A 252501-nucleotide genomic window follows, 5' to 3' on the forward strand; every position below is an offset into this window, starting at 1 on the left:
CATAAAGGAATGCACATGAGTCTTTCATGGGCCAAGGGTAGAATGTTATGGTTTATATCTAGATGTTCCCTCAAAGCCTCATGAGCTCATAGGTGGGGCTTTGAGGAGATGATTGGATCATGGAAGCATAATACTAATCAGTAGATTAGTCCACTGATGAGTTTATAGCTAAATGTGATGTTGGGAGGTGAAACCTGGCTGAGTAGGTGGGTCACTGGGGGCATGGCCTGGAAAGGTATCTCTCCCCCCTCCCTTGTGCTCTCTGTTTCCTACCTGCCATGCCATGAGCAATTCTCTGCCTTGCTGCCCTGCCTGGCCTTGGAGCCAACTGACTATGGACTATAACCTCTACAAACTGTGAATCCAAACAAAACTTTCCTCCTGTAAGTTGTAGGCATTAGGTATTATTTCTCAGTGACTAAAAAGTAATGAAGTCACATGTGTAAATATCAAATAGTTTCTCTGGTGTGAGAAACTGAAAGTATAAATAAGAACTAAAATGTATAACAGGTAATGTGAAATAGGAAGAAAAGGGGCAAAGGGGAAGGAAGTGGGAGGGGCAGGGGAAAGGATAGAAGGGAATGGGATTAATATGAGAAAATGGAAAACTAGGAACAAAATCTTTGTAAATAGGGAGGAATGGAAGGGTTGAAGGGAGGGCTGGGCAAGGGCGAAAAATAAGAACCAAGAGAGACTATGTAAAGGTGCAAATCTCCAATGATGAATGTCATTATATTGTATAACTAAAATGTACCAATGATTAGAATGAATAATCAATAATGTAAAATAGGAAGAAAAGGTCCAAAGGGGTAGGGGTAGTGGGAGGGGTAGGGGAAAGGAAAGAAGGGAAAGAAAAAATGATGAGAAATGGAAATAAAGTCTTTGCAAATAGGGAAGGGTGGAGGGAGTTAAGGGAGGGCTAGGAATGGGGAAAAAATAAGAACCAAGATGCATTATGTAAAGGTACAATTCCCAATGAGAAATGTAATTGTGTTGTATACCTAAAATGTACCAATAAAAGAATTTAATAAAAAAAAGAAAGTAATGGAGATATCACCTACATGTGAATTTCAAATAAACAACAAAAATATTTTAGTATGCTTCAATGTATGAGCATCTGTTATTGTTGATATTTTGTTTTGTTTTCTTGCTGAATCTGGCAACCCTACAAAGAATACTCACTTCCCCCACTTGGCACATAAAATGTAGGCAAGTTAGGAATTTGTTTGGCAAATTCTGATCAAAGTTTATTTTTATTGAAAGCAATAAAACAAGACCACTGTATAGTAGTCAAGGATCTCCCTGAGAAGAAATGGAAGAAGCTTTAATAAGTCAGTGCATCCATCTCTGCAGAACACCCCCTTCTCCTTCTCCATTTTCTTTCTTTTTTTTTTTTTTCTTTTTGTACCAGGAACCAAACTCAGGACCTTTCGCTTGCAAGGCAGGCACAGTGCCACTGAGCTAAATCCCCACCCCTCCCTTTCCATTTTCATAGGATAGAGGGCCTTAAGGTTTACGTGAAAGATGGGAGAATTACAAGAAACAAGGGAAAGATCTGAGATTTGAGGAGAGTATACAGTCCTTGTGAAAGCTTATTTTAATGAGGTAATTTTAGACCAGGCTATTATCTGATTCCCACGGAAAGCCCCATGTTTTAATAAACTTCTCCAAAACTTTTACTGGGTTTCATGTTTGTGCTAATTTCACCATCCTAGAATATCTTAGTATCTGGGATCTAGGAAGACATTCACTGGCCCCATAATCCTATGTGCCAAACACTGACACATGTTCCTTCATTTGGTCTAAAGAACAACCCTATGAAACAGAAATTGAGGTACAGATGCAAAGTTACAGAACACCAGTTGCTTATTAGGCCAAATGTACACTTACCCTGTGATCTAGTAACCCCACACTTGGTATTTACCCTAAAGAAATAAAAACTTGGACTCACATAAGGGCTGCTTATACATAAATGTTTATATAAATTTAATTCACAATTAGCCCAAAATGGAACGAACCCGAATGTCCTTCAGCAAGTAAAGTTAAATAAACTGCAGCATACTGACACAATGGAATGCTACTTACTGATAAAATAGAATCAACTATAACACGTACAATAATGTCAATGAATCTCAATGGCATTCTTATTTTGAGTAAAAGAAATTATTCTTAAAATCTTATTTACCATGTGATTTCTTTTATATAACATTCTTGAAAAGACAAAACTACAGTGACAGAGAAGAGATTAGCAGTTGCCAGGGATCAGAAATAGGGTTACAACGTGACGTAAGAGTCGAAGGGGTACTTTGTGTCCTTATTGTAGTGGTAGGTTACCTCCATGATGCATAGGTGGTCACAGAACTCTTTGAAAGATCAGTTTCACTGGACAATAAATGTTAAAATAAAATTAACTTAAAAACATGAAGCAAATTTGAAAGTTGGGGTCCAAATCCAGGCTCTTCAACCCTATAAAACAACCTCCTAGAGGCAACAACAATGAAAAGAACTACAAGGGAGCAGGAACGCTGACACATGTATATCAATGCCCCTACCACCTTGAATATGTATGTATTGGATATTATATATGCATATTTATATATATTACTTGAATGCATATGTATCAAAAATTATATATACACTTATATACAAACATATGTTTTATATTTTTTTAAACTCTTCTATGAGCTTAGCATAGTGTCTGGAAAGCCCTAGAGGACTAGCTTGAATTTTTGGCCTCTGGTACTCTATCTGCTTAATTGCTCAATGCCTCAGCCAGCTGGGAGCTTGGCTAATCATCTGTTCTAATAAAAAGTCATTGTGACAGAGCTGTCCTTTTTCTGTCCTTCTGCTGGGAGACTTTCAAGTCATCATAATGGTTTTCCTTTGAGCCTCCGACTCATATATGGACTCACTGCCTTAACAACCCCATCTCAATGTCTACTAGTCACTTCACTCAACATGGCTAAACAGAACTGTTGACTTCCTATCCCCTACAGAAAAACTCCAAATAAAAGAAATGTTCTTTCCCATTTCAGTAAATGGCACCACCATTCATTCACCAGTTGCTCAAGCCAAAAACCAAACATCATTCCTGATTCCTTCCAGTTTCCATCCAACCATTCCATCATCCTCTGTCCTCACTGCACCTCTCTCACCCTGGTCTGCAACACTTACCAGGAAAACCGGGAGAGCTTTCTCTTTGATATCTAAGAGCTTCCACACTCACCCCACCAACCAGCCACTCTTGCATAATGAACTGGTCTTTATAATTAAAATCTCACCATGCCATTACATCCCCCACTGCTTCCTTTCATGCTTAGAGTGCAACCCTTTGCCAGACCATCTATGACGTGACCCTTACTCACTTCTTTGATCTCAGCTCATCTCTTTGCACTCTCTTAATCATGCTTCATCTACTTTTGCCTTTTTACTGCACATTCAACATACCAAATTCATTCCTGCTTCAGGGCCTCACTCCTTACTATTCCCCTGGCCTGGGCTGTTCCTCCCCTGGAGCATGGCTAGTTCGGCCTTCCCATGAAAGTCTCGCTTAGCTTTGACCTCTTCACGTGTGACCTTTAACCACCCAACCCAAAAGACCCTCTTTCAGATTAAAGTCCATCTATTATTTTCATCTGAGAACCTGATATTTCTGTTTATAGGGCGGTCTTTTATTTATAAATTCATAAACATGGGGTTCTTGCCTAGCTTGATCCCTGCAGTAGCCCTGGTCCCAGGTACAGGGCCTCACTCCTTGTAGTTGTGCAGAAATATTCGGTAAACAAATGGGTCAGGGAGGAAATGCATGCAATGTATGCAAAGGAAACAACTGGGGTATGCTTGCAGAAAGTCTCACAGGCTGCATAAGTTGGCTGGCAGATTCCAGAGGACATTCATAGAGGGAAAAACTCTTGAAGGACAACAGATTTTAGTGAAAAACTATAGCTCAGGGCCAAGAATGCCCTTCTCTCTCTGTGTCCTAGCTTCAACCCCAAACACGTAGGAGCCGCTTCTCTCAGCCAATCAGGCACCTTTTCTGAGGGTGAAGACCACGGCGGCCATTCAGGAAATGGATTAGTATGTTTACTGGGCCCCTTCCCCGAGACAAACCACTCGTCTCCTCTAAGTTCAACTGTCTCCTAAGCATGGAAAAGCCTCTCCAACGGGCAATTTATATGCGTGAACGTAACATATTGTAAGATGTTGATCTAGGGTGACAATTAAGAACATATTACCAAAGTCTATTTCACCATTAACATCCCTGGGGACAGGATAACTTTTAAATCTTCTGGGAGCTCCTTCCCTAAAGGCTTGGATCTTGGCTAAGGATTTAGAGATTATAAATTTAACAAAGGATGAAAACTGCAAGAGGAGAGTCTTGAACAGCAAATAATGAGTTTAACCAGCATCTCAACTTCTCAGCAAGATTTACAATGCCTCCCTGCCTGAGGCCAGGAAATCTTTTACTCTGAAGTTTATAGCCTCTATCACTTAAGGTTTTAGCTCCAGATGTGAGAGTCTGGCCCTTGGATGGGAATTTTTATTGAAGCGAGTGTTCATTGCTTCAGCAAAACTTACCTTTTGAGAATCTTTTTAGAGAACAGGATAGTGACCAGAAAGTAATCCCTACCATTTCCAAAGACCAAGACTTATAACCTGAACATGTTACTTGACATACAGACCCTCAAGTATATACTTGTTTGATCAGAAAGTCCAATGACTAGACTTCCAAGACTCTAACTTAGAACTTTAGGAGTTATTGGTTCTTTGATTCAAGAGTTGGATTCTCACCTCCAAAGGAGCAGAGTCACCTTTTTGATCACCAGCCACAACAAAGGAACAATTATCAAAAGCTAATCATTATCTACTTAGGGTTGAGGTGATAGAACTGAGACCCAAGCTGATCCTGGTTGTACTGGTCGGGTTTCCATCACTGGGACCAAATACCTGACATCCACAACTCAGTGGGGAAAAGGTTTATTTTGGCTTGTGATTTCAGAGATTTTATCAAGAAAGGCAGGTCACACCTGAAATAACTTACCTCCTCCAACCAGGCTCACTTCCTAACAGCAAATTCATCAATGGGTTAATCCTTCCCAAAGTCCTACCCCTGAACACAATGAGATTTTGGGGGCGCATTTTAGATCTAAACCTGGTCAATTTTTCCCAAAGCGTGGTTCAGAGACAACTGCCACCAGAATCACCCTGCACATTGTCAGAGCTGGTGGGCTGAAGGGAGGTCCGGTCAGGTGAGGTTTCCAAAGAAAAGAACATGCATGGCACAAGTATCACAAAAAAGCAGGAACCAACTTTAATTTCCAGCATCGGGCAGCAACCTAGCATGAGAGCCAGAGCTGCAGCTCTACAGCTCAAGAGCTGCGCGTCTTTATCAGTTTTTCTGAAACACAGACCAAACAGTCACTCGATCTTGCCTAGCCATGTGGTAAGTGCGCGGTCATCCATGCTGACATTGTTATTATAACAAACTCCATCATGCGCCTGTGCTAAATGACAGACTTTGTGTCTTCAGGGGCCCTCTGACATCCTCGGATGCTCAGGCTTTCTCAGATCTACCAGTTGCCCCATACACATGTTTTTATAGGATGAAAGTCCTCTGTAGTCCTCTACACCGGATCTACAGAATCAAAAGCTCTGGGGCTGAAGTTTAGGAATCTGTCTTCTTAACATACTCCATAGATGATTCTTATGCATGCTAAGCTTTGAGTAACTCTGACCAAACTTTGTTGGCGTGGTTGAGAGCCAAGCTGGAAAAGCAAGACAGTGGGTGCCACCAGGAAGTACCCCTTTTGCCTTTAGTTACCTTCCTCTGAGAATGTAACCCATCACCAGGGCACCATGCAGAGACAGGGAGACAAAATTCCTGGGGAAAGTTCATCAGTCTGAAACATCTGCCTTCACTGGACCAAATACTAGCATGACAACATCTGTACACAACCCCACTGCAATTTTTAGATAAAATACACGTCTGTAATATACAGGGCACTCTGCTATTTGATAGAGCACTTTTAAAAACTAAAATAACCTGAGAACTCAAGAACTGAATATACAATAGAGGAGCTTTAGTTGCCATGTGCCTGGTAAAGAATAATATTTGGACTCTACTTATAGGTAATACTTCTTTTCTTACCCCTTGTCTTGCTCTCTCCAAAGAGAGAATTCTGTAAGGGTTGGGTCCCTGGAAAATATATCCTATCCCCAAATGGAATCCATATTTCTAATGTTGTCTAGTGTGAGAATTTCAGAGCATAGCCTTTTATCAAAGAATAGGTGCTCCATCCGTTGCAATGTATATTGTGTCCCTGGACACAAACACACACACACACAGACACACACACACACACACACACTCAAAACGGTATTATTCTGTTTGCCAGGGAATAGCAGGAAATACTTGACCAGTAGGTACAAAATTTGCCATTCTGATCTGATCACTAAGATCTTAACTACTATATTCAAAAGGTGTTAAGAAACACAAGACATCCATCTAATACCAACATTTCCTTGACAGGATTCATTCTCATGACATGACTTAGACATGATATGACACAGTGAGAGGATGATGGCGACAACTAGCATTTATTGGGAGTTTGCTTCATGCTCAAGAATTTTACACGCACTGTGGGTGATCATTATTACAAGGTTACAAGTCAGAGCATTTTTTTATCTTCACGTTGCAGAAAAGAAAACAAAACCTTTCATTGACTTGCCAAGACTATGTAGCAGAGAAGTGAGGAAAAAGGGATTTGGAATCCAAATGGCCTAAATTTGAGGTAATTCTTCGTTAAAGGGCCTATGGTAAATGTCTTCAGCTTTGCAGGCTACAGAGTCTTGATTACAACTACTCAACTCTCAGACTGCAACTTTAAAACAGCTGGAACATAGGTAAATGGGCATGGCTATGTGTCAAAAAAATCTTTATTCACAGGGACTTAAATCTGAATCTCATGTAATTTTTGCACATCTCAAAATATTATTTTTTGGAGTTTTCTTCAACCATTAAAAAATGTAAAAACTACTGTTTTCACATGGTCTGTAGGAAAATGGGCAATGTGTTCAATTTGGCCTACAAGCTACAGCTTGGAGCCCCCTGTCTGTAGGAAGGATTCTTTCAAGGTTTGCACTCTACCTCTCTCTACCACTCTGTCCTAGGCAACTGCTTTGCTCCAGTTTCCCACTCTCCATCACTAGGCTTCTCAGGCTTGATGGGATGCAGCCAGATATTCAGGTGTTTGTATTTTGACAACAGTTATTAATTGAATCATGCACGAGGCTAGATAAAGGAGATGCTAGATTCAGCCCCTGCTACCACTGTGCTTACATTTCAATGGGAATGACATACAGATAAGCAAGTCCTCTACTTGCAGGATAACAAACTAGGCAAAAGAGGGCAGACTGTACCAAGGAATCCTGGGGATATAATTTAGTTACTTTCTCATCCCTTAGACACAATACCCAACACCTACAACTTAAAGGAGAGGTTTATTTTGGCTTGTGTTTTAGTTCATGGGTGGCTAGCTCCAAAGAAGGAACAGCAAGGCAGAGGAGCATGGTGGAGGAAAGCTGCTCACGTCATGGTGGCCAGGAAACAGAGACAGAAGTGAGGACCCAGGAAGGAAGACGCACCCTTCCAGGCCACGCCTCCTGTGACCCTCCTCTTCTGCCCAGGTTTTGCCTGCGAACATCACATTTAGCTACAGTGCCCCTGTGAGTCAATCACCTTTCAAAAGGCCTGGCTATGAGTGCACGAGGCTCTTGGGGGATATCTAGACATAAACCATAACAGGAGACTTTTTGGACAAAGGCATAGGCAATGCAATACCAGGCAAGGTCCTCAAGTCAAACTTTCACTTCTCCTGCCATGGTTTGGCTCTTTTTGGGAAAGTGCTGAAATTTCTGAATCACAGAACCTAGTCCATTGTTCTACCACCTTTACAAAAGATGCATTTGCTTCTTACTATTGTGCAATAAGTTGCCATACACTCAGCAGCTAAAACAGACATGATTTACCTCTTCCCCCAGTTTCCCTGGGTCAGGAGTCTAGATGCGGCTTTGCTGGCTTCTCTCCTCAGGGCTTCACCCAGCTGGCATCAAGGGTGGGGCTGGGCGGCACTGGACTAGAGAAACTCCATTTCCAAGCGCGGGTTGCTGGCCGAATTCATTTTCTTGTGGCTGTGGAACTCGTGGTGGCTTGTTTCTTTGAGGCCAGCAGCAGAGTGAGAATGAGCCTTCTCCAAGTGATATGCATATAAATATTTATAAATACATGTAGTAACATAGTGACAGACCACAACCTTTGCCATGTAACACAACTTAAATCAAGAAAGCACCAGACCTCCCATCACCTTTTCCGTACTCTGTGCTTACAGCGAGTCGCAACATGGGACAGAGATCAAGGGGGTCATCTCACAATTCTGTCTGCCACAAGTCTTCATTTGAAACACGGGGCTGAACGTGGTACCCAGGCCACGTGCTGCTCTAACACTCAAAGAGCTAAGAATACTACTGAGCGCAAAGGAAGAACTTACGGTCATTTTCCTTATCATTTGTCACTGTCATTATTAAGAAGGTTCCTGCCACATCTCACCCAGCTCAGAGCATGACTCAGTCTTCCATAGTACTGGGGATACTGTTTTGCACACTGTAACTTCCTTTCTTCACCTCCAGAGATCCCAGGCCCCACCTCCTGAGGCCACAGTGCCTTTGTGCCATGGATTTTCCCAGCCGGGCCAGATGAGCTCCCAAATTCCAAATGCTGATTTGCTTGCATTCAACAAATTCATCTGTCTTACAATCTCTTATTGCAAGGCTCTTGCATGGTTAATGCCAGACTGGCTTCTTCTCAGCAGCATTGCTCCGTAAAGACCTCAGATTTTTCTCTCATTTTGCCTCTTAATTTGGATTCACGGTCACTTCTTCTCATTCTACTTAAGACTGAGTCCATTTTTACAGCAATATCTACAGCTTTTGAAGTGTTAGAAAAACAGTGCACCTTACCGGCCTGCGCTGTTATTGCACAGGATTGCACAGAGCTAAATTTCCTGTCTCTCTCTCTCTTCGTACTACTTTATCCTCTCATTTAGACTCTGAATTACTCTCTGCCTCCTAGAATCAGTTCCCAAAAAAAACAACTCTAGAACTCTAGTTGACTTTTATTTCTTTTTCTCTTTTAGTTTTTTTTAACTTTGAACTCCCAGGAATCCTTTCTAAAAGATTTCCTTCATACTAAACGATACGAGTGATTGGCACTATGTGATTATAATAGTAACAAAGAATTATTAATAATTATAATATTAATACCAAGGGATATTGTTAGAAGTATTCTGTTTTGTTTTGCCTTGCCTTGTTTTTGTCTTTGCTTGTGCTTTTGTTTTGAGACCGGTCTTTCTCTGTAGTCCAGGCTAGCCTCAAATTTGCTCTGTAGCCCATGTTGGCCTTGAACTCATTACCCTCCTGCCTCAGCTTCCTGAGTGTTAAATCTACAGGGCCAAGCTCTGCCAAAGGTCCTACAGTTACAAAGTGTGTTTTAAGGTATTTGCACATTTAATCCCCTTATTTTGGAAATTGCAAAACTGAAGCACAGAAAAACTAAGTCACTTGTCCAAGGTCACGCAGTTTATATGTGGCAGCTGGGACTCATAATGAAGCTGTCTAAAGTCAGCTGTCTATTATGTTATTTTGCCTCTTTATATACACTATGGGAAAAAAATGCTTGTGGACATAGCATCCCACATCCAGATATGATCTTTGGATCTATATGGTGGGGCAAAATAAGGAGAGAAAGAGGGAGAAGTTTAACTCTGCGTTCCTATGAAATGTGAGTTTGCATTCATAAGATGGGCTCTTTTTCTAACACCTCAAAGCTCTGGATATTGTTTTATCTCTCTCTCTTTTTTTTTTTTTTTTTTTTTTTTTGGTACTGGGGATTGAACTCAGGACCTTGCACTTGCAAGGGAGGCAGGAGCACCACTGAGCTAAATCCAGGCCCTGGATATTGTCTTTAAAAAGTCAGCCCCGGGGCCGGGGATTTAGCTCAGTGGTTTTGCTGCCTGCCATGCAAGCGCAAAGGACCAGACTTTGATCCCCAGTACCAAAATAAAAAGTTAGCCCAATTTTAAAAGAATGTAAGCAAAGATAACACTGAATCCGAATCAAAATGGGGTAAGAGAAAGGAGGGACGCACTGGGCAGAAGAGTGGGGCCTGGATGCAAGCAGAACTAAGTTCAATCAGGTCTTAATATCTACCTGAATGTTGAGGAACAAGGAGGTCAGCCCCATCTTGTTTAATGAAATGAAAAGTCATGGCTAAAAGCAAGTCAGTAGTCATAAATTAATCATAAATGTGTTCCTATCCATCCCTTTAAACATGGTCAGGTTCCTGCATATTCCAGAAAGTATTATTTAACTTATTTTAATTCTACTGCTATATATTTTTAAGAAAAAAATTCAAAATATATAAAGCCAAAATAATAGTTGAAGGGGCTAGAGATGTAGCTTAGTGGTAGAGCACCTGCCTAGCATGCATGAGGCTGTAGGTTTGATCTCTATTACTGGAAAGAAAAAAGGGATCCCCTTATCCACAGAACGAAGAATTAGTGCAACGAAAGTTTCTGTGCTTATTCCAGAAGGCACAAACCCAAATACATTCTCCCATCCTTCCCTAGGAGCTGAGGAGAAGGAAAGGACACTATGCTGGAGCTCACTTGAATAATGTTTGATCATTAGACCTTATAACACAGCTGTTCAATATTACACATGTCTCTGTATTTCTTTTTTACAAGGATCAAACCTTTACATCTTTTAATTTGTGATACTTGGTGGGAGAATCCAGTTCCACACACTTAACAAATAGCTGCTTATGTGTGTGAGGATGGTTATATTTGTGAAACTTCTACACTAAGCCAGGCTCTGTGCTAAGCCCTCTAGTAGAATGGCTTTTCTAGACCAGATCTTGTCCTTAAGCTTTAGGTGCTTGCTCTCTGTTGAGTATTGAGCCACATGAGACTGCAGATACATATTCAATCCTTTTTTACTCACAACAATGGCAATTTCATATGTGTCAATGTGACCGTAGAAAAATACAATGAATGATGGAACATAAATGGAAGGGCAATTATAATCTGAGCTAACAGCCGTGCAGGAAAAATGTGAGGCTCCGTGCAAACACAGAACAGGAAACACTGACTGCTGCTTTGGCAATGTGCTGGGGAAATGCTTCTTCTCCGCCTCCATCTGGGATTACATCAATTGAGCCAATCCTGTCTACCGGATGACGTAAGAGGGGACCAGGAAAACACTGTTCCTGAGGCCCTGTCCTCCTCTCTCTCAGGAGCCAGCTAGCACAAGTCATCTGCTTTGCATCATTCCTGCCTGCTTAAGTTTCTTTAGGTTTTAATCATGGTAAAATATACATAACAAAAATTGGCCATTTTAAGTGTGCATACCCATTGTTGTGTGATCATCACCACCATCTGTCTCTTAGTTACTTTGCTGAGACAAAATACCTGATACTCACAGGTTAAAGAAGGAAAGGTTTATTTCAGCTCACAGTTTGTAGGGGTTTCAATCCATGGTCAACTGGCTCCAAGGCAGGGTGGCATGGCACAGGGATATGGCAAAGGAGAAACAGTCCATGTCAAGGCTGGCAGGAAGCAGCAAGAAGTCTGTCTCCCTTTCCCTTTCATCCCATCCAGGCTACCAGCCTTTTAGGTGGTGCCACCCACACCCAGTGTGGGCCTTTTCCTTTTCCATACCCAGGACTATGCTAAGTCCAATCAGTGAACTAATTTCATGTCACACACCCTCTAGTATCACATACCCTAGACCCACCCAGCTCTGAAAAGCCCCACCCATGAGAACATGAGGCATTGGGGAGTCATCCAGATATAAGCCATTACAATCTCCAACACTTTTTTCATCATTTTCCCAAATGGAAACTATATCCAGTAAGCAATAACTCCTAATTCCCCCTCGGCCCAGGCTTTGGCAACCACCATTCTACTTTCTGTCTCAGTGAGTTTGACTGCCTTAGAGATCTTATTTAGGCAGACTTATGCAGTATTTGTCATTGTGTGATTGGCTTATTTCACTCAGCATGTCATCAAGGCTCATGGCTGCTATAGCATGTGTCAGAACTTTCTTCCTTTTTAGGCTAAAGTATATTCTATCATATATGTAAAACACGTTTTGCTTATCCAACCTTTCGCCTATCAACTTTTAAATTGCTGCTAGGGTTTTCTAGAGGAACATAGTCAATAGAAAATAGATGTATAATTATGGAAAGGGATTTATTAGGTAGGTTTGCAGGATCAGAGGCAGATGAGTACACAAGGGCCTTCTGCACACTAGAGACCCAGAGGATCCAGTAGCTGCTCAGCCCAAGAAGATGAAAGTCACAGAAAAAACGGGGATCAGGATGCAGCACCAGTTGAAGATCAATGGCCTAGAAGCTTACTGTAGAGTTGCTGGTGTGAATCTGCACTGGAAGGCTGAAGAAATTGGAGACTGATGTCCAAAGCCAATAGTAAAGACTGGAGTTCTTCCAAAATGGGGGCACTTCCTTCTTCTTTCCCTTTTCATTCCAGCCAGGCTGCAAGCCTATTGGTTGGTGTCAGCCATATCCAGGGTAGATCTTCCCTGCTAACTTACTGGCCTACATGTCAGTCATCTACAAGACACATCCAGAGCTTTCCTCATCTGCCAAGACAGTTCTTACTGAGGTCAAGTTAACACGTCACAGTCAGTGATCACAGGTGCTTCCATCTTTTGCCTTTGTGAAAAATATTGCTATAAACATAGTATTCAAATGTCTGTTCAAGTCCTTGTCTTCAGTTCTTTTGGTTTATACCCAGAAGTGGAATTGCTAGGCCAGATGGTAATTCTACTTTTAAGGTTTTGAGAAACTTCCATATTGTTTTCCATAAGGACTGTATATTTACATCCCATCAGCAATCCAGAGGGGTCTAATTTCTCTACATCCCCATTAACACTTGTGTTTTAGTTTTGGCTTTTTAAAATAATCGTCATCCTAATTGTGCCAAGTGGTATCCAATGATAGCCTTGACTTGCCTTTCCCTAATGATAGTGATATTGAGCTTTTCTTCATGTGCTTATGGTCATATTATATATCTTCTTTGGAGAAAAATCTATTAAAGCCTTTTGCTCATTTTTAATCAAATTGTTTATTTGTTACTGGATCATAGCATTATGCATATATTCTAGATATTAATCTCTGTTATGGCTGTGTCTAGACGTCCCCCCAAAGCCTCATGCAGTCATTGGAGGGACTTTTCAGAGGTGGCTGGATCTAGAGTGTGACACTGGGATTGATTCATGGTGCCATGCTAGGATTAAGGGTGCTAGGATTAAGGGTGTGAGATATCCTGGCTAAGATAATAAAGGACAGAAAGAGTCTTGTCACTTGCCTGCTGCTCTGGCTGTCTTCTGTCTGCCAGGAACTGTTTCTCCCCTGTGATGTCCTTCTGCCATGCCACCCTGCTTTGGAGCCAGCCGATTATGGACTGAAACCTCTATAAACTGTGAGTTGAAATAAACCTTTTCTCCTTTAACTTTGGGTGTTGGGTATTTTGTCTCAGCAATGAGAAAAGTAACTAAAACAATACCTTATCAGATATATGATTTACACATATGTTCTCCCATTCTGTGGGTTGCCTCTTCACTCTGTTGATATTGTCCTCTGAAGCACAAAAGTTTTTCTTTTGTTCTAGTAAAATTGATCTAAGTTTTGTTGCCAATACTTTGGGTGCCATATCATCCTCAAGTTTTACCCAGGCAGCCCTATCACTGGGGATCCTATGGTGTCCCACACTGCTTGTGACAAAGAATGTAGTTAATTCTGGAGTTAGAATTAAGAATCTCACTTAAGAATCCCCACTGGAATGAGTCATGTTTTCCCACATCAGCTTTTTAACTTAATAGAGGTGCATTTTGGTCTCTATCTGAATCACTTCTGGCCTTTTCCTTAATTTGTTTGGGGGTGATTTATGCCCCCTTCCAAAACCAAAGGAGGCTGAATGACTTCTGGATGGTATCTGAAGGATGCACAGAAGTTAACATACCAAAGGGAAAAAAGAAGGTAGAGCATTCATGGCAGAGGAAAGAGAATATGTAAATGCCATCTAATAACAGAAGCATAATGCGATAGAAGAAATGATAGGATGCCTAAAAGGAGCGGACAAAAGATAAAAGGCCGGGCATGGTGGTGCACACCTGTAATCCCAGCTACTTGGGGGACTGGGGCAAGAGGATCACAAGTTAGAGACCTTCCCAGGCAACTGAGCAAGACCCTGTCTCAAAAAAAAAAAAAATGGGTTGAGGGTGTAGCTCAGTGGCCTAAAATCCACAAGGCCGTGCATTCAATCCCCACTACTACAAAAATAAGAATAAAGAAAAGAGAACTGGGTGAAACATGAGTTTCCAGTCAGGGACACAGGCATAGCTCCACACTAGCAGGATCTTATAAGACATTGTGTCTGCCTTCCCCTAGGAAGAGTTAAGCCTGTGTCCTCTCATCCCTGAAGCTTTTCACTCACTGCTTACCCTCATTCTGGAGCATGAATAATGGAATCATCAGATTTCCCCTCAGAAGTCAAGGGTTCCTATTCAGCAATACAGACAAGCATGTCACGTTGCTGTCACCAAAGCCTTAGGTCAGAAACGCTTTAATTGGCTAAGAAAACTCCTTTATGTCAAAAGTGGGGAAACAAAATCAGGAAAAAGAGGCAACACAAGTGAATCCAATAAAATGATGCACTTGGGGCGCGAAGGTATCAAAATTCTTATCCCCCTAAAAATTACGGAACAAAAAAGGATCTCCTGAAGATGTGTTTGCTCACTAGAAATACAAATACTTTCCCATGGTCCTTGGAAAGGATTAGGTAAGAGGAAGATGCTGATAAGGATAATAATTTCCTCTGAGTATCACAATCAACCCATAGTACTCAGCACAACACAAACCTAGCTGCATCTTCTCATCTGACACAACTGCTTTAGGAGGGTATGTACTGTCATTATCCCTACTATGGAAAAACCAAGGCATTAAAGAGATAAAACAAATTTTCAGCCATTACCCTACTCGTATGTAGAGGAAAGATTTTTAAAAAGCAGGTTTCTCTGATGCCAGAATTCATGTTTCCAACCATGCAAAATAGGCTCATTTGCATTAATTCTATTTTGGAGAGGAGATTAAGCAGCTTCGGCCTGCTCAGAGGCTTTTTTTATGAGGTTAGTTTCATGAGGAATAGGAGGCAATTTTCGTATTGTTTGCCTATCTAGCTAAACTCCATCCGTAATTCTTAACTTAGAACTGGCGGCCACTGCATTACGTGGCACAGCACTGCAGATGCAGCCCCATCCCGATGGGTAACGGTTCTTGCCACTGAGGCAGTGGTGCTGTCCCTGGTGCTAATCGTCTGTGTTCAGAACATGCTGCAGTCAATGTGTTTGGGGTTGAGAATTCAGTCCTGGGAGGGAAGGGGGCATCCCTGGCCAAACAACTCAAAGAAGCCTCCATCTCCTTGGGCAAGAGTCTGCACTAAGGCTCCTGGGAAAAACTGGGAGTGGATACAAAGGGTCCGAAGTGAATCTTTCTCATCCCTCTATAAATCCAAGTTCAACCACTGTAATAGATAACCATTATTATAGTCTTGTAGTGTGGCAGAGCTCATTTTAGAGCTTTCTCTTACTTAATCCTATGGCAACTCTATGAAGTGCTCACTGCTATAGTCCTCATTTTGCAAATGGCAAGAAGCAACTTTCAAAAAGGCTGTGTCTAGAATCCCATGACTTGGAATGTTAACTCAAGCAGCCTGATTCCAGACTCTTTGCTGTTACCACGAAAGAGACCACCTCCTGGTCTAGGTTCTCCAAGTTATAAAGAACAAAAATGAACTCTATTTCCCTTAACAGCAAAGAGATTATTAGAAGACTATACAGTAGCTCACACAGTCAAAGAAAACATAGAAAATTATACTTTGAAAATGAGGAAGAAGCTAGGAAGATGAAGTGGCCAAAATCACCTAAAATTTCATCCCAAGAAAAATCTACTCAGTATGTCTCTATCCACTCCAGCCCACTTCTTTGTGTCAGTAGCGCCAGACTCTAGTCCTCAGAAGGACCTTGTTATTGGCTGAATTTAGCTCTAGAGCGCATCTCCATCCATCAGACATCATGGAAAGCAAAGACTGGCCTTTCACCTTCTAGGGCAGAAGCATCACCCAGGCAGGTCTCCAAGAAGACAGAATGCAGATGATGTCCTAAACGCGGTAAGCAGGGTTAGATGTTGAACAGCCAAAAAATTACAGACACTCACTACCCGCTGCCATTTAATAAGGCATTTTGCTTTGCAGACTACAAAATGTTGCTTCTGGTCAACTAAGAATAACCCCAGTCCGTGCTCCTAATCTGTGCATTTTTTTTTTTTTGGTACTGGGGATCAAACTCGGGACCTTGTGCTTGCGAGGCAGGCAGTGGAACCACTGAGCTAAATCCCTAGCCCTGTGCATTTTTAAAATTCATAGAAAGCAGAGTTTGGGTAGCTCTTCTTTTTTTTTTTTAAACAGAAATACTTCCCAAGCTATAGTCATTCGGGTACTGTCTTCACAATTTTTTGTCATAATGCTCTGTTATTTGCTTAATATTTCTCCCCAAAGAGATGCTACATTTTTATTTGATTTGTTTTAAAAGAAAACTAGCTATTATTGCTGAGAACATGGGGTTGGTGCATTAGCTATATTTTGTCTCCAAATGGTCATCAAAATAAATATAAAGCGCTGAAAGTTTCCAAAGTTCACACAGGAACCACCCAAAAGCCTCCTCTGCTCTGTGAGATGCTGCTTAATATAAGAAATGCCCTGCCAGCTTCCCACGAGGCTTAGATGATGGGGAATGAACAGTGGTGTCCAGAGCGACCAAAGGAGGCCTGGCTCTCATCACCACAACTCAGGGAGAGGGACCCCTGGGAAATCTACCTTAGGGTTTTCTCTTCTTCCTTATTGGACCTCAACCGCGTTCCACGTCCCCTTTGTCTCTCGGTCCACTTAACACCGGCACTTGCATAGCAAAGATGTTATGCAGGCACATCCCTCCTTGTTCTCCCTTCTTCACCAAAATTCTATGTAGGAGCAACACTTACTTCCTTTTGAGAAACAGAAGTCTCAAAGTATGTTTCCTCTTACATCTTCTATGCACTTCTTTTATCCAAGACCAACATACTGACAAACTAACCAAATACACAAACAAGCAAAAATAAATAAAATTAACAGATAAGCCTTCCAAAAAGGGTGTGGGGTGGGAAATGAAGCAATTTCGTTCAGAAAGAACAGCTTCCTTCCCTTGCATGGAAAGTGATGAGCAAATTTATTTACACAGCATATATCCACTTAGGACTACCCTTGCCGGCAAGGATATAAATGCTGCAAGCAAAAAAAAAAAAAAAAAAAACCCCTACCTTCTCTCTGCACAGAAAGTTCTGTAAACAGACCTGCTGTGAATGCAAAGAAGGACCCAGGTGGAAGAACCAGGCCTTTGGAGGTAAGTCAGGAGACTCTGGCCCTGTGCATGTATCCACTACCCTCCTCTTCCTACTCTTCCTAATCCTCTTCCTCCTCCTTTCTCTTTTCCTGTCCTCCTCCTCTATCTTTTTCTTCCCACTCTTCTAGAGGAAATGTGTGAGTAGGTTACCAGAACTCATAGGCTGGGAACTCTGGATCACATTCCAAAGGTGCTTTCTTGAAACAAGAGCTTCCTGCCAGTGTCCCTAAACTGAGGGAGCTACTGTCGACCTCTCTGATCTTCCATTCAAGAAACGGGCAAGCCATTGGAAATTCTCTCAAACACTGGGCTCTCAGTACTCCTACTTAATGTAGTTGACTGAAGTAGATAATCAATTAATTAATAAGTCACACTACTCGAAACTGATACATATGCTAGCAAAGCAAGAGACTGGGAAAGCACAGGAGAAATGAAGAAAGCACAGAGGCTTCCTCTGTAATACAAGAGTATTTACTCTGAGTGCAGCATAAGTTCAGCAAACATCTGTTTATTTAGAATAGGAGCGACAAGGGAACTCAAAGTAACTAGAATGTTTTCTCAATTTTAAAAGAACAGTTGATGCTCTTAACCATAAGATGCTCAGACCTTCTGAGAGCTTGAAGTGCTCTCTGAATCAAAAGGCTTTTCCTCTATGGAATTATAGAAACAAAGTGTGTTCCGATGTTCTGAAAAGTAGCCATAAGTAGTCACATTTTGTAAGGCAGTTCTCAGGCAACTTGAAAGTCCTGATAACCAAATAATCCACTCCTTACTCATTCCAAGGCACACTGTGGGGGTTGGGAAGATGAGAAAATGAGAAATAAGGCATCACACTAGGAAAATTGAGGTACAATTTAAAGAACACTGAACTTGGAGTCTAGAAAACTGGGTGGAAATCTGGTTCTTCAGTTTACCAGAGGTATGGCTATTTGGGAAAACCTCTCAGAACTCAGCTTCCCAATCTGTATAGTGGAAAACTCTTTTCATCTTCACAAAGTGTCTGTTAGGTTGAAATAAGGAAAGGCGCATGCGTAAGCTTTGAATGTCACAGAACAGCTTTCAAATGTAGAGAATAATTACTGTCATTAATAACAACACACTCTCAGCTTTGAGCTATTCTCTCCTTCTCTCTTCCTCCTCCTAGGGAGCTTAATAATATCCATGATTACTTGTGGAAATTGCATTTCCCTATTAGTTCTTCTTACCAAATAAATTTTATTGAAATCCATTAAAATACTTTAGGCAACCTTTCTACTTTATAAGTGCTGTTAATCACTATTTTATTTCAAAATGCTGGTCTAAGGGAAAAAAAACTTGGGCTTTAAAACTTCTGTGATGTACTTTGATAGTAAGATGGATTTCATTAGACTTAGCCTATTCCTTTCAAACTGTCATTAAACAGAAAGACGGGCAGAGAAAGTTGAGCAACCACGAAATACCCAGAAATTAATATAAGACAAGAACCTCTAGTGTGCTTACAAATGTAATAAGCTATGACAATGTTTTGCTCACAAGTTCAGTGGCCACCCAAATGATGAGTTTTACACTGTGCTTTGTCTCAAGGAATGGGAATGTTTTGAAACTTTTTCCTATTATTCCCTCAGTTCTTATGGGATAGTCATCGACTAGAGATAGATAGATAGATAAGGAAGGAAAGAGGGAGGATACGGGTCAAGAAGGGCTCAATACTGAGATGAATGCACACAAGGGTTCAGTTCGGATGGGTTCTCTGTCGTGTTCACGAGGCATACAAAACAAAGATCTTTTAAGAAAAAATGCAGTATGATTAGAAAGGACCTAAAAATATTCTTAACCCACCCTCTCATTTTTAAAAGGTAAAGGAATTAGCTCACCCCAAGTCAGACAGCTAGTGCTGTACCCATCATTAATAATAGCTGGTGTGCACCAGGAGCCTGCTACGTGTTCAGTCTACACTCAGCTCTCGATGTCTGCCATAATCTCATTTACTCTTCCCGGAAGCTTGGAATGCCATTCTCACTGTTAAGGAAACCGAGGCTCGGAAAGGTGAAGTACCTCGCTCAAGGTCCCTCAGCTGTGGGATCCAGAGGCAGATTTGCAAAGGGAAGGGTGCACGGAGCTACAATTAACCCAGGTCTCTTAGCTCTCGGTGTAGAACAAGCTCCCTTTATATCTGTTTATCTGAAATTTTAATTTAAAATGTTTCTTTCATTCCAGTGGTAATTGGAAAAATCTCCTCCTTTTTAATGAACTTACAAAAAAATATCTACATCCCCAAATCACACATCCCCTTTCGTCTAGCAAAATCCATTGCATGCACCAAGGACTAGTTCAACAGGGGGCTGGGCTCCTGCATAAGCAAGTCATGCCCAGGCATGCGTCTGTTTGGCTGTCACTGTCCTGTGTGTGTAATGGAAGAGATGGTGCCATGGAGCAGCCCGTACTCATCTCTTTGAGCACATGTTTCTAAATTGCCCTTGACAGGTAATGAGCAGAGTATTTCAAAAGGATGCTTTAAAACTCAGCAGTGCTTTGAGACATTGCCCATCCGCGCCCTGGAGCTGCCACTTTGATTTCTTCCCATTGCGTTTGGTTCTACCCTCACTACCAGAAGAAAGGAAACCCGATCAACTCCTAGGGCAGCTGGGTTGGCACAGGGTTGCTATCCTAGCCTCTGAACATCAGGAGAACACATCTATGAGTGAATGTGGCACATGGTCTCTGGGGCTAAGAAGTATGGGTTCAAATCCTGCCTAGGCCATTTACTAGCCATGTGGTCCCTCCTAGTTGTTCAGCTACAGACTAGGAATCATGACACTGTCCTCCATAGGGTTTCATAAGGATTAAATGTTTAATATTAGCTAATGTTTATTCACTACTCACTATGCTCCAGACACTTCATTAAGCACTGAACATGTATGTACTGCTCACATAGTTCTCAGAAAGTGATAGGCAGCATTACTGTCCCCATTTCACAGATGAGGAAACTGATGCATAAAGGGGTGATACAACTGGGCAATGTCTCATCACAGCCTTGGCACCAGCAATCTGGCTTCAGACTAAAATCCCCTTAGGGACCACTTTGTTAGCAGGGTACCCAGCAGGTAGTAGGTCCTCAATACATTTTAAGTTTTTTGAATTGTGTGTGTGTGTGCCTGCACGTGCGCACGCATTTGCATGCATATGTTTGTCACTGAGTTGCCTCCTAAAACTGCTCACCTAGTTAGAAGGGACATTTGTCAATGTAATGGTGAAAAACAACAGAATCATCACTTGCTGAACCTCAGATTTGTGCCAGATGCTTTATTTATGGCTTCTTAGTTTTCATGGCACAACTGCATCTAAGTCACATTTGCCCCATTGAATGTGTGAGGCTGAGGTCAAGGCCCTCACCCAGGACAAAGCAGACCCAGGACTGAAGTCCAAGTCCATCCAGCTTCAGAGCCTGTGCCACACTGAGCACCTATGCCAACCCTCAGCGCTTACACCATCAACGTCAGCTTATCTCTGGCCCTCCACTTCTTCATGGCCTTGGGAGACAGAGATTCTCAAAGTTTACTGTGCACATAAATCAGCTGCCGGTCTTGTGCAATGCAGATTTTGATTCAGCAAGTCAGAGAATCTGCATTTTTTAAGACGCACTCAGGTGAGGCTGCTGCAGCGGCTGGTGCGTGGACAACGCTTTGAACAGCAAGGATTTACAAGAGTCCTTCAGTCCACCCAAGATTTCTCACTCTGCCACTCGAGACTCAAGAAGCTCTTAAGGTTGTGAGATAGAGATGGGCATTTAGCTCCACCCTCTTTAGCTCTCTGAAGTCAGATTTTCCAATCCTTCCTCCCCACCCCAACCAAAAGCACACACACACACACACACACACACACACACACCCTCTCGACTTCCCTTAAATGTTCATGCCTCTTTGTTATGTGATTATTGTGCACATTTCATATTAAATCCTTCCAATTCCAAATGAAAGCTCAGATCCATTACCAGGCATATTTAACTCCAAAGGACAATTCTGCCATAAGGCAAAATGCAGTGGCATCAGCAATTTACAACTGAATAATGTCTTAAGTAATGATAATGAGCCTGATGACATTTCCTTGTACATAGTTAAATCTTTCACAAAACAATCCTTTTCAGCACAGAGATTTAAACTTAGGGAAGTATTCATAGTATTTAAAAGGTTCATAATGAAGTGACTCTCTTTTGTGAGCCTATGATTTTATAGCTGTGGCCCTTCCTGTCCCACTGCATCTCCCTCCACTCCCACACACACAGCTGCGCTGGTCTTCCAGAGCCTTGATCACCATGATCATTTCTGCTTTAGGGTCTTTGTCTATACTCTTCCCTCATAAGGAATTTCCTACAGATCTTGTGTCTCCAAGCTCAGAGTTTCTCTCTACAGAGGACAGTCTGCAGTCAAGACACCCTCGGTGACTCTCTTCACTATTCCACGATGTTGGCTTCACAGGCTATTCTCTCTAAATGGGTCAACCCACTTTGGTGACCCCGTGAAGAAAACAATCGCTCTCATGCTTGGGTTAACAGGCATTTCTCCGACAAATACCAAATCTTGGTGACCGGGCTGCGCTTGCCTAATTCTGCTGGTTCAATACATGCTGCTTTTAATCACAAAATAAAATGCATAAAATATTCTCTACCACTGACAAGCTCTCCCAGTTATAATCTGCTTCCTAATAATAATTAGGATAAGCAAACACTTGATGTGGGCTAGGTGCTTATTCCAAGCACTTTACTTATCCTAATTTATTAAGCTTGAAAATGACTATAGATTGGTAATATTATTACCTTCTCCAATATTCAGATTAAACCCTGAAACACAAATAGGTGAAAAGATTTGCCTAACTTCACATAGATAGTGAAATACAGAGTTTGAACTTGAACCCAATTTGTCTGGATCCAGCCCTCTGAACCACTGAACATGATCACTCTCATTTACAGGCTGCACAGCCATAGTTATTAATTAACCCAATAATTTCTTATTTTAATTCAACTCCTGATCAGTGAGATGATCATACATAATTCCATCTTCTATAATTTCGAACTGCCATGGAAATTTGAAGAAAAAGGAATGGTGTGATATCAAAAAGAAAAGCTCTTTGCAGATCTAATTTTGATTGGAGCAAGGGGTAAAGGAAGAGCTCTCTGAAGAAAGACTTAAATAGGAACCAAAAAGACAGGAAGGAGTGAGGTAGAAGGTACCTGGGGCAGAAGATGCTCCATGTAAAAAGAATAGAAAGTCCAAACCTCGAAGGCAGGGGAGCAATTGGCCTATTCAAAGAACTGATCTAAAAACGTTGTCATTGAAATAGATTGAGGAAAGGGGTGGTGTGTAAGTAACTGTCTCAAAGAATGTGGTAGTGACTAGGGACAAAAAGCAGGATGCAGACAGAAGCAGATTCAAGACCTGTGTGTCAGGGGACAGGCAATCCTGGAGTGGGCGTCAGTGCTGAAGGGGTGATTGTATGGGAAATGAGAGACTTAGATGCCAATGAAAGAAAGAAATGATGCTCTGTTAGATGTTCCCTAGGAGATGCCAGTTCATACTTAGGAGAGAAAGCTACCAAGTTCAGTGTCATCAGAGGTACAGGAAGGGTTGAGGGGTAGGGAGAAGTTAGGAAAAGCCACTTTGAGCATATGCTTCATGAGTGCAATGAGGACTGGTTGATGTGATCCTTGAGGGAAAATGGGCAGAATGACAGAACCCCGAAGGGAGGGCCAGGGATGCGGTAAAGGAGCGGGGTGAGGAGAGCCCTGACCTCGGCCTCCCACCCATTATTTTCTCTCTAGATCCTCTTCGGCCCTTCCCCTCCATCACTCATAATGGAAATTCACTGGATGCTAGAATCAAAAAGCAACAAAGCCCTTTATCCAACAGATGAAGAAACTGAGGATCGGGGTGGGTGAGTTACACAGCCAGAAGCTAGGGGTTTGGGCTCCTATCCTTTTGTCCCACTAGACCACCCGTATTAGTCCACTTTTTATTACTGCAATGAAAAGCACAGGCTACTTCATAAAGAAAAGAGGTAGACTTTGGTATACTCACAGCTCTGGAGGTGCAAGGTCTAGGGCCACTCCGGCAATGGTCTTCCTGCTGACAGGGTCACAGGGCATTACACGCCAAGAGGTGGGCAGGTGTGTGTGTGTGTGTGTGTGTGTGTGTGTGTGTGTGTGTGTGTGTGTGTGTGTCTTCCAGTCTCTCTCACTCTTCTTATAAAGCCACCAGGATTCAATCCTGGGAGCTCCACCCTGACCACCTGGTATAATCCAAATTCTCTCCCAGAAGCTCCACCTCAAGATACCATAGTGAGATTAAGCTTCCACCTCCTAATACCTCACAAAAGGGATGAGTTTAGTGGAACAAGCCATATGCAAAGGCTTGCACAGTTCTGGGGGGAAAAATCAAAAGAGGATTGGGGCAGAAAGGCACCACCAATTCAGCCACAGGCCCACAATTCACACAATCCCTTAACAGGTCTTGTTCAGACAACCTCGTAAAGCTGAAGAATATGGCTTCTCCTTCTTTTATACTGGAAGTGTCAGGAGCCTCTCTGGCCATTTATTTGATGGAGAGGTTGCTAAATGGTATGGCAAACAGCCACATCCATCTGGGTAATCGCTGAGTGTCAGGGTCTGTGAAAACAGAGAGGCCTCACCGACTTGGGGCGCGGGGGTGAGCAGGGTTCCTGGCCTTCAGATGATGCTCGGCATGAATATCAGAAACAAGGATGTCAGGGAATTCTACACACCCTGGCCTTGGAGGGAAAGAGGGTTCTGTCTCAGCCCTGATTCCACTGCTAGCTTGGGTGGCCTTTAGAAATCATTGACTATCTCTGGAGAAGCTCTGATGAAAACGGAAAAGAGGCAAACACAAGCGGCCCCAAACTGGTGCACGCAGACCTTAGAAGCAAGCACCTGCTTTCAGAATCTGGTGTGCCATCAAACACCCTCACTCTCTTCGTCTGTTATGGCTACCATGCTGCTGACTGCTGTGTAACAACCACGAACCCCCCGTGCATGCAACAGGAAGAATTTATGTGGCTCCTGCATCTGCTGTGTGGCTGATGTAAGCACAGCTGGGCTGGTTCTGCCTGGCTTGGCTGAAGTGGTTGGATTTGCCCCAGGAGTGTGTGGTGGTCCTGTGGCTCTGCAGATCAGCCCAGGGCAACGCTTCTCATGGAGACAGCAGAGACCCAAGAGAGTAGGCTGGGAGCCGCTCAAGACTCAGGCTCAGAACTGCAACACCACATCTTCTGCTGTATTCTACAGGACAAAGCTGTGCATCTGGCCAAAGCCAAAGCCAAGGGGCAGGGAAATATACACACTCTATTCCCTGGGTGCAAGGAGCTACAGAGTCACCTGGGGCCAAGTATGCCCAGAGGCAGGAGTCCATAGATTGCTGCACTTGTCTTCTTCAGCAGGAAAGTTGCATCTACATTGGGCCATTTTTTTCACTCCCCCGCATTATGTTTTTCCTTATGTTGGTCCCCTAAGTTCTCAGCTGGAATGGTTTCCTATCCAAACTCCATTTACTCTATGAGGCCCAACTAACACACACCCCCACCATGAAAGCCTCTCCAGGCCCAAAGCTGGCCACAAGAGCTACTCCAGTCTTCTTGTTTTGGGTGTCTCCTATCTTTCTGGCCAGCTACTGACCACTTTGGAAACCATATGTAACAAGTTCATGACAGTGCCAAAGGCTTTGGACCCCCCTCCCCACCTGGAGCACAATCAACAGGGTTATGGGTGTAGAAGACGCTCTGTGAAGGGAATATACAGTTGATGCTTAGGCTTCTGCAGAAGGGAAAGAACTGCTGACTCTCTCTTTTTTAAACAGCCCTACCAAGGTAAAACTCCAAACGATGTGATCTCCCCTTCAGTAACCCCCTGCAACCAGGATGCTGGGCTCCTTCACGGTGGTCCCACAGCAGCCTACTTATGCTTCTCGTCTCACATGCTCCCTTCAGCTTGGACAAAGAACCTTCATTCTCCTGAAGGTCCAAACCACGCCCAAGGGATGGGGTGGGACAGCTGAACGTCCTAATTCCCTCTAGAAGACCCCACTTCTCTCGTGGCAGCCGGAATACCCAAATTCGAAGAACCTTTCCTTTGATAAAAATTGAGTCAGGCACAAAGCCAACTAAGGGTAATGAGACCACACACCCAGACCTCAATTTATATTTTTCCAACACACCTCCAACTACAAATATAATTTCTTTACAATAATAAAGTCATGTAGTACTGAAAACAAAAGTGAAAAAAAAGAACACAACTAATACATAATTCAGTCAATCAAATTACATCCATAATACTATTTGGTGTATTCCAGTGTATCAACCAGGATAGATACACACATACATACATACACACATACATACATACACACATACATACATACACACATACATACATACATAAAGATGGGGATGATGACAGAGACAGAGGGGGACAGAGATAAAGAGAGCTAGAGAGACAAAGACTAATTATAGGAAGTAGCTCCTGCACAATTATAGAGGACCAGCAGTCTCTGTGATCTGCTGTTTGCTAGCTAAAGATTAAGAGAAGCCAGTGGTGTAATTCAGTTCAACTCCAAAGGCCCAAGAACTAGGCCCACCCATGTCAGGAAAGATGGATGTCCCAATTCAAGAAGAGACAGAATTTGCCTTCCTTCTGCCTTCTTATTCTATTCGGGCCCTTTAGGGACTGGATGATACCCAAGTGAGGTAAGAATGGATCTTTTTCATTTAGCCCATCAATTCAAATGTTGATCTCTTCTGGAAATATCCTCACAAGTACACACATCATAATATTTTGCCAGCTATTTGAGCATCTCTTAGCCCAGCAATGTGCTAAATCAATCACAAGTTAGTTTATGTGCCAATTTATGACCACTGTAGCTGGATTTAGAGTTTTGGAAGCAATCACTGATGAAATATGTGTGAGAGGGGCCCAGTTCCCGCTACAGTGCCCAAAGGATGAGTTGCCTTCCGCCTACTCTCTGGATCTTTAGCCTCCTGGCTTTTTACTATCTCATTCACCTCTGCTATAAGACCAGGCCTGATGGGTCTTAAAATAAACAGTATGATCCTATGTAGGTCCCTTCCCATTCTCAAAGTCTTCTCTTTCAAAGTCTTACGTTGCAATTTCCTGCAAAATCAGGGGCAGCCCACCCTCTGGAACTCTTGGAGATAGATCCTTTCCTCCCCTCACTGTTAAATGCTTGGGGACAATTTGGCACACACTGCTCAGCAGTGGCTGCAGGAGACACCACAAACCTGTGAGCAGAACTTATTAGCTCCACAACAGGTCCCGGTGCTCACCCACCTCAGCACCCCTGCTCCTTAGAGGCACCATGCACTCTGGCAAACAAAAGAAAGAGAGAGAGTTTGGCATCCCCTGACACCCTGCGCAGCTCCAGTGGCCACCTGGAGTACAGAAAGTGAGCTCCTGTCTTTGCAGGCATGAACTGGTAAATGCACTTCAGGCCTGGCTGTGCCACCTCGACTCAGAGAATAATTTAGTGAATGTTTTCCATGCTGCCCAGGGAAGTGGGGACCTTTGGAGATTTGATAATTGACATCCCAAGTCCAAGCATGCTCTGATCCCTGCAACACATTGTTGCTCTAATTGCTTGAAGATCAATTTTTCTACCCTAAGACCAGGGGCCAGAAACTTTAATAACCTGAAGGCAACAGATATGAAAGTTTCTCATTGCTTCTTCTCACAGCAGAATGAACTTTTCTATTTTAGCCATCTGAATGGGACAGGACAATTCTTGGAGTATCTTCCAATACATCTGGGTCTGTGGGGAGAAGGGATTTAACAGGGTTGCCCTAGTGTGGATTGGGCCACTTTGGAGGGGCATGGACACTAGCAGGATCCAAACAGACTCCATCATTCAAGCCAGAAACCTGGGAATTATCCATGGTTTTTTCTCCCTCCTTCAGTGCTCCTTGTACAGCAAGTCCTGATATGTTAGCTCCTAAGTAGTTCTCGAATCTATTCCATCCACTCCATCCCACTCCTACTTCACCTCTTACGTACAGTAGTCTCCAAACTCCTCTCCCCAGCATCCTGAAGCAAGGATCAGCAAACTTCAGTCCAGGAACCAAATTTGGCTCACTCCATGTTCTTATAAATAAAGTTTTATTGGAACACAGCCATTCCAATTTGCTTCCATATTGTCTATAGCTATTTTTATGCTACAGCTGCACACTTGAGCAGCTACGAAGGAGACCAGGTAGCCCACAAAATTGAAAATATTTACCATTTAGATAACAGGGACTTAAGAGGTTGGGCCTGCAAATGCTCAGTGGATAACTAAAAGCAGAATAAAGTTTGTCATCTCTGCCTTCATTTTATACTCTCAACCCTGTAGAACAAGTACTGAGACAGCCATCAACAAGACCATGCATGGCTAGACCAGGATTACCTACCCCGCCAGTTATGCAACTTCCCAGCTAAGCAAACTCTCAGACTGTCTTTTTTCCTCTTCCCTATAAAACTCCAATGTGCCCCAGGCCCCTCAAGGACATATCAAACCTCTTTATCTATGCTTATAGAAATGCTGATTAAAGCTCCTTTCCTGCCCTTCACCAGGCTCATCTCCTTGATTAGTATTTTGGGACAGGTGGCCAAGCCTAGCCTGTTAGGACCCCTGGAGCTAGGGTTTTGCCCTAAAACTCCAGTAGTATTTAGTCCTTTAAAAATATATTTGTGGACCCTTGCCCTAAACCACCAAACGTGCATGCTTATGTCACTTAGTTCTTTCCCATTGTCATCACTGCTAAACTGGAGGGTTTTTTATTTCTTGCCATACATGCAACATCCTTAATGAATCAGTCTTCAGGTGGTTCAGGGATCACAGATTGGCAGCCCACAGACCAGATAATCTAATTCATATTCTATTGTGGTCCATACAGGATTTAAAATATTTAAAAAGTTGCTGACTTTCAAACAACCATAAGAGTAAACATAAAGTTTGCACATTTGACCTCTCTTGAAACAGAAGTAATCTGGCAACACTCCACCTCTACTTCCTGATGGGCATGACCAGTCAGAATCAGTGTGCATCTGCCCCTTAGGCAGAGTCTGAGCTCAGCAGGACTGCAGATCCCACCCCACCGGCCGCAGTCCCCCACCTGGCCCTTCACTGATGCAGGCAGGCATAGGAATTTGAAACCCCCGAACCTCCTTCTCTAGCCACTGGCTCTCTTCCTCAAATCGTTTTCCTATAATCATACCAGAAGATGAAGAGGTCTCAAAGGAGCTGGGCTCCTTCTGAAATCTACACTCCTGCACATGTCAGAGGGTGACATTATTTCTCACAGTTCCGGAGGCTGGAAGTGCAAGATCAAGGTGGCGGTAGAGCTGTTTCTACTAAGGCCTCCCTCCTTGGCTTGCAGAAAGCCACCTTCTACCTGTGCCTTCACGGCCTCCCTCTGCGCATGCCTCTGTCCTAATCTCCTTACAGAGACAGCAGGCACACTGGACTAGGGACTGCCACTTAACAATGTGAAGTGCTCATTTAACACTTCCTGGCTCCTTAAGGACCCTATCTTGAAACACAGCCCCATTCTGAGATCCTGCAGGTTAGTACCTCAACACGGGAGTTTGGGAACACAATTCAGCCCCTAACCCTTTTTCCCTACCTTATTCACCTAAGAATTACTCGGCCTTTCTTGAAGAATCAAATCAACCATGACCTTCACTGATGCACCCTGCAGGGTCTGTTCCTGTCATCCTGTGTCATCTGGCAGCTTTTGCACATCTTTACTGAAAACTGTTTTCTTGCACTTTAATGATTGATATTCATCCATTTTTTTCCCACTGAACTGAGATCTTCTGGGTAGCAGTAACTTTTCTTCATCTCTGTTCACTCAATAAATATCCATTGGGAGCTTCCCATGTGGCAGGCAATGTTAGAGCCAATGATAATCCAACAGTGAATAAGACAGACAAGGTCCTACCTGCCTAGGGTTTACATTCTACTGAAGGGTACAAAATAAATAAACAAACGAAAATGACAAATTGTACAACATCATGCTTCACCCAGTATAAAGGTTCAGTAAGTACTGAATGAATGCTGTGAGGGGAAACATGTTTGTGTTAGCCAGTTTTCCACTGCTATAATAAAATACCTGAGATAATTAGTTTATAAAAGAAAAGGTTTATTTTGGCTCACGAGTCTGGAGATTCCAATCCTAGAGCAGGCAAGCCTTTTGCTTTGGGCCTCTGATGCCAGTGCTAGTTGGCAACAGCTGGGAGGATACAGTGGATACAGAGGATACAGCTCACCTCATGAGCAGGAAGCAAAATAGTGATGAAGGAGCTTCCGGGACCCCTCCCACACCCCTCCTCACCCAGAGGCACAGCCTCCACCCAAGCACCTCCCTCAAGGCCCCACCCCCTACAAATCTATAGTACCTTTCAATAGCACCACCCTGGGGACCAAGCCTTTAAAACTTGGACCTTCAGGAGACAATCAGCATCCAAACTATTGTACTACTCATCTGCGAAGAATGGAACGAAGAGGGACCCAGACATATTAAGACATGTGTAAACCTGGAATTCTCTGAACTTTTCAGTCCTGAGTTGCTGTGGCAACTTTTAAGTAGAACATCAAGGGAGCCTCCCCTTTTCCTGAAATCTCATACCACTTAAATGACCATGATTCTATGTCACTGCATCCTATATCCCTCTTTAATTCCTTTTTTTTCCCCATTAAGTTACAGTTACATTCATCACTGGGATTTTGTACCATTACATGAGTCTCTTGGTTCTTATTTTGTTCCCCTTCCCCTGCCCTCCCTTCACCCCCTCCACCTTTCCCTATTTACAAAGACTTTGTTTCTATTTCTTTCCTTTTCTCATATTTTTTCTTTTCCCTTCTTTCCTTTCCCCTACCCCTCCCACTTCCCTTGCTCCTTTAGACCTTTTCTTCCTATTACACAATATCAATTATACATTTAAAAAATTACAATATCAAGATCTAGGGGACATCACCACAGATTTTACAGAATTTAAAAGGATACAGAAAGCATATTACAAAAATCTTTTTTGAAATAAATTCGATAACTTCTAAGAAGTACTTTGGAAGACAAATTAATGAAACTGACTCTGGAGGAAATATAAAATTTGAATAGCACCTATTAAAGAAAGTATATTCCCAGCTTGAAAACCTACCTATATGACAACAATAGGCTCATATACATTTTAACTGATAAATCATATCAAACATTTAAAGCAGAAAAAAGAAGGAACACTTCTCCCCTCATTTCAGGAAGTCAACATTGTGCTAATCCTAAAACTGGATAAAGATAATAGAAGAAAAACGTATGAACATGGATAGAAATTTGTTTAACAAAAAAAACTATCAGAAGTCAGATCTGGTAGTACGTAGAAAGTGGTTTTATTATAGGGATGGCAGTGTTGGTGAGGATTGGAAGATCCACCCCCAAAAGTCATCATTTTAACAGAGGAAAGGCAAAAGCCATATGATCCTGTCACTAGTTGGAGAAAAAGTATTGGACTAAATTCTACAGCTGTTCATGGTAAAAGCTATCAGGAGACTAGAAGTAGAACAGAACCTTCTCAACAGATCAAAGACATGTACTCCATACTTCCAGCAAAAATGCCTTATATGAATGGAGAAGATACAATGCTTTCTCCCTAAGATGGGGAACAAGGGCAGATATACCTACTCTTCATCTGTCCATTAAACTTTGAAATGTAGGCCTAAACCAAAATAGTCTGGCAATAAAATGACACAATTAGGATGGAATTGGCAAAGTAGAAGCAAAATCTTTATATGTAGATGAAACGATCTTCTACAGAGAAAATACTAAGAAATCTCTAGGAGCCCCTAGAACTTGTATTTGAATTTAGCAGGATTAGAAAACACAAGGCATATATAAAAATTCAGATCTGTGTACACTTGCTATAAATGAAGGAGTGGATATTGAAATTTAAAAGTTATGTAGGAGTACAAAGGACCTAGAAAAGTAAAAAGAAAAAGAAAACAGTGTTGGAAGACGTTTAGTATCAATTTTAAGACTTCCTCTAAAGCTACAGTAATCAAGGCAGTGTTGGTGTAAGGAAAGACATATAGATCATTGGAATAAAACAGAGAATCTAGAAATAGAACCACACATATATGGTCCACTGAGTTTTGAAAGATTATTAAACATTAACATTTTGTAGAATATAAACTCAATTCAAGAGCAGAGGAAAAGATAATGTTTTCAGCAAATGGCAATAGAATACCTGGTATCCATATATAAAAAATTGACCTCAACCCTTTCTTTCCATACATAAAAATAACTTGAAAGGATCTATGAACCTAAATATGAAAGCCTAAAACTATAAAACTTTAAGAAGAAATTATAAGGGAAAATGTTTATGAATTTAGGGTAGGCAAGAACTTCCTAGGATACAAAAAAACATGATGTATAAAAGAAAAAAATTGATAAATGAGATCCCATCAAAATTTAGAACTTTAAATGACATTGTTAAAATGAAAAGTAGTCCTTAAACAGACCATATTTACAATGCATATAGCCTATGACCAGAATATATAAAGAACCCTTACAGCTCATTAATAGACAATCCAATTAAAAAGTAGACACAAGAAGATGATGAATAGCCAGTACAGCACAAGGAAAGGTGTGCAACACTAGAATCACGAAAATACTAATCAGTACAATAACAAGATTGAATTATACACTCATTAGGGAGATGAAGTTAAAAGTTTTAAAAGCCTTGTCATGACTTTTTCTTTTTGTTGGATTCTCCCCCTTTGTATTTAATTTGTCACACCCAACGAATTCATTCTGCTGGGCTTCCTGGGGTTGTGATCCTCATTGTCTTTTCCTAGGATATTGTCTAAAATTTTTTGGAGTGCTGGTTTGGTATTCATGAAGTTCCTAAGGTGCTCTTTATCATGAAAGTATCTTATTTCTCCATCAATTTTGAAAGATAGTTTTGCAGGGTACATCAATCTGGGTTGGAGGCTGTTTTCCTTTAGGGCTTGAAATACATCACTCCAAGCTCTTCTTGCCTTGAGGGTTTGCATTGAGAAGTCTGCTGTGATTCTGATGGGCTTTCCTTTGTATGTGATTTCTTTCTTTTCTCTCACTGATTGTAGAATTTTGTTCTTCTGTTGGGGTTTCTGGAATCCTAACTATTATATGCCTGTGTATAGATTTTTTTTTTGATCAAGGCTAGTTGGAGTCCTATATGCCTCACTTATCTGTATGTCAAGTTCTTTTCCCCTGCTTGGGAAGTTTTCTGCCATCACTTCTGTGAACAGTTTTTTTATGTCATCTGCACTCTCTCCTCTTTCTTCATTGACTCCAATCAGTCTTATGTTATTCTTCTTTGCATTATCTAGCAGCTGCTGGATTGATTTCTCATGGTCCCTTACAATTTTAAAGCAATTTGTCTTTTCCTGGTCGCTAATTATAATCTTAAGATTGTATCTTATCTTATCTGTTTGTATCTGTTTTATGGATTCCATTTCTTTCGTATGTTGGGATTCCATCATGTTCCTCAACTCCTCTATTTTTTTTTATCTGTGACCTCTCTAGATTTATTAATCATGTCTTGCACTATGGGCATAATCTCTGCTGTTATCTCAGAAATTATTTCTGATTTCATTTTTTCCAGATCCTCTTTTGTTGGCAGTTCAGGGAATCCAGGTGGTTGAGTATCAGACTGTTCCATCTCGTTTCCCTTTGGGGTTGCTGTAGGTGATCTGGAACTTTGAGGCTTGTTTACGTGTCTTCTCATTTCCACGGCGTGGGGGGCAGGTGCTGCTGGTGCCCGCGTGGCTCACCTCCTCTGCCCTGGGAGCGGTGGAATGGCAGCTGGGGAGCCTCCTCCTGGGTGCTGGGATTGGCTCACCTCCTATGCCCTAGGAGCAGTGGAATGGTGGCTGGGGAGCCTCCTCCCTCTTTAATTCCTAAGACCCAGGAGCATCCCCTAGAAGAGGTGTGACAGCCAACTCAAAGCCCACCAATGTCACTGCCTACCCCTCTGCCTCAAATCCCAGAGTCAAGGTCTGATTAGAGAGGCCTAGACCCAGAGATGCTCTACATGTTCCTGTGTACAACTTTTGGGTATATTTGGCAGGAGAAATTGGGATGGGGCAGGCGACGAGGCTTAAGAGGCTTCCCTCTGTGTAAATGATGCCTATTATGGGGGTATCACAGCCCAATCAGCTGGTAAGGAAGTGATGAAGCATTTCTAGAAGTTCTCTAGAAATTATATGAAAAAACAATACCAGCCACACCAAGACCTGACTGCTAAAAGCACAAAATCAGTGGGAGCTCAGCACTGTCACCATAATGCCCACTCTTTTCCCCTCTGTTTTCCATGATTTTTAAAAGATAAGTGCTATTTGGGTACTGCTGGGTAAAAAAAATGCCTATTATGGAAAATGTTAAATGGATTGGAATGTAGGCACAAGATTCATCCATGAAACTCTGTATTCACAAATTTATTCATACAGAATAAATTTAAAATCATTTTGTTACATAAAAATGCATGTTAAATTTATAGATTAATCAAGTAGGAATTGGCTTAGGAATCTGGAGTACCTCATTCTAAAATATATCCAGTTGACTTTTAAAACATGTAGTACATTTTATAAAAATATCACAATATATTCTTGATATCAATTATCTTTTGTTATGTGAGGTATACTGTGGTGACTACTGTCACTGATTTTTTGAATGATCATACAGATTCTCCTAAACTTCAGTGGGGTTATATCCAGACAAACTCATGGTAAGTTGAAAATATGGTAAGACTGAAGTGCCTTGAATACACCTAACCTACTGAACATCCTAGCTTTACAACACAGCACGCTGTACACCATGGGTTGTCTTCCTCTTGGTCAGGGGCTGCTTCCCCTGCCCAGCAGTACAGGAATATTCTGCCTCATATTACCATAGCCCATGAAGAGGTCAAAATTCAAAATTCAGAGTGCAGTTCTTACTGAGTGCATAATGCTTTCACACCAACACAAAGTTGAAAAATCATAAGTCAAACTATCATACATTAGGGACAATCTGTATGTTCTACCCAAGTAAGTCATTTTTAAGGTTGGGAATTAAGAGGAAACTTTTTATGTTTGATGAACTAAAAAAAGTCCAGTGTGATGCGTGTGTTGTCGTCCTTGTGTGGTGTGAGTATGCTTGGGTTATGGATTATGTGTGTGCTACAGATTGCATGTCTTTGAGGGTATGTGGAGGAGGCTGGTTTGTATGTTTATGTGTGGAGGTAGGGGGGGTAGGTGTATGTGGACCTGAATTCTACAAGACAATGTGTAGTGTCGGTAACGTGTGTTGTAGAATGTGTGCATGTGGAGCTTGGGTACATATTCTGGGTGGGTTATAGGTTATGAGGAGTTGTATGTGGATTGTGGGTTGTGGGTTGTGAATTGTGTGAGGGGACTGTGGGTAAGTGTATTTGCAGATTGTCTGTATATATCCTACAGGTTGCATGGGTGTAGGTGTATGCTTTAGGTTGTGTGGGAGGGATTGTGTGTGGGGGTTGTGGGATGTATGGGTGTGAATGTGTGTTGTGGGTTGCATGGGCCATGGGTTATACATATGTAAACGTGTCTCTGGTGCTAGTGTGTGCTGTTGGTTCAGTCAAAGACTGAGGCGAGTTTGTGGATAAATCTCCCAGCCCCTTTACCTAGGCGAGGTGACTGCAGGGTGTATTCTACACCATTCCTCAGAGTTACCCAGGAAGACTAAGTTCCAGTTGCCCACTGTTGGCACTTGCTACATAGCAATGCTTGATTCATTCTTTTCCTCCTCTGTTGGATTTCCATGTCCCTATTTGTACAGTTCCTGAGCTCCTTCCCAAATTAAAAACCCCTTCTCACCTCCATGATTTCAATGGCCTACTTACTGCTGGACAAACCCAAACCTGAACTAAGGCGGCTACATAGCCAATGGGACTTCACCCTGAGGACAAGGGACAGTCATGAGAGTCATGAGCAGAGGCATTAGAAAATGTATTGTGCGTTATAAAAATTTTAAAGTGTGAGACCTAAGACTCCACCAGCTTTCAATAGCCCATGATTCATACTCCCAAGACGGATGCCACCATCCTTCATGCATGAAAGCCCCAACCAAGGAAGGGGATTTGCCTACCTACCCCTTAGAGGTGGCCCCTCCTCTCACAGGGGTCCTGGAGATTCCAAAGCTTTTAACCCGACTGGAGGCCACACGGCTAGGAAGTAGCTAAGCCCAACCTGGAGTCCAAGCTGCCTGTCTCCTTGCCCCTTTCTCGCCAGGTCACCTTTTCACTGACACCTTGAAAGGCATTTTACCCAAACCAGCTAAGATCAGGACCCTCAGGCAGCAGATTCGAAACCCTGCCAGTCACAACTGCCTTGTCTAATGGGCACTGTCACTTCCTCTCAGCTTTCACTGGGAAAACAAAGACCAAAGCCACATTCTGCCTGGGCACCCGAGCCAGGGCCCACCCTCCTTTGCAAGTCAGGTGCCACTTGAAGACCCGCTGAAGGAGGGGATGCAGGCAATTACGAGCATCTGTCCTGCGGGGTAAGACTCTCCTGAAACTCACTGTCACGTCTATCAGTCCCTAAGTGTAATGGACAGCACGGCCTGCCCAGCCGAGGTGCCTTTGAAATGTTTCTGCATCAGTCTTGCCGTTCAGTGTGAATGAGAGGGGCCAGAGCTGGAGCCTCAGGACATCTGAGCCTTGTGTACACAGGCAGGAAGAAAAGGACACTGAGTGGGACATGAGGGACAGCAACACACCCCACCTGTGTGCTGTGGTGGGGCTGTTGGACCCCTCAAACTCCTGCTTCCTGGAAGCCCCAGAAGACTAATACAGCGTGAGGGCCAACCTGAGATACTCCTATGTGAATATCCTTCACATCACAAGGACACAAGTAATTTGCAAGGACAAATTACTTAACTCCCTGTGCCTCAGTTTCCTCTCATAAAATAGTGCTAATAATTGCTATTCCACAGCATTGCTGGGAGGGTTAAACAAGACACACTGTGTGTACAATTCCACAAACACAATGGTTAATTCATAGTGTTAAATATCCCCTACCTTCCCCATTAAAATACCTAGCATTTGCAGAGAACTTGTATTCTAGGTACTGCTTAAAAGGACACTATGAACACTGTCTTTTTACTCCTCAACAGCAGAACCTACAATTCATGTCATTTGGTAGATTAGGAAACTGTCAGAGCAGTTGGATAATTTTGGAAGTTTTGGCACTTCTAGGGGATGCTGCCAGGCAGATCTAATTCCAGAGCCCAAGCTCTGAATCCTCCCACTTCCTCACCCCACTCATAAGAAAAAGAGTGTGTTGGATTAATGGTCAACTTCAGTGTGATGGCCCAGCTGAACTGTGTCAGCATGGTTCTGGGCATGCAGGACCCACCTGAGGATGGAAGGACGGCCATCCAGGAGGAAGAACACCTGAGGACTGTTGTCTGAACAGCATGAAAGAACAGGAGGGAAGGATTTTATTGCTGGCTTTCCTGGAGAAGCTTGGCTGTTTGCTTTCCTCAAGGGAGCTTCGGCTCTTCTTATTGGGAGAGCTCAAGTCTTCGCTGTTGCCAAGGTTGGCTGTTATTCTCTTCAGGAGAGGTCTGCTCTTCACTTTCACTTTGAGCACCATCTTCTGGCTCCAGTGCAGATAGATCCCTCAGCTTTCTGACTCAGGTCCTTCAGCCTTGTGGCACCAGCCCCTGGGCTTTCCAGCACAGATCCTTGGGTCTCCCATTGCAGACTCTTCAGCCTCCTGATACGGGCTTGCACAAGATTTTGCTGGACTTGCACAAGATTTTGCCGTGGGATCCAGGCCCTCAGCTACATTCTTGAGTCTCCTTTTTTTTTTTTTTTTTTGGTACCAGGGATCAAATTTGGCACCTTGTGCTTGTGAGGCAGGCAGCAGAACCACTGAGCTAAATCCCTAGATTGAGCTAGATTCTTCAGATCTCTAGTGCACAGACAGATCTCGGGTGCTCTTCTACATCTGACTCTGTGGGTAAATACTGTAAGATGATCTTGCAAATTTATGTGTCCTGCATTAAATCTGTTCTCCTGCGAACACTGACTAATGAAAAGAGAAAACCCAGTTTGCCCAAGAAGAACACTTATCCACCCTCCGGCATCAACTGGGCTAATCATTCATTAACAGTTTTTAAAACAGAGCTATAGTTGTGCTGGTGGTGGTATACAGTGGACCCTCAAGTTACAACCAGCCTGACATATGAACAACTTGGGTTAATTAGGTTAATGGAAGATTCATCTGCCTCTTGTTATCTCTAGCACATACCCAGGGAAACATCCAGATCTCTGCTGTAGTTTCTTAGTTACAACCAGGCCTCAGGAACCGATTGAGTTCTTAAGTCAAGGGTCCACTGTATTTTGTACCTCTTGTTTTAAACCCAAATAAAACAAAATAATGATGCTGTATAGCAGTGGTGCTCAAAGTGTGGTTCACAGCCCAGCAGCAGTAACATCTGGTGGATTAGTCAGCTTTGCGTTACTGCAACAAAATACCTGAGACAAGATACTTATGAAGGAAGGTTTATTTAGCTCACAGCTCTGGAGGCTCCAAGTCCCAACAGCACAGACAGGCTCAGTGAGGCCTGGCCAGGGCTGCCTTACCTCCCAACAGACACCAACTGCAGGAGTGCATGTGGGAATGAGAAGGGAGGGGCCAGACACATTCCTTTTGTAAAAACCCTCTCAAAGGAACTCAAGGGATCAATCAAGAACTACTTCACCTCCCCATGACCTCTAACCATCAGTTTCCCCTTTTTATCTTGCTACTTGAAACTCTCCCTTTTCTCACTCTCAGCTGCATTTCTTTTGTTATCCTTTATCCAGAATTTCTCTGTAATTAAGAGAAGCAGTGAGACTAGATTTGTCACATCCGCTCAACCCACATTTACTTGTAAAATCCCCCAAAAAACCAAACCAGGTGTTATTGCGATGCACTTACAGAGTATTCCCATCAGAACATGCCCAGCTCAGGCTTAGAATCTCTGCTGAAAGTATCTCTTTTGCCAGGCTGAAAGGTTCCATATGGTGTGAACCTTTTTGCCTTACTCACCAGTATTTCCAGTACCTAACACAGTCCATGGCATATAATAGGTGCTCAATAAATATTTTTACATGGGTGAATGATTGTAGTGTTAACCTTCATACAAACCTATGAGGTATATCACATTTTTGTATTTATTTATTTATGCATTCTGAAGATTAAACCCATTGCATTAACTTATATCTCACCCCCTCCTTTTTTTTAATTTTAAGAAAAAAAAATTTAAGTGGTTAAATTGCCCAAGATAGGCTTGAACTTGAGATCCTCCTGAGGAAATTCAGGCTCATAATGTTAGAGAACCCTCCAAAAGTTTAACATAACAATAAACTAAAGATTTTGGAACCAGACATGTAATCCCAATTCTCTGGGAGGCTAAGGCAGGAGAATCACAAGTTCAAACCTAGGGCAACTTAGTGACTTAGCAAGACCCTGTCTCAAAATAAATAATAGACTGGAGATGTAGCTCAGTGTGAAGGCCTTGAGTTCAATTTCTAGTACCACCAAAAGGAAAGAAAATCTTGGCTTGAAAACCAGGACTACTAGGTCCCAAAGATGACACTCATCACTGTCTACCACTCTGTCCCTTCAACAGCCATGAACCTCCAGACGGGCTCAGTTTGTAGGTGAGACAGGCTGGACAGAACCCAGGGCTGCTCCTCTCCACTGTGTGTCAGGATGGTACTTGTGTGATTGGAAATGAAGGGCATGAGCCTGGGCATGTAAGAGTAATTGGGTTGCTGACAGAATCAGGTGAATGCAGACAACTCGGCACCGTGGCAACAGAGAGGAGATAATAAAGTTTATTCCCACACAAAGATAGCAAAACATTTGGTGGGTTGCATCTCTCCCACTCTGTGATGCCAGAATCAGCAGGCCCTTCCAGATGAAAAGCTGGCCGAGAGCCCTGTGCTCATGCCCTGAAGGCTGCTTCTGGACACAGCTTCTGGAGCAGCAAAGAGGAGCCGAAGGATCAAACTGTCACCACAAGAGAGATGCCTGCTTCTGTATGACTTTTGATCCAGATTTACCTTAATTTTATGAGATATTCAGAATTCTGAAACCTTAGCCTACTCGGAAACTGGTTATTCGTTCATAATCGTACAAACTAAGTGGAGAAAAGTGGGATATAAATTAAATTTCAAGATGATGTCAACCTTGGTCAAAACCAAAATAAAGTATGCAACATAAAAAAACTAAAAGCAATAAACCAAAAGTTTCTGGAAAAGGACTCAGTGTCCCCCTCTTTTCAATAATACCTTAATTTCCATTAAAGAATCTACTGCTTAAGTAAAGCAAAATTCCATTTTAAAGAAATACAGTGGTGCTAATGGAGTGCTTGTTACATGGCTGTTTCATTCCATTTTACATTATCTGGAGAAGTGCATATTATTAGCCTCATTTTACAGGTGAGGATGTCAGGCTCTGACAGGCTGAGTAGCCTGACCAAGCTAGAACTGGCAAGTTCAAAGCCAAGGTTTAAAAATAAATTTTAACCAAAGTGATACTTTCCAACCTTGAGCACATATTAGAATCATATGGGAGGCTGTTAAAGCTCTTGATGTCTGGGCCACCCCCAGAATAATTAACTCTGTATCCTTGGGTGGGGGATCCTGGCATCAGCACTTTTAAATGTCCCCAGAGATTACAATGTACAGAAAGGACTGAGAACTCCTGGTTAAGAGAAGGGTCAGTATGGAAGTCAGTGCAAAGGCTAGCAGAGAAAAAAGATGGAACCAGCTCAAAGTATCAACTAATTAAAGACAGCAAAAATACTTCTGGAGCCATCACACAGCACAAGTAATGATTTGGGTAATTGATCCTTCTTTCTGTGGGCAAGGTAGTCTTACTTCACAGCCCATCCCCTGAGCTTTGGCCATGTGACTGGCTTTAGCCAATGGGAGAGAAACAAATGTTAACGAGCAAAAACTTGAGATGTACGTGGATGCTAAGGCTTGCCCTCTTATGTACCTCCTTTTACCCTGTAAAAAAAACTACTCTTGGATAGTGGCTAGTTCACAGAGGATGAAAAATATGTAGAACAGACCTGGGCCATCCACAGTGTTAGGGGCAAGCCCAGTCCAAATCAGCCAAACCACAGCTAACTTCCAGGTACATTGGCAGGACAAAGATGCTTACTGAAATATGCCACTGAAATATGCCAGTGTTTGTTATGCAGCATTATCACAGCAAAAGCTGCCCGAGGCACATAGTTATCTCATTTCATCCTCACTTTAACATAGGAAGACATTGTCACTGTCCCCATTTAAAAAAAAAGGAAGAAGCAGAGTCTTAGAGATAGCAGATCCTCTTTTGAAGAAAAATGCTCGATGCCACTACACTTTGCCACCTCCCTAAACTTTCAAGGTAAGAGAGCTGAAGGCTGCCCCAGCAGGAATGCTATTCCAGGCTATTACCAGGATCTGAAACATAATCAGAACAGGTGAAATTTAAGAGCCATTTGTCAGAGGGAAACAAGTGGTCACAGTGACACTGTCTGGAAACTTCCCTTTCTGAGATGACAACAGGAACACTGGGGTTGTGTTTTAAATGACCCAGAATCAAAGAAAGATTGGCATCTGCAGAGCTCTTATAGCCTTCTGTCTTCCTGGGAGAAGGTGGTGCTGTAGGGTCTCTGTATAATAGAGCACCCTTTAAGACAAGGTCTCTCTCCATTAACTCCACAGATATGTAGACCTGAGCAAGTCTGTGTGTGGCTGTCTGTGTTGTGCACTATATGATGTTTCGGAGCATCCTAGGACTCTACTAATTAAATTCCATAGTAACTCCTGCATATGACAACCAAAAATGTCTCCAGATATTGGCAAGTGTCCCCTACAGTGGGGCAGACTTCCCTCTTTTGAGAAGTATAGTTTAAATACATGAAGTAAATCCTGGAACTAAGAAAAATATCCCTGAGAATATCATGCAATCCACAGGCCCTAAACCTAGCCACAAGTCTGAATCATCTGAAGGATTTTAGGAAATACAGATTCCTAGCCCTTGGTGTGACTCACTGAATCAGTAACTCTGGGGGAGAGGCCTGGGAGTCTATGTTCTTTAATAAACCCCCACAGAGAGTCTCTTCCGGGTTGCCCAGCCCTCAGCCCATGGACCATTACTGGGGAGCCATGGTCATGCCATTGAGGGCGTGGTCCCTGGAGAAGGACTGACACAAGACAAGACACCAGCTCCAGGACTTACTGACACTGTGGAAAACTGTCATGTTTTCCAGCTGCATGGCACTTTTTGAAAACTAGGTTTCTATCTTGGAGGTGGTTCTTATTGTCATAGTGGCAGCACGGAGGTTGAAAAATTACTCAGAGTCAAAGTTTAGTTCAAATTCCAAGAGGCCCAGAGGGACTGCTTCACCAAGACTCACCAGCGAGAAAAAGTCTTAGGAAAACAGTGCCAATCTGAAAAACCCTTGGCCTTTTATTTGTGACCAAAGCGTGAGAACAAAGGTATAGAAGAAAAATATTTGTGTAGGAGTTTTCCTCCGAGGGAAAAAAAGAAAAAGGATGGTCTGCTAAGCAAGACATCTCTAAGAGTAACTTTGTTTCTAATTCTGGTGGCTCTTGCCCTGCAGATCTGCTCTAATCTTTAACCATGTACCCCAGGAGCCCTGTGCTATTGCTCCAGGTGTCCCTCCAATTTTTCACTCATTTCAATTGCTCTTCCCACCAGAGTCTCCCCACACCTAATTGAGTATTGCTTCCCCAAGAGAACGTCCAGAAGACTTGCTCATTCAGTTCTCTGAAAATCAGATGTGCTCATGTGAAATGTCATTTTGGAAGCCAGCAATGGGTAGAAGCAGGTGCCTCCCGAATCTATGCTTCTGGCAGTGGAGACAGGTGCCTCTTGGGGACATCATAATTCAAAGTCAGTACATGAGCTTGGTGCCCATGTGCAAAACAGCAATAGTGGGGTCTTGAAAGACCATGTTGGTCATGGGGTTTCTGGCAAGCCCAACCTCAAGTCTCTCAGAGCTTGTGTGCTCCCTCACAGTGTTTAATACATCCCTGTTTCAGCCAGTGTGAGTGGGTTCTGTTGTCCACCACCATGAATAGGTATTTTTACTTTTCTGAGTCTTTTCCTTACCTGGAAAAGGTGAAGACTAATTGGTAGTATTAGGATTATAACATCAGCATCCAGAGCCTGGAGGTTTAGGTTGGGTTTCCTGTATCCATGGAGCAAATAACATCAGCTTTCTGAGCCTCGATCTCTACAAAGTACAATGAAGACAGCACCTACTTTTTGGAGGGTTATGCGGATCAAAATGGAGAGCTTAGAATGTACTTTGCCTGTATCAAACACTTGGTGTTAGCTGATGCTACTGTTGGGGTGATGTGGAAGGCTTGTCACATCCATAACACCACTACAATCCTGTGCTCCAGGGGTCTGATGTCCTTCATGACGGTAGAGGTCAAGCCTTTCTGATCACCATATCTTTACCCTTGCTAGGCTGCTGCCTAGGATGACCTTTCTTTTTACTTCTACCTACCCAAATCTTTCAAAACATAGCATATCTATTTCCTTCAAGAAATCCATGCTGCTGTTTCTTTTCTCTGAACCTTAGCAGCATCTGGTGATTCCTACTGCATAATTCAGTACTTAATTATGAATGCTGTGATTCCTTAGTAGCTCATCCTGGGCATGTCTTGTCTCTACAACTAGACTGCAGGCTCCCCTAGGGCAGGTCCTCTGCCTTATATCCTTGGCTGTCCATGCTGTGTTGGGCACTTGGAAGAAAAAAACATCGTATTGATTAGGGCAATTCAACAGATGCCAAATCAGTGTCTCAGGTCATAGGAGCAAGGGGCAGTCATCGATAAAGCCAGGAGCAAGTTTCCTCAGGGCCCTCAATTCCACAAGTTGGAATGACTATGTGGTTATTTGGAAATTTGCATACAGATGACATTCTGCAAAATGCAGGTGCCTGCCTTTTCACCAGTGAGACCAATTAAGAGCTCCACGTTTGAAAAGCAGAGTGTTTAAGAAATGCCTGGGAGAACAATTAAGAGCACAAAACATAGTAAATGAAACTGGAAGTTATCAAAAGCTATTGAAAGAAGTGGAGGAAAACTGGCGAATGGCCACATGGGAGGCAACAGAGCCCAGGGTATCTGATTATGGACGCTGGAAGCCAACAGCCACTAGCCCAATCCCAGTGGAGCCACTCTCAGCCAGGACACCTTGGGCAGGCACTGGTACAACTTCTCTGAACAAAAGCTTCCTTGCCTGTAAAATAGAAGTAATAATAGCACTTGACTCAGAGGGTGGTTGTTAAGATTGAATGTATTAATATATGTAAAGTAATTAAAGCAGCGCCTAGCACTTAAATGTTCAATGACTGCTGGTGGCTATGATTATAATGATTATTAATATAGTGTTATGTGTGCTCCAAAATAACAGGGACCTTTTCTGCCTTGGTTTTTCAGCACCCCAGGAATTCTGGCATCTCAGAAGAACTAATACGTTAGTTGAAGGATCAAATTAAACTGCAAGTTTAGCTGGTGACAAACTATAATCTGCTGCTGGAGGGTCCTTCCCTGCTCCTTCCTTCCCACAGCCAAAGTCTCAACAGAGCTTTGTAAATTTCCACCCTGGCTGGACAGGCTCAGGGATCCTCTCCCTGTGGCTCAACCACCTAGTTTCTTTTAGCCCAGTCCATTTCCATACGTCAGGATGTCGGCTCCAGGGCCTGCATCTTGTCCAGCCCCCTTTGAACTTCATGCTTTGGGCCACCATCCTTTGAATTCCAGTTCCTGCCTTCCGGTGCTGTATCTTACCTCTTCACTCTGCTCTTGATAGTTGCTGGTCACCCCATGCTCCGGACTTCCCCTGCCTCACTCCTAGGGCCGCATGCCCTAATGCTGATGCTCTTCATTGTCCAAGACCACAGAACCCAAACACTTCCACATCTCATGTCCTCCCCTGGTTCGCAAACGAAACTGCAATCTTACAGACCGGAGTTTAAATCGCGACACTCAGTATTTTACTACTTGCCCTTGAGTCACTTCCTAATCTGACTTCAATTTCTTCACTCAGAAAGTAGGAGAACACTAAACACTCATTGATGTAAAAATTAAATGCCTGCGACAGAGTTGGTACATAAAAGGGGACAGCCCAATGCTAATTCCTTTCTGGCCTGCTACTTCTACAACATGGTGGAATCACTAGAGCCCCATAAAAATGCTGGATAAGCCATTTGGTTGGCAAGGGCCTGGTGATTGAAATCACGAGTATCAAGACTATTTTTCCAAAAGAAAGCAGAACTTTGTAATAAAACTGAGTTGTAGTTAGATGCTAGCAAAAGCTGTTCACTGCAGCCTTAGCAGGCAAGATAAAGGGCACATCCTTGGAGGCTGGGGGACAGGTTTATTAATAGGATTAAAGCCCAGGCTAGCTACTGGAGAGTTGAGGTGGCTTACCAGCACGAAACAGTGAACACTCACAGATAAGATCACCCACAGAACAGCCAAGAGGGCACTTCAGAATTTAAAAATGTATAGGAGACTGGGACAGGTAGGATAGGAAAACCGATGGTCCTTGAGCTCTGGACCATGATCTTCTGTAAACATGGCTACATCAGAGACACAGGGTGGGGGCACTCAGATACAGAATCTGAAACTATCCCTAGCGTGTCCAGCAAAGTGAGTCTCAGGAGGTACCTGAGGACCCATTCACAATTTTTGAAGGAATCTTAAGTGATGATGCTGAAGAGAAAACCAAGTTTGGGACAATTTGACTTGGAAAATAAGAATCATTTTATAACTAGTTTAGTAGTAATCTAGATACAGTCACGTAGCACATGTCTCAAATGCAGACCATACAAATGACCTTGGTCCCATCAAACTATAATGAAGCTGAAAAACTATCATGAGTAACATGGTAGCCATCATAATGTCATTATAATGCATTGCTCACATGTTTGTGGTGATGTAAACCTATGACAATGCCAATAATATAGATATAGCACATACAACAATGTACAGTACACAGTACTCGATAGTGGTAATAAACAACTAGGTTAACTGATTTATGTACTTACTATATTTCACTTTCATCATTTTATAGTATATTCCTTCTACTTGTTACAAAAGTTTATTGTAAAACAACGTGCCATGTTACACCAGCAGCAACATCGGATGTCTCAAGTTTACCACATCTCTTCATTGCATCATTTTCTCTTGTGCTTGATTTACTCTTGTGCTGTTTGTTCATCATGGCTGTCAGAGCCACAGGCTAGACCACCTGGCATAGGTGTGTGATGGGCCACATCGGCAAGGTTTGTGAAAGCACACTCCGAGGTTCATACAATAATAAAATCACCTAAGAACACGTTTCTTGAACACAGTTTCATTTTTAAGTGACATACGATTCTACTTGAATATATCCATTCATTTGATTAACAACTCTCTATTACACATATACTACACTTTTGGTGACAAGAAATAAAAAGAAGATGGTCACATTCTTCATAGAGTTTACAGTTGACCACTGGGGGCATTAGTGAGAGAAAACAACAATCATTCATTCATTCAAAAATTAGTAGCTGCTATGTGCCAGATTCTGAACTAAGGAAATGCATTTTAATTAAGCTTTTCAAAAATGAGAAGCAACAAGAAATGCGGAAGAAAGTCACATCTTAGGTTTCAACGTAAAGGAGACATCACTATTTCCTTTCTTGTTTCTTTTTCAGAATTATGTCCCATATTATTTCCTGGGAGGGAAAAGAAGTGCTTCCTAAAGTGTAGAGAAAAGATTATGTTTCAACATCACAGTCCCTAGGCTTGGAAGAGAGGTTTTCATGAGTGAAATACTGACAGTATATTTTCAAATGATAGTAATGAGGTAGAAAAGAGTGAGGAAAGTAAAAGGAAACACAATAATCATAGCATTAGCTGTGTTATGTAACATATTAAGTATTTACTGTGTGCCAGGCACTGATCTTAGTGTTGACCATTTATAAACAATCAGTCTTATTATTTGCTCCTGGCAGGAGTAGCAAAGGCAAAAGTCCTTTGGAAAGATAATTTCACACGGGTAACAATAGCCTTAGAAAGCATTCCTGTCAGTTGCCTATGGTCTTTCTTTTCAGAGTCCTGTGGGATTATCACAAAGGCGTCCTGCACCAAGATGTGTAGCACTGGCTATAATGGCACAAAACCTGGAAACCCACTAAGTGTCTGGCATTAGGGGCTTGCTTACATTATCTGTTATGCTTTAATTATGTCCATGTAATGGCTGGATGAGATGACTCTCTCTCTACTGATATAGAACTATTTTCAAAATTAACCATTAGGGGAAAAACGCACAGTGCAGAAGAGTGTGTGGTTTCTTTTAAATTTGATGTCATACGCATGTATTAATTTTTCAAAAAACATTTAAAGCAATATGCCAAACTCCTTACATAATCTAATCCAATGATCTACCTAGGGACAAGAAAGATTGGGGAAGAATTGGAGGCAAAGCTTAACTGGCTTTGGTTTGAGTTACAATCTACTAGATAATGTTTTTCTCCTATGTTTCTATTTTTTAAAATTTAGATGTCTGGTAAAAAAAATACTTTTAGCATTAAAAATTTTGTTTTCAAATGAAAGAAATCATGGGTTCAGGCTAGGATTTTGCTGAGAACCTTACAACACATATAAAAAGGGACTTGTGATCAAGAAACACCAAAGTGTGGCAGAAAATGTCAGGGATGTGATCAGGAAGGCATAAATCCTCAAATAATTTGCCAAAAGTAAAAAAGCCAAGGATTGCGAAAAGCTAAGTTTTAAAACATCATCCAGAGATTTCTGTTGTTGTTTTAAGTCTCCTGGTTAGGATTTCTTATTGCAATTAACATAAACCTCAGCTCAAACTGAATTAAGCAAAAGAAGGGATTTACTGGCTTAAATAAAAGAAAAGTTCAAGAGAAAGACTGACATGGAAAATAGTTCGGTTCTGTGGTCCATTCACTTCCTCTCTTGGCTCAGCCTCCACCAGCACTGATAACAGAGCCTTGTCAATACGAAGCCCCAGATACTGACTCCGGGAATTCCATATGCCATATTTTTATGGGTAGTTCTACAAGAACCTCTGCCTCTTCCTCCAGCAAATGTCACAGCATCTAATGCACACAGTTGGGTACAGAACTAGATAGGAGCATGCAATGTTTTCATTGGTCAAAGACATGAATAAGCAATGCTGTGATTGGTCCAGGGAGGAATCAATTGTCTGAAACACAATGTCCCGGCTAGCAGAAGAGGAAACTGGGCACCAAAACAATAGCTGTCTTTTCAGGGGACAGAGAAAATTGCAAATTCATGTGTGTTCATCTCTTCAAGTAATAAATAAACAAAAAGAGTAAAATTTTTTCAAAAATTTCCAACATTAAGTGGAATTTGAAATCTAAGCTGAATGAGCAGCTAGCAAGAGAATGTGTTTTAAATGAGTCCATATTTCCAGGCCAATGAACACAGTCTTGGAATTCATCTTCTCATCCACAGAGGCGCCACCAAAGACCTGCACCATGACATCTTTGAAAGAAACTAGAAAACCAGAGAGAGGTCACTGGGCTCCCTATGTTCACAAAGGAGTTGGGAAGGAGTTAGAAGTTAGCGTCCATGAACCACAGACAGGCACTGATTTCTGAAGAAATTTTTAAATTAATTTTTCAAAAGAAAAATATGGCACATACTTGTCACACACAACATGGTATTTTGAAACATGCTTACACTGTACAAAGGCTAAACTGAGCTAACCAACATGCTTAGCCTCATAAATTTCTCATCTATCATGGCAAGAACCTTACAAAGGTACTCTGTGATTCTGGTGAACACAGTACATCATTCCGAACCACAGTCATCACACTGTACAACAGATCTCTTGGACTTGTTATCTTAGGAAATTATTAAACAAATTTCAAATAGCAAATGTATGAAGGCTTAGAGAAAATTAATCAATAAAACCTACCAAAAACTCACCAAGAGCCTGTTATGACAAAATGCACTACCTAGGATTTACCAGTTTGGGACCCAAAGAAAAATCCCATTTCAAAAACAGCACTGTTGCTTGCAACAAGCCACTTGGAAATTTGAAAACAATTCCTCAGGCTATGTCTTTGGTCAGGTAGCAGAGACAGAGGTGTGAATTAGCAGCTGATTGATTATCCATACTAATTAAATGCCATTATCACTGTCGAAATGATCCGTATCTGAGGGGTTTTATGGTGCGCCAAGAACCAGGATGAATGGAAGCACCACCTCACTTAATCTTCCAAGCAATGCTAAGAAGCAGGCATTTATTAGTCCCCTCTCACAGATGAGACTACTGAGGCTTAAGAGGAGAAATCACTTGTCCAATTACCAAATAAGGGAGCTGGTGCTCTGACTCCAACCTGTCTACCTTCAAAATCTTTCTACTCAGCCTCATGCCAAACAAAACACTGCTCTCAAAGTGTGAAAATGTGCTCAGCTCATCCCTTTCCCAAGATGAAACCATTTAAATGTGTACCAAGGAAAACACAGCGCCCCCTGCAGGGCAGGAGGTTAACATATTAGAACTGGGAGCAGCAAAATGCATGCCCAAGAATTGCTCTCTCCTACCTGCACCTGACACTTTCCTTTCCAGGAATCTGCTCATTTCTGTTCCTTTTTCATCTTTCTCTTCTTCCCCATCTCCTTTTTCAATATTTTAGTTCTTTGTTTTATTTCGTGTTTTAATTATCAAAGTAATACATGATTATTATGAAACTGTCAAGAACCGAGAGGTGCTTAGTGAAAAGGAAAATCCCGCACCAGGGAGCTGCAAGTGACCATTGGGTACACGGCCTTCCACAGTGTTTCCTGTGCAGACACAAGTAAATCATACAGATTACAGTGCCACACATTCACAGGGAAGGGGTGAAATAGTCCCCTGCACCCCGCAGTCCTTCCTGGTCTCTGGAGCACACACACGGTGTGGCTGCAGAGGCCTCCGAGAGACCTTGTCACACAGTCCTTGTCCTAGTGCACTTTGTTTGCTATGCTAGACTATATGAGTGTGGGTAGATTATAAAGAAGAAAGGCTGATTTCTTACAGTCTTGGAGGCTGGAATTGCCACAGTCAAGGGGCTGTATCTGCTGAAGGCCTTATTGCTGCATCATCCCACTGCTGAAGGCAGGAGAGGAGAGAGCAAGAGAGGCCCAAACTCACTTTTACAGCAACCCTGCTACGGCAGAGACTGGCCCAGTCCCATGAGAGCAAAAGTAACCCCATCACGAGGACAGGGTCCTCAGGACCTAAGGCTCTGCTTCTCAACACCACTGTACCGCACATTAAGTTTCCAGCCCATGAATTGTAGAGGACACATTCACACTGTCACATTCCTTTACCAGTTAACAAATGGTTAAGTGCCCACCGTGTACAGGTGTCCAGAATACAGGTAAGCCAGGCAGACTCGGTGAACTTTCTGGAGAAAAAATTGGGCTACAAAGATGGTGGCTATGTCTCAGTTCAAGAAATACATTCACCAAGCACCTTTCCTGTCCCAGCCCTTATAGGGGGCAGAAAGTGACACGGGTCAATCCAACAACACCCTGCTGTGAAGTTCACAGAGTAGCAGAAAGATGGACCAGAAAATGAGATGCATCACCATGTTTTTAAGTTACTTTTATTAAAATAAATACATTTATTAAGCACTTAATGTATGTCAGGCACTACCCTAAGCACTGTGCGCATTAACTCATTTAATCCTCTCAAAGGCCCTGTGGGGCAGGTACACTGGCTGTCCCCATTGCACAGATGTGGACACTGAGGCTTTGAGAAGGCAAGTGACTTGCTGAAGGCCTCACAGCCAATGAGTGACAGGGCTGTGACTCAAGTCTAGAGCTTCCTGTCCCCATGAGTCCTTCTTTTCATTTAACCACCATGCTATTCCGGTCCACACATTTCTTTTGCTCCCTGATCATCTTGTTCCTACAGATCCCATGTGATTCAACTGTATCTATTTGTGCCTGACTCTCCATACTTTAGGGAAAGACCTGATTTGAACTATATTGATAGCTGTAACGACTGAAGACTGTGTCTTGTATAATACAGTATCTGTTCCCAGGGAATCCAGAGAGATGAAACAGATCTGCGAAGAGCCTTGTGCTCCACATTCCAATTGGAAGGTTAACATTCAAGGTCATGTTCCTCCAAAGCCTTAAAACCAGGGCATCGAAGTAATGAGGGAGCTTAAGGATGCCTGGGGTTTGCACTAAGAGCCTGTGAGCTTCTGCTCAGGCCTGAATGAGTGTGATTTTTACAGTTCAACATGGTGAGAAAACTTGACAAGGTCCTAGTCGAAAAGAGCCTTGGTCATTTAATGACAAAGGGAAACAGGTCAACGTTCGGCTGTCAATTTACTTCTAGGCTGGCCTAAGCCAAAATTCTACCTATGATCACACCCACAACTCCTGTCTGCCCCTTCTGCACTCTATCACCAAATGACGGCCAGCTCCAGGATGCAAATGTGCCGCCTGTCTCCCCGCCCTATACAATTCCCCAGACATCGTAGCTGCCACTAGTGCTGTGCCATTAACTGCCTCCATAAAGATCTTTCTGCCGACAGTGCTGGAGCTGGCCTGTTTCATTGGGATCCCTGCCATCACTGTCCCCTGAGCCCTTGTGCTCCGACAAGCCCTTCAGTTCACGTCAGCAACGTCCCACTGCACTTGGATTTAACTCTGCACTGAGCACCAAACTAGACTGAGGCTGGAAGCATGAATGACACCAAGGCCTTATGAGATCCCTAACATCACAGTCAGGAGACAAGAGCAGATGACTTACACCAAATAAAACCAGTATGCTCTCCAAGCCACAGAGAGGGAGAGAGGGAATTTTCCACCTCCTTGCACAGAGGATAGCAAATAACAAAAGAGACATTTCCAGAGGGAGGGTTTAAAAGGATAGGTAGGAGTTTTCCAGAGAGAAAAGGAAGATAAGGTCACTTCTGGAAAGGCAAACAAAGGCAGAAAATTGAGAAAGAGAATATTTGGTGGAAGGTGAGGAATGGAAAGAAGAGAAGGTTGCATGCAGTTCAGAAAAGCTACCTGTAGCGTTGAACATGGGAGAACAGAGTAAAGGTGAGCCTGGAAAAATATGATGGTCCCCTGGCCACTTCACATGCTAATTTTGTGAACTTTTTTCAAATTTGAAATAATTTCATATTAACAGTAAAGTTGTAAAACTGATATAAAGAACTCTCATACACTCTTTTCATCCACTTTTGCCAAAAGTCGATATTTTACACTTGCTTTATCATGTATATATTTTATATATATTTATATACATATATATTTGGTTTTGGTTTTGTTTCCTGAATCATCTGAGATAGAGCTGGAGTCATGATATTCCTTTAGCCCTAACCACCTATGTATCCCCTAAGAAAAAGGTCATTTTCTTAGATAGCCACTGTACAAAGTCAGGAAATTTATATTAATACTACTGTATTATCTAACCATAACCTTATTCATACTTCATCAGTTATCCCAATAATTTCCTTTATAGCGGGGAAAAAGAAAGAAAAAAGACCACACTATTTTAAAGTGGAACCTCACCACTCCCAAAACACCCTTGGCCCTGGTTCTATTTTGTTTTTCTTCATAGCATTTCCTACCATCTAAAATAAAACATTTTTCTTATTTTCTCAATTGCCTCTCCTTTCTCATCAGCCCTTGTTTTTAAGTCCTTTGAGGTTAAGGACTTTTATTCAATCCCTGTTATGGCTTGTATCTAGATGTTCCCCCAAAGCCTCCTATACTCATAGGTGGGGCTTTTGGAAGGTGGCTAGATCTAGGGTGTGTGATAACTGGATTAGTCCACTGATTGGATTAACATAGTTCTGGATGTGGCTGAAGGGATTTACTGAAGACAGAAGATGCACCCTGGGTATGAGTGGCACCAATAAGCTTGTAGCCTAGAAGGAATATAAAGGAAAAGGAGGTTCGCTGCTGGCTGCCTCCTGGCTCCCATGCCATGGACTGTTTCTCTTCTGCGATGCCTCTCTGCCATGCCACCCTGATCGGAGCCAGCTGACTATGGAATGAAGCCTCTACAAACTGTGAGCTAAAAATAAGCCTTTCCTCCTTTAACTTGCAGGTAACAGGTATTTTGTCCCAGCAACAAGAAAAGTAACTAAGACACTGCCTCATCCTCAACACCCAGAATAGTGCCTGGCACATGGTAGTTGTTCAATAAATATTGTTTGAATGACTGAGTAGCCAACTTGAAGTTCTCTCTTTCAAAGACTTTCTTCTTTTTATTTTATTTCTTAAGCAAAAAACAATGAGATGATCATGTCAAGTACATTTAGGCTTCGTGTTACTGCTTTTCAGCCATTCAAGTTCCTCCTTGGGGTTTTCTTCTGTCCCTTTCCAAGTCTGTAATGTATATCACAAGGGAGAAGGCAGGCACCAGAACAGCTTAAGGCTAGCCCAGATCACCTGAGTCCCCTTTGGGCCTTCTCTAGACATGTAAAAGTCCCAGAAGCACAGAAGTATCTATTCTTCTACAAACACAGTTAACATCTTTAGATTTAATTGAAAGATTAAAAGAAAACCCCCAAGTGGAAGGTCAATTTATAGATTCAACAGTTAAATCAAGCCACATCCTTAAGCACATGGCTCCTGAACCTTGTGATAAATCAAAGACTTAATCTCAGTGAAGTCACTTTGGCTGAGAAAGTGGAGTTGGAGACATATAATTAACACCAGCCAGTCAGCACCAGCTGTGCCAGCTGCTAGGCCCATGGTCTGTTATAATTCCGGGGAACTTGAGGATGCTCACTTTCTAGTTGCAGAGTTGGCAGGGAGGGTGTGGGGGCTCCTTTCCATCTGCTCTCACCTTCTTCATCTCATCCCAGCTCTCCCTGCACAACAGCTCTTCACACCTCCTTACTGCTTCTCAAACAAGTCAAGGGCATTTCCACTTCAAGGTTGGTTGCGCCTACTCAGTCCCCAACCTCCCTTTTGGACTTTACTCAAATGTTACTCCTCTTACACCAATTTAATTTTGTAGGCCCCTTCAGTGGTTTGAATGTGTCCTCCAAAGTTCATCTATTAGAAACTTGGTCCTGAGTGCAGTAGTGTTGAGAACTAGGACTTTGGAGAGGAGGCTTGGCCGTGAGAGAAACCCTTGAGAATGGATTAACCACATCATAGATTTGGGGATCAAGGGGTTATCAAGGGAAAGGCTGTGGTATAAAAGCGAGCTCTCCAGCAGGTCTGCTCTCTCTTTTCATGTGATGACCTCTGTCTCGATGGGATCCAGCAAAGGGGCTCTCACCAGATGCCAACTCCATGCTTCTGGACTTCCTATCCTCCAGATCCATGCTCTAAATATGCCTCTATTCTTCATAAATTACCTCTATAAATCATTTAAAAAAATAAAACAGGAAACAGACCAAGAAAGCCCCTCTCCTCCTCTCACTTGCTATCTCATTCCTGCTTCTACCACCTAACATCCCACAGGACAGTTCTTTATTCACCTTTTCCCTCTTCTCCCCACTAGCATGTGTGCCCCATGAGACCGGGAGATTTGCTTCTTCACTCACAGCTCCCTTCCCAGTCACCTTAAACAGTGTCTTCCATATATCAGGCACATAATATCTAATTGTTTAATTAATTGGTTACTTTATCCACTAGGTGGTTAATTAGATGGTGAGTTAACTAATTCAGCTCCTGTGTCTGACCCTGTGTGGCCAATTGTCTAATAAATGCCCTCAAAGCATAGGCTTGGTGCTTGGATTACCAAGGGCAGATAAGAGCCACCTAGAAAAATTCTAACCCCAAGTATCTTCAAAAAAAATCTCACCTAAGTCTCAGATGCAGGTTGGTTCCCTTGGGATAAAGTGCAAATTCCCTGTCCCTCCAGTTCCTATCTCTAGGGTCATTGGCCACGAGCCGCCCTTCTACCCTCCAGATCTAGATCTGCTGTCAGATCCTCAAAGCCACCAGGTTCTTGTCACATGCGGCATCTCTTCCTGCAACAGCCCTCGCCATCATCACCGATTCCTAAGCCCTGGCCAGCTTCTCTCCAGGCACCTCCACACTCTACTACTATAGTCTTCCTGTAGGCCAAGAAGTTCTGCTACACTGTGGGCTCCATGAAGCCAGGGCCCTTGTCTTCTTCTTCCCCCATGATATTCAGTGTCTGAGCCACTGCCAGACAGAAACTGAATATTTGCTAATCTGCACATGAGTTATCGGCTCATCTTACAGGTGGAGATTATGAACTTTTACACATCAACTATGTAAGACTTTTCATACCACACAATTCTTCAATTCCCTGTGGACACAAATTGGGTTAGCCTTCAATTCAACTCAATCCTGTCACTGTCTACCTGGAGTTAGAGTCAGACCCCACAGTGAAAAGCCCAGTCCACAAGGCTGCTACCCTCCCAATGCTAGCCACACATCCCAGGTGGTCACCTGTATTTATGACTGGTTGGCTATTAATCAGAGATGTTCACATTTTCCCTCAGGTTGGATAATTTGCTAGAATAATCACAGGACTCAGGAAAATGCCTTACCATTAACAGTTTATTATAAAGGATATAACTCAAGATCAGCCAAATGGAAGAGACACATATGGCAAGTTATGGAACAAGAAGAACAAAACTTCTCCTCCCTCTCCAAGCACAGCACGCAGTCAGCACCACGTGTTTACAGCTCAGAAGCTCATTAAGCTCATCACTCAGGAGTTCATTACATTGGCATGGCTAATTAAATCATTAACCCATGTGATTAGTTCAGTGGTGATCAACTCCCTGTCCTCTGTCCTCCTCAAAGTGTGGGGTGATGGTAAAGGTAAGCAGAGGGGATGAAAGAGCCACCTTCTAATCACAGGATTAGTTGCTCTGCATCCAGTCTCCATCCTGAAGCTATGTAGGGGCCACCAAAACTCATCTCCTTGGATAAAGTCAGGTGTGGTTGAGAGACTTGTTCTGAATACCAGAAGATGTTCTTCTCATCCCATCACTCAAGAAATTTCAAGCGTCTTAGAAGGTCTGTGGCTTGGGATGTGGCTCAATGGTAGAGCAGTGGACAATTATGCATAAGGCTCTTGGTTCAATCCCCAGAACCACAATAAAATATGGTGCATAGAAACTCTGTGCCTAGAACTAAGGACAAAATCCAAATATACACCTCTGACTGTACCACAAAGGCTAAGTATAATATAATGATAAGACCACTATAGAATAACGAAAGCCATGAGTTTGAGTCCCAACTCTTATTTAATGGCTGGTGACTTTAAACAAATTACTTAAGCTCTCTGAAATTTTTATTTATCTTCAAAATTCATAATTCATTCAACACTTTACTCAGAGCTTGGATTATGGCAATAAACAACAAAGTGGCCCAAAGTGGTAATCAAACCAAGTCCTGAATGATGAGAAGAACTCAGCTACCTTGAGCACAACACAGAACTTTTGAGGAAGAGGAATATCACACCCTGAGGTGCTGAAGCAGTTACAACTTTTAATCTTCAGGAAAGAAGAAAGAAGCCCAGGGTGCAGGCAGCATCTTCAAAAGCAGCCACATTGCTTGCCCTGTGTGCCCAATCCCCTCCTGGTCCACCCAGTTCTGGAGCCCAGCATCCATCCCCTGTTCTGATGAGGGGCACTGCCTCTCAGCCACAGCTTTCTCACCTACCTTGACCATGACTGGAATCTCCCTCTGCCTGGCTTCCCAAAATATGCCCAATTGGTCCGCCTTCAATACCTTGCTTCAGTGCCCTACCATCCCCTTGAATGACACCATTAACTGAAAACCTCCAAGAAGGGCATCAGTGGTTAACTGAGGAGATCAGTAAAATGTGGGCAACTCCAACTCCAGATCTTTATGCCACTGGGACCTAGTTAAGTCAGGAAAAGTAGCCCAAATTTCAACCTCCTCTAGCTCTACTATCCTTAAATACTAAACTTCTTTGCTTGTATCAGCAGATATTTTATTCTTAATGAGTGTCTACTTCACCTGGTCTCTAAAGCAGATTCTCAACCAGGGACAATTTTCACCTCTGAAGGGATTTTTGATGGTATCTGCAGATCTTTCTGATTATCACAATTGAAGATGGGAGTGCTACTGGTGTCTAGTAGATAAAGGCCAGGAGCTCTGTTTAGTATCATGCAATGACAAATTATCTGTCCCAAATGTCAACGGTGCCAAGGTTCTATGAACACTACTTTTAAGGAACTCACCTCACCCACACAAATACTGAACACACATAAAGAGATACTAAAACACATGTATATCCAGACAAAAAAATTAATGAGATTTTCTTAACCAACATGCAGGCAACATTTTGGCAAGAACATGGGACCACAGGAATCCTTGTTCAGAGTTGATGAGAATGTACCCTGGTGTGGCCAGAACAACCCACTGCTATTTTAGTCAAAGTGAAATGCACAGACCCAGTGACTAATGTTCTACAAGGAATTCTTACAAAGCTCCTTAAAGGGCAGAAGCACAGATAATCACTGCAAGGTCAAACATGGTGTCAGGGAGTTGGAAACAACAAAGGAGCCCTCACTGGGCCTGGTAAAAGTAGATGAGCAGATACCACGGAGCACTGGAAGTAATATTTCAGATGTAAAAATAGCAATGGATATAGACCTTACAACTGTAATAAGAGGAAGAAGAAGGAGTAAAAATAAGTTATTAGTACCACTCCACATGCATCAATCTTTTTAAAAGGTACATACATTGGGAAAGTAAATCAGTATATGTACTTTGGAAAATTGTTTTACAGTATTTACTAAAGCTAAATACAAATACTATGACCCAGCAATTCCACTCCTGTAACTACATCCAAGACAAATGAGTGCTTGTATCCACCAAAAGCTATGTTTGAGTTTAACTCATAATAGCCTCAAACTGCTAACAGCCAGTTACTCATAAATTGATGTATACTCATACAATGAAATACTATGTAACAATAAAAATGGGCAAATTACAATTATTTGATGTGGGTAAATCTCATAGACAGCCAAAGTTAAAACACAACTGCATAATTTCTTTAATGAAATTTAAAATCAACAAAATCAATCAATAATTCATTATAGTACTTCCCTCTAAGGAATGTAGACTTTAAAAGCTCACAAGGAAGAGTCCCACAGTGCTAGAATGTTCTGTATGTTAATCTAGGTGGATATTACAGAGTCTTTACATACATTTTACCTAATTTTTTTTTTTGGTACTGTGAATTGAACTCAGGACCTTGTGCTTGAGAGACAGGCGGTAGAACCACTGAGCTAAATCCCCGGCCCTCTACATATACATTTAAAAAAATCAAACTATAAATCTAAGATTTGTGTTCTGTTTTTTTCTGTCTTAAATTGATACAAAAAACTGTACATATTATGAGGTATCATATGATGTCTTGATACCCTTCTGTATTGCATAAGCATATCTATCTCCTTAAACATTTATGATTTTTTTTGTGGTAAAAACATTCAAAATCCTTTCTTCCAGCTTTTATAAAATATATACACTTTTTTGTTATTTATACTCACCCTACTGGGCAATAGAACACCACAGCTTACTTCTGCTTAGCTACAGCTTACCACTCATGGCCGTCCCTCCATCCTCCTGGTCTGCCCAGTCCCTGGTCACCATTCTATTTCCAACTTCTAGGAGATCAACTTTTTCAGATTCTACAAGGTGAGATCATGCAGCATTTCTCTTTATGGATTTTTTAAATATTATACCTTAACTAAAAATAAATCTTCGAAGGCGGGCACTTTCAAAAGATTCATCAGACAATGCCAAGTCCTGGGCAGCATGCAGAGCAGGCACGATTGTTAGATGTAGCCAGTGGGAGTGCAGAATGGTGCAGACACTCTGGGAAACAGTTTGGCAGTTTCTTAAAAAGTTAAACACACACTTATGTGAGCCTGCAATCCCACTTCTGGGTGTCCTAAAGAAATGAAACCTATATTCACATAAAAACTTATACTCGGATACACGAATGTTTATAGAAACTCTATTCATAACTGCCCAAAACTGGAGATAATCCAAATGACCTTCAATAAGGGAGTGGATAAATAGCCATATCATGGAATACTGTTCAGTAATAAAGGTAAACAACTATAGACACATGGATCAATAGGTATTCTCAAAAGCATTATCCTAAGTGAAAGAAGTCAATTTTAAAAGATTACTGTCTTTATCCATTCAGGCTACTATAATAAAATACCATAAACTGGATAGCTTATAAACAACAGAAATATATTTCTCATAGTTTTGGGTGCTCAGAAGTCTAAGATCAAGATACCTTTGGGCCGGAGATTTAGCTCAGTGGTTCTGGTGCCTGCCTCGCAAGCACAAGGTCCAGAGTTCGATCCCCGGTACCAAAAAAAAAAAAAAAAAAAGATGCCATCATGGTCAGGATCTGGTGAGGGTGCTCTTCCATGCTGTAGATTGCCAACTGCTTGTTTCTTCGCATAGTACAGAGAGCAGGAGGGACCTCTCTGTGATTCCTTTTATGAGAGCACTAATCCAATCACAAGAGCTCCATCCAGAAGTCTCACCTCCAAATGCCATCACACAGGGGATTATATTTCAACACGTGAACTTTGAGAGGAGGGAACCATTCAGTTCACAACATGGTTTTCTTGAAAACACAAAATTATAGTGATAGAGACCGATCAGTGGTTACCAGGGATTATGGGTAGAACAGCATGTGACTGTAAGAAGTAACAGGAAAGTTTTTTGGGATGATGAAACAGCTCAGGATTCTGATTTTGGTTATATTGCTTACATGAGTTTATAAGTGTAATTCAGAAAACTTTTAAAGAGTCAACTTTAATGTATTATGGACACAAAATAAATTGATATTTACATTTATGATGTATAAAATAAATTTAAGATATAAACAAGATATTGATCCAGAATTATATCCCACAATTAACATATTACCTCAAAAATGAACATATATACGCACACAAAATGTACATTCTTGGGGCCAGGGATTTAGCTCAGTGGTTCCAGTGCCTGCCTCACAAGCGCAGGGTCCCAAGTTCAATCCCTGGTACCAAAAAAGAAAACCCACATTTAAACTCAAAGTTCAGAGGTTTTACTGGGAGCACATCATGTAGGGACAATAACTATACTCAACTATTGAAAGTCCAAGCTCCTGGAAAGGAACCAGATATTCGGCGGTCCCTGTAGACTAAAGAGTCTTGTTCCTATGAAGGAATGACATGGGAGCCAAGTTCCCAGATGCCAGTCATGGGTCAAGTCTAAAACAAGCCTTTCTAAAGATGGCAACTGTGATAGTTAACAGTGGTGTCAACTTGAATGTTAGCCCAGTTCTGAGTGTGGATGATGGACTTACTGAAGATGGAAGACCCACCCCGTGTGTGAGTGCCACCAACCAATAGACTTGTAGCCTGGATGGAATAAAAAGGGAAAGAACAAGGCAGTCTTATTTTTCCTTCTTTGAAGGAGCTCCAGTCTCCACCATCACCTTTGGACATCAGTCTCCAGGCTTCCAGCTCAGACTCTCCAGCCTCGCAACACAGACCCTTTCTTTGGCTTCCTAACACAGACTCACATGGGACTCTGCAGTGAGTTCTAGGCATATACATATATATTAACAAATTACATATTAACAATATTAATAAATATATTAAATATGTTCCTCTAGTGAACACTGACTAATACAGCAACTTCTGTTAGTTTTCTGCCACTGTGTCAAAATACCTGAAAGAATTAATTTATGAGGAGGAAAAGTTTTTTGGGGGCTAATGGTTTCAGAGGTTTCAGTCAATGGTTGGTTGGTCCTGTTGTTTGGACCCACGGTGGCACAGGACATCAGGATAGGAGCACATGGCAGAGGAGGGTGCTTTAGTCATGGTGTGCAGAAAGTAAAGAGAGAGGGGGAGGGGCTGGAGTCGCAATATCTCCTTCAAAAGCACGTCCCCAAGGACCTAACTTCCCCTCTCAAGCCCCACCTTTCAAACATTCTACCCCCTCCCAATAACACCACAGGCTAGAGACAAAGCCTTTAACATGCAAGCCTTTGGGGAACACTTATCCAAACCATAGCATCTTTGTTACTTTTCTCATTGCTGAGACAAAATACCTAACACCCAAAGTTAAAAGAGGAAAGGTTTATTTCTGCTCACAGTTTGTAGGGTTCAGTCCATAGTCGGCTGGCTTCAAGGCCGGGTGGCACGGCAGACTGGCATCAAGGAGGAAAAACAGTTCATGGCAAAGTAGGGCAGGCAGAAAACAACAAGCAGCGAGCAATAACAACAGCAGAAGCAGCAGCAGCAAGCCTGCCTGCCTCTCTTATCCTATCCAGGCTACACGCCTTTTGATTTGTTTCCCATACCCAAGGTGGAGCACCCCTAAACCCAGCATCACGCAAGCTAGATTCAGCCACCTCCAAAAAGCCCCACCTATGATCCCAGAAGGTTTATAAGCCATAATACACAGCATATCCTCATGCCTGCTGTTAGCTTTTTTCTTATATTGGGGCTTTCCTCATATTGAGACCAATACTGACATGCCATGAGTGTGGAGTCCAAAGAAAAGGTAAAATTCAGCTCATCAATACTGTATGAATTAAATAAAACAATGGTGTGAGAAGACAGAACCATGTGCATTCTGTTTGCGACTCTGCTCTCAGGACTATGAACACAAGGAAAATCTGCCTCCTCCTCAGCCCCATGAGGTTGATTCTAGCTCCTGATAACGGGCAGACAGAGCAGATAATCCCTCCCTTCCCTGTGTTAAAACAACTCCAGCTCACTGAATGTATTTTTCTCTCACCTTGGCCTGTGTGACAACCAAAAGTCACCAAAAATCCCTCAGCAACATTTAAAAATAGAGAAGATCCCAAAGTACAGAGGGGCAGAAAACAACTCACCAATTCCCTCAAGGATAAAATAAAGATGGAATGATTCTCACCCTACTGCAATGACCCTCCAGGCCCCCTGGTGCCAAAGGATCGCAGATTAAAAGGAGAAATTCTCTAATGTGTGCAGTTTCCATTTTTCAAAGTGTTAGGCATGAAAGAATTTTTGCTCCCTAATGATGGCTCTCAGACGTGGCAGGACCTGGGCTTGGTTTAGCTGAAGAATTGCCTTTGCGTTCATCACAGACTTCCCTTGCCTCAAAGACAGATGCTCAGTGAGAACAAGAAGCCTGCAGAGCTGCAGAAACTCTCTGATATTAATTGATTTGATCCAAGTTGTCAGTTTTTCTATAATTTAAGCCATTCTACAGTGTAACCCGGCAAGCTCCCTACAAAGATGGATGGATGGATGGATATATGTAGGCAAAAATAGATATAGGCAAATAGAGATACTTAAGAGACACAGAAGTGACTTTTTTCATCAATTTCAACAGATGAAAAAACAGACTCAGAGGCTATCAGCAGCCCCAAATCACTGAGCTAAAAAGCAAAAACTGAAGATTCAAAGTCTGTCCCCAAAGAGTACAAAATTTAAGGTGCCACTCACTCTCAAGTGCCAGCAGTACACACACAAACACTGGGAATGTATGCCTCCTTAAAAAGTGAATGCCTAGGTGGTCTGGTAGTTTATGTGAGCAGGACTTTAATTGGCATCCTGGGTCCCTGGTACTCCTCACCACAGCTCTGCAATGTGGGACAGAGATAATCCCAAGGGGGACACTAGGCTAGTCCTCTGGGATTGCATCATGGGGATTTCCGGCTTGCTTTCCCTGTGCAGGTGGGGCTGATTAATGGCCCTGTTAGAAAACATCCAGCTGCTGTTTTCAGTTCTTCCTTCAGAGATCCTTAATTACTGGGCTTCACCTGTTGAGTTTCCTTAAATGACATGCTTGTGTATTTTTAAGTGGGAAAACAATTCATTAGGAAGTGCCAACATCTCAGATAAGTAAAAGCCCCCCAGATTAGTTGCAGAATCACACTGCTTCAGCCAAGCAGGAAAAGCAGGCCTAAAACAGGCTGCTTTTATCTAAATGCCTGCAAGTCAAAGGAGTGACCTTCAGCAGAGGTGAGGGAGGGTCATGGTATCACACCGCTCCCAGCTTAGTTGTCCTTTACCGTCCTCCCTGAAATCCCTTTAACTCAGATGGCTCAGAATGATAGTGAAGGGAGGGGAAGAGGACAGGAAAAGAGGGAAAGGAAAAACTATGAGAAAAGAAAGAAAAATGGAAATGAAATCTATGTAAATAGGGAAGGGTGGAGGGTGTAAAGGGTGCACAGGTAATGGGGAAAAAATAAGAACTAAGATAAGTCATGTACAGGTACAAACACCCAATGATAAATGTAAACGAATTGTATACCTAAAGTGGACCAATAAAATGTAGCAATAAAATTAATTAAAAAATAAAAAAAAATTTTAAAAACGAATGATAGTTCTATAAAAATGTTCATGCCCCACTTTCTCACAGCCATAACTGCTTTAGCATTTTCTAAAATAATTTCTTCTTTGTAAAAGGCTAGCCTAAATTTATTATCAGATGTTTTGGACTAATAAGGTAATATGCCTTAAGGTATCAGAATTTAGGTTCTAAAACAATGGTTCTCAACCCCCACATTAGAGGATGGTTTTGTTTCTTTGTTTGTTTTCCTTTTTCTTTTTAAAATTCAGATACCCAGGCTCTAGATTCTGATTTAATTAGTCTGAGATGGAGCCCTGCTCTGGCATCAGGATGTTTTTAAAGCTTTGTCCTCTAGCAGTGACTCTTAAGGTATATCCAAGATTAAAAATTACTCTAGTTTGTGTTATTCTTTGATAGATTACAAAATACTTCCTATAGAATAGGGTTTGGGTCTTATCACTGTCACTCATGCCAAATTCAGTGCATCCCACAGAGTATCCCACCAATGGTGCATGTTAATGTGAATAAAATAACTCCACTTGATGCCTTTGTTTATTGTTTTCCCAATTATTAAGCCTTATATATATTTATGTATATGTAAGTTTTACATAAATACATAAAAGTGACCAAATGCATGGAGAGAGAGACAGACAGAGAAAGAGAGAGAGAGAGGATGCAAACTTTCCTCCTTATCAAGTTTTTTTCAGTTGCTGTTATGGTTTAGATCTATAATGTCCCCCAAAAGGCAAACACATTCAGAGGAGGGGCTTCTGGAAGATGATCAGATCACAGGAGCACTACAGTTGTCTGTGGATGAATCCACTGAAGAATTCAGGGTGGAATGTGCTGTCAGGACGGGGGGCCTGTTCAGAAGAGGCAGGTTTTGGAGAATGTATCTCCCTCCTTGGCTCCTTTCTTTCTCTGCCTGTTGGCTGCCATGAGTTGGGCAGCTGTCCTTTACCCGGGGGGCTCTTCCACCACTGCATTTCTACCTTGGAACCAGCTGACCATGGGCTAAAACTGAGCCAAAATAACTCTCTCCTCCTTTTAAACTGTGGGTGTTGGTATTAACTGTGTCCCCGATAAGGAAAAGTAACTAAAGCAGTGGCCCCATCTACTCTCAGTCCTACCCTTGTTGCCAACTCTCCTGGCTGTCCCCATTCCCATGAGAAAACCTGTATTAACCCTCCATTCTGTGACCTTCCATGTCTTCTCCATCCTCACGCCATTCTCCACAGACATAAAGACATATTTGAGTGTAAATACTCATTGTCTCATTTGTAGAAATGCGATCATCGTCTACCCATTGTTCTCTGTATAACTTTTCTCATCCCACAGTGTCTTGTCAAAAGCCCGCCAAGTGCCTAGCGTCCACCTCACTCTCCATGCTGGGCATACGTACACCAGCCTTCAGTGATGCCCTCTGCTCAGTCATTCTTACATGAAAGACTGCTCATTTTGCTTCCCATTGCTGCCCATCAACAGCACACATGAGGTCAGCTGATACTCGCAACTACCCTATGAAGCACAAACATCCCTGTGAACCTTTCTTTCCATCCCAGACACAGGGCCAAATGCCTGGCAGGCCTGTCCTGACACCATTAAAACACCTTCTCAGCCTGGAAGGGTTACAATTAGTGGTATGAGATTCTCTGTATGAAAACCAGTCTACAATCTGCACAGGATTTGTGTCAAAGTTGAACCCTCACATGTCTGTGACCATGTTCTCTGTGGCCAGCTCCATCCGCAACACTGCTCCAGCAGAAAGCTGTTCAATAGCATCATTAACAACCCATTGATCCAATTACATTTCTTTCTGTTCCACTTCAGAATTACAATCTCTCATTCCCCCTGAAAGAGCTCAGAAAAATTCCCAATGATCATCACAAGAAGTAGAGGCTATCAGGATGTGCTTGATGGACCCAAACACTCATCTAATGGTGACATGGAATGAATTAATCTGGTGACATGTCAGACTTCTCCCCTCCGAGAGAACTTGCCACTTCCTTGAGCTGCTTTGTCTGATGAGATTCAGGACTGTGAGCCAGCTTGCATCACTCCAGGCACATCATGGCACTGCCCCTCATCCTATGCTCCTGCATGTAGTGGGAACTGAATAAATAACTGTTGGATTTTAAAAATCCCCATGGGGTAGTGCATCGGGCTCAAAGCAAAGCAGTTTGGCTGAATAAATGGAATTTATCCAAATGGTCTCTTTGTAGGATGGACCAGTACGGGAGCTGGAATCTGAGTCCCTAAAATGAAAACATACACTAATACAATAAAGGCAAGACCTTGAATGAAGGCTGAGGGCAAGCTAGATGAGACTAAATACACATTCTCTGAGCAAGATAATGAAGGGCAAAGACATCTCAATAGGACCAAAATGCTGTTCACTCACTTAGCAACTACACATTGAACACCTGCTATGCGCGTGCACTGTGCTATGTGCTGAAGATAGGGTGCTGTGGAAGTCATCATTCCAGCCCTCAGCTGTTCGTGGTCTTATGGAGGAGCCCAAGACATAAACACACAGTCATAAAAGATCCACGGCAGGACAGAACTAAGGCCTGTGATGAAGACAAGCCCAGAGAGGCCTGAGACTACTCAGGGAGACATTAAAGCCAAAGGCTTTCTGGAGTACAAGATGGATGAGATGGAATTAGCACAGCTGAAAAAGCAGGAGGGATACCAGTAGGTGAACAATTTAGGCTGCAAAAGGCCATGGCCCCGGTTCACTTGTGATCACCTCAACCCTTGACTTCTACCTTGAGACTCCCAGCAGGTGGGAATCTGGGCCCATAACCACGTCCCTGGAAGTCCCGACTCTCTACGTCACCTCCAAGCCTTCACCCATGTTATTCCCTCTGCCTGGACAGCGCCATCCTGCCTCATCTCTCCAGGCTGCAAAACCATCACTGCCAATTCATCAAGGCACAATCCAAATCAAATGCTACAGCTGCCATGAAATGCTTCCAAACCCTTCTGCTGAAACCTCTGTCTCTGTCTCTGTCTCTCTCTCTCTCTCTCTGAATTCCAATAACACTTTTCTTGTTTCTCTCTTATAGTACACAGCACTCTTGACGTTGTATTATAATTATTTATGTGTTTGTCTTATCTTCTCTATGTAACCATAAACTCTGCTGGAGAAGAAAAACCTTATCTTAACCACATTTGTATTCTTGACAGAGACTTACATGAGGCAGGTACTCAATACTCAAGACAGGTTGAATGAAGGCTACATTTACCAGATTCCAGGTAACAGAAGGAAGTTAACAGACAGTACCGCTAGATTCTTGAGTAGATGTTACAGGCTGCCCCAACTCTCTAATAGCTAGAATTGGCAGCTGATGAACTCGTGACTTTTCCATCACTGGATAGAAAGATTCTTCAAAAACAGTTCCACCATGTGACTTCTAAGATCAAGCGAGCTTTATCAGGTTTCTATAATGGAGAGTGGTTGCTGAGCAAATGAATACAACAGAACCCCACTACAATATCAGACAGGAATAAAGGTAAGTTGTGGTCAATGTTATAGTTCCTGGTTGAATGAAATCCAAGGTATTTGTAAGATTAATAAATATTTAATCAGTTACACTAAAGTACAAGAGATCCATTCTTAGAGAAAGGATTATAATTAACCTATGCTGAACATCTGAAGTCCATTTCAAAAGTTTGAGCTAGGTAACAGCTGATTTGGTGAAATCAGTGGGGTCAAGAGGCATGGACTTCCTAAAACACAAATCTCACAATTGTCATACTGCTTCTTAAAATCTTCAGTGGCTCCACATTGCCCTACAACACACTCTTCAGTCTTCAGTACTTCTGAGGCCCCCGATGAGGTAGCTCTTGTCACCCTCGCCTTCCATCATCCCTGACACATTCAGACCAGGGCCAAAACCTCAAAGGTTTCTGTGGACTCCTGGGAGGATCGATGTAAAACCAAGAGCACAAGCCCCAACTCAAGAGGTGAATCGTGTCACTTGGTCAGCCCCTTTCCCAGCAAGAATACAGACTCAGAATTGCAAGCTATTCCAAATTTCCAAAGGAATCAGAAATTCAGATTGTTGGAGAGGATCACCCGTTTTCAATGTTGGCTCAAAAATAGTTAAACACTATGCAGTCCAGAAAAATCCCATCTGTGGCCCATGGATCTCCATTCTATGTGTTACTTAGACTTTACTGTTTTTAACCACTTAGATTTACTGGGATGGGCTGTGTTCACTCCCCTCCATAAATCCCTCCCTGATGTATCCTCTGCTTCAACCCCTCCTCTCCACTGCATTTCCTGGATTCGCTCCTACTCAACCTTTAAGACTTGAGTCTAACTGCAGTTACTCAGGAAGAACTATCCATCTCTTTACACTTTTCCCAATGGTCACAGTTTTTACAATGAACACGAGTAGCAGGTACTATCCCTGTCTCCCACACCCGGATCCCTCCACACTGTCCCTGCCCACCAGTTCCCATTTTCACTCTCACAGCCTCAGGCTCCTGGAATTCACTTTCTCCACATGAATGGAGGGCCACATATCCCTGGGAATCTGTGTCCTCGGGGAGGACAGCCCTTAGCCAATGACCGACAGGTGCACAAGTATAAATGCTGCAGCTCCCTTTCTCCCTGATGGAGATTACTCCATAATATGCTGTCCCCAGATCTGCCCTGCAATGATTGAGCCAAAGTCCTCCTCTCCAGAACTCTGCTTATGATCACACAGTTGCTGATGCTTGCCAGAGACATGATTCCTAATACACTGGTTTAAAATGAGTCCTCATTTCAGGGTCTGTTTCTGGGACCTGTGATAGCTTCTAACATGGCTTCCAAAGATCCCCCCACCTCCTGTGATCATGGACTTTTGCACACTCCTCACCCTGTGACTTGCTTCTAAATGTAAAGGCGACAGGTAGTACTTCATAGGTAGGTTAGCAAAGATTGTGACTTCCACCTTGCTAGCTGATTCTACAAATTCACCTTTGATAGTGCAAAGCAACGTATGGAAGAGAGCCACACGGCAAGGACACAAAACTGGGCTCTGGCCAACAGTCAGAGAAGAACTCAGTGCTCCCAACTACAGACTGAGCTTGGAAATGGATATTTCCCAGATGGGTCTTCAGATGAGATTGCGGGCCTTGGGCCAATACCTGATTATGAAACCATGAAACGGGCCTTCGCTCACTCACTGCCAGACTGCTGACTCACAGTAACAGCAAGATAATAAATGTGTGTTTTTAAAGCTGCTACATTTTGGGGTGACTTAGTATGTAGTAACAGATTAACTAACATAAGATTTACAACTTAAGATAACGTGTAATGTTTCTGTCATTAGAAAATGTTACATCCCAGACATTTCTTCCAGAAAACTATTTGAGTCCCCAGGCCAGAGCCCACTTGTCCCCTTTGTCATAGACCTTGTCACCAGGAATTTCATCATCGGCCCCTTTCTGTCTGCATTTGTCTCCTTACTCATCAGCTTGAGGGCAGAGCTTTGAGAGAGAAAAATCAGATATATTTCCTTATGCCTCACCTCAACATAACACCTGGTACCTAGTATAGCCTTAATAAATTTTATTGAGGTAACTCATTTATTAATTGTTTCTTCCATGAAACTGTGACCAACTTTTTCCCCTGTACTCTATCCTTCTGCAGATACTGTATCAAGGGTAAGGCAGGACTTCAGTACTCTGCAAGACCTCCACTTGATGTACCCCCTACATCATTTTCTAACCATCTCCTTCTTTTCCATCACCAGGGTGTGTATCCATTTCACATTTCCACTGCCTCCCATCTGTTCCATTCAGCTGTTGGATGGTCACTCGCTGCCACTTCAGAGCAACGGGGAGTTCACCCTTCCTTTCACGTCCCTCTGGGAAGCCCAGGAAAATTAGCTCTGATTGATGTGATTTCTTCTTTGGGTGCTAATGACAAAATTACAACAAAATCTATCCCTTCTTTGTATCACACTCGGAAGAAATCTGCTCAGCTTTTCTCTGCCAACCACAGCATAAACTTGATTAACCAGGACTCGGTGCACATTGGTGGGTTTCTGAATTTGTTTGTTTGGTTTTTTACATCCTGGATAGCACAGGAATAAAACCAAAAATTCCATGTACTCGCTCCCTTATGACTTGAGAAAAAGAAGGTGCAGGTTAGCCCATGCTGCTGCCTATTATCAACAAATTCCCCTAAAGGAACAGAATCTCCGTGGAAGAGATGAGCATCTTGCAGAACTAAGAATTACATATTCTACACCAGAAGACAGTGTTAAAGTTAGGCTGAATGGACAGAGATCTTTGCCATGTGGAATTTTTAATTTTAAAAAGTATGCCATACCACTCATATCCCTTATCTTTGCCCTTTCCCTAGCAGCAAATTATTGGGAGGACGTGTTCTGGTTATCTGAAAGTTCCGGATTCTTGAAGTCAAGCTCAAATAAATTGTATCTTATCTTACTAATGTAACAGAGACGCTCACAGAGTCCTAATTCCACCTTATTAAATGAATATTTCATATTCTGTCTGATCAATGGGTCCTCACAGTTTTCAAAGCGTTTTGCATCCTCTTTCCCCTCTGAGACTCATGAAGGTCCTACTTGGTACTTTGCCATGCTCTAGGGCAGTGATGACCAACCTTTTAGAGACCAGTGCCCAAACTACAACCCAAAACCCATTTATTTATGGCAAAGTACTGACACTGCAATTAAACCTGAATACTGAGGTTTTTGTTTCGGGAAAAAATCCTCATACATTAACATCTATTGTCTTAAAAGAAAAATAAACAACATCCATGCCATGGGTTCACCACCACTGGTGAGAAAACACAAAACTTTCTCGTTTGTACTCCTCAGAGATGAAGAAGTGGCCATAATGGTAATTCCATACCTTGACACGTTTCAACCATATTTTACAGGGGAAAAAAGGCAAAGAAGTAAATATTAGATCACTGAGCACTGATTCTGTGCCAGGCACTGTATGAAGAGCGTATTTCATTTTTTAACTCTTGATCACAGCCTATGAGACCCTACACAATCAAGCCCCTGGCTACTATTTTTACTCTGTTTTTGGTCATGCTCCCACTTCCTTCTGATGCTTCATGCATACCAGCACTTTCCACAATCCAGACTATGCTAAGCTCCTCCTACCTCACAGTCTATGCCCTTGCCATTCCCTCTGCCAAGAATGCTCTTTCCTAGACACTCATATGGCTCATTCTTTGCCATCTCCCAGCTCTCAATTCAATATCAATTCAGAAATGTCTCCCTAGCTAGTTCCCCACTTCCCATGCCCAGCCATTCTCTATCATGTTTCTTTATTTTTATATTTTCTGCATAGCACACCATTATTTATACCAACTTGCTCAGTCACTGTCTGCCTCGTGAGACCAACAGGCCAGTCTATGCCTGCCATGTAATAGAAACTCAATAAATATTGCTGCAATGAATGAATAAATAACTTTTTCTCTAATAAAAAGTTTCTCCAAGACAAAAACTGCTATTATCCCGATTGGCAGATAAGGAAGTTGAGATTCTGAGTGGATAAAAAAATTCCCTGTTTGCATAGCTGGCAGGTGGCAGAGCCAGGCTTCTGACCACTGAGAGTGTAGCTCCATCATCTGTGTTCTCCATCACTATGAGATACTGTGTGGGAAGACAAGAGATTATGCCTTCATCAATTGTTTTCTAACTCCTGTTAATGAGAAATGTCTGAGCAGCTGTGACAAGGAAAAGTCTTATATTAGCCCACAACTGTGAGCATGTCATACCAGGAATATGTCTTCCAAATCAAGCACTGCCATTTTGCCAATGATTAGGATAGAATAGAATTTTAGGAAGCATCATTTCTGTGTGTCTCTGATATACCTATTTCTTTGGGATCCTTTCAATAGGTAGAAGAGGTCCAAGCAGTACAGGGGATGACACGGGCCTCTGTCTGTCTAGGGTGGTTGGAGAGGATGGAATTGATGGACCTTATATTTAATGAGGTTTGACTGCCCCCATCCCAAATCTCATCAAAGCAACCACACACCGACCATGGAAGTGGCGCTTCAACACTGCGAGGACTGGACCCGGGGTGCCCCTCTAGTAGCCATCTTTCTGGGAACCACGCCTTTTGTTAACACCGATGCTTATATTCCCACCTTCCTCTCAGTTATTATTCACCCGGGCTTCCTAAACTTGACTTTACTTCCCCATCTTCAGCTCAAAGGCTTTACAATAAAGGATTCTACTTTTTGAGCTACCCAGAGGAAGGACTGTATACGACACGCCCATCTCCCAGTTAGTCCTGAACACAACAGATTGAAGGAATTACTCCAACTCAGTCTCTAAGCCCCAAACAACAGGCCCAGTTCTGAAAGTCCCTACCTATGAATGGTCTGAATAGACATTCTGTGTCCCCCAGAATTCACAGGTTGAAATCTTCACCCTCAAGGTGATAGTATTCAGACGTGGAGCCTTTGGGAGATACTAATTTCATCCTAAGGGTGGAGCCCTCATGAATAGGACTAAGGTCCTCACAAAAAAGACCCTGGGAGACATTCTCACCATATGATGTAATGAAAAGTCGGCCATCAACCAGGAAGTGGGCACTTAGCAGACACCAACTCTCCCAACACTGTGATCTTCGGTTTCCCAGCCTACACAACTGTGAGAAATACATTTCTGTTGTTTATAAAGCCACCTACCTCATGGCATTTTGTTGTAGCAGTCCAGATGGACTAAGACACTACCCTGATTCACTTAAAAGAAAATAATCCATTATCTCACCATATTCACTGTACTGAAAGCTTCCAACCAGAAAAAAAACTTTATGGAGGTGACCTATGAATGTGAAGGTGCCTGCAGTTCTGTGACTGGCTCTAAGAATCAAAGAGAGAAATTACTACTCCAAGGCAAAACTTAAACTATCCCTTTCTCTCTGTTTTTTCTTACTTTGTCTTTTTTATTAAGAGAGTCATAATGTTCTCTATCTACATGACACTTTCCATCTTTAAACATTAACTAATTAATTGACTGAAATGGTATCTCAGGAGCATTTATCATCTATCCTATTAGCTAGAGAGCCAGGAAACTGTCTATAGAAGCTGTCGAACATTCCGCGGAGGTTTTGTTTTTCCACTTCCCTTCCCAGAAATGTTTTTTTTGTGTGTCTGTCTGAATGTATAACGGGGAAAAAAAAATAAAAAGAGAGAATTTGACTTCCACCAATTGTTATAAAAATCTACCTCCGGGAGACATGGAATTTCAATTGTGAAATAAATCAGTCTTGGAAATTGTCCTGTCCTCCAGGAAAAGAAAAAATAAGTAGTTTAACAGCGATTGCCCTTCAAAACAATTACTAATTATAATCTCTATAAAGAAAAATGCCCTCGATACCATTATTCCTAATAAAGCCAAGCAAATCTATAGAACGGAATTAGCTGGCATGTCTGCACTCTGACAGGAGAGCCCCGGGACCAGGGCAGAAGGGGAGTACACTCCAAAAGGCTTATAAGCATGGATCCAAAACTAGGAGGCTCACACCCGAGGCAAGCTGCTCTCACCAAAGTGGGAAGATTAGCACAGGAAATCAGGCCAGGACAATATGAGATGAAGACCCAAGTTGTTTTCTCCGTTCTTTCTCCCCAACCCCTTAAGCTCTTCCTACTGTAGGTATTACAGGACCTGGGGTTCGTGTCTTGCATTACTCAGCCTTCACCCCTTCACTATGGTCCTCTAAAAGAGATGTCCAGGAAGGGTTACATCAAATCCCTAAGGCCTTGGGCTTAATTTGACTGTCAGATTTCATTTATCTGAAATAAAACCTTCTGTGGTGAAAAGATTAGAACAAAGGGAGAAAAGGGACCTAGAAGGCAGAACAGAGTGGATAAAGACACAAACGCAGAAGTCAGTTCTAATTTCAGACTCTCCATTACTTACCTGCTGTGAAACCTGAGTCAAATCATTTCAACTCTCTGATCCTTAGACCTTGGATCCTCATCTATTATATGAGAAAAGGGGGTACATGAAACCTACTGTACTCGTGTTCAGTTGCAGACAACAGAAACCACTCCAGATGTTTTAAGCTGAAAGGAATTATTACCAAGTATAAAGTAACTTAGAAAGCCACTGGAAAGGCTCTAAGAGTCAGACATTTTAAGAATAACTCCATAGCTCCCTAAGTCACCCTGACTCTGTTATGATGGGGTAAATGGCCACCACTGCTCCAAGATGTCACCATGTCAGGAAGAAAATGGCTGCTGACCCAGCTAGACTACAATGATCCACAGAGGTAATGAGTCTCATTATGCCTTTCTCCCCTCCTCACTCCATTCTGGATTTAAGACTCACAGAAGCTAGGCACAGTGGCACACACCCATAATCCAAGCTACTCGGGATGCTGGGGCAAGAGGATTTTAAATTGAAGGTCAGCTTGGGCAATTTAGCAAGACTCTGTCTCAAGATATAAAACCAAAAACCAGAAAACTCATAAGACAGCACCTGATTGGCAGAACCTGAATCATACCCAGAATCCTGGTTGCAAGGGTGTCTGGGAAATAGAGTTTTTAGCTTCCCAGCTTCTGTGGTATGGAAGGACACAGTCGATGTAACTGGTATGGAAGTTGCAGGAACCAATATCCAAAGCGTATCACCCATGTATTACAGGATCAGCAAGAAAAGTAGATGAGATTGTGTTTATAAAGTGCCTTACCCAGAGCCTGGCCATTAGTAGGTTCTCAATAAATACTGGTTTCCTTTCTCTTTTCCAAAATTTTGCTTCAGGTAGTCCTACAAACCATCCTAAAAGAAGAAAAAAAAGAAGATGGATCTTCCTAACTTGTCTGTGAGGTATATTTGGGCATCTTCAATCTAGCAACCTTACCAAATATCTGAGTTGTTCCTGTTTAAAACATCTCTTATCTCCACAGAAAGACGAGATCATTTTAAACAGTACCTTAAGGTTTGACTCTTCGTAAACAAAAGTTTCATAGAGGCCTCCTTCTAGATAATTGCATTTTTTATTGCTTTAACTACAATTTATTAGGCACCTAACCACCATTTATTAACAGATATGATTCTTGAAACAGTTAACAGTCTAGGAAGGATAATTGTACAAAACTTGTAAGATTACAAATTCCGATAAAAACTAAGAGACGAGAACAGGGTACCAGGAGCCTAAATAAGTAAGATGAAACTGATTATGTTTAGGGAGCCAGGAAAATCACCTGAAGAAGGAATGTCTATGCTAAGACCTGAAAGATACATAAAAGTTAACCAGGTAGAAAGTGGGTGACAAAAGCAAATCTGGGAAAGGAAGTGGCACATGTGGAGGCTGCTGTTTGAGATGCCAGGAGAATACCGTGTGGCTGAGCGTGCTGAGGGAGAGGGGGTGGGGTGAGAATTACCTTGGTTATGCAATGGCAGGCTATTATCTGGGTGACCTTTTCCCTGAGGTTGGAATCCGGATGTGTTCAGCAATTAACAATTCACAAAAATAACGCTGGAGGCAATGCTTGTCTGCCTTTCTGCATCACAGGCTCTCCTCCATGAAAGCCAGTGGTGTTCACCCTTCACCGGTTCCTGCGCATTAGAGGACGGACGGGTGTAGGAGAGGAGGCCAGCAGCAGCACGCCTTCCTCCTCTTTCGTGTCCACCTGCATCACTCCTGGGAAGCCAAACTGTTCTTCCTCACCTGCCCCTCTTCTCAGAAACCCTCGCCGCCTATACCCAGCAGCAGCATCACACTGCACCCCCCCGGCCACCGACGGCTGGACTACACTAACGGCTCCCATCACTTGGGCCTCTCAGATTCACACACACCTCATCTTGCCAAGGGGTCATAATGGACCATGACTGTGCCCCTCCACCATCCCAAGGGTGCTCCTTCTGCAGGGAAAGCCCTTCCACCCAGTTTGTGCAGACCTAGATCTCCCTCACTTTCCACACCTTTGGGAATCACTTCGCAGTGAGGGAGGCCTTTGCTGTGGTTCCCATTGTTCTCAGAACTTCCTATTTGCAGCATGCAATGCACATCTTTAGTCACCTGTCTAGTGGCTGCCACCCCACCAGATGTCACACTCCACATGTGCCCACTTGGTTTCCTGCTGTGTCTCTGGGGCAGTGTCATGTGCATGCATAACAGCTGCTCAATACGTTTGATTAGTGAATGATCAATAGTTTAATAAAACCAAATTGACTCTCTTTTATTCTTCAACTGAAAAAAGTTTTAATTTTTAACCTACTAGGTATTCTACTCTGTGCGAGGTACTGGAGACACAAAGATGAATTAGACATGATCTTTGCATTTAGGACTTCACAGTTTCAGGGAACAGAAAGATAAATAAGTAAGTTTATTGTAATATAACATGAATAGAAGGACAGAGAGAGAGAAGGGAAAAGGGAGAGAGAAAAAGAAGGAAGGAAGGAGGAGGGAGGGAGAGAAAAAGAAAAAAAAGAGGAAAGAAAGAAAGAAGGAAGGAAGGAAGGAGAGGAAGGGAGGGAGGGAGGGAATATTTTTTTAAATATCTTAGATGATGGAGGAGAGGTCCTCATGAACCCATACTAACCCTCCTCTGGATTTCCACAGAAAAATGCCCGTAGTAGACTTCTATTGTTTGGCTGCTCAGCATCTATTCTCTCTGACTGCCGACCCAGCAGCCCATCTTTTCTTCCGGACAGCAGCTTCCTGCCCTCTCAGTCCACCTCTGCATGAGTGGAGATGGAGCCAGCTCAGCACCTCACTCAGCATCTGGCAGTGAGCACCCACATGCCACATCCACAGGGTCAGCATTTCCAGTCCCTACTCAGAGAGCCTCTGGAATGGTCACCAGACAAAGTGCAGTCAAAGGAGAGTCAATCTTGGGGTCCCTGGGGCACCAATGAGGAAGACAAGCTGCCTTGTCACTGGTGGCAGTTTTGAGCTGCTGAAGCCCATCTTGTGACCATGAGGTGAAACCCCCCCAAGATGAAGCTCACAGGGAAAGCAAAGGCCCTGAGAGAAGAGGACACTTCTGAGGACACAATGAACACCTACATCCAACTTGACTGTCCTGAATTCTGCAATGGTGGCTCGGTTATATTTTTTGCTTTTCTTTGTTTTTTGTTTGTTAGTTAGTTTGTTTTGTCTTAAACCAGAGTTCCTCACCCTCAGCACTAGTGACACTTTTTTGGCAGAAGGGGATTGTCCTGTGCATAGGACAGCTGGCATCATCCCTGGCTTCCACTCACTAGGTGTTGATAGCCATCCTCACTGCCCAGTTGTGACAAGCAAGATATCTCATCATTGTCAAACATTCCCTGGGGGGGGAATCACCACCAGTTGAGAACCACTGATTGAAACCCGTTTGAATTGGTTTCTATTGCTTGTGACCATCTAAAATTTCCCTACCCAATATCCAGGAATGATTCCCACTCTCATGTGTCTTTGCCTTTTGTACTACCCACATCTTGTTATGGACTTTGTTTTCCAAAACTAGTGAGTCAATTTCACACTTTTTAAGTATTGGAGTCAATGAAAGTAAGCCAATCAGATCAAAAACAACTTAGATCTCAATTCCAGCACTTTTATAATTTGCATGTTTGTGTCCATCAATTACACCTTTTCTACCCTTTAAAAACTTAAACATTCTCCCTCATTTACTTTCTTTTAGAATTTTCAGCAGTCAATTTTCTTTTATCCGCAGACCTTGCCTTTGATGGGAAATTAATCAATAAGATATTATATTTTTGCCAGACTGTTTTAAAGTAATGTAACCAACATCTTTCTCTCCCATTCATGGCTTTATTGATTGTTCAGTGAAATCAGAAAGCCAGGAGATTCCATATGGCATTCCTGAAACCCCATTCCATTAACTCCATCACAGTGATCTTTACCCATCAGAGCAATTTCTCCTGATGTCATTGTTTAGTCCGTAACGTGTGTTTGATCATCAATCTCCTATTTTAAAATGAAGCTCAACTAAAAATGAGGGATGGAAAGGTTGTAATTAGCAGCAAAGCTGCTAATGGACAGACTCTGTCCACTGAGTCTATCTGAAATATATAGTAATTGCCCTTAACAATACTGATTCAACCCTAAACTGGAGTCTCCCTTTCAAGAAAATGTCACATTTTCCTGAATGAGAAAATCAAATGAAAATGAGTTCTCAAGTAGAGTATAGCTACTGTCTTCAGTTGTCTTTTAAACCATCATCCAGGTGAGTTTTCAAAATGCAAAGATAACCTGGGCTTGGTGACAGACCTGTAATCCCAGAACTTTGGGAAGCTGAAGTAGAAGGATTTCAAGTTTAAGTCCACCCTGGACAACTTAGGGGCTTACCAAGACCCTGTCTCAAAATAAAATAAAATACTAAATTAAAAAGGGCTGAGGATGTGGCTCAGGGCAAAGGCCCTGGGATCAACCCCTAGTACTTTAACAGAATAGTATGGACCTATTTTACAGATGTACTTGTGCGTCTGAAGACGATCACAATGCAGATGAAAGGTAAAGGGGGAAAGAAGTGGCCAATGGGGAGGCTTCACACCTACACAAGAGATGCGTGGTGACACCTGGGATATCTGACCTGGTTTCATAACATAGAGACTCCCATTCTCCAAGGAGAAGGACAGGGATTCTGAAGCTGGGATGGTAGATAAAGCCAACTGTCATGTTATATTGATCTTTTATTAGAAGGGGAGGAATCTGTCCACCTGGGGAAGTAGCGTCAAAGTGGATGAGTCATTGAGTAGAAAACACAGTGGGAACAAGCAGGCCAGTCATCACAGAGCAGGGTCGGCTTTGCAGCCACAAGGCCAACATGGGCCAAGAGCTCAAGTCTGACTAAACACAGCGAAGAGGAAATGAGACCACCCTGCAGGAACTCCCAGTTACCCTTGTTATACCCTACCTTCCGGGCCTAGATTGTAATGCTAAGAAGGAGCCACTCCAGTGAAGAAAGTGGATGCGATGTAGCAACTCCGTCTTCACAGCAAATGTGGGGAGAGGTTAAAAGGAGTCTGTGCACTTTCCTTTCCATGAAATTGTTGAGCCCCTAGTCTGTGCCTGGAATTGTCCTAGGCTCTGAATAAAAGCAAAACAAAGACCCTTGCACATGTAAGGCAGACACTGTAGCAGGCAAAGGCTCAGGGGAAGGTCCAAGGCTGTGGAAGAAAAGGAGTTGAATTGAGCTGAAGCTTCCTAGGTAGCAAGCCTGCAAGAACTCTACTGCCTTGTCTGGCACATGTGTGAACAAACAGCACGTGTCCTGCAGCCAGATGTCCTATTCAACTGCCATGGGAGTGAACTCCTACTTTCAGGACTGGGACCAGATGGGGTGACTTCACCCAGGGCAGTGGCTGTGGTCTGCAGCCAATGGGGGCAATCTTCCGTGTAGCTAACTTGCCTGACCCTGGCTGCCATCGATGACTTCATGAAGCAGTAGGACCAACATACAGGATGCCCAGTGAGAGCAACAAGGGCTCAAAGGTGTCACGTCTAGGTGACTCACACTCCACATCCATCACATCTCCTTTCACTTCCACAGTTTGGGGACAGATGTAGGTAGTCCCCCATCTCACAGATGCAGACATTGAGGCTTGCAGAGAATACTCCGTGTTTTGCAGAAGCTCTGTCTGCCTCCTGATCCTCTGGCCTTTCTGCATTACTGCATGCCCATTTCACCCAACAAAACCTAACTTGTCAGCACGCCAGTGTTAAGGTCCATGACCCAAGTCTGTGGTGGGCTGGCTCTGTGCTTATCCCTCGGTGGGGCACAAAGAGGGGTGTGGAATTGAAGGGCTGTCACTGTGGTCCCAGGACTAAGAATCTAATCGAGGAGGCAAGGGGGAAAACAAATCATTCAATCTATGACATGGCACCCACAGCCAACTCCTCTCCCACAAACCCTTGCGGGTCCCAGTGTAGCCCACCCCTGTAAACAAGCCCACAATGCCCCATTCCCTCTCCGCTCTCCTACCTGATCCTCTTCACCCTCCAGATCCAGCAACTCCAAGATGCTCCCCTAAGCCCACAGGCTCCTCAGTGACTTCTCTCGGTGCACCCCGAAACCCCTACAGCTCACCTGCATCTGCCATGAAAACTCTCTCTGAGAAAGGAAACCATCAGCGAGAACTCCAGGAGCCAGAGACCCTGTCAACAGGAAGAGATGACTAGGCGGAAACAAAAGCCCAGGACAGGGCAGCAGGTAAAGGTGAAGGGGTCGGAGAGGCCGAGTTGTAGCCCAAGGGACAGTGGTGCCATCTATGACAGAAAGCTGAGAGGCAGGTCGGGGGCCGTGCAGAGACTGGGATGTTTTCACAGTAAAACACTGAAGACAGCTTGACACAAAACCCAGAGAATTGTTCTCTAAGCACTTCCGTGTCTAGAAGCCTCTCTGTTCATCACAGCTAGCGGGTGGGTGAGAGGTACTGTCCTCTGCATTGGAAGAAAGAAGAAACTGAGATGCTCAGAGAGGTGAGGGGTGCTGCCTCAGGTCACACAGCATGAAGACTCCAAGGCACCAGAGCCCAGGGGTTAAAATCACACACCTAAGTCAGGCAAACACCTCTCAATGGCCCAGCACCGTGACTTTAGACAAGAGGCTGAGCTCCAAGACTCAGCTTCCACATCTATATATAAAAAGACTAAAAATCTCTACTTTATAGTTAGCAGATGACCAGAAATGTATGACCTTTCAGTCAGCCTCTGACATCTGTGACAATAAACCTTTATCCCGCTTGTCACCGCTGCTTCGGTTTGCCTGGCACTGGCTGCAGAACCACTGGGGTGAAGCAGCTCCCAGCCGTCCCCAGGGACACCACGGCTTCCTTCTAACGTGCAACAGCCACCGCAGCTCTGGACCCTGAGGTCCTGCACTCTCGTCCGAATGCACAAGCCCTTCCTTAAGAAGCCTCGAGCCTCTCACTTCCCTTCTAAGCTGCCAGGAAACGAATGCCGGGGGCTTGCTGTATGCAGCGGCTTGGGAAATAATTAGTTTGCCTTCCCCAAAGGCCAGAGTTCACTGCTGAGATATTTAAAACTCGACTGAGGGCTTAAAATAAATATCACAATGGAGATGTCAAAATAGCTGCGTGTTCTAACAGTGACGTGGGGGGAGTAGAAACGTAGATGGGTTTACCAAAACAATCTCACGGTAGCACCTTTGAGGTTTGATAACACAGACATGTCACACTGTTTCAAGTTTCTCTCTTTTAAAAATAAGTTTGGTTTTCTCCTTTGAGAACACTGAAAGGTTTGTCATCAAAAGGGATGAAATACTATTCTCCAAAAAGGAGGAAAAACACAGGATTGAATTTTTAACATCAGTCTTAATAATTTCCAGCCACCTCTGTGAGTTGAATGTGACCCCAAAGGCTAATAACAGGCTGATTCTCCCCTGGAGGAGGGAGGGAGGGGCGCCCAGAGGTCTGAGCTGGACATTTCCCATGTTCATTTCCAGCTTCACAGATGCTCAGCAAAGCAGCACACGCCCCTCATTCTGCAGAGAAGGCCGCAGAGACCTTGAGCCACTTGCTTGAGAGCCCAGGGCTGATGAGCTGTGATCCACCTGGAGCCCACAGCCCTCCTCTGTCCAGCCTCCATTTGTTCCCAGCACATTCCCAGCGATCTTTCCCCATTCGAACACAGGAAGGATGAACACCGCAGGTCATGATCCTGCAAGGCAACAAACAGTCTGGTTGGTTTGTTGTTTTGTTTTTGTTGTTGGTACTGGGGCTTGAATGCGAGGCCTTCTCTCTGAAGTACATGCCCAGCCCTTTTTATTTTGAGACAGGGTCTCCCTAAGTCAATACATTGCTGAGGCTGGGTTCAAACTTGCAATCCTCCTGCCTCAGCCTGCCAGAGTGCTAGGATTACAGGGGTAAGACACCACACCCAGCTAACCAACATGATCTTATAAACTGAAGCTCTGGGCTGGTATAAAACAATGAAGGGCAAACCTCAAAGAGAAGTAGTTCCAATAAATACCCACGAACTCAAGAATATGTCCTCTTTTCCTTTGGCTTGCCTGGAAAAGCCTTCTCTATCTCCTACTACTTCCCTCTTTGCACTTCATTCCTTCTGTTAAACACAAAATCTCTTCTTTTCCCAGAACTGTCCCATAATACTGCGCCTTTGCAAATGCTGCTCTTTTTCCCATATGCTCTTCCTCCAGCATTCAATTGGTGAACTCCTGTTCACCCATCGAAACCCTGCTGAAATATAATCACTTGGAAGAAATCTTCACCCTTCTCCCACTCAATCCCCAGTGGAGTCCATGAGTGCCTCCTGGTCCTCTCTGCAGCAGGAGCAGGCTACACTGTTATAACTATTACGATGTGTGGGTTCTCCTCGATTGCTTGGGCTGATATGTCTGTTTCCCTCACCAGGTGCTATGCCTTCATTCACCACTGCATCCCCTAGGCCCGGCCCAGTGCCTGAGGCAAAACAAGCATCTAATTGAATTGAATCAAAATTGAAAATGAAAACAAATATAATGGAGAAGTAGGAGAAAGGGAAACAAGTACTAGTGTTGTGAAAGTCTATTACGGAGCAATCAAGCAGACCATGTTTTCCTAATTCAGATCACAGAACGGCACAGAGGCGGCTCCGAGCAGTGGTGGGGACTACTGCTCTCTGGACATCTGTCGGATGTCTCATCTGATAAATCCTGGCCTTGTCTTGCCAACAATTTCATCTTTCAAAAGACAGAGGAAGCGACAAAGGAGTTGGTTTCTTGGCACTAAATCCTGGCAGTAAGGAAACACAGGCAGATGAGAAAGGGGTGGAACCCAGGAGAAAAGAAAAATGGGCAATGCAATTTGAATAACAGTTCTGGAAAGGAGAAAATAAGGCAAACACTCATTAAAACCTTCTGCACACTGCTTTACATGAGTTACTACATTTAGTTCCCACAACCCTCAAGAAGGGAGACATAAGTTGCTTCCAACCAGAAAATACAGATGGGTAAGGTAACTTGTGCAAGGTCATATGTGTCAGCAGCCTTTCTGCCTACAAACCTCACACACTGTGCTGCTGAGCAAACCAGGGTGTTGCCCAACTTACAACCTAGCCTGGATGGAAGAACAGAGTAAGTCAGTATGGGTAGGTGATGCTGCAGTAACAAATACATCCCCAAATCATAGTCATAAGATACAACTAAAGTTATTTTCTTGCTCCTGGAGGCTTTCTGGGACAGGCAGTGACCTTCTGTTCTGTACACAGTGGCTCGGGGCTCCAGTCTGCTTCCGGCTCATGAGGCTCCATCTCAACAGATGCTTCCAGTTACCCTCAGTCACGGAAGAAAGCTCTGGAGAACCTCATAACTGTGATTCAGTGCTTCCTCCCAGAAGTAGCATGCATCATATCTGCTCCCAAGGCATAACTTAATGTCAGGGGGCAGAGAAGTACAATTTTCTACAATTCTGGAAAAATAACCCAGTAACGGCTGAGACCAAAGGCTCATACCACAGCAGCTTTTGGAGAGCTGGGAAGGAAAGATTTCATGTGCAGCAAGGAGCACTTGCCAAGCTAACCCTGCCTCCGCATCCTACCAGGAGAGACAGGAGAAAAATAAGAAAACTATGTAGCAACACTTGCAGAAAAGGAAAAGGAAATGCTCTTGACAGGAGAAGTAATGGAAGATGATTTCACAACCAAGAACCACTGAGTATGTGAGAGGAGTGGCAAGGTCCTGTGGCCACAACTGGAGAAGGAAATACGTGCAAAGTGAATGGAAATCCCACCATCATTTGGGCTGCCATAACAAAATTGTAGACTGGTGGATGAAAAAATAGAGATTTCCTTCTCATGGTTCTGGAAGCTCTATCCAAGAGCAGGGCACCAGCATGGTCAGGTTCTGGCGAGGGCCCATTCCATGGAGGGTGAGGGAGAGAGAGATCAAGTCTCTTTGTCCTTTTCAGGGACACTAATCCCACCATGGGAGCTTCCTCTCATGACCTCCACTCTCATGCCCCCAGGTAAACTTAATTCCCTCCCGTGGGGTTTGGGTTTCAACATAGGAATTTGAGGAGGACATAGTAGGAGTCCGTAATGGGGAGACTGGGACATGGTATCTATTCACTGTATCTTCACCATTCCATTCCACTCCCACTGAGAAGATGAGGCCTCAAAAGCAGTGAGGGGGACTAACTAGAACTTAAGATCTTACTTAAAAGGCTGTGAGCAACAGCTGACAAGAGGAACTCAAATAAAAGTTGTTTTGGAAATGACAGAGGAATAGCATGACAGAAAAAAGTCACTGAGGTGTGCAGTCCTCTAGAAAGTCACTTAGCTCTCTGGGCCTTCATTTGTTACACGTGCAATGTGAGTGACACACTGTTTCCCTCAAAATGTTGTTCCTTACAATGCGAAGATCCTGCAGACAGCACACTCGTTGAAATACCTAGCAAACTGTTAGAGTAGAGAAAGAGCGCTAAGAATAAGAAGGATGGTAATGACAATAAGCCCTTTGATGGGACAAGTACCAAGCTGGCTGTCCTGGGAAACATTTGCATTGTTGGATGCCTGGCTCTATTTCTCCTTACTTTGTTCTTCCCCAAAGAATGCGCCCTTCTCACCCCACTGGCCATTTTGCCCTTATTTAAACACAGTGGACTTTGCTGCAGTGCTGGGCCCCTCAGGGTTCTCTCTAGCTGATAATACGCTTCTCAGATATCACAGCATGTCTTGCTTCAGTGTTGTGTGCTCACCAAAACCCTCCACAACTACCTCCTGAAAATAACGTCTATGCCCTGCCCTGCCCTGCACACACTAGCCTCTTTCCTTACTTTATTTTCACATTGGCAATTGTCATCTGCTAATTTAAATTGAATTTATTGAATTTGTTACTCATCCGCCCCTCCTCATATGAGAATGCTCTTCCAGACTTGGTATGGACCCTAGAAAAAATCTGGCATACAGTCGGCATTTGTCACTGTGTATAGTCACTGTTGCAGTGGCTCTGCATTTCTCTTCTCTGGTTCAGTAGTTATGAATTTTATTTTTAACAATGGGATACACATTGTTTCTAAATTCAGGATCTCCTTCACTTTCTACACATTCTATGCTGACACTCGGAGATTACACAACAAAATGTCCTGAAGAGTTAGCTCCTTGTCAAAATCAAACCCACTCTTCCCATGCTGTTTTGCAAAGATTTGTCCTTACTGCAGTCTACAACTTCCCACCAGATCATCCTGGGGCTTTAGAGCTGCGTGGAGGTCAACTTGTGAGAGAACACCAACGTCAAAAGTCTCCAAGACTCACATTACCCCCCCCAGCATTGTGCTGCTCAATGGCAGGATCAAGATGTGGCTGTGAACATCAACCTGCCTTTACTCATTTTTTACCACTTATGCTTTTTGGCAAGGGGAAAGGGGTCATCACGGAAAGTATAATGCAGCTCAGGTGATTCTGTACCTTAAAGAACAAGACGTTCTTTTGTTGGGCTCTTATAAGCAATTTGTGTTCATGAGTACTGGGGTACAATTATTTTTACCTTATTTTATTTTTATTAACATGTTAACTGTTCATATCAATAGGATGATTTCTGATTTTTTTGCAACACAGTGATAAAACACAATAGCTATTTTAATATCAGCTCTTATTTGGCTGAAAATATCTAAATCCCAAGGGCAATGAAATAAATGGCCAGCTATAAATTATTTAGCAGGTTTACCATCTATTTCCTGTATCATCCATTCCCTTTGGGAAAAGGGACTCGTGTATGTGGGGTACTTTCATAGTACCAGGCCCAGCAGTGAGCACCATAAATATGTTATCCCATTTCACATCCACAATAAGGTCAAGATCAATTCTAGTCACTTAATTTTTAAGATAGGACACTGAGGTTCAGAGAGGTTAAGATTTGCCCAAGCCCATGCATTTAGCAAGAAGCAGGGCTAAAAGTCAAAGTTGTGTCTTCCTGACTCTCGATATGGTGCTTTTTCCACCACAAGAAATCAAGATTGGGGGAAACACACTGCTCAGAAAACAAAAAAGCAGGAGTGCTGTAGACCCTGGTAGACCTACCCCACCATTGAAGGCATTCAATTAATCCATTCATCCAAAATCACTAGGTGGATCTCTTCACCTCCTAGGCTTTGGGACTAACTCAGTCTTAATCTCAGTGCTCATCCAAGCAAAGAAAAGTCTTTCAGGTAATGACTGGCAAACTAAAAGTCACCGACTTTATACTGCAAGAGATGAGGAGAGGTTGATGACAAAAATACTTCCAAAAGCTCAAAGAATCATAGGGCTAGTGCAGCAACTTATATTTCTCATTCTCCTACAAAACAGCATCAATCTCCTGACCCGAGTGCCTTACAGACAAGTAACTTTTGCATGGCCTGATAAGCTCATCCTGGATCATTTCAAGGAGTCACGAAGGGTCTTGTCTCAAGGTCACCCAGACCTAGGTTTGAGCCCCACATCCACAGCACAGCTGCTACAGGAACTTGAGTAAGTACTTCACAGTCTAAGCCTCAGTTCACCTCCAGATCTTCATCTCTAGTTCTTCGTATCTGGAAAGAAAATTAACATAGCATCTCCCTCTTATTGGGCTGTGGATGTTAAGTGAAGAAATATCCGTGAAGCCCTTGACACAGGGACTCGCATACAGCAAATACTCAATAAATGTTGGCCATTTCTTTTAAAGAAAAAGGTCACCTAACCTATAAATTTTATAGGTCAACATCAGTTCTGAAAATGCTTCTTCACCATTCTGTGACTCTTTTTCTCTTGATCAGTATGATTTTGGTTTCTGAATTTCAAGCTTCTCTTGATTCATCATTTGGTCATCTATGAGGTAGGTACTTAATGTTCCCTAAAACTATTTCCTCTGCATCCTGCTTAATTCCTGTTCCTCCTGGGAAATATCAACTATATTGTGGTTGTAGCCACCTAATCATTCCCTCAGCAAACATTTTTTCATTTTTCACCGTGGCATTTTATACATGTCCACAGCACACTTTGACTGCAGTATTGGATAAAGTGATGGTGTTTGGAGGTGGAGCCCTGACTAGATTTAGAGGAGACCACATGGGTGGTCCTCATGACAGAATTACTGCCCTTGTGAAAAGAGACCAGAGACCTTGCTCTCTGTGCACCAAGTAAGGACTCAGCAAGAAAATAATCATGTGCAAGTCAGGAAGAGAGCCCCTGGCACGAACCCAATTGTCCAGCACCTTGATCACAAACTTCTCATCATGTAGAACTGCGAGAAGTAAATATCTGTTGCTTAAGCTACTCAGTCTGTGGTATTCTCTTGTAGCAGCCCAAGCTAACCATGCATTTGACTTGCCATCTTTCTCTTAAAATATGCTTGTTCTTTTGGTACTGATTTTTTTTGGTTCTTTATATATTCTGGCTATTAATCCTCTAACGGAAGAACACCTGGAAAAGATTTTCCCCCATTCTGTAGATTGCCTCTTCCCTCTGTTAATTGTTGCTTTGCTGTGCAGAAGCTTTTTGATTTGATGCAACCCAATTTGTTGATTCTAGCTGTTATTTCCTGAGTTATTGGTAAATGTCATCTTCTGCGGCACAACACTGACTCTGCCACTTTTCTGTTTAAAAATCTTCAAGGATTCATAAAATCTCCAGAGGAAGCCTGTGTTCCTTACCCAAGAAGCCTTGCCATGATCTAGCACTGTCCCCTACCCAGCCCATGTCACCCCATTTACTAACAAGCCCCTGGTCTATTCTGAAGCAATATCCTGCCATGGTCCAGGCCTTTGGATACCCCAGTGCCTTTGCATGTGCTGTTCTTTTTGTTCACAACTCTCTACCCCTTCTCTGGCTGCTGAGCAAAACCTCAGCACTATCTTTCATAATCTCAAGTTACAGCACAGGCCATCTGAGATGTCCCTCCCAGGCTACAGAACACTACTTTCTTCCCTGCTCCTCTTCACATATGTCCACAAAGTAAATACATTTTTTTATTTCCCTTTCTCTGTCCAACCCCCATAACCAGATTGTCAGCCCTTGAAAGGCAGAAATCCTGTCTTAATTTATTTTTATATATTTTCAGAATAAAAAAATCAAGAAAAAATAAACTTTTGCAAGTATGCTAGAGCCAGAAGTTTCTGAAAGCAAATATTTTATACAAACCAGGGGAATAATTTTAATGATAATAACAATAACAGCTATTTTGAAGTGCACAAAATGACTAAGGTGCAGCTCATTCAGTCCTTTTAACCACTCTATGAGGAAGAATTGTTTCTGATCCTCTTCTTTTTTTCTTTTTGATGAGGCAAATGAGCCATAGAGAGATCACACGCACATGCGCGCGCGCACACACACACACACACGCCGTTTTGGAGGCAGAAAGCCATGGCCCCTGGCTTGACTGCTACCTATCACCTACGTGACCTCGAAGCAATCCACTTAGTCTTCTGTCTCTTCCCCTCTGGCTTGGGAAAAGACTTGCTGTAATAATTAAATAATATTATTTATAAAATTATCGGCACAGAGCAGATATTCAGTGTCAACGCCTCCTTCCCCAGGTGGTAACCTCTGAATACCTGCCCAGACTTGTGGTCTTCAGGAGTATTACTAAAATCTTGAACTGGATGATAAGTAACAACCGTGACGGGCTGCGATGCGGGCATACTGCGAGGTGACTCAGCGCTGGCTCACCGCCCCCCCCCCCCGGCTTGAGTCTCCCCTCCGTGACCCCCTTCCGGGCCCCTCACTCTAGCCTCAGGGACACGGTGACACACAGGAGAGTGATTTGGGATGGGGCTGAGATAAATAAGCGTGAGCACCACCTGGCTCCCCTTCCCGGATGAATTTGAAGAAGCTGAAAGCTCAGCAGTTTGGTTTTGAGGCAAATGTGAAAGTGTTAGATAGGAATTTCTGTCAACCACACGCGAAAGGCCATGCGCCCAGGTGTCGGGGCTTGGAGATGTGACACAGGTGGGATCTGCCTGCCCAGAAGGGATTCCCAGGGCAACAAGTCTGCCTGGAGGTGCTGAAGCTGCTTCTGTCACTGCTCCCAGCAGCTCCCTCAGGAACACGGTGGCATTTCCCAAGGCACTGATACAGAGCAGACTGGGAAGGGGAAGGGGTTGGGATCGACTTCATTATTTGTGAGAAGGAAAGAGAAGAATAACAAGGGTGCTTGTGTTTGGAAGACAAAAGCAAAATTATCGGTTGAATGAGGCTGAATTAAGCACTTAAAAGTGCAGTCTTTCCAGAGTGCTGACGATGCAGGTGCAATGGGAAACTATTTGCTGGGGGGGGGGGGGGGGGGACCTGGCTCTGCTTATTAACAACTAATTACACCAAGTTTTCTGCAGAATCGGGTTCATTCTCCCAAGGGTTGCCACGTACAGCCTCGGGACTCGTTGGCGAGGGCCGAACTGGGTCAGGAACCAGGAAGGTACCCAAGGTTCAGGGCACACAGACCCCTGACTGTGCACTCCACCGCTGGGAAGAGCAGGAAGCCCACCACACTTCGGTCAGAACTTAAAATATAATTCAAGATAATAAGGCCAATATTCAACCAGAAGCAACAGCATGCCCTTACCAGTAGTTAAAATATGAACATCCTTCTCCACCAGTGAGTCAGCAACCACACCCTACTCCTGATACCAAGAATGACAAATTAACCCCTGGCACATCAGAGTCTCTCTGAACTGCCTGGCACCCACTGAGGCAGAGCGCATGTCCCGCAGGTGAGTGCGTATCTTGATTATGACTGACCACAGACAACAGTTTTCTATAGTCAGTCTCCAGCCTGTCTACAAACCCAGATGCGTCCCTCTGGGGAACGGGACTGCTTACTGTACATAAATACGGTAACATACACTCACGATATATGTATGTGTTATTATGGTATGTGTTTACATTTTTTAAAATTATTACAGCAAAAGACACATTGCCACTGCCCCTCTAAATACTCCCTCTCGCCACAAACACAATTATCCTATTGCTCTTACCCTTCTGTTCTAGAAGAGCTCTTTTTGTGAACGAAGTGTCATTTGTTGCACTGTTGTGACCACCTTGATGTTCTGAATCGATTAGAAACAGTGACCCTTCCTGGTCATTTTGACTTTGGAGAAGAGCCAGAAGGTACACAGCATCACATCCAGTGACTAAGGTGGATGAGGACACCATAATGTTTTAATGAGCCTGCTTTTCTGTTGCATGGCATTTGGTAACAGCATTCGCAGTGTTTATCACATCTTAAAGACACTCACAAAAGAGGACTTCCAGAACTGCATCAGAAAATGGCCAGAATGATGGGATGTGCTCCAGGCGAGGGGGAGTATTTTGAGGGGGTTACTAGCTATATGTCATTTACTGTTATACATTTTTTACAATTTAAACATTCACCATATTTTGGTCACTCTTTGTGTATATATACACACAGAGTTATATAGTTGTGTAGTTATATATACTAGTATATATAACATGGAAATACTTTATGTTATATCCATTAATATTTATATATACTGTATATAGTTAGTACTATAGATAACAGTGAAACTCTGGGTTCATGGAGGTCCATGTTTTCAGTTTTGATAGATCGTGACAAGCCAGTCACACTTTCTATTATCCAAATGATGGTGACAGGTGCCCCGTGTACCTGGATGGTTTGCAGCAGTCAGATTCACTCCACACAGTCTCTGGTCTGCCTGCAGCATCTGGGTACTGCAGCTGTCTGCACCTAACACCTAGCATGCATGGGGCTCTTTCACATCTGAGCTGGCACACATTTGCCCCACAGAGGCTCAGGAGACTATTACCAGTGTTTGTCACCAACAGATTATTCCAGATGCCCCAAAGCTTGTAGTCTGCGGCACTGCTTGAGAATAGGAGGCAGCACATTCCTTTGCAGAGTCTGGGAGTGTCATCAGGGTCCTGAGGATGTCTGGGGTGTCTGCAGAGCAATACAAAGCCCCTCTGAGGGGCTGCCTACTCCAAGCCTCTTGTGAAAGACCTCTATCAGCATCTCTTCCTCTGGTCACAGGATCTCAAGCCCAGCAGAGAGCTAACTGGTGAACAGATACTATGCCATCCCCTCTTTCTTTCTCCTTCCCATAAAAAAAAAAAGCTCAGGGCACCGAAGTGGGCAGAGGAGAGGGAAGCATTGTCCCCAGTAAAATCACCTCTGCCCCAGCTCTCTCAGCCAAAGCGAATCCCCAACACACGTTTTTATCCATCCCACAGAGGACCTGAGGCTGCTTCGAAGAATATCCACAACACAGTAAATAGGAAAATGTAATTAAAAGACAAAGCCAGGGAAGATATATGAGGGATAGGCAATGAAGGCCAAGGGAAAACAGAACCGCTTTCAGCATTAGGTTCTGCCCAGTTTTTAGGTATCTGGACTCTAAATAGGCTCTACGCAACCTCCCCCCGGGGGGGGGGGGTAGAGTTAGCATCCAGACCCATGATGTGTGCAAAGACTTGAATAACTGTCACAGAGAGGAGCACAGGAAATGAAGACAGTGTGACACTCAGCTTCTCAGACTCTCGGCTTCTCCTCTGAACATGGGTCCAAGAGCAGAGAGCCCAGCCAGGCCACCCTCCATCCAGCTGGCTGAGACCCTTCTGAGCAGCCTGGTCCCTCCACACACACACACCCCGCTTCGCTCACCGTTCCCCTCCCCCTCCCTCCCCGGGGTGCTGTATCCAAGACCTCCCTGCACAACCCACTGGGGTTCCTACTGAGCAAAGCGTTTCCTTCCTTTGATTCTTCTTCTTCTTCTAACGTAGTGGGTGGCTATCACACATTAGAAATGTTTAAAGTTCAACAACAACACATCCCCACAGCTGGGGCTGTGTTACCGTGGCCTCCTTGGATGGAGAAAGTCACCTCTGACTTTCCTCTCTCCGCAGTCTGGATGCGGCCCCTGGTGCTCACTTTGTCCTCACACCCCAGTCTTGATAACAAAAACTTTCCTATTTATTTCAAGGAAGGAGAAAAGGCGAATGAGGTGAGCAGAACTGCACCCCAAAACCTGAACTCAGACCTGCGGCTTTGCCATCCCTCCTCGAGATCCACAGAATGAGGGGCCGGACAGCGCGTGACAGACTGTCGCCACCTCCGACAAGGCTCCTTCCTCTGACTGCCAGAGCAGAGCTCCTGCTTCTGGGCTGGGACTCTGCTGGCACCGTCAGGCGTGCCGACTGTGACCTCAGGGTCAGCACAGGGCGCTCTGTGATGGGGCCGTTTCGCTTTTTCTCCTTCAGATGTCTGTCCCCCAGCCCTCACCCAGCCACTCCGCCTTCCCTAACCTGTCAGGCTGACGCGGCCGCAAAGATGAACTGCAGGCGTCGAGGCAGCAGACAGACTCTACAAGTGGAAACAAAAACAAAACAACGGCCAACCAACAAACAAAAACCCCAAGCAAACAACCACCCATAAAAGCCCCTTCCGTTCTCCAAACCCTCCGCAGCCTGTTGGCCAGCGGCAGGCTGGCGCCCAGGTGTCCTGGAAGCTGAGCCTCGCGCGCCATCTAGGAGCAGAGGGCGGCACTGCAGGCCTCCCCTCAGCCCGGCCGCCCCGCTCCCCGGGACCCTCCCGGGACCCTCCGGGGGCAGTGCGCTCTGCGGGAGAGGCAAGGTCTGCAGAGAGACTGCGCCACTTCACCAGCTGCCGGGCGGGCCGTGGGCAGTTCGTTTCCTTATCTGCAAAACAAGGATTATCGGGCCAGCATTCCTAGGGGAATGGAGGATTAAATGAGAAAAACTACATCATCTGCTATATAACATGCAGCTGATAAACTTTTAACTTTTATTTCCTTATCCCACCACGCCACAAATTGACTGCATCCACAGACAAGTAACTGGGTGAGGGGAGGGGTTTGTGGAAGCAGCTGTAATGTATTTCCCATGTACATGACACGCGGCACAGTGACTGTTCAGCTGGTAATAAGGGGACGGGAAAGAAAGTGTGAATCTGGCTGTGCTACAGGCCCTGAGTTCAAGCAAATACATAAGACAGTTATAAAGATAAATAAGACGGGCTCTTAGAGAGACTAATGTAAATAATAATACAAGGCTCTGTATTAGATATCTGAACAAAGTGCACATCAGTATAGCATTCCATGGGGCCGGGGATTTAGCTCAGGGGTTTCGCTGCCTGCTGCGCAAGCGCAAGGACCGGAGTTCAATCCTTGGTACCAAAAAAAAAAAAAAAAATAGCATTCCAAACTATCGATTTCCTCCCTTAATCCCTGCACACTTCTCACAACAAGGGGCTGTCGTTTCTCCCCCTCGATCCACAGACAAGCCAAAGGAGGCTCAGGAAAGGTGAGCAGGCACCCTGAGCGAAGCCACTGGTGACCCACCTCCTCTAACCCTGTCTCAGGTCTGACCCACCTTCATCTTTTCTTCCAAAATGGCTTCTCCACGTCTGCCACTGAGATAAAGCAAATTCACAATCTGATCTTTCTTCCCCCACACCCTCACCATGGGGAAAGGAACGAGACAACCCAAGTGTCCATCAACGGGTGAACAGATTTTTTAAAATGTGATATACTAGTGCAATGGAGTATTCAGTAATAATAAGGAATAAAGTACCGATACACAAGGATGGGCCTTAAAAACGTGATGCTAAATGAAAGAAGCCAGCCACACAAAAGAACCCAAACAAACAAACAAAAACACCACACAGCATGTGATTCCATTTATACCACATGTCCAGAATGGGCAAATCCGTGAAGACAGAAGGGCAGACGGGAGGAAATGGGGTTCCCCGTAGTGAGTGCAAGACTTCCTTCCAGGATGATGAAAATTGTCTACCATAATTGTATGATGCTTGCACAATTCTGTGAATATACTAAATCCTACTGACCTGTGTGCTTTAAATGGAAAAGTTGAATGGCATCTAAATTATACATTGGAATAAAGCTGTTATATTAAAAAAAGATACCTCTATTTCCCATCATTTCCTTACTAGTCTACATTACTTCATCTATTTCTTCAAAAATAAATATGTTTAGCTCCTATGCGTATTTGCGTATTGTCCACCACCCTAACACAGGTAATTTAATGAGAGTGGAGCCTAAGGGTTTGCACTTTCTCATTCCAAACAACCTTGGAAAAGCCTTGGACAAAGGGTGTTAAACAAATGAGCAGCTCAGCTGAGGGAGTCCATGGCCCAAGTCATAGCTCTGAAGTCCACTGTACCAACAAGCCCTGACCTCCAGCTGGTGTCACCCACAAACCGAAGCCTGTTCCACAGCTGCTGACAGCATGCCTCAGGAGCTCACCATGGTCTCTACCAATGTTCCAAATTCCAGTTAAATGACCCAGCTTAGGCCCCAGGGAGTCTGGGGTCTTCTACATCAGAATCACCAAAGGTCCCTTGTCAAACAATCAGATTCCTGGAGCCCATTCAAGGCATCCTGGATTAAAATCCCTGGGTCAGGCTCAGAACCTGCATGTGTGACAGGTGTCCTTTTCCTGACACCAGGACAGGACAGGTGTTGACCTATAGCCTCAAAGTCATCCAGGGTCTGAGGCACAACCAGGAGGTCAAGGCTCTGTGTGACTCCACCCACTGCCCACCTTCTCCCATCATCACGCTGCTGCCCTTGGCGGCTCCACCGGCACCTGGAGAACAGAAATGGCCTCTCTCTCCCTCCCCCTCCCCCTCCCCCTCCCCCTCCCCCTCCCCCTCTCCCTCTCCCTCTGCTTGGCTCCTGCATCCAGCCTCCAGCTTCCACTCGGGCACCACCTGCCCTGCAGGTCTTCCCGGGGTCAGGAGCTGCGCTCCACACCTCCTACAACTCCACTCACTATAGCCCAGTGGTCCTCAGCCAAGGGTTCCTGTTCTCCCCAAGGGATATTTGGCAATTCTGGAAATACTTTTTAATTGTCACAACAGTGGGTAGAGTCCAGGGATGCTGCTAAATCTCCTACAATAACAGGCCAGACCTCGACCCCAGAGGATTATCTGGCCCAAAGCATCAACAGTGCTCAGACTCAGAAAGCCTGCCCTGGCCAATGGTACTGAACCCTCCAGGACAGGAGTGTGTCAGACCTGCATGACCACACCCCCAGCTGTACAGCGTCACACACAGCGAGTGTTCGGTAAGGACCACTAGAATAAATTATCTGTACCTTTCACCTAGCAGTTAAGTGTGTTCAGTGAAACTCTACCTCAGTCCGTGAAGTTCTGGAGCTGCTAACAAACACCTATGAAATACAACAGGGTAAAGTAAATAAGTGAGGTGATCTTAGGAGAAGATATGGTGAAGCCATTGGTGAACTGGGATCAGGCAATAGGGTGGTTGTAGAGATGATCTGAAACTTGACTCTGGGCTTCCAGTTGGCTATTTGAAGAAAAAAAAGGAAAACATAAGACTCATGACCTCTACGCAGTAAAAGGTCCCAGCTGCCTAAAGGAAGCCCAGTTTTCCCTGATGTTGAGAGGTGGACTAGGCAACACTCTCAACAGCATCAATATGCAGGAGTCTTTTCATCACTGTATGTAACTTTCCCATAACTTTCTTTGTTTTCCCCTCTCTGAACCATTCTTTTTGCCATGTTACTTGACAGCTTCTCCCCACTCCATCATGGCCACATGACTCGTTTTGGCCAGCGGGATGAAGACAGGGATGACACAAGCAGGAGCCTCAGATGTATTTGTGCAGCTGGATGTGATTTCTTGCATCTCTGCATCACTGTGACGGAGGAGCTTGGCTAAATAAATAAATGTGATTTTTTTTTTCAATACTCATGACCAATTCAGGGTCTCTGCACTGAGCTATAGAGACAAGACCTCCTTATGTTGATAAGTTGCCCAGTCTGGGCTTGAACTTGTAATCCTCCTGCCTTAGCCTCCCAGAGTGCTAGGATTACAGGCATCCACCTCCATGCCCTGTTAAACTCAACCTTTAATGGGCCTAAGGTGAAGTAAATTGTTTTGTGTTACTTACGTTTTCCCTTACCTAAGCAGTAACACTTTGATGACAAACTATATTTCCCCATATGTGGCCACTACGAAGCCGGGCATTTAAAGATACTTGATGCCAAACTGTCAATAGGATATGGATTGAGAACATAACCAATCTGAGACATTTCAAGCAAAATAGCAGAATAAACTAAAGTCTAAGTCTTTACACTGAGCAATCAATTGATTGAATCTGTCTATAGATTCAGATTTTTTTTTTTGGTACCGGGGATCGAACTCAGGCCATTATGCTTTCGAGGCAGGTGGTGGAACCACTGAGCTAAATCCCTAGCCCTAGATTCAGATGTTTTAAATGCTCCCCATCATCTCAGGTCTGCCAGGGAATCTTAAACAGATAATGCAGACAAAATTTTCTGGTCGTAGCTCCCTCGTGGTAACAGCCTCCCCTAGATGACTGGGTTCTTTCCAGTCACCTCAGACCACTCTGGAATGGGCTCAAAATTTTGCACTCTCATGATAGCATATGGCTCTACTTCCAATTCAGAAAGACCCTTCCCAAACTACCCTCCACTACCATATAGGCTTGGCACCTGTGGCTTTTGCTCAGAAATGAAAAGACTCAGCCCCATCCATGTTTGCATTCTCTCAACTCCACATGCAGCTGAGTGGTTAAAAGCACGGCAGTCGTGGGTTTCTGCCACTTACATTCTGTGACCTTGGGAAGGCACTTAACCTCTCTGAGCCTCAGTTGTATAACCGTACAATGGAAATGATAATATTAACTCACCTACCTTACAGTTGTCAGCACTGAAGAAGATAAGGCATAAAGCAGTTAGTGCAGCCCGACATAGTTGGTGTGAGCTCTTACCACTTGGCTCTGAGTCCAGGAAGTAGACAGGTCCCAGCAGAGCTTCAGTGGGGTGGCATGGAAAGCAGAGATTAGAGGACCCAGTCTGAGCACCCACTGTGTGCTAGCGGCTATGTGAAGCACTTAAAGACCCTGCCATTTGTCCTCATCCCCACCTACTTCTTCCTCATTGCTCCAGTCACAGGTCACCAGGTGGGAATGTTCCTGTTGTTCTGGAATTGATGACTACAGAAGTCACCTGGTTCCTGGCTCACGGAGGAAGATCCCTAAGAGAAATTGCTCCTGCAGAGGGCAATCATATATCCTCGGCTGGCCCTGGATAGTCTCAATTTATATCTGTTGTCTTAGCATAGCTATTAATAACTCCCCACTCCACTTTCTACTCTGAGGTGTCCAAGTTTGGACACTAAATTATAGGATCACCAGCAAGAGGAGGAGTTAGTGCCTTCACCCCCAACCTGAAGATCTACAAGACCCTCTAGCTGTGCCTTCAGAGCAAAATGGAGTGAGGACATTCTTTTACTCAAACCAAAACTTACTCAAAACAAAACTTAATGTAGGCAATGAAGGGGGTGGGCATTTTTCCTCTCATTCTCTGTGTCTCCAGAATTCTCCCAGGGATGCTCTCCATGACTCTAGTAGAGAGAGCTGAGAGGCTATCCAGGGAGCCACTAAGTAAGAGGCTGGGGGCCATTGGTTGGGGCCAAAGAGGGACTTGGCTGGCCTTCTTTTAGGTGTCTCCAGGATAGACAGGGCACAGGAGCAGCTGGAACCAAGTCCACTACCCATGAAATAGCTGCCATGTTTTCAAAAACCTCTAACAGCAGGCAGACCTGTTATGACCCAGAGTGGCATCAGAAATGCCACCCCCAGCCAGGGCCATGTAAAGATCTCTTCTGCCTCCCTTTCCTCCCCTTTCTAACACAAAAGCAGGGAGGTGGGAGATGTGTCGAGCGCTGAACACACACCTATGCACACCTCTTCAGGTTCTGCCTTGGGAAGAGAGAGAGAGAACATTTGACTGGATCTGAATTTGGAAGTGTAAGTTGTACCAGATAGATTTTTTTCATACCAGAAAGCAGCCAGAAGGTTTAGGGACCTGCCACCCAATGGGGTAGATTTAACACACTATTGATAATAGGATGCAAAAAATAGAATTGTTTTGTAATTATACTCCATTGAGTCAAAACCTTTTCCCAAAGTAATGACTTGTCATTGATTATATACTTTACACTCTATGTTTAAACTTCTTCATCTCACGTAAGACTCACAACAACCTTTTACCCCATCTGATGATGAAACTGAGGCTTCAGGAGGTAAAGTAACTTCCCCAAATGTTATCAGAGGAAGCATTTGAGCCCAAGTCTACCCTCCTGAGCATTCTTTGATCCTTCCCTCCACTGAGCTGCTTCCTCACCTCTGCCCTTGCCCACCTCAATCTGCAGATGTCCCCTGCACCTGCTCAGGACCACACTGTAACCCTAGCCTACTGAATGGCACACTGCATCTGTGGAGAAGACTCTAACTGTGCCTGACCACGAGGTCCGCAGGGAGTTAATAAATTATTCCAACAGAATATGCACCAAAGGCCTTATTGACTGGAGTCCATTTCCTGAGCTGGCACACATTTTTTTCTCTCTCTCTAGCGATTGTTGCAAAGGAAGTGTGACTGCAAATCTTGAAGCCTCATCCCAGCATTCCTTGCTTATCACCAAGGATACAGTCATCAAAGCCACCTCCCAGTCAAGGCCATCACAAAGGCATAATCCCTCGGGGAAGAGAAAAGATACGTCTAGGCTCTAGACTCCAGGGGTCCCAGAAAAGACACATCTGTTCCATTCTTTGTGGAATTGTCACTAATTTATAAGCTGATATCAAGTTTTCCCTGCCTCATCTTTTTTTCCGAAGAAAACTACAACTACTTCATTATAGTATTACAGTGCTCAATGGATAGAAACAACCTAAATGTCCATTTGCGTTCGAATCAACATGGTAAACCCTCTCAGTAAAGTACTATGGAGTCATTCTAAGGCAAGGAAGGCTCTATGCCCCCAAACAGAGTTGTCTCCTGTTTATGTCCTTCAAATGAAACAGCGAGGTTCAGAAGACTACACAGTTTTGTATAAGTCAAAGGACTGAGAATACATATTCGCTTGTAATACCAAATGAAACAATGGAAGCTGAAGAAAATGGTGGCCTTGGATGAAGAGAGAAGCACGGGGGTGACAGGAATAGAGCTGGGGCTTCTCTGATGCTGGAAGTGGGGGCCTGCCGGGCCCAGCCAACAGGTATACTGTCTGTGAAGGGCTGAAAAATCAGTTTTTAAAAACTATTAAATGCAAGATGATATCCTAGATTGAACCCTGGTTTCAAAAAAGAAAGACATTAATGGAAAATCTGGTGGAATCTGAATGAGGTCTTCAGTTTAGTTCATAACACCGTGTCAGTGTTAATTTTGTATTTTCACAAATGTGCCATGGTGAGGTAAGATGCTAATATTAGGGGAAGCTGGATGAAAGGTAACTACAGGAATTCTCTTGAGCTATCTTCACAGGTTTTCTGTAAATTCAAACTTATTATTCTGAAATTAAAAGTCTATTTTTAAAAATATGTGAGACATGTTGAATGGCATATGGATGAACAAGCATCAAGAAAAATTTTTTAAAAGCAACTAAAGTTTGTCTACTTTCAATTCTCACCACAGATTGGCAAACCAACACATCGGTGATAGAGCTCTCCACTCCTCCAGCCAGGGCAGGCATTCATCCTGTGCCTGCTCTGAGGGTATGTTTTTAATGCAGTTCTTAGTTTGCAGTGCTATAAATGTTCTATGTGTATAAAAATAAAATAAATTTGAAAACTAAAAGAGCCATGATACTAAGCATAAATAAATAACCTAAATCTGCCCCTGCCCCCCTTGAATCTGGATCTGAGCAGCTCTCACCAAAATCCTACCAGAGGAAAAAATCATAGCAGGATTCAAACCTTGATACATCCGAGCCCAGGTCCCACAAGGTTTCCGACCAGGATTTTTTGAGGGTGACAAAATGGGAATAAGCGATCCAAACAGGAACGCACAGCTCTTCTCCATCCTTTGTGGGAGTGTGTACAAGGCTGTGGACATTTCACTACCAACCAGACTGGGACTCCACCTCCTGTCAGGCATCTGCTCGTTCAGGGACATCAGCTGGCAACACCTCGGGCATTGAACCTGGAACTAAAAGTAGCCAGCAGAGCAGAAGGACACGGAGGACAGGCCCTTCCCCTGCAGGTCCACGGCATTTCCTATGAGCACATGTACTTCAGAGTTCTTCTCTTCTTCCCAAAACCCTCCACAGAGAACCCCATTCTGCCCCATCTGCATGACTTCCACATTTAATCACAAGCTTCTGTGGTTTCATGTTTGATTATAGCCACCATTTCTAAGCCCTGCAGGTATCTGCCCACTTTGGAGCCTTTGAAATAACTCCTTCCTCTGCCCCATCTGACCCTACAGCTCACTCTCTGTTTATCTAGGATATGTGCTTAAAGCCACCTCCTCAGAGAGGCCTTCCCTCACCACCCTAGCAAAACGGAGTCACTCTGTTCTGAAACTCTCCATTCTCTCACCCCAGTTTATCTTCATAATCTCCTAACATTTACCCATGTGTTGACTTGTCACTGACACATCCCCAGAACCCAACATTTTTCTTAGTCAACAGTAGATCCAAAGGCCCTGAAGTGCAAATGGCCATTGGTGTACTGAAGGAGAAGAAACAGGGAAGTGTGGTAAGAGGGAAAGTGCTAGAGGTGAACTAAGGCTGGTATGCAGAGACCATATCATGACCACCACAAGTGATTTGGGACTTATTCTTAGTACATCACATGGCCTCGGGAGTGTCATCAGGTAGGGGTTGGGCCAGAGGTGGTTGATGTCATCTCATTAAATTCGGTCTAAAGAGCATTCTCATGTCTATGTGAAAAACAGATTGAAGAGGGCAAGAGGTAAAGGAGAGGGACCACTTACATTCATGGTCTTTTGTGGTTCCATATGAATTGTAGGGTTGATTTTTATATTTATATGAACCCAACTTTTAAATTTAGTAGGGGTTGAATGGAATCTGCAGATCACTTTCAATGGTATGGGGATTTTTAACAATACCAAGTCTTTCAATCCATGAAGATAGGATGTCTTCCCATCTGTCAGTATCTTCTTCAATTTCTTTCATCTATGTTTCATAGTTTTATGTTTTATAGTTTTAAGTCCACAAATGTTTTGTCTTCATAATTAATCCAGCAAGTATATGAAAAAAGCCTCAACATTATGAAATGCAAATCAGAACCACAATGAAATATCACCTCGCGTATGTCAGGATGGCTATCCAAAGAAACAAAGACAACAAACATTGGCAGATATGAAGAAATTGGAACGCATGCACATTATTCATGGTAAGGCAAAAGGGCATAACTGCTATGGACAACAGAATGGACATTTCTTGAAAAAATAAGGATAAAACTACCATATGATTCAGCAATCTCACTTCTGGGTCTTTATTCAGAAGAACTGAAATTAGGGTCTAAATGGGATATTAGCACTCGCATGTTCATTACAGAACTATTCACAACATAAAAGATGCAGAAACAACCTCAATGTCCATCAACAGATGAATGGATAAAGAAAATGTAGACTAGCAACATAGAAAATGGAATATTTTCCTTTAAAAACAAGAAATGCTGCAAAATACAACAAGTCTTTAAACTTGATGGTATAGTGCTATGTGAAGTAAACTAGGCAATATTCCTTGGACTGAGGACCAATATCTAGAATATATAAAGAATTCAAAAAAATTAGACCCCCAAAATAAAAGACCTCATCAAAAATGAGCAGCTAAAATGATCAGACGAGTCGAGCATGGTGGCACACGCCTGTAATCCGAGCACTAGGGAGGCTGAGGCAGGAAGATCGCTGTGAGTTCGAGGCCAGCCTGGCCTACATAGTGAGTTCATGGCCAGCCTGAACTAATAATGAGAGCTTGTCTCAAAAAACTAAAATAAATAAATAAAATAAAATGATTAGACGCTTCTCAGAAGAAGTACAAATGGCCAATAAGAACGTGAGAAAATGTTCAACATCTCTGGCCACTAGAAAAATGCAAATTACAATGACACTGAGATTCTTACTCCAGAAAGAATGGCATTTATCCAGAAATCAAATAATAACAAATCCTGGTGAGGCTGCAAGGAAAAAGGAACCCTTCTCCATTGATGAGAATGTAAACTAGCATAACCACTATGGAAATCAGTGTGGACATTCCTCAAAAACTAAAACTAGAAGTTTTATTTGACTCAGCTGTTCCTCTTCTACCTATCTTCATGGAAGAATTAAAGACATCATATTATAGTGACACAGGCATAAGCATGTTTACAGCAGCACAATTTATAATAGCTAAATCTCGGAAGTGGCCTGTATGTTCATCAAGAGAAGAATGGACAAATAAAATGTGGTATTACACACAATGAAGCACTACTCCACCACAAAGAAGGATAAACTCGAGTCCTGTGTAGGAAAGTGGATGCACCTTGAGACCATAATGTTAAGAGAAATAAATCAGACACACAAGCTTAAATATTGCATGATTTTTTAATATGAGAAACTCAAATTATAAATAAAGAGCAAAATAAAAGACAGATAATAGGAAGCAGGGAGACGGATCTTTCTCAAATGGGAAGGGGATCAAGACATGGAGGGAGGGCCGGGGATTTAGCTCAGTGGCACCGTGCCTCACAAGCACAAGGACCTGAGTTCAATCCCCAGTACCAAAAAAAAAGAAGAGAGAGAGATGGAGGGAGGTGAGATGGCCAGGAGAGAAAGGGGATGCAAAAAGGAACTGCGATGTGCTGTGTACACACACCAACTCCACACAAGGGACTTAAACAGTCTGTGCTAAAAACATGCACTAGGGAAAATAGAGAAACTTTTAAAATTAGGTCCTCCCAACATAAAACAGCCAGTTTAAAAAAGGGCAACTGAAATGAACAGACACTTCACAGAAGAAGAAGTACAAAGGGCCAATAAATAGGTGAAAAAAGCTTTCGTGTTCCCGCGGTGCAGAGGCAGCTCAGGTGGCTGTGAAAGGCCAAAGTTGAGACTTTTCTTCGAACACCTGAGCCTGCCCCCAACCCCGCCTACCCCACGGCTGGCTTGGCAGCTGTCGCCACGCCACAAAATGAATGTACTGAATTACACTCAAACGCTATGGGTATCATCTGGATTACCATGAGCAAAAGAGAAAGAAGGCTCCTGAAATTTCAAAGACAAAAAAAACATAAGACTGGCCTGAAGGCTAAGCTCTACCATAAAGAGCGCCATGCCGAAAAATACAAATGAAGAAGACTATCATGACGCGTGAAAAGGGAAGCAACAACCCAAAGCGATGAAGAGACTCCCCGCAGGGAGCAGTACCTGCCTACCTGTGGGACAGAGAGTGTCAGTCTCTGGCAAAAGTACCTTCCAACATGACGACCCAAAAACGGAAAGAAAAGGCGGGAAAATGGGAAGTCTCTGCCCAAACCAAAGTTCATGCCCAGGGAGAAACAGAAGTATTAAAAGTTATTTGAACTGGAAAGAGAAAAAAAGGAGGCATGGAAGAGGATGGTTACTAAAGGCTGCTTTGTTGGAGATGGCTTTCCAAGAAGAGCACCTAAATACGAAAGGTTCATTAGGCCAATGGGCTTAAGTTTCAAGAAGACCCATGTAACATCCTGAACTGAAAGCCACATTTCGCCTGCCAATACTTGCTGTGAAAAAACAATACTTCATCACCACTATATACAACCTTGGGTGTTATTACCAAAGTTATGATTGGTGATTGAGGTGAACGTGAGCGAGCTGGGCCTTGTGACACAGGAAGCAAGGTGATCTGGGGTAGATACGCCCAGGTAACCAACAATCCTGAGAATGATGGACGCATCAATTCAGTCTTACCGTTTTGATCACTGTTTTATGCAATAACTTCCTATACTTATTGAAGACTACAGACCAATCAGGAAAACCACCATTACTATGACTACTCCCAAACAACTTTCATAACTGTAGTCATCAAGAGAATTATTTATTAAATGGTAAAAACATTCAAATGGCCTAGTTTCACAAAAAATACATGAAAAAAATTTTCAACATCTCTGGCCATTAGAGAAATGCATATTAATGCAACACCGAGATTTCCTCTTACTCTAGAAAGAATGGCAATCACCCAGAAATCAAATAATATCACATGTTGGTGAGGCTATGAGGTAAAAGGAACACTTTTATACTGTTGGTGGGAGTGTAAATTAGTATAATCCCTATGAAAATCAGTATGCAGATTTCACAAAAAATTAAAACTAGAAATTCCATTTGATTCAGCTATTCCTTTACTGGTATCTTGAAGAAAGAGCTAGGGCCGGGGATTTAGCTCAGTGGTTTCACCACCTGCTGCGCAAGTGCAAGGACCCGAGTTCGATTCCCGGTTAACAAAAAAAAAGAAAGAGCTAAAGACATGGTACATTACAGTGATACATGGATACCCATGTTTATAGCAGCACAATTCATAATAGCTAAATCTTGGAAGTGGCCTACATATTCAACAGATGAATGGATAAAGAGAATGTGGTATTTACACCCAATGGAGTACTACTCTGCCTTAGAGAAGGATAAACTTGAGTCATTTCTAGAAAAATGGATGCACCATGAGACCGTAATGCTAAGTGAAATAAACCAGATGCACAAATTTAAATATTTCATGGTTTCTCCTATATAAGAAACCCAAATTATAAATAAAGGGCAAAATAAAAATAGAAAATAGGTCTTTTGCAAAAGAGATAGAGGTTAAGAGGTGGAGAGGTGGAGGAAAGAGGAGAGGTTGAAAAAGAATTAAGATGTATTATGTACATGTACCAATTCCCCATGAGGATGTAATCATTATGTGCTGTAAACTTTTACTAACAAATAAATATTGCATAAGGTATTTAAACTAGACAAGTTCACAGAATTAAGTGTGGATTGCTGGCTGCCAGAGGCTAGAGAAAGGAAAAGATGGGCATTAGTGAGCATGAAGTTTCACTTAAGCAAGGTAAGTCCCAGAGATGTGCTGTAAGATATTGTGCCTAGAGCCCATGATACTATATGGTACACTTAAAGATTTGTTAAAAGTGTGTATCTTGTGTTCAACATTCTTACTACAATAAAAGGAGATCTTTTAAAAAAATCTGTGCATCCCTTAGAACCAAGAACATAGCCCCCAAGTGACACATATTTCTACTCTGAGCTCTGTGCTCCACAATTACATGCTGATAACAGAACAAATTTTTAGACAACTCAGATTGCATCTGGCTTATCACCTAGTTTGTCCCTAAATTTATTGCTTCTCTGGAGCAAGGAGACGTGTCCCTCTCTCTCTCCCTCTCAGGGCATATTTCAATAACACTCCTTTTTGATGAAGTAATATAAGACACAGGGGCAGTCCTAAAACTCAATTTAGGAAAGTCGGTTGAGACCAGAGTTTAGATTGAAACTCCCAAACCTGCCTAATTAATGACACACATTATTGCCCCTGCTCCCCTAACTGAATGCAGCCTCCAAACCTTGACGTGTTTTCCCAACGATAAAAAGCAATAAATGAATTAGTGTCCTGAGGGACTGTGGCAGGAATAAAAGGAAAGCCACGAAAGATAGATGATGTCTCAACTAATTTTATGATTTATCGATCTCCACTTTGCTCATTTTGCAATGTGGGAGAGCTCATTTTCTGCTGGGCCCACAGTAGTGTCACCCTTGCTAATAGATATGATTACCATCCCCAAAACCGTGTTTGGGAAAATAAGAAGTGTGGCTTCCCTCTGCTGCTGACCTCAGCAGTTTGCTTTTATTATGTGCTAGATCTGCTACGAACCAAAATTGATGTACTTATCCAGGACTCTGTTGGACAGTCACAAGCATTTTTCTCATTTTTCTTCCAGAACAAGTTCATCTTTAAGCAAGTACAGATTCATGGTTTAAATTACTAACTTGACACATCATCTGTTTTCAGTGTGGGTTTTCTTACAGCAAAGGTCTTTTGTGTGATCAGAAAGAGCAGGAAAGGGGATAGAAGTGTCATCACTAACTGTTTTCGGCTTATGTGCCAACTTGACTTTAAAGATATACTTGTTAAGACATAATATGAACTGAGTTGGATGGTTCAGTAATTCTATTCACCAAATATTGATTGGATACAAATATCCTGCTAAGTATTCTTGGGGCAATCACTCATTCAATAAATATGTATTGGAGATGACAGATATAGATAGGTAATAGATAGATGGAAGATAGAGGTAGAGCTAGTTATAGAGTGAACAAGACAGACAATGGTTCTTTCTCATGGAAACTTTGTAATAATGAGAAAAGATGAAAATTTCAAAAGTAGTAACTGAAGAAAGTCAAACGAAACTTTTTAGTCAACCATGTCACGGCAGTGTTGTGTAGCTACGACCAGGGGCTGACCACGGCAAGCATTTGTACCTGAGTTAAATCTCTACGGTCCAGCCTAGGCTTGGCAGATGTAGGCTGGGCTTGGCTACAGATCACAAGTTCAGTTCAGATCTGTCCCAAGCATCTTTCATTCTTCTGGGACCAACAAGTCCCCCAGGGCTTAGTGCTTCTGTGGCCTTGGCAGAGGGGAAGAGGACAAGCCCAATAACTTTGTCACATTTCAAATCTCCGTCCATATCATACCTACCCATATTCTATTGGCTAAAACGCGTCATACAGTCAACCCTTCATGGGATAAGGAAGTCCACTCCACTCACGGTTGCAGGGGGAAGACAATGAACATCTGTTGGGTAACAATCCAAACTATCACATGTAATGATGAGACTTTTAAATGTGCTTCCTGACGGATCAGAGGGTGGCATGTGGTGAATGAGGGGTGATGTCAGAGAGGTCAGCAGGGCCAGATCTCCCCGGGCTGCAGCAAGGACGAGCACATGTGGTGTGTGACTCCAAACAATCACTTTCCCTGCCACCTGGAAAATGGAGTGGAAGCAGTGAGTCCCACTAGGACCCTGGGTCAGGGTTCAGGGTAGCAATGATGCAGTAGTAGAGGAGAAGGAAGGAAGTGGCTAAACAGAAACAAAAGCAAATGAGCATGGTCTCCAGGTAGATAACACAACACATGGTCCCTGACCTCAAAGAGCTATTGACCTATTAGATAAGAAAAAGATGTATGTAAATAGCCATGGTATGGTGAGGTATGCTTTGTAATGAAGCCATAAACAAAGTACAAAGGAAACACAAAAGTGCTGTGGACTATGAGGTCATCTGGAAAACCTCAAAAAAGAGGCAATATTGGAGCTGATCTTCAGATGTATCATCTCAAATGGCACCAAGCTGGTAAGCAAGAATCATCTTACTCAGAGAGGCCAGGTGTCACAAAGCCACATCTTTAAAATGGGGACACTAGGAAGTGCAGCAGCTGAGCACAGGGAGGACAACTCCCCACAGAGACAAGAACAAGTGGTGTAAAAGGACCTGCTTTGGCCCATTGGGTGGACGGACACCCAGTGCAGCTACAAGGAGGAGGCCACCAGGCAGAGGGACAAGGAGATCAGTATATCCAAAGTGAATCCTTGAATTTTTTGCAATTTTTCCAGAGGTGGACTGCGGATCTGAGGAAAGCAGCCTGACAAAGATAAAGTCTTGGAGGTGGAAGACTTGAATGCTCAGAGCCAACTGTGTCCCCTGCTAGCCTGGTGATTTCTTTGAATTTCAGTTTCCACATCTGTAAAATGATAGGACTTGTGTAACATGAGCAAACATGCATGCCAAGGTACACAGGACATCACAGACTCTCAAATACATGTTAAACAAATAAATGAATATTTAACACTGTATCATTCATAACTGTAAAAATTTAGGAACTATGAATGAGCCCTCAATCAGGCAATAATTCAACAATGATATGTCCATATCTTGTAATATTATGAAGCTATGCAAAATTTTCTTATGAGAAAAATTCATTATCTGAAATATAGAAATACATGGGCCAGGGATTTAGCTCAGTGATTCTGCCGCCTGCCCCACAAGCACAAGGACCAGAGTTTGATCCCTGGTACCAAAAAAAAAAAAAAAAGAAATACAGAAAGATGCAAAGAAGAAAAATAAAACTCATTCTCCAGAGACAACCTCAATTAACATTTTAAATGATATATTTCCATTCTGTGTTGTACATTCTACTGTGTGGGTATTCATGTGCCCGTGTAAATTTATCTAATACAACTGAAATAGTACCTAACATATGAATGTGAATCCTGCTTTTTTCTATTTAACTGAGATATTTTCCCATATCTATAAATTTTTACAAAGAAGTTTAATGATGTGAGAAATTGGTGCTGATTTTATGAGGGTAGGAAACTGGAATGCAAAATTATATTTTCAACATGATTCTGGTTACATAAAGAGTTCAAGTAAAAGGCATGTATGCATGTGGACAACCCTAAGAAAAGATACCCAATGTTAGCCACAGTTGTCTTTAGGTTGTGGGGTTATGGTTAGCTGTCATTTTGTCATTTATATTTTCCTGTACTTTCTTCATCATGCACAAAAGCATGTGTCACTATTCCAATAAGGGGGAGGGTAAGGGTTTTTAACTAGGGTTAATAAATATGAAAGAAAATGAGAGTAAACTAGCTAACTAGCTCTGATATCCATGACTCTGTGACTCCACAAAGTAGGAGGGATAATTCCAGCCCCAGGCCTGTCTTGGCCTCCTCATGGGGCAGGCGGTGGGGTTCAGGCTGAGATCAAGGGAACCCAGAGGGTCTGCCAGAGGGTCTGTCACAGTAGTCCAGGATCCAGAAAATAAGAGGACAGTCCAGAGAGTCTGGCAATGCAGGGCACAGAACGCCAGACTGAAAGACTCCAGACAGGGAAACTCGGGGGTCCAAAGGCAGAACAGCAACCTTCTCCAGGCCAAAAGGACTCAGATGCTCTCACGGCACGAAGTGGAAGGAAATCTAAAGCCTGACTCTGAGGATTTCCTCAAATCCTCACTGCCCTGACCATGAAAGCAATATCCATCCTGACTGTCATTTTCCCCAAAGATGACCATAGAGGGTAGTGGAAGCCTAACATCATGATCTGAAAGGACTCTTTAGTTTCATCAGCTTTCTTTCTTGGCTCAAAAAACTCTTCACATCCTGCCATTTCCTGGAAAGGAAAGGCAAGTTGTCTCAGTCTGGCATTCAAGGCTTCCCTGGGTCTGCCTCTCTAGCAACCAGCCTCATTTCCACAACTAAACACACACACACACACAAACACACACACGCACATGCACTATACTGTCTGTATTTGTCAGCGCTCATGCTGTTCCCTCTCCTGGAAAACTTTTTTCTCATTTCCACTTATATTTTTATATCCTCAAAGCTTCTTTAAAGAAAACTTTGGAAAAACTGAAGGAAATAAAACAAAAGCTTTGATCATACAGGCTCTGTCTCAACCCACACCTCTCTCTTTATTGACTACATGACCTTGAACAAGCCTAATCATCCTCTGTTCCCAATTTTCTCATCAGTTCAGTTAAATAATTATGATAGTATAGATCTAAAATGCCCCCCAAAAGTCACATGTGTTCAGAGGTGGGGCTCTTAGAAGGTAACTGGATCATGAGGGCGATATACTCATAAGTGGATTAATCCATTGATGAGTTCATAGCTGAATGTGCTATGAAGAGGTGGGACCTGGTTGTAAGAAGTGGGTCACTGGAGGTGTGACCTAGAATGGCATATTCTTGACCCCACCTTCTTCCTTCTCTCTACTTCTTGGCCACCATGGGTTGAACAGCTTTTCCCCACCACGTCATTTCTGCCCTGGAGCCAGCCAACCATAGACTGAACCTACTAAAACCATGAGCCAAAATAAACCTCCCCTCCTTTAAGTTGCAAGTGTCAGGTATTTTGTCCTAGCAATAGGAAAGTGACTAATAAAATAGTTGTACATTCCTCAAAAGCATACTATAATGGTTAAAAGCAAAAATGTATTTCAGATATCTGTTGAAATGCAGTCAAATGTACAGTATTTCAAAAAATGTCAACAAATGTCATAAATGCCATATTGTCTTTCTTAGGATCAGTTCTCCACCTCATTACCTCATTTCCTGGATAGTATTCTGTGCATATGTTTTACATCTTCCGCTCAAGTTTGCTAGAGTATCCTGGAGTCAAAGATAATCCAATCGCTACCTCAGAGTTTAGACAGCAGCGGGTTTTGTCCCAATTCTGACAACTCCTAGTTGTGTGATCTTGAACAAATCATTTCTAGAGCCTCAGTTTCCCCATGTGAGAAACAGGTTTAAGATTAAATGCTGAAAATGCCCCATGAGATAACACATAAAGTGCTGGAAGGGTATGTGGTTCCTACCCCACAGGGTCCTGGTGAAGATGGAGTGAGCTTGGGCACACAAAGCCCTCATCCTGAGTCCTGGCACACAGTGGGACCTCCACAGACAGCAGTGGCAGAATCTGGCATTTGGTAAGCAAGACCAACACTGTGCTTTCCACTCCTGAGCCAATTTACAGACGTCAGCCCATCTATTTTCGGTTTCTACATTTTCAGACCAGAAAGGCCTTTCTTTTTCCCTCTTCCTCTGCAGTCCCCCAGGTAACAATCACCCTCCCAGTCCTAAACAGAAGGATTGCTGGAGCCAAGTGAGAGAGTCTGCCTCCATCAAGAGGGCCTAGGGCCCAGGTAACATGCTGTCTTTCTGTTCTGAAGCCAGGCAGAGTCCAGCCCTGGAGAACATCCACAGACTTCCTGCATTTCCTCCCCATAAAGGAACCTCACAGCCCAGGCCCGCAAGCGCCTCTCATCGACCAGCTAATGGGCTTACAAGATTTCACTCCCCAGGAAGCCTGACTTTAATAATGGGATGCCAAGGAAAAACAGGTCCTGGCTGGGAGAGGGAGGGAGGGCAGGTGAGGGCAGCAGGCTGAAGCTGAGTGACACCTCCTATATGAAGTTGATTCATGTCGGAGCAAATCTGGGCAGGGACCAGCTGATTCAGGCAGTTAAGTTATTGCTCTGCCAGTTTAATATTTTGCCATCTGCTAACTGAAGGCTCTACTGCCTGCTGGGTCCTATAAAGACTTTTATTTATTATATTACACATGGCAACATCTGCCACCGGATGTGGCTCTACTCGGCGCCCTAATTAAACAAACATACACTCCCGCAACAGCAGAGGGCTGGGTCGCACTCTGAGTGGGCTGAACTGTTGCAGGGAATTTAAAACTTGTAGGATCCCACCCCAAATCTCCAAAGCAGCATGTGGGACATTCAGTTCCCATCTGATGACCACTAAAGATTTACGGCCCATTAAAATAGGCTGGAAAAATGGATTTTAATAAACATAGTCTGGGTTTTCATCTCCACCCTGCTTCACTGCCAAACAAGACTTGGACTGTAGGACTTGTTTGGCCAGACATTGGAATTCTGCTTTTCCTAACATGCTGTCATATAGTTCCTTGCCATCTTTATCCTTCCATCTCCTTGTGAACTCTGAGAAATGCTAAAAAGCCCTGTTAAAACAAGAACCCTAGATGAAGTGAGTTCCAAGGTCACCATTCATTTTTTTCATTCATACATGCATTCAATAAATAATTACTGAGTACGGACTACATGACCCACACTCTAGTAGGTGAACTAGTAAATAAGAGAAATGTCTTCATAAAAGGCACATGTGATTAGAGTCATCAAGTGGACAAATAAATAAGCAAGATAATCACAGACTGTCATGAGTGCTAGGAAGGAGATGAAAAGGATGGCACATGTGTTAGGTAGCTACTACATGGGTATATGAGTTTCCTATCGCTGCTGTAACAAGTTACGATAAACTTAATGACTGAGAATAAGACAAATGTGTGATCTGACAGATCTATACTACAGAAGCTCAACATGGCTAAAATTATCAGCCTGAAATCAAGTCATGGGTCTATAATCAAGCTCTCAGTAGGCTGCTCCTTCTGGAGACTCTAGAACCAAATTTGTTTCTTCAGCTTTTGTATCTTCTAGAAGTTGCCCACATTCTTTGGCTTGTGGCCCCTTCCTCCATTCTCAAAGGCAGCAGCATAGCCTCTCTCTAACCCTGTTCCCATCCTCATATTTCTTACTCTGCCTCCATCTTCCACTTTAAGGCTCTTTGTGATTACACTGAGCCCACCTAGATACTCCAGGATAAGTTCCCCATTTTAAGGGTAGCTGCTTAGTAAACTTAATACCATCTGTGATCTTTACTCCCCTTCACCATGTCACTTACTATATCCACAGTTTCTAGGCATACAGATGTGGATATCTTTGGAGGATCTTCAATGTATGAAAATGGGACCAAGTAGCCTTAGGAGGGCTTCTCTGAGATGTGACAATTAAAGAGGTTGTGATCAGAAGGAAATGGATATGCAAAGACCCAGAGGCAGGAAAGAACCTGGCATGGTCACAGTAATGATGGGAAGTGTCATGAGCATGGGAGAATCACAGAGCCATAGGTAAGGGAAAGGTGGCTAAAATGAAGCTACAGAGTTAAAGCCAGATCATATACAGTTTTGCATCTCCTGCAGAGGCAGCCTGGTGCAACGGTAAATGATTTCTACGTCCTAGTCATAGAAGAAAACTTACTTTCAGTTAACACCCTGTGCTAATCATCTCATTTAATTCCTAAAACAAACATATAAAATATGCATTGCAATTCCCATTTAACAGAGGACAAAGTAGTGACTTGAACAACTAGGTAATAAAAATCAGGATGTGAATCCCGAAATATCTCTGAGCCCATACTCTCCAAATCACTTTATCTTTCATGCATTTGTGATCACTAAGCAGGATGCTCCACCTTCTTCTTCCTCCTTTCATTTGATAGACAGGGTGCAGAACTCCTAAAATATAACATGCAGTGGAGTGTCTCCATTAGCCTGTGTTTTACCTGCTGCTTTATGAAGAGGGCTACATGAAATCATTCCTACCTCCACTACAGAAGTTGGCTCATTGGGGAGACTGAGCCTCAAGGTTCTCCAGTCCCACCAAGGAGGGTGCCAGTTAGCTGGGACACTGGCTGAGTAACTGGTACAAGAGACCTAAAAGCACAGTGGCCCAAACGAAGTAGGGATTCATTTCTCTTTCACAAATAGGTCCAGAGGTAAGCAGTTTGACGCTATCACATTTCCTCTGCTCTTTGCAACCACTAAGTGATATGGTTCCTTGTATCAGACTACTTTTCTTTCTTTTGGAGTATTGTCTTCATCTACACAGTCCAAATAGGCTTCCTAGAACCCCACCAAAGTCCAGCCTGTAGGGAGAGGAGGCAAAAGGATGGAATGTGAGCATTTCCCTTTCAAACAAAGTGACCTGGAGGTGCACAAGTCACTTCTGCTCACACCCCATTGGCAGTAGCTTAGCTACACACCCACACAGTTCCAAGAGAAAGTGGGACTGTAGGATCCAGCTAACTGGTCAAGTACACAGCTGGAGTTGGCTGAAGGTGAAGAAGAAGAAAATAAACCCTGAAGTATAATTACCACTCTGCCACAAAGGATAACTGCTCTTTTGGTTTATCTAACTCTACGCAGTTCTTGCCCACTGCACATTGCTTTAAAAAAAATTTTTTTAAGGCAATTAATCTCTATTGTCCAGGAAAAGAGAATCAAATTAATTTCCTTTCAAGGATTAAAAGTAAAAATAACTTGACCCTGAGTAGATCTCACTCACTTTCTGTCCTTGGAAAAAGTACAGGAAGTGCCAGGCCCATGGTTGATGGATACACAAATCTCACTGGTGCAAGAGCTCTGCAGACATATGAGGCTGCTCCACCACAACACAGCCAGGGAACACTGCCTGCGGGTTCAACAGCACCACCTGCCCGTGAGGAGCACTAACCAACTGACAAGACAGTACCAGCGTTTCCCCCATGAGAGGAAGACTAGCTCTGAAGATGTCTTAACTATTCAAGAATTTGGGAAATTTCAGATGATCCACTGGAGTGAAAAGCTTTTCATTCAGCCTTCTGTCCAACCCAGAAACTGGTGACTGATTTAAATTTGGAAAAAATTTAAAAACACTTGACAGTTCTTGCTCTGGAAGTTATTTGTGGAAATTCCTATTTCTGTTGATAACAGAGATTTTTTTTTTTTAAATCCGAAGATCTCCTAAAATACGCTGCAGAAACATGGGTCAATAAAAATGTCAAACATCTGGCTTAAAAATGCAGTGAAACTCGTGAAGAGCCAGGTGACCCTTCCAGCAAAAGTCCATCTGCAACTTTAGAACAAAACTCCACTTGAGAGACCGTTCATCTGGGGTCACTGGAGGACCAGGGCAGGCCTGATGAGCAAGGGACTCAGTAGGGGGCTCCAGGGTAGATACTGACAATAGAATCACATGACAGTCACATAAGCTGAGGACCTGTTCTCCATCTGTTGCTGGTCTCTCCACCTACAGTTAATTTATCCAAGGTTTCTGAATGTTCTCTCCAGGTTTCGCATTCTTTCTGGCTACGGGTGAAGAGGAGGAAGTAGGGGCTGCACAGGAAAGATTAAGAAAGATAAATGCAGAAATAACATGCAATATCCTTGCTGCCAGATTATAGTTTTCAGGAAAACGTTTACAAATGCCTATAAATGAAACTCAGTGACCTTAAATCCTTCCTCTGTGAAATGGGACGTCTTGGTCACTCTCCTTATTGCTGGGACAAGATACCTGCCACCTGCAACTTTAAGGAGGAGAGGTTTATTTGGGCTCATGTTTTCAATCCATGCTCAGCTGGCTCCGAGGCAGAAGCAGAATGATGGAAGGACCTGCCACAGAGGAAAGCTGCTCATGTCATAGTGGGCAGGAAGCAGAGAGAGAAGGAAGGAGCCCAGGAGGGAGCCCACTGCATGTTACACCCGTCCAGGTCGCACCCCCAGTGACCTGCCTCCCACCAAGCTCCGCCTCCTAACAATAGGTATTGTCCCCAAATCCAATCACCTTCCACAAGCCCAGCCTTCGAGCACATGAGCCTTTGGGGAGACATTTCAGATCTGAACCACAACAGGAGATGAGTGTTCTAAGAGCTGGTGTACACTGCATGTTCCAAGAATACAAGGGAGCAAGAACTTCAGCTCAACCCTGTGGCTCTGGATAGTCACTGAGGAGGTGGCACTTGAGGAAGATACCAAAGGAAGGGAGGCATTTGGATGAGTAGAGATTGTGTGGAGGGGATTGCGTGGAAGGCCTCTCTGAGCCTGTCTTCTTATGAATGGGTTACAGGGTTACTATGCAGTTACATGGGTGTACTCATGCTTGTACTACATCCAACAGTATATATTATTTTAAAAAACCAAGTGATTATGACAAAAGTAATCAATCACTGACTACAGCAAGATTGGTGATATGAACCTGAGATTCCACTTAAGTCCGTTTCCGTGGAATTGAGACAAAGTTAGTAGTGTCCCTTGGTCCCCAGTAAATGCAAAAGCACACCCTCTCTCCCTGACAGCTCTCCAATGTAGGCCATCAGGATTTCCAAAGATTAAGATCAAATCTCTCACAGGCTCACAATCAAAGCACCACCAAACTCACTAGGAAGTGGACCACCATGAGTGAGAATCAGCAGAAGGAACACACAACAGATTTTACCCCAATAATTTCTCATCTTAGAACCACTCCAACAACCAGATACACAATATTTAAAAATTGCAATTGATGTATTTATACAAATAAAAGATGAAATGGTAAAAATTACAAAGTAATCAGAGATTGTAAAAACTGACAAGGTATTGTTGAAAAGCAATCAAATAAAAATTGGGGGAATCAAATATGTAATTGTTAAAATAAAATACTAAATTCAGATTAATAATAACACAAAAGGGGAATCAAGATTTGAAGTTATATCTAAAGAAATTCCTAGAATACAATGCAAATAGACCAAGATATTAAAGCTTTTAAAGAGAAGTTAAAAGATGTAAAGGACAGAAAGAGACAGAAAATTTAATATATGCTTAATTGGAGTCCCAGAAGGAGAGAATGGAGATTTGATGAGAGGCAATAAACTAATGACAGATGGGAAACTTCTAGAAATAGTAAAATATTTAAGTCCTCAGATACAACAAGGACAACATATATAGATGCTCTTTCACTTACACTGTGATGACATCACAATAAACCCTGCAATAATTGGAAACTTCATAAGCTGAATATGCATTTAATACACTTAACCTACAAAGCATCATATCTTAGCAACACAGCACACTGTAGAGTATCAGTTGTTCCCTCTCAGGGTCCCACGGCTGACAGGAGCTGGGGCCGAGTGCTACTCCCCAGCATCATGAGAGAATATTGTACCATGTATCACTAGCCCAGGAAAATAACAAATTTCAAACTTTTGAAGTCCATGTCATTTTTGCATCATTATAAACCTGAACCAGCATAAATCAGGGACCATCTGTATAAGCAAGATGAACAAACCCATCCTTCTATATATTGCAGTGAAACTGTAGAACATCAGAGACAAAAGCCCTAAAAGCCCAGGGGAAAAGGCAGATAACCATCCAAAGAGCCACATTTACATCATCATCTAAGGAAGCCAGAAAACTCGGGAGTGATAACTTCAAATTTCTAAGAGAAAACAACCATAAGTCCAGAACTGTGCACCAGGAAAATATATCTTTCAAGAAGCTATGAGAAGACATTTTTATATAAACAAAATTGAGAGATTTTACTACCAATAGATGCTCACTAGAGGAATTCTAAAGGGAACAGAAAGAGAAAATTGCCTAGAAGGAAGGTCTCAGATACAGAATAGTAAGCAAATAAACTCATAAGCTTTTAATGTTTTTCCTTTTTTTTATTAGATATACAGAGTGCTCATAGTCATCATAGGGAATTTGTACCTGAACGTATCTTAATTCTTCTTCTTTTTCCCCAATCCCTTCCCCTCCCTTTAACCCCTCTTCTCCTTATTTACAAAAGCTTTGTTTTCAATTTTTCCTTCTATTCTTTTTTTCCTTTTCCCTTCCCTCTTTTGCCCCCCTCCTCTCCCTCGCTGCCCTTCCTATTTGAACATTCCCATTTCCTAAAATCTATTATACATTTTGGTCCTTGTTTATACTTTTGGTTTTCCAAACCAGAGAAACAGTGAGATGTATAAACATGGGTCCAATGTATTTCACTTAAGAGTATGGCCTCAAAGTGCATCCATTTACCTAGAAATACCTCAAGTTTATCCTTTATAGCAGAGTAGTACTCCATTGTATAAAAATACCACATCTTCTTTCTCCATTCACCTACTGTTGGGTATTTGGGCTGATTCCAAGATTCAGCTATTACAAATTTTGCTGCTATAAATATGGATGGGCATATATAGCTCTTGTATGATACTTTTCTTTCAGAAAGATATCAAGAAGGGTAGTGGCTGGGTCAAATGGCACCTCTAGTTTTAGTTTTTTTGAGGTATCTCCATACTGATTTCCATAGTGGTTGCACCAGTCTACACTCCCACCAACAGTGGAGAAGGGTTCCTTTTTCCCCATATCCCCTCCAGCATTTGTTATTGGTTGATTTCTTGATGATAGCCATTCTTTCTGCAATGCAGTGAAATCTGTGTTAACTTAATTTGCATCTCTGGAATGACCAGTGATGTTGAACATTTTTTCATATATATAATTTGGGGGGGGCGGTACCAGGGATCAAACTCAAGTCTTTCTGCTCGTGAGGCAGGTGGCAGAACCACTGAGTTAAATCCCCGGCCCTTATTTTTTCATATATTTATTTGCCATTTCTACTTCTTCATCTAAGAAGTGCTTATTCATTTCAGATGCCCATTTTTGGATTCAGTCTTTAAATTTGGGGAAGTTGTTTTTTTAGTTCTCTATATATTCTAGATCTTAGCTTTTTGTCTGAGAAAGAGCTGGCAAATATTTTTCCCACTCTGTGTTCACTGTTGGTGGTTTCTTTTGCTGTGCAAAAGCTTTGTAATAAGACAAGTCCCATTTGTTGATTCTTTGAAACAAGACAAAGATGTCCATTATCACAACTCCTATTCAATATAGTTCTGGAAACATTAGCCAGAGCAGCTAGACAAGAGAAAGAAATAAAAGGAAGAAGTTAAATTACCATTATTTGTGGATGACATGATACTCTACATAGAAAACCCCCAAAACTCTACCAAAAGACTTCTAGATGTAATAACCAAATTCAGCAACATAACTGGATACAAAGTCAACACTCAAAAATCAATAGCATTCCTGTATACAAGTAACAAACTTGCTGAGAGAGAAATTAGGAAAATCACACTTTTCACAATAGCCTCAAAAAATATGAAATACTTAGGAATCAATCTAATGCAGAAAGTAAAAAGACCTTTACATTGAAAACTACTGTACTCTGAAAAAAAGATCAAAGAAGATATCAGAAAATGGAAAGATATCCCTTGTTCTGGGTAGGAAGAACCAATATAGTGACAATGGCCACACTTCCAAAATTGCTGTACAGATTTAATGCAATCCCAATCAAAATACCAGGAGCACACCTCACAGAATTAAAGAAAACAATCCTCAAATTCCTTTGGAACCAGAAGAGACCTAGAATAGCAAAAGCAATTCTGGGCAACAAAGTAAGCCAGGGTCATCACAATTCCTGACTTGAAATTATACTGCAAAGCTACTGTGATAAAAACAACATGGTACTGGCAAAGAAAAAAAAAAAAACAGACCTGAGGATCAATGGAAAAGATTAGAAGATACAGAAACAACTCCAGACACACTCAGCCACTTCATCTTTGACAAAGAAGTCAAACACCTTCACTGGAAGAAAGATAGCCTCTTTAATAAATGATGCTGGAAAAACTGGCTTTCCATGTGCCAAAGATTAAACCTAGACCCATATCTCTCACCATGCACTAAACTAAAATTGAAATGGATCAAAGACCTAAATATTAAAACAGAAACACTAACTCTATTTGAAGATAGAATAGACAGAATTCTTTAAGATATGAGCGTAGGCAAAGACTTTGTGAGGATTTTTGAAAGATATAAAAATTAAACCTATTGATAACACTGACATTTAAGTCAGGTAGAAGTCATTCACACTAAAGTACTATAAAATATATTACTGGGAAGAAGAACTTAAGATATTTATAGACTTTTAATTTTATTAGGCCTATACAGTAGAATTCCAAAGGAAAATAATCGAAAAGGGATTTTAAATGTTTGCAATTTTAAAACTTACGGAATTTTTAGTTTTGTATTTTGAAATTTTAAGATTCCAAACTAGTAGAGGGAAAAATAGAATATGAAAACAAAACAAAAGCAAACAAAAATGTCCATTCAAAAAAGAAAAGAAGCACAGAAAAAAAATGGGATAAATCTTAAAAACCAGACTGAGTGAAAAAAAAAGTGCACCCTCAAATATTACTTATGGCTTGACATGTATATGTACACACATTTCTGATAAAGCTAATAAAGCAAACAAAAGGAGTGATTGAAAACAAGAGAGCAGATTTCTGCATAGGAATAGGACGGGGCATGGGAAAGGTAATTGCCACCCAGGTAGATCCATAGTATTTGTAATTTAGTTAATAAATTAGGCAATGATTTCATGGGTCTTGATCTTCATTTTGTTAATATACTTTAGAACTTCACACACATATACATATATTAATTCTTTTGTCTGCTTCAAATGTTGCATTTCAAAAGGCGTAAAAAAATAAGTAAGTAAAACAATAGAAGGGAATGTTTCCCTAGGATGAGAGCAAAATCAAAGCTTTTGTGTGTCACTTTCTTTGTCTGCTTGTTTACATCCAGGGAATGTGCTTGCCCGGTGAGTTATAAAAGGATAGGGAAAAACCAAGCCTTCTCCAAAGCAAATGGCAGTGCAGCAGAAGGAAGACTAAATTATATGATAATACGCTGTATAAAATAGTAAAATGGGCACGATACAGGTAACAGTAACAGAGAAACAGATCAGCTCTCCAGCCATGAATTACACTGAGTCTGTGGGTTTGGCTGGGAAGCAGGCCTGGAGCCACTCTGGGCTTCGGGTTGTTAAATCATGATGGATGATCCCATAAGGAACCAAACAAGATCAGTGGAATTCATTCATCTGCCTGGCGCCCTGGGAGTGCTTTCATTTCCCCAAGACCTGCCTGCCTCCTCCCATTACTGCACAGCAGCAGTCAATCCCTACCAGGCCCACTAACAACGACGTAAGAGAGAGACCCAGAGTCATAAGCCAGCATCCTGGCCTAGCCACAAAAGTTGGAAAGGAAACCTCTCTCACATCCAGCCCAGCAGGGCCATTGTGGGGAGGCTGGGGTGACACACATAGGAATCCATCCTGTGTCTGCAACTGCTGGGTATGTATGTGTCTAGGTGTCAATTATTTCTCCTGAGCAAGGCTCGGTTTTTGCATTAGGAAAATGGGAATAATAATGTCTAAATGGAGGATTATTAAGAAGGCATCTGGTTGCAGCAGGTCTAGCACACAGCAGATGGCCCACAATACGTTTCCTTTCCTCAGTAAACCCCTACACATCTTCACACCTGACCCTGGACTTTTAAATAGAGAAGAAATTGTAATCGCAAGTGACAGAGGAAAAGAATGCCATTTAAAACTACTACTGACTGCAGCTGCTTCTGTCCCTAAGGGAGAGACATTATTTCTCTCCAGACTAAATATATTTTCTTTAGCAAAATACTTTGATAGGCAGCTTTGGTTATGAAATGTAAGGCCCCCCCAGGGCACAGTTTAGAAGGAGACAGTGAAACAAAGAGATAGCAAAACAGCCCTGATCGTGAAAATGAGCACACTGGAGTCTGGCAGCATGCTGAGAAGTGAGGTGAGAAGAGAAAACATACTGCACCAGCAAGCCCCCATCTCCACCTGACAACCCATGCTCTCCCCTCTCCTCCCATTTTCTGTCTCTCATTAGAAATTACAGTAGTCTCCCTTATCTGGGCCAGATAATTCTAAGACCCCCAGTCGATGCCTGAAACCAAGGAGAGCACCAAACCTCAAACAGACTTTTTCCTAAATATACATTCGTAAATCTAATATTTTTTTCATCTTAACTAAGCATTATCACACACTGTGGCTGTAACCTTTGCAATTCAAGGGGTGACAGAAAAAAAATAGCGAGGATCTGTTTTCCCTTCCTCCAAATTTCATCAACAGAAGATTTATTCTTCCCATAGATCTTGGCAACCTCAGCGCATGACTTTTTTCTATCTTAATTAGGGCAAGAACTTCCAACTCTTCACTTAAAGGAAGTACTTTTTAGCTTTGCCTTGGTATAACTGAATTGCCAACACCACTACTGTTGTACTTTGGGACCATTATTAAATAAAATAAGAGTTACTTGCCCATCGGCACTGCAATACCTGTATCACGACAGTTGTTGAGATCACCAAGATGGCTAGTGGACAAAGAGTACATATATCACAGACACTCAGGACAATGAAACGACTCATGTCTCAAGAGAAATGGTGCAAGATTTCATCAGACCATATAGAACAACCCACCATTTGCAATTTATGTTTATTTCTGGAATATTCCATTTATTTTCAGACCATGGATGACCTCAAGCAACTAAAAATCACAGAAGACAAAACCATGGATAAGGAAGGGATTACTGGACCAACATTGTACATACTTAGCATATTTATGTGTTTATAGTCTGCCTGTCCCCCTCACAATATAAACTCCATAAGGGGAGAATTTTTGCCCATTTTATTCACTGTTGTTTCTCTAGGCCCCAGAAGAATGCCCGGGCAATAAAGAGGTATTCAATACATTTTTCTCTGATAAATAACTAAGAAGGGAATTTCTAAAAATTTTGAAATAGGACTGGACTTCCACAGCTGAATTGCAGATCAGTAAGAATGAGTGAGTTTGGGTTTAGGGGTGGTTTGTTATGCAGCATTATTATAGCAACAGCTGACAAGTACAGATAACAGTACTGGCTGAGCTCAGATAAGATAAAAATCACATTCAAGTTGTGTAATTTGACTGAGGTTTTGAACTGGATTTAATTCTGACTTTTGGATTGGATTTAATCATGTCCTACCACCAATGAGCCATTTCTCCCCTGTAAGAAGTAATCCTCTGTTAGAAATGAGTAAATGACACCTTCCTCACAAGTAACTGTGAAAAGAAAATTAGCACTTTTTCTCATAATAAGTGCTCAAATTAGCCATTATCTGCTCCAATACTTCTGATGCTTGATGGGTTCTCTTATTCAATCTCCATGTAAAGTTACTCTTGTTAGAAAATGAATAGAAGGGGCCGGGTATTTAGCTCAGTGGTTCCGGCGCCTGCCTTGCAAGCACAAAATCCTGAGTTCGATCCCCGGTACAAAAAAAAAAAAGAAAATGAGTAGAAGGTTTTGACCCTGTGTGGTATTTGAAACTAAAGATGAATAATCCATAACTATATTTTCCCAATAAATTAGCAAAATAAAATTTATTATAATACTCAAAATTTATGAAACAAAATGGTTATTCTCATGCATTGCTAACAGGCATGCCTGCTTTACCAATAGCAATAGGTCCATATTTTATTAAGAACAATGAAGGGCTGGGGATTTAGCTCAAAAAAAAAAAAAAAAAAGAAAGTCTTTAGATATTATGATCCTATATCCACCTTCTAGAATTTGAGTTTAAAAAAACTATCACAAATAAAATGGAGTGGTGATTGGTAGTAAAATTTAGACTCTCCCGAATCCAGACAATGGAAAACAACAACTTGTCAGAGAGCAAGAGCAAGAGGGAGAGTGACAGAGGGGAAGAAAAAGGAAAGCAGATCACTAGGAAATCAGAAAAGAACTGAAAGAAAAAAAAATAGAAGCTACGGAGAAGCTCAAAAGAAGTGCCACAACACAGAGAAAAGAAGGAAACAATTTGGACTTTCTCCTTGGCTGTCACAGCTCACAGGGAGGGAAACTGGGCTCCCCAGAAGCGAGGTAAGCACCCAGGGCTGGCAGATTCAGAGAGAAATGATAGTGGAGCCCACAGCCTTTGTGAATTATAAAATCAGCACAGGTTTTTACTCTGAGGGGTCCCCTTCCACACAGCAAGCAATAGCCAGATAGGGATTCAAGGAGCTTGATCAGGTGCCATTTTGGGGGCAGGGATTGATTATTTAAATCTAGAACTCAGAACAACTAAAAAGCAACTGCACATCAGGACTCCCAATGTTACCCTCCCACCGTGATGGGGTGACAGACAGCCCCAAGAGACAGCTGCAGACAAGGAGCAGAGTACAAAGAGGGCCCCTGAGAAGTCTGAACTCAGACTGAAAAGGGCACAATCCTCACTGTCCTTGGGGAGAAGTCAGGCCCAGCTTGAGATGCACTCTGAAAATGCCTGTCAGCATTAAGCACTTGAACCCTTTGCCCTACTGCCTACATCCAGCACAGACTTGAGGTCTGGCTGCCTCCCCTAGACACCAACATGACCAAGTACACATCTTAGCATGGACTCTGCCACAGCAGAGGGTCATCTGGAATAGGACGTACACCTCACAAAGCCACATTCCACATGGCTAAGCAGAGAAAACCAAGATTTGCTGGATTCCAAGATTGTGGATTCTAGAAGGAAACAATTCATTCATGAATATGGAGAAAAAATTCTTTTTCTCTGTTTTTGAACTCATTCTGTTCTTTATTTCATTGTTACTTCTTTATCATATTTTTTTTTCTTTTTCCCTTTGGCTTTGCTTTTTTCCTTTTAATTTTTTGTTTTTTAATCTCTATATTCTTTCCTTTTTCTCTTATTTTTCTTTTATCTTTTATTTCTTTTTTTTCTGATACATTCATCTAATGTTATAAATATCTCTCTACTCCACAGAGGATCCTTTGTTTCACTTTTCTATCCTCCTTCTCATGTCCCATGGTTTAATTTTTCTAATTTTTTGTTTTTGCATTCTCCCATTCCTAACGGACTATATCTTTAATATTATGACCATTAAGCTTTACTGACTTTTAGATAGTTAAATCTATGTTACTACAGTTTAATTATTTGTTATCATTAGTGGAGGTATTGTTGAATCTACCAAATATTTGCTATATGTTATAGTAGGGTTGTCTTGGGATTTATACTATATTTGTAGATTACTTTTCTAAGGTTCAGGATAGTACCTTACTGGTTCTTATGGTATGTCAATATCCAGTTTGTCCTTGTTAATTTTATTATTGCTGATTTACCTGATACTGCCAAAGTCACATAGTCATTAATATTAATGGGTTTTCTCTATATGCTCATACCCAGATTACATTTGTGATAACAATACTGTAATCCATTCTCGGAGAATTCAGTGCTCAACCAATTACACTGCATCACCCTCTCTCATATTAACAGAGGTGATTGGATCTTGGAACAGAGGCAAAAGGACTATAACTACACCCTGGGTACACCACTGAAAAGTAGACTAATGAAAGAGATCTCTATATAGTAACAAAGTTTTTCCTCTAAAAGGGACCACAAATCTAAGCATAAAATAAAACACAACAAAAAATAATACAAACATGACAAGGCAACAAAATTCCCCTCAAAACTCTCAATTTCCCCAAAGCTGATCCATGGGGCATTGACAGAAAGGAAAGTGAAAGTCACACAGCTAAATTATTCAAAAGGATAACATAGGAGATAACAGGTCAATGAGGTGCTTGGTGGGCTCACAGAAAATATAACTAATCAGGGCTGGGGATTTAGCTCAGTGGTTCCACCACCTGCCTCGCAAGCACAAGGACCCGAGCTCAATCTCTGGTACCAAAAAAACCCCCGAAAACAACAAAAATACAACTAATCAGAAAATCGAGGTAATAAAACAATCAAGGAGCTTACAAAAGACACTAGTAAAATGCTAGCTCAGCTGAAACAAAATGATACAAAATATGAATGACCAATTTAGCAGAGAACCAGAGACCATAAAAAGGTTCCAAACAGAAATCCAGGAGAGTAAAAAGTACAATGAAAGTATGGCAGCAGAAGTGGCCAATGTGAGGACAAAATATCAGAATTAGAAGACAGAGATGCTTTCAAAGACCAGTTACTCAGAAATACCTTAAAAACAACAAGAGAACATGAAAACTTGATTCAAGCACTGGTAGATAACACAAAGAAGACTAAGATTAACTGAGTCAAGTTAAAATGCAGAAGAAAGTACAAAGAGCATAAAAAACCTACTTAGAGAAATAATACTAGAAATTTTCCAAATACTGGGAAAGAATTAAACATATAGATAAGTGAGGCATGTAGAACCCCCCAAATAGCCACAATCAAAAGAGAGTATCCACATCACATCATAGTCAAAATACCACAAATCAAACACAAGGACAGAATCTTAAAAGCTGTTAGAGAAAAGCAGCAAATCACTTATAAATAAACCCTTTAGAATTACAGCAGACTTCTCAACACAAACGTTAAAGTCCAGGAGAGCTTGGAGTGATGTGTTTTAGCAATGTCCTAAAAGATAAAACCTTCCGACCCAGATTTCTTTATCCTGTAAAAGTTTCTTTCACAATTGATGGAGAAATAAGGTATTTTCATGACCAAAAGCACCTCAAGAAATTCATGACCACCAAACCAACACTACAAAAATTTTTAAGGCTATCCTAGAAAGAGAAAATGAAGTCAACAGTGCTGAAAAATCTAACAGAATGAATATACCAGGCAAAGTGAGCAGTTGAGCAGAAAAGGGTGGGGGAGGAAATCAGCAACAGAAAAATAACACAATGGCAGGAATAAGCCAATGCCTGTCACTAATAACTCTCAATGAGAATGGTCTGAATTCCTGCATCAAAAGACACAGATTGGCAGAATGGATCAAGTAACAAAACACAATAATAAGGAACACAGAGAAACACATGTAATCCAAAAAGAAATACACAGATCAAAAAACAAAGAATGGAAAACAATATTCCATGCAGCAGGAACCCAGAAAAAAAACAGAAGTAACTATCCTAACTTCAGACAGAGTGGATTTTAAGCAAAAACTGATCAGAAGAGGCAAAGAAGGTCATTATATATTGGGTAAAGGGAATAATTCAATAGGAAGAGATAACAATTATATAATTATAACAATTATAAACATATATGCACCGAGCACACCTAACTTCATAAAACAAATACTACTGAACATTAAAAAAAATCAGATAAACACCAACACAATTTTAATGGGGGGGGGCTTAATACCCCACTGTCAAAACTAGACAAAAAAATCAACAAAGAAATAGAGTTGAACCAAACCTTCAAACAAATGAACTTAATAGATATCTACTGAGTGTTCCACCCAGCAACAACAGAATACACATTTTCTCAGCAACACAAGGGACTGTCTCCAAAGTATACCACATTCTAGCCCATAACGCATGCTTAAAAATAATGCAAAACAATCAAAATTACCCAATACATACTATAAGATCATACTGCAATGAAACTAGAAATCAAAGGCAAAAGTAACCACAGAAATCATGCAAAAACATGAATTAAACAATATCCTCTTGAAAAATCAATATGTCAGAAGAAATTAGACAGTTCCTAAAATCAAACAATAATGCCAGTACAACATATCAGAACCTATGGGACATAATGAAAGCAGTCCTAACGGAGAAATTTATACATGTAAATGCCCACATCACAAAAACACAGAGAACTCAAATAACTTAATGATGAACCTCAAGGTCCTAGAAAAACAAGAACAATCCAAATTTAAAGCTAGTATAAAGAAGGAAATTATAAAGATAAGAGCAGAAATTAATGAAATTGAGACTAAAAGCACAATAAAAAAAAAATGAGTCAAAGAGTTGCTTCTTTGAAAGAATAAACAAAACAAACTCCTAGACAGTCTTTACCAAAAGAGGAAAAAAAAGACCCAAGTCAACGCAATTAGAAATGAAAAATGTGAAATCAGAACGGACTCTGCCAAAATCCAGAAAATTACTAGTAACTACCTTGGGAACATGTACTCTAATAAAATGGAGAGCTCAGAAGAAATAGACACCTCCTTAGGTACATATGCACTACCAAAGCTGAACCAAGAAGACATAAAAACCCTGAACAAACCAATAGCAGCCAATGAGATTAAAGAAGTAATTAAAAAAAAAAAAAAAAAAACCTACCAACTAAGAAAAGCCCGTATCCCAATTCACTGCTGAATTCTACAAGAACTTTAGGGAAAAACTAAAGTTAATACCCCTCAAACTTTTTAATGAAATTGAAATGAAAGGAGTACCCTCAAAGTCATTCCTGGAAGCTACCATTACCTTAATTCCAAAACCATCCCAATCTTTTCAATGAACACTGATGAAAACAATTCCCAGCAAGATACTGACAAAAAGGATATAATAAATCATCAAAAATCTCATACACACTGACAAAGTAGGATTCATCTCAGGGATGTAGGGATGGTTCAATATACACAAATCAATAAAAGTAATACATTGCATAAACAGGCAATGAGAAAAACTACATGACCATCTCACCTGACACAGAAAAGACTCTGACAAAATCCAACATCCATTCATGATAATAACCTTGAAGAAAATAGGTAAAGAAAGACCTTATCTCAATCTGATAAAAGCCATTTTGGCAAGTAAATACACAACATCATATTAAATGGGGAGAAACTGAAAGCTTTCCCTCTAAAATCAGGAACAAAACAAGGATTTCCACTATTACCACACCTGTTAGATATAGTTCTTGAAACATTAGCCAGAGCAATCAGTCAAGAGCAAGAAATAAAAAGAATATGTATAGGCAAGGACAAAGGCAAATCATCATTACTTGCAAATGACATAATCCTCTACATAGAAGATCCAAAAATTCCACCAAAAGACTCCTAGAATAACCAAATTCAAAAGCATAGCAGGATAGAAGTCAACACAAAAAAATCAATAGCATTCCTGTATATCAATAATAAACTCACCAAGAAAAACATTAGGGAAACAATATCTTTCACAATAGCATCCAGAAAAAAGTATACACCTAGGAATTAACCTAACCAAGGAAATGAAACAATAAAAACTACAGTACTCTGAGAAAGGAGATTGCAGAAGACATCAGAAAATGGAAAAAATCCCGTTTTTGGACAGGCAGAACCAATATAGTCAAAATAACCATACTTTCAAAACTGATTTACAGATTTAATGCAATTCCAATCAAAATACCAATAGTATTCCTCACAGAACTAGAAAAAACAATCCTAAAATTCATACAGAATCAGGAAAAAAACATAGAATAACAAAAGCAATATTGGAGAACAAAAGCAAGGCAGAAGGAATCACAATTCCAGACTTCAAGTTATCCTACAAAGCTGCAGTGATAAAAAACAAACCATGGTATTGGCAAAAACAAACAAATAAACAAAAACAGACATGAGGATCAACAGAACAGAACAGAGGATGCGGAATGAACCCCCAAGCACTTCAGCTACATGATCATGGACAAGGGGCCAAAAATTCACACTGGAGGAAAGACAGCCTCATCAATAAGTGGTGCTGGGAAAACTGGCTATCCACGTGCAGAAGATTGGCTCTAGACCCACATCTCTCACCATGTAGTAAACTACAATCAAAATGGATCAAAGAACTAAATAATGAAAACTAAGAATCAAAAGTAAATATTAGATTTTAATCTGCTGGAAGATAAAGTAAGTTAAGTTTGTACTAGTTTATATCCCCAGCGTCAAAGAAGAAGGGTTACTTTTTCTCCTGCAGCCTATTTGTTGCTATCTGATTTCTTGACGGCCATTCTTTCTGCAGTAAGATGGAATCTTAGTGTTGTTTTCATTTGTGTTTCTCTAATGGCCAGAGATGTTGAACACTTTTTCATGTATTTATTGACCATCTGTACTTCTGAGAAGTGTCTGTTCATTTCAGTTGCCCATTTTTTAGACTGGATCTTTTATTTTGGGGGATCTTGTGTTTTTGAGTTCTTTATATATTCTAGATATTAGTCCTCTGTGCAAGAAATAGCTGGCAAAAAAATTTTCCCATTTTGTAGGTTGTTTCTTCACTCTGTTGGTTGCTTCTTTTATTGTACAGAAGCTTTTTCATTTGATGTGATCTCATTTGTTGCTTCTTGGTATTAGGTCTTGTGCCACAGAGGTTCTCTCCAGAAAGTCCTTGCCTAGGCCTATGTCTTCAAGAGCTGTACCTATGGAGAGTGGGGGAGGGAGAGTAAGAAAAAACGCAGCCAGAAGAGAAAGGGAAATGGAAAGAATTAAGATGTGTTATGTGCATGTACCAATTCTTCACAATAAATGTAATCATGAGGTACTGCAAACATGAATTAATAAAAATAAAAATAAATAAATGAATTTTTAAAAAAGAAATAAATGAAGGTTCTTTGCAGCTAGGAATGTAGCTCAATGGTAGAATTCTTGCTTTCCACGCAAGAGGCTCTGGGTTAGATATCCAGCATCATAAAAAATAATTAAGGTTTTTTGTGATAACAGAGTAATTAGCATTTACTGGGTAAGGTTTAGACATTATAGAAATGTATAAAGAAGAAAATAAAAGTCACTTATAACCTTTAACAAAATCACAAATACCTTGCTTTAAAAAGCAATGGAGATCTCTGAATGAAAGAGATCTTTTGTTTAATGGAGAATGAATAGAGATCTTTATTGAAGTATAACTGGTCAGCATTCCACTTCCAATTCAGAAGTATAAAGTCACTGAAGAGTGCCAAATAACCAAAACAACTTAGATAAGCTAAAAAATCTGTTCTGAAAAACAAATAGATGAACCAGATCATTATATTGAGCAAAATAGGCTAGACTCAGAGGGACAAAAATTACATGGTCTCCCTAACATCTTGACTCAATAAAAGACAAGAAAGAAGAAAGACTACTGTTAGACAAGAGAAAGAGAAGAGGGGAGTGGTACAAGGATGGCTAACAGGGGGCATGAATATGACCAAAATACATTATACACATACAAACCCCTCCCCCACAAAAGTGTGAGTCTAGAGGGAAGAGGGAGACAAGGGGGGTAATGTGGAGATGATTGAAGTGTGTTATGTGCTTGTACAAATAGGCTAAAGTAAAACCCATTAATCTGTATAACCAATATGCACTAACAAAAATTGCGGAAAAATTCTTCAGAGAACTAAGTACACAGAGATATCCAACTGAACTGAACAGATTTACCACTGACCTTAACCTGACAGAACTACAGAAGGAAGAATGATGTTAATGAGAATAGCAGAAAACAGCCCAACTTCCACCGTACTGGTAAACCCACTGATAAACTGACAAAACAGATTAGAATCTCAAGGAGCACCAGATACAAAGTGAGTATCCATCATCCATCCTCCAACACTCTCCCACGGCCTTCACCTATACTTGGAAGTAAGAGCACAAACTAGAGGTGAGGGAAGGTGAAATGAGTTCTCCTTAAAATAGAGTCCACCAAAATAATGTATACACACTTCAAGAAAAGAAAAATAGTGTAATGTTTTTCCAACATACGGCATTACCATACGGGGAGGGGGGCCCTAGAGGATGTCGTGTATCACAGAAATTCCACTACACCGTTAGCCCTTAGAGAAGAAACTGAAAATGCATGTGCAGCAATCTCAGTGACCAGGGCTACCCAAGCAGCAGCTCACTGTACTAATAAACGTCTGAAAGCAACTGGTAACCACTTTGAGCACCTCTTGTAACTGTAGAGGCCAAAGGTAATTTGTATTAATCCCATGATGTCTCAATAAATTTAGCATTGAAATATTTATACAAATTCTTCTTCTACCTACAGACTCTGTAGGCAGGGCCTCCACACAGGGTGAGGCAGTTGTTTTCTGAAATGAGGTAGAGATTTAGGCAGAGTAGGAGAACTAAGATAAATCCTAGAAGCACCAGAAAACAGGCAGGCCAGACACATCCCAATGTTCTGCAGATCTTCACCTACCAAAGCCTGGTAGAAGGACAAAAGAACTGGGAGAATCCCTTGAGAAGGTATTCTGAGCTTCACAGGGTTCCATAGGGCTATTCTTCCAGAACACACAAGAGCAGTACATTAAGGCTAAAACAGATCTCATAATGTCCCAAAAGAAAGGGGGTGATGGGACTTGAGAGCAAAAAGTAAGTATGTAAACAGTTATATATAAGGAGCTTCCTCCCAGTCCTAGAAGCTGGTGGCTGGGCTTTGAATCACAGGAAAATTTCTATAAGTGAGAAGATGCTGGGACATGCTAGAAAGAATATTTTGACCCCATCATCAAAATGTTTAAAGCCAGTGATGAACAGACTGAAACCAAACCTGCAACATCAATCAAAAGTCAGACGGACTCAGGCTGCACTCTAATTAGGAAGAGCATGCCATTTTTCTAGAGCAATTATTTTTCACTTTCGTACCTTCAGCTCTTTCTTTATAAAATTTCCAACACACAAGCAAACATTAAAAGACACATTAAATTTTAGTCAAAAGAAAAAAATGTGGCCCACCAAGAAGAGGAAGGAGTCAATAAAAACAGGACCGAAACGTCTCAGATATTGAGATTAGATATTTTTAAATAACTATGATAAAAACACTAAAAGTATAACAAAAAATGTAGATATATTTGGCAAGAAATCTTAGAAGAAAATCAAATAGAATAATTGGAAATAAAAATACAGTATTAGAAATGAATGATTCATAGAAAAGCTTAACAGCAAACAATGAAAAAACTATTTAATATCAGTGAAACTAAAAGGACAATTCATCAAGAAGACAAAACAATCATAAATATATATGTACCTAACAACAGAATTCCAAAACCCATGAATAGAAGATTGACCAAACAGAAAGGAGAAATAACTTATAATTGGAGAATGTATATCCCTTTGGTAATTAATAGAACAACCAGACCTCAGATTTAGTAAAGAGAAGGAATATTTGAACAACTCTATCAAACAAACATAATAAGTATTATAGAATTCTACATGTACCAACTGAAAAAAATTCTTTTAAAGTACATATGAAACATTCAGCAAAACAGACCATATTCTGGGCCATTGAATGGTTTTAATGAATATCAAAGAATAAAATCATATAAACTCAAAAGAAAGAAAATATTAAAACTAAGACACCCAAAAAAATCCCCCAGGTAATAGAGGAGAAAAACTCTCTCCTAAATACTCTATAGATCAAAAGGTCAATTAGAAAATATTTATAATGAAAATTTTAAATTTGCAGGATAAAGAAATGCATTAAAGGAAATTTATAACTTTACTTACATTGGAGAAAAAAAGTATAATATTGATTATATTCTATCTTAAGAAATGTAAAAACAAAGAATATGATAAACTTTAAGTAAAAGAAAGGAAATACTAAAGTAGAAACACAAAATCTTAACCACAATGGTCAAGAAATAAAGGGAGAAAACACAACCAAAATCAAGAATGGAAACAGGACATCACTACAGATACTACAGCTGTTACAAAAGATAATAAAAAGTATAAAAACAGTACGCTACTAATTCAACAATGTATTTCAATTAAAATCCTAAATTACTAGCAATTAAGATAGAAAAAATAAATACTCCTATCTAACTAAATCTATAAAACTTACCTCTAAAGAAAACTTCAGGGATATGTGGTTTACTAGAGAGATCTACAAAGCATTTTGTGGTAGAGCCAACCTGACTCTATTTGTATAAAGTAGAGTAATTCCAGGTGGTCACCTTCCCCTTCCCTCTCGGGAGTCCCCTCAGTTAATGCATGACAGACCAGGGCATCCTGCGAGTTTGCAACTATGTTATCTTCACTGCCTTGTAAACAGGGTGCCGTGTAAGTCTGCAACTGTCATCTTTACTACCTTGTAAACAAAAGACTCTGCACCTGTGTGATAGTTTTAATTAAGCTGTATGAAACTTCCCCTGACCCCCACTAACTTAGCAAAGTTCTGCTCCTCTGAAATTCCACTTGTGCTCCCCCCTTCCTCAGCCCTCCTCAAACAGAAGAGGGCTTTAAAAGGACCCTGCAAACTGCCTTTCGTTTGTCCAGAGTTTTTCTGGCGTAAAGGACTCTGTTTAATTCAGAGTGTGGCGCATCTCTATAGTTCCAACTCCGCTGGCCCTAAAACAGTTTATCAGAAAAAATATCAATTCTGCACAAAGTCAGAAAATAGAGGAGGTACCATGATCCAACTTAATATATAGGGTCAGCATAACCCTGATACGAAAATCTGACAAAAAACCTAACAGGCCAGTCCTTCATGAACATAGGTACCAAAAAAATTTTAAAAAGGTATCAGCAAATGAAACCGACCAGTATGTAAAAATAATATATCATGATCAAGTAGGATTTATTCCAAGGAAGCAAGGTTCATATAATATGAAAACCAATCAATATTATTCATCACACTAACAGAAAGAGGGGGAAAATCATTTGATCATCTCAAAATATGATGAAAAAAATCACATGACAAAAAAATCAGTCCCGCATGATAAAAACACTTAGCAAAATTAGGAATGGTTAGGAACATCTCCAGTATGATAAAATTCATCTATGAAAAACCTACAATTGACATGAAAATTAATTAATTTTTTCTCCTAAACTCAGGAACAAGTAAAATAAGCACTCTCATAAACTATGTTCAATATTTGCAATATGTACATCTTAACAGAACATAAGGCAGGTAAAGAAATAAAAGACATAAAATTGGAGGGCTGGAGATTTAGCTCAGTAGTGCCGTCACCTGCCTTGCAAGCATGAGGTCCCGAATTCGATCCCCGGTACCAAAAATAAAAAAAAGATAGAATACTGCCAGGGATTTAGCTCAGTGGCACCGCACCTGCCTTGCAAGCACAAGGTCCTGAGTTCGATCCCCGGTACCAGGAAAAAAAAAAAGACATAAAATTGGAAAAGAAATAAATTGTCATTATTTACATAAGTACAATTTCTCTAAAACCAGAAAACAAAAACTAACATCCAAAAACAATGGAGGATGAAATGGGGGTGTAAAAATGATTGAGATGCAATATGTATATGTATTGATTCTCCAAGATGAATGCAATTACTATGTATTACAAATATATACTAATAAAAAAGGAAAAACAATGGATTTTTTAAATACATTTTGGTACATTCATTCAATGGACTATTTTATAGTCATGTAGAATGAGATTCTTGAAGGAGTGCTAATACAATAACAAGATGTTTGCTAAAAGCCAGCTGAAAATAATATTTTAGGGGAGTTCTGGGAAAATATAGACTGGTTATTAGGTGATTTTTAAGGAACTATTCTTCATTTTGATAGAAGTGATGGTGATATATGGTTACAATGGAACTTTCCATTTTCAAAAATGCATTCTTAAGAACCTAGGGCAAGGACGGGGATTTAGCTCAGTGGTTTCGCTGCCTGCTGCCCAAGCACAAGGACCCAAGTTCGATCCCCAGTACCAAAAAAAAAAGAACCTAGGGCAAAGTTTTTCAACCTTTGTACTACTAACATTTGGAACTAGATAATTCTTTGTCAGAGAAAATGGGCTATCCGTGCATTGCAGGATGTTTACCAGCATCCCTGTGCTCTATCTACTAGATACCAATAGCATACTCCTCTGTAAAAAGAGGTAAAACTCTGACAATCAAACTGGCCCCAGACACTGACAAATATCCCTGGGAGCAGATGCCAAAACTGCCTTCAGGTATGAGCCTCTGATCTAGGTTCCCATTGGGCATAACACTGTGTTACAGCAACCCACCCAATACTAGTCTACTGCAAATTTGTACATTAGCATACTACCCAGCTGTAAATCTCAGCAGCTGCACCTGAGGGATGCAATCTTTGTGTTCACTCACTTGGTATGATGAATGGCAAGGTGTGTGGACATGTGTAAAAGTGTCAAACCAGGATTTTTACCCACAAAATGCTCCATCTAACAAGTTTTGCATATGTTTTTCTGAGCATCACAAGGGATAAAAAACACCCACACTAGTCTTCTGTTATGTAAACGTGTATTTTACCATAGTGGAATGTGGGTGTGACTCACAGTAGCTGCATCTGGGGAAAGCAAAAACTCATCTATGCATTCACCCATTTGGCAGACAAATGGCAAGGTGTGTACTGGAGCTCCACAGCAGCAATATAAGTTTTATCTATGAAATCCTCATTGTTAAATTTCTGTGCATTCAGGATTCCTTTGTTTTGTTTTTTAGTTTTCTTTTGATTTTTCTGGTAGAAGTAGCCCAATTCAGTACAATGGCACATGAAAAACCAATTTGCAAGTTTTGGAGGAGGTCAAAGTGAATCTTCAAATTACTCATGCATAGATAATGAAGATGATAATGACTTTGATATTGGTCAATTGAGCCACAGTTCTTGTGACGATGAAATGGACCAAGAATCCACCAATACAGAAGCAGAGATTCAAACGACAAAGAAAACAGCAATGTGAGTACATATTTTACTAGTCAAAATGGTACAAAATGGTCGTGCAACCAAATAGAATGATCCAATGTTAGAAATAGGTCTAAAAATATAGTGAGGATCTTGGCAGGGGTGAAACCTATTAGACGGAATGCCAGCACTCATTCAATGTTGGAATGTGTTTGTAACAGATGAAATGCTAGATGTTATGAAATACACAAATGCTGAAATACAAGTAAAATGTTCTGAAGCCATCAATAGCCATACTCAAAAATGTATTTATTATGACACCTCACTAGCTGAACTGAAAGCATTCATAGATCTGCTGTACTTAGCAGGTCTTTCTCATGGTAATAACAGGAATGTAAAAGACTTATGGAAAAGTGATAGGTATGGGCTTGAGGTTTGTAGAATAACAATGACACTGAGGAGATTTGGTTTCCTTCAAAATTGCCTGAAATTTGAGAACAAAACCACTTGCCAGAGCCCAGGGATTTAGCTCAAAAGCACAGTCCCTGCCTTTCAAGCGCAAGGTCCTGAGTTGGATCCCCAGCAATGGAAAAAAAAAAAATCACTGGCCAAGAAAGAAAAAGAACTGATAATCTGCTTACTGGTTGTTATCTGCTCACTGTTTGAGAAATTTGAGGGTAATTGTGAAACAATTTAAACACCATCTGAATACATGACTATTGATTACCTTGCAGCATTTCATGGTAGCTGTAGCTTCAGGCAGTACATGCCAAAGAACAATCTTCAAAATATGGCATAAAGTGCTGAGGACAAGAGCCACCCCCACAGCAGAGGAGGTCAGCCCTCCAGCTGCCATACTACCACCCCCAGCACCAAGGAGGTGAGCCACATGGGCGGCAGCAACACCCCCCCACACACTGTTGAAATGAGAAGACATGTAAACAAGCCTCAAAACCAGACATCCAGATCACCTAAAGCAACCACAAATGGAAATGAGATGGAACAATCTGATACTCAACCACCTGGACTCCCTGAACTGGCAACAAAAGAGGATCTGGGAAAAATGAAATAAGAAATACTATGTCAGATAACAGCAGAGATTGTGCTCATAGTGCATGATATGATTAATAAATCTAGAGAGAACACAGATTAAAAAAAATAGAGGAGCTGAGGAACATGACCGAATCCCAACATAGGAAAAAAAATGGAATCCATAAAACAGGTGCAAACAGATTTTGAGGAGATTAAAAACTCCACTGAAAGTTTACACAGCAGAATGAGCCAATGTGAGGACAGAATTTCAGATACAGAAAATAAGATTGCAATTAGTGACCAGGAAAAGAAAATTTTCTTTAAAAGAGTAAGGGACCAAGAAAAATCAATGCAGCAGATGCTAGATGATGCAAAGAAGAATAGCATAAGACTGATCAGAGTCAATGAAGAAATAGGAGAGAGTGCAGACAACATAAAAAAAAACTGTTCACAGAAGTGATGGCAGAAAACTTCCCCAGCAGGGGAAAAGAACTTGACATAAAGATAAGTGAGGAATATAGGACACCAACTAGCCGTGATCAAAAAAAATCTACATATAATAGTTAAGATTCCAGAAACCCAACAGAAGAAAAAAATTCTACAAGCAGTTAGAGAAAAGAAACAAATCACGACACCCTGACAAAGTCGGATTTATCCCAGGGATGCAAAGATGGTTCAACATACATAGATCAATAAATGTAATACACTATATTAACAGAGCCAAGGACAAAAACCATATGATCATGTCAATAGATGCAGAAAAAGCATTCAACAAAAAACAACACCCATTCATGATAAAATCCCTACAGAAAATTGGAACAGAAGGTCTTTATCTCAACCTGATTAAGGCTATCTATGAAAAACCAACAGCCAACATCATACTAAATGGTCAAAAACTGAAAACTTTCACACCAAAATCAGGAACAAGGTAAGGATGCCCACTATCACCACTTCTATTCAATACACTTCTGAAAACATTAGCCACACCAATTAGAAAAGAGAAAGAATTAAAAGGAAAAATGATAGGAAAGGAAGAAGTTAAACTGTCATTATTGTCTAACGATAGGATATGTTACATAGAAGACCCAAAAAAACTCTGCCAAAAGACTTCTAGACTTAATTGACAGAATCAGTAGAATAGCTGGCTACAAGGTCAACACTCAAAAAACAATAGCCTTCTTATATACAAATAACAGACTCTCTGAGAGAGAAATTAGGGAAATAATTCCTATTACAATAGCATCCAAAAAAATGAAATATCTAGGAATCAATCTAACAAAGGAAGCAAAAAAAAAAGGAAGCAAAAGACCTCTGCACTGAAAACTACAGCACTCTGAAAAAACAGATAGAAGAGGATATAAGAAAATGGAAAGACATCCTTTGCTCCTGGGTAGGAAGAACCAATATAGTGAAAATGGTCATACTTCCAAAACTACTATATAGATTTAATGCAATGCCAATTGAAATTCCAACAATATACTTCACAGAACTACAGAAAACAATCCAAAAATTCATTTGGAACTGGAAGAGACCTGAAATAGCAAAAGCAATTCTAGGCAACAGAGACATGGCTGGGGGTATCACAATCCCAAACTTGAAACTATACTACAAAGCTACTGTAATAAAAATAGCATGGTACTGGCAAAGAAACAGACCCAAGGATCAGTGGAATACATTAGAAGATGCAGAAGCAACTTCAGACAAATTTAGCCACTTCATCTTTGACAAAGGAGCGAACCACCCTCATTGGAGGAAAGAATGCTGATTTAATAAACAGTGTTGGAAAAACTGGATTTCAACCTGCCAAAGATTAAAACTAGACCCATATTTATCACCATGCACTAAACTAAGATAGAAGTGGATTAAAGATCTAAATATTAAGCCAGAAACACTAAACTTGCCGGAAGATAAGTTAGGTAGAACTCTTGAAGACAATGGCATAGGAAAAGACTTTATGAACGAAACCTCAGTAGCATGGGAACGAGCAGAAAGAATCAACAACGGGGATCTCATCGTATTAAAAAGCTGTACTACAAGACAAAACCACCAACAGAGCTAAGAGACAACATACAATATGGGAAAAAATTTTTAGCAGCTGTACCTCAGACAAAGGACTACAATCTAGAATATATAAAGAACTGAAAAAAGTCAGAGCCCCCAAATTTAAAGACCCAATTCAAAAATGGCCATCTGAAATGAACAGACATTTCTCAAACAAAGAAGTAAAAGCAGCAAATAAACATATGAAAAAATGTTCAATATCACCAGTCATTCAAGAGATGCAGATGAAAACAACACTGAGATTCCACCTCACCCTACGAAGAATGGCTGCTATCATGAAATCAACCAGTAACAAATGCTGGCAGGACTGCCGGGAAAGAGGAACCCTCCTCCACTGCTGGTGGGAGTGCAGACTGGTGCAACCCTGTGGAAAGCAATCTGGAGATATCTCAAACAACTAGAATTAGAAGTCCCATTTGACCCAGCTATTCCTCTGCTGGGTATCTTCCCAAAAGATTAAAAGTATCATACCACACCAATATATGTCCACCCATGTTTACAGCGGCACAGTTTGTAATAGCTAAAGCTTGGAAACAGCCCAAGTGCCCATCAACTGGAAACTGGATAAAGAAGATGTGGGGTTTTTTTTTATAAAATGGAGTATTACTCAGCCATAAAGAATGAGAAACTAGAGACATTTATAGCTAAATGGATGCACAGTTGAGGCCATACTCTTCAGTGAAATAAATAGGACACACATTTGTAAATACCAAATAGTTTCTCTAGTGTGAGAAACTGAAAGTGTAAATAAGGATTAAAACAAATAATTGATAATTTGAAATAGGAAGAAAAGGTCCAAAAGTGTAGGGGAAGTGGGAGGGGAAGGGAAAAGGAACAAAGGGAAAGGAAAAATTATGAGAAAAGAAAAAAATGACAACAAAGTCTATGCAAATAGGGAAGGGTGCACAGGTAATGGGGAAAAAATAAGAACCAAGATACATCATGTACAGGTACAAGCACCCAGTGATAAATGTAAACTTATATGTACCAATAAAAGAATTTAAGCAAAAAAAAAAAAAAACCAAATCACATACAAAGGAAAGCCCATCAGAATCACAGCAGACTTCTCAATGTAAACCCTCAGGGCAAGAAGAGCTTGGAGTGACATATTTCAAGCCTTAAAGGAAAAGACCTTCCAGCCCAGATTGATGTACCCTGCAAAATTATCTTTCAATATTAATAGAGAAATAAAAGATTTTCATGACAAAGAGCACCTTAGGAACTTCATGAATACCAAACCAGCACTCCAAAAAATTTCAGACAATATCCTAGGAACAGACAACGAGGATTGCAACCCCAGGAAGCCCTGCAGAATGAATCCATAGGACACGACAAGAAATTAAATGTAAAGGGGGAAAATCCAACCAAAAAAAAGTCATGACAATGATAAGTCAATACATATCAGTTATAACCACCAATGTTAATGGTCTCAATTCACCAATCAAAAGAAATAGACTGGCAGAATGGGTCAAGAAGCAAGACCCAACAATATGCTGCATACAAGAAACATACTTAATTGAAAAAGAAACTTACAGACTGAAAGTTAAAGGGTGGAAAACAATACTCCATGCGACAGGAACACCAAAAAAAGCAGGAGTAGCTATCCTCTTTGCAGATCAAGTGGATTTCAAACCAACACTGAATAAGAGAGACAAAGAAGGACACTACATCCTTGTAAAGGGAACAATCCAAGAGGAAGAGATGACAATCATAAATATATATGCACCAAACACTAGTGTGTCCAACTATATAAAACACATATTAACGGACATGAAAAACCATATAAGCACTAATACAATAGTAGTGGGGGACCTCAATACCCCACTGTCACAAACAGATAGATCAACTAGACAAAAAATAAGCAATGAAATACTAGAACTCAATCAAACTCTTGAACAAATGAACTTAACACATGTTTAGAGTGTTCAACCCCACAAAATCAGAATTCTTTTCAGCTGCACATGGGTCGTTCTCCAAAATAGACCACATACTCACTCATAGAACATGTTTAAGTAAGTGCAAAGAACTGAAGTTATCCCCTGTATATTATCAGACCACAGCGTGATGAAATCAGAGATCAATAGCAAAAGAAACTGCAAAAATTTCATAAACACATGGAAATTGAACGACACACATCTGAATAACCAATGGGTCACAGAGGAAATTAAAGAACAAATCAGACAGTTCTTACAATTAAATGACAATGTCAATACAACATATCAGAATCTATGAGAGACAATGAAAGCAGTCTTAACAGGGAAATTCATAGCAGTGAATACGCATATTAGGAAAACAGAGCGAGCCCAATTAAACAACCTGATGCTGAACCTCAAGCTTCTAGAAAAAGAAGAGCATGACAAACCCAAAGCTCATACAAGGGAGGAAATTATAAAGATCAGAGCAGAAATCAATGCAATGGAGACTACGAGAATGATACAAAAAAATCAATGAGGCCAAGAGTTGGTTCTTCAAAAGAATCAACAAAATTGACAAACCTTTAACCAACCTTATCAAAAAAAGGAAAGAAAAGGCCCAAATCCATGCAGTTAGGAATGAAAAGGGTGAAATTACAACAGACCCAGCAGAAATCCAGAGGATCATCAATACCTACTTCCAGAACCTATACACCAATAAGATGGAAAACACAGAAGAAATGGACAGATTCCTAGATATATATGAATTACCAAAGTTGAACGAAGAAGACCTAAAAATTCTAAACAACCTGATATCAATCAATGAAATTGAAAATGTAATTAAAAACTTAAAAACTAAGAAAAGCCCAGGTCCTGATGGCTTCACTGCCAAATTCTACAAGACATGTAGAGAGGAACTACTGCCACTAGTGTTTAAATTCTTCAATGAAACTGAAAGGGAAGCAATACTCCTGAATTCATTCCTGGAAGCAAGCATCACCTTGATCCCCAAAGTAGAAAAAGACCTAACCGAAAAAGAGAACTATAGGCCAATCTCACTAATGAACATAGATGAAAAAATCCTTAATAAGATACTGGTAAATACAATGCAGAAGATCATCAAGATCATACACCCTGATCAAGTGGGATTCATCCCAGGGATGCAGGGATGCTTCAACATATACAAATCAATCAATGTACTACACTATATCAATAGAGCCAAGGACAAAACCCATATGATCATCTCAATAGATGTAGAAAAAGCATTTGATAAAATCCAACACGCATTTATGATAAAAACCCTACAAAAAATTGGAATAGATGGTCTCTATCTCAATCTGATAAAACCCATCTATGAAAAAGCAACAGTCAATATCATACTAAATGGTCAAAAACTGAAGTCCTTCACCCTAAAATCAGGAAAAAGACAAGGATGTCCACTATCACCACTCTTGTTCAATATAGTTTTGGAAACATTAGCCACAGCAATTAGACAAGAGAAAGTAATAAAAGGAATAAAGATAGGAAACAAAGAAGTCAAATTGTCATTATTTGCAGATGACATGATACTCTATATAGAAGACCCCAAGAGCTCCACCAAAAATCTTCTAGACTTAATAACCAAATTCAGTAAAATAGCTGGATACAAGGTCAACACACAAAAATCAATAGCTTTCCTCTACACAAACAGCAGACTCACCGAGAAATAGGGCAAACCATTCCTTTCACAATAGCATCGCAAAAAAATGAAATATCTAGGAATCAACCTAACAAAAGAAATCAAAGACCCCTTCTCTGAAAACTACAGCACTCTGAAAAGAGAGATTGAAGATGATATCAGAAAATCCAAAGACATCCCTTGCTCCTGGGTAAGAAGAATCAACATAATGAAAATGGTCATACTTCCAAAACTGCTATATAGATTCAATTCAATTCCAATTGAAATTCCAGCAGCATACTTCACGGACCTTGAGAAAACAATCCAAAAATTCATTTGGAACAAGAAGAGACCTGGAATAGCAAAATCAATTCTAGGCAACAGAGACATGGCAGGGGTATCACAATCCCCAACTTGAAACAATACTACAAAGGTATTGTGATAAAAACAGCATGGTATTGGCAAAGAAACAGACATGAGGACCAGTGGAACAGATTAGAAGATGCAGAAACAACTCCAGACACACTCTGCCACCTCATCTTCAACAAAGGAGCCAAACACACTCACTGGAGGAAAAATAGCCTTTTTAATAAATGGTCCTGGAAAAATTCAGTTTCAACTTGCCAAAGATTAAAACTAGACCTGTATCTCTCACCATGCACTAAACTAAAATCAAAATGGATTAAAGATCTAAATATTAAAACAGAAACACTGAACCAGCTGGAACAGAGGTTAGGTAGAACTCTTGAAGATATTGGTGTAGGAAAAGATTTTATGAACAAAACCTCAGTTGCCTGTGAAATATCACAATCAACAACTGGGATCTCTTCTTATTAAAAAGCTTCTGCACAGTAAGAGAGACCACCAACAGTGAGAAGAGACAACCCACAATGCGGGAAAAAGTTTTCACCTGCTGTTCATCATACAAAGGTCTACTATCTAGACTATATAAGGAACTTTAAAAAATCAGACCTTCCAAATTTAAAGACCCAATCCAAACATGGGCATCTGAAATGAACAGTCATTTCTCAGGCAAATAAGTAGAAACAGTAAATAAACATAGGAAAAAATGTTCAACATCACTGGTCATTCGAGAGATGCAAATGAAAACAACACTGAGATTTCACTTCACCCCAGAAAGAATAGCTGCTATCATGAAATCAACCAGTAACAAAGGCTGGCAGGGCTGTGGGGAAAGAGGAACCCTGCTCCATTGCTGGTGGGAGTGTAGACTGGTGCAAGCATTGTGGAGATCAGTATGGAGATACCTCGAAGAACTAGGACTGGAAGTCCCATTTGACCCAGCTATTCCCCTGCTGGGGATCTTCCTCAAAGAATTAAAAGAATCATACCACAGTGATGTGTGTGCACCCATGTTCACAGCAGCACAATTTGTAATAGCTAAAACTTGGGCAGCCCAATTGCCCATCAACTGGAGACTGGATAAAGGAAATGTGGTTTTTTTATAAAATGGAGTCCTACTCAGCCATAAAAAATGAGAAATTAGAGACATTTATAGCTAAGTGGATGCACATTGAGGCAATACTCTTAAGTGAAATAAATAGGATGTGCATGTGTCCAAATATTTTCTGTAGTGTGAGAAACTGAAATGTAAATAAGGACTAAAAGGTATAATAGATAATGTGAAATAGGAAGAAAAGGGGCAAAGGGGAAGGGGAAGTGGGAGGGGTAGGGGAAAGGAAAGAAGGGCATGGAATTAATATGAGGAAATGAAAGAATAGAAACAAAGTCTTTGTAAATAGGGAGGGATGAAGGGGCTGAAGGGAGGGCAGGGGAGTGGGGAAAAAATAACCAGGAGACTATGTAAAGGTGCAAATTTCCAATGATGAATGTCATTACATTGTATACCTAAAATGTACCAATAAAGTTAATTTGGGGGGGGGGTACCAAGGATCGAACTCGGGACCTTGCGTTTGTGAGGCAGGCGGTGGAACCACTGAGCTAAATCCCCAGCCCCAACAAAATTAATTTTTTTAAAAATATGACATAAAAATTTATCCCCTTGTAGATGCAAAGATTTATTCTGCTTTCAGTTTAGAAATTTATCCTGGAAGTCAGCGACCAGGTCCTTCTTCATATAGTAATAAACCAAATGATGTTGTGAATAGACTTGTTGCTCCCATCTCCAAAACCAACTGGAATGTGGTATCTGACAATGGGTTTACCAGTTTTCCACTGATGTTACATTTGCTAACAGACCACAAGTTGACCAGTGTAGGAACTATACACAGGAACAAAGTAGAAATTCCAAATGAAATGTTGCAATTTCAAAACAGAGAATTGAATAGTACAATCTCTGGATTTCAGAAAGATATAACATGGGCCTCAGTGCTGCTGTCAGCATTGCACCACGATGGAAATATTGACAGGAAGACCTCAACAAGATGGAAGCCCGAGATGGGAACTTCCTAGGACAAAACCAGAGGCAGAGTAGATGTTGTTGAGGAGCTATGCAGCAACTATGATGTCACTGGAAACACAAAGCATTGGCCAGTGGCGGTTTTACTCGATCCTAAACATGCGTGGTATGGTTTGATAGTTTACAAAGAAAATAACAAGTGAAAAATACCACAGAGAAATTTTCTTAGAGGATTGGGCCTGGAACTCATAAGAAATCTTTTACAGCAGAGGAAAAACAAAATGTTTCTGCCCAGGGAACTACACAAAATAGTTGTGGAGCACACTGGTGAGCTGACAGCTGAATAGGCAGGTACATCATCACAGAGACCTGCTATGATAATAGGAAAACCAAAAAGATGTCAACATCCTCTACAAAAAAGGACAGGAAAACAAAACATGTGCTATTGGTGTAAGCAATATTTGTGTATGGAACATGGAGTTGTCATGTGTGAAGACTGCCTTGGGTGTGGCAGTTGAAGCTTATTTCTGTGGCAGACTTTTGTTTGTATTTACACTGATGTTCCATAGGTATTTATTCCCAGTGTTATCTTTTAGGTTTTGTAAGCAAGTAAACAGCTGATGTGAAAATGCTGATGTCTATTCTAAGCACTCATTACATATTTGATATTTTATTTTACTGATATCTTATTTACCTGGTAAGTGCACATTGTATGATACAGTGAGAAGGTTCTGACAAAAGAGGAAGACAAGAGAAGTTACAAGAACGGCTTGCCACACAGGAAAGGAAAGCTAAGCACAGGTGCTGCCAGTGTGAGCCAGACCTGTGCGTGGAACATGCAGCTGTCAAGTGTGAAGACTGCCTTGGCTGTGACAACCGAAGCAAAGATTACTTTTGCTGTAGAGTTCTACTGGTATTTTCACTGTAGTTCATCTAGGAATTTATTTGTTATTTTTTAGACATCGTACACCAAAAAACAGTCGATGTTGAAAATTTTGGTGCTTTTTTATAAACACTCAATAAATATTAAAAATTTAATACTTTTTTTTCATTTTTTCCTGTTAAGTACTCAATATTTAATATAATAAAACTCACAAAATTAATAATTTATCAATAGAAATATTCTAAAGAATAAACATGGGTATTATACAACCACAATAAGGCACCTTTATGACAAAATTGGCATTATGCTCCACGGGGTTACGTGATGTCTAATGTATTTTAAACCATTAAAGAAAAATACAGACAAAAGAAATATGACAAATATTAATGTTAATTTAAGTGCTGAATACATGGATGTCTAGTATACTAGTCTATTTCTATTCTGTAGAAAGTTTCATAGCAGTAAAAAAATTGTAATATGCTATAGGTAGCAAATGGAATACCCAATTGTGTTTATGTAAAATTATTTATACAAAAACTACCCCAAGAAATGTATCCAAGGGGTTGTGGATGCATGAGAGTGTGGTTCGTGGTTGCTTTCCTTTCCAGGTTTTTAAAATAATCTATAATTATACACTTTTAGATTGAAAAAATTGACAAATCTAAGATCCTTGAAACAACATTATTAATCATTCATGATCTAATATTAGAAATGAATTAGCAATAAACACAGCAGGGACTGGAATCTTGCAGAGTTGAGTCCCTCTTCCATCCCCAGTGAAGAAAGCATCTCAAGGCCGGAACACCTTTGAATGGGCACACATCTGCATAATGACTTTCCTTTGTTCTTTTCTTGCTGGCTAATTGACTAACTTGTTAAACAAACATGCCTTCAGACTTCACACCAGATTAGAGCCCTTTGTAAATAAAGTTATAGTTGGGAATGTGCTTCCCTTAGATAGTAAATAAATTTAGGAATGTTGAGTTTGGCACTGTATGCCAAGATGTCTAAGTAACACTCAAATTCTTCCACACATATGAATATATGCCCAAGATCATGAAATGCCAATAGCCCACAAGGCAAAAAAGAGCTAACATCACTCTGAATTAGAGACCCTCCCTTATCAAAATGCCCCACAGGCAAAGAAGTTGTTCCTATCTCTTCTACCCTATCAAACACTTGTGGTTTCACTGATGCCACAGCGGCTGGGATGGTACCTGGATTCCACAACAAGAGCAATACAATTCCTTGGCATTCTGTGGTTAAGAGTCCACTTCCCCTGATTTATCACATGTATCCTTCTCTCCATTTAACATGTGTGCCTCCTGTGATAACCAGCATTTTTCTAATACCAGTATTGTATTGTTAAAAACAAGTCCGTCTGCCCTTAAAAAGCTTACTTTTCACTAGATTCTTAAAGTTCTCTAAGATCCTAGGAGTTGCAACCACCACCAAGGAATGGATCCAGGGCATCCTGAATACAGAGTTAAGCTGTATTCTGTTTTTCACATAAAGATGAATATCTTCATCTGATTTCTGACTCAACACGCATGTAATCACAAGTCATGAATCATTTAAAGAAAAACTGACCAGCAAGGAGAACAAATTCCTTGAACTTTTCTGAACAGAATGACATCTTCCTAGGAGATAAGGAAGCTGAACTGGGTCACGCTGAGCTAAGAAGGGAGCTGTCTGCCCTGGTAGGTAACTGCTCCACCCATGATGTCGCTGTCTCTAGGAACAGCCTGCTCCTTGCCCTATAATGCATGTATCAGGAGAACAGGATGCTGAGCAGAGGGGCCCTCCAAGATAGGCTGTTCAAAGACCAGCTATGCCACTTACTGTGTTCCATTGGACCACTGGACAGCATAGTCAAGTTCTCTGCTTCAGTTTCCTCATCTGCAAACTGAGGAGAAAAAGAATATTTTATGGAATTGTCATGAGGAGTAAGAGGAATATTTCATGGGAAGCAGTAAGCACAGTGCCTGTCAAATAGTAAACACATTTATGATGTCAGCTATTCCCCACTAACATAGTACAGATACTAACGTAAAGTAATATAGTACTGGCTCCTTGTGAGTCATTATGATCTTTGTTACTTACCCAGAAGCCCCAGTTCCATTCTGAGAACCTATTAATGTGAGGCATCGTGCTCCTTGCTATTTGTACACGCTCCCTTAACCCTTTCAGCAGCCTATGATAGAAGTATTATTGTCTCCACTTTAAGATGAGGGCTGAAAGAACCTACTCATGGTCACACAACCATAAGGAGCAGAATCAAGATTCAAACCCAGGCTCATTTTACGAGCAGTTCCATGCTTTCTTCCCACACACTCTGCCTTCTCCACCTTTTGTCTTTCTAATGACATTATTATCTCTAAACTTTCATCTTATCCTGTTCTTTAAGCAACATGTCAAGCGGTTTGTTCTTGTTACTTTCTTTAACTGGTAAGCCTCTCTTAACTAGCTGGCAGTGTATGCTCACTGCGGAACCACCATTCCTATGTACCTCTGGACCTTCGAGCATTACCAAAATTATAAATGCACTCATCCTTCAACTCGGCAATTCCACTTTCGGAAATGTAGCCTATAGATGTACTCAAACCTGTACACAGTGAGATAGGTACAATATTATTGATTCCACCATGATTTCAATAAGAAACACTCCAAAATGTCTACAAAGAGGCCAATAATGAAGCCAATCATGATCTATCTATATAATAGGAAAACACATAATTATCAATAAGAATAAAGAACTCGTCATACCCTGATATGAAAAGATAAGCAAAGTACATCCTAAGTACGTAATGGTTGATAATTTTTTAAAAGGTGTATATACATTTATATTTGCATATATATTCCTGAGATTCTACAAAGATTAAAACAAAGAAACAAATAACCATGACTGCCTGAAAAGAGAAAATGGCAGCCGTAGGATGGAGAGTTTTTACTGCCCACTCTAATATACTCTTATTTTTCAATTTTTGAATAGTGAATGAGCTCTCTATTGAAAATGGCATAATAAGAAAAATAACGATTTCAGGTAAGAAACTATCCTTTGCATGACTCTGAGTGAGAAGAGAGAGTCAGAAAGGATAAATAACATTCCAAGGAGACAATGAGAGGAAAAGCTCTAGGAATCAAGAAAGAGGTTATGCAAGCCCAAAGAAAGAGAAAAACAAGGCAGGAAAAAAAGCACAAATCATCTGCAACCAACCCTGGCTCAAGGAGGGAGGGGAACTCAATCCAAAAGCAAAAAGTAAGCACAGAGAGGGCCAGAAGCCCCAGTGATAAACAACAGACCAGCAGCCCTGGCCACAGAAGAAACCCACAGTTAGAGCAAGCTGTAAATCCAGAATGGAGATTTACCTAAAAGTGACTTCTCTTGTGTGGTTATTTCCACACAACCCACTACAGCACACAGCATGTCTCAGAGTGCTATTACCAGAAGCCATCTTGAGAGAGGGCTTCTTGTTTGGGACGGAGCTCCTCCAGGGGTCAGAAGTCACAGAACAATCATATTTCAGGTTCCCTAGGGATCCTTTGCCACAATGGCTAGGTGGGAGGCCACCACAAGAGACAGTCATTGGGAGGAAGTGAGTTGGTCATAGACTCTCTGAGAAGTTTAACCATTGGGGTGCTCAAAGACTATGGAAGGCATAGTGGTTGGCAGCACCCTCGTGTTGAGGGGCAAGACCCTTCACAGGTGGTTTTCTAAGAGGCCTGGAAAGCACCAGGATAAAACCAGTGGATTGCTTAGATCCCACAGCTGCCCCATCCATGATCTTTTTGCTTCTCTCACTCTCTAGTGCTTTTGAGACATGCCTCTCCTTGGACTTTTGCCACACCACAGGTGTATAGACAAAGGGACCTCTGGGGCAAGTGGGGCACCTAGCTGGCCCACATGTTATGATCTAATAGGGGATAGCAATGACTCCAGGAGTGCAAAAGGGGAAAAAAACAACAATAAAACATCTCTGAAGTGCAGACAGTCCTGAGGCAGACAACATACCATTGACTAGGCCTCCCTGTGGGAAAGGAGGGGCAGGGCTCAGCATCCATGATGCACCAGCCTATTAGGTGGGAGTGGAGAGGAAATAAAACAGGATCCAGGTGCAACTCATCACCCTTTCAAACAAGATCACTACATTACTACCAAAGAGAGCAATCCACCAAAAAGGTATCATTGTAAATATATATATATATATACACACACACACACACACACACACACACACACACACATCAATATCAAATGTTGGTTCACCCAATTTCATAAAACAAACATTGTTTGACATAAAGGGACAGATAGGCTCCAATATAATATTCCTCTATAATTCCACCATAATCCAAGCAAAAGAAATCAACAAAGAAACATCAGAGTTAAACTATATTATGGACCAAATGGATTTAACAGACACCTATAGAATATTCCATCCAACAACTGAAGAATATACATTATTTTCAGCAGCTCAGGAAACTTTCTCCAAAACAGATCATATTTTAAGTACAATTTCTTGAACCTTATATTATAATGGAATAAAACCAGAAATCATCAGCAAGAGAAACTACACAATCACATTGCTTTTGAATGATCAGTGGGTCACTGAAGAAATCAAGAAGGAAACTTAAAAATTCCTAGAATCAAATGAAAATGGGAACACAACATACCAGAATCTCTGGAATAGAGCAAAGGTAGTTCTAGGAGGGAATTTTATAGCTGTCAGTGCCTACATCAAAAATATCAAAGCTCTCCACTTGGATTATGGATCTGAAGAGAGAAATACTTTCAGATTAGCCCACATACCTGTAACTTACACTCAAAGATGAGATGGAGTTGTAAAGTGCTTTTATAATACAATATTATTGTTAAAAGCAAGGACTGACTCTTGTTTTATTTTGACATGTCATGTCCTGAAATAAATATTGATTCAATATGGCAAAATAAAAAAAGAATCAAAGCTCTCAAATAACCCAATGGTGTATATCAGTGGTGTTAGAAAAACAAAAACAAATTGAAATCAAACCAAATAAAATGATAAAGATCAGAGCTGAAATTAATTAAATAGACTGAAAACTATGAAGAACAAATGAAACAAGGAGTTGGTTCTTTGAAAAAATAAGAAAGACTAATAAATCTTTAGTCAAACTAACCAAAAGAAAAAGAAGACCCAAATCAATACAATTAGAGGTGAACATGGAGATATGATGATGGACACCACTAGAATCCAGAGAATTATTAGGGACTGTTTTGAAAACCTGTATTTTAAAAATTGGGCAATCTAGAAAATATGGATAAAGTCCTACACACCTATAACCTACCCAAATTGAACTACAGGATATAAAAAACCTAAACATATCAATAACAAGCAATGAAATTTAAGCAGTAATAAAAAGTCTTCCAACAAAGAAAACTCCAGAAACAGATAAATTCACTGCTGAATTTTGAGATCTTTAAAGAACAAACATCAATGCTTCTCAAAATATTCCATGAAATAGAAAGGGGAAGAATCATTCTAAACTTACTGTAAAAGGTCAATATTACCCTGATACCAAAACTGGGTAAAGACACAACTGTCAACACCAAAAGATAAATAAATAAATAAATAAATAAATAAATAAATAAATAAAACCATAGACCAGGGCCGGGGATTTAGCTCAGCAGCACAGCACCTGCCTGGCAAGCTCAAGGTCCTGAGTTCAATCCCCAGTACCAGAAAAAAAAAGAGAAACCTATAGACAAATATCCTTGATGAACACAGGCACAAAAATTTTTTACAAAATACTTTCAAACTGAATCCAACAACATATTTAAAAATATATACACCATGATCAAGTTGGTTCCATTCCAGAAATGCAAGGATGGTTCAACATAGTATAAAAATCATGAAATTTAATACACAACATAAATAGAATCAAGGAAAAAAAAATCACATGATCATCTCAATAAATGCAGATAAGGTCTTTGACAAAACTTGACATCCCTTCATAATAAAAGCCCTGAGGAGACTAGGTTTAGAAGGATCATATCTTAGCATAGCATAGGCTATATACAACAAACATATAACAAACATTATACCAAATGGGGGAAAACTGAAAACATTTCCTCTAAAGTCAGAAACAGGACAAGGATGTCCACTCTTACCATTTATATTCAACTGACTTGAAATGTTTGCCAGAGCAATTAGGCAGGAGAAAAAAATGAAAGGATACAAACAGAAAAAGAGAAAGCCAAATTATCTTTATTTTCAGATGATATGAACTTATCCTTAGACAACTCTTAACACTTTTGGATATGATAAATTCAGCAAGCAGTGGGATATAAAATCAACATTAAAAATCAACAACTTTCTATATACCAATAATTAACTCACCAAAAAAAAAAATTCCATTCACAATCACTTTAAAAGAAACCAAAACCTAGGAATCAACCTAAGGAAGTGAAAGACCTCTATGATGAGAATTACAGAACACTGAAGAAATTTTAGTGAAGACACTAACAGATAAGACATTCCAAATTTACACATTGGAAGATTAATCTTATAAGAATGGCCACATCAGCAAAAGTCATTGACAGATTCAATGCAAACCCTAATCAAAATACTAATGACACACTTCACAGAACTAGAAAGAACAATCCTAAAAATCCTATGGAAACATAATATATACAGAATAGGCAAAGCAATCCTGAGCAAAAAGAACAATGCTGGAGCTATTACAATACCCACTTTCAAAATATACTATGGAGGCGTAGTAACAAAAACAGCATGATACTGGCATGAAAAGAGACATAAAGATCAATGGAATGGAATAGAGTACACAGAAATAAACCTATGTAGCTATAAGCATCTGATTCTTGACAAAGGGACGACCAAAAACATATGGTGGAGAAAAGACAGCCTCTAAGAAATGGTGCTGGGTACAACTCACAATAGCTAAATCATGTAAGCAGCCTAAATTATAATAATAAACAGATAAAGGACAAAAATAATGTGAAAGATATAGATATACATATATAGGTATTGAGATATGCATAACTCAGCCATAAAGAAGGATAAATTTAAGTAGGAATAAATAAGTAGATAAATTTGTAGATAATTTTGTAAATAATTTTGTAAAGCAGACAATTTTGTAAATAAGCAAAGAAGTTTGATAAATAAGTAGATAAATTTGTAGGAAAATAGATAGCTCTTGACACCATAATGCTAAGAAAATAAGTCACTCACAAATGGTTAAATTCTGCATTGGTTCTCAGAGAGACCTAAAATATAAATTATTTGAAGACAAAAATAAAGAGCCATGTTAAAAAATAGGAAGGCAGACTCTATAGAGATGGGAAAGGGATTTGGGGAGGAAGGGAATGGGGGTGGGCAGGAGGAATAAAAGTGATTTACAAGTATCAAACCTCCAAGCTCAATGTAGTCACTTTGGATTACAAACATATACTAATAAAAATAATTTTAAAAAGAAATGGCGCTGGGAACATTGGTCATCCATATGGAGAAGACTGAAAATAAATCTACCCTCTCTAACCCTGTACAAAAATCAACTCAAAATGGAACAAAGGACCTACTATAACACCTGAAACTGAACATGCTAGAAGAAAACATGGAGGAAATATTTCAAGGTACAGACACAGGCAAAGATTTTCTGAGTAGGAGGACTTCAACAGCTCAGAAAACAATATCAGGAATCAGAAAATGAGATTACATCAAATTTAAAAGTTCCTGCACAACAAAAGAAAGAATTAAGAGTGAAAATACAGCCTAGGGAATAGGAGAAAATTTTTTACTAGCTATTCTCCCAACAGAGGACTAATATTGAGAATATTACCAAAAAACATAACTCCAAAAGAACCAAAAAAACTTAACTCCAAGAAAACAAATAATCCAATCAATAAGTGCCCAAGTAAACCTAATAAATATATCTCAAAAGAAATACAAATAGCCAATAGTTACATGAAGAAAATATTCAACATCTTCAGCAACGAGGGAAATGAAAATCAAAACTACACTGAAATTCCATCTCACTCCATTCAGAATAGCTATTATCAAAACTACAAAAAATAATAAATGCAGGCAGGGATGTGGGGAAAAGGTACCCTTATAGACAGTTGATAGGAATGTAAATTAGTTCAGCCACTATGGAAATCAGTTGAGAGGGTCCCCAAAAAACTAAAAATAGAACTGCCATATGATCCAGCTACCTTTCACTGATATATACCTAAAGGAATTAAAGTCAGCGTACTGTAGTGATACCTACATATCCATGTTTATCCTAGCACAATGTACAATAGCCAGGACATGGAATCAGCCTAGGCACCTTTCAATGGGTGAATAAAGAAAATACTGTATGTATATACACAACTAAGTCATAAAGAGGACTAAAATCGTATCATTTTCAGGAAAATGGATGGAATTGCAGACTATCATGTTAAGTGTAATAAAACAGACTCAAAAAGACAAATGTCACATTTCTTCCCTAACATGTGGCATTGAAGAGGGAAAAAAGATGAAATGAAAGTAAAAGAGAGACTATTAGACAAGAAGAAAGAGCCTCAGGAAAGGAGATGCGGAAGGGCAGTATGAGGGATGGATATGACCACAGTATCTAATACGCATCTATGAAAGTTCCACAGTGAAATCCAACATTTGACAAAATCAATACGCACTAACAAAAATAGAGGGAAAATATATTTAAGACCATCAGATTGGGAATCAAGAAGTTGAGCAATGCAGTAAACTTGGACAACTTACTTTACTCCTATCAGCCTCCAACTCTTTATCACCAAACTCTCCAAGCCCCAAAACACTTATCTAATCATGGAAATCATCCTCTCAATCAGAGCTGTCAGTAATGAACCGCCGGGCCGGGGATTTAGCTCAGTGGTTCTGGCGCCTGCCTCACAAGCACAAGGTCCCGAGTTCAATCCCGAGTAGCAAAAAAAAGGTAAAGTAATGAACTGCCTACAAGTTGCCAAGCGTTATAATACATGCTATAAGGACTGACTTCATTGAATCCTCTCAAGCAATCCTACGAGGTTGGAACTATTAATTACTTCTATTTCACAGATGAGCAAACTGAATAGCACAGTGGGGCTGTGACTTGCCCAGGGTCAAACAGTATTTGAACCTAGGTTTCTCTGAATCCAAGGCCTGTGCTTTGACTGCACAGTTTGCTGCTTTCATCCCAACTGGTAATTTCCCTGGTTGTGTTCCCTGCCCCTTCCACAAACTCCATCCTTAAGTTCTCTTCTGAGCATTGTAAAGTTTCACCAGGCCTGGCCCTCACTCATTTCTAATCATGCTTTATCCACCATAGCTTTGGAAATGAACTGTTACTAATGGCTAGTCATATGTCAGCCTAATGAATGGGATGCAGACTTCCATTAAAATAATGAAATTAGCGAGTTTCAAATTTGGTTACATCGCATGGCACACAGCCTCAAGTAATTACCACCCCACGCTCTTTCCCTCGAATTAAAGTCAGTTTATTTATCTAAGGTCTTTGGCTGGGCCATCTCTATTAAGCTCACATCATCTGTTTGGAAATGGTTGGGGTTTTGTTTTTTGGTTTTGGGGTTTTTTTGGCTTGTTTGTTTAAATGATGACCGGACTGTTCCCTGATTAATAAAGTTGTAAATGCAGTCAGAAATAGCTCCAGACCCAGTGCAAAAGCAAAGAGAGTAAGTCAAGGCGTAATTCTTTGGAGGCTTGGGTTTTGTTTGTTTGGTTCTTTTCTTTCTTTTTTTCAAAGGATGGAAACAACAAGAAAGAAGGTGTCTAAGCTCCAGGAACTCCAATTATGCTGACATTTCTGCTGCAGGAATACACCAAGATCCATTTTGCAGGGACCCAGTGAACTAGCTAATCAGATTTCCTTGGATAATTTGCTCCAAAGGTCAGCTGCCTTCAAAAGCACCCAACGCCTCATTATTTGGTGAAGCAGGCTGCACAGGGGCTGGGACTTGGAATTCAGCCTCCCATAGGCATGAGGTGAATGTGAAATTGTTTTAACCCAGATCCTACTGCCTTGGCTTTGGCCAAAGATCCATCTAACTATGTGGCTAGCTACAGACAAAACTACGACAAGAGGAAGCACCTGGATCAGAGCAGGCTCAGTCTCCTCTGGGATGGGTCTCTCCCGGGAGTACCAGACATGGGGACTCATCTGAATCTTATAATGTATCTGATCTTATAATGTAAAGGGTGGGCGGCCAGGCCTAGGTTATAACACTGAGTCCAACTCTACCAAATCCCTGACCCATGCTCCTCAAAATATCAAGTTGGTGAAACACAAGGAAAAACTGAGAAATTGTCAGAGACCAGAGGAGCTTAGAGAGACACAAAACTAAAGGCCTCTCAACTGGATACTGGACAGAAAACAACAACTTTAATAGATAAAACAGTGAAATCTAGGTAAAATTTGGAATATAATTCATAGGTTCTAGGGTTGGTATCTTAGCTGTGACAAATGCACCATGGTAAAGTAAGACAACTTGGGGAAAAGTTAAACTGGCAGGGGATTTATAGGACTTCTCTCTAACACTGCAACTTTTCTATAAATCAAATGTTAATTCAAAATGTTTTTTGAAAATTATATACCGTTTTTTAAAACTCCACTGTGTGTTATTTACAGTTTGATTAAAATAAAGCTTAAGTTTATTATTTTAAAAAATGTGATATAGTAGGCTAAAAACAAAACACCAAGTCCAGGAAGGAGTTCCGGAAAAGCTATCTTTACAGCTCCTTTAAAAAAAAACTCCAGCACTCTGGGAGGCTGAGGCAGAAAAATCATGAGTTTAAGCTCAGTATGTGCAACTTAAAAGACTTAGTGAATCCCTGTCTCAAAATAAAAAAGGGCTAGGATTTAGCTCAAAGGCTGTGGGTTCAATCTCCAGTCCCCAGGGGGGAAAATCTATTTACAAATCCTAGCAAATACAAAAAGAAACAACAAAATGTAAAACTAAAGCTAAATTAAAATATGATGCATCTTCTCTATGAATGGAAACAAGAAAAGGAACTGGGCTTTTCATGTTTACTCATCGCTCCCACTGACCTCCCACCCTGAAAGATCATAAATAACAACACAACCACAAAAGCAAATGTCACTGGCTTAGCTCCCTCTCACACAGGTCTAAAAATGCATACACCCTCAGCTCTAAGCCTGACCGACTGATCCTGCCTCTTCCCTGTGGGCCATCTCCTAGGAAGAGCTGTACGGTTATAGCACATCCATTGTGAGCCAACTGAGACCCGGTCTTTTTTCTTAAGGAGTCTTGGGAAACCTGCTGAAGGTGGCCTGAGCTGAGTCTTGAAAGAAGAATAGAAGGTTGGTGGATGAAGAAAGGGAAGACTCTTCCAGGGAGAGGGCCCCATGCACACCCAGGCATCTGAATCACCAGACGTAGATGCAGGCAGAGAAGTGGACAAAATCGATGTGAGGGATTAGAAAGGGCTCTCGTGTGTGCTAAGGAATTTAACATTAATTAGAAGGTGGTAGGGAGCTATAAGCCAGCATTTTAGAAGGAGCCAACAGAAGGCAGCAGACAGAGGGAAAAGGCAAAAGCAGGGAGACCACAATCCAGGCCAGAGCTGTGAGTATCCTGCCCAGAGGCAGGAGGATGGAGGATTTCTCCAAGAATGCTGCAGGAAACAAGGGACCTGACCACAGTGAGTTCTAAGGTTACAGTTTCCCATAGCTCTGAGCACAGTGCCCATCCCCATTCCACCTGGGAGATGCCCTCCGCCATTCCTCCGGTCTATACTGCAAGTCCCTGTCCTGCATCATGCACCTTTTGCCCCTAGTCCTCTAGCTGTGTTACTCTGTATCTTGAATTGTCAACCTAAAGGTTACTTGCAAAAAACAAAACGCCAGAAAACAATAAAAGGGACTTACTGGTGCATAAAGCTAATCGCAGTCATCATGATGTGAGCACTTACTTCAGCAAGGCCCATAGAGATGCAAACTAAAATCCGGGTTTTTGGGGTTTTTTTGGTACCGGGGATGGAGCTCGGGTCCTTGCACCTGCGCAGCAGGCAGTGAAACCACTGAGCTAATCCCCGGCCCGGGTACCCACATCTAACTGTCTTTAAAATGCCTGATCTTCTCTAACGTATCTCTGGCATTTCACACTCCAGCCTGGGGTGGCTGGCTAACTGAGAACAGTGATTCCAAATCTCTTCTCCAGGGAACCAGTGGGACAAAACTGATTTACATCTAAAACCAGACTGTGGCTACCTTTCTTGAAAACACAGTGCAGAGGGAGGGAAGGGCGGGTGCATTCAAAGAGTGAAACATTTCTAAAGGGGATCATAAAAAACCACCAACAGTGGATGCTATTCCTGGGAAGGAAAAGAGTAGCTGGGAAAAGAGCAGACGTGGAAACTACCGTTCACTCGACAGTCTTTTGTACCTTTCCAATTTTGAGACAAGTGTAACACTTATTTCAAATATATAAAATATATAAAACCTTTGTTAAAAATACAGATATGAATAGGTGAACAGAAAAAAGGAATAAATCCTAAAAATAATAATTTTTAAGTAAGTTTTAAATGTTAAAAAATGTATGTTTGCCATTGATTTTGCTTTACATCTTGGCACTAAATACATCTTGGCACTAACTTCTGTTTGTACAAGAACCTAATGTAATGTGTAACCAACTTAGCACATAATCAATTATAAAATTTGGTTAAGCCAACCATGCCAATAACACTGTGGTTTTTTTTTAATTATCTCTTTTTTTTGTATTAAATTCTTTTATTGGTACATTGTAGGTATACAACACAATTACATTTCTCATTGGGAATTGTACCTTTACATAATGCATCTTGGTTCTTATTTTTTCCCCATTCCTAGCCCTCCCTTCACCCCCTCCACCCTTCCCCATTTACAAAGACTTTATTTCCATTTTTTCCATTTCTCATCATTTTTCCTTTCCCTTCTTTCCTTTCCCCTGCCCCTCCCACTACCCCTACCCCTTTGGACCTTTTCTTCCTATTTTACATTATCGATGATTCATTCTAATAATTGGTACATTTTAGGTATACAATATAATGACATTCATCATTGGAAATTTGCACCTTTACATAGTCTCCTGGTTATTTTTTCCCCACTCCCCTGCCCTCCCTTCAGCCCCTCCAGTCCTCCCTATTTACAAAGATTTTGTTCCTATTTTTCCATTTTCTCATATTAATCCCATTCCCTTCTATCCTTTCCCCTAGCCCTCCCACTTCCTTCCCCTTTGCCCCTTTTCTTCCTATTTCACATTTCCTATTATACATTTAGTCCTTATTTACACTTTCCATTTCTCACACCAGAGAAACTATTCGGTATTTACACATGTGTGTCCTATTTATTTCACTTAAGAGTATCGCCTCAATGTGCATCCACTTAACTATAAATGTCTCTAATTTCTCATTTTTTATGGCTGAGTAGTACTCCATTTTATAAAAAAACCAACACTGTGGTATTTTTGCCAAATCATTTTGACTTCAAGGGTTGCCCACAAAGTCTCCTCAAGGACTTGTCTGCAGGAGTGAGGGATTACAGGGCAGGGCCTAGGCACATGATCCCACCTCATTTTCTCTATTTCAGCTGTAACTACTCTCTCTACAACAAACACAGGTTCATTCTAGGCCTCTGAGCAGTTTCTCCATAGCTCGAGGGATCATAAGCATGGGAAAGATAATGAGACGAATGACTTCCCTGGCCACCAGCAATAGCATTTCCGGAAAGAAGTGGAGAGAAGGAACTCTTGGCCATAAAGGGCTTGTTGCTCCCTTTTCACTGATACAGAAATGGAGCAAGGGTGCTTTGGAGATGGGCTTTTCAGCTTTCCAAGGACTGTCCCACAGAGGTGGGCACCATTCTCCAAGACTCTACAGAGCCACCACCGGTTAAGGCTCAAGGGGATCCTGGTCTAATCCAAATATAAAACATGGTCCCAGAAAGGCAGAAGCAGTGTTGAGATACCAAATACTTATAGTAAGTGCCAAATTTTTTGCATGGATGGAGATGGGGAAAAGTATGGCATTCCTTCCAATTCCTCTGGGTGTAGGGGTGGAACTGTTAACTGCTAGTGATATGGAAGGACTATAAGAGGTATGACAAATCACTTTCTTAACTGTGGGACACAAGTCACAGTTTTGTTCCTTCAGTGACTGTTTGGAAATCACATTTCTCATCAAGAAGATGAAAATAAAGAAAAGCCCACTGGCAGCGATGGCTCAATAGCGCCATCTTGTGGTGATCTATGCCCCCTTGTTTGTGAGTCCACGGGGCCCCACCCTGGCTCAAAGATTGTTTCTCTGTAGCCAGGGGTCTCGGAACCAGTACAGAAGGTATCTGGATCAGACAACGCATCCTGTAGTTTAGCACGGTAACAAAAGGCATTGTCTAAGGATGAAAAGTGTGAGCTGAGTCCTGCAGGAACTGATACTCAGGCATCATGGTGCAGGAAGGGTGACTGGATGAAGGCACATAGCAGAGTCCTGTGAGACCATGAGGCTGGGAGTCAGTGCTGGCTGGTAAGGATCCTCTCCTTGGCCCCTGTGCTTATTTCTGGGAGACAAAGAGCCCAAGAGCATCTCAAGCCACCTTCATACCAGCATCATGTGGAAGCACACACACATATTGGCTCATTTACCTTGAGGGAGGGCCGCCCTGATCAGGAAAGTGAGACTTGGCCAATAAAGGGCAGAGCCATGACTCACGTCTCTGTCCAACTCCAAATCATGCTGTCTCTTTGTAAGGATGACAGACCTCTGCTGTGGCTTGTGACAAAAACAGTTGTCATATAACAAGGGGTTTGATTTCAACCTAACTGATCAGCAAAACATCTGCTGGTGTAAAACTGCAGTGTCTCCTAAGGCCCTTTAGATTTCTGCCCCAGACCCTCCTGTCTCCTGGCTGACTGGTCACCCTGTCTTTGAGTGATTGGGAGACAGGTGATGAAAACTGGGGATGTGAGATGGTTCATTTTGTGTGTCAACCTGACTGGGCTCAAGGATGACCAGATAGCTGGTGAAAACTATTTCGGGGTGTTTCTGGGTAAGATTAGCAATTGGATCCTTGGGCTTAGTAAAGATCAGCCTCATCGGTGTGAGGGGATCATCCAGTCTATCACAAAGAACAAAACGTGGAGGAAGGGTAAACTTGCTCTGTTTGAGCTGGCTCATCTGTTGCTCCTGTGTGGACGTCAGAGCTCTTGGACCAGATTTGAAGTGGGACTAAGAGCATAAACTACCCTGTTTCCCAGCTCCCAGATGGCAAGCTGTAGACTTTCTCAGCCTCTAAAATTTCTCTGAAGAACCCTGATTAAAACGAAGGATTGGGAGGCCTGAGGTCCAAGTCCCAGATCTGCCTCGGGGTTGTTTGAACACATCCAAAACTGAGTTCCTGCTCTTTTCCCGTGCTGCTCCTCCCTCACTGACTTCATGGTTGTCATTCCTTCTCCCTGGAACACAGGAGAGTTAGCCACCTCAGGACCCTTGCACTGGCCACTGCTCTGCCTGGAAAGGCTTTGCCTCAGATTTGCAGTGGTTCACTCTCCACCTCCTTAAGGTCTTCATATAGTAGGGTTACCAACCTTGTCCATCACCTCTCCCACAGCATCCCCAAGCCCCTGTACATGTTCTGTTTTTCATAGCAGCTGCCACACTCTACAAAGCTATATAACTTATTTTTATGGTTTGCTGTCTGCTTTGTCTTTCAAGAATAAAAATCTCCCAAAGAAGGTAGAATCTACATAGTAACACAGTATTCCCTACCAAACTACTTTAACTCTGATGTATCTTTGAAATTTTTTGTGCTAAAATGTTGGGGTACTGTTTCCAAAGACTACAAGTTTACCTGCTTGGTTGACTGGTCTATTTCAGGTGTCTTCCTGTTTTCTGTTGCTGCAACAAAGTATCTGTGACCAAGGAATTTACACAAAAGTTCATCTGGCTCACGGTTCCAAGCCCAGCAAGTCGAAGTGCAGGCTCCGGTACCTGCTCAGCATCTGGTGCTGCATCGTAACATGGGCATCACAAAGCCAGACAAAGCCAGTGTGCTAGCTCAGTCTCTCTTCTTATAAAGCCCCTAATGCCATCACAGGGCCCACCTGCATGACTTCATCTAATTCGATTATCTCCTAAATCCAAACCACTACATTGCTCTTTGTTGCCACCATCAGAATCTGCTCCACCCAGTGACTCTCACACAGCCCCAACCCTGGCACCTCTCTCTCTGGCCACACTAATCAGCAATGTCCAAGGTCATCTCAAAAAACAGCAGAAACTCCAAGGCAAAGTGGCTGCTGAAGTGGCCTTTTCCCTTCCCTCCTTGTCCCTGGGCTGTTTCCAGCAGGCAGTACTGAAGCCTAAATGAGGGTTTGATCAATGGAGGCCAGGCTGATATTGATAAAGTGCTGCAGTTTCTGCAAATCACCCAGCACTCACAGATACTGAAGATTAATCTTTACAAATACAGGGCAAAGGGGGAGAAAAAAACCAAGTCGATTTTGTTTCCGATTATTACTTCCTCCAGAAAGCACTGAAGAGTCAAAAGTTTAACTGATGTACATTAGACAGGGAGACAAATCCAGAAATATCACCCAATTACCTGGTAACTTCTAGAAGGTATTTTTCATGACAACAGGTGGGTTGCCTTCTCTAAATCAGGAAGGAGACAAGATGAGATGCCACTAAGAGGATGTTCCCTTGGCCTGGAGCACAAGTGCTAACCTCACCAAGACAAACTCAGGCCTGAAAAAATCTGTCCTCAGTCTACAGCATGCCCTTGAAAACATATTTCCACTGATTTCCTGGTTATTTTCATTTTATGCTGTGTATCTTTAGAAATCATACCAACTATTCCTTCCAGGAACAAGATGGATTTTTTTTAACCTATAAAGAAATAATAAATAAAGGTGTTCTGCCTCCCTAGGCCTCCACTTTCACATCCAGAAAGTGAGTACAACCCAGGACGTAGTGTTCAGCAGGATTTCTCATCCATGGCACAACTGACCTTTGGGTCTGGATAATTCTCCATTGTGGGCCTGGCCTGTGCACTACAGGATATTTACTGGCATCGCTGGGCTTCACCTACAAGGTGCCAGTAGTATCCACCCAAACCCCTACTCCCAGTTGTAACCAAACCAAAATGTCTCCAGACATCAGCAACTGTCCCAAGGGTCAAAAACACTTGCAAAATGAGCAAATACATCACAGAAATAAGAGACAGAAAATGCTATTTGAAAAATTTTCTGCTTCACAGAAGCAGCAAAACCCATCTGTACTTGATGCCTGTTGTAACTTCTTCAGAGCTAGAGAAGTGGAGGCAAAGTTTTCACACTGCAGATCACTGAGTAATTCCCTGTAGTCAGACATGGCTTCCTGGAGTGTCCCATGCTCAGAGGGTGCTACTCTATTGGAGGCACCTTTAGATTCCCAGTAATTGATTTTCACAAAAATCCCTCCATTTCCGTTTTGCACTGGGGCCTCCAAATTATGCAGCAAGCCCTCCCCAGGGGCTTGTGTTAAACTTAGGTTCCTGGACCCCCTGCTGGTGCTTACCAGTTCAGCTTGATGCAAAGGCTGTAAGAGACATTTTGGTTCTCTGAGTTAAAGAGAAGGGGAGGAGGTTTATTAGTTAGTTTCCTCATCACTGGGCCAAAATACCCAACACCCACAACTTAAAGGAGGAAACATTTAATTTGGCTTATGTTTCCAGTGGATTCAGTCCATGGTTGGCTGCCTCCAAGGCAGAATGGCATGGAGGAATGGCATGATAGAGGAAAGCTACTTATCTGATCGTATCCAGGAAGCACAGTGAAAAGGAAAGAGCAGAGAACAAGAATACACCCTTCAAGGTCACACCCCTAGTGACCCCAGCTCCTAACAACGCACGCACTCAGCCACCGCACACATCAGCGGATGAATCTGCTGATGAGTACAGTGCCCCATGATCCAATCACCTTCCACATACATGAGACTTTTGGGGGAACTTTTCAGATCTAAACTATAATTGAGGAAAATTTTTTCTCTAAAATCTAAGGAATTCTGCCAGATGAGGTGGCACACACCTGTAATCCCAGCACTTAGAGAGGAGGCAGAAGGATTGCTTTGAGTTTGAGGCCAGCCTGGGCCACACAGTGAGTTCAAGCCCAGCCTGGACTACATAGCAAGACCCAATCTCATTTTTAAAAAACTAAGGAATTCTGATTAAAAGTCATATCTCTGTGCAGAAAATGCATTGCAGAGACCCAGATAGGTTGGATGACGATACTCTGAAACTAGTCTGAGGGGATTAAGTGACAACAGGAATGAATAGAAAAATATTCAAAATATTTAAACTGTCCAACCTTTTCATTTTTACTTCAAGTGGAGAAAAAAATCAGGTTACTTGAAAGGAATGAAAAAGAACAATCTATATAAAACTAAAATCACATTGCTGAACCCTCCACTTGCTTAATGTTACAACTTATACCCAAATGTCCCTTCCAAGGGCCAGAGATTTAGCTCAGTGGCACTGCACCTGCCTTGCAAGCACAAGGTCCTGAGTTCGATCCCCAGTACCACAAAAATAAATAAACAAATAAATAAACAAATAAATAAACAAATAAACGCCCCTTCCAAAGCCTCATGAGCTGATAGGTGGGGCTTCTGGGAGGGACTGGGTCAGGGGTGTGAGATGCTGGATCAGCTCACTGCTTGGTTTAGCATAGTGCTGGGTGTGGGTGATGGACTCGCTGAAGAGGGAAAACCCACCCTGGGTGTGGATGGCACCAACCAATAGGTTTGTAGCCTGGATGGAATGAAAAGAGAAAGAAAGAAGACTTGCTGCTTCCTGCCTGCTGTGTCATGAACTGTTTCTCCTCTGCCATGCCATCCTGCCTTGGAGCCAGCCGACTATGGACTAACGCTTCTACAAAGTGTTAGCTAACATGAACCTTTCCTCCTTTAACTTGTAGGTGTTTGGGCATTTTGTCCCGGCAACAAGAAAGTAACTAAGACACTTAACATACGAAAAGAGACTGACCTAGAATTTTCCTGAGTGAGGAGAACCAAGTCCCAGGGTGGAGACTGCTGGTGAGAATTCCAAGCCCAGTTCACATCAAGGAAATGGCTTAAACTGACCCAGCTTTCTTATTTTTAATGTATTCACTTTTATTCCAACAACTCTAAAAAATATATAATGAAGCAAAGATCTAAATTCTTGAGTGTTTTTTATGACAGGAACTTTTTAGGTCGCCTTAAGATGCCTTACCTAATTAGCTATCAGGAAAATGAGTCAGAAGGCACCCCTGAGGAGGTGATTCCATATAACAATGTGCTACACAGATCCAAGATCATATGGGGTGAGACGCACGGCTCCTACTATACAAAGCAAAACAGAAGCAGAGTGTAGCAAAAATTTATTCTAAGCACTCGGCTGTGTGAATCCTGAAATCCAGCTGCCAAAGGAAGAGATGAAACTTAGAGGACCTGGCAGAATCACAGAATGCAGGAAAAAATTTCCAAAACTGATCTGATCTCACTGGATGTTGCAAATAAGATGCATGTTTTGTCTAGAGGAAAAATATACAAAACAATTTTGTACCTTAGGGTTTTTAAACTTTAGCAATGAGGAGTTCCTTGTTCCACTGGGATCCTAGAAGAATGAAGGGCTGGAAATGTGAAGGCAGAAATTGGAGAGAAATAACCATCCTAATAAAAGATAAAAGGTTTTGGAGCCATACAAGAAAGGGGAGAGAAGCACAGCTGGGAAGAGAATAGAAGATTCCAGAAGTCTACTTGTGCTAGAAAATTACCCCCTCCCAACGCATCCAGTCTTCAATGGAGTCCCATCAACTCCCAAGCAGTGAGGAATTTCCTGTAGGCAATGGGGAGAGGCCAGGTTCTGTGTCAAAGAAGAGCCCCTCCCCAAGTTAGCAGGAATCAGCCTGAGTAAATTTGTCTAGATCTTCGAGAATCAAGAGGATCCCAACTAACATTTGGGTCGTTCTCCTTTATCATAAAATGTTTGGTGGTTTCTGAACTTGCCTGGAGACCCTGGGATCCTGGAGGTCAGGAGCAGTTCTCAGCCACCACTGGACACACAGGCTAAGGTGTGGTGGTCTCTATCACTCAGGGCCCATCTTGAGTCCACGCCTGCTGGGATCCCCAACAGCCAATGCCTGCACCCCTTTGCTTGAAGCAGAGCCCACACTGGTGGCCTTTGCTTGAAGCAGGGCCCACTCTGCCTATTCTCATGACAGGTCAGAAGCACTTGGAAATTAATGTCCCCAGCAATCAGGACTCCTGTGATTAGGACATCACTTGTGGAGGAACTACCTCACCCCCGAGGCGGGATAATTCTGGGATACATGCTCAACACAAGAGCCAGCCTTCCTTTTAATCATTATTTCAGTTTCATAAACAATATACTCAAAACGGCTGAGAGCCAATCACTGTGTCAGAGGAAGACTATTTAGTGCTCAACAAGTCCCTTCTTCATGGAACTTACAAAACAGTATTTAGGGAAAGCTCCAAAACACAGGAAGAGAACTCAAGTCCCTATTCGCAATTTTAATCATCTCCCTCTACAGGCATGACTGACAAAAATCATTTCCTCAAATAGACCATTCAAAGCCAGGCATGGTGGCACTTACCTTTAACCCCAGCTATTTAGGAAGCTGAGGCAGGAGGATAGCAAGTTCAAGGCCAGCTTGGGGAATTTAGTGAGACACTGCCTCAAAATAAAAAATGAAAATAAAAAAGGCTTGGGGTGTAGCTCAGCACGCCCTGAATTAAATCCCCAGAAGCTCCTACACACACACACACACACACATACACACACACACACACACACCATTCAGTATTAAGTCTCTTCCAAAATGGATACAGTACAAAAGTAAATCAGGGAAGACAAACTTGGAAAAGTCTTTCTCTTCATTTGTTGGCAGCTATTACAAACTCCTGTTGTGGGGAGATGAATAGCCAGGCCCCTCTGTTCAAATGACTCGGCATCCTTTTGAGAGGCACAAGGACAGGAAAGTGTGAGTGCTAAGGAAGCACGCCTTCTCAAGGTCGCTGCCAATGGGCCTTCACCAAGGGCTGTGGGGCAGATCTTCAGGCAGCCTTAGACCTACCCAGTTCTCGCCACGCCCCTCCTCTCACTTGCTCTCCAAAAACTTGGGAATGAAGTGTGTTGCTAGGGAAGGACTGGTGGGAAGAGCCCAGGCTCGGCTCCAGTCCAGGCCTAGAGACAGGATGTCCTCCAACACTTTAGCCAAGGAAGCCCCACTGCCCCAGGGCATGAAAGCCAGAGCAAGCTGCTTCCTGGGGTCCCTCAGCTGCTGCACAAATAGAGCATGTGCCAGTGTGACTCCAGTCACCCTGGGGCAGCTCTCCTGAAGAGGAAGAATGTGGAGGAATGCCCAGCAAGGCTTCTACTCCCTCTTGCGGCCTACCTGTAATAAACTTGCTTTGTGTAACTTTGTGTAACGTCTACCAGACTCTGACAAACCAGGTGCCAGTGCCCAGTGGCCCCGCTTCATGAATGCTCCTGCTGTGATGATTCACCAGCAGTTGACAGCCATGGACGATCCCCTCACATTGCACTTTGAGGGAACCTGCTCTGGAAGCAGAGCTGACCAGCAGCCTCCAGCTCCTGTACTTTGGGACCCACTATGGTGTCCACACCAGGTACCCACCCCCAGAGCTTTTCCCTGCCCAATGCTGAGCGCAACAGGAATACTAGTACTAGGCCAATTTACCCTACAGGAGGTTTGTCTCAGGAACTTGCTATTAGTCTGGCTGAAACACTCTCAAGAGTGTGCTAAAACCCAAAGTTCTTCCTACCTGTGATGGTAAATCTTGATTGCCTCCTTGATTGGCCTGAGAGACCCCTACGAGATTAGTAAAGCACACCTCAGGGCTTTTCTGGGCAGGTCATGGGAATGTATTTGGTCCCACCCTCCTTCTCTCTGCTCTTCCCCTGTGCTCTGCTTCCTGGCTGCCATAAGGTGTGCAGCTTTGCTCCATCATGTACTTCTGCCATGATGTTTCTGGCTCAGAGCCAGACAACCATGGACTGAAACCTCTGAAACTGTGAGCCAAAATAAACCCTTTATCCTTTAAGTTGTATGTTAGGTATTTTATCCCGGTGGCAGGAAGCTAACACACTAACCAACCTCCTTTCTTCCCTTCTCCTTTCAGAGGTGTCCAAGCTGCATATGGTGAAGGCTCACCCTGTTCCTTCACTAGCATTACCTTCGATCCATGTTGTGCACAACTAATTGTTTTGCCTTCTGCTTCTCAGAACAGTGGAACTTACATACCACCTAAAGACAGCTATCATTCTGTGTGTATTTTCTTTGGGTTTGTACTTCATGTATTTAATTTACACAGTTTTCGGGCCAGGGATTTAGCTCAGTGGTTCCGCCGCCTGCCTCACATGTGCAAGGACCTGAGTTCAATCCCCAGTACCAAAAAAAAAATAAATATATATATATAGTTTTCATTTTGCTTTCTTTCAGCATTTTATATTACAGCATACGTGTTTTCTAATGTTATTATGTTTCATGCATAAATATATACCAATCCACCATCATATGGTAGTATCATATGTATTACCAATTCTCCTTTAGTTGGATATGCAAGGTCTTCCGGTTTTTTCCTAATTAGGGGACACTGTAATCAAGGCCTGTGTAATAGCTTTGGGCACAGTGGCTCCCTCACCAGTGGTAGTGGCTTTCAGGGCCTCCTGGGCCAGAGGAAAAAGCATTTCTCAGGTTCTAGTTCTGATTCTGCCACATCCTAGCTCCAAACCCTAAACAAATCATTTCATTTTTCAGGCTTCTGTTGCCTTGCCCGTCAAAAGCTGATAATGCCAGAGAAGGATGCTTTGTGAATACCAAATTTAATGCATGGCATCATTTTCAAAAGATTTTGATGCAAAGGTGTTTGTGAAAACAAAAGAAAAAAACACGGGTAGTCAAAGAAGTTTAGGACACTGTGGCCTAAATAAAGCTAGTCGGGTTAACAGAGCCCTTATTAGGACAGTATGTAGTGCTGCTGGGAGATGCTGATGGCATTATCTTTGTCCACTTGGGCTTCTATGACAGAATACATTGAACTGCATGGCTTATAAACAACCAAAATGGGTTTCCCACAGTTCTGGAGTCTGGGAGGTCCTAGGGACAGGCGAAGGCAGCCTTGGTGTCTGGTGACTGGCCGCTTCCAAGTCCACCGGCGGCTGTCTTTTCAGTACCCTCATACGGAAGACGGGCAAGGGCTCTCTGGGGTGTCTTCCAAATGGGCATCAATCTCCTTCACGATGGCCCCATCCTTAGGACCACCTCCCAACCTTATTACATCAGGAATTAAGTTTCAACAGGCGGGGGTGGGGCACAAATACACTCAGTCTCTAGCAAATATAAAGCACTTAGGCAACCCTACTTGCCCCATAATGTTGAAAACTTCCTGAAAGCTATGAGCCACTCAGCCACGAAATTCGAGTTCCTTCTGGCCTGAACGCCCAACTTGAAAAGCTCTCTAGGAAGGGGTCAACAAAGCTATCTTTCCTGTCCTCAGTAGCCACCCTAAAACCCTCTGGGCATCTCTGGATGTTGACTCCACCGAGCTCAGGGTCTTATGGTCAGCAGCAGTGAGCAGCTGAGCCCACCCCACAGCAGTCCCCATTAGCATACATATCTGAGCTCGGACATTATCCAGAGAAAAGGCAAATGTGGAAACATCTGCTTTGCTTGGCTCAAGGGAAGTCATTTCATAGTGGCTCTGAAGTTCCTCTACAAGAACCAGATAGAGATTGAGGGTCTGAAGTATGAGCTTCACAAAGAAACAAAGTCCTGCCCCTTGTATAGCACCCAACTTTCTGTGCTCCCCAATTACATCGATGACAAATAGCACGCATCTCCTATGCCCAAGTAGCAATGGGTCCTAGGGGCAGAAACAGAAGACAACTTGGCTCACTGGGAAGATGGAAAACACAACTATGACTGCTTAATTTCTCTACTGTTACAATCATGCCTCCTAACAGGAAGCTCCAAAACTTCAGCGGCATAAAATAAGTAACATTTACTATGGCTGCAGATCAGCTGCCTGGCTCTTCTGTTCCAGCTGGACTCATTCATACGACTGCAGGCAGCTGCAAGTTAGCAAGATGGCTCCGTGATACATGTGGAGCTTCAGCTGGGACAAATGAGTCCTTCCTCACATCCTTGTCCTGCAAGATGTCCCGTGATTGCACGTGGCATGTCAGTGTTTCAAGAGAATAGGCGGAAGCACAAAAAGGCTCTTGGGATCTGGGCTTCAAACTGACAGAACATCACTATGTCCCAAATCAAATTTCAAGGTCAACTTGTATTCAAACAGTAAGGAAACCGGATCTGTCCTAATAAGAAGGGCTACAGAGTCACATGTGCAGAGGGTATGGATACAGGCAGGGAAATATTTGGGGCCTATTTGCAATCAACTTCCCACTTTGGGGTTCTGGGTCACCCTACTCCCACAAATAGTCAAGGAACCAAACACAAGAAGGAAGCTCTGTAATAAGGAGGTGAGACTGTGGTATCCTGGGGCCGAGACCACTGATGAGAAACCAATACCTCGAAAGCAACTGACACAGGGAAACCTACAGGTGCAACAGTGAGGTAAGGACCACCGTCACCCTGGGGTGGACTGATACAGCCTTCAGCGTGGCTCTGGTTAGCCCCCTTCATCTACAACCACTTTCAGAGCCTGGCCCTGGCTGAGTCCCGAACACCCCGGTCACCACGAGCGAGCTCCGCACTCTCAGCTAGGCTTCCTCCTCTGCCCTCCACGGCCTCGCTTCTAAGGGGTTCTTTAACAAGAGTGGAAGCAATTGCTTTAGAAAAATAAAGAGCAACTGCACTAGTAATGTTTGAAAGCCTCTTTGAAATATAGTAAAGAATCCTGCCAAAAGCAAAGCCGAAAGTGGCGAAAACATTCAGGCCCCTTCCACCGCTCTGACAGGGGAGCGGCCGGCCGGGCGGAGGAGCCTGAGAGCCGGGCTTGCCTTTCCCAGGAGCAGCAGCTTTACCGTGCTCTCCCCCTGAGACCTCTTCTCCTCCAACCCCACACCCACGTAGCGACAAGAATAAAATCTTTGGAAGGATAAGGGAAATAACTGTTTAAATAAAAATAACACATCCCTGGCATGTATTCACCCTCCTCATCGTCTCCCTGCTCCCCTCCCCAAAAATCTCATCTGTCACGTTGATTCCCTCCTCTCTTCCACACACTGCACAACTGGGTAAACAAGCTCTGTGTTCAATCTTCTAACAGAGGTTATTCAATTTACTCAGGCCAACATGAATAGTTCCCCCTGGTTTCCATGACAACCCCTCAGCTCATTCAGTCTTCACATAAATGAGTTACTGCTGTTATGTTCTCATACCCTAAGACAATAGGGAAATTAACATAATGTGGTCGTGCAAAAAAAAAAAAACAATCAAAATCCTCATATCCTCCCCAGAAATTCATAGATAGCGTTCGGTGAAAAAGAACCAAAGAGAAATGAGGCCTTCCCATCTGACAACACTGTTAGCATTAGAGATTTCATTTCAGATGCATTTAAATGAAGTCAGGCCGTAATGGAGGGTTTCCTAAGTCTATAGAGAGCAAACCACAAGGGGAAGGGAAAGAGGTGTAAGGGCAAAGGCTCTTCCAGGCTGTGCATCTGCCCACTGCACTCTGCCTCCCGCCCGCCCCTCCGGTGCTCCTGCCCGGGAACTTCACACAGTTCCCTATGCAGGGACATCCTTCCCCTTTTACGTCACCAGGTATCAGCTAATTCTCACTCATCCTCAGTCTCAGCTTGGAGAATTTACTTCCAGAGGAAATTGGGCTTTGCCATTCGTCAGGTCGAGGTCGGATCCCTGCATTACGGATCTTCACAGTGTTCTTCCTGCCAGCTGAGTAGCCCAGAAGTGGATCCTACGAGAAGGCAAACAGCTCCTTTGGAAAGTGATTGTGGGAAACGCTGGGGCCATGGAGAGAGACAGGCAGAGAGGGGAGGTGCCAGTCCAGCCACATTAGTAGCAGGGGTCCCACCGGAGACTCCTGGGAGACGGATGAGGCAAGGCTCAGCCTGGGCAGGGAGAGGGCAGCCGCCCTCGGTGAGCCGGGGCAGCCTCTCCTGGTGCTCACTCCCTGCACTTCCAGCCTGCTCCACAGGCCCTGGCATGCTCTAGAGCCAGAGAAGGCCCCAGGCACTGCCCAGTGCTGGGTTGGGAATATGGAGTACCAAGCAGACAAACACCAACAGCACCTACCACTTCCTCCACTGCAAACAACGGAATTATCACTGGAGCCTGGAGATTGATGGAAGAGAAGACAAGCTTGATTCCGATCCAAAGCAGGCAAAAATGATGAGAGCCCACAGTGACGTATGTACACCCGTGTTCTCAGCAGCACAACTCACAATAGCTAAATCTTGAAAGCAGCCTCGATGCCCATCAACAGATGAATGAAGAAAATGACTTATACATAATGTAGCACTACTAAGCCATAAAGAATAAATTTGAGTCATTTGTAGAAAAACGGACACACCTTAAGACAATAATGTTAAGTGAAATAAGTCAGAAGTACAAGCTTAATACCACATGGTTTCTCTTATACAGGGAGCACAAAGTACAAAATATTTAAAAAGGAAAAATAAAGGGTGGATAATAGGAAATGGAGATAAACCTTTCACAAACGGGAGGGCAATCTAGACCGAGGGAGTGGGGAGAGAATGGGAAAGGGAAGTACAAAGCATTAAGATGTGTTACAAACATGTGCCAACTCCACACGTAATCATTATGTACTGAAAAAGATCATTATGAACATAATCATCATGTTCTGAAAACATGTACTATAGAAAATAAAAATAAATAATAAAAAATGAAGCTGAAACCGTCAGGAAAAAAGGTGATGAGAGCCCAAGTGAGGGTGAGTGCATGAAAACAGAGGAGGAATGATAAATCCGAAGACAACAAAGGCCTTGACTCCAGGCCAGGGCGACGGGGTGGGTGTTCAGGGGCAGAGCAGACTATGTAGAAGAGAGGTGTCCCCAGCCCTTCCTGCCACCTAATAACTCCCCATGGTCTCCTGTGATGGCCAGGGCTCTGCCAGCTAGACAGGCAGACTCTAGTTCATATGCCAAAGGGGACCACCCTTGTTCCCAAGCATAGGAGTGGCCTTCCCTCATGGAATTCAGAATGATCTCTCCCTCTGTTTGCTGAACTTAAGCTTCTTGACCACTCCTGTTGGAGAAAGTAATTTAATTACCCATCAAAAGAGAAATGGTTCATTAAATGATGCTATAGCCATTCAATCAAATATTATGCAGCCACTAAATCTATGACTGCTTAGGGGTAAGTGTTCATAATGACGTTGTCTGTAACTGGATAATAGTAGTAAACATGAATCCTGCGTGTGGAATATTGATTGTCTCCCACACTACCAAGGAAGTTCAAGAAAAGCGAAAATCTTTGCTCCAGTGCTCAGCACCTGGGACAGCGCCCAGCACAGAATTATGCAGCACCCAACAAGGTAAAATTTGCAATATCTGCATATCAGTTAGGGTCCACTAGAGGAACAGATTTATATAAAATCTATATAATATATATGATATAGAAAGGATTTACAAGGAAGGCTTACAATGGCTGCCTGCAGAGTCAGGGCTGGAAGAGTACAAAAGGGCGGTCTGCTGTCTGGAGAGCCAGAGCATCCAGGCAAAGGTCTAAGACCTGGAGCTCCCTGCAGAGTCCTCTGCAGACCAGTATCAGGAAGCTGCAGTGGAAGGCTGAAGAGTCTGTACTGGAAGGCTGGAGACTGATGTCCAAAGGTGACGGTGAAGACTGAAACTCTTCCAGAGAAGCAGAAATGAGACTTCCTTCTCCTCTCCCTTTTTATTCCACCCAGGCTACAAGCCCATTGGTTGGCGCCACCCAGACCCAGGCGGTCTTCCTTCCGTCTTCAGTAAGTCAATCATCCACACACACCCAATGAGTCAGGCACTGGGAGCTAAACCAAAGCTAAACCAATCAGCCAGGCATTTCTTACTCAAGCTTATACCACAACTAACTATCACAGTCTGACATCCAATCAAAAGTCACTTTTAAAATAAATTCTAAAAATTTTAAAAGAATGACAACGCTTACCGTGGGTGTGAGTAAAGGCTGGGCTCCACCATACCCATCAACTCCCAGGGATTCTGGGTTCTCCTGTAGGTGCTAGGAGAGTCTGGGGACATAGCTCAAAAGTACAGGGTGGGGCAAGCTTGGATCAGTAAGAGGCAGGCAGCAGGAGGGAGCTGGCAGATAAATTACTCCAAGGGTATCCCATGAGACAAAATTGTGTTTTTGTGAAGCTGTGGCCCTTTTCATTTGCTTTTTCTCCTTGCCTCTCTCCTGCTTTCTTGGGATTGCACAGTGTATTTGTATCAGGAGCTGTTGCTAGGCTAAGATAACCTTTCTCAAAATCTGTGACACCTGATGTAACTCCAGAAGGATCCTGCTCTGACTTATCCCAGAATGCCATGGCTTAAAACAACAAGTGTTTTTATTTTATCTCAGGATTTTGAGAATCAGACATTCAAGCAGGGCCAGCTGGGGACTTGTTCTGATCCACACAGGGTCTACTGAGGTCACCGCTTGATATCCAGCTGCCTCTGGGCTGATCTGAAGGGTCCAGGACAGCTTCAGTGACTCAGGTGGTGCCCTCAAGGGGACAGCTAGAGACTAGACAGCTGGAAACTCAGCAGGGACCCCTCTCCCTCTCCACATTGTCTGGGGTCCCTGAATGTGTCTCTCCAGCGGGTCCTCAGATATCTTACATGGTGACTTAAGTGTTTTAAAACCAAGAGTTCCCAAAGGCAGGAGGCAGGAACTACCTGAAACTTAAAGATTAGGATCCGAACCTTCGCAGTATCTCTTCCACAGTTCTCCAGCAGCCAAAGCACCCCAGGTCAGCCAGGCTCAAGGAGGGGAAACAGGCTGCACTTCTTACTGAGGGTGCATCCAAACATTGCTGTCGTCTTTGACCAGCCAGGGGTACACGAGAAGCTCCAAAAGGGGGCAAGAGAAGACTGAAGCATCAGAGTAGAAGGCACCAGAGCCTCTGGGAGTTGATGGGTGCTAGAAGCCAGGCCAGCCTTTACCCCAACCCAGGGTGGGCTGAGTCATTCTTTTAAGAGTTTTTAAATTATTTACTTGTTTTCAAAACTAACTTTGGATTGGGTGTGAGACACTGCAAATTGGAAATCAAATGTAAGACATTTTACCTTACGGGTGCTAGGGGTTTTGGACCAGGCGCTGTCCCGGGTGCTGTCACCTCTGGCTGTGACTCTCCATGTGTATGCATTCCTTTTTTCAAATTAAAACAGAGGAAGGAGAGATGAGGAGGAAGAGGGACCATGTCGACAAGCTAGATCCTCATCTCGTATGGCAGAGTCAACAGAAAATGTCTTAAATTGATAAATCAAGAAACAGCTGCATAAGCATGTTATTTGGAGTTACAGAGATAAACACTAGAAGACCTAAAAATGGAAACACCATTCACAGCAGTTGCCTGTGGGAAGCAGGACCTGGGGAGGGGAGAAAGGCCAAGGACTCTCGCTTCCCTAATAAATTCTTCTGTGCTCGTACTGTGTGCTATGTGAATGTGTTACTTTGATGGAAAAAAAAATCAAAAGACAAAAATAAGAAAAAAGGACTGTAGGTTATTTTTAAAACTATGTAATTAAACCTGGAAAAAATCTCATTTTGCTAAGTGAAAAACAGTGTCAGTTAACAAAACTATATTCATAATATGGCTATAAGTACATTTACTAAAAAGAATAAACAGCTATGGAGGAGGAGAAACTATAAAGAAATACACTAACAAGCGACAGTGGGTAGGTTTCCCTTCTCTTCTAGGTCTCCCAAATCTCAGCAATGTGATTCTCTTACTTTCATAATGTAAAGAAATAAATCCACTGCATTAAAGAAATGAACTGAGTAATGATTAAATAAAAATGGCAGAGGACTCTGAAGACATCTTGGTTACTACACTAGAGGTGAGATCTAATTCCCTGAGTTTCCATCTCATCTTCGGGGGCCAGGGAAGAAGGTTCTGTCCATGGGTTCTGAAAAACTCAATTCTTCTGAATCTAGAATCCCCATTTATCTAGGAAATAGACGCTTACTGAATACCTATGATGTGCTGGACAAAATGTTAGGTACTACAGTCACAATGATGACTGAGACAGATAAAACGTCAGTTCCTTGAGGCACACCCTAGCGATCAGGCCATGGTAATATGGTTTACTAAGCGCCTTGAGTGGAGAAAGGGAGCGGGGATGAGAGGAGATAACCAGCCTGGAGGGCTTCCTGGAAGAGGTCCAATCTAAGATCAGATTCAAAGGGTGAATCAGAACAGATCAGGCTAACAGGAGAAAATGTTTCCAGCACAGAAAATAAAATATGCAAGTACTCAGAGTCAAGAAAGAAGATGGAGAATTCAAGGAACCAGGAGTGGCAAAAAGATGTCCCAAGTTCAGAGGACTGTGTCCTCTACTCACTTGGGACTCCGGGGCTGGACCACGTGAACGGAACTTCAGTCCTGTTCTGTGAGCTCAGCAAGGTCCTCCGCCTCACTGTGCCTCAGTTTCCATATCCAGAAGATGGGGTAGATGTAGAAGCTCCTTCTTAAGGATTACAAGAATTAAATGGACCAATGAATGTTTTTATTTTCAGTAAGGGATGGTGGGAGCCTGGGAAGGGATAGTACAGAGGTCCGGGGCTCTCGCTTCTAGGCCAAGACAGCTTTATGACATGGGACATTTCAGAGCTCCATGTGGGATCTGACCAAGGCTAGACCTGGCCTAGACCCTTTCCTGCTTGGCTCTTTCCCCTCCCATCCTGCCCTCACTTCTCTGCTCCTAAAAGTCCCCTGAATAAACCACACCAGCCCTATGCCATCTCTCCAGCTTCCAAGGAGCCCAACCTAAGTCACATGACTCCTGGGGTTTCAGACCAGGCACCCTTGTCCCAGAGACCACGGGTTGCACCACCAGGCTGTACCACGCCCACTTCCAAGTCTGCATGGTGGAACCAAACAACAGCTGCTGAAGCCGACCCCATACCAGGTCCTGGCCCACTGTTGGGGAACTAGACACCATGTCAGACCAGATAAAGGAATCCGAAGGAAAGGCTAGGAGGAGATCTGGCAAATCCTAACACAACCTGCTCTACTCTAACAGGGACACTGCAAAGTGTAGCAATCAGGTGGATTAAGAAGGGCACCACAGACATCGCCTGCTGCGCAAGCACAAGGACCCGAGTTCGATCCCCAGTACAAAAACAAAAAAGGGCACCATAGAGAGGTTGGGCTTTCAAGCCGTGGCTTGGAAGTTGCAGTAAGGGAGGAAGAGTGAAAAGAACATGGGCTTTAGATCTACCAGCTAGTACAAGTCAAGTGCCTGATACTGCATCCACCATACCTAGCTACTGTTCTCACTCTAGTCCCTTCTCCCTGGTTCAAGGCCACCCAGTTCTTTCATGACAGAGCTTGGAGCCTTCTCATTTCCCATAATCTAAGAACTTATACAAAAGAAAAATAGCCTCCCGCCCTTCCTGCCTTCCCCTACAGTTTATCTTTCCATTATTCAATGCAAGAGACTTAACCCAGCTAAAATTATTCAAAATCGACCTTGAGATCAGGAACAAATTGGCTACAGCAGTCAGCGATTGGCAAATGCAATCTAAATGCCCCAGGCAGCATTAGAGCCATCCACATTGACAGCAAAAGTCAATGTGCATCTTGGAAATTTCTGAGAAAAAAAAAATTAAAGGTCACCGCATTTGTAGGCAGAATGGATTTTCCTGAGACCATAACAAACAGACTGCCTAAACTGCAAAGGTTCAGACCTGACAGCTCCCAGGGGATGCTGGGTGGATAGAATGCCACCCCCAACTCATGCGCCTCCAAGCTGCTGTCTGTGGGCAGCGGAAGGTCCTCCCACAGCCTGTGCTCTTGCCCCAGAGACCCGGCACCAGCCAGCTGGGAGAGCCATACTCGAGCCAGGCAGGAGGTCCAGGGTCCACAGAACAGAGAAGACTGGAAGGTACCAGCAGTAACATGAGCTCAAACATTTCGGTAAGGAGGGAGACTGAGCCAAAGCAGGAAGATCAAAGCCCAAGGCCAGGCTAGAAGGAAAGAGTAGGGTCATGACTGGGAAGGAGACTGGCTTGAGGACCACAGGTAAGGGGCAGCAGACAACAGCCTTGTGCCACATCTCAATATATGGGCTGTCTGTTTTTGTTGTAAAAATCATATTAACATTCATAAAAATAGCTAACATGTGCAGATGTCTTCAAGTGTGCTGTCAAGTGGGTATTTGTTTGTTTCATGCCCATTGCAGAGAAGACTGAGGCCCAGAGATGGACCTTCAAAGTCACCCACATAGTCAAGAAAACCCAGGAACTGGTGGCTGCAAAGCTCAAGACTTTGTCGCTTGTCTGTGTCACTTTATTACAGATAAAGAGCTTCATGTGTTTGCTTAACTCAAGTAAACAGTAGGAGTTAATTCTCAACATAAGCTAGACATTTTTGTTCGTTTTCAAACAAGGAATTTAACACCCAGTAAAGAGCCTAAGGGGACTCTTCATGGAAGCTGAGTTCACAGGAGCAAAAAGTACAAATACATCTGGAGAGGGTGAAATGTAATATATTGGGGTCGTACATGTTCAGCAAATACTCCCCATTCCCTCCACCACATGACTCCCACCCAATTGGTGTAGGGCTGGTTCTGGTCAGTAGGACAGGGCAGAAATGGCATTGTACCAATTCCCAGCTTGTAAGCATCAGATATTTCTTTTCCCCACCTCTGGGAGCTGCTGGTCTTCACCAGAAAATCACTGTTTCTCCAGTCTTGGCCTTGGAAGTAAACACAAGGATCAGACCTGAACTTGACTTTCAGTCTAAAGCAGTCTCCCCAGCGAAAGCACACACCTCTCACCGAGACATAAATGCCTCTTTTTCCTTAATGGTTGCTTATTACACAGCTATAGGTGACTGATACATTTACCAATGGTTATGTGTTCATGTGATACAGAATCCATACCTGTGGGTGTGTTACAGAGATATGTGCATGCATACTGAAACTGTATTTCCACCTGGGGGAGACAGCATAGGACAGCAGTGTGGGATGTGGAGAAAGACAGAACTAAGTTTGCATTCTTGACCTGACACTTACCGGCTGTGTATTTGGGTGGAAGTTATCTGACCTCGTTGGGCCTATTTTGTCCTTTGTAACAAAAAGACAAAAATAATCCCTAACTCGAGGGTTTATTGTGAGGTTTAAGTGAAATACACATAATAGGTTTAGCATAGAACCTAAAACACTAATTGATTCATTCGACAAATATTTATGGAATAACTGGATTTTCCAGGGCCTCTTCCTGGTGTTTAGAGTACATCTACCAGCTTTGGAAAATGGAGGAAAGAGAGCAGGGCGGAGAGCTGGTGGCCTGGGTGTGAAGTCCTGTGCCTAGTGCCTGGCACATACCAAGTGCTCAGTAATTGTGCTCAGTAGTTGGTGGCCATGTTATTCTTGGAATGATTAATAGACAAGGGCAAGAGTCAGCTAAAGAGGGAAAGAAATCTGTCTCTGCAGCAGACCTCTGTCCTTGGAGCTCTGGGTGAACCAAGATCAAAGATGTTCTGCAGGTGACTATGCCGCAGGCGTTCAGAGCTGACACCAGCACTGCCGCTCCATGGTAGGGCTGAAGACAGACAAGCCAGCTGCCATCGAGACCCTCCAGCTCTGCCTCTCCGTGAAAGCAGGCAGCTCCTGAGGCTGAGCCATGCTTCAAACCCACTGATCACATCAAACACGCCTGCCAGCGGAGCCAGCCCGCACTCAGAAGCCGGAGGCGAGGTCAGCTGAGGGCAACTGTGCACAGGTGTTGGGGAGTCAGTGATGCCTTCCAGGGCACTGGGCTGAGAAACACACGGGCCTCTGCGGACACAGTAAGTGCACTGCCCTGGAGACCACCTCCTGGTTTGGGGTCTGTCCGAATTGGCTTGTTTTTCCATCTCCTGAGAAACACCCACAAGACATTACCTTACAGTGAAAAGTGCGGTCTTTACAGCAGGACGATCCGGGTCTCTGTCCTAACTCTGTCCTTCGGCTGGACAATGAACCCAGAGCTCCCCCTCCCCGTGCAGGGGACTGAGTGAGACAACCCTGGGATCCCAAACAAGTAAAATACCTCCAGGCAAAGGCTTAGCCCGGAGGCTGGTACGAGACACTCATAATCGCAGCTCTGACTAGGCACTCCTCTCCCAAATAAGGACACCCCGACAGCTTGAGTGACTTGATCAAGGTCAAACGGGCACCCTGACCTCAGCACCAGCTCTTAGGGCTGGTTTCCCCTCTATCATACAATGCCCAGTGGATGTATTCCTCCAACTTCAAAAATCCTCTGAGGACAAATGCTGACCCACTTGGACAATTACGACATAACTCGTGGGCCTAACAGATAAATATTTTCAGAATGGGGGAAACTTGGCCATGCCGCTGAACACTCTGAATAATAAAGTCATTGTAGGTGAACCTGAGACTGAAGTTTGGTTCCTATATCAACAGCAATTAGCCCATAGTATGATCTTAGCACACGGAATATGGTAATCAAGTCACCAACTCAGAGGCCCAGAGTCTGGGCTCTGCTAGAGAGACCATCCATACCAGGGTGAGCACGGAAAGTCTCTCATTCTGTGAACTTCTCAGTTCTGAGCAAACCCAGGTAGCTGCTCCCCCTAGCTGTAACGTAACTGAGGGAGGGAGTCAAAAGCCATGCCTGCATTTTTCCAGAAAGCTGTATTTGACTTTGATTTCAGAGAGGCAATCATGTACAGTAGTTATAAGCAAGGGCTGTGGAGCCACCCTCCCTTGCACTACCTCTCTCCTCCACTGCTTACCAGATACAGGACCTCTGACAGACAGCAGAGCACCCTACCCTAGGGTGTAGCTTCTCAAACTCAACACCCTTGACCACCCTTTGCTGGGGGTGGAGGACAGTCCTGTGCACTGTGGGATGTTTAGCAGCATCCTTGACCTCTGCACAATAGATGCCAGCAATACAGTGCACCCCCAGACACCCCCATCACAATCAACATCTCCAGACATGGCCAAATGTGCCCTATGGGGACTAAACTGTCAGGAACCACAGGCCTAGGCAGCATAGTGAGGACAAGGATGGTGATACACAGAAGCACTTTGCAGGGAGCTGTCACCTGAAAGACTTGTTTTGCAAAATGGTCCTGAAAGCCTTAGAGACGGAGCAGGAGGTGACAACCCACAAGATGACAAAACAGAACCTTGAATGGACCACAGGGTGGCAACCAAGCAACTGCTGGGTGGGACAAACCCTTCCCATGGAGCCTGGCCTGGCCAGCGTCTGTCTCACATGAAGTAGGGCTTTTGTTTCACCTCGGGTTCAGAAAGTAGTGAATTACTCTCTGCTGCTGGCGAAGCACCACCACATGGTGCCAGTTCCTCGTTTGATTTATTCCTCTTCTCTTGCATGTGTGCATATTCTTGTAAGGTGCATCTATGCACCAAGTATTGAGTGATTACTAGAAACCAAGGATATGAAGGTGAAGAAAGCAGAGAAAAATTCCTACCCTTGCGGAGCTTTTAAACAAGCTGTGTTGGTGTGTGTGTAATACATTTTTAACCCACAGAAACTGTGTCCTACTATGGGGTGGATTCCAGCACTTATTTTACTGCCTCACTGCTTTGTTTGGGGGATCTGTACACATGGCTGGACACACACCACGTCTCCTCTCCTGGGCTAGGCTGGACTCCGTTTGCAGTTTGTCTCCTGTCTGCTCCACGGTGTGCTTCCATCATATTTTACTTGTCTTTTCCCCTCTGAGGGACACCTTAAGTGCCTCATTCCCCAGTACCACTGTCCTGGCCCCTTGAACATCCCTAGTGAACCTTTCTGTGGGATATAAAATCAGGAGCAAAATTGCTGCCACTCAGACTTTAATATGCATGCAACTCACCCAGGGTTCTTGTAAAAGGGAGGATTTTGACGCAAGAGGTCTAAAAGGGAGCCTGAGAATTCACATTTCCAAAACACTCCCAGGGATGCTGCTGCTGCTATCGAGGGCCTACATTCAGGTTTCCTTTGCTTTAGTACCAGATTTCTCTAGAATGGCTGCCTCAGCCCACACCCCCCAGACTTGCCTAGAAAACGGGACGACCCTACTGGCCTGTGACGCGGTGTGGCCTGCCAACAGCTGCCATTAGCCAAGAGCACAATATCCTTGACCATTTTGCCTTCAGCTCCCTCAGTTTCCAAGGACATCACAAAACGCTGGAGGGGCATGATCTAGAATGAAATCCAGCCCAATACCTGGTTGCACAAAGGAGAAAACTGAGGTTTGGAGACATGCAAGGAATCACAGTATTTTGGGCAGAGCCAGGCTTAGCAATTTCTGCCTCTTGGCATCTTGCTCCTCTCCCAAAGGGGAAAGCAGAAATTCATCCATAATTTACAGGAGTTAGTTCACTCTCCTGATCGCTCTCCATCTCCCCAGCCCCGCCTCACTCCACCCTCCCTTTCCTTACCCCCTGAGGCCCACCTTACTTTTTAATCCTGGCCGGGATCATCCATTATGCGACCAAGTGTTGGCTTCAGATGATATATGAGACACTGACATTTCAAACATTCCAGGCAAGATACGGAATTCTGATCACAGCCCAGGCTGCCACATCTCCACCACACCTCTTTCCCTGTTCCTTCCGGGCAACAATCATGTCCCCCCCCCCCCCCCGCACCAGCTCACCCCTCCACCCCTGCCCCAACATTAATTTCCCTGATTCATTTTTCATGCCTTTGAATTCTGCCTTTTCAAAGCAGAATATGTTTCTGGAGCACTTTCTCTTACCTCCCCCCTTCCCCTCATGAATATTTCAAATGCAATAGTGATATGATCGCTCAACCTTAGAGGCACACCAACTTTATCTTATTTATCTTACTGAGCTGCTCCCTATTTTAGGATTAAATCCAAAACATCCTCTGAGAGTTTGTTTGGGTTGTTTTCCCCCAGGCTGCTGCCACTGTGTATGTAAATTATAAGCAGCCTCTCTCCTCCCCCACCAGCCCTGGGCTTGGGCCCTGGCCCCAGTGCCTGCCTCACCTTGCCAGCCTTCCTCCTTCGGCGAGATGCATCCCTTCCTGCTGTCCAAGCCAACTGGCAGGCCACCTAATGGGTCCCTGCTATGGCATAAATCTCCCCTGACTTCCAGTCCAACAGTCCCTAGGAAGCACAAAACTAACTCCCCTTGTGACCTTGGGAAGGGTATTTCACCTCTCTGGACCAAGTCTTCCTGTCTACAAACAAGGAGGAATCACAATCCTAAAGCCGTTTCAGCTCTGGCAAACAGTACTGGATTCTGAAGCAGGCAGTACGTGCTCAGACCCAAGCTCCGCCACCAACCAGCTGTGAGGCCCTTAACTCACCATGTCTACCATCGACCAACTGGGAAGGGGGGACTTAACTAACTCCTCCCTTCTAAGACAGCTTTGGTTAACAACGGCCACCTCGGAGGGTAGCAGTAGGGTGACCAGCCATCCCATGTGCTTGCCTGGGAGCAAAGAGGATCCAGAGACGCGGAAATTTCTGTGCCCAAACCAAGAAAGGGCTAAAACCAAGGCAAGCTGGTCCCCCACAGTCCTGAAAGGCTGAATTAAGTGACATGCGCAAAGCCTCATGCGTTGAAATAAGTGCACATATAGCAGTAGTTAGCACTGCTTTGATTCTGTCCACGGTTAGAAAGGACTGTTTTTCACTTCTGATTTTTTCAAGAATTTTAAAATTTATTTTTATCAGAGCGATACAATCTTGTGATAAAAATGGCTTGAAAGGAAAAAACAAAGCTCTCCTGCTGCAGTCTTTCCCTGCTTTGAATCTCTCTCCCCAAAGGCAGGCACTTTCAACCTTTTTAGCTCCTGATGCTTAAAACTCCCTCTGCCACACTCACCTTTGTCCCGGATTCCCCCAGCAGGGTGGCATCCCACGTTTCACAATTCTAGGTCCTGGGCACTGAGGATCAGAATAAGGAGGGGACTCAACCCTAAAAACTTCCCAGACAAGGCCAGCCATTAACTCTTCAATGCCAGATGGTAAGGAGGGGAGGCCATGGGGGCAGAAAGAAGAGCAGCTGCTTGCCATGCTCCCTGTGCAAGCATTTAGACACTGGTGAATGTCACTGACTGTCAGCCCTGCTTGTAAGGCGATCACCAACTCCACAAGTGAAGAAGTCCTCCAAGCAGAGACTGGAAGAAGAGCCAGATATCTGGCCCTCCAGGCAGGACTGAAGCTGTAGCATCCTGGACACCTGTTTTGCATCTTGGTCTCCCTGGCAACACTGTCTCCAGGCCATGGTCAACTGATCCAGGTCAAGGAAAGTCCATTTGAAGCAGAAGAAATCGGCTCCACCAGGAAGCTGAAATCAGCTTCAGGGAGCACCCTCTCCTGGTCAAACCCCGGGGTAGAGATGTCCCGGGAAATCAGGCCAAGACAGGAAGAAAGTCCTCTACCAGCTGTCAACTGCTCTGCTGGGGGCCAACCATCAGTTTTCATTGTCGCCACCTGACGGGTGAGGAGCTGGTTCACACTCCTGTCAGCTGGTGTGGCTTGTCAAACACTGGTGAGGCTGTCAGTCACAAAATTCAGACCTGGGGCTGAGAAGTAAACAAAGCAGTCCAGAAAGAAGCAGCCCCTCAGTCACCTGAAGGGACCAAGAGAAGAGAGGATGTCCACCCGCCTCCGGTACTGCCCCATCCACATCAAACCTCATCCCAGAGAGGTGCACAGTATGCAGAGACACTGAGCAGGAGCCTGGATTCTGCTTCTTCTTTAGCTGTAGGCAGCAGAACCCTAAAAGAAAGAACTCACACCATCAAAGAAACACGGTCTCACACATAAAAAGGGTTCTGATGGCCCATCTCCCCACAGCAGCAGCTCAACCCCAGCTCCAGGTAAGTGCTGACCAGGGAACCTCTGAAAGCCCTGGGAGCCTGGGGCCTCACCTTCAGAGACTGGAATGTAACTGACCTGGGGAAGGACGGGGAGAGTGGGGGTCTACCTGCCGCACTGAGAGCTTCCCCCAGATGATTCGAATATGAAGCTGAAAGTGAGCTGTACCTTACCAGGATGACACTCGACTGGAGGCCGCAGACCAGCAGTGCCCCATCCTCTTCTCAGATGGGCTCACTAGCAGTGCAGAGTCTCAAAACACCCCCAGACCTTCTAAATCAGAACCTGCACTGGAACAAAATCCCCCAGGTGAGTCACATGGATTCAAGTTTGAGAAGCACTGAGTGAGGGGATCTAACCACCACACTCCTCAAGACCTCTCCGAAAGGCGCAAATCCCCAGTAGATAATGTCTTCACCAAACTGTGACAGGCCATGCCCTGGTCACACCCAAACAGAGGACACAGGAATAGGAAACTGTACTTGGCCATCTCACCGGATTGGCGATCTCACCAGATCCACAATCTCACCAGATCCACAGGGGCTGTTCCTCAAAGGAGTGGAGCTCTGAGCAGATAAAACTACACAGCACAGCAACTGGGCGAGTTCAGAGAAAGTAATGCCAGCTACTGCTTATTAAGTGCCTACTGTGTGCCAGGCACTGGGCCAGTGATTTTAATTAGCTCATGTAATCGTCCCAATAATCCATGAGGCAGATACTACTGTTACTACTGTTGCCAATACTGCTACAACAACTACTACTATTTAATAAAAGAAGAAACTCGGGTTCAGAGCATTAGGTCTCAAGCTAGTATGAATTAAGAGTCAGCAGGAAGGTGTACAGGATCACAGAGTTCTGGGCTCCACCCTCAGAGTTTGTGATTGAGCACGTCTAGGGCCAAGCCTGAGAATCTGCCCTTGTGCCAAGTTTCTGGATGATGCTGATGCTGTCTGCCCAGTCACACATGTAGAGAGCCAAGAAAAGGCAGTAGAAGCCAAGTGAGTGACTTTCCAAGAAGTTTGTCCAGAAATTGCAATACATCCTCCTACAGGGATAATGCCAACTTTAGGCAAATCTCTGGCTGCACAGCAAGAAACATCCCCCTCCCCTCCAGCCTGGAGCGACGCTTTGCCCAGGAAGCAGGTGTGGCCGGCATCTTGCAGAGAGCGCACATTGAAAGCCAGAAAACCTGCCTCAAAATACAGCTAGTGGCAATCCTTTGGAATTCATAGAATCAGGAGAGAGGTGTTTCCCCCAGCCACACAGCTGGCTGGGAGAGTGACAACATCCTTGGGATAGAGGTACTGGGAAAAAAATTAGTGACACAGCCCTGATTTTTATTTGTAATGACTAGAAATGCTTTCTCCTCCTTAGCTCTTTCATGAACAGGGCACAGTTCAGCTAATAACTAGAGATGACTACTTATTCTCAACTAGTCAGCTCTGCCTAGCTCAAAATTTATGCTCAGACTGCCAAATGTGGGACCCCTGATTTTCTGGCTGTGGAATTAGATCAGGTATTTAACCTCTTGGCCTTGTTATCCTCATCTGTAAACTGGAGAATTATAGTAGTACTTAACTATAGGTAACTGGAAGGATTACATGGGCTAACCCATGTAAAACAGTAAGAGAGCTGGAATACTGCAAGTTCCCAACAACATCTTATTATTATTACTGGTGAAAAACTGATGGTGTTAAAATACTGTTGGCAATAGTTGGACTAGCTGGATCCCTATTAATAACTGCAGCCATGATTCTGCTATCTGACACTCCCATACAGCTGTCAAGAACATAAACAGGTGCAAGTTTTTCTAGAAAGCCACTGCTAGGAATTTATTTTAGGAGTGTGACTCAATATGAGGACAAAGATGTACACGCATGGATGCTACCACATTACTGCAAACAGAGTATCTACCAATAGGAAAACACTTGGGAAATTATGCTATTTCACGTAATGGAATCCTCTGCAATTATTAAAATAATGTCCACCATCTTTAATGGAGAAATTCTGTTATCATGTTATTTTTAAATATATAGTAATATCTCGGTTTACGAATCCATCTGTTCCCAAACAACTCAATTTGCAAACAAAAGCGTTTTGCAAAACTTTGCTTCTGTTTGCAAACTGCTCATCGAGTGACAAACATGACCAGAGCCATCTTCCTCACACCAACACAAACGCAGCCGTCTTTCCCAAAATCATAAAACAAATTAAGTTCGTAAACTGAGGTGCCACCATCTATGTAAAAGTTCATATAGACTATCAACTCAATTAGGTAAACACATGAAAGACAAAGTACGGAAATAATCCAGGAGTTGACTGTTCTAGGTCTTGGGAGGAGACTTCTTGTAGTTTTGTGTATTTTTCCAGATTTTCCTCCACGGTCACCTTTATCACCAGGGAGGGCAGGGTCTGGTGCAGGAGACTGTGGCCAACTAGAGCTTTGATCTAGAGATTATGTCTGTCTGGGTGTGCCAAACACAAATGATAACTAAAAGGGATAGAGTGCTGGAAAGAGAGGAAGGAGGTAGAGAGGAAAGGAGAAGAAATGTTGTTTCCAGCAGTACTGAAAGAGGTGAAGAGTGGTGAGGTGAAGACAGCAGCAGCAGTGGCAGAGCCTTGGGGAGAAGAGGCAAGGCTGGAAGAGTGAGGTCAGGGCCTGCTACGATCTTCCCACCCCATGCCTCACCAGTCTGACCACGAGCAGAATCAAAGCTGCATCCGTAATCTGTGGACTAGAGATGGGAAATAGCCCATGGGGGTGCATGGCCTTTGGGAGGAGCAAAGTGACAAAAGTCAACTCACACTGGCTTAATGAAGAAATTAAGCCTAGGTGGAATCTGTGTCGGGGTTCACGGGAAGACAGGCTCCCAGGCGGTGTGATCAGCTTTCCTCCTCTTATCCCAGCCTGGCTGTCCAGTGGCGTTGTGCCCAGGCAGGCCGACCCTCAAGGGGAGACAGATGACTACCGACAGCTTCTATCCCCCGGTTGGCTCTCAACTCCCATGCACTGAGCACTCTTCTTCCCTTGAGGATGGTATCAGAGTCCTGCAACCGATGCTCAGCCCAACTTCAACGCCTGTCCCCAAGCCAGCCTCAGCAGCCTGGGATGGCATTCACCTCTCTGCCTGCGGGTAACTCCTTTTTCTCTTAAGTCACCCAAAACACAGAGACTGAGAAATGGAGAAGGGAAGGTTCTCCCTTCCCCTTAAAAAGTGGTCTAAGAAAAAGGGAGGTGAAGATTACACAAGCTAAACCAGCAGGGAATCACTAGGCAATTTTCCCCTCCAAATAGGAGCCAATTACTCATTACCCCCAGCTACTATCAGAAGGAAGGATTCAGTACCGTCTGCTAACTAGGTGGTGGTTCTCGTTCTTGACCAGGGGCACCCCCCCCAATCAGGGGACATGTGGCAAGAACTGGGGGAAGATCCTACGGGCATCTACTGGGTAGAGGCCAAGGATCTTGAGGGACATCCTGCAGTACACAAGACAGCTCCTGTATTCGTCCATTTTCTGTTCATTAATCCATAAGAAAATACCTGAAGCTAGGCAATTTTTAAAGAGGTTGTTTTATCTTGCAGTTCTGGAGGTCTGGGGACATGGCATGAGCATCTTCTCAGTCAAGAGCTGCCTTAGGTCCATCCAACATGGCAGATGGCATCATGGAGGAAGCATTTGGGAGAGGGAGACAGCAGTCACATGGTGAAACAGGATGGCAGACAGGGACTCAAGGACCAGCTCTTTTATAACAACTCAGCGTCACAAGGGCTGACCTTCATAAGACCAGCATTAATCCTTTCCAAGGACAATGTCTCCAATGAACTAAAACCCTACCTATTTAAGGTCCCACCCACCTCCTAGTACTGCCACATGAGGGACTAAGCCTGCAGCGCATGGGCCCTTGGGGACAAACTACATCCAACCACAGCAGCCTGCCACAACAAAGGGTCATCCAACAGTACTGAATGAGTCTGGCCACAGGGATGACTTACTGCCCAAATCAGAACACTTCTGAGGCAGGCCAAGCTGGGAAAGCAGGCATAACAGGGACTGTGTCAGCAAACCAGAACATATGGTTGCTCTGCTCCCAAAACACTGTCCAAATATCAGAACCATTATCATTAGAGGCTGAGATTCAGAGGAAACGCTTCACCCTCGCCATAGTCAATTACAGGACCGAAAAGATGCACTTCAGTGTTGAGCCTTATGTTTTTGTTCCTTCTGCCCTCTTATTTCTGGCGCTGCTAACAGTCCCTGACATCGACATCTGTGAGGTCACTGAAATCGACCAGGACCCACCAGTCTCATGGGGCTGGATGTGCCTGAATGCCTGCCCACAGATGCCGCTTCAAAAAATTGTCTCCTGCTTGGCCCGTGCTGCAGCGAGGAGAGGCAGCTGCTTGCTCGGCGGATGGAATCCCACCCCAATTAAATTGCTGGAGCCCCGACGGGAAGGGGGTGGAGGTGGAGGAGAAGGGAGCGGGAGGCTCACAAGCCGCTCCTGCCTTGCCTTTTTTCATCTCAGAAGAGCCAATTTCAAACTTGCCTCAGGTCATAAAAGAAATTAATTTGATTCTCTCAACCTTGCTCAGAGTGGACACATGTCCTCCGCTGGAGCATCTGCTGCTGGAAGAGCCAGAGAGAGGGAACTGTCCCCTTGAAATGATTCCAGTTTCAGGACGCAGCCAAAACCATTTGCCTGCAGCCTGAGAAGCAGCTGCCCAAAATTCTCTGGGCTATCACTTTCGCTGGTTCCCAAAATGGTTCCCATAGCAGAGGCGAGTCCTAAGTAACAGGCAGCTTACCCAACGGTACATGGGTAGAGCTGGCCCTTGGCAAACAACAAAGCAGGATTTAGCTCTGGTGTCTGCCTGTCCCCTCAGTGATCACCGAGTCCTGTTTATGCTGTGGGTGGTCCCCGGGTCTCACTCCGAATCGAATCATTATACCCTTTGTGGTAGACACATCTATGGTGACCCCGTGTGATCCTCTCTCCCTTGAGGATGGATGGAAACTGTGACTCGCTTCTAACCACCAGAGTACGTCAAAGGTGCTGGATGTCACCTGACAGTGGTTCACTGCATAGGATTTCATCTTAGCCGAGGGGAGAGAGAGGCCCCATCACTGTCTTTGAGGAAGTAAGCTGCGGTGCTTGCGAGAGCCACACACCAGAATTGCACAGGGCCCTGGGTGACAGGCAGCGAGCAAACGAGGACCCAGTCCCGCAACCCTCAGGGGGACCTGCAGATACACCTTTTAATGTAAAATAAACCAGTACTGTCAGCCCTCCATATCCGGGGGTTCAACCCACTATGGATTAAACAAAATGCATATCAAAAGTATTGGGGGTGGATAGATTCCATCTGTACTAAGCATGTAGACATTTTTGGTATTATTTCCTTAAACAATCTAACAACTATTTCCACAGCATTTACACTGTATTAGGTATAAGTAATAGAGAATGACCTAATGTATAGAGGAGGCTGTGTGTAGCTCATATGCAAATCTATGCCGTTTATACAAGGACCTTGAGCATTGGAGGATCTTGGTATCCCTGGAGGTCCTGGACCCAATTTCCTGCAGCTACCAAGGGACAGTTGTGCTGAAACCACACACAAGTGTGGAGCTTGCTCAGTCTTTCCTTGTCTGAGTACTGGCCAGGGATTTTGTAGACGGTACCTCACTTTGAGTTTGTCTGATGGTTTCCTCACAATTAGACTAGGGTTATACATTTTTGGAAAGAACACCACAGAAGCAAAATGCTTGTCTCTTCTAATCTACTGGTTTTGCTTCCATCCCTTTCTTTACCTTATAATTAATTGTCCTGTTAAGGAACCCAGCACATTAGGCTTGTCATCTGTCTCTGGATTTTACTGATTTTCACTGTGATCAGTTCACTATGTCCCTGTCCCGTGGTGTCCCTGCAAACTAGGAGCTGAATCAAAGTAATCTCATCAAAAAGTGTAGCACTCACTCCAGAAGTATAACAGCTGCATTTGCTTCTTAGGGCTGCTATAAGAAAGAACCATAAACTAGGTGTACAACGGAAGAAATCTATTCTCTCCCAACTCTTCAGGAATAAAGTCAGAAACAAAGTGCTGCCAGGTCCTGTTCCCTCTGAAGGCTCCAGGGGAGAATCTATCCTCACCTCTTCCTGCTTCTGGTGGCCCCAGGTGCACACTGGTGTGCAACAGCATCAACCTCTGCCGCCATCATCACACGGTGTCTCCCTCTGTGTCTGTGTAAAAATTTCTCTCTTCTTCCAAGGACACCAGTCTTGTGGGACTAAGAGCCCACCCTACTCCAGTACAGCTTCGTCTTAATTACACCTGCACTGGCACTGCCAACTAAGGCTATGTCCAGAGAGGTACTAGGGGGCCGGGGCTTCAATGAAGGACACAATTCAACCCATTAAGTAGAGTATCCCAGGAAGCACAGTAAGGCTTTGTTAAAGCAAGGCCAGTGGGAACCAACACTTTCTATGTCTTTCTAGGATTTCCCGGTCTGTTTATTCTCTCTCTCTCTGTCTCTCTGTCTCTCTGTGTCTCTGTGTCTCTGTCTCTCTGTCTGTCTCTGTCTCACACTCTTATCTCTCTCTCCCTCTTTTTCTTTCTGTCTCTCACTCATTTCTCTCTCTCTCTCTCTCTCTCCCTCTCTCTCTCTCTCCTCCCTCCATTCTACTCAAGTGCCTATGATTCAAACACGCTGGCATAGCTTTCCATCACCCCCTCAGCTTCCAGTGTCCACTAGAGATGAGTTCAGAGACGCCCACTCCCAATTCCCTGGAGGAAACAAGCCCACATGGCCTTTGATCCCACATCTGCCCCTGGATCCAGTCAGCCAGAGCCAGAGCCAAAAGAATCATAAGCACAGTTTTGAATCTTACAGGACTTTGCAAAGGACGGGTTTCTGAAAAACACTCATTCTGCCCATAGCAGACTGGCGGGGGGGGGGGGGTAGGGAGTGGAAGGGGTGATAGGAGTCATCCTGGGAAGCTGGGGTTGACGGGCCACATGATGTGTGAATTCCCACTGGTCCCCTGCGGCGCCCATGACTAATACTGCCATGCCACCACATGGCAAATGCTCTTAAGTACCCTCCCCAGCATATATACAGAACATTCAGACACATCACAGCTTCACAGCCATGGCAGACTCATGCCCAACTGGCCCTTGGTAAAGCATGTGGCCACCAATGACCTTTGGCTCCGTGATCTCCAGCTCCATGACTTAGGCTCAGGGCTCATCACCACCACCTAGAACAGGACCTAGAACAATGGAACGGTCTCCTGCTCCCCACACTGGTTGCTCACGCTCACACAGAGGCTAAATAGAAGATGGTCCCTGTCTCCAGTGACTGCTGTGAGGGTCCTCGAGACCACCCTCAGTTGCAATGATTTGCTAGAACTTGAAGAACTCAGAAAACCCACTGTCGTCATGGTGATGGTTTATGATGGTGTGGGATGTTGTGTGACGGAATATACAGGGTCCAGCCATCCAGCACACCTGCCCCAGCCTCAGTGTCCAGGGTTCTCAGTGGATTTGGCTTTGCTGGCTCAGTCTCCAGTTCTTCCAGGGGGCACTGATTCTGCACAGCCCAAAACTTGAAGGTTACAGACACAACCATCCACAACATACCACAAGCTTACCAAAGCCCCAGGTAAACAAAGGCAGTCTTATAAGACAGAATATTCCACGGGCCGGGGATTTAGCTCAGCGGTTCCAGCGCCTGCCTTGCAAGAGCAAGGTCCCAAGTTCGATCCCCGATACCAAAAAAAAAGACAGAATATTCCAGAGACTTAGAGATCATTATGAGGAGCCTGTCAGAGGCCTTTAGGGGCATCTGCAGGTTTGCAAAATGAAAAAACATTCAGAATACTCACCATGAGGGCGTTGATTAAACACTAACATATCCATATACGCGAGTACTACACAGCTGTTCAAAAGAATGAGGCAAGTGTGTATTACTGATATGTGAGAATCTAAAGATATTCTCAGTCAAAAAAATCAAGATCCAGGACAATATATACAATGTACTATCACTTGTATGTTTTTAAAATGGGAGGGGATTATATATGTGTACATTTTTACATAAAAAAGGTATCCCTGGAAGATTTTAAGAGAATTCAGCAACGCCTGTGACCTTGAAGAAAAGAAACAGGAGGCTGGGATAGAAAAGAGATTAAAGTTTCACTGTAAACTTTTTATACTGTCAAATATATTTTTTACCATATGCACACATACTCTATTCAAAAAAGAATTTTTTTTAACTGGAAACAATGAAAAATCTTACAGGCATGCAAACTAAATTAATTAGCCCTTCCTGTAGCTTCAACATGCATTTAAATCTGCAGGCACCCTGGCTTCTGGGATTGATTGGCTGAAAATGGAGAACCTTGGCAATTTCCTTTCACGAAGACAGATGTTGACATTGTTCCTGTGATTTCTCACAGATGCTTGCCTTCCAGCATCTTTAAAATCACGGGTGTCTCTGTCAACTTGGAAATTCCAAATTTCTCATATCAAATCAAGATGACAGGAAAATTCAAAACCATTCTCACATTTTGAAAGAGTTTATATATGGCACCTGACAATGCAAAGGAAGGAGTTTAAGGAGGAGCTGGTAAGTCCCTAACTCCCCTTTCATAAGCCCTCCTTGTCAGCCCCATGCCTCAGTTTACCCAACTGAGTTAGACAGAGGGAATGTTTTTTAAGATACACACATGGGCTTTGGAGTCTGTGCCGCCATGAGTTTCTCAACCCTTTCCAGCTGTGATGCTGTGCACCAGCTCATTAACTTCCCGCCTCCTCTCTGGCCTGTAAGCAGGGGATCATATCACCAACTTTGCAGCGTGGCTTTGCTGTAGCAGTACAACAAATGGGCCATGCACAGCCCCTTCACAGCATTCCACAGTGACTTCCCCTTCCCTCCTGCACCCCCGCCATCCCACACAGCTCGTCTTCTTCCTCATGTCCATGCTTTGCTTTAAGGCCTCAGGGACCTTGTGGGATCCCCAGATTCGCCTGGTGTCGAGACTCAGATGGAAACGTCCCGCAGACCCACAAGTCTCCTGTCTGTGTCTCCTCCATGAGCGTCCTACTGTCCCTAAATGATAAAGACAAGGATATGATCCATGGATAAAAATGAAACCTCCTGGCTGGGCCTGGTGGTGCACACATGCAATCCCAGCAGGGAGGCTGAGGCAGGAAGATTGCCATGAGTTGGAGGCTAGCCTGGGCTACATAATGAGTTCAAGGCCAGCTTGAATACATAGGGAGATCCTGTCTCAACACAAAACAAAACAAAACATGAAACCTCCATGGACAGATCATTGTAGATTTAAGATGTTTTCAACACACATCCACAGAAAACGGTAAGGGTTGGAGGTGATGGATTTAGTCATTCCACATTGTAAACACATACCAGAATTTCACACTGGCTGGGCACAGTGACATATGACTATCGTCCCAGCCACTCAGGAGAATCACTCGAACCCGGGAATTCCAAGACCCTGTCTCAAAAACACAAAACCCTTCACAATGCACCCCAAAATATATGCACTTATTATGTCAATAAAAACAAAGTCAAATCATTAAATTAATTTTTAAAAATAAAAAAGCCAGTCCTCTCCGCATATTAGTTAATAATTGAGCACTAAGCCAGGGATTTAGTTCAGTGGTGCCACACCTGCCTCACAAGTGCAAGGTCCTGAAATTGATCCCCAGTACCAGGAAAAAAACCAGTAATAATAATTGAGCACTTATTGCATCAGGCTCTTGAGAGGAATTTTGCTTGCATTACACCACAAAATCCTCTCCACTATAAAAAGTGCCATTATTATTACCACTGCTGCTTATGGGTGTGGGGTGTAACTTGTCGGACAACTGAGCGGTAGATCTAGGAATCCAATGAATTTGAACCCTGGCACAGACCGAGTCTGTTCAGGCGCATACCCCCGGTTGTTATTAATGGGTGTTGCACTCCCAGGGTGGAGATGATACTCTAATTCTGCTCCTGTGGCGGAATGTGATTGTGTGCGGGGCTGCCATTTACAAGTTGTCTAGCTGTGGACAACTCGAGGCCTGTCTTGGAGTCTAAACTTCCTCATCATCCATCAGATGAGGATAACCAGGGTGACAGGGTTTAAGAGGGATTTTTGGAAAAGGAAGTGCTATAAACTGAAGGCGTGTGTTGCCCCTCTCTCAAAATGAAATGCTGCAGCCCTAATCCTTGGTGTGACAGTAGCTCAAGATGGGTCTTTGGGAGGAAATTAGGTTCTGAGGAGATCGTGAGGGTGGGGGGGGGTCCTCAGGATGGGTTTAGTGTCCTTATTAGAAGAGACACCAAGAACCTGCCTCCTCCCTTACCTTGAGAAGTGAGGATACACAGCAGGAAGGCTCTGGTCTGGGAGCCAGAAACACAGCCCTCCCTGGGAAGCTGAGTCAGGCAGCATGGGGACCTTGGACTTCCAGCCTCCAGAACCAAAAAGTGTCTGTTGTTGGAGCCACCCAGTGTATGGTATTTGGTTCTGGCAGCCCAAGCTAAAGCCATAAGGCTGGTCCTTCGCCAACATTTCTCCTTTCCAGTACCCACCTTGGACAAGGCAAACAGGACAATGAAAGAAAGCACATCTCAAGACACTGGAGCTCCTGGGCTAAGTATGCTCACTACAAGAGCAGGAAGATGTGAGGCCAAACAGAATGATGTCCTTGAGAATGTGCAATTAACAAGCACTTACTGAGGGATGTCAGTTTTGCATGCACAAAAAAAGTGAGGAAAAAAAAGGTTTTTTTTGTTTAGTAATCTAGAGAATATCTAAGAGAATGTAAGGGCTGGGGGTATGGCTCAGTGGTAGGACCCTTGTCTAGCACACATTAAAGCCCTGGGTTCCATCCCCAGTACAGGGGGTAGGGGGTAAGTTTGGAATCTTATAGCCTGATGTCTGTAAAATGATAAATAGTAATTGCTGTTATAAAGCTGATTGATGCTAACTGAGTGGGTGATATTTGCTAAGACTGTGCAGTAAGCATATTCCATGCATTAAGTCATTTAACCCTTATTATATTATCACTACTCTCCAGACAAATGAGATCAATGAGGGGCCGGGGATTTAGCTCAGTGGTGCCGCCACCTGCCTTGCAAGCACAAGGTTCCGAGTTCGATCCCCAATACCAAAAAAAAAAAAATGGGATCAATGGGGAAGAGAGAGAAAAAGAGAGAAAGAGAGATCTATTATGAGGAACTGACTCATGCAATCATTGAGGGTGACAAGTTCTGAGGCCCGCAGGGTAAATCAGCAGTCTTGAGACCCAGGAAAAGGAGTATTCTGGTTACAATCCAAAGGAAGGAAAAGGCGGATGTCCCAGTTTGAAGACTCTCAAAAAAGAGAGGTCTTTTTCAGATCTTTTGTTCTAGGCAGTCCTTCAATTGACTGGATGGGGCCTACCCACATAAGAACAGAAATCTGCTTAATTCAGTCCATCAATTTAAATGTTAGTCTCACCCCAAAACACCTTCATAGAAAGACCGAGAATAATGTTTGACCAAATAGCTGGGCACCCAATAGCCTAGTCAGGGTGCACATAAAACTAACCACTGGCTCTACTCCTACAAACAAGAAAAGTAGAACTCAGAGATGCTAAGTCATTTGCCCAGAGTCACAGAGTTTTGGCAACTGAGGGAGGCAGGGTTTCACTGAGGATTCATGCTCTGTGATAATAACAGAAAATCCCAGTGGAAGGACCGGGGATTTAGCTCAGTGGTTCTGCTGCCCGCCTTGAAAGTGCAAGGATCCGAGTTTGATTCCCGGTACCAAAAAAAAAAGAGAGAGAAAGAGAAAGAAAATCCCAGTGGAAAGAGAACAAATGCCCTGCCCAGCCAGAGCTAACCTTTTCATCTGCAACGCCTCTGGGCTCTTTGGAGCAGGAAAGCCAACCTAAAGGAAGGGAGCTGAAGATACCAGCTTTCATCAAGGTCCAACAGGGCAAAGAGAAGGAGCTTTCTGGCTGCTCAAAGAGGAAATTAACAGCAACCATACTCTAGGAGACAGAAAGGGACGCAGCTCAGCCCCTCAAAGGCTACAAGCTGGGTGGGCCCGAGCTGACCATCGCCCCCAGCTGTAATTATAACGTAAAGGAAAGACTGTTTGAAATGGGCTAAAGGAAAGTTTGAAGCACTTAAAAAATTCTGCCCAGACACCAGCCCGACAGAGGAGGTAAAAACCATCTGGCTCTACCCTGCGAACAAAGCAAAGCAGGAGGGGCTGGGCATGGCTTTCTGAAGGAGCACTGCTCATTTCACTGTCAGGTGCCTGCAGGGGATGCTTCTGTGTCCCAAATATAATCAGAGGCCCTGTCCCTGTGTTCAAAGAAACATATTCCAGCAGCCCAAAAGTAATTTAAAAACAGTTCTCCATGCATTGACTCAAAGCATATTACAAGGCAGGGGTCCTCAGTGCCTTCAGGCCCAGTGTCCCCATGTTTGAACCTATATTTTGAAAACCTTTCTTTTCTGCCCTGAAAGAAAATTCACTGATAATATAACCTACTTACCTTTAACTTAAGCAATCACTATTATTCCCTAATTATAATAAAAAGGAGAAATGAAATGAAATGAATTTATACTGAATAATCTATAGTTTAGTGAGATGGATTTCTACTGGGAAAGGCAGAGTGAATTTGTCAGACACCAACACATTAGTGCAGAATGACATGAAGGTGACAGTCATGATGCAAATCTGCCCTACCCAGAATTCCACGGTTATCCAAAATGGCGGCCCCTGCTTGATAAAGTCCCAAATGAAACAAAGTAGGATCTTCTCTTGATTTACATTGCAATTGCATTCCTGGAAATGTCACTGTTCATTCAGTGTTAACAAGTAAGATAAAATAAGGTCCCAGACTCAGATACTCATAAACACAGCCACCCCATAATGCTGACAGGGGACTAGTTCCAGGATCCCAACAGATATACCAAAACCTGCAGACACCCATCCCTAATATAAAATAGTGCAATATTTGCATCACACCTACTCACACCTCCCACATCCTTTAAATCATCTCTAAGTTACTTAAGATACCTAATACAATGTGAGTGCTAAGTAGTTGTTGTACTGTATTGCTTAGGGAAGAACATAAAGAAATAAGTCCATACATGTTCCATAACAGTGCAATTTTTTTCCAAATACTCTTTATCCAAGGTCAGTTGAATCCACAGATGTAAAACCTAGGAATACAGAGAGCCAACTATAGTTTTCTAACCCATATGACTTTCTGGTAAATCACTGAAGTATTAAGTAGAATTCGGAAAATACATATACATACACACATGCGCGCACGCGCGCACACACACACACACACACACAGAGTATTCAGCCCCCAAAGAAAACCTCTCTAACAGGAGACCCAATTCCTAATTCCTGGTGATATTATAAAAGTTCCTTTTCTGCCTCCCAGTTCTCATGTACTTCCCAGTTTCACCTAAATAAACCCCAGAGGAGCTCTCTGACCTCCAGAAGGCTATGACTGTCTTCTGCCTGCCCCTTAATGCCACAGCTCTCAGCCCTTCTCAAGTGGACTCCACCATGGAGAAGGCACGTTTGTGCCAGGAACTGGACTATATCTTGCAATTACAATAGCCAAGTGCTACTGTAATGATTTAAGGTCATCATTATTTAGACCAGGGGTCTGCAAATTACAGCCGGCAGGTCAGATTGGGCCAACTGTTTTCCATTTAGCTTTGCAGGCTAAGAATAATGGTTAGGGGGGCAAAGATCAAAAGAAGAATACATCATGATGTGAAGATTATATGAAATTCAAATTTCATAGTTCATAAAGTTTTATTGGAACCCAACCACATTCCTGTTTTACATATCATCTGTGGCTATTCCTGGACTATGTTACGGCTTGGATCTGAAGTGTTCCCCCAATGCTCATGTGTTGGAAACCAGGTTGGACGCAGCCGTGTTCAAAGGTGAGGCTTTGGGAGGTGACTGGATTGTGATGGCTCCAACCTCAACCATGGATTAATCCATTTATGGGTTCACAGCTTAATGCACTATCAGGAGGTGATGGAAACTTTAGAAGGGGAAACCTAGTGGGAGGAAGTAGGTCACTGGGGGCATGCCCTTGAAGGGTATTCTTTCCCCCCAGGCTCCTCTCTCTCTGCCACTATGAGGAGAGCAGCTTTTCTCCACAACATGCTTCCTGATGTTGTACCTCACCACAGGCTGGAAACAATGGAGCCAGACAACCAGGGACTGATTTTAAGTTGATTTCTCAGGTATTTTGTCACGTGATGGAAATATGACTGACACAAGCTACAACAGCAGAGTTGAACAGTTGCAAAAACAGACTCCACAGCACACAAAGCCTCAAATATTGCTTACATGGGCCTTTATAATGTGTTGTGGTCTCTGTTTAGACACCAAATGAGTATTTTAAAGCACCTACCATGTGTGAAACCCTAAGCTTATAAAGAAGGAAGACAACGAGATAATATAGCCTGGTATGGTAGCACACACCTGCAAGCTCCACACTGATAAGGCTGAGGCAAGAAGATCGCCACCAGTTTGAGGTCAGCCTGGGCTACATAGTAAGATAAAGGCCACAGTGAAATGCATAGCAAGACCCTGCCTCAAAAAAAAAAAAAAGAAGAAGGCAGGAAGTATGTGATTCAGAATTGTGGATATCTGCAGATTCCATCTCAGTTCCACGCCAGGAGTAGAAATGCTGAAAAATGCTTCTTGACTTCAGTTTCCGCTCCTGTGAAGCAGGATGACCACCTCACATGGAGAACATGGCCGCCAAGTGAAGCAATCTGTGCAAGGTGCTTCCAACAGAGAAAGGAGATCGGCAAATATTATTTCTTTCCAGGCTCCCTCTCACTTCCCAAGTCTGCCAGGAGAGCAGGCGAGAATGAGTTAGGGAAGTCAGAGCTTCCTTGTCTAAATGTTTTCTTGTTAGAAAACATCTTTCTTTTTGATATCCCTTCCTACCTAGAAAAAAAAATCCCTGTCAGAAGAATATTAAAGACGCTAACCTATAGTTAGATGGAAGCAAGACTTTGATTTCACAGCAGAATCATCTGAGTCTGTCTTTATACTGATCTAATGTTGTACCTCTTCCAAAAAATAATAATAATATGAAAGTTGGGAAGTGGAAAACTTCATCCTCCAGAGTTTTCAGAAACTAATTCAGTTGTAATCACGGAAGATTGAAAGTAGGATTCATGACACATTTCTCTTCCTCCTGGGCAGATGAATCTATGATTTGTATTTGATTTTAAATGTGATTCTCCTGCATCTTCAATGGATTTGATTGATAGAGCACATGAGGCCACTCACTAAAGTGATACAGTTGAGATCAAAGCAGGAAAGATAATTTTCGCTGAAATGTCTGTAGCCGACAGTGAGTTATAAGCCTTTGTCTTCCACTTTATAGAACACAATTTCATTTAGAGCCAAATCTGTCACTTCAGCATTGTTTATCGAAATGTAGACCATACTACAGTCCCCAGAAGAATGGCGTCAAGTCAAAGGTAGAAAATCAAATGGGTACCAACATCCCAGGACTGAATAGAGTGAAGAGAATGGCTTCCTATGTGCATAAATATTACCTGCCAGTGATGCATTTGGGGCAAGAAACAAAGTCATTCATCGGCAAGGTAAATACCTGGAGTTGTCAAAGGTGCCTGGCACAGCCCTATAAACCCAGTGAGTTCTGCTCAGTGGCTCATACATCTCTATTTGCTAACTCTGCCTTATTCATGTGTCCACAAAGAGAGTCACAACTTGGTTTTCACTTTTGTACAATTTTGTCAAGGTTTTTTTGTTGTTTTGTTTTGTTTTGCATTCATGCATATCTAGGATGCATTGTGACTCTACCCTGTGGGCCATCCAGGGCTTCCATGGGTTCCCTGCAGGGACAGCTGGGGCCATAGACCACACCATCCCTAACCCAGGTCTCTGGTGGAGCTGCTGCTGCAGAGCCCTGTGGGCCTTCCTTTTTGGATCCTTTCCAAGGTTGGTCCTCCAGCAATCCCAACAGCAGGTTTCCTTTTTCCTCTGAGTCAGTTTCAGGGTGAACAACTGAATCCTTTCTTCTCTTTCTGCTCCTCCTGCTGCTGCTCCTGCTTCTCCTCCTCCTTCTCCTCCACCTCTTCTACCTCCTCCACCTCCTCCTCCTCCTCCTCTTGCTCTTCTACAGTGACAGGAATTCAACTGAAAATCTCACACATACTAGGCACTCTACCACAAAGCTTCATCTCCAGCCCTCAGTAAGCAACTGAGAACTCAGAAACATAGACAAAAATCTTATCTCATTCTTAGAGGCTTCAGGAAAAATCTTGGCATACATAAGTTCTTGCAGAAGGTTTGATGAACAAATAAATGAGTGATAAAATTAAATGAATTGATTCTGCCTCTGGGATAATGTATCAATCAGGGTTGTGGCAGAAAAATACAGCATCCTCAATGGGATAACTGAAGAGAGTTTAGGAAAGGGCTCTGTATAGCAATGTAAGCAGGATTAAGGAAAACCAAAAGAGAATGCTGTTGTACCCCTGGTCTAGCAACAGTGACAAGCCACTGCCACCCTATGCCTGGAGAAGAATGGAGATGAAGCAGTCATGGAACCCAAGGAGAGGAGCCACAGCTGCTAGGCAAAGAAAGCTGCCTGCCAAGAGCTGCCTGTCCACGGCAACCCAGGTAGAAGAAGCCACAGGAATACACACCTCAGCCCTCTCTCCTCCCACCCTCTAACCCCACTGGCCAAACCCAAGAGCCACAAGCAAGAGGATGAGGAGCCCAGGCAATGCTATCATGGAGGTGAGCCTCCACAGGGTACACAGCAGGGGAGGCAGATGGAAAGTGGGTCTGGGGACAGTGAAAACTTTCCAGCACAAACACCTCTATGGTTTGAATATGTCCCCCCACCAAAGTTCATATGTTGGAAACACAATGCCCAATGCAACAGTGTGGAGGCATGGGACCTTTAAGACATACAGGTCATGGGGATATAGCCCTCGTGAATGGATTAACACTGCTACCAAGGGAGTGGGTTTGCTGTCATGGGAGTGGCTACTCTCTCTCCTGCACCCTCTGTGTTACAAAGCAGCAAGAAGGTCCTCATTAAACACAGCCCCTCAGTCTTGAACTTTCAGCTTCCAGAACAGTGAGCCAACTAAAGTTCTGTTCATTATAAATTACCTACTCTATGGTGTGCTGTTCTATCAGCACAAAATAGACTAAGACAGAAATTATCCCAAGACAGGAGAGACTAAGAGAAGGCTCTTTACTCAAAGGACCCAACCAGCCATGAACATCTCCAACAAACGGCAGGCCTTCCCCAAACTCCAGTACATCTCCTTCATCTCCAGGGCATCTCCCGAACTCCAGTGCATCTCCTTGGTGTACAAGTTCCCACCATTATTTTCCTCATAAGGGAAACTATTCTCCAAATCCCACAGGGCAGAAGTGTCAGGGCTTTCTGGATTGAAAGCCAATTCTGGGCTCAAGTGAGCTAAGAAGTCCTATCAGTGCCAGAAATCTGGGTTCCAGGCAGACAGTGTGGGTAAGCAAAACATCAGAGGTGCAGGCTCTCTTCCCCGATCCCAAATGCAGCAAACACATTTATTAATCTGTGGGATCCCAACTGGGGCTAACAACTTCTGAAGGCTTAGCATCCCAACAATACAGTTGCCGCTACACACACATGAGAGAGACAGAGAGACAGAGAGAGAGAGAGAGAGAGAGAGAGAGAGAGAGAGAGAGAGAGAACCCACAGAAAGGAAACATGAACTCAAGCTCCCTTTCTTCTCATTTGTGTCCACTGAGCCCTTCTCCAAGGAGTTATAGTTTGTAGATTTTTAAATGCCCCTGGGGGAGAAGGGTTTATTGTGATAAGAAACAAAAATGCAAAGGTTTTACTGATGAGATATGCATGTGTTTAATAAGTTGCCCAACATGGAAGAGATAATAAATGTCACCCATCACCATTTAAAGCATCCTTCTCAGTAACACTGGGTGTCCACTGAGCATTCACTATGGGTGAGCTGTCTAATGGACATCTGATCCCCAGAGCAGCGCTGGCAACCTGTGGTCTTTATTTTGGACACTTGATCTTCACAACAGCTCTGGATTCCTGAAGCATTTTCTGCCTCTCATCCCTTTTCTAAGCTCTGCCCCATTCACCCTCTGATCATGTTTCAGGAACGAGTACGTCACCCAAGTCGACAAAATAGTTCTTTCCTTGGCATTTTGGACCTTGGGGCCTTGGAACTGGATCCATCTCATGCCTGTCACTGACAAGATGGAAACGTTAAGATCTGTCTTGTGGAGGATGCTCCTCTACAGAATAGATGCAAAAACAATCTTAGAGATGCCACCAATGCTAGTATTCCTTTTTCCAAGCCCAGTGGCCATCCTACCTTTTGGTCCATTAGCTGCCCTCATATCCTCCAAATAAAATCCTCCTTTGCACTGGCAGTTATTAACAGCCCTGCTTTCCAGGGGAGAATGGCAAGGTTTCAAAAATGGTGAGCTAAGTAATCCTCCAGGTACTAAGTGGTAAAGGCCAACATCTGAGCCCAGGGTTGACAGATTCCAGGGTCCACTCTCTTGGCCTCTACACACCAATTCTTAGATGGAATCAACTTAATTACTCCCATCCAGTCCCATACTCTCATTGAGAAAAGAAGAAATGAAAGTTTTTAAATGAGAGACGGAAAAGGCACCCAATATACTAATTGGACTGAACTGAAGAGACCTGAGGTAAGTGATTGCTACACGGTTATTTACATTTTGTCACCTCTACAACAGATTCATCTCAATCAATTGAGCATTTAAAGTAGTATTTCTCCCCTCCCCCAAGATCTGTTAGCAAACCAGTGATCTAACTTTAAATCAAATGAATCTTATATACAAGAAAATACAGCAAAACTTGTGAGCTTGGGAAGGCACCTACTTATGCTGATGTTGGCATTATTGAGAACACTTCCAGAATCCCCTAGAACTACATTTCCTGGATGCTCATTTGCAGGGGAACGGGGAGGGAAGGGGATCACACTGACCTGACCATGTGCCCTCCTGGTCCCCACTTTGCACAAGTGCAGCTGCTAACATACAGCAGCCATCCTTACAGGGAAACTGAATTTATATCCTCAGCAAACTCAGAGAGCACACTAATCTTGTAGAAAAATGCCAAATTTTGAAAACACTTAGATTTGGAAGGCTGCCTTAGTTATCAGTAAAATAAAATCTTTCCAGGTGTATTTCATCAGCTCATTAGACCTCAAAAATTTCCTTTTTGCATTAGTTCAAGCCCAGCCGACTCTCCCTTCTCTCTTGGGGGACAGGACTCTCATGTGTGCTGGGGGAGGATGGCATGGCATAATCCTTGTAGGAAGTGGGGAGTTTAGTATCAAAATTACAAATGCACATTCCCCTTTGGATCCAGCAACTTTAATGCTAAAAAAGATGCCATAAATGCATTTGCTCATATATATACAAGATTATTCACAAAAACAGTGTAATAGCAAAACACTGTTGAGCCATAAACAAGGGATTGGCTAAAGAAATTATACTATAGCCATTTGATGGAATATTATTTACCTATTTTAAAAGGGGATATGGATGATTTATATATACTATTTCTATGTACTAATATCTGTCAAAAACATCATATAGAGAAAAGCAAGATATAGAACAGTATGTATACCAGGCTATGTTTTGAGTAAAATGCAAGTAGGAATCTCTTTACATTTACTTACATTCACATATATAAATTCTAGAAAGAACATGAGAAACTCTTGAGGGTAGAATATATTCATTATCTATTGCTATATAATATCCAAATCATAGCATCTTAAGACACCAAAATTTATCTCATGTTGTCTGTGGATCTGGAATCCACAAGCCACTTACTGGGAGGCTCTCGTTCACACTGTCTCAAGAGGCAGCAGGTAAGATATCAGCTGGCATTGTGGCCATTCAAGGTTCTGTGGGGCTAAAGGATACACTTTCTCACTCACTTGCATAACTGTTGGCAGGCCCTGTTTCCTCACTGGCTATCAGCACCACATGGGCCTCTCCATAAGGTATCTACTGGTCCTCACAATATACCAGCCTGCTTCTTCCAGAGGAATTAATCCAAGAAAGACAGGGAGGAAGCCAAAGATGGGGGCTGCTGTCTTTATAACTTCATCTCGGAAGTGACATACCATCACTTCTGCAGCATTCTGTAGGTCACAAAGGCCAGCCCTGTTGGGGTGTATGAGGGGACTGCACAAGGGTATGAATGTGGGCAAGCAGGCAGGTGGGGATCAGTGAGAGCCATTTTGGGAGTTGAATACCTCAGAGGAATCCTGCAAAGACAGGGACACAAGAGAGACTTTTTGCTGTACTTTTTATATTATTTTATTTTTGAGCTTTAAACTATATATCCAATTCATTATGAGAGAGAGAGAGAGAGAGAGAGAGAGAGAGAGAGAGAGAGAGAGACAATATGTCTCAGGGACAACCACCAGCCTGGATCATGGACTGAGATTCCCTCTAATAGAGCCAAGACTCACAAACTGGGGCAACAGGAACCCCATGGGTACCCTGCTGTATCTACACTATAAACATGATCACCTTCCTGGAGCATCAATCAACTTTAATCTGTTAAGGTAAGTGCAACTTGAAATAGATGTGGCACAGAGTAGAATGCAGAATTCACAAATACATAAGCTAAAACATGAGACTTCAAAGACATCTTCACCCTTGGAGAAGTGGTTTCAGGCTACACTCAGCAGGGTCTGAATCCATTCTTTCCTCGTAGGGTTAGTTTGTTAAAAGTTTGAAAACCACTGGGCTGGGCAAATTGCCCTCCAGAGTCACACAAAAAAAGATCAATCCCATTATTATAAGATAAATTTCATTTCAATAAAAATTGTGGTAATGAGCTTGATCGTCTACCATTTTCACCCGACTTGGCTACAAATGACTTCCAACTGTTAAAAAAAAAATCCAGTCTGCTCAAAGAGAGCCAACATACTATTAATTCTGAAGATCACGGGCAAAAGGGTTGCGTACATGCTTAGCCTTGGCACTGGCTTTGTAAGAAGGTCCAGTAGATGCTATTCAAAAGGGGCACGCAAGCGACACCAAACTTCTGCTTGGCAGAAGTTTTAATAGAACTCGTGGCAACAAACGGGGTTTGGTCTTCTTCCCCATTTGGTACTTTTTCTTCTTTCCCATTCACTCACCTTAAAGCTAAAAGTGAATTCTGTAATCCCTTGAATAATGTGTAGATATTAAAGGAAGGAAAACTGTAGACTCTAGAATCTGGCTGTCTGAACCCAAATTCCAGCTACACCATTCCTGTAACCCATTGCTGTGTGACTTCGGGTACATTCTTAATCCCTCTAACCTATTTCTTTGCTTATAAAATAAAAAGGTACATGAGTTCCATTTAGGTGAAGCTCTTAGCCGAGACTCAGCATAGAGGAGCCATTCACTAACATTAGCATCATTAAGGAATGAGCTTCTAAAGATTAACTAAACAGTGGATGCCTACAGTAGTAATGACTTCTGACCAACCAGCTCAATGACTATTAAGAGATTAATAAAACTTTGTATGCTTTTTTCTTCAGAATTTCCCTTGTAGACGCCAAATTCTCTATGGTGAACATTTATAACTTTTGTAACCAGACTTAAAGCTGGCAGTAGCTCTCGGGGTGCTCATCCCAATCCTCGGCAATTGACCACCAATTTCCAGTAGGGCAACTCCACCTTCAGCAAACACCCACTCCACTTACAGACAGCTGCTTTGTTGTTCTGCCTTTTTTTCGTCAATATAACAATAACAATAATAATAATATGGAAACAAACCCTCCAAACAGCATGCAACTACTTGAGCTAAGGAGAATAGGAGGAAATTAAAATGTCTTTCTTCAGCCCAAATCCCATTCCCTCTCCCAAAGTGGATGTGGCTCACTTTGTGCTTTCACTCTAGGTAACCATCAGCAGAAGCAGGGGTGAGGCAGCCCTGGTTATGTGGAATGATGGGAAAAATTAGGCCAAATTAGAGAAGAGCATGCTTTACAACCCCATCCAAGCGCATAAGGATTTCAAATCAAGGTGCATTCGACGTATGCTCTTGGATTACTTACAAAATAAATCATGTGCAGAATTAGCACAGAGACCAGAGGAATGAGGCCCAGTGCTCTAAAGTGGGGTACAAAAGCCAGAGGCAAAGACAGTTGTTTTCTGAGGAAATCTTCACACTGCTCCAAGACCTTGTTCAGGAAGTATGACTGCCAAGCCAGATGAACCCCACTGCTATGGACTGAGTCATGCCCGTAATCGTATGTTAAGGCCCTGTGACCATTAATCATTCCGTATCAACTGGAATGGATTTCGAAACGCCTAGCAGATTAGTAAAACATGGTTCTGGGTGTGTCCGTGGAAGACTGACATGCAGCCCAGCAAACTGACGAAAGAAGACCTACCTGGAATGCTGGTGTTACCAACCAATGGGCTTGTAGCCTTGACGGAATAAAAGGGGGAAAGAAGGAAGTGTGTCATTCTGAAGAGATCCAGCTTTCACCATAGCCTTTGGATGTTGGTCTCCAGCTTCTACAGACTCACACTGACAACTCTACAGTGAACTTTAGACCATGGCTGAATCTTTGATCCCTCTTGTTCTACTGCTTCCACCTTCTTGACCTGAGCTGTCACTGGATCCTCCAGCTCTCTTACATGCAGACAGCCACTGTAACTTCTTTAGCTTCTGATTCCTCAGGTGGCCAGTGTGGACTCTCCCATCTGTGATCTTGTAAGCCTACCTAATAAATCTCCTTGCTTAATTATACATATATTTTCTCTTGATTCTATTCCTCTAGAGAACCCTAACTAATATAAGCTCTAACCTCCAGTATGATGGTACGTGAGGATGGGCCATTTGGTAGACATATGGGTTTTGATGAGGCCATGAGGATGAGATCTTCACAATGGGATTAATGTCCTCATAAAAAGAGACAATGGAGAGTTCCCCCTCATTGTACTCCACCAACCTCTTTTTCTCTCTTCTTCGTGTGAGGGTACAGAGAGAATCCAGGCAGCCATCTGCAAGCCAGGAAGAGAGTCCTCATCAGCAACTAAATCAGCCAGCACCCAGACGGTGGGATTTCCTGTCTCCAAAACTGTGAGGAATAGACTTCTGTTGTTTAAGCCAACCCATTTATTGGGTTTTGTTTTAACAACCTGAACTGACTAAAACACCACCCAAGCCTGGTTGGGGTACTGAACCGTTGTGTCACCTTGGGACAAGTCACCAACTTTTCCAAACCTCTGTACCCCTCCTTACCTCTTCACTGTAAGGTGAGGAAAGATCTCTTGGGAAGTTCAAAAGGGACAGAATGAACAAACACCTTCTAGAATATCTCTTCTGGTTGAGTTATTTTTATTCTGCCTTGTTACAAAAGAGGATGAAGAATACATGCCAGAAAGTCTCTTTGCTTTTTTTTGAATTTCGAGAGAGAGATAAATAAGAATCTGCTTTCTAAAGGAACACAAATAATTTCAATGGGACACAAATAGAATGACATAACAAACCCCTTGCTCAGAAATAGTGGAAAGATGAAATCCCCCTCAGTCTGATGAGGTTTCAGTTACCCATACATTCTAAATTCATTGGGGGCTGACTCTGTGCAACACCTAACGCAATGTCCAGCACTAAAGGTTACAACACACACACCACCATCTCCATTACCTCCATGTCCCACAAATACAAAACACAACCTTTGCACATGGAAAGCATGCGCTTTTTGGAGTTTGAGAGATCTTTGTCTTAGTCACTTTCCCATCATTGGAACAAAATACGCAACATCCACAACTTAAAGGACAGGTTTATTTTGGTTCACAGTTGGAGTTCTTGACTGGCTGTCTCCAAGGCAGAAACAGGATGGCAGAGGGGCATGGCATAGGAAAGGGGCTCAACCTATGGCAGCCAGGAAACAGAGAAAGAAGGGCAGGGCCGGGGACAAGAATGCACCCTTTTAGGGCACACCCTCAGTGTAACCCACCTCCACCCAGGCACATTTAGCTGCTGAAATCATCCATGGTTGAATGAACTGATGAGTGCAGTGCTCCCTCTATCCAATCACCTCCCATACATATGAGAATTTAGGGCCCATTTTAGATTTAAACTATAACAGTCTCAATGCTAATTGGCTCCCAGTCCTATCTTTTCCAACTTTGAAATGGTTAATGCTTCGGCGAGTCCATTTCCTCAGAGGAAAGCCAGAGATCATCCAACCTCAGAGCTTCGTGGGGTTGACTGGACCCCTGGGATGTAAGGGCCTAAGATGGTACTGAAAATTTTTCAACAAACACCACCTACCTTCATTTCTCATCAGTGCATATTTTAGACTGCCAATTTCTAGAGAATTTCAGATAAATCCCCTACCATTTTTAAGTCAACAAACAACATTAATTTTTTTGTACTTTTTTTTAAGTTAGCATGAGTTCCCATAAAGCGTAGGAAAGAGATCACAATGATAAATGCTCACCCTGTCTCTTTTTTAAAAATTTACAGTCCTTACACGTGACATGTAATGCCGTACTTTGTATCACCCGACAAAGAATAAATTCAAATTGAGGAAGCAGAGGCATGGAGAGAGTCCTAGTTTGGGCTTAATTTGTACTCTAGTACAATAAAATCCCTTCCTAGAAGCGAGAGTCATAAAACTAAAAGTCAGGCAGGAGAAGAATGGCTAATTAAGTGCTGAAACTAAAAGCGCTTTTTTTATCACTATTTCTTTAAGTCCTAACAATTTGCCAGGCACAGGGGCTTAGCTGTGCCATTCTAGTTAATGGTCGGTTACAAATTTCCACCATCAACTCATCTTCCTTTTCCAGTGCCTTAAATCTCAGACACTGGAAGCTAAGAAGAAGAAGCTCTTAGGCCCAGGGCAATCTCTCACTCAATCCCAATCCCCCCACCAGCACCATCACTCCTGGTTGCATGCCCAGAAACCTAAGTCTTGCTAAACTAATCAAGAAAGGAAGACACCGCTTCATTGAGCTGGGATCGTTTACAAGAAGATGGGACAAGAATGAGAGCCCCAAAGACTAGAATCAGGATGCACTGACTCCAAGACTTTCCCTCTCCCTCCCTCTCCCTTCCCCTCCCCCAGCCCCTGCCCCCGTTTTTCTCTGCTTGTCCTTATTCTCCATCTCTCTCTACACACAGCATCACATCCTTTCTGCTCAGGACCCATGATAAATTAAACCCAGAAGATTCTGGGGGACTCTGCTTAGGCTATGTGCAGCCCTGGGGCTCAACGCTACAGCTGGATGAAGGCCTATGTTTGACCAGGCATGTGCCACTTAACCATCATAACTGTCTTAGTCCATTTTCTATTGCTAAAATAACATGTCTGAGGCTGGGTAATTTATAAAGAACAAAAATTTACTTGACTTATAGTTCTGGAGGCTGAAAGACCAAGAACACAGTGCCAGCCTCGGGTAAGGGCCCCCTTGCTGTATCACAACATGAAAGAAGCATCACGTGGTGAGACAAAGCACACCTGCCAGCTAAGGTCCTTCTTCTTCCTATAAGGCCACTAATGCCATCATAGAGCCCCACCTCATGACCTTCTCCAGTCCTAATTACTTCCCAAAGGCTCCATCTCTAAAAACCATTGACATGTGAATTAGGGATTAAGTTTTGCAACATGCAAAGTTTTGGGAAATACATTTGAACCACCACAGCAACAGTAGACACTGGGCAGTGCCCCTGCTCATACTGGTTATGGATAAATGTGAAATGCCACAAAGACTCTCGTTTCAACAGCCTGATCCCCGACGCATCGGCGCTCAGGGGTGGGGCCCAGAGAGCTGACTGGGTCACGAGGACAATGACCTCATCGACATGTTAACAGATAGATGCGAAGGCTAATCCATTCATGAGTTCATGGCTGAGAATGGGCTGTTAGCAGGTGGAGCCCAGTTGGAGGAAACACATCATTGGGGGGCCATGCCTTTGAAGGTGTATCCTACTCTCAGTTCTTTCTTCTCTCTGTGACGTTTTTGCTCTCCCTGCTTCTTGGCTGCCATAAGGTGAGCACCTTTCCTCTACCATGCCCATCTGCCAAGACGCTTCTGCCTTACCACAGGCCTAAAGCAATGTAGGCCACTGACCCTCTGAAACCACAAGCCAAAATAAACTTTTCCTCTTTTAAGCTGTGTATATCAGGTATTTTGTCCCAGCAACAGAAAGGCAACTAATATGATATCCCTAGGGCCCTTAGGATTTCACACAAGCCAAAGGCATCTCAGAGCAAACATCTGAGATCCCCACCTGAAGGCTTGTTCTTGACCAAAGCAAACGAGGTCAAATGTTCCAGGAAGTCAAAGTCCCAGGAAGCAGCCCTCAGTCAATGCCAGGTGGGAACGGAAGATGAAAATCTCAGTTCACTCAACACTTAGTAGACAGTCACCCATAACAGTGACTCGCTCGTTATCAACTCTATATTGCTTTAAATACCCTTAGCTTGTTTTCCCCTGTGATGGTAAATTTTATGTCTTTTTTTTTTTTTGGTACCAGGGATCGAACTCAGGTCCCTGTGCTTGCAGGGCAGGTGGCAGAACCACTGAGCTAAATCTCTGGTCCTATTTTATGTTTTCTTGATTAGGCTGCCGGGTTCCCAGACATATGGTCAGCCATCATTCTGGGTGTCCTTTTGAGTGTTTCTGAACGGGATTAACATTTAAATTGACAGACTGGGCAAAGCAGATTGCTTTCCATGTGGCGGGGTGGGCCTCTTCCAATCAGTTGAAGGCCTGAATAGACTAGAAATAAGAGCAAATCAATCCCTCCTGACGGAAGGTCTTAAAACTAGATTCGTGGCTTTTTGGGGGGGGGGGGTACCAGATATTGAACTCAGGACCTTGTGCTTGCAAGGCAGGTGGTAGAACCAATGAGTTAAATCCCCAGTGATTCACGGCTTTTGTCTGCCTCTGGATTATAATTGAAACCCCGCTTTCCCTGTTTTGTTTTATTTTGTTTTGTACCAGGGATCGAACTCAGGACCTTGCACTGCGAGGCAGGTGCTGTGCCACTGAGCCAAGTCCCTAGCCCTACCCTGGGTTTTGAGCTGCCAGCTTTCAGACTGCAGCTTTCACCACTGGCTTCCCTGGGCTCCCAGATTACTGATTCACCTCCAGATCTCACCTGTACAGTAACCTACTCCTTTTTTCCTACTGGAGATTGCTGGAATCACCTACAAAGAAGCCATGTATCAGTAAACCCTCACCACAGGACGTACTTCGGGGGGACCCAGCCTAAGACACGCATGCTTCCACCCGAGAGGAAAGGGCCCCCAGGCCAGCAGCCTTCATGAACCAGGTGGAAGGAGGGAGGGCGCACAGCCTCTGCCGGCTGCGATTCGAATGTCTGAACAAGCGGGATGAGGCGGAACACGGCCACCAACAGCCATCACAATGGGGCAGTAACTCCTGGCCTGGCCTGCCACAGACCTGCTATGTCCGCCTGCCCCGACATCCCTCCCAGCACAGGTTCCTCCATGAAGAGCTGTCCCCCAGCGGTGTTTCCCAATCCCTCGCTTGGCTTTCAGCGGTTTGATTCCATGGCTGAAATAGCTTCCATAGTTACAATTAGTCACAGAGCTTTAAAGCAAAGGTGGTACATTTTTCTTTTCCTTTTTTTTTTTTTGAGACAAGATCTCACCAAATTGCCCAGACTGGTCTTAAAATTATACTCCTGCCTCAGTCTCCCAAGTAACTGGGATTACAAGTATGAGTCACCGTGCCTGGCTCAAAGGTTGCAAACTTAAATGCCCAAGAGGGCAGACGTGTGATGTACATGTGTGCAGGAGAGAGGACAACAGGGACTGGAGGGGACTGTGGCAAACAGGTGTGAACACACAACCCGTGGAAGGAGGCCGCAAGGACTCAGCTATGAAACATTTGTGGAAATGGAGACTGAATCCTGCCAAACCACTTCCAGTTTGTAAAGAGAAGCACAAAAGCCAGTAGTTTTTTTTTTAATGTAAAATATATACATTGTTGAATGCAGGAAACTAATTTTCTGAAATGTAAACATTATGTGAGCAGAACCCACATTTCCGGTCACTCCCATGCTGCATGGGCTGTCGTAGGTGGCCTGAGAACAGGCATCTGAGACATCACAGGGGTGGAGCTGACCAGGGCCTCAGCTGTGGCGCTGGGCAGTCCAGACACGGCTGCAGGGGGCTGAGCTAGGCTGAGCTGGGCCCTTCCTGGAGCTGCAGGACACCTCTGCCCCCACCTGTGACTCAGACCCCCTTCTGTTTCCACCTGGGCCTCCTGCACCCAGGCCCATGTCAGGGCTCCCCCAGCCTTGCCTGGTACTCTCCCCATTATCTCTCAGGCATTTCCTCTAATGAAAATCACGCTGGCTTAATTCCCAAATTGGAGTTTGTGTCTCAGGGGAAAGCAGCTAGCACACCATCTTGCAAATTCTGCTTTCAACACTCAGCTTACATTTCCTTACACTCACTGCACTCTGGCAATTTGACTGTAATTCAGTCACAGCTCCTACGTCCGGTTCCTCCACCCCACCCACCACCCATCATGGGAGCCCAACACAGGGCACCCCCAGCAGGACCCGGGCCTACATCGTAAGCCCACTCAGTGGATGAACTTGACCCCTTTGCTGATTGCTTGAGAGACACACAAGCCTGGAAACAACTCTATGGCCTACAGGTATGAGCTGTTCCCCAAAGATCCTCCGAACGTTCCTCCCAACATGCCCTGAAAACTAGGTATATAACCTTTGGGGTGACCTGCTTCTCTTTATCTTCCAAATCCTTTCTCTGCCTCCACCTGGCGCACATGCTGCAAGGGATTGTACAAGGTGTGATCAAAATATCTTACAGTAAAAGGCATATTGCCATTAGGCCCTCTCAGAACACTCCCACTCACTTTACACACACTCATCCCATCGTTCTTGCCACTTTCTGAAGCAATTCTGAAGCCCTCTTTCTGAAGCCTGTCTTTATGAGGTATGATCAAAACTACGGTGAATGCTGTTGCTGGGTGTCATCCAATGAAAAGATACGTTTTTGAAAACACTGCTGTGTCCTCATCCACCTTATTCACTGGGTCTGGCGCCATGAGACTTCTGGCTCTCTCCTAAGTTAAAATGACTATGACAGATAAATATTTCGAATCAATTCAGAACCCTAAGGCAGCCATGACGGCACAACTAAAGACACTCATGAAAAAGGACTCCCAGAACTGCTTCAAAAAGTCGCAAGATTGATGGGATACGTGTGTTAGAAGTGAAGTGGAAGATTCCAAGGGAGATTAATGACAATGTGTCTTTTACTGTAATAAATTTTAAAAATGTAAACATTCACATTTTTTGATCACCCCCATGTTATCCCCCAACAGGCAAACGCTGTAAGTGAATGCTTCATCTCCAGCTGCCAGGGTATCTGGGTATGCCTCATGGCACAGGAAAACAATACAGGACACAACTTCATCAGGAATCAACTGGATAATTCATGCCGACCAGAAATCAGCAACATAGTAGTCAAACACAGAGAAAGAAGCATTGAACTGGGAGTCAGGGGACATAAACTAGGTAAGTCCTGCACTCTTGGCCACTTGCTTTGTGACCTCAGCAGGTTATTCAACCTCTCTGTGCAAGCATTCTGCCATCAGTAAAATGGAGCTAATGACATCTACCTCTCAGAGTAGCTGTGATACTCAAATTACTTTGCAATTAAGGGCCTTAATTAACACTTCCATTTTCAACTCCATGATCCGTTCAGGTTCAGAGCACCAAAGAAATGTATACTTTTAGCCGAATAATTAACCTTAGGACCCAAACCATAAACACAATTGAAGGATTAATAATGGTTAGGAACATGGAGGAAGTTTATAGATGACGGTATGTTTAAAAACTGGATCGAGGGGCCGGGGATTTAGCTCAGTGGTTCCGCCGCCTGCCTTGCAAGCGCAAGGTCCTGAGTTCGATCCCCAGTACAAAAAAAAAAAAAAAATGACAGTGGATTACAGGTTCTGGTGTGTAAATGATACCTCAAAAATCTGTCAGAACCAAGCAGTGAAAAGAAGAGCATGGGGAGGTGGCTGGTGACACACGCCTGCAACCCCAGCACTCTGGGAGGCTGAGGCAGGAGGATCGCAAGATTGAGCCCATTTGGGAAATTAGCAACTTAGCGAGACCCTGTCTCAAAATTTAAAAAGGGCTGGGGATGAAGTTCAGTGTGAAGGTCCTGGGTTCAGTCCCCCGTAACTAAAAAAGAAAAGAAAAAGAAAGACAGAATCACAGGACCTCCATGTACCCACTCCTTCCCACGGCATTCCAGGGCTGTGTGTTCCGCCCTGTGGAGGTTCCCCCTCACCGCTGCCCACGCTCCCTCCACCCTCCAGCCACTGCCTCTCTTTCTGCCCAAAGCTCATTCCTGCCTCAGGGCCTTTGCCCTTGCTCTACCCTCTGCCTGGACAGCTTCCCTGTTCCCCCTCCCCCACCTGTTTGCGCCCCATCATTCAGGTCTTGGCTCAAATTCCCCGGGAGGCCCTCTGCAATGGCCCCTGCTCATGTCCTGCCTGTCACACTGCCAGTGTTTTGTACTCCAAGCACTTCTTACTCCTGAAAGTTCCCGTATATTTACTTATTCGTTATGTGTCTCCCCCCGAAATATGTAAGCTCCCCGAGTGTAGGGAATGTGCCTGTCTCACCAGCCCTGTGGTGTCAGGGTGTAGAATTACACCCAGCACATAGCAGAAGACTGAGGGACATGTGCTGAAGGAGTATAAGCAAAAGACACGAATCCACAAGATATGAAACTGATGTGCTAACAGCCCTGTATCTCTTAACTCAGTTTCCTTATCTGTAGCAGGAAGATATTCCCACCTGCCTCTCAGTAGGTGATGTGAAAACTAAGTTGGCTATTAAAGGACTCCACAAATGTTATGTGTCTTCCTCCCAGACTCTTTCCCTACCTTCCTCTCTTCCTAGGACTAAAATACTCAGAACTAAATTATCCTTTGGTCTGAAGCCAGCAGCAAACCGCCCAATGCCATCCACCAACTGCCAACTAACACCTGCCAATTCGATTCGATTTGCTATTGTGGACGCTGCTCCTCCCCCCAAATGAGTCATCAGGCTGGAAGTAGTCGTCATGGCAGGTGCATCTCAAACCAAAACCCTCACGTATGACCCTGCTAAGACCTTTTTCTTGCTGATTTCAACTACCTGTGCACACACCTGGTTTGATAAGATGGCTTTTGTCCATACTGAGCACAATCACTCTGACAGGCATAGGGACCTTGCATTCTATCGAGAGCTTTAGGGCAGCAGGCAGAACATGATGTGGGTTGAGAGCTGCCGCTTACAAATCTCAAAACCTTTCTACTCTCAAAATCTGCGAAATAATTTTGAACTCCAGCCCTTTGGGCCAATAGCTCTTATTTTACAGATAGGAAAACTGAGAATGGGGGGAGGTAGTTGACGACAATTACACAGCTAGTTTGTGGCAGACCTAAGAATACAAACCAAGTCCTCTGATGCCCTGTGTAAGGCTGATTGCAGACAGAACAGGTATTTTAACCCAATCAGCACCTATACAGGTCTTTTCTTCATTTCTGTGATGAAATACCTGTGGCAGGCTATAAATGTGAGGAAAAAAGGCTTATTTAGTTCACAACTGTTCAGGTTCAAGGACTCTCAGCTGGTGATGGCCTTCTTGCTGGCAAAATCCCAAGGCAGTGCAGGGCACCACATGGCAAGAGACAGGGAGTACACACGTTTCTTTTCTACCTCTCCTTATAAAGCCACCAGTATTCAAACATGGGGGCCCACTCTGATGACTACAACCCTAATCAACTCCCAAAGGCCCCACCTCTAAACATCATAAACAGATTGAGTTTCCATTCCCTTAACAACTCCTAATGGGGATTAAATTTCAACACATGAACTTTAGGGAACATTCAAAGAATACCCAACCACAGCCCCATTCTGCTTTCCCCATCACAGCACTTCTGTTTTCCTCTGGACAACAGTCTTTCCTCTCCTGTTCATTCATGTAACTTGGACAGGGCTGACGCTACCCCCTGGGGTTAGGGCATGGCCAGGAGTGTACAATCACCATCTTCTACTTCTGCAGCCACAATAATTGGTTCAGAGATGGGCTCCTGACCCTTATGACCCAGTGAGAGTCAGTCTCAGAGCTTCTTATGTTGATGCTCTCAGCAAAGGTAAATTCATTTTCCCCTAGAGTTTCTAAGCTGGTAGGAAATAAGTCAGAAGCTGTGGATGACAAAAGGGAAGAGCCTATCTGAGAATGAAGCCAATGTGGATGAAAGGAGAGATGAGAGCTAGAGATCAAACGATTCAGAGTTCATCCTGAAACCACCTGGATCCAGCCACACTTGAAGTCCAGGTCTATTCATGGGTTTTAAAGTTGCAAGGAACAAAGGCAAAATGTAATATAGAGAGCTTTGGCTAGCACACCATCTCACCTCTTAGGTTTCATGGAATATAAAAGATGTTATCTATTAAAATTTACAAACAGCATTGATATAAAAGCTCTGCTATGTACAAATGGAACTCCTCTACTCTTTCATTATGTGGCCTAATTCCTTGTCAACTCTGGACTTCAGTTTCTTCTCTCTCTCTCTAATATACCCTGCTTGCCTTTGAGGAAAACTAGATTATCTTATCCATGAAAATACAGAGACAAGTCTAAAACATTGTTAGTTTCTTTAAAATTCCAGCACTTAAATCCAGGAGCATGTGAAAAAGGCCTCCAGGCTCAGACTGCCTGGGTTTAGACTTAATGGCTATGTGAACTTGGACAAGTCAACTGACCCTTTTTGGCCATTGGTTTCCTAATTTATAATATAAAGAGCTCAATCTCCCCCATCCCATAGGAAAGCTGTAGAAATGAACACACACATAAAGTATCTAGTGCAGTGCTGGCAGTCAAAATACGTGTGGCACAATTCTTGTTGACACTGTTTATATTATAATAAATATTGTTAATGTCGTTACTGTTGACCCTTGTATTGTGCTCTTAAGGTGACTTCCCACACCCAAGGGAAAATTCCAACTGGGATTCCTCAGTGATCCTCAACAGACCCAGGTAAATGACTGGTCAAGGAAATTACTTACCTTCTCCAATCAGGACAACTTCAAGGAAGAAAATTAAAACACAACCAGCCCATTCAGGGACGTTTCCCAATTACCATATACACATCAAATATGAGCCCCTTTAATTGCCCCAGAAGAACACACTGTTGAAACATTTAGCTTGCCCAGAATGAATTGTCTGTCAAAAAGATATTTTGCAGCCAAGCGATCATTTAATTGGACATCTAATTTAACTGAAACCATTCTTTTCCTGCTTATTTCATGCTTTCTTCCCTTGTTTTTGCCAAATTCTGAATGTGGGGCACTGCTTTCAAAAATAATTTGTCTTAGTTTTTTTCTATTATAAAAGTAACACATATTTATTATAGAAAAACTGAAAGAATGCAAAAATACAAAAGGAAGAAAAGCAATTGACCCTAGATTTGCTACTCAGAGAAAACTACCAACATTTCAGCCAATTTCCTTCCCAATTCTCCTATAATAGATAGTTCTGCAGAGTTAATAAAAACACATAGCAATTTTTGCAGGTTTTCTTTTTTCGCTTTACAGTTTCAGTTGAATGTCTTCACTTGTCATTTCAAGATCTTCAGAAATATTTTTAGAATAGCAGAAGAGTCCAGCAACAGTCTGCTTAACCTCTTCCCCTGATGTTGTTTTGTGGCTTTACGAATAAATTGTTTTCACGTGCTTCAGATATAGTCTCCTTAGGAGAGATTCTCTGCTGAGCAACCACGACCCACGTCTCTCACGTTTCTGCACCCTTGCGCCAGCTTTTGTTCCAGGCTATCTTCACAAGGATGCTCCTACAGATTTCTCTACTGACAGGATTATAACATCTTCCTCCAGGGCGCAGATCGGGCAGCCCTTCTATGACAAGACTGGGATTCCTAAACTCGAGGTTCCTTACTGTGATGCAGATTCACTGCATGCACAGCATTCACCTGGGACTACTTCTGGGTCACCTGGAGGGACATGGGGTAAGGAGGAACTGGCACGAATGTGGAGCTCATACTTCACGTGTTGTCATGAAGAACAGAGTACTTTATCTCTGAACCTGGAACTTCATGCCTTGTGCCAATATCCACGAAATTCTGACAGACTGACCTAGTAGCCTGCATATGGAGTAATAGCTCAGATTCTTCGTAGTTCTTAACACTCTAAAAGTGCACTCGCTGGATCAAAGGACGAGGACAATTCCTAAGACTCTTCATCTGAAGTGCCTATTAGCTCTCCAAACTTAAACGAGAGGCATTGTCTGAAATTTCTCCAGGCCACAGGGAGGAATACAGCTACTGAGTTGGAGCTCCCTGGTGGCCTTAGGCTGGAATGGCACCTTTCATCCGGAGCCCCAGGCAACTAAGCCACCATCCTACCCAATACCTATAGGAAGTATTTTCTCAGTTAAGCTGACTTTCCTTCCTGAATTATTCTTTTGTAAAGTAAAGTTCCAAGCACAGTGCAAAGAACATTTTGATGATGCAGGAGACATCAATTATTATCATCTAGCCAGAAGCGGTCTAAGCAACTTTGGTGAAATCTGCACCCCAGTCCCTGACCTGAACTGAGCCATTACAGTCCTCCCCTGGGATCCTTCACATTGTAACCTCTGGAAAGTCCTGCCATGAAGACATGGAAGGTGGTTGACACCATGGTCCTGTACAAGGAGAAATGACCAATCCAAACAAAAACAAGACCACCATGGTGAGAAGAGATACAAGACATGGGGAATGGTCCACAGCATGGTTTTAGTTGCCCATTGCCAGCTGCCCTCATACCCTTCCTGGGTTTATCAATTAATTCCCTTTTTATGGTCTAAATTACTTCCAATGAGTTTCTATGCCTTGAAACTAGCATATCCTAACTTAGTAGTAGCTAGCACTCCTGGAGTGTTTATTATTCTATGCCCATTAATCCGCCTAACTCTTTCTACAAGTTGAGGAAGTGAAGTCTTTCAGTGGACTCCCAACTGATAAAAGGGGAGACTGAAGTTTAGTGAAGTGACTTACCCAGTCACTCAGCCCGCAGTCCTCCCCACCATGCTGTAACACAAGTGAGGCCTCTCCTTTCCTGGTGCGGCAGAAGGCAGAGAATCAGGGTGGGAGGAGAGGAGCTCAGACTGCAGGTGAGAGATCTGAGGGGCAGTGGCTCTGCTCAGGTTGAGGCCGCACTCAGTGGGCAGGCAATGCACTCTCCAGCCGGCCCTGGTGTTCTGGGTAGACCTGCGTACTCCCCCTCCCCAGATTCTCCAAATATGACTGCATTTGAGACCTTGCTTTGAAGAGGTAAGTTCAAGTGAGGCTCCTAGGGAGGGGGCTCTAATCCAGTCTGTCCTGAGTCCTGTACAAGAGGGGATTGGGACACACAGAGAGACGCCAGGGATGCGCAGGCACAGAGCAAAGTCCAGGGGAGGACGCAGGGAGAAGTCACCCATTTGCAAGCCAAGGAGAGAGGCCTTGGAAGACACCAGTCCTGCCAATACAGCCCGCAAGACTGAGAATATACACTTAAATTTCTTAAGCCACTGGTCTGGGCATCTGTGGTCATCCCAAGCAAACAAATACCTACCCTTTCAGAAGCAGTTCTGGAAGTCTTTCACACCTTTACAAGGTGTGATCAAAAGTACAGTGAATGCTGCTGCCGAGTGTCATCCACCAGAAAGGCAGCTCATAAAATCACGGCGGCGCATCCTCATCCAGCTTATTCACTGGATCTGGCAGCATGTGACTGCTGGCTCTTCCCCAAAGCCAAAATGACTGTTAAGGTAAATGTTTTGCATTGATTAAGGACATCAAGACAGCGAGAAAAAGACTCTCACAAGACAGGACCTCCAGAACTACTTCACAAAGTGGCAAGGATGGTGGGATAAGTGTGTTTGAAGCAAGGTGAGTATTCTGAGGAGGATTAATGGCAACATGTCTCTTACTGTAATAAAGATTTTTAATTTAAACATTCACTGGATTTTTCAATCACATCTCCACATGACAGGTGCGCGCACACACACACACACATTTTTAAATGTGGAATCACTGAACCCCTTTCCCACATGGATAACAGCTCATGACTAACTGATGCTCACTCAAAGAATCCAGTTTGTTTCCTGGTCTCCATCCTGTCTGGGCCCTTCCCACCTGCTGGGGACATGCTTTGACCTTTAATAACGTACATCTGACAGTTAAAGAAGCATTGGAGCCGGGGATTTAGCTCAGTGGTTCCGCTGCCTGCCTCGCAAGCGCAAGGACCCAAGTTTGATCCCCGGTACCAAAAAAAAAAAAAGAAGCATTGGAATTTAACACAGATGGGGTATTTGTATCCTGGCACCCTGTCTGTATTTTGTCATGGCAAAATGCATATCACATTTTAACTAGAGTCTTGGTGAAGAAAAAGACAATAAAATGAGATCATCCCAAAATTGGAAACAATATCAGACAATGAGCAGAGCCATTCTCAGTGCCTGACACAGGATTAGCCAACAGGTTGGCCCTCTGGAACTGGCCACCTTCTCTGTGTGTTTGTGTTTGTGCACACGCACAAACACACGAGAGTATATGAAGACGTGTGTGCGTGGACCTGTGAAGCACAAATGGCACAGGCTGGATGGGGTCGGGCAGAATGATGGGGAACAATGGAGACAGTATTTTACAACCTTGGAAAATGGGCTGGTGTGAACTGAGCTAGGGCAGCTGAAAGCTCCAAGCTCACCTCAAAGAGAAACTGAGTGCATGCAGTTGCCCATGTACTCAACTCAGACCTCCTGCCCTCGAATGAACGCCTGCATGGCCTTGTCCTCAGATGCGCAGGAGGTCTGGTACCTGCTTGCCCGCAGAGCAGGAGAGAACCTCAGAGTTAATGAGGCTGAAGCTGCAGGGTCTTCCTGGAGCACTGGTCCTTGTAAGTGCTGGGCTCGAAGTACAGTGATGCTCTAGGTAAGCCAGGCTGCAAAAACAAGGCACCTCTGGGTGCCCATATCTGACTGGTCACCTCCAGAGATCTCAGAAGAACCAAAGGTAAACAACCAAAGCCTCCATGAATTTTTTAATTCTTCCTTTCAAATGAAAATTCCCTTTTGTGCCTAATTTTGTATCCAAATTTTATACACTTTTTCTCAGAGATCCTCAAATCATGTAGCCTTTAGGCACACATAAAACCTGGATCTAAGGGCTGGGGATTTAGCTCAGTGGCGCCATGCCTGCCTCACAAACACAAGGTCCTGAGTTTGATCCAGCTACCAGAAAAAAAAAAAACAAACCTGGATCCAGTTCTGCCAATGTCATAGATACTTTATGACCTATTTTTTTTTTTTTAAGAAATCCCAGTGATTTCTGAGCATCTCAGACTTTCAGACTTTCTGGAACCAAGATGAGTTCGATTTTGAACTGCTGTCTAACTTGAAAGACCCCAGAGGAAGCTAGGTTCTCATGAGCACTGTAAAAGCTCTGAAGCTAACTGGGGGGTCTGGAGGGAGTGGGTAGGTGACACTGTCCCACAGCAATTAATTACACTAATAGGAAGAGCAAAAGACAGGACTATATGCAGATGCCTCCACCCTCAGGCTAGCCAGCCTTCAGATAAATGTCAAATCCCCAGGCATAAATGGAAAGTAAAAGGGAATTCAAACCTATCCGTATTTGCTTATGGAGTTTACTTAATTAAGCCACTGTATCCTTAATTGATAGAAACAGACTTTCTTGAAAAAATAATCTACACTTTGCTACGTAACAGCAAAGTAATAGCTAACAATGATCAGCACGCATTACGGTTTTTAAATATTAGTAAATGTTTGTAGTGCATACTGATTACATTCATGGTGAGGGCTGTGCATGTACATAACACATCTCCATTCTTTTTTGTCCCCTCCCCTTCCCACCCCTTCCTGCTCCTCCCATCCCTTGGTCCCTTGGTCCCTCTCCCATTTACAGAAGCTCTATTTCCTTTTTTTTTTTTTTTTTTTTTGGTACCGAGGATCGAACTCGGGTCCTTGCGCTTGCGCAGCAGGCAGCAAAACCACAGAGCTAAATCCCCAGCCCTCTAGTTCCATTTTTTCTTTCAATTCTTTTTTCGTCCCCTTTCCCTCCCCTCCCACCTTCTCTCCCCGACCTCGGCTCGCCATCTTTCGTTCTCCTATTATGTTATGCCCTTGACAGAAGTTCCCTATTTTAGTATCCAGAGCAATTCCATGCCAGAGTTACTATGGGGCCAGGGATTGAGCTCAGTGGTTCCACCGCCTGCCTCGAAAGTGCAAGGTCCCAAGTTCAATCTCCAGTACCAAAAAAAAAAGACAGAGAAAGAGTTACTATGGCTTGAATTTCATTGGTGAGAATACAGAGTGAGGTCAGAGAAGTAAGAACTTACCCAGGGTCACACAGCTGGTGAGTGGAGAGTTGGCATTTCTCTGATGCTAAAGTCTACAACTCAGGCCGGGGATTTAGCTGAGTGGTTTCGCTGCCTGCTGCGCAAGTGCAAGGACCCAAGTTCGATCCGCAGTACCAAAAAAAAATAAAGTCTACGTCTTTCTTCTCCCCCTTACTTTCTGAATCCAATGACCACTTCCCATGTAAGTCAGGGCTTGTAACCAAGGTGCTTTAGGCTCTGTTGCAGTAACAAGGAGCCCCTGAATCTCAGTGGGTTAAAATAAGAAAGTTACATATCTCACACAGCATGCCCAACGCAGGCCGCGTGAGCCTCTCCCCAAGCCGACCCTACCCCGGGACCCAGGCTTCCAGAGTCACCACTGCCTGGAATGTGGCTAATGTCTGGGGCCCTGAAACCAGTGTGGCAGATCGCACACTCCAACAGCCACCACTTGAGAGTGACACCATCACATTGTGCATGTCCTTGACCAAACCTGGTCACGTGGGGATGTCTAATATGAAGACAGAGGAGTACTCGTCCGTATGCCTGGAAGACAGAGAGAGATCTGTACAGACCTGGTGCCCGGCGGTAACCACCACACTGAGGCTTGACAGACCTGTGTGGACACAGTTGGTTCCCATTCAGGTCGCAGCAGATGCCTCAGGGTTTGATCCCTCATCGCCCAGGAGGCGAGGAGAGGACCTGTGACTTCCCAGCCATGGTCCAGAAAGACAGCCCTGAGTTTGGGTCTGCAAGTGTTCCCATTTGTCAGAGCCCACTGACGTTGGTCCAGGAGACAATTCAGTCACGAATGCTCAAAGCCCAGGCCAACATCTATCTCTCCATCACCCCCAAGTTCCCGAGTCCACAGAACATGATTCTGGAAACACCTCCAGCTTCATTTTCCTTGAGCATGACTCGTCCTGAGCCTCCAACAATGGCACGGTTAGGGTTAAAAATGCTGCATCCTGCAGACAGAAGACACCTGCAGCAGAGGCTAACAGGAGGCAGGAGAGAGAAGCGGCCCACACTGATCTCATCACTGCTGTTCATGGAACGCTCTGTGTCTGGTGAACTCTATCACGATCCACTTACTCATCCGCTCAGTAACAACTACTTACTAAATTCACATAGCAGCATGGTAGGAGCACAGACTCCAGGTTCAAATCCCAGCTCCCCTGCTTATCAGCTACATGACTGCTCAGTGTCTTAGTTTCCTCTTCTAATAAAACATGGAGTATAATTAACAAGAATTTGACTAATACAAGCCTCCAATGCACATTTCTACTCAGCTCTCCAGCCCCTTTCTAGCCCAGGGCCTGTTAGTTTGCACTTAACACCTCTCTCCCAGACTCTGCTTAGTTTGCATCTAATACCATCACTGTGTCAAATTCCTCGAACCACCTGGTGAGGCCCCTGAATATTCAAACCAGCCCAGAGAGTTTGAAACCATAAACAGTAAATTATAACAAGCATGAAATGGAAGCATGATGTGGCTCATTCCACAAGAGAGCAATAAAACCTGTCTTGCTGCCTATATGTTCTATGGAAACCATGACTGTGTTTTTAAATCCTTTTTCATAAGGAATAATTTGCTAAGTAAATTGGATTTCCTCATATTTTACCTAATTAATCTAGCCCTTGATATATGAAAGATAACTTAATTGCCACCTAATTTCATCAATATAATGCACTTGTCTCACTCCTTAGAGGCCCCTTCACATGAAGAGAACACCTGTCACCCTGATGGGTGAGACACAAGAGTGTTAGTGAGATACACACGCATTTGGAGTCCAATAGGCCTAGTGATGAGTCCTGGCTCCACTGCTTACTACTCTGGCTTAGTCTGGGTTCCCTAGCAGCAGATCCTAGGAAACAAATCCAAGAGTAAGCAATGGATTTGGGAGGCAAATGAAATATGACACAGCAAATGGGACAGGACAGGGGAGGTAGCCAATCAAGGCACATTATCAAGCAAGTCACTTTGGGCAAATGAAGGGTTAATCGAGGGGAGCAACCTTAGGAGACAATGAATAACACACCCAGCAATGCTGGCAAAGACTTAATGACCAACTCTCCAGAAAAACATAAAGAGCCCAAATCTTCGGCGTCTGCCTGTACGCATAGTATACCTACTCATACTGATGCTGATTTCACACCACAACATGATGTCCTTGAGCAGAGAGTTGGGAAAACTCACACAGACAGCTCATGCAAGCTGGCATAAGCCAGCTCTCGCACACCACTGACTGTGCCCCACAGGTAGCTCCCTCAAGGGGTGAGGCAGCCAGCGCAGGTCTGAACCAACTCCCATCAGTCCTGATGGAGGTCTGCTGCTAGCGGCAGGAGCTGTTCCCCTCCCCAGCACTTCTATGCTGTCCTGTGGACAGGCCAAGAAGTTTACAACCAAAGTCCTCAGGAGGAAAAACGCAAATGCATTTTGTTGGGTCAGTGGACAGTTAAGAGGTAAGGATAGGTGACGTGAAGGGGATGCCACAAGCACCTGCTACCTTGTGCGATTGTGGAAAAGTGACTTCGTTTCTCTACGCCCCCAACCCTTCACGAGTAAAATGAGAGTCCAGTAAACCTTTCAAAAAAATATCTATGGAGCACGTAATATGTACCAGCAATACTCAGGTCACTGAAAATATAATGTGGTCCCTGAAAACATAATATAATACAATAACAAAGACACTATGATAGAGTTTATGTTCTCGTGAGGAAAGCAGCAGCTAACCATGCAAACCAGAAAGTAACCAAAGTCATTTCAGGGATGGTGGGGACTATGACGCCAGAGGGCAACATGAGGAGGACTCACTTAGAAAAGAGATGTGAATGAGAAAGGGTTTCTGTAAGGCAATAATGAAAGTGAGGGGCCAGGGATTTAGCTCAGTGGTGCTGCCACCTGCCTCGCAAGCGCAAGGTTCCGAGTTCGATCCCCAGTACCAAAAAAAAAAAAAAAAACAACAAAGAAAGTGAGGTTTCACAGCCTGGAGTGTGTCATGCAAAGTTCAGGGAAACAGCATCCCAGGCAGGCTGAGGGAACTGTGAACCCAAAAGCCTGAGGTGGGGAAAAAACTGGGCTTGCTGATGAACATGAATGAGGACCAGTGTAGCCAGATCTGAGGTACAAGGCAGAAGGTAACAGAGGGTGAGATAGGCAGTCTGGGCAATAGAGCTCAACAGAGCTGAGTACACACAGTACTGAGACCTTGCAGATCTGTCATGAGGGTTGAATGACGCCACGTGTGGGTGGGCATAACCTATCTCATTAACCCAAGTTCCACTGAACTTCATGCTCATTCCCCTTGTTCATAAGAGCAGAAAGTCCAGGATCTACCTCTAGATTTCCCCTCTTGCGGTCCAAAAATCTGATAGATTCAGTGAATCCAAAGGTCGCTTCCAAACTCCAGGCAGACAGAAACCTAAACCTGATCCATTTGTGGGCAGCCGATTTTCACATTCTTGTGCCACCAACACTGCCACAAGATGTCGCTGTTGAAGCCAAGGTCAGTACAGTTGGGCTGCCTTCATCTAGAGTGACAATGCTGGCCTGGTCAACCCCTACAGGACAGAGTGAGCCTCTTCCTTCAGCTCTCGAGTTCCAGCTCTCTGCATGTATATGCAAACACTCAAACCTTTCATCTTGTTTCCCTCCTGGGCCTGCAGGGTCCTATCCTACACATTTGATTTTGGATCACTCCAATGTAGTCCTTGCTTAGGGTTAAGCTGAATACATTTCTCCTTTGGAATAATTTTATTTCCAGAGTTTCATTTCCTTTCCCTGTCATTAGACATTAATTGGAAATAATCCCATCCATCCAAACAGAGCTCCAAATCTCATAAAGGAGCTGGGAGAGAAATGAAGAATAATTTTTAATGACTATATTTATTGAGCTCTGGTATTAATGCAGAAATATATCCTTTTAATCTTCATATCACTCCATTTTACAGGTAAGAAAACTGATATTCAGTAGTTAAATGTGCAAATAAGTGAAAGAAATATGATTTGAACCTAAGGAGTTTGACACAAAAACCCAGGCTTTTAAGTCTTATGCTACATAGCCTCTCTGACCCACTTCCTAAAATAAATTGTCTGATTTCCTTATGCAGATGGATGCACCTTCTCCCAAGATGCCTTTGGGAACCAGGGATCTTGAAGTGGCAGCTCATTCAGGTCAAAAAATCTTCTACTGCACCCAATTCCCAGAACAACTTGCACAGCAAGAGGGTCCATGAGATAAAGCCAATCTAAAAACCACAAAAAGGGCAGGTCCATCCATGCAAATCAATTTCCTACAGCTTTCTGCTTTTAAAGTCTTGGTGGAGTTTGTCTGTCATGACAATGAATCCTGGCACAATACAGAAAAGATGACAACAGTCACTGGGACCCTGGCACAAGGGTTGGCCAACCTTCCTTACAAGTGGAATTCTTTGCAATGTCCATGGGAATCTGAAGTCATAAAGCTTGGCTCACTCTGTCACCACACTGGAATGCCTTTGTAATGCCCTCCGTTTTTCTCTTTCTAATAATTCCCAGTTTGAGAGAGTGACTGTCTTTGGGACATTCTATTGTTAGGCCTCCCTCTTCCCCAACCAGCCCAGCTGTGAACTGCTTAACTGTGGACCAAGCCTCTGCCATGACTGAACTGTGGATCGGCAATGCTAATGCCACAAGGAGGGCAGATCCAGTTGATAGCCAAGGTTAATTCCCTGATCCACGGAGCCTCCATTTTCCACCTGTGAAATGACCCTCACAGTGCCAGCCAGGTTGGGGTATGGCTTGCTTCTGAGCAGCTAAGAGTGCCAGAACAAAAGGGATTTCTTTTGTAAGCAGGCTAATGAAGAGAAGTAGGACTGTGCTGCAGGGAAAGTGCTTTGTATAGCTCCAAAAGATGCCAATCTTATCTAACTCTGCCATTCACTGTCTGGGTCCCTTGGACATTTCCATAATCTTTCTGGTCCTTAGTACCCTCACTGCCAATAGGTGAATAACAATGTCTGCCCTACCTGCCCCATGGAACTATTAAGACAACCAGTCCACATTAAGCATGTAAAAGCTCTTTGTAAACTGTGCAACACTACCAGGAAGAAAAATTCACTGGGGCGTGACCTCCTACAAGTCAATACAGCATGGTGGTTAAAAGATTAGGTTCTTAAATCAGGCCACTTGGGCTCTAATACAACAACCTCAGGCAACTTCTGTGGACCTGTTTCCCCATTTGTAAAACAGGCACAGTAATGGTACCTTGCTCGTGAGTTTAGTATAAAGTTGTTCATGTTCACCAGAAATGGAGAAGGCAAGGTTAGGTTTCATTGAAAAAACCAGACCACTGCCCACAGGAAGGACAGATGTGCTAAAGTCCCTTCAAAGGGATTTGCCCCCTTGCTCCCTTCTTGAACGAAGACTCCGGTAATCTGCACCAGCATTTGCCAGCCGCTCTCAGCTCTAGAGCTCCTTGTCTACCAGCTCCCACACGGTTAGTGCTCAGAAAACAGAAAGCATGACTGGGATTGAGAAGGACCAAGATTCTCAAGGAACAAGGTCCACCAGGCTCCCTTCCGTGTGGCTGAAGCCTGACGCCCCCATCTTCGGCCTTGATACTGAAATCTGTCTGTAACTCCTGTGATGTTAAAGAACTCCATTGGATGCCACTGGGTATGTCAAACTCATCTCATCCAAAAATGAATGCATTCTGCCCCCCAAATAGTTTTTGCTCCTATTTCTGCATTCCCTTCCTCAGGGAGCAGCACTACCATTCAGTCAGTTCCTCAAGTCAAGAGCTCCAGTCCTGGAACCAAACCAGAGGGATACTGAGGGATGCCAGTACTGATTTGCCTACATTCTACGTCACATGGATTTTTGCTAGAAATACTTTTGATAAAAATGTTAAATTTTGCTCCTAAAATTATCTGGCAATGAGTGACTCATTTAATTTTTGATTAGATGTGATTTCAGGGCAATTGTGCACACTCATAAGCTCTTGAAAGTGAGAAATTCTAACTCCACATTTTTAGATGTAATGAAATCTTTATGAACATTAAATTTACCAATTAGTGATATTGACAGAGTAGCACAGTTTGTAGGTAATTTTTATATATTCATTAATTTCAATTTCACCACCATCCTTTGTACATTTCAGGGCCAATAATTTCTTTTTCAAGTCTCAAGCATTTTTGTAGGCTCTTGACAAACTCTTACTCCCAGAAAGACCATGTATTTAATGAACTAAAAATGTGTGTGTTGTCTGGATCCAAAGCTAATTGGTATTGATCGTGAAATGGGCACATTCAACCCAGAGTCCTTGCCACAGGAAAGTGAGACAGCCAACACCAACCAACCTCCATCAACGTAAAACTTCTGCCTCTGCATGGGTGGATGGTTTGGGTTTGTTGCTCAGCAGAAACCTCCAGCCTACTCACAAAGCCATTCACAGTATCTCCACTCCATTTATAAGACAAATAAAAATGTCATCTTCTAATCTTGGCTCATTTCATCTTATATGAAAAGTCTCCCCTCCCTATGCCTCGCCAGCATTTCCCAGTTGTGATTAAAACAACAACAGGTAATAAAAGTTGGCCTCATATTGGGTCCTCCAAAGACCAAGATATGATTGAAGGAGCAATAACACAACACCCCAGCGCCCTAAGGAAAGTTTTCTCAATAACTTAATAGTCAGGAGTAGTGGAGTGAGTTTCACAGACACTGCACCATAAGCTGCTCACATTCAATTAGTTCATCTATCATTAGGAGAGTTAACATAGCTTGACAGCATTTATGTGGACAAACAGGGTCACAAAAATTGGGCTCTCTGCCCCTTCTGCTGATTGGCAACATGGGAATAATCATCACCCACAGATGAGATTCTGCAAAAGTTACTAATGCTAATCACGATGGTTGCCACATATTAAGCTCTTCCTCTGTGCCAATTACTTATATACGTAAATGGGACACTACATGTTTTGCAAGAGGTTTCTGTTACTTACAATCCCTACTACTTAGAGCAGCACCTCGAACTTGTTAGTGACTCAAAAATCACTTGGCCAGTGGACCAATGAAAGATTCAATGGCTCTACGGCCCAATCTTCCTGATTATCAGCACCATGACCCTGCCTAGAGATGCCCATGTAGTTCCCTGACCATGAAAAAGTAAACCACATGACACACCCCGGGAGCCATAAATATGCCAGGGAGGGCATCCCATAAGGGTAGAGACCCAGAAAGAGGAAGGCCAGCATACAGTGGGCCCTGCATGTGCAGTGAGGAAAGCCACCGCACAGGAGCGGGAAGCAGCACGGGAGCCAGAGACACGCATGGGTATATGAAATCACCCATTCCCGATGCACAGCCCACCTGCCAACCACAGCGGGAAGCTTCATCTAACTCAACCTGCAACTGGAGCTCGGAAATGGCACGCTGTCATCAGTCAACTTCAGTTTGGAGAGAGACGGAGCCACAGGGAGAAACGCTACACCCACTTTTTAATAGATGCATCCTGGGGAGACAGCGACACACAGGCTCCAAAGTCTAAGCTCCGCATCAACAGTGGCCACAGAGATGATGGGGCAAACAGGAGATCAGCTGGGATAACAAGTCACACCTTCAACAAGCCAGAGGAGTCATTTTCTTCTTTCCTTTTTGATTCAGGGCCCTGGAGAAATGCCCTAACGATTTATGGAAAGAGAAGTTTAAGACAGACAGAGCCTACATATGATTTCTGCCAGCTCATTTTAGTTCATGTGGTAAATATTTTGCACTTGCAAGTTAGCACAGTTTAATAACAACTGTCAGTGTCAATGCTGAACGCCATCATGATGGTGAAAGTGCCCTTCTGGGCTTGGGGGCGAGGGATGCAGTGGAGCTGATTTTCTGTTTCCCTTCACTTGTTCTTCACAGTGATGCCAGCACTGCGCACGCGCAGAGCCATGTGACTTCAGAGCTGCAGGCTTTCCAAGAGCCACACTGTAGTCGGAGGATCTGTTTTGGTCCCCTATCAGTACTCCGCAGGCAGCACTCCCAGGCTTGGCCCACCACCAAATCTCAGGCCAGCACGGAGCAGGGATGCTAGGGATGAGCAGCAAGATCAGCCAGAAGCTGCCTAGGCACAGGCACCTGGCAGAGTCACCGAGGGTCCCCGGGGACAGCGGTCCACACGTCCCTGTACTCCTTGCACCTGCAGTTCCCAAACGGCTGCCTAGCTCTTCACCAGCTCTTCCCTCAGACTCTGTCAAGGTCCCCATGGCCTGCTCTAGGACAACCAGATAGCACCTGCCAGCAGCCCAGGGGGCCAAGACCCCACCAACTGGATCAAGGCTCTGTCTGATCACAGACAGCTCCACAAATCAGATCTTTCAAAGAGCCAGAAAAAAAACTGTCATTGCCAGCTGGCCACGTGACAGCCACAGGGGGCTCTGCCACCCCAGGGCACAGACAGAGGCTACGACTGGCCTTCAGGAGACACAGGTGGGCTCTGTCTTCCAACCATGCCTCCCATATACACGCTGGAGAAGGCTCCCCCAAGGTCCATAGGAAAAGGCCAATGAAAGGCATGAATGAGACAGAGAGAAAAGAGGAGGAAGCAGGCATCAGAGATCCTCGCCTACCTCCCACATTGGTACCAATGGGTGCTACCACCCTTGTAAACAGACTCCCACCTCACATGCACACATTTCTCCCTCTGCTTCACCCCAGGCCCTGGACACCCAGTATATTCCCCAGCCTTTTAGCACCAGGCAGCTGTAGTAGAGTCTACAGCATCTAAATCCTAGGTTCAAATCCTGCTTCTAGCACTTCCTAGCCATGTGGCCCTGTTTAGGCCACTTATATCACCTCCCTGAGGCTCCCATATCTACCCTCTAAGCCAGAGAGGAGGGGGAAAAAGTAATTTCCTTTCCTACCTATTATCTTATTTATGGAGGACTATATCATTCCAAAATTTAGAAGTGTGTTCCTGTTTTGTTTTGTTTTCGTGCAGTTTTCTTTTGATTTTGGTTTTGGTTTGGGGGCTTTTTGGTTTTGGTTTTGCTTTTTTGTTCTTTTTTATTTTTGTTTTTGTGATACTGGGCATTGAACGGAACCTAGGGTCTTCACATTGAACTTCATCTCCAGTTCTTTTTTAATTTTTTACTTTGAGACAGGGTCTCCCTAAGTTGCCCAGGCTGGGCTTGAAGTTGCAACCCTCTTGCCCCAGCCTCCGAGAGTGCTGGAATTATATAGGCCTGCACCACCACGCTCAGCTCAGAGGTGTGTTTTTTTAACACAGGTACTGGAGCTCAATTAGCCAGGCAGAAAGCAACACAAGAAAAACAAAAGCCACTATGTTAATGCTGAAAAGACTTCAGGCAGAGGCGAGCAAAGAACGGCAGAATTAAACACTTGTGGGTATTCTGTTCCAATTCTAACACTGGCCTTCTCTAGAAAAGTCAATTAGCGCTGCGGCACAACAGCCTGGGTTCAAAACTTGAACCCACTCACTAGTGACTTTGAGCTGCAGCACCTCCTTGTGCCTCAGTTTCTTCACCTATGATACAGAGAGGGAGAAGTTCAAGGAGGTAATGTCCATGAAGTTCTTTAGATGGTGACTAGAAGACAGGAAGCATTCATGCCTAGTAACTATCTGTTATCGCTACTGTCGCTGTCATCATTGTCAGTATTATCAACGCAAGGAGGAGGCCAGAGATCATAACACTGTCAGCCCCAGGGAGCAGTCAGTCTGGAGAACCGGGCCTAAAACCACAGAACTAGGACACCGCAATGATGGGTCTCTGACCTTTTTAGTATTTAGTTGCTCAGCTGCCCCAACTACAAAATGGTGGCAGAGATGGTTTTGGTCTCGGACAGTAACAAATAATGTTCAGGAAATGAAACATCATCACATACACCGTGTACTTTGACCGTCTCATGTTCTGACACCATCTGGGAATTTGGGCTGGAGATTCGGGAAAGGGAACATATGTCCAGGGATTTGGGACAATGAAGATGATCATCCGGGGGAAAGGTGAAAAATCTCCCCAGAAATAAAGCTAGAGTGAGTCTTTTAAACCAAGCCATCCAGTACTCAGACTCTTGGCTGGGCTGGATTTGGGACCCGCGGTGGCACACGTTGCAGTTGAGTACCCAGTGGCCACTCATAGGATGCTGGGGTGCTCTGATTCAAGAGAAGCTGAGCTCTCCTCAGTTTGGGGGCTGAATCTTGGTCAGCCTTGGTAAGGGTTGGCAAAGAACTCTGCCCATAACCTGCTTCTCTATGGGCCAGGAGCCGAAAATGGCTTTTACATGTTTAAGTGGGTAGAAAAGATCCAGAGCATAGTATTTCATAACACACAAACCCATATAAAGTGAGGCTCCTAATCTCCAAACACGTTCACTCGTTTGTCGGAGATCTCCGCTCCCACACTGGCAGCAGAGATGAGCGCTGCTGCCGAGACCAAAAGGCCACGCGCTACGGTAGTTACTACCTGGCTCCCACGGGAAAGGGCCTTAATCAGCCAGAGGTTCTCAAACTCAGAGCCCACCCAAAGCACCTGGAGGGCACAGTCACATACAGGCTGTGGGACCTGCCTAGAGTTTCTGATTCAGCTGGCCTGGCCTGGCCTGGGCTGGGCCGGGCCCTGGGAAGCCGTATTTCCAACAAGTACCCAGATGCTGTGGCCAAAGCAGGTCTACAAATCAACCACTGAGAACCACTGGTCTAAGCCAACCATGGTGATTCCATTTCCCTTGCCAGTGATTGGCTTGGAGAAGGGTCTGAGATGCAGTTCTGACCAATGAGAGTCAAGGAAAAGTCAGCTGAGGGGGCTGCTGGGAGAGTGATCATGAGGAGGAACGATGGAAGGGCTCACTTCTGTCCTTTCTGTGTTATCTTGAGACAGCATGGGAGTGAGGGGGTGAGGACAAGAACCACCAGCTGCAGGTGGAAGAGCAGAAACTGGACCCCCCATTCCACAGCTAAGCCACTGAAAGAATCAACCACAGGGTCACCTTCCATGAAACAATGATGGATGGTCATTATTGTCAAAGCCACTTCTGGCTGCATTCTCTGTGGTCTGAAGCCAAACACATACTGTCTGGCACCATCCTCTGTGCAGCCCTACACCAGGCTCCAGGGGCATTCCTCTCCACTGCAAGGCCATGGAGCTGGGGGGAGCATGTGCACCACATTCCCCACCCTCCTAAGAGGGATAGGGCAGATCTGGAGTAGGAGAAAGGCCATTATTTTTGGAACCATTAAGTACCAGGTTGGAGCCCTAATTTTACCCCCCAGTCCAGAACATCACCAGCACCTGCATGGCTGACTGAGGAAGCTCAGTCTGTACATCAGGGCAGGTTCTTCCTCTTGGAACTACTGTTCACCACTAGAGCTGGCACTTACTGAACACCCACCAGATCTCAGCACTGTGCAACAGACCTGCTTATCCCATTGGCCACAACAGTCCAAGGCACTGGCCATCATCATCTCCCCCACCTTACAGCTTCAAAAATGGAGGCTCTGGACAATCAAGTGGCTCGGCCAAGGTCACAGAGCTTGTAAGGACAGAGGCAGGATTCTGACTTACACATCTGGCTTGAGAACCCACATGTCTGAGTTCCATGGGTAATGCTGGGGTGCAACAAGAGAATGTGAGCCAGGGGCCTCCTACACATCAGGAGTTTGGGAAGCACTACTGTTTGTTATGGTTTAGATCTAGAATGTCTCCCAAAAGTTTTGCATTCAAAAGTGGGGCTTTGGGAAGGTGACTGGATCATGGGGTGTTATATTCATCAGTGAATTAGTCCACTAATAAGTTCACAGCTGAATGTTGGAGGTGGGGCCTGGTTGGGAGAGGAAGATTATTGGGGGCCTCACCTGGAAGGGTTTTTTCTTGTCTCTGACTCCTCTCCTTTCTCTCTGCTTCCTGGCTGCCATGAGTTGAGCAGCTTTCCTCTGCCAAGCCTTTTCACTATGCTGTTTCTGCCTTGCAGCTAGCATACCATGGACTGAACACACTAAAACTGTGAGTTGAAATAAATCTCTTCTTTTCCTTTAATTGGAGGTTTGGGTATTTTATCCTAGAGACAGGAAAGCTGACTAGTATACTCTCTGACCTAACAAATGGGCTCATTCTCCTCATCACCCATTGCACAGCCTAGGAAAGGGATCAGAACAGACTCCATTTTCCAAAGCATACCAGCACCGCTTGGCCAGCCAAAGTAAAGCCAGCATGAACATCAAGGAATATACTGAAAGATGACTCCAGGGGTGGACAGGGAGACAGTATTCCCTAGCGCTTGGCAGCAGCTGGACCACAAGGGTCCCGGCTTGCTCAGCATCTTATCAGCTTGGATTCCCAGGGCACAGTACTGCCAGTTTCCACAGCTAGCCACACATCTCCCAATGCCCCTCTGGCTTCCAGGTGTCTAATCAAGCCTTCTGATTTCACCCTGGAGGACTCGGCTGTTTGCCTGGCCTCTCTGGAGGGCAGGCGGAGGCAGTGAAATGGGCAGTGATTCCAGAGCCATCACGACTCTTGTCTGAAAGCAAACATGACAGATTTACCATTGGGCAGGCTGTTCCATTCATTATTTAATGCTCGCGATAAATATTTGCATGACCCAGACCTGGAGGGAATGCTCTGTGATAACTCACTGCATTTCCCTGCCAAACGCCACCGCAATTGGATTCCAGAGCTGCGGCAGAGAATATTTTATGCTGTTCTAAGGACACAGGTGATGGCTCTGTGGGAGAAAGCCTTTTCTCAGTCCCCCAAAGAGGGAAAAAGGAACAGAGAGATTGTCCTTCCAAGAAGCACCTAGAGGAGGAAAAGGAGAAGGAGGAAAAAGAAGAGGAGGAAGAAGAGGAGGAGGAGGAAGAGAAGGAGGAAGACAAAGTTGATGACAGCTATCATTTGTTTAGTACCTCCTATGTCCCAAGCTCTATGCCAAGAACTTCACATTCATTTATTCAACATGTATCTCTGGAAGACAGGGTTGCCAGACTTGGCAAATAAACATACAGGACACTCAATAAGATTTTAAATTCAGATAGTTACTGATCTTTTAATACAAGTATATTCCATGCAGTACTAACAATTACAGTATTCATCAACATTTCGCATTTCACCGGGCACCATGCTTTGCTCTAACTCAGAGACTTGAAAAGACCCAGACATTAGATGGTGACAGAGATTTATTCTTGATTAGGAGAGAAAGGCTGCCCATGACAGACGGTTGTCAAAGATGAGAAGGTGCTGCCCGTGACAACAATGGGTAACAGCCAGGCACAGTGGCACATGTCTGAAATCCCAGCACTCTGGGAGGCTAAAGCAGGAGGATCACAAGTTCAAGCCCAGCCCAGGCAATTTATTAACTTAGTGAGACCCTGTCTCAAAATTTTTTAAAAATTTTAAAAGCTGGGGATGTAGCTTGGTGTGAAGGTCTTGGATTCAATTTCCAGTACAGAAAAAGGGGGAGGGAGGCAGAGTTCAGGATGGAATCTCACAAAGGCCCTAGGGGTGGAAATGAACTGGGTGTTTGTGAGTAGAGAGAAGCACAGGTTTGGAGCTGAGTAAAAGAAGGGAATGTGACACAAGGAGACTGCATAGGGCCCATGGTCACAATCAAGAATTTGAATGTTATTGTAAGTTATTATAATTTGAAGCCTTCAGGGAACCCAATAGTGGGCTTTTTAAAAAAAAAAAAAGTACTGACACAGGGTCTTCTCACTGTATTGCCCCGGCTTGCCTCAAACCCCTGGCCTCAAGCGATCCTCCCGCCTCAGCCTCCCGAGTAGCTGGGACTACAGGTGTATGTTATCACAGGACTTCCACCTGGAAATGGCCAGTGAAGTCCAACTCCTGCTGCATAGACCTCTGCTGAATCCAGGTAGCACACAGACGACCTGACGCTGGTAGGAAAAGGAAAGAGGAGGAATAAGAAAACAGAAATTGCCCCGCAAGAGAGACAGCCGGTCAAGCTTCGCAGGAGAAGCGCACGCAGTAACAAACCAGGCGCTCTCTGCGGAAATCTTCACGTCTCCCCAGAGCAGCACCAGCCAGGCAGCCAGAGGGAGGAGGGTACCAGAGATGGCAATGCTATCAATTTCCATTTTGCTTTGACCAAATACAGAAAAAGACACTTCAAAGACTTTTAAAAATAACTTCCAAACAACTCAAGGGTAGAAAAAAAGAGAGAGAAAGTTTCCGGCTGTCTGCTGTAGAATTGTGAAAACGACAATAAACAATCCTAATAAAAACAGCTGGCTTTCCACAGGTTACATCATTTGCTCCTTTGGGCCCCAGGAAGAAGCCAGGGCAGGTCGTGGCACCCCATTTCATAGATAAGGAACCCAACCCGAGACTCCAACAGATAGGGAAGGACCAGGCAGGGCTCCAAAGTACGCTTGTCCTCAGAGCCCTCAGGGACCATGGGAGCCAAGCCACAGCCAGCTCTCGGCCAGCTCCGCCCCCCAGCCCAGCCCTGGGACACAATCCCTTCCCGCCCCGCCTCCCGCAACCCCCTTGGCGGGCTCCTACGCGGCCCCCCGTCTGGCAAGCCTGTGCTTCCTGCCTGCTCTGTGGGACTCACGTACTCGGCACCTGTCCAAAAGGTCGTGAGGACACCAGGAGCCACACAGAGGACACAGCGGCCCGTGGAAGGGGCACAGCCTCGGCGTCCGAAAGCTGGAGTCTGGATCCCCGCTCAGCACTGACTAGCTGGGTGGCGGTGAGCAAAGAACTGAGCCTGGGCGACTTGGGTCCCACTGGGAACTCAGCAGGATGCTGAACGTGAAACGCGGGCACGGTTAATCTGAGGTGTCCTCGCGACTGAATCACGGAGTCCTAGAAACCTGGCGAAGCACTACTTTGGGAGGCGAGGGTGTTTCCAGAGGAGATTAGCCGCAGGGCAGTACCTGGGCGGATCCATCCACGGGGGGGGGGGGGCACCGGCCGATCAGCCTGGGGCCCGGGGGGAAGAAACCGAGGAAAGAGGAATGTGGGTCCCTGTCTCCCTCTTGCCCTTAGCCATCAAAGGCCCAGACTCGCCAGCCTCCGCACTCCAGGCCTTAGGCCAGTGGTCCCCTGGGTTCTCAGGCCTTTGACCACGAACTCAGTCACACATTAGCATCCCAGGGTCCCCAGCCTGCAGACAGCCTGTCTGCCGTGGGATTTCTCAAAGTGGTGACAGCCAATTTCCCAGCTGGTTCCGTCTCTCTGAGGGACTCTGACTAACTCAAACACTGACAGTGCCTGGGACATAGCACCTAATAAGCAGGAGCTGTTCATTTTAACAGTTACAGTAACAACAGCACTCAAATCATGGAACCGAGGTCCATTCGTTCAATAAACGTGTGTCGAACACCCCCTCTGAGCTGGGCACTTGGGGCTACAACAAGAAATAAGACACACAAGCACCTTCCTGCATGAAACCTAAAGGTCACAGACAAACAGATGCTGGTTTAAGGAAAGAACACAGTCATTAAAAATCGAGTGTGAAAATATTACGTGCTGAGAGCTGTAAAAGAACGTTTCTGAGAGCCGTACCTGTGAGACTAAGGCATCTGGGACATTTCATACGGGACCCGGTGTAGGAAGGAGCCGGCCAGGCAAAGACCAGGAGGGAGAGGGGCAGGGAGGTGAGGGGACAGGATGCAGTCGGCTGATCCACTTCTAAATCACTCTGAACCCAAAGGGAAGCTGGCGGCCAAGCTAAGCAGGCAGCACATTCAGTGGTGGACAACAGGAAGCAAAAGCGTAACCCTTTTCCCTACTCTGAACAGCCAAAGCAAGGAAAAATGGCCCCTCTGTTTTGAACATTCAGTTTATTCTGCCTCAGAGCTAGTGCCTTAAAAAAAATTTAAAAAAATAAAAAATAGACTGTGGTATACTGGGCAGGGGCTGGGCTGGGAGTGCAGCTTCAAGACAAGTTCAAAGTCAGACGAGCCAGAAACTCCTCGCTGGAGATGCTTCTCTCTAGGTCTCTGCAGGAGCAGTCACAGCAGTGGGACCAAGAGACAAACAGGAAGTCAGCGGCGCCTGGAATTCTGTCTCCAACCAAGACCAGATGCCAGGCAGGTAGCAAAGCTGCCCCCACCCTTCCTCCACGCCCGCTGCCCATCTGAAAGCACTCTGCCAACCCCTCCCGACACCAGACCGGTCCCTCACGGCCACTGTAGGCTGGATGCCATCAGCGTGGACCCCTTCGATGCCAGAAAAGCAAACTATATTGCTGTGAAAAAGCTGAAAAAAGCTCTCAGTAATGGTGAGCACAGGGCCACAATCGAGATGGATGACAAGCCAGCCTGCTAGGTGTGGTGTGACTTGGGCACCTTCTTGGTCTTTTAAAATTCACTGCACTTTATTTATTCACTCACTACTCATTTAGAACTTACAGTAGACTCTCCAAGAAATATATGTGACAAAATTTAACATTTAAAATTGGGACCAGAGCAAAATAATTTAGGATAGGAGGTGAAGAGTGAGGAACAGAATAGAATAGAAAGTGGAATAAATAAGCCAGAAGGTAAGTTAATAAACTGGGTCTCAGAACATGGCTCTCTAGGGTTCTCTGGTGGCCAACTTCAAAAGGGCCACCGATCTTCTGGTGGCCCACAAGGACAAAGACCCCTGACTTTCTAGAACCAGTACTGTCGTGCTGTGTGACCCCAAGATACGTGATTTAATCTACTTGGACTCAGTTTCCTTTATCTCTAAAAAGGGTTAGGAAACTTCTGAATCTTTGTGACTTCCACTATAGGCAAGAAGCTGTAATAAAAACCAAGAATGGTTGATCTTTCTGCCTAGACTCTGAAATAAAAATCCTAAGCTCCAATGTGTACAAGGATCAGTCAATAACAAAAATGAGAAAAAGCAGCCTGGGCACAACATGATCAAGAATAGAAGGGACTGTGACAAACTAGAGTCCGTGCTCTGTTTAGAAGGAACAGCAGCTTCTCACCCTGCAGGAACCTGGGTCTAAACTGGTCATCCTCTGATTTAAGAGAAGCTTGAAATCAGTATTTTTACTGCAAAGTCTTCTAACTTTGAAACATTTGCTTGTATTCACATGTACTTAAGGCTAGGAACAAGTCCAACACAGCCTATCTGCAAGCCAGTTCCAAGAAGAGAGCAAATCCCTCTAGAGTCTTACACAGGCACCCTCTGTACCCACGGGCTCCTTGTCCATGAACTCCACCAACTACCAGTCGAAAATATTCCACAAAATTGCATCTGACCTAACACATACAGATTCTTTTTTTTCTTTGTCATTATTCCTAAAAAAATACAGTATAACAACTACATACCCAGCATTTAAATTTAGTATGCAGGAGGATGTACGTAGGTGCTATGGAAGTACTACACCATTTATATGAGGGACTTGAGCATCTGTGGATTTGGGGATCCATGGAGGGTCCTGAAACCAGTTCCCTATGGACACAAGGATTTTTCTGTCTCCAACTTAAACTGTCATCCCCAGACTCTGCCTCGGCCCCGGCTAAGCATCTCAAAGGATTTCTCGACCGAGATATGATTCTTTTTGAATCTCATTCTAACACACTGCTGAGTCCCTACTGTATTTCAGAGACAGCGAAGGCTACAGCAGTGTGATAAAGAAGTCTCCAGTCAGTATCCAGACAGGCGGGCCCATGCACTCCATCAAGATGCTAGACCACTTTGTGCTCAAGGTTTGGTGATGTCTGCAGATATCCGCCTTTCCATCATCAACTGCAAGACATCTTGCTGGATTTATTTCTACTGGGAACTAGAAAACACTCTCCAAGTCCTTTTCCACCTGTCCAGCCCCCTAGATGAGGCCTTCATGGAGCCCGACCACTGTTTATGGCCAGGTCTGCTCTTTAATTGTCAAGTGCACATCAGGTACAGGTACTGTGCTGAGAGACAGGGGCATCGAGATCAGTGACATGGGACCACTGACTTCAGGGAGCTCATTCACCAGCTTTCCAAGTCCAACATGTGGGAGACAAGTTAGGCCAGAGAGGATTTTAATTCATAGGGGGCTAAGTGATATAATGGAGTTCATCTAACCCATCTGAGTTCAAGTTAGAGCGCTCCCACCCACTATGTTTGGGCAAGCCACCTGCTCTCTCTGGATCTGTTTCCACGTCTATAAAAAATGGGGATATAACACCATGTAACTTGCAGTTTGTTAGGACTCATGTTGCTGCAAAGGACTCATGTACACTGCATAATTTCCAGGGTTGCTAAATCATATAACAGACTATGATGCAAATGGTTTCCCCTGGAATTGTGCAGTGATAAATTGTGCCAGTTGTATATGGGAGCCCTGGTTCAAAGTAGATGCCACATATGAACAAAACGAGCAGGGGGTATAGCACAGAGTGGGTGTTCAACAAGTGAAAACGCTGCTAGTGCAGAAGCCAACTCGAAAGTGGAAACTGTTGGTTTTCTTACCTTCTCCTTTTCACAAGAGTTCTGCTGGTAGAGCACAGTGGTGAATCACGAGGGTCCCTCGGATTCGAGCTGAGTCATTCTCATCTATCAGTTCTGGACTGGGCTGCCTTTCTTTCTCCAAGTTAAGGCACACCAGTCCTGGAGCTGGCTGTATGTCTCTGCAGTCCTGACTGTCAATCTGCCAGGCCTGCCCCTCCTTCCCTGCCTGGGCCCAGCCGGGCCTCTGGCCTGAGGTTGCCAACTTCAGTGTAGCAATCCACACTCCTCCTTGTTCCAGAATGATTCTCCAGAGACACATGTGCCTTGGGAATTTTTTTCCTTGCAAGCTTAAAATTGACTGTCTCGCCTGTTAAATTAGCTGGCACCTAGTTCTTGCCTGATTATTTTGCAGAAGGCATTGGTCAGAAAATGAGCTGGGATCAGTTAATGGTGAATTTACGGGTTCAGACGTCTGAAGAGTCCAAGAGTTGATCTTGCTTCGAGTACAGCTGGATTCAGGAGCTAAACAATACTTTGGGATCTACTTCTCCAGCTCTCAATTCTGGGGTCTACCCTGGTGGTCCCCTGTGGTAGCTTCTGGTGAATCCAGGTGTTCACCCAGTTGAGAAGATGCTGGCACACATCTGTAATTCCAGCACTCTGGGAGGCTGAGGCAGGAGAATCACAAGTTCAAGTCCACCCTGGGCAATTTAGTAGCTCCTATCTCAAAATTTAAAAATGAAGAAGGGGCTGGGGATGTAGCTTAGTCCAATGGCCCTCAGTTCAATCCTCAGTACCAAAACAAAACAAAACAAAACAAAAACCTTGAGAAGCCTTCGCCCGAATAAAAAGCTAGAGTACAGTCATATTGAAAACAGCGAACAAAGACCTCAGGAGTTCCCCGGTCATTCTGCTTCATTTGTTCAGCTCAGACCTGGCCGGAGGCTCCGAAGTTGTTTATTTTCGCATTGCTGGTGACAAAACTGCGCAGTTTACGCGTGACTTCAATCACGACCTTCTCACCTGCCCCGTGAAGCAGAAACCCCGCCTCTTCCGGTTTCTGAGGCTTCGCCAGGAAGACTGTACTTCCTGCCCAAGGAGAAGCTGTCACTCCCAGGCCATTCATTGGTGAAGCTTACTTGACAGTCAGACTCCGCACCCAATGAATGGTTGAGTTGGTTTCAGTAGCGGCCCCGTGGACTTCGGAAGGTTCTTTTTCTCTTAAGAGTTTGTTTTTTGTTGTCAGTGATAGAAGCCCAACATATTGGCTACTAAAGAATCTGTAATTATTGCTGTTTTTAATGTTAGTTATTGTAATTAAATATAATGATAAACTGCTGTTGTTAGAAACATTTATGAAGCATTTAATGGCTCTCAGGTAGGTGCTATTCCAAGCACCTTGCATGTATCTTATTTAATCCGCCAATCAACCTGTTGCAGAAATTTCCCAGAGAGCCGGGCGCGATGGCGCACACCTGTGATCCCCGCACTCGGGAGGCAGAGGCATGAGGATCACCGCGAGTTCGAGTCTTGTCTGGGCTACATAGTGAGTTCAAGGCCACCCTGAACTACAAAGTGAGACCCTGTCTCAAAAATAAATAAATAAATAAATAAATAAATTTCCCAAAGAGACATAAAAGAAATGAAGGCCAACAGTCCAAAGAAAGACTGACAAGTCCAGCTTACTCACAGAGGAGCAGACCGCTAGCAAGCTACAGCACTACTGTAGTCGGCACCCCTTTTTGTTAAGCTACTTTTCTCGTAGGGCTCTAATTAAAACAGCAAAAATAGGATCAAAAGCAAGATGGGTCCTGGGGAAAAGTGGCGTGTTCTCCACCACCACCCCGTCCTTATGAGGAAACTGTACCAGTCTCAGCAAGCACTGTCTCGCCATGGTGCGGGTAACCTCTTTATTGTAATCTGGTGCACAGCCTCAGCTCCTGGCCCACTGGATAGCTAGATGGGAGGTGGGGGCGTCACAAGATGGAGTTATTTTGGCTGCATTTCTGAGAACAATTCTCGCTGCACACCCTAGAAGGTGGGTATTCTGATTCAACCCATTTTACAGAAGGCAAAAACTGCTCTCATACGCCTTGGCCAGAAACAAGGACTTGCACGGATTTGGCCTAGTTCCAGAGGCTGCACCATCACCATAATACGATAATCAAAGGACAGATGAGCACTTGGAAAAGTAGAAATCAGAGTATAACTGACACCAAGCCCTTGAGTTCCAGCGGGACTTGCTTTTCATCTCTGCCTCTGTCAACTTTTTCCTTCCCAAAGCAGATAAGCATCCCTGTGGTTGGCAGGAGATGTGGCTCCCAACAGCCTCCAGGCTGATTTCTCACAGCCTCCACCCGAGAAGGACTTACACTCTGTTCAGCTCCATGTTCAAAAATTCCAGAGAAGGACTCTGATTGGTCCAGCCTGGGCCCTGTGCCAACCTATGGACCAATCACCTATGGCCAGGAAGCCCAATGATCATAGCTTTGGGGCTCTGGAGTAAAATCAACCAACGGTAAGTGGAGTCAAGACCTCACTATGGGGTCAAAGTGGCAGGGACGGGAAAGCAGATGAAGACAGTTCCCATAAGAAGGAAGGCATGCTAGGAACACTAGCTTTTATGTCACTTGACAGCAAGGGATATTTGCCACAAAGTGTCACTGGGAAGGAACCAGTTGGTGAGGGCCAAGGGCCTCCCAGCTGTGGCCCTCTGACATCTGGTCCAGATGCTGAACACCATTTCTTCAGAAGCACACAGGCAGCTTTAATGAGGAACAAAGTGAAGAGTCCTCTGGGACTGCCCGGAAGGGACATTAGCATGCATTATCATACTGGCTCCACCTGCTGGGTGAAATATAAAGGGGGTCTTTGAAGACGCGTTCGTTCAGAGTGTTTAGCAAATGATCCAGAACAGCTCGTCTGAAAATATCCCCAAGCGCTGGACTCCAAAGTTGTGTGCACCGTCACATTTCACGGGTGCAGTTTTGCCAGGAGGTGGGCTAAATTTACATTCACTACCACTTCACCCTATTTGTCAGTTCTGCTGCCTTCTCCCTCCACCTCTCAGTCCCAATTTGTGTCTCATGACCACCACCACCACCACCCTGCCCCGGTGAGGGAAGACAAGAAAACAGGCTCTCCAACCAGTCAGAAACGGCTCTCAGCCCTGGACTTGTCCCTTCCCAGCTAGGCAACCTTCAGAAAGGCATTTGTCCTTTCTGAACCTGTTTGTCATCTCCGTGGAGATACTAATACCTACCGTGTAAGGGAGAGAAGAGGATTGCACACAATGTAGGGGAACTTCTGTGTTAATCAAGATAGGGTGGGGTACTGCTATGTCCAATCCTCACACGTCACTGGCTTCACGCAGGAATGGTTTTCCTCTTTGCTCCAAGCTCACTGTCACATGCGAGTGGCTCTTCTGCAGGACACATTGAAGCCAAGTCACCAAGAGGTGCTGGCACCAGCAGAGGTGACAGATGGGCGGGCACAAATGCATCTTGATTTGGGGTCACCAAGTCCCTAGTTCCCAGTCAATGCAGCAGCTCCCCCTGTTCTATAAGCCACCGAGTCCACTTTGGCTTATAAGTGCTTGACAAGAGCTTCTGTCCCTTGTAACGGAAGGACGTGCAATCAGTCTGACGAGCTGAAGGGCATGTGGATGGCCCATTTGACAGTGCCTCTGTCACTGTCATGCCCCTGGGCATCTCCCAGGCACTGTTCTGGGCACTTCAAAGTAGACCCACTTTCTGCCCAAGCTCAGCTTCACACTTCAGTGGCACTCTCTCCTCGAGAGTCAGCTGTGTGATCCCCGTCTCTAAATAAGGCAACTACAAGGACAAGCTACACATGATCTTCGTCTGGGCTCTCCCAGAAACAGACATGAGGCAAGATTTTTGGCCCAGGATTCAAGTTCAAGTAGTTTATTTGGCAAGTCAGAGAATTGCTGCAGAGAAGCAGGAAGGAGAGAAGGACAGGAAAGGGAGGCTATGAGAACTGTGTCTCCAATCTAGCTGTGGGCCCTAGAGTTAATCCTGCTGGGAAATCCAGGGGCCAGCTTGAGACCTCCTGGCCAAGGAAGCTATGCACCCATCGGCTGCTGGCTGAGGGACACTCTTGGGAAGACACTTGCAGTTGTCCTGTGCCAGGGCAAAGGGGCATTCTGCAGCTTGGAGAAGACTCAGCCAAGGGAGAAGGAGCTGCCAGCAGCCAGAAGTTAGCCAACACTCCCTGATAAAATAAGGCCAGAGCACTAGCATGCTGGTCAGTGCTCAACAACAGCTCTGCAGATTGGGAGGAAGGGGCTTGATTTGCAGTGTTTTCCAACTCCTAAGGCCAATTTCTAGCCACCAACATGACATCAACTGGTTTGCAAAATTCCTAAGAATTTAACAGTTGGCTCTTGCAAGCTGGTACCAGCCCACTCGAGCACATCCTGAGCCAGAAGGATGTGGGTAGGACACTGCATGTGCCTGCTCCCCAGGCCCAAGATCCTGCCTGGGGGGCAGACTCAAGGATATGTCAGCACAGCAGGGACTGATCCCAAGCTCCAAGCTCTTCACACTCCCCAGTGGTGAGTGCTCATCTGGGGCTCTGTGAAGAGTGTGAGGGACAGGCAGGGAGCACAGCGGGGAGCTGCTGGTGCTACAAAGAGTGGGGAAGAGACAGCCACACACATTGAGAGGGAGCCTCAGGATCATCCATGTGGACCCCACACTGGATAAGACTTCTGGAAGGGTCCATGTGGGCATCCACCCTCTCCTTGCCCAGGTCAGGATGTGGAGCTCATTGCTCCTCCTGCTGAGGACCATTCTTTGCAGAATCTCACACCTCCAGCCCCAGATAGGGTCCCAACAGCCCACTGCCTGTTGGGAAGTCATTTCACCACATCGCTGGAGATAGATGACTTCAGCATCCAAGGGAAGCACTGAGGAATGAGCAGGCACCGTCATGTGGGGCAGATGAAGTGCCTGCTCCCCGACCAGCTGCAGCAAGGGCTCCTTTTGTGAAAGCCACTCAGCACAAGAGAGACGGCTGCGTGGTAAATGCAGTGCAGACCAGTGAAGCATCACACACAGGGTGTCTCTGACAGGCCCGACTCCCAGGCTGCGGACCAGCACAGAGCTCCAGCCTCCTGTGCACAAGAGCCCCAGAGACTCACGCACAGGATAGGGCTGACGTGAGGCCTGGGAGTCTGCAGGCCTCAGGGTGGGACTGGTGCTGCCAGCACCACAACCAAGAGCACCAGAAAAGACCTCATGCTTGGATTAATGCACTGTTGTCATCATCTCACATTCTTAGCATCTGCGTTTCGCACTGAACCCCACACATGATCCAGTTGGTCCCGACTGCTGGTCCCCGAACTCCGCTTAAGCAGCAATGGATGAAGGAATGTCTCAAGCACTCAAGCTTCCCCTGAGTGTAGCTGTGAACACACCTCAAAGAGTGCACCTTCCATTGACTGAGCACCTAGTGTGTGCTGGGCACCATGCTGAGGACAGATGCAACATTCCCCGGGCCCAAGGCTGCCCTTGAGGTGTTCACCAGCCAGTGGCAGGTCTCACCGTTTATTCATTTGATCCACGTGTGCCCGGCTGGGGCTGGGCATGCGGAGCTGGACGAAAGACTGCTCTGCTCTGCTCTGTTCTGGGAGAGCTGGAAACCTCATAAGGCAGAAGGATTCTTCCACCACCACCCACCAACTAGGAAATAAAGCTGAAATGAGAGTTAACAATTAAAATGAACCCCTAACAGATAAGAACAAAGATACTCAAAAGCGAGAGGAAGGTCCTACAAAGTCCAAAGCCACAAGATAAAGCCACAGGCTAGGAAGGCCGGACCTCTTTGGAGAGAGCATCAGGAAGGAGAATTCTTAGCAAGGAGAGCTGCCCTTTTGTGGTTCTGGCTAAGTCTGGCACCCAGTCCTGGCACAGCCCCAGGGATGGACGCTCTGATGACCCGAGACTGCAGTTAAGGAAACTGAAGTTCACAGTGCCATCTGCAAGGTTACATTTACTGCAGTAAGTGGTGGCGCTCAGGGCTGCCTGGCCCCCGCGCCCACACTTGTCCCTAGGTAGAACTCCTGGTTTTAACATCAAGAGCTATTTTGAGAAAGAAGGGAAACGGAGAAGTGGTGAGCCACTCGGCCTACGGAAGGAGAGAGGCCTGCAGAGGCTCCAGCACCACCCCTCCCCCCACACACACCAAGGGATCCTGCAGAGGAAATCGGAGCCCCCAGTGGGACTGGACAGAGTGAAGAGTCCTCAGTAGAGCCAGAGGTGAGGCAGCATCGTGGTTTTGGCCAGGACACCTGAGTCAGGTTTACTGAGGTCAAATTCTCACCCCAGCTTCCCGTCATTATTTAGTCTCCATGGAGAGTGAGCAAATTTCAAGCACCTGGAAACCAGCTCCACTCAGACCCACCCTCCAAAGCCTGCATCTCGAAGACCTTCAGGGCCTCCCCGGGTCCCCAGCACAGCTGTCCATGCTGACTCCCTCTCCAAACGACATCCGGTGTCCACCTGCTCCAGTGCACCTTCCCTCTGCCACCCGGGCCAAGCCCCCAGCCAGCATGTCCCCTCTGGATTACCCCAGCGACCCCTGGCGGATCTCCCTGGTGACTGCTCTGAACCCCCTACAGCAGAGGTTGGCAAGCTGTGACCCTCAGGCCAGATCCAGGCAGCACTCGTCATAAATAAAGTTTTCCTGGAACACGGCCACGTGTGTGTCACGTGTGCGTCACTGTGGCTGCTTTCGCACCCCAAGGGCAGAGCTGAGCAGCTGCAATAAGCACCGTGTGTGGTTCTCGAGGCCTAAACCGTTTGCTCTAGGGCCTGTGCAGGAAGTTTCTCTTCTCCCCACACCATGTGGTCATCTTTCTGAAGTGATAATCTGATCGTTTTCCTCCACGGCTTAAAGTCTTCCACCGGCTTCTAGAGGCTGCTGGAAAACTTCTCACCTGTCCACCTGAGTCCTTCACTAGCCTGGTCGCCGTGTTCCTGCCCAAATGTCCTGTTCGCCACTGCTGGAGCCTCCGCTCCATTTTTCCTTCCTCAGGGTCTCTGCAAGTGCTGTTCCTTCAGTCTGACATGCTCGTCCCTCTGCTGTTCAGACGCTGGCTGAAACAGAGTTTCAGGCTTGAAAGAACAGCACCCCAGCCACTGTCCCACCACCTACTTCCTTGTGACCCATCACTAAGATTATTGTGTTTATTCATCAATTTGTTTAACCAATGCCATCTCCTCACTAGAAAATAAACTTCCTCAAGAGTGAGGTGTGGAGAGCGGTGTGTGGAGAGCAGTGTTAGCCAAAGAGGCTCCATTTTGAATCTTACCCTCCGTTGTATAGAGCAAGGAGACTATGTTACGAGGAACCGCGTCCTTGCCGAATTAGATTGCCCTGGAACGTGATGAACGTTCTGTAACCCCGAGAAACAAGGAAGCCCATGAGGGTGGGGAATTCCCAAAGAACTAGAAAACAAGGAAGCAGGTGTTTCTGGATAAGGGTCATGATTAACAACCGAACTCACCTGCTGTATAAAAGCGAGGAGAAAAACTTGGGTGCTCGGTCTCTGGGAGCCCTCCCAACTCTATCTCTTTGTCTTTATTTTTCTTCATCCTCACTCCCCCATTCAGTTACTGTTCGACAAGTGACGGCGGGCTCCGTCAGTGAGGACTTATTTTTTAAATTTAGCCTATGCCCAGGACCTAAAACAATGCCTGGCACATAAGTACACCACCACCCCCAAATTTGTGTTGAGTGATTAAATAATTTTTTCACCCTCTCCCTCACCAGACATGAAAGTGGAGACTAAATTGTCACAGACTTAGGCCAGACACATTCAAACATTTCCTGCCCTAAAGAGCTGAACCTTAGAAAGGTTTTCATAATAAGCTATGGAACCACTTTTCAACTAATTAGTTTTTCAAACCACAGCACCTGATGCTGGTAACACCCTGCATGTGTCTGTCAATGGGTGCAAACCCTTTGGAAAGCAATAAGAAGCGTCAAAGTCCGTGAAAATGTTCACTCAGGAGACTTGGCATTCCCACTCCCAGGAATTTAAAGAAATAATTCAACAGTAAGAAAAGTTTTTTTCCCCCCATAAAGGTGTTTACTGTTTTATCTGAAAAAACTGGAACAAGTTAACCATCTGTTGACATCCATAGCCCATAACCATGATCATTATGAAAACTCAGTGGAGACACAGAAAAAGGATTATGATAAATGAAGTCAAATGAAAGCTGGAATATATATTATGGTTCTAAGTAAGAAAACGTCTTACTAACAAGGACTAAGAAAGTAAGGAATAAGGAAAATACTATGTGCAGGGGAGTCCATTGGCTTCCTGCTGAACTCAGTCCTTCCCTTCTCCTGGACACACAGCAGGACCAGATCTCCCAGGAGCCCTTGCATCGGGGCGGGCCCACAGGACAGGGTTCAAGTCAAATAGAAAGAAAATGGAAAGAATCTGCCACTTCCAGTTCTGACCCATTAAATCCTACCGCATGTGTGCCACCAAGCTGAGACCCCAGGGTAGCCTGAGAAGCCATAAGGTGAAGATGCAAAGATTCTATGAGTTTATGCACCAACTGACTGCAGCACACAGACCTGGCCCTCCTCTGGGGCTTACCTGGGACAACCCTGAACTGTAACATGAATAAGAAGTAAGCCCTTGTTGCGTGTGCTTGCGCGCGCGTGTGTGTGTGTGTGTGTGTGTGTGCCCATGTGCGCGCTACTAGGTCTGGGGCTTTTCTGTTACAGCAGTATAGCCATCCCTGACTAATACACTTACGCAGTGGAGGAGTGGCTGGAATAACATGTGGCATCAGGATTAAGAGTACACACTTGGGCCGGGGATTTAGCTCAGTGGTTCCGGTGCCTGCCTTGCAAGTGCAAGGTCCCGAGTTCAATCCCCGGTACCCCCCCCAAAAAAAAGAGTACACACTTAAGAGACAGAGTTCAAGTCCCAGTGATGACCTGGACTCTAACTAGGAAGGTACTTAACTACTCTGATCCTGCTTCCCTATTGACTTGTTCTGAGAACATTCTATGAAGGCCTTGGCACTCTACCTACCACGGAGAATGGCTTGTCCCCTGAAGCCAAGTTGCCTCCCTGCCCTGCCTTGGATCATAAGACATTTGCCGGAGCTAGTCTGACCTGCGTTTCTAACCCTTACGAGCAAGAGTATTAACTAATGTGTAACTACTCCAAATATTCATCTTGCACTTCTCCAAATATTAGTCTTTCTGCCAACACATCACCCAGGCAGAAGCTGTCCAGCCTGGGCAAACCCAGGGGATGGCTACCTCCCCATGAGGCACGATAGGATGCCAGGAAGTGATAACGGACTCAGTATCCTCTGCATCTGAGTAGCAGAGTGAGGTCCTAAAACCAGGATCATCCCCAATTATTCTTGCCTAAGACATGTTCCTGTCCCCAGCACCCACCTGGGTCAGGCTGGGCTGGAACAAGAAGTCACAGACAGCAGGCAGTGGTTAGAGGGCCGTGCCCATGCTGAGAACATCCCCCAGACCAGATGGCACCTCTGGCAGGCCCTTTAAGCTAGCAGAGGCCAAGTCATACCCCAGAAGGAAAGAGACCCAGTGTGGTGAGGATGGGCTAGAGTCCCGAGGAACAGGGCATCCGGGTGCCTCCGCATCAGCCAGCTGCCCACTATCCGAGCAGCCTAGAGCAGCAGAAGGACAGGGTCAGCCCAGGCAGGGACTCAGAGTCAGAAGCGGGGCTTATTGTCTCACCTCGTTGGTATGCACACATGTGCACACACACACACTCACATTCATACAATGTACATACAGGCACTCCTTCCAAACTCAGTTCCTGCTGGTAGCCTGGTGGAAAAGCAGGCCATGACATGGCATACAGCAAACCCTGGAGAGTGAGCTCACCCATCATTGTGTGCATGCATCAGGGGACAAACACGTTGGACAAAGCCTTGAGCTCCATCCTCCACAGGGTCCTTGCCATCCTGCAGACAACGCAAACCAGCTCCCTCCCCAGTGGGTCCCCAGGGATTGACACTGTCCCACCAGTTGCAGGAAGATCCAGATGTGTAACAGTCACCCACTGGTGTCTTCAGCCCGCTGTTCTAGATGCAGAGCCAGAGACAGATGTGGGTCAGGCAGAGCTTTCCAGAGAAGGGAAGTGCTGGCCACCGGGCACAGATGGAGTCAGAGCTGAGTGAGGATGAGGTCTCTGAACCCCGGGGAGGTCTGGTATGTGCACTGCACTGTGGAATGGTCCCCACCACATGCACTGCTCCCTCAGCTGGTCACTGGCCATTACCGGGCCATGGCTTCCCCTCCCAGGTGTGGTAGTTCTGATCTGATGGTGATTCACCAGAGAAGGAGACAGCTGTAAGTTAACAGTGAGCACTCACAGCAGCCGGGACAGGTGCGCTGGCCAGGTAGAGGGGACCCAGGCAGGGGACCTTAACAGGGACTACACCAGTGTAGGCATGACATCTGTTCCCAGGAATGATTTTCAAAACATCAAACACTTGAAACCACATGAATGCTGACTGATCAGAGGAGACCCTGTGACCAACCGAGTGACTGGCTGCAATGAACAAGTGAAGCACACCCATGGGCACCAGCTGACCACCAGCCCTGTCTCTGCCAGGGGACTGTCCTGTGAACCAACCCTGGACCAGTTACCTTGGTCATCTAATTAAATTCTCATGCTCATGCTAAATGCACCATGGACCTCCATCTTACTGCTGGATGGTCAAAGGCTCAGAGGCGCTGGGCAGCCCTCCCAAAGTGCCACAGCCCCATCAATAACAGGGTCGTCAGGACTCGCACCCAGATCCGCCTGGCTCCAGAATTTCTGGTCTGCCTCACCAGCCTGAAGGAGATTAAAAAGGAAAGTGAGCAAAAGAAGTCCTGCTTCCAAGAGACACAAGGGTCCCTTGTGATGCCGGATCATGATTGTATCATGTTCAGAAGGGAATGAAAGGGACAGAAAACAAGTGATGTGTGATATGTCCTGTCGTGTCGGCAGACACTCTTCTCAGAGAAATGTATATTTCACAGCATCAATGCATTCCAGGGCCTGAGAAAGCAGATGAAAGCCTACAGCTGTGATCTTGCACGTGTGGGCCCCATGAAGAGAGACAGGAGATGTGAAATGGAATTATCTGGAGCAACTGGGTTGCAAAGACTCAGTATTAATAATCCATTTCCATCCCAAAGAAGTGAGCCTTGTGCTTTGTCCAGTTAAATCCCTGGCCCGTGTCCTTTGTTCTTTAAAAACCAGTGTGGACCGTGTGGAGGATACTCTCCCTTCCTACCAAGGATGGAATCAAGATTGCATTTTTGTCCCCTATCCCAGGACTTGGCAAACTGCCTCAGTAAAGAGACAGTCAAAACTGGGGGTGTACAATCTCTGTTGCAACCACTCAACTCTGCCATTGTCAATTGAAAGTGGCCCTCAATGATACCTGAAGGAATGAATGTAGCCATGTTCCAATAAAACTTTATTGACAAAAACAGGAAGCCAACTGACTTTGGGCTGTGGGCCACAGTTTGCTGGCCCTGCTTATCCTATTCTTTGGCTTTTTCCGGTACACCAAGGAGTAGAGTCTCAAGGCTGGGCTACTTTATGGCCACAAGGCATAACCCCAACTTGGGCTTTCTGTCCATTAACCTTGGCCGTTGGCCATGGTTGTCAGGCAGCCAAGGTCAGATGGAGCCATGTAAATTCATAGCCACAAATTGAATGAGCTGTAAGACACACAGTACAGAGAGCTCCCTCGTGCTCCATATACAGATGCATTCTTATTAATCCAAGTCCATTCTTCCTTCAGATTTTTGTAGCTTTTACTTAATGTCTCCCAGCCAGGAGGCCCGCTTGAGAATTCTGAGGAGGGCTGGTCTGGTATTTGGTGGAATGTCCCTCCACTGGGCAGCATGGATGTTCTTCTCATAACTGGACTGGACTTACATGTGTGAAGGAGGAGGAACATGGAGGTGAGCACATTCATTCACTTCCTGTCAGGCCCACTTCCCCTTACACTGAGCATTGCTGCAGGCATTGATCTCGACCCTCTGGCTGCCTTAGTGTCTGTCGATTTCCTCTGTGAAGTAACCCTTTTTCCTTCTCCTCAGACTGTGCTCTTTAGAAGAAAGGCTCTCTGCAAAGCTCACTTGTAAGAAGGCAGGAGTTATGCTTTGCCTTTTTTAAAAAATATAGATTATTTGCTTTAATGTACAGCAAGTTGGGGGAGCAGCTGCATGAATTATTTGCAATTCCTTGCACAGATTAGTGTCTTCTTGGTTTATCCTATCATTTATATCAGTATGGAATCATGGGTATTTATTTTGGGGTTCTAATCCAATACTACTTTATTTGTTACTTTTATTGTTCCAACTTTGGGAGCTGTTACCATGGCTCCCATGTTCCTCTGAGATGCTCCCATCAAGGTGGCTCTTATGTTTTGCTTTGTTTCACATTTATTTACCTTCTGGAATGGCAGGATGCTCCAGGCCCATCTTACATTACCCCCACCCCGGACTGGGGATGAAAGCCAGGGGTGGCTGCGCCTCTGAGCCACCTTCCCAGCCATTTTTCCCTTGAGAT

The 252501-nt window shown here is 43.5% G+C and overlaps 1 long non-coding RNA gene and 1 pseudogene across 3 annotated transcripts; one reads left to right on the plus strand and one right to left on the minus strand.

Annotated features, from left to right (window-relative positions):
• Positions 1 to 32565: 32565 nt before the first annotated feature.
• On the minus strand, positions 32566 to 240963 carry LOC147828680 (uncharacterized). Of its 3 annotated transcripts, none has more exons than XR_015450499.1 (3): positions 239919 to 240963; positions 145805 to 145868; positions 32566 to 73788 (listed from the first exon to the last, which is right to left on the minus strand). It is a non-coding gene; the product is annotated as an uncharacterized LOC147828680 (long non-coding RNA). The 3 variants fall into 3 exon arrangements; XR_015450498.1 differs by lacking the exon at positions 239919 to 240963 and adding an exon at positions 237030 to 237257; XR_015450500.1 differs by lacking the exons at positions 32566 to 73788; positions 239919 to 240963 and adding exons at positions 117836 to 127869; positions 237030 to 237257.
• Positions 101939 to 102601, plus strand: LOC101724827 (ribosome biogenesis protein NSA2 homolog pseudogene; annotated as a pseudogene).
• Positions 240964 to 252501: the final 11538 nt, after the last annotated feature.

This window comes from Heterocephalus glaber, unplaced genomic scaffold (genome assembly GCF_053883595.1).
Source record: "Heterocephalus glaber isolate CG9 unplaced genomic scaffold, H.glaber_assembly_v1.0 deba00000943, whole genome shotgun sequence".
Lineage (NCBI taxonomy): Eukaryota > Metazoa > Chordata > Mammalia > Rodentia > Bathyergidae > Heterocephalus > Heterocephalus glaber.